This window comes from Poecilia reticulata, chromosome 5, assembly GCF_904066995.2.
Source record: "Poecilia reticulata chromosome 5, P_reticulata-male-v2, whole genome shotgun sequence".
Classification (NCBI taxonomy): Eukaryota; Metazoa; Chordata; class Actinopteri; order Cyprinodontiformes; family Poeciliidae; genus Poecilia; species Poecilia reticulata.
Window position 1 is genome coordinate 17,236,090 of NC_088834.1, and position 288,358 is coordinate 17,524,447.

A 288,358-nucleotide genomic window follows, 5' to 3' on the forward strand; every position below is an offset into this window, starting at 1 on the left:
GAGGTATTCAGTCCAAGACAAAGAGAATCCTGATCAACATGAGTAATTACAGAAATATGTGTTCTACCTTTCTTGACATGCTAGTTTGTTTTTTTTTTTTAAGTATTGCAGCTACTAAGCTGACATAAACTGAGTAGTAAAAACAAACAATTCTCATTTTATTATTAAATATGTTATTTTTGGTGTTTGGCTGGAAAGTACTCCAGCCAGAGCACAGGTATCCAGCTCCAGTCTTGGAGGTCCACTGCCCTGCAACTTTTAGATGTGCCTCTGCTGCAGCACACCTGAATACAATAATTAGCAAAGTTCTGGAGAACATACCTACACAAGGAAGATTTAATTAAGCCATTTCATTCCTGTGGCACATCTAAAAACTGCAGTACAGCGACCCTTGGGGAATGGAGTTTGACACCACTGATCTAGATTAATGTTTTTGAACTGCTGGCGGAAGCCGGAGTACCCATAACCACACATACAAAGTCCATGCAGAAAGACTCCAACCTTTAAATGCCTCAGAAAGACCCTCAAAAAACCCAGAATATTCATACATTAAGACCAAATTCACTGTAATAAATGAAAAGAAAATCTGGTACCTTGAATGAAGGCTTGACTGAAACAGTCACCAGCAGATGTCAGCATACTGTCAGCTATGTTCTCACGCTAAAGTCATGCATTTGCATTTCTCAGACATTTTTCTCCAGTAAATCTGGTCTTTTTTCACATGCATATAGATTGAGTAAACAGTGTCGTCAGTGGGTTATGCAGCATGCACTTCTGTCACATGGGAGCCTGTGAGTAAAAGAAAGCCTTTATCTTTTTGCAAAATAATTGATGGCTAATTAAATTAATAAGTAATACCAACAGGCCTACTGAAATAATACAGTAGCAGTGAAACTTAAGATAGTTGTACATTTGCAGGCATTTCACTTTCAGATGTTTGTGAGTTTCTGTTTTGTTTCAGGCTGTAAATCAATCTTTATCTGACACAAACATCATAAAAATCATCCAGCAGTGTAATTATTGCCATAACACCTCTGGAGGCGAACAAGCTAAAAACAGTGCTGTAAGTCTATAAACAAATAACCATGATGTCTCAAATATTGGCATATTTTTTGCTACACAGCCAGATATTTGATCCGATAAGTTCAAATTCAAACTTTTTCTTATACTACCTGCAGAAATGTAAGAGTAAACAGGGCAAGGTGCCTCGTTTAATAAACGAGCTTTCAGATTTTGTAGCAGTGAATCATGTTTATGATTGCAAGGTGTTTCTCTATTTTACATATTAGTATTTTCATTATATGCTCAGTGCTGTACTTTACAGTAACAGATGTTTGTTTTTTATAAAGATTTTATGTGATAGACCAACACAGAGTAGCACATATTTGTGTGGGTGAAAACTAAAGCTGCATATCAACCCACAGCACAGCGAAACATGGTAGTGGGGCTATCATGCTGTGGTAACTCTTTTGTTCAACAGGGACAGGAACAACTTGCTATATTAGATGGGAAGAGAGCCGGAACTAAATCCAGAATAATCATTGGAGAAAACATGAAACTGGTGTTGAGTTTCACCTTCCAACAGAGCAGTTATCCTACATGTACAATGCAATGGTTTAAACCAGTGGTCCCCAAACTTTTTCCTGTGAGGGCCACATAACTTTTCCCTTCTCTGGTGGGGGCCGGAGTCAGTTTGTAACAGAATAAGTCTGACGTTTGCAAAAATGTAAAAAAAAATAAATTGTTTTCCAGAAAACACAATCAAACAACCCTCTCTGGGTTATCCACAGAAAAAATCCAGAAAGGATTATAGTTCGTATTTTCCGAACTATGAGCTGCACCGGCCTATAAACCACAATCCCAAAGTTTTTTGTTTTTTTTTTTTTTAACTAGTAAACATAAACATATAAGCCACAGATATCTCTGCCGCTCCAGGTTTTCCACAACGATGCAGCAGCAGCAGAGGGGGGCGGACACACAAAATCTGAGTCATAACAGGTCAATTGAATATCACATTTATTAGGTTGAAAAAAGAAAAAGTTGCCAAGTTTAGATTTAACTGAACTGATTACGGTAGTTTCCCTACGGTAACTGTAACAGTAAAAGTGCTGATCCTTCTGTCTGCTACTAGCATGTGCTAAATGAAAATGGGTGTCTTCTTCTTCTTCTTCTTCTTCTTCTTCTTCTTTAGATTTCAACAGCAGCTTGCATCCATTATTGTTGCACTACTGCCATCTACTGGATTCTAATATATATACATACACCTCAAATTCTTATAATGATCCCAGTATTATTTAAAAAACCCGAAAAATCTTCTTTTTCCCCTCAATGCTATTTAACTGATCAACAACATTCTCAAATTTCAATTCCCTATTAAAACCTAATTCCGTTTTAATGGGCACTTTCTTCTTTTATTTCCAATTTTGATTTCCAATGATTCACTTCCTGCTAAAGAGTCCCCTGGTGGTTGAAGAAAAATCCACATATAAGCGGCTTATAGTCCGGAAAATACAGTATATGAAAAAAAATCTAAATGCTCTCTGGTATTGTTCAGGGGGCCGGACCAAATGTGGAGGCGGGCCTGATCCGGCCCACGGGCCGTAGATTGGGGACCACTGGTTTAAACCAAAGAATATTGATTGTCTTGTCAAAGCCCAGACCTAAACCCAATTGAGAATCTATGATAAGTCTTAACTGGGTTTCATTTGTGAAAACCATGAATCCGTTCCCCTTGAAATTATGAATTACTTTGTGTCGATCAATTATAACCCCTAATTATTAAACTTTTTAAAGAATCTGTGCCAAAAAAAAATTATTCACTATTTAGAAATATACTTTGAGATTTACTTTACATGGCTTTCCTTCAGAAAATGCAGCATTTTGTTGTTGCTGTTGTTCAGTAAGAAGAGTGCAACTTACTCTCAGACCATGTTAGACCAACAGGAAATGAATTAAATTTGAATATCTGTAATTTCTAAGATGGACCCTGAAGCAAAGCAATGCAACTAAAACCCACAGTGACAAACTACACTGACAGGCTCTTAATAAAAATAATCAACTTTAAGCCAAACACTTTGCAGACAACCATGACTGTTCAAAGAACCAAATTTATGTGAAGCAATAAATGACAAACTATTGAAAGACTGTAGCCAGACTTCATGTGCAGGATAGTAGCTGCACAACACAGTGACAGCAAATGCAGGGAAACAGCTCTGCACCACATTGACCCTTGGAATAAAATGTGCAAAAGCAACACACTGTAGATGAACCGCCACACAATCCTCTGTGCAATAAATTAGTTTTTATGGTTTCATTTCTATTTTTATCCTGCGTCTCATCATCATGGAATGCAAAAATATTTTATTTCCTTATTTCATTTTTACACTACTGCCTGTCGCAGGTTTTAATCAAATCCTGCTGGATCTTTGTATTAATCTTGTATACTATGAGCTTGTTGATCTTACTGATTTGGGGAGGGTGTGAGCAGCAGGTACACGAGGGTGATCGACAGTGCTTAGATCCTCCTGGCTCTGACTGGTTGGTTGGCTCTGACAGCAGCATATTATCCTTATCGACCGGCTTATGACAGCCGGTCGATAAGGAGAAAGAAGAGGAACTCCATTTTTATCCCAGGTTATCTGTCCCATATTTTTCTGTCACAACGTAGTGATAATTTTTAACAAATATGTAAAAAAAAACAAACAGATTTTTTATCAAAGTTATACTGCAGCTTTAAATATTGTTGACATCGTGATACTCATATTCAGATTTGGTCGGGTGTAACTGCAGAAACAGACGGCTGAAAATCAGAAGTTGCCGTTTCATTACAACACTCCCATATTTAAATAAAAATATCATGAAATGTTTATCGACTTTGTCAAACTGCTTTAAAAGACTATGGGAAAATAATATTTAAAAAAAATTACAAAAAACAAATCAAGAGGTAAAAGTCTAGTAGAGGAATCAGTACAAACTGTGTCTTCTGCCCCGGCGCACTAACAATTCCTGCAGAGCATTACTTGCATTTTATTCCAAACAGCAAATGATTCCCACGAAACATTGAGAAACTGGATGGACCAGTGGGGTTTGTCTGCGGGACAGATATGTTCAGGTGCGACGGAGAAACTTGAAAGACAAACAGTGACTGTACAGATCAAAGAGGACTCAATGGATACTTGAACAAACCTTGTTGTTGTGTCATACAAAGCCTGGCATATGAGGACTTCACCACTCGTCCAGTTCTTAGAGTGAATATGCTCGAAAGCTGTTTACTTTATTATGTAATAAAATCACCAAACAGAATGAAAAATTATATGGATATCCAGTCCTTGTAAATACTGCACAAGTCACTGTTGTTTTCAGTTATGTTTAGGTGGAAAGTGGTACAGTCAAACTGTCCTTTGAATCATTGTTCAGTTTTAAGTAATTTTTTATTATTGCTTTTGGTAGTTTCAAGTTGTATCAGTGACCATTGTTTTTTTGTTTTTGAGGTGCCAACTATTTTGTCCATATGTCAACAAAACTATGAACATTTAAAAGCAAACCAGCAGAAATGGAGAAGAGCAGAAAATTGATTGGATCGTGCTTGAAAATAATTGTTTTTGCTTCCTCAACTGTAACTCCTCGCCAGCACACTCAGATGTTTGGGAACAGTACAGTTATATCTTTCCAAACATTTTAAAGCAACTTGTGTTTTAAACCATAACCGCTTAGAAACAATGGGATATGAATGCTGTTTTGGGGGGACTTCCTGGTTTCTAGCGGCTTTCTGAAATCGGCTCTGGGATCCCTCATGGCTCTCTATTGGGCCAGTTCTATCTTTGCTTTGCATAATCTTTACATATTATATGTTCTTATCTGATTAGTGGTATTTTTATTGTGTTGGAACCAATGCTGTCCACTCGTGCTGAAAAGGCAATCATTTCAATTTTTGTTGTTTATTCACATCTGCTACTTTTTTGTACGTCAAAATATTCCAATATTTCTTCCATCATTTTCCTTTTGTTTTGAATTGCCAAGGCACTTTGAATTTCTGTGTTGCTGAAAATGTGCTATACAAATACAAATGTGCTATATAAATATATAAATAAAATGACCTGACCTTACCTTCTGTTTTGAATATATTTAGTTGCAGGTAATGGCAACAGCAAAGACAAAAAAAAAACACATTAATTTTTGTCACAAATTAAAAATGTTGCAAAAGAAAAACAAAGAAATTGAAAAGTAAACATTGTGTGTGTGTGATGTGTGGGTGACTTATATTCTGGACAGGGTTCTGCCAACACAGAGACGCCCACTCATGCTTCCCTGAGATGAACTTTGATCAGGTTTTGGTGGCATTGTGTTGTGCGGTATGGGCGTGCTGCTCTTCAGCAGGGAGCTATAATACTGGAATAAAACCCGTTAGAGAGCGTAACAGTCTTCACTGTTGTGATACTCAACTTCAAACATGACTGTGACCCCAAGCACACAGCCAGAGCCATAACAGGAGGGCTTGGAGAAAATGTGTAAATGGCCCAGTCAAAGTTCAGAAGTAAATCTAATTGAGAACCTGTGGCAATGCTTAACAATGTAAGCTAACAGGCCCTGTCTTCCCAGTCTGACAGAGTTTGTGCAAATTTTTGCAAATATGTTCTATCAGATGCGAGAGATTGGTAGAATCCAGACGCCACGCTTTTCAGATTCCTACTCACAACAAGCCAGGTGTTGTGGCTCCCCATGCAGCACTAATTTGTCTATGATATGAAATCTAAATAAAACGCAACGCAGGGCACAATAAGTAGGGCAGAAATGATAAACATCGCACCCATCAGTGAACCTGAGTTATAAAGTTCAGTTGTTTACTTGAGTGGAGTTAACTTTACGACACGAATGACAGTATTACTTTACACTCAAGATAAGAGTGAACGTTGCAGATCATTTCCTTCTATCTTGTTGATAAGCAAAAACAAGTTCATATTTTAAGTTTTTATTTCAAGTCGGATGGTGTGGCGTTTCCGCGGACATACCTATAGGAGGTTAATTAAATCCATATTTCTCCTCCTGTCTGGTTCTGCCAGGCTCTGCTTTGAACTCAATATTTTTCACTGACTCACTTCGCTGCAATCAAAAGCTGCGCAGCGCAACGGAGAGCGGCTTTAAAGCGGGCCATTCATTCCGCAGGTGAGGTTTGTGCTGGAATGCGGCTGAAAAAGGAGAGCCGGGGCCTCACCTGTCGCTGCCTGGAAGGCTACAGAAACAGGGAGGCGCTCCGGAAAAGGGACAGGAGGCGGAGTTTGCTCCATTTTATCTGAGTGTCCTGAAAAGTTTGCTAGAAACAGGCATACCTGAGGCAGAGTCTTTCCTGCTGCACCTGCTCACAGCTTTGACTTTGCTTTTGCTCGGATTTACGTCAACATGACCAAGTGATCCCACCAGAGGGTTGATTTTAAAAAAACAAAACAACAACACCGTTCTTTCTGCCTGCGCATTAAGTCAGTCGACGTCAACAATGAAGAAGGGGCTGCATTTTTTGGGTCGGAAGAACCAATCTCTTTATGACACCAACATAAAAATTCCGGACAGGGGTGAGTAAAAAAAGGAAACGAGTTTACTCTCATGATCCACTTAACTGAAGGTTGAAGCGACCCTTGGACTTGATGTTGACATGGAGCAGTTTCTGTTCACTAAAGTCACATTTTATAGCAGCTTATAAAAAGTCTTGAAGGACAGCTGTCACTATTTTGGGTACAAATACTTTATCAGTAATGTTAAAGTTAAATTCATAAAATCAGGCTGAATTTGCTTTTCAGCTTCAAACCTGACCTCAGTTGTTTATCAGAATTCAATAATTCAAGATTATGGACCTCATGGCTCAAATTACTTTTATTTTTTAAACAATAAAAAAATATATATATATATATATATATATGTTTCACTCTTTGAAATAAAAGTGAAAGAAGTACTGAATTTCTTAAGTTTGTTACTTTAAATATCACTTTGTCGGTGAACATAACTAACTATGTCATAATTACAAGAACACACACCACAGATGAGTGTGTGTGTGTGTGGGGGGGGGGGGGGGGTGCGTGTGTGTGTGTGCACGTTGGGGTGGGTGTGTGTGTGTGTTGAACCCTATAAAGCCAAAAGTATCATTTGTGATTCATGCATTTACCTCTATCTTTAAGTAATTTCTAAAGAAACAAACATATGTTTATATATGTTGATGTATATGTTTCATATTGGTTAATTCATGTAAAATAAATTAATGGAGGAATTTCTAAAATAGTAATAAAGATATAGTAATGAATATTTTAAAACATGTCTTTTTTGCTAATTAACTTGACCACCTCAACTAACATTAAAACTGCATTTCAGAAAATGTTGCATACGCTTTTTGATAAAAACATGTTTCTAGTTTCCCTAACAAATACAGTTGCTTCAAGTGAATGTGTTGTTAAATGTGTTTTGCACATTCATTTATTAAACAAAATGCAAGTTCCATGGAAGAAATAGCTAATCTATCTACTATCATACAGAAATTTGTAGACCTCTATCAAAATTGTTAATCTTCTAAAAAATAAATTAAAAAATAAAGCTGTTTCAATTAAACATGTTGCTAAATATGGAAAAGCCAGAGGAAAATGCGTAACAGTTTTAAAAATGGTGAAATTTATTGAGAAAACCAGGTGACGTTTTAAAAAAATGATAAAAATACTTTGTATGACTTCTAATCAGAAGCTCAATATCCCCCAAATCCCCACTGACTGGACATACAATTAAATATCTGAAATCTCGACTGGGACATTGTTTTTCCAGATTATCTCAGTTCCCGACACCCTGGGAAACTAGCCATAATCACTTACACAAAAAAGCGCTAATGCTTCTTGTACTGGGTTGTAGTTTTGACATATTCTTTTAAAAGTTTCCATGGATGAAATCTGTGGACGAAATACGGAGTTTTATCTGGAATAATAAACATAAAAACAAATTAGTCAATCTTAAATAGGAAGTAGTAAAATATTTCAGTGGATTTCCATCTCCAGTTTTCCTTCTAACATTTGTTGACACTTAATTGGATCCATAAATGCCGCTACCTTGTAAAATGTGTCCTTCGTTTCTGACTGCAGCCACCTCTTCCTTTGCACTGAGGAGCTAAAACTGAACATTTTCATGCTAAACATACCTGTGCTTGATGTAACCTAAGGGCTTACTTGTGAATCCAATAGCTTTTCTTTATTGTGTGCATTACTTAAGTGCAAACTTCCAAAATCTTAGGTTAGAATTACAGGGAAGGTTTTCGTCTTAAATCTCTTGGATTAAAGTATCATCGGTGGAGGAGTGGTAGCTCAACACAATAGATGTTTCTTGACTCTTACTTCATGCCTTCTGGAGGCCTGGAGTGGTTATGATTTAACTTCTTCAACCAAGAAGTTTTATCAGAAACTTTGCTTGCCCTTCAAACTCACTTTGAAGTTTAATAAAATCCAACTTTTTTAGCCAACAGACACGTACTGCCCTGTAATACAGCATAAGCCTGCATAAGGGTCAGGAGCTAATCTAGCTTTCAGACATTACTGCTAAAATAAAAAATTTAAACATTAATTTTACTTAAACAATCAAAACGTAGGTCTTAAGGCAAGTTTAGGACCTACAACTTAAACTTGTCCTCAATAACTTTCAACCCACTTAAAAACTGGTTAAGCCACATTTGACCTTGTGGACATCAGTTCTGCTAAGGATATGCTGAAACAGATGTTTAAAACCTTTGCATGAAACAAGGAAGATTTTAATTTGAATCACTAACATCGCTAACTTGGACTTGAGAACGATCGACAATGAAATGAACAGTTTCTAAGACAGACAACTAAGTACGTGCTCACAGTTTCCTGCCAGCTGAAATCCAAGCTGGTGCTAATAAAATGTTGTTGGATCAAGTGTAAGTCTCTCAATTCAGCCTCTGAGAACAGGAAATGCAGCATGAATTGCTATGCAAAAGGTGCAACACGAGCAGGAGAGCATTTGTCTATTTAAATCAGGACGGGGCACAATAGGGAAACTAATCATTTGGTTAGACTGGTTTAACACCGCAGTGTTTTCATTCCACAGCTGTCCTCACATTCTTCTCTGACTTTATCATATTCTTTGGTCTTAAACGGAAGAAAAATCATCAGCATGTTGTGCTTATTGTGTCCCAGAGCAAAGAGGAAAATGTGAGAAGAGACGTGGTTCCTCTCTGTGCTTGTAACGTCTTTAGTTGGTCGTTGTTTGCTGAAAGTGTTCCAGCACAAAGAGCCGAAAGGCCGTACAGGCTAAATGCCTTTCAGTGACAAGGATCTGTCGTCGGTCGCTTATTGGACAAACAATGTGACAAGGAAATGTTTCAGCAGTTTTGTCTGCAGCATACTCACTGTTTACATTTTATATTCTTGACGAATGCTCTGTGTGAGAACCAACACACCTGAAGACATTTTCTTGTTTTTTTCCTGGTTTTACGTTTCGCCGCTGCCGTCGCTCAAACCCTAGCCCGGGTGCTGCAGTGTTTGCTGTGCAAACACTGGTGAGGTAACACCACTTAAGCAAAACAACTTAGTGATGCAAATCAGCTTCTTTGACATCAGTTTTCCTCACGTCTGACCACAAGCTGTGTCCCTTTCCATACGTTGTTGCTGAACTTTCACTTAGCCATAGCGGCAACATGTAATTCAAAGCAACAATCGGAGCTTTTCCTGTGTGTCGCTTATTATGTTGTCAAAGTCAAACGATACCTCAGATAGTCGAGTTGACTAATAGCCACTTATGGGTCACTTTGGTGCACGTTGTTTCTCTTCACCGTCACATGTGTGGTTCTTCTGCTACTCCCTCTTTTTCTTCTTTATGAGCATATTATTTAGATTGAAGGTTTGAGCGTTAGCAAATGTCATATGAACATTTCTCTGGATAGTTCCTAAAGTATAGCAATCTAACGTCCCCAAAAATCTGTGTATGTCTCATCAGACAGTGTTCAGCTGGTGCTGGAGGAGACAGAGTCTGCAATCTGCGAATCTGGGACTGCCAACGTGAGGGCCAGACCCACCGTCAAGCATCATACTGTGAGTATTTAGGAAAGCTTAATTTCTTTGCATTAATGCTCTGTTCCTGAATCTAAAAAAGCCCCAAACATCTGGTTAGTATTTAGTTACATTTAGCTGGCCTTTGGAAGCTTTATTGCAAGATTGACAACAGTGGATATGAATAATTTTGGCAGATTTGGCAAGTTTTTAAAGATTTCTCTCATGATCCCATCAGTTTGTACAGTGATGATCTTTAGTGGAGCTGCAGACTGTCCTCCTTGTTGATACTGCAAGTAGATCACTCCTTATCTTATTATGGACGACATTATTCAGAATTGGTATTGAAATACATTGCAGGTGGATGTTAAAGCTGCAATATTAAAGATACCAGTGGCATATTTTTATTTCACAAACTTACACCGACAATAAAAACAGCTTGTTGCAAACTTTTAGATTCCACAAAATTTTTGAAATTACACGAAGGGGAAACCCCCCACCCCAAAAAAACATGCTTATCTGTTTTGAGTAGATTTGAATTGATTGCATCCCAAGAGACTTAAGAGTTGATCGGATTGAATGACATTAGGAAGTAAAATGTTAGTTTTGAGAGATATTGACAGTTTCTCTGTCGTTGGATTTGATTTGCAAAGATTTCAACAGTAAATGTTCGAGTCTGACCCGAATAATCCTCAAGTCACGACGGATGACGAAGAAAGCGTCGAAGCTGAAGCAAACAGGAACTGAAGCATCCATCCATCCATCCATCCATCCATCCATCCATCCATCCATCCATCCATCCATCCATCCATCCATCCATCCATCCATCCATCCATCCATCCATCCATCCATCCATCCATCCATCCATCCATCCATCCATCCATCCATCCATCCATCCATTTTCTTACACCCTTGTCCCTCAGTGGGGTCGGGAGGGTTGCTGGTGCCCATCTCCAGCTGGCGTACCGGGCGAGAGGCGGGGTTCACCCTGGACAGGTCGCCAGTCTGTCGCAGGGAACTGAAGCAGACAAATTTAATTACATTTCTGTTTGCATGGTTCCATTTGGTTTAGTGTGCGCAGATGTCATGTCGCAAGATGAGTAAATGTTTTTCTGATTCTGCTCACATTTCAATATTTGTGTGGTTTGCAAGATGTGGCACTGCTTCAACTTAGCAAACTTAGCAACTTCTGTCTGTTTGTTTGACTGACAGGCTATTAGTGAGTCTATACATATATTCATAGACATTGATTGGTTATTTTATGCCTTGTGTGATGTCACCAGAGACGGGGGTATGTGGATGCTTGTCTTATCAAGGGAAGAGTTGCTCTCCATTAAATAATGACTACAGCAAAATAAACACAAAAACTGACTGTGACATTTTGTTCTGTTAATAACAAAGTATATATTTGGCTGGTAGCTTTAATTATGATTTGGAATAAAATTAATATTTAATAATTGAGTTAAACAAAAAGGTAGATGAAATTTATTCAATTTGCCTTATATTCCGTTACATCGATATCAAGTTACTAATTGGTTGTCAGATTGTACTTTAAAACACTGAGTACTTAATAACATTGTGCAATGAAAAAAAAATGCTAAAAAGTTGTCTTGACGTGGCAACAATATAAAGTAACTACAGGATCTCTAAGGGTTTTTTTTGTTTATTGTTATTGTTTAGCCATCCCATCATGTTGTAGCGCAGGTCCGGTCCACCATGCACAAGACCGCATATTTTTAGCGATCTTAGAGACGTTAATCTCAATTTACGTGTACATTAGCGGCGCATACGACTGACAGGCCTCCTATTATCTCGTCATGGAGCAAATGAAGAACTCGTCTGCGCTCGGTTCACACACCTCGCCCTTTTGTTTGGGAGTGTTTCTCAGGCATGTGAACGCGGCACGCCCTGCGGCGCAGGGGCAGGTCAGCTCTGAGCGCTGCGACAGCTGAAAGTGACTCATAGAGCACCGAGCGAGGAGACTAAATCAAACTGGATCGGACACACCCGCCGGTGACCAGGCTCGCTTTATGCTCCGTAAAGATCGCCTGTGTGAGAGGGATTATTAGCAAAGGGAGAGTAATGCAGGGTGTGATATTAGGAAGATGTAAAACGTCTCTGACAGCATTGATAGACGGATTAATTTTCACATGCAGGGGACCAGACGGCTTATGCACCAGTGAGCTGGTGCATAAAAACTGTATAAAATTGTCAACTTTTGCATTTTTTTATGTTTTACAATAGAAAAGCAGCAAATATTCCCACTAAAGCATAATTTAAAAAAGTTTATTAATAATGTTATTTATTAAATGTATTTAAAAAATACAGAACAAAAAAAAATTCAATTTCAAAGCGCTTACTCTACAGAATATGACACGTTTGTGCTCTTTCACTTTTCAAGATGAGTGAAACAAGCTGATATTAATCTGTTGCTTAATCTTTCTGCTCAGATTTCTAACAGACATGCTGCTTATAGCTTTTCAGTTGTAAATGTAAAACACTGCTACCTTAGTGAAAGTAGCTCAATAATTTAGCGTTTTTAATGGATAAAAATGACAGACTGCTTTTCAAAAAGAAAGCATGTAAATCAAAATCTAATGAGTAAGACAATTAAATGACACTGATCGTCAAAAACTAAGACAGTAATTCATAATAGGACTTTAAATAAAATGTATCTGAATAAAAATGTCTAGTTACTTTTTAAATGTTTTGAAAGTCTCAAGGTAAAGTAAATTCAAAGGAAAGCTCATTCCACAGCTGAGCTGCAATCGCCTGAAAGAAACGATCTCATTGAGTGCTGCTGCCGCTTCTGGGAACTAGGAGAAGATTTCTTTACTTGAGGACCAGAGAGCTCAAGTTGGAGTATTTAACTTTAATGATTGTGTAATATACTGTAAAGACCAGCGTCACTCACACATTACTGACATTGCTGTCATAGGCCTATTTCTGACAGAAAATGAGGTGGGTGTCTCTCATAAAACAATAACGCCATCTAAAAGGTGTTTCAATTTTGAAAGATACGGCATTTCTTTAATTTTTATTCACACTTCATTTAAAATATAGCATGTAAAAAAATGTTCACCCCTCTCAGTAATCAGGGAAAGCATATATTTTTGCATTCTAGCAATCAAATCCATCTTGTTTTTGCTGACCAGATTTTTGCATGTTTGCTCTTGTATTTTAATATTTTATCCTTCCGCTCCAAATGTTTGAGGTTGCAAGTTCTCCTTTCCATCACTTTCAGCTTTAACTCTCAAATTCAAACTGGGACTCTTTTTAAGCCAATCCAAAGCCTGCAGTTTGAGGAAACATGTTGCGCAAATGACTAAAAAAATACTTTGAACCTAAATCTGCCAGGTTTGGAAATAATTTTAGGTTTTACCCTAAGAAGGAGATGGACCATGAAAACTCCCTGAAAGGGCTTTAAAATATATTCTAAAATAAGTGGTCAGTCTATTCAAACACGTTCAGACTAATTATGTCGTCTACTTGAGGTTTTGAGTTAATGAAAGAGATTCCAGAGTCTTTTTGTCGACACATGATGTGAAACATGCATTACAGTGATCAAGAAGAAAGAAAATTTAAGTTTGAATAATGACCTCAATTCCTGATACGACATCAACCTTCTGGGTTGCATCATTTATTTATTTTTTTTAAATGAAAGGACATGTTCCAACCAGACTTCTTGAGTGAAACAGAGAGAAAAAAGTGTGTTCGCCCTCTTTCAGCCTGCTGAACAGCAGTCCACAGCAATAGGCGGGGCCCGGGGCAATCAGCATGTTACTCGTTTCACATCGATCACTCCTGCACTTTCTCTGGCATTTAATGACATGTTGATTATTATAGGTAGATTGTTGTTTTCCAATACTATTTGGAAAGCTGAATTTAGTGGCAGGACTTTTAGGACGGACACTTAAGTGCTCATGTTTTTGCAATTGAAAAAATGTCCAAAGCTCTAAATGTGTCATTCTTGTTTTTTAGGGAATTCTTGTCATTCTTGTTTGTTGTCATATTTCAATCATCTGACAATGAGGCCGCAACATATGGGAGATTATTGTCAATGCAACTACCCATTTCTGTATTTGAGCAGTTGAACAGTGCAACAAAAAACAAAAAAAATGTTTGCAGTTTTGAAACTTTGGCATTTTAAGACCTTGGTATGATAACCAACCCAAACCTATTCACATATAACCCATACAAGCAAAACTTCATATAACATGCTTTTGCAACAAGAGACGATTTTCCAATCTGCAAGGAGATGACTTTCACCAAAAGACTCGGTAAAAAAAACAAAAAAACATTCCAAGTGATGCTGGAGTGATTTGCAGCTTTAGATCTTGAGGTGAGGATCTCTATTGTGTCAACACAGTCTGTGTTTGTTTTTGTTGTTTTTGGTTCCGTGACGCCCCTCTCTGTGTCAATTTTTTCACCTAACTCATAGAAACAGACACAAACAAACACACACGTATCTGTGAGTTTCCTAACTCAAGGCATTCTTTGACAACAGGCAGTGTTATGAATTATAGGTGGATCCTCTGATTCAGCCAAAGTTCCTCATAAGCAAAGAATGTGAAACTATGGCGTTCCACCTATGATTACATTATGACGATCCTGAAAGACAAGGCCATGCATTTTTGTTCTAGGGAGTGCAGTATTCCACGCATAAAACGCAAAACAGACATTTGTTGGATGCCATGCAATGTGTGAAAGCTCATAAAGAAATCACGTGGTTGACAATTTTATGGTGTTTATGCCAATAATGCAATGTTGCAACACTCAGGTCACGTAATAGTTAAAAACTGGTTTGTTCACCTTCAACAATGAAGACTTGCCAACAAAACAAGTAAAGAAAAATTTGCCTGCAGCACAGAATGTACGGTTTCTACACTTATGACTTCAGTTCTTGTGCTGTGTCTGCTTCTTAAGACAGGAAATTCAATAATTTTATGATTTGATTTTCTTTTTTGCAGTTCTCATTTGAAACCTTCCAAGGACTTGCTGTCCCAACTCCGAAAGTCCCTGAACTTCCCCCTGCCAATGGCCCAATAGTCAATGGGACAGGTGAGCATCTAAATAATACCTTCTACAGTACAGACCAAAAGTTTGGACACACCTTTTCATTCAAAGAGTTTTCTTCATTTTCATGACTATGAAAATTGTAGATTCACACCGAAGGCATCAATACTATGAAAAAACATGTGGAATTATATACTTAACAAAAATGTGTGAAACAACTGAAAATACGCCTTGTATTGTAGATTCTTCAAAGTAGCCACCTTTTGCTTTGATTACTGCTTCGCACACTCTTGGCATTCTCTTGAGGAGCTTCAAGAGGTCGTCACCTGAAATGGTCTTCCAACAGTCTTGAAGAAGTTCCCAGAGATGCTTTGCACTTGTTGGCCCTTTTGCCTTCACTCTGCGGTCCAGCTCACCCCAAACCATCTCAATTGGGTTCAGGTCCAGTGACTGTGGAGGCCAGGTCATCTGGCGCAGCACCCCATCGCTCTCCTTCTTGGTCAAATAGCCCTTACACAGCCTGGAGGTGTGTTTGGGGTCATTGTCTTGTTGAAAAATAAATGATGGTCCAACTAAACGCAATCCGGATGGAATAGCATGCCGCTGCAAGATGCTGTGGTAGCCATGCTGATTCAGTATGCCTTCAATTTTGAATAAATCCCCAACAGTGTCACCAGCAAAGCACCCCCACACCATCACACCTCCTCCTCCATGCTTCACGGTGGGAACCAGGCATGTAGAGACCATCCGTTCACCTTTTCTGCTTCGCACAAAGACAAGGTGGTTGGAACCAAAAATCACAAATTTGAACTCATCAGACCAAAGCACAGATTTCCACTGGTCTAATGTCCATTTCTTGTGTTCTTTAGCCCAAACAAGTCTCTTCTGCTTGTTGCCTATCCTTAGCAGTGGTTTCCTAACTGCTATTCTACCATGAAGGCCTGATTCACACAGTCTCTTCTTAACAGTTGTTGCAGAGATGCGTCTGCTGCTACAACTCTGTGTGGCATTGACCTGGTCTCTAATCTGAGCTGCTGTTAACCTGCGATTTCTGAGGCTGGTGACTCGGATGAACTTATCCTCCTCAGCAGAGGTGACTCTTGGTCTTCCTTTCCTGGGGCGGTCCTCGTGTGAGCCAGTTTCCTTGTAGCGCTTGATGGTTTTTGCGACTGCACTTGGGGACACTTTCAAAGTTTTCCCAATTATTCGGACTGACTGACGTCCATTTCTTAATGTAATGATGGCCACTCGTTTTTCTTTACTTAGCTGCTTTTGTCTTGCCATAATACAAATTCTAACACTCTATTCAGTAGGACTATCAGCTGTGTGTCCACCTGACTTCTGCACAACACAACTGATGGTCCCAACCCCATTTATAAGGCAAGAAAGCCCACTTATTAACCTGACAGGGCACACCTGTGAATTGAAAACCATTTCAGGTGACTACCTCTTGAAACTCATCAAGAGAATGCAGAGTGTGCAAAGCAGTAATCACAGCAAAAGGTTGCTACTTTGAAGAAACTAGAATATAAGGCACATTTTCAGTTGTTTTACACTTTTTTGTTTAGTACATATTTCCACATGTGTTAATTCATAGTTTTGAATTAACTATGAATTAACTGTCAATCTACAATGTCAATAGTCATGAAAATAAAGGAAACTTGTTGAATGAGTAGGGGTGTCCAAACTTTTGGTCTGTACTGTACGTACTTAATGTTTAAACTACCAAAGTAAATAGTGGCCTTTTTTAGTCATTGTTATACCAGGTGAATTTGTGGCCCCTCTAGACTCAGGTGACGGATCACAGGGATAAGAATAAAGGAAACATCCATGTCATGTAAATGTTTGTCCAGGCTGTTGCTCCATACCTCTCCTGAAAAAGTCCAAATGGCCATAAAAGACGGAGAGCAAATTTACACAAAGGGAGTGTTTTTCTACCTTTTAGATTACTTTCCGGTTTAGAGATGTTAAATAAAATTTACATTTGCAGAATGCCAATGTAAAATGTGTCTCAGCTTTTCTTATTTTTGCAGATATCCCATTTTTTTCTTTTACAAAGTTGTGCAAAACCACAAATATAAATAGTCCATTATTTTAAGTTGGTCTATTGATAGACCAACATAAAGTAATTAATAAACAAATAAATATCTGTCTCCAGCTCTCATTATTTCATAGAGACATTTTTTAGTTATTTATTTTTTTGCAATTGCACCTTCAGGTCTTTTAAGGTACGTCTGCCGGCCTTTCAGATCTACAGACTAAAATCATTGCGAATTCTTTTGAAAAATAGTCTTACACATGAACATGCCTAGTTCTAAACTGTTTATTATAGTTCTGGCTGAATATTTGGGGTCATTATACTGCTGGATAGCCAACATTCACTGTAGTTTCAACTGTGCTTTTACAAAGTTTTCTTCCAGGATTGCCTTGTATTTAGCTCTATGTGTTTTCCATCCCAGGAAGAGCACTAATCAGATGGCTTATGCCTTGGCAGGTTTGAAATTGTACTATTAAGTTCCCATTTTTAGTGGATTGACTGAACAGTGCTTTGGGATATTGTTTAATACGTAGCCTCTTTTTAAGTTTCATCTTCAAGGTGCTGATTGTTTGTTCATGTTTGTTAGCAAGCCTCTGAGACCTTCATAGAACAGCTATAATTATACCGAGATTAAATTAGACTATTTGTTGATTGAGATGATTTCTGAGTCATTGTTATAACTGGTTGAAGGCAACTGGTTTAATAGTATTTTACTTATGGGAATCAGTTAAGAATGCTAAATATAGATAAAAGTATATGTAAACCCATATTCTCATCAACAGACCTGTATCCGTCCCACAGGGCTCACAGTCCCAGTTCTCTTCATGGTGTAACAACTTACTAGGAATGTTGGCCTAATATGTAGCATTCTCCATGGCCTCGTTCCTCCCTCTCTGTTGGACTTAGTTCATTTCAATGCAGCTGTGAACTCAATTAGACAATTAGACGTGGAGCAGATAGAGGAGACTGTATTTAGTCAGTTTTTCCATGTTTTGAGGCTTCACATAAGTAAAAATTTACACCACCATCTTTACCTACATACCTTCAAACACAATGGAAAGAAATTGCTTTGAGAATCAAAGCCTGCTAAATATTCTTCTTCCAGAGTTAATCGCGCTGTGTTCTTTGCTCTTCTTATCTCTTGACTTTTACAGGTGCTGGAGATCATTCATCCAATGGATCTGTTGTATCCGTGCCAGGCCACATGGAAGAGAAGATCTTTGTTCCTCCTCCTCCTCCATCAGCAGCCCCTCCACCCCCTCCTGTTGATTTCATCCCTCCTCCACCAGACTTCATGGGTGACCTAAACAGCTTAGATCCTGTGGCCCTCCAGCCTCCATCCATGCCTGCTCCAAAACCACCGTCTATGGTGGAGGAGGATTTGTCCCTTTTGAAACCACCACCAATGGCGCCTCCAAAACCTCCGAATACCTGTTCTACTGGATCTGGGTCAGCAGAACCTGTCTCTGTTCCACCGCCAACCCAAGTGCCAGAACGTCCAAAATTTGCCCCTCCGCAACCACCTGCTGAAAAGCACCAGAAGAGTCATAAGGTCCCACCTCCAAAACCTATCAGATCGTCTTCGGTGTCCATTGTTGAGCCCCCAGCACAGCCTCCCCAAGTGCCCACCTCCACATTGTCCACCTTCAATCCCCAGAACAAAGCAAAGGTTCATGATCCTCCAAAGCACACAGTGCTTTGGAACGCGTCAGCTAACCCTGCTCCTGCTGAGATGAAGGTGGATGGAAAAGCCCCTCAAACTGCTCAGCTACCTAAACCAGAGCCCAAACCTGCACAACAACCCAAGGGGGCTTTAGAAATTAAACAACCTGAATTACCTAAAGTTCCCGAAGAACCTAAAACAGAGGCAAAGACAGAGATTAAAATAAAGTCTCCAACGGAGGCTAAAGCAGACATTGTTCCAGCTAAGGCAGAGATAACCAAATCCCTCCAGCCTCCACCTCTGCATAGTACGACTAATGTCCAGATCAATTCAGAGTCCAAGAGCACACTGGAAGTATCTCCAGGTCAAAGCCGCAGTTTCAGCCCTCTATTGGATCGCAAACTGGACAGCCTGAAGGCTAACGAACCCAAACACTCTTCAACCTCGCCGTTCGCTCTCCTGAAGGCAGCTAAGGAAAGAGAGAAAAATAAAAACACTCAATCTTTGTCCCGCGAAAGCAGCACCAGGAGAAATGAACCAACAAGTCCTAATTCCGTCACTGTCATACCAAGATCAACGTCTTCAGTTCTACCAAGTCAAAATAAACTACAGGAGAGTGCAACTCATAGGCCTGCAGAAACTAAAACAACAATTCAGGCTATAGAAACACCCATGGGTTCGACTGCACTGGCCAAAGATCAGAAACTATCAACTGATCCAGTTTTGAGTAAGTACACAGCACTTTCATCTCCAGCTGTAAGCAACCTGAGTGAGCAGAAGCAAAGAGCAGAAGAAAAGCAATTAAAATCTCATGATGTGCAGAATAATACTCCTAAACAGGATATGAATTTGCCATTGCTGCCCCCACCCCCAGAGTTTGGTGACTTTGGTCAAATACTAGAGCAACCCCCCTCCATTCGTCTGCTCGATCCCCCCACACAAAAAGCACCAACACCACCTAAAGCTTCAGCTCAAGTGACAGCTCAGACCCCTGCTAAAGCTCCTGCCCCAACTCAAACCCTAGCTCAGACCCCAGCTAAAGCTCCTGCCCCAACTCAAACCCCAGCTCAGACCCCAGCTAAAGTTCCTGCCCCAACTCAAACCCCAGCTCAGACCCCAGCTAAAGTTCCTGCCCCAACTCAAACCCCAGCTCAGACCCTGGCTAAAGCTCCCGCCCCAACTCAAGCTCCTGCTCCAACACCAGCTAAAGCCCCAGCCAAAACTCAAGCTACAGCTCCTTCACCGCCAAAGCTTCCACCTTCTGACATACAAGTCAAACCAAAGCCACTAGTCCAGACTAAATCCAATCCACCCTCTACTCAAGTACCACCCAATATTTCACAAAACCAGGCCACCCTCCTTAGTATTTTACAGAAGAAGATGTTGGTAATGGACCAAAAAATGGCCCCTGTTAATGACTCGGAGCACAATTCTGATGACTGGAGTACTGGCTTTTCTGATGAAGACAACAAGGTACCAGCAGTGCCACAATCCAAACAGGGGACCAAAAACCCACCTGCCCCCGCCAATAAGACAGCATCTTTGGACATGAAAGAGTTGGAGACCAAAATTATGAACAAATACCAGAGTACACAAGTGAAGAGTCCCACCAAGTGAGTACATCAGGGCTACCTAGAGGGAGATAATATCTTTGTGAGCAACTCCAGCCTTTAATCACTGCAATCACTCATCATGGTTTCTTCTCCACAGAAATGGGATGCGTTCAAGACAAAAGTATGGGATGACTTTCACCATCAGGCCTGGAACTAAACAGCCCATAACTCTTGCAAGTAAAGAGGATTAATAAAGGTCTTTGAATGTAGAACAAACCTGCTGCATGTAAAATAGCACATGTCAAGGCCCTAACATGGATATTTTGTGAGATTTCTTCCTGTGTCTGCAACACCTGATACTGCACAAACTGAGTTTTGGTGAAAATAAAAAAAAAGTAAAAACTGACACCAAAGTCCCCTTTGAACATGCCCACCCTGACTTTTTGTGTCAGAAATTTCACCAACAATTGAGCAGTTTTTCTGGGTTTTTGTACATCTGTTTTCATTAAACATGAAATATTGCTGGAAGAAGTTACAATTACCCTAGTACTGCTTCAGCCATGCTCAGGATTTTCTTTTCCATTTTAATGTTGTCCATCACCACCTATGGGTGCAGCATAGGTATTACACCTCTTTTGATTGGATTGAGGCGTCGGTTCAGATTTTTTTTTTTTAGAAACAGATAAAGAAAATCTTAGTTTAAAAAATATTCAGTGTCGTGTATCTAGGGCCTAAATAATATGTCATTTTACTTTAGCAGTAATTTGTGCAATTTTTCAGTTAGCTATGAAGTTACAAGTGCTTTCTTTATTAATTAGCAAATTTATGCTGTCAAGTGTCAAGATGATTGTTCCATTTTTAAAATGCAACGTGTTTTCTAAAAGTCTCACAGTAATAGGTATATTTTAAATGTAATGTGTTTTTGTGTGTTTAATCCTATCTATGTTTTATTTAGAGATGCACAAATCAATCCGCCAATTTTCCTTGATTGGCTCTGATTGCTAATAAAAAAACATTTTCCTGTCCCTCTCAACTTAAAAGACCGAAAAGATCTGGCTTTGACGCACTGTTCAAACTTAATACAGATCAGGTAAAGTTTGAGAAAATATGACATGGTGCATAAACGGGCATAATATTGTAAATTTGGGTGACAATATTGGAAGATCAAAGAACCTGCAGTATGTTCTTTTATCTTTTATGTTATGATAAATCAGTCCAATTAAGACCCGACAAGTCAAAAAATTGGCATCTGGCAGGAGAAGCCGTGAACTGTGCATCTTTTTTCATGAAAATTTATATGGGTTAATTTATGTAAATTATATGGATGATAAAAAATTGTTCTCTCAAATATTGGATGTAAAATATGTTGTATAAAATAAGTGTATAAGCTGGAATTACACACACTGTCACCATTCTGTCCATCCTCTGTTACATGTACATAAGTCCACCAGAACAAAGCAGACTGTCAATTTAGGTAACCAGTTGCATGTAGTTTTTATATTTATTGATTTTAGAAATATTGTGCTCACTATAGTGATATGATTAATTATTGATATGGTTACATTTACACTACTACCACTGTACATAGTAAGTTTAAAGTAGATGTTTTTGTGTAAATTATAAACATTTATGAACATTTCTTTGTTTTTATTGTTTTTGTTCTCTTTGGAAATATTTAACAATATAATCTATTGAATTGATACCTATTCCGGTAAATATTTTTCAATGTATTTATATATCAATTCATTTAGGATAAACAGCTCCTAATAGGTCTTTCGTTGCTTTAACTACAGATACAAACCTGAAAAGTTGTTATAAGCAAAGAGAAGATCAAAACTAAGATGTTTTACCAGCTGTCAATAATGTAAAAAAAAAAACAAGCTGTCGTCATTGCATTATAATAACGCAATGACTATCATGCAAGGAAACGCTAGGACCTTCTTCCTGGCTTTGATTAATTATTTCTGACAGAGATTAAGTTCTGCAGAGGGCTGCAGGATAACAGAGGAAGCAGGGAGCTCAGGTTTTTCACATATTATCTGTCTTATAGATAATATGTCACAACATAGTGAAAGTTTTAAGAAATATGTAAAAAAAAAAAAAAACATTTTATAAAAGTTACATACCTTCCGTTTGAACATTTCAACAAATAACAAGAAATTGTCATAACAGCTTTAGCTTTCCTTTAATGTAAAAGTCTATGGTGCAAATATGGAGATGCTACACAACATGAACCAGTACGACCAGACAGAGAAGAAGAGCCTTACACAAAATAATGTGCACATGTCTGTGAGTTGGACGTTTTAATTCACTTCTCCTAAATGAGATGTTATATTCAACCATCAATGAGTGTCTGGCTCCAGACCTCAGAATCTGGTGTCCTGCCAGGATGTCGAAGCTATAAAGAAGCCTGTAGATGAGCCGTCTTTTGACTCGGTTGTGTTGAACCAAGGAAATAAAAACACGCAGGACACCAGCCCCCAAGGACTGACGTTGGACACCACTGATCTGGACACACTGTGATATCCCACATGTGACCATATATGTGTCTAAGATGACGACTCGGTATTTGGAGTGACGGTGTGGTGAAGCACGAGGTGATCCCAGCCTACAGTCGTGAGCCTGTTGGAATCACCATGAAGCCAACACACACCTTTAGCAAAGTCCTGGTGTTGCCGATCTCTGAATCTGTAGGGAAAAAACACAGTTTGTTTATTGTCTGGTGCAAAACACAAGAGTTACTAAGTGAACTGAAAAGACTCACATTTCTTGCAGATCAGAGTTCATAACAGCAAGGGAGCAGTCGTCACTAACAGAGGCTAGCAAAGGGACACTAAGGTGGATAAAAAAATAAATAAATAAACTGTTGATTTATAAGGAGAAGAGGGGAAAGGAAACAGCAAAAAGTACATTTTGGTACATTAAATCTTTACCTATTTGTGGAGAAGGCCAGACTGTTCACTCTGCGGCTGTGTATTTTTTTCACCCGTGCCGGTTCTGATCCCAGGAAATCTTTGACAGTCACATTGCCCAGCTCATCGCCTGAAAGAAAACGAGAGTGATAATGTGAAGAAGCAAGAAAAAGAAACAGGGAGGGAAGGAGAATTGATCTTCTGTCAGTCATCAATCTGCTGATGGACCTTACCAAAAGCAATAGTGCTTCTCTGGTGGGGGTGCCAAACAGCAGTAGTGGGAGAGCAACTGGGAAACTCGACATCTGCAACAAACAACAGAAGTACAGAGCATCACCTTTCACTGCAAAGCCGAGGTGTCAGGAAGGTATTCCAATTTAAGACAACATCCTGCAATACTCTGCTTACCTATTCTTGAGGCTGGTTTATCTGGCTTCCTCCTGTCCCACATCAACACACGGCCATCCTGAGAAACGAGAAACGACACTGAAAACTCCTCAACTTGAAGGGTTTAATTTTACAGTCGTTCATGTCGAATAAGTAAAACTGCTGGTACTAATTAAAATAATTTGTTCCATCTAATTTTCCCCATATTTCTTCTGCATTTGAGCAGCATCTTCTTTATCTAAGGAAACACCCTAGTAAACAGATTTTGAACGAAGAACTAACTTTTGATGAAAACCAAATTTTGTCAAACATAAAAGCTTGTTTAACTTAACCGTTAAGTTCTACTCCCGACTAAACTGGAATTGGCTTATTTAACACTGATCTGATCCAGGAATGGCAAGTCAGATATTAAGATTTTTTTATTTATTTATTTTTAAATGAATCAATATTTGGCCAGTAAACCAACAACTAACAGCATGTATGTCGATGCAGTTCAAACTAGAACAATCTATTAACCTTCAGGACATTTTTTTTTTCCTCCTTTGTGTGTCAGAATCTGTAGGTTGGCTTAAATAACTATGATTTCTCCTCGACACATTACTATAAATGAAACCACGACATTGAAAGGAATCCTACTTGGCCACAGGAGACGAAGAGAGACTCATCTGTAGGACTGCAGGCAACACAATTAACAGGCTGCGTGTGAACTGCAAGCAGAAAAACAAAGAAGGTCTAGACATTTGTTGTATTCAAACTACATTCTAGATTAATTCACTTTTAAACAGTTGATGAAATTTACTACAACCGTGTCAACTTGTGGTCTGAATAAAAAACAATTTGATTTCAACTTGGCATTGAGGTTTTTTGTTTTTGATTAAGTGGATTTTTAGATGTCCTCTTACCATTGTAGGTGGTGACGACTGTTTCCTGACTGAGGTCCCACACTTTAATTCTGTTTAAAAGATACAGGAATAAAATGGATGAATAGAAAACACAACAAAGAGGAAAGGAAAAAAAGTTAAGTTGATAAAAAGGCAAAATTAAAGTTTTGTTTTCTGATAATCATTCTTTTTTTTTTTTTAAAGTCAGTCAAATTTTAAATTAAAAAAATAATTTGTTGGAAAAGTAGTTCATGACTAAAGTGGAGCCAAAATGATAACTTGTTTATCAATTTAAAAAAAATTTATCTCAGAAGTGCAGGTTGCTTCTCCCTCTTATCTCACACCACTAAATAAAATCAAGTACAACAAAATTCCCCTTTAAAGTCAACTAATTTATTAATAATGTGCAATTTAATCTCAAGTCTAAATTCAGCTATGATTTTCATATCATAGGATATGAAAATGGAAGTTCAGAAACACTCATCAAATATGACTGAGGTATTTTGGAAATATGAACAGGCAAAAATACCATTTCTCTAGACATACAAAACCAGTTGAGACACACCCCAAAACCTTCCAGCTGTCATGGCAGGCAATAGTGGGTCTACAATGTATTGATGAAGCTGAATACCAACAAGTCAAACATCAAATATTTGATTTGTAATTGATACAAAAAAAACAAAACATCTAGATATTACTTGTACTTCAAAATTCTGCTGCACTTGGTATCGGTCTATCACATAAAACCTGTTCAAGTTTGTGTTTTTAACATGACAAAATGTTAGAAAGCTCATAAACATCTTTATATATTTATCTACGACACATGCTTCCCTGTAAACGCGTCGCTCTATGCACCAGCCGGTGTCAAACTCCAGTCCTGAAGGGCCGCTGTCCTGCAGTTTTTAGATGTGCCACAGGTACAAAACACCTGAATCAAATGGCTTAATTACCTCCTCAGTTCTCCAGAGCCTTGCTAATGACTTAATTATTCTATTCAGGTGTGGTGCAGCAGAGGCACTTCTAAAAGTTGCAGGACACCGGCCCTCGAGGACTGGAGTTTGACACCCCTGCACTAGCGGAACAAGTCAGCATCGGGCCGTGGGGCGGGGCCAATGACCAGGGCCCTCACGTGTATCGCCTGCGCTGCTGGAAGCTGTTGAAGGGGGGGAGGGGGTGCGGTGCGGTTTGGGCCTCGTGTCTCGTTGGATTTTTACCCAGGAAGCACATTGGCTAAACCGTGAGTCAAACAGCCACTGGGACTGACTACTATATATTCCTTTGAGGGACAATAACTTTAACATTACATACACCTTTCTGAACAGGCGAGGGCGCACTTTCTCCGTTTATAATTAGACATTAAAGCAACTTGAAACCATTCCTCCCTCCCTGGCACCTCCAGACCCGTCCGGGCCGGGGGCAGCCGCCCCCCGTAGGCCCCCCCATAGCTCCGCACCTGGCTCTATGTGTGAACTACTCTCTAACCTGCAGTCCATGCTGCCAGTGACAGCACTGCTCTCTCCTGTGATGGGGCTCACAGTGGTGACAATGTGGTCATGCTCATATTTGGTGAAGCGATTCATCAACAGGCGCTCATCCTCTGCCAGTTCCCAGAGCTCCAGGGCACCTGCATAGAACAAATAACCCCCCCCAAAAAAACAAGTTTCATCCCAGTTTGAAGTCACCGTGGTTCAGCCAGGTTCTGTGAAGTTGGGCCTTACCCGAATCTGAGGCTACAGCCACTCCCTTTTCAGCCACCCACTGGACATCTGTGACCCCAGCCTCAGTCTGCACACCAGCTTTGCAAAACCCTTCGCTGGGGGCTTGCTCCGGTTCGCTGTAGATCCAAACGGATCCTTGCCAGTTTCTGCCAGAGAGGCTGGAGGCTCCCAGAAGCAGCGTGCCGTCTGTAGAGAAAAGCAAGCAACAAATATATTCAAAAAGGTCTTTCCGTTCCACATTATGTGAGCACAGATGTTCTTGAAAACTGTCGGCACATTGTAGTTGATCATAATTTATCATATGGATGTAGCAAAACTGCCGAACTGTAAACATGACGACCCAGCAAAACCACGTGTTATTCCTCCAGTGATCCCGGCTAGCTGCTCCTTACCTGCTCGGTACTGAGCCGCGCACAGGTGCTTCTCCATACAGGCAGGGGCGTTAGGAGGTATCTTCCACGGGTTTTCCTTAATCATGTTGGTGTCCACTGTACTTTTCATCCAAACTGCAGTGCTGGAGTCTTCACTCTCTACAACTGAGATGCTTTTACTTCTAAGCAGCTTCTGCAGCAGCTAGCTAGCGCCGATATAAAGACACCGCTCCTTTTGTCTCTGGTCTGCTTAAGGCGCCTATATAAATCAGTTTGTTCTAAAACGATAATAATGGCCCCGTTTTATAAAATATGGAGCTTAAAATTATCGTTTTCAAAATGAATGAAAAACTGGACAAACATAAAAGCAGCGGACACAAACTTCCTGCTTCCTCTACGTTTCTTCTTGTTAGATTCTTGGAACTATTTACGAGGTACTGCCATCTTCTGGTCGAATAAAATAAAATAAAATGTATGCATTTGGGAACTACTCTTAATTTAAATTGATCATTTAAAATAAAGCAAAGCAGAATAAAGTAAAAATCAAGAGAGGAGATGAATCATTTCTGTATTTCTGGAAATCCACTCTTGATTTTATGCACCCAATTAAGATTTTATGCACCCAATTAAGTTTCATACATTTCAGATTTATGAAACTTGACTTTTTTTCACTCAAAAACTTTGATTGCCTTAGATTCTAATGCCCAAAAGTAAAGACATGAAGCAAAAGCTTTTCAATAAAACTTTAGAAACTTTTTTCTGACAGTAATAATCATCACGTTTGTACGTGACATTTTTTAACCTTCAAGGAATATTGCCTTAGGATACACTTGCATTTTTTACATTTTAAAGATCAACTTTCAAAGGACAAACCTAAAACTATTTCTTACCCAAAAACAATATCTGCAAAGTTATTGAAAAAGACAAATTTTGGGTTTTTTGAGTCCTGGTTCTATGACATATTTTCATTTTGCGAGACTTCAAAATAACATAAAAATATTTTTGCATAACAAAAAAACCTCTCTGTGCATTCCTCACTGCTAAAAGAATGTATGTAAACACCCTAACTCACAGATGGTAATATGATACAATTTAAAAGCTTTGTATTTTTCTGTGGTTCATACATGATTTAATAGGAATAATAAATAAATGCTGTTTAATTCATATTGATGATCCTGAAGCAATTAAAACAAAAAAAAATTGAATATTTAATGCTTAGATCATGTACTTGCAGAACTTTAATATAGTGAAGGATGAGGTTTTTATGCTAGTCATGGTAACAGTCAGAAAGAGGATAAACACTTTAAGAAACTATTATCAAAACAATAAAGGAACTGATAAATACAACTAAGGTGTGCTTTGACACACCAGCTATCATGTATAATTAATTATTCAAAAGTGAGACAAGGAAAATGCAATTATAAATTCTTACTAGAAATTATCTTATCACAATCAAGCACATGCTCATCTAACAAAATAATATTTATGAGATACATTTTACTCCTCTCCGTCTTATCCATACTCCAGTCTTTTAAACACTCCACTCCACTGCACTTGAGAATATGATACAGGTTTAACCCTTGTTGCCCATCAATCAGTGTTCAAGTACTGCTGAGACAAATAGCCCAAAAGGAAGGATGGAGGTGTTGGAGTTTCTAAACAGGAAGCAATATTAGACGACTAACAGACAGGAGAAGAATTTTTTAATAAGACAACTTTGATGCACCCCACAAATAGAAGATGGAAAAGAAGACAGTTCTTTTCTTTACAAGAAGTCACTCAGCTTTTGCTGCAAGTTATTAATGAGACAAACAACAAAGGCGTAGATAGATACAATCTATGTAAACCGAATAGATTTTAATGGCGAGGTTAACCTGATCGAAAAACTTGAACTAACCGGAAGTCAGTTGAATATAGTTACCAGTAACGTGACAACTTATTTAATTTTTTTTTTATTTCCAACTTACCACAGATATGTTTTGTAATATATATGTAATTAAATCGTGTAGGACCTTTAGACGTTTTTCAAGTGTAAGACGATAAATATTAGGATAAACCCTCTTAATGTATTTGAATCGTTTTATTTTGAAAGCAAGTCAACGGAAGCGAGAATAGAATAGCCGTTAGCTTCACAGGTCTCACTGCCTGTCTAAAATCGATAGGTGATTGGCTTTCGAGCAGCTTAGGATTCTGTGGGTCTTGTTACCGTCCCCACCGAAGGTAAGGACGCAGGCGTGTCAGGGGGTTAGGCGAAATGATTTTCCGCTATGTGTCGTCGATACCATCTAATGGCAGCTCTTTTTTTTTTAACTATTTAAAACGTTGCTCGTTCCAGCTGCAGCCTTTGTCTAAAGTGTTTGATATTTCAGGCCAGCCGTTGATTGTAGCTAACGTTAGCTGTCTGGAGGTCTGTACCTGTCCACGCTGAGTGACACTTGGCGGACAGCTGCTCCTACTGCTGCTGCTCAGTGGGTTAGCTGTCTGCTGATGTGGGCACTCTGGACCACAGCCAGCTGCTACGTGACATTATAGGATGGAGGGGGGGCTGTTACCTGGAGACAGACCTCTGACATCACTGCTATAGTCGGTCATTTAAGGTGAATTTAAACTGAATTTTAAATGGTGATAATCTCACTTTTCTTTTGAAATTAAGGACAGAAGAGCTCATTAAAAATGACAGTAATTTGTCTAATTGACATCGTATAACGTATTTAAACAATCGTATACATTTCAAGCCTTTATGGGGTAATGGTAGTTTTACTAGATATAAATATGCTTTATGGCCCTGTGCATGTAATGTTAATAGGCTGCTTGCAGATGCAGACAAAAGTGTCAGCGACCCTGTGAAAGATGTGAGGGGACAAAAAATAGCACAGCAGCATGATCTGACAGACAATTTTTGAAAAAGCCAAACTTTTTGAATATGGTACATTTATTGGTAAAAAGTGTTTTTGACAAAATTCCTATTGGCACAATTGTTGGTACCCCTTAGTCTTCACTTGCCCTCACCAGTATATAAGCACAGTGTACACATAAAAAAAAAAAATTAAGAGAACTGTGGAAAAAGCTCAATATTTTTTTGTCGTCCTTTTCAGATAGAGAAGTTTATATCTAATGTAGATTTATTAAAATAGAGTGATATATTTCATGCCTTTATTTCTTGTAATTTTGATGATTATGACTTACAGGTAATGAAAACCCAAAATTCAGTGTATCATAAAATGAGAATATTATGGGAAAAAAAGCTACGTTTGCTCAGCAAGAAGGTCTTGGGTTTGAATCCCAGTCCAGGGTCTTTCTGCATGGAGTTTGCATGTTTTCCCTGTGTATATGTGGGTTTTCTTCAGGTATTCTGGCTTCTTCCCACAGTACAAACACATGACTGTTCATTGGTCTCTCTAAATTATCTTTAGGTGTGAGTGTGTATGTGCTTGCTTGTTTGTCCCATCTCTCTCCGTGTTGCCCTGTGATGGATTGCTGACTTGTGCACCCCAACTTTCTCCCGAGAGAATGAACGAATGGATGGATGAAAAAGTTAAATATTGGACATATAGTGTCATATTCTAATTGGCTAATTAACTCAAAACTCCAGCAAAGGTTTCCTGATCATTGACAGATGTCCAGAAGACATCTTCCTCAAGGAGGATGAGTCATAGAGAAGGTTGCTAAAGAAGCTGGTTGTTCACATAGTGTTATATCCAAGTATATTCACAGAAAGTTTAGTGGAAAGCAATAGTGTGATAGTAAAAAATGTGTAACAAGCCTTGAGAAGATTGTCAAGCAAAAGCCATACTTTACTTTAATTTGAAATCAAGATCCCATTGTCTGGAATAAAGGTGGAGAGGTATGAAATCCTCATTGGTTGAAGGTCAGTCATGATTTGAGATGCAGTGTCATCTGCTGGTGTTAGTCCACTGTGTTTGCTGAAGTCCACAGTCGATGCAGCCATCGAAGAGAAAATGTCAGAGCACTTCATGCGTCCTACTGAGAAGCTAAATGAAGATGTTGATTTTATTTTCAAGAAGCACTAGGCAACGGTCTGCACTGACGAAGGAACTAAAACTAAGCTGATGCTATGACCATGATGTTCCTGCGTTTGATAGGGCAGGAAACCGGCCAATCAAAACCCAACAGAGAATCCATGGAGTAGTATTGTCAAGAAGAAGATGAGAGACAGCAAAACAAGCGATGCAGATGACCATCAAAGCAACATGGATTTCTATTTCACCTCAGCAGAATCGCAGACTGATCACATAACATGCTGCATTGGATGCGATCTGTGCACTCAAATATTGACTGCATAGAAATGCACATACTTTTCAGAAGGTTGACATTTCTGTTGAAAATATCTCTCTCGTTTTACTGATCTTCTGTAGCATTCTAATTTTCAGAGATTGAATTTTGGGTTCCCATTGTCAGTAAGCCATAATCATCAAATTACAAGAAATAGTCTTTTTCACTTTGTATTTAATGAATCAATAAAACAAAAGTTTAGCTTTAAAAAAAAAAAAGAATATCAAATATTTTACCTTTTCACAATATTCAAACTTACTGAGTTGGTTTGAATATTGTCAATCTTTTCTTAAGTTTTGAACTAGAACAGCATAATATATTGAATTGCAATCCTCATCGCAGTTTCCGAGTGTGTGCTGATTTTAGTCAGATATTGCATTTCAAATGCCCATAATAAGTTTGACTGATGGTGCAGACTTTCAAAGCCTTTGATGTCCACAACTGATATTTTAATGGCCAAAATACTAATTTACTAAATAACCATTGTGTTCTCCACTTGATTCTTGTGATAAAAACATTGGACGGGCTCGCTCCTTTTCTTTTTAACTTCAGTGTTGTGTCCAAAATCATCAACTTTTGGAAGTAGTTTTGATTTGGGCTAATTTGTATCAATGAAATTTATTCTTATGATTGTTTGTAATTTGATCTCAGGTTTTAAGGTTTTGAGATCTGCAGAAAACGGTTACTGTCAACTCTGAATTTCTCATTCTTGTACAGAGCTGAGTTATGGTTATCGTTGCTTTTTATTGTCACTGCAATATTTTTTTTCAACTTCCACACACTTCCCATATAATGAAACCAGATGTTGAGTTTTATTTTATTTTTTTTGCTTGATGTTGGGGAACATGTACAAATGAATGTGGGAGCTCTTTTGCATGTATGCATCATCTTTCCTCTGGCTGTGCTTGTCAGCTTGCATCCATTGCATTTTCATAAAAAATGGTTTGAAGTTTCATTTCTAATAAAACATTTTCTACCACCAAAAGATCTTCTGCTTTCCTTTTTTAAGGGTCATTGTTACTATTTGTTGCAGGTAACCCTGTTGCTTTCCAGCATATTCATTTTGAAAATATTCATCTCTTCAATCATTGCATTTGAGAAAAAAACAGTCTGTTAGGTAAGGGAATACATTTTCTGATTAATATGAAAAGGGTAACAAAGACTTTCCTGTGATTTTCTTTTTTTTTAAGGAGGCTTAATGATTATTTCTCCCATTTTTTTTCTTGCAGTCTTTCAAATTTTTTCTTTGTATGTTTGAGACTGGCAGTTTGCAACACAGTTCCTTAAGATCCTATTTAAATTGGTTCTTTGTTCAACAGTTTCCATAGTTAGAAAGGACATTAAACCTTTATTACACATAGGACTGAAAATGAGTGGAAAAAGAAACCAAAGTAAAAAAGAAAACTTTGAAAGGCCTTCAAACAAACCCCAAAATGGTGTTTGAAACTTAATGAAATCACTATTGGCTTCTTGAAAGTGCATTTTAAAGAACATTTCTGTCTTTTATTCTGTGATTCTAAAGGAGACCCCAGTGAATGAAAAAGTGGTGTAAAAAGTATCTACCCTCTTATAGATTTTTTTTCTGTTTATGCCTTTCTATCAAACCAAAATGTTTGAGATTTCCAAATAAACTTAAAGGTCAGACAAAGGTCAAATGAGTAAACCCAAAATACCATATATTGTTCTAACAGTGGATTAAGAAAAAAGCCACTTGACCCCATGTGACAAAGTAATTGTCCTTTAAGCCTAAACACTTTATCAATAGTTTCATTTCAGAGAGGATTTTGTGCCTGTTTGTTACTTGACTGACCCTTGTGTTCTCAGGGGTTCGTCATGGCCTTGAAAAGGAGACGGGCGACGTCCCCTTCTAGCAGTGTGAGTGGAGGAGATTTTGACGATAGCCAGACTTCGTTAGTGTCTTCAATTGGGAGAAAGAGGAGAAGGACCTCAAACATTCCGACTGTGGATCCTGTAATTTTACACATTTCAGTCGCTGTTTTTCTTTGAACTTTGAAAATTGTTGTACAACACAGATTTAAGGAAGGGGGGTTATAATGGTGAAGGGTGCTGATAATTTTCAGTGTTTTAAATGTTGCCTTTCCAGATTGCTGTGTGCCATGAGCTGTACAACACAATCAGAGATTACAAGGACGACCACGGCCGGATGCTGTGTGAGTTGTTCATCAGAGCACCCAAACGAAGGTGAGGACGAAGTTACCTATTAAAACTTTTACAGTGTAGTGTAGGTAAGAACACTGGATAGAGCAAATGTCACCTTTTTGACTCAGGAATCAGCCAGACTATTACCATGTGGTGTCTCAGCCCATTGACATGATGAAGATCCAGCAGAAATTAAAGATGGAGGAGTATGACGATGTCGATCAGCTAACCAGTGACTTCCAGCTTCTGTTCAACAATGCAAAGACTTATTATAAGGTGTGAACTCCCATAAAGCTACTATTACTAATAGTGGGCAGAGCTGAAAAACTAAATTCTCTTTTAATGAAAACAGTCGGACAGTCCTGAGTACAGAGCAGCCTGCAAGCTGTGGGACCTCTACCTCCGGACGAAGAATGAGTTTATTCAAAGGGGGGAATATGAAGATGACGATGACGATGGATACAATGCACAAGAAAACCCCGGAGGTTCCACTGAAGATGAGGTGACACTTACAGATCTGATTATTACCATGTATTTTTTTAAACAGGTGTATGTGCAACTCACTAATTATCAAGATGGTTCTATGAGTGAGAAAAAAAACACGAGTGCCTTTTAGGTAAGTCATACCACAGGAGGCAGAAAGCAGCCTGGGAGTGAGACTCAAATACTTTCGCTTCGTTGGTCAGAAAGCAAGTCTTCATATCACGCAGTACTCCAATAAAAAAAACCCCATTAAAGCTTGTGTTTTTTTAACCTGACAAAATATGGAAATGTCAAAGTGGTAGTAATATTTTGTCATCTACAGTATATGCTTCCAAACTGTATTTGGTTTTTTAATTTCTGGGCTTAATTGTCGTAATCAGAGTGCGTCAGCTTGTTTGAAAGAAGTTCTGGAGCAGCTCCTCGATGCTGTTGTGTCCTACACTGAGCCAAGTGGTCGCCTGGTCAGCGAGCTCTTCCAGAAGCTTCCGTCCAAAATGGTATAAGAAAAAAACAAACGTTTTTGATGGGAAGAAGGCATTAACATGTCTAAATCTAGTTTGATTTGCTGTTCTCTCTTTTTTATTTAGCAATATCCAGATTACTATGCTGTAATTAAAGAACCAATAGATCTGAAACTCATTGCTCAGAAAATCCAGGTACACTTATAGAGATCTAATAATTTCAGTGTTATGTGTTTATCTGATGTCTTACTTTATTTATCAACTAACAACAACAAAATCCTATCTAATATTTATCTTAGCTGGGCAATTATCGATGTGTCAGCGCCATGGCTAAAGATGTAGACCTGCTGGTGAAGAACGCCAAAACCTACAACGAGCCCGGTTCGCAGGTTTTCAAGGTAAGTCTTTAACCTGTAGCTTGAACGTAGCATGTTGCTGCTGGCATTTGACATAACCAGCTGTAATCTGCTATTGGGATGCAGGACGCTAACACTATTAAAAAGGTTTTTGCACAAAAGAAGTCCGAGATGGAACATGGAGAGCCAATCAAGTCCAGTATTCGCATCAGGTAGTAAAGTATCAACTCTTGAAATCACATTGGTGTTAACTTCTTAATTGAGTTCATTGGCTTATTATTTATTATTTTTTCTTTGATAGAAATAAAAGGTCCGTCCAGGGAGACCGGCTCTCAGCTATCACTATGGCTCTTCAGTATGAAAGTGATGAGGAGGGTATACTTTCTGGTATCTATTTATCTGATCAGATCGACGTGATGCTACTACACACTGATGTTCAGTATTAAGCAGCGTGATAATCATTGTAATTGACATATATTTTGTTGTCTTCCTACATCTTATCAGGGACTGTCCACTATGATGAGGGTGAATCCGAAGCAGAGAGTATGACATCGAACATTGACATGAGCAACCCCATCTTCCAGCTTTACGAAGCTGTTCGGGGAGCCAGGAACAGTCAGGGCCAGCTGATCTCTGAGCCCTTCCTGCAGCTGCCCTCTAGGAAAGACTACCCCGATTATTACCAGCAGATCAGTCAGCCGGTCTGCCTGCATCAGATCAAGTATGACAAAACTGATACCGATCTGTTTTCATGTCTGCGTGTCTGTGCACGCATGTCACGTAAATGGGCCTGGAAAAGTCTTCAATTTGACCTCCGTATTTCCCGGATCTGAATGAGTGTAGAGAAAGAAAATAAGACTGTAGAAAAATATTTATATACCTAGACGTTACCCTTCCCAATGTTTTGTAGTTTGTGCAACAAATATTTTGTCTTCTATGTTTCTTTGTCATCTACTGTATTTCTTTGCCCCATATGTCGGTGCCCATATTTCTTTTGCAGGAGCAAGATGAAGAACAATGAATATGAGAGTGTTGAGCATATTGACTCTGATCTGACGCTGATGTTTGAGAATGCCAAACGCTACAACGTTCCCCACTCCTCCATCTACAAACGTGCGCTCAAGCTTCAGCACATCCAGCAGGTCAGCTCAGCTTTTGTGGCTCATGGTTTTCATTCAGATGTGCTGGCTCAGCAGGAACATTGTCTCAGATGCTTTAGAATGATCTGCATTTTCAGATGTATTAGCTATGTTTTGCTTCAAAGATGTATTGTTTCAAATGAATTCAAACAGTACAGCATTAATGTCCCTTGAACTGGTCCAGGGTTTCCTTAGAAAACGTGCTGAGGCCGGTGGTAGGAACACTATGACAGTCGTTCAGCGACCTTTTGCAATGTGTCTCGTCAAAAAAGTTGATTAGAAACATTATTGTTTTCCTTCCGCTTCACAAATACGTTGTCTGTCTTATCAAACCCCAATAAATGGCAATGAAATTTGAGGTTGTAATATGAGAAAATGTGAAAAGGTTCAAAGAGCATAAATGTTTTTTTTTTTTACAAGTCAGTGTATCTCAATATGTTTCCTCACTAGATGAAGAGAAAGGAGCTTTTGCAGAGAACCGATGATGACGGCGACAGCATGCTCTCCTCGGCCACATCCGACACCAGCAGCACGAAAAGAAAAAGGTACACTTTGACTCTAAAACATTCAACCCTGCACCTATTTTTGTGGAACTGACCTTCGTTCCTCACTGTTACCTTTTTTGGTTTGCAGCCACAAGAAAAACACAAAGAAAAATCGAATGAAAGCCCTCCTAGCCTCTGTTACTGAAGCCAGAGAGGCCGGGACCAGCCGGAGACTCTGTGACCTCTTCATGGTGAAGCCATCTAAGAAGGACTACCCTGATTACTACAAAGTTATCCTGGAACCAATGGACCTCAGGACCATCGACTACAACATCCGCTCAGACAAGTACATGACTGAGGATGCAATGGTGGAGGATATGAAGCTGATGTTCCGCAATGCCAGGCATTACAATGAAGAAGGCTCCCAGGTAACATTTAGCTTGTATCTGACTTCCATTGTTTCTCTTTCAGTAGTTCTAGTTGGTTCTTATTTTTAAAAATGCCAAAAACACTAAGAGCACATTTGTTTTCCTGTTCTCATCAGCATAATTTAAAAAATACCACTAAAGTGCAATCCACACCACAGACTCCCTTCTCTGTTTGTGTAGGTCTACAATGATGCAGACATTCTTGAGAAGATCATGGAAGACAGACGCAGAGATCTTGGGCCAGCAACAGATGACGATGATATTATGTCTCCAAAGTTAAAAATAAGTATGTCTTTCAGTCTTTTTGGTATGAAGTAATCCATTGATTTTACATTTGAATAAATATTCACACCCATCTGCTTTTTTATTTTTTTTTATTCCAGGAAAGAATAGCCTCTCTCTGAAAAAGTCCAAGTACCTGACACCCTTGCAGCAGAAACTGAATGAGCTTTACGAAGCTGTAAAGAACTACACGGATAAGCGAGGCCGTCGCCTCAGCACGATCTTCCTGCGGCTTCCATCTCGTGCCGAGCTGCCCGATTACTACATCGCCATCAAGAAGCCTGTAGACATGGAGAAGATCAAGAGCCACATGCTGGCTAACAAGTACCAGGACGTGGACGCGCTGGTCGAAGACCTGGTGCTCATGTTCAACAATGCGTGCACCTACAACGAGCCCGAATCTCTGATTTACCGGGACGCTCTGCTGCTGCACAAGGTGCTGTTGGAGACGAGGCGGGAACTGGAAGGAGGAGAGGACAATCACGTTCCCGACGTGCCCCGCCTCATCCAGGAACTCATCCGGAGTCTCTTTGTTTCTGTGCTCGGTCATCAAGACGACGAAGGGCGTTGCTACAGCGATTCTCTCGCAGAGATTCCTGCTGCAGATCCCACCAACCCAGAGAAGCCGGCGCTCAATTTCGATATTGTCAGGAAAAATGTGGAGAGGGGCCGGTACAAGAGGCTGGATGTGTTTCAGGACCACATGTTTGAAGTTCTGGAAAAGGCCAGACGATTAAATAGGTCAGGTATTGTTGCAAGTGCACTATTTTGTGTTTTAAAGGAAAACCCAAAGCTAGTTTTATACCGTGCATTCGTTACAGGACTGACTCGGAGATCTTTGAGGATGCAGTGGAGCTGCAGCAGTTTTTCATTCGCATCAGAGATGAGCTGTGCAAAAACGGAGAGATCCTGATGTCCCCCGCCCTCAGCTACACTTCGAAGCACTTGCACAGCGATGTGGAAAAAGAAAAGAAGGAAAAGCTTCCCAAAGAGATTGAGGAGGACAAAATTAAGAGAGAAGAGGAGAAAAGGGGTATGCGCTGAAACATCATCCGGTTCTTCAGTATCACTATGAAAACTTTCAGGACGTTTTGCTGTTTTAATTAAAACTTTTTCTTTTTTTTTTCTTCGCAGAGGCAGAGAAGAGAGAGGGCACTGTTGGAGGCTCGTGGCAGGTTCAGCGTACGTACAGTCAGGACTGCAGCTTCAAGGACAGCATGTACCACGTGGGAGACTATGTTTATGTGGAGCCTGCAGAGCCTAACCTCCAGCCACATATCATTTACATTGAACGCCTTTGGGAAGATGATACAGGCAAGTCTCATCATATTATAAAACATAAAAGCAAATCTTAATGTCATCATTTTTTCCCCCCTTTTCCTCTTTTGTTTTCACTGTATTGTGAAAGGTATTGGCAATACGGTGTAAAGTATTATTTTAAATCGCAATTATTATTGCAATATCAACCTGTGCAAAATCACAGTTACAAAAGACTGCCTGAATGAAATACTTGACATAGTGTAAAATTCATGCATTGATTCAAACTCTGCTTGTTCTTAGGATTCCAGCTTGTTAAATTTGAAAAAAATGTTCTCACTACTTAGTATTTGTCTCTCAATCTTTAGGGATTCGTGAAAAAAAAGTGAAAGCAAATGTAAGCAAGAAAAAATTGATAAGCATGTCACATGTTTTGGGGAATTTTCCAAATTTCCCAAAAATACACTTCTGAATTTCAAAAATTCCTATAAACACATTTCTGAACTCTGTGGAAAGCCTTCCCAGAAGAGATGAAGCTGTATTGGCTGTGAAGTGTGGGAAAGCTCAAAATTAAAATCTGTAATTTTGAGTGGAGTTTCTTTATCTTAATATATTTGTCATTATATAGTTTCATGCACCTTAAATCCATCCTTGTTTTAACATGTTTAAAGCTGATCTATGCCTCTCTCTCCAACCTCCGAAACACACAGGGGAGAAGTGGCTGTACGGCTGCTGGTTCTACAGGCCAAACGAAACATTTCATCTAGCAACAAGAAAATTCTTGGAGAAAGAAGTCTTCAAGAGCGATTATTACAACAAAGCTCCTATCAGCAAAATTCTGGGGAAGTGTGTGGTCATGTTTGTGAAGGTATACGTTTGCTGTGTCAATCTGCATTTAATTAATGTTGAGAATTTCTTTTGTCTTTTTGAGTTTTCACTGAACATGCTTGTGATTAAAGGAGTACTTCAAGCTTTCCCCAGAAGGATTCAGGCAGGACGATGTCTACGTCTGCGAGTCTCGCTACTCGGCCAAGTCGAAGTCCTTTAAGAAGATCAAGATGTGGGCCATGCCCCTCAGCTCGGTTCGATTTGTTCCCAGAGATGTCCCCCTGCCAGTGGTGCGAGTTGCTTCTATGTTTGTCACCAAGCAAGATGACAAGCCACCAGAGGTTGTAGAAGAAAGCAAAACGACTGATGGTATTATAGACAAAGTAAGTAGCGGCTTTGTAGTTCAGGTGAAAACGATCAGTTTATTTTTATTTTTTTACATCAGGACCATTTAATGTTCACAGGAGAGGGAGGATGTTCCACTGGATGTGACCAACGGAGAACCAGGCTGTCAGTACTACGAGCAACTCTGTTACAACAACCTGTGGCTGAAAGTGGGAGACTGCGTGTACATTGCTTCTCATGGGCTGGTGCGCCACCGAGTGGGCAGGTAGAGTAAAATAATTAAAAAATAAGGATGACGTTTCTCTGCCGGCAAAGCCAGAGTATGCTTTATAGTTAAAAAGGTTCAGTTGTCACTAATTGCTGAGAAACACAGTGCCGCAAAAAAGGTTTTTCAGCACTGTGTGTTAAAGGCAGACAATCTTAGCAAATAGAAAATGCTGTTTTCATATATGTATAAAGAATAAAAGCTACCAAAAACAACCTGTCCCTTTGTGAAAATCTACTCTGTCTCCTTGGCATCAGAAATTGACAGCAATTAACCTGATTATTGCCCATACTTGTAGAATCAAAAAAATCCTTTAAAACGAAGCCATCTGACAGAAAGGTCTCTGAAGGTTTCTTTTTCTTATTTCCAGAATTGAGAAAATGTGGATGCGAGATGAAGCAGGCTACTTCTTTGGCCCCATCTTTATCCATCCTGAAGAGACGGAGCACGAACCGACTAAGATGTTCTACAAGAAGGAAATGTTCTTAAGCAACTTGGAGGAGGCTTGTCCCATGACCTGCATCATAGGTACCCTTTTAATGTGCAAGGAATTCAAATCAACATGTAATGCCCTACAGCCAATGAAGCAAAGATGATCAGAGCCGTTAAATAACTTTTGATTGCACAGGAAAGTGCGTTGTGGCATCATTCAAAGAATACTTGTCCTGTCGGCCCACTGAAGTGCCTGAAGAAAACGTTCTTCTCTGTGAGAGTCGCTACATCGAGAGTGAAAAGCAAATGAAGAAGTTCAAGGGACTTAAGCGTTTTTCCCTCTCTGGGAAGGTGGTAGAAGATGAAATCTACTATTTCAGGTAAAGAGCTGCTATTAAATATTTAAATTGATGTTTCAGGCAGAAAGAAGTGACAAGATGTTTACTTAATGACAAGTAAGTGTGAAACTCCTGTCCAGAACCGTTAGGTCCAGCTTTACAGCCAAGGTGGCACCAATTTTTCTATACATATTTGGTGTTATTTGTCTTTATTCTTTTTTTATTAAGACAAAACTTGCAGATGTGTACTCTAATTTAAAAAAATTATAAGATTGAAAAAAGAAAAGTGAGTTATGAAAGGTGTGTCAGAGTGATGAAGTGAGTTTTGTTCGTTTTCCGTTGTCAGGAAGCTGATAGTTCCCCAGAAAGAACCATCTCCTCTGCTGGACAGGAAAATTGAGGAACTTGAAGCTAAGTTTGCTGATATGACTGATGAAGAGCTGGAAGATCTTGGGGATGATGATGGGGAGCTGGGGGATCATTCCCTTCCTCAGATGCAATCCTCCATGAACAGTGACATGGACATGATGTCATACACCCCTCCACAGGTCAGGGAGACTGTATTTGATTGAATAGTGGTGGATTGCTTGTCTTTCAAAACCTGCACATTGTTAGATCTTGTATTTGCATGTCTGGTTACAGTCGACTCCTAAATCCATGAAGGGGCTTGCAAAGAAAGAAGCTTCGAAGCGGAAAATCAACATGAGTGGCTACATCCTGTTCAGTAGCGAGATGCGAGCGGTCATCAAAGCTCAGCACCCGGACTTCTCCTTTGGGGATTTGAGCCGTCTTGTTGGCACAGAGTGGAGGAACCTGGACAGCTCCAGGAAAGCAGAATATGAAGGTAAGAAATTATTATTGTCCAAAATTATTCATTTTGGACATTTTGCAGATGCATTCATGGGCGTTAAACTTTTTCACATTTTGTCATATCAGTACTGAAAACTTCAGTGTATTCCTGTGAGTACTTTTGCATTGACTTTGAACTTTTAACCTCTTTGTTCTGCAGAGCGAGCAGCTAAAGTGGCCGAACAACAGGAGCGCGAGAGGGGCCATCATCAGACGTCCCCAAGAGCAGGTACCCCAGTAGGGGCCCTGATGGGGGTAGTGCCTGCCCCAACCCCCATGGGGATACTAAATCCCAGCATGACGCCTGTGTCAGGTAACCCCTCATGGATGCAGATGGATGCCCACTGTCCCCTAAAAGACGGGAATGAGAAGCTAAACTGCTAACGTCTCCTGCTTGTTTGTGTCTTTACCACCTCTTGTCAGTGTGTTGTGGTTTAATTTTACATTGGCTCCAGCGTTATACCACTTCATTACATGCAAGTGGTAACATACATAATATTAATTATGTTTCAACCTGGCTTCATTGTAATGCATGTGCTTCACATAGTTTTCCTTTTCTGTTTGCATTTTGTTGTCATTACAGCTTGATCACCAAGTTGACAGCTTATCAGCTTGTTAATGCATGCTTGGTAGTGAGTGCATGTTTGACTGATGCATGTTGTTGTCTTGTTGTTGACACTGTCCCCTCCTGAGAAGGTGTGATGGGTGTATATAGGACAGCTAAGATGGACCAATTTGAAGGCATGGTTAGTTTGGCTGGTATACCGCCACATCACATGGGGATGCCTGTCTTTCCCCAACGTCTCCTGCCCGTTATGCCTGGGTTCCGTGGAATGCCGTCCTTCGGTAAGAGTGCCGTCATAGCCACCCCTCCATTTGCCACGCAGTTGCTTCCTGTCTACCAATCTGACTCGCTGGAGGGGCTACCTGTGTCACTAGGCTGAGATTCCCTCTTTGATGACTTGTCGGTCTCATTTTGAGGTTGGGTCATTATTCAGCATTTATTTATTTATTTATTTATTTATTTATTTATTTATTTATTTATTTATTTATTTTAGGTAAAAACAAATCAGTTTTAGCTGGACAACCAAAATGTGCACCTGCCAAAGATCACTTCTTATGAGGTCAGGTTTATTTGTGTAGCACACTTCTGCAACAAGACGTTGTATAATTATAATTTCTGTGTTTTAAGTCAAATCAAAACAATCGTAGTTCATTTATAATGTGTTCTGAATTGGTATTGGAAGTAATAGGCGTCCTCCGATGTGAGATGATGCTTATGGTGTTGAATATCCTCACAGGTGTTAACGGCCTGGGAATTGGATCAGCAGCAGGAAACATGCATGGATCGCAGGTAATCGTTTTGGGTCTGTCATAGCGATTGAAAAAAACAATATTTTTAAAGCCTGTTGATCTGGTGTACATCTGCTTTTAGAAGGTGGCAGTAAGAGTATTGTACATTTTATATTATACGGTTTACCAAGCTACTCTCATGTTTATACTTGTAAGTTGTTTCTATCATGTATTTTTTGATACGGGCTGCACGACGTCAGGAAAACATGTAGTTTCGAACCTGTGAATATTGTGGCTGAATACTGCGATGACTGTATCACTTAAAATGAACAAACATTGTTTTGACTCATTTCTTCCTGTTTCTTCATTGCAAATTCCCCACTATATTCTGTGAACTTTAGCATCTTAGCCACTAAAATGTAAATCTGAGGTAGTTACACAGTTACAGACCATCCAACTGGCCACATATAGTATAGGCATGCGCAATGTGACTTGAAATATCCAACTAAATATTGCATCCAAGCAGTTCTTTACAAGAGTAATACTGCAAACCTAGAAGATTGTGAATCAGTATGTTGTGCTGCTTTAATTTCCAGATTTTTATTCATAAGAAAATATTGAAAACCAAGTATTCCTTTGCTTCCACTTTATAATTATGTGTTTTTCTGTCTCATAAAAACCCAGTAAAATGCATTGAGGTTTGTGGTTGTGATGTAACAAAACGTATTATTCATATTCAAGGAATACGAGTGTTTTTGGAAGGCACAGTGCGTATAACAGTGCGTATCCTTCATTTGTTTGCATTAGGTGGGTTTGGGCTCTGGACAGCAGGCTCCGCCTCCATACCCGGGACAAAGCCATCTGGGCCAACCAGCTCTCCACCAGCCCTCCACTCCAGTGTTTGTGTCTCCCCCTGCCAAATCTCAGCGGCTGCTGCACTCAGAGGCCTACCTCAAATACATCGAGGGTCTCAATGCAGAATCTTCCACTGTCAGCAAATGGGACCACGCTCTCACAGGTACTTTTTAAAAGATGTTGATGGTCGATGTTTAAAAATACCTTTAGTAGTGAAGGCGAAAGCCATCATGTGATCCCTTCCTGTACACACTGCACACATAAAAATTCAGATTTTGAATGTTTGACCTCTAATTGGATTCATATTTATTTTTCATATTTTGTGATGGGTCGGTAAAGTAATTTCTGTATTCCTCTTCCATGCTTTTCCTGTTTTCAGTAAAAAAACAAGACGTGCGCCTGACAAAAGAGCAAGAAAGCAGACTACCGTCCCACTGGTTGAAGAGCAAAGGGGCCCACAAGACCATGGCAGATGCACTTTGGCGGCTTCGTGACCTGATGATGCGCGACACCCTTAACATCCGTCAGATGCACAACCAGTAGCATGTGGATGTTGTGAGCCTCTGTTCCTAAAACTGTGTAACAGAAGGAGGTTTAAGCTCACTAAAACTCTTTGTTATAAAAAAGTAATGTTTGTGTTCATAACATATGCCTTCTGTGTTGAAGCTGCTTTGTTGTTTTTCATTTTGTATTTCATTTCATTCAAAGTATATCATGAATACTGTTCATCTGTGATGAAGGTTATCATGCCATAATTTCACAATAAAATTGTGAGGAGTTCAGACTGGATTTTAATTTACAACACTAGTAAATTAAATAATACAAGTATTATTATTTTTGCTGCAGCTTAATATAATTATCAGTATTGATGTCTGTGACCAAGTCAGCTTTATTTTCTATCTCTTTTACATGAATGATTTTCTTTTTTATGTGGATATTTTGTGTATTATGGTAGTTTCAGACTGTAAAGGTCAAAATACTTTTACTGGGCTTACTGCGTCACAATTTAGGTGAGATTAGACACTTTTAAATCATCAAATTAATAAGCAGAACTCGGTACTATAAGCAAAGGAGAGGAAAGTGCTGTCCAAGGCCTGTACATTTCATTGAAGGTTTACAAACGCTGCCATGTTGTGGACTGAGGTAAACCACTAAATACAAAATCTTCATTCTAATTTAACCTTGCAAGAAGCAGCACTATGCAAATACAAAATACATTATGCTTTCTAAACTAATTTTGTATTCTTTAAATGCTTTAAATAATGTGATTCAGGCTTACTATATTCTGTGCAATCCTGATTTAAACTTTCACATTTTGTGAAATGAAATTAATTAAATGTACTCGCATACAATGTTTTAGTGTAACTAACCAACATTATTTGAATGCATATTTATAACTAAGCTATGCTGAATTTGTAGCGCTGGGAACATTAAGGGAAGAGCCGTTTAGGAGTTTAAAGAGCCGGATCTTTTTGATGATTCGAGCCAAATGACTCGGCTCACAGAAAAGAGTCAAAATTTCCATTACTCTTGACTTCACGTTTGCGCTTGCGCGTCAGTGGCCGCGCAGTTACGTTTGAAAGCTGCGAACACGTCTAGACGGTCTGTGGTGGCTTTAGGTTCCATCCTTGCTTGGTAAAGTTCTGTAACGGTAAGATATTCCGGTATTTCACCAGCCCCAAAATATGTTAGGGTAAGGTTTCGGTGATTCGTCCTGGTCTTCCGAAGATGGCTGAGAAGTTAATATTTACTGATGGAATTGGCTAACTTTATGGTTAGCAGCCTTTAGCACGCTACAGCTAACATTAGCTGGGTGACTGGCAGCTGTGGGAGAGTCTGGTCACTGAAGTTTGGATTTCCACACCGGTTTACATGATAACGTGTGTTATTATATGCTTGCACTACGACCTTTAAAAGGTACACCATTAAGACACAATTGAATATTGCATTCGACCCTGTATTTGCGACACCCAGAAGGCCATGTGCTTATATTCAAACTCAGAACATTTAGCAGGTTAGCTAATATTTTAACACTGTATGAGCGGAACAGAAATCTTGTCAGATTGTCAGCTGTGGAAATAAGACATAAAGGTCCCGCAATGTAAGACGAGAATAACATCAGTAAGCAGCTGAACTCATTTTAAACAGGGAACTGTATGTTTCAACTTTACACGTCGGTGCACATATCAGATTTGACACTGCAGGAGTTTTGTAAAAATAAACATTTCCAACTTCCCTCTCTTCCGCCGAAAAAGTAATGAATGAATATGGAATTCCAGAGCATTTTATCTGTTCTGTTCAATATTGACAGATGGATGAAGCAAACACTGCTCGCTTCATTTTGCACTATTTTAGTATTTGCATACTTTAAACATTTGCACACTGTTTTAGGTCCTGTGCACCCAGACGTCACACAATGCATATTTGTTCTGTCCATTCTACATGTTACCGAAATTAAAATACCGTCTATATAACAATTAATGTTGCAATTAACCGAATTCCTATTAAAATGACACATAAAAAGAAAAACATCTTCCTTACCAACATGACAAAATATGATTTGAACTACCCAAGTGTATCTTGAAGCATTTAATAATCAATGTGAGCCTTTATTTAAAAATTACATTAAAAGATATTTTAAGACTGGGTCCTCTGCTTATTTCCAGTAAATCTTTGTTTTTTTTTGTTTTTTGCTTGGTGTGTTTTCACACTACTACATTGGCAGTTGGTAAATATGCAGTTATATAGACTTGTCCTGTTTGTAATACTCTATCAACTAAGTGTTTACAGTGTTTCGCCTTAATAAAAAAAAAAATGTACAGGAGAAATATTCAAGAAATGAGAAGCTTGTCTCCCATGTAAAAAAAACAGATTAAATTCACAATTCTCTGAATGAGCAAACAGGCTGAAAACTTGAGATTTACATTCTACCATTTTCAAGTTATCTTGCATAAAAAAATAGTACAATAGTGAAAGCTGACATCAAATGACCTTTCATCTACAGGCTGCATTGTAATGACAGTATTAGACTAATAAAGTGCATGTTTTTAGTATTTAAAATGTAGTGTGTTTTAGTTAGTATACGGTCTATCTTTATGTAATTCAAGTCTTTTTTGCCTGTAGCTGTAAGCATGGAGCTGAATGATGCTAACCTGCAAACCCTGACAGAGTTTTTGAGGAAAACGTTGGACCCAGATCCAACAGTCAGGCGTCCAGGTAGGTCTTCTTTCACTGACCTTTGCCTTTGGTATTATAAAGTGATGTTGGGGGCACTGCGGATACTCTTGTGAAGTATTTACTTGATGTATTTTTATTTATTTTTTGTATGAGCCACAATAGAAATTGACGCAAGCACTTTGTCATACGACCTGACTTTTTTTTGCTTTTGTTTGTTCGTCTTCTCAGCTGAAAAGTTTCTCGAGTCGGTGGAAGGAAACCAGAACTACCCCTTGTTACTTCTCACTTTGCTGGAGAAATCTCAAGAAAACGTGATCCGTGTCTGTGCTGCTGTTACCTTCAAGAACTACATAAAAAGAAACTGGAGAATTGTGAGTCAGCTCAGCTGCTTGAGCAATAAAACAGCCTGTTTGTTGTTTCGTAACAGAACTTTCTAATGCCATAACAGGGTTCTAGAGCGCCAATGTCTCTGGTGTGACAGAAACAATCTGAGGTCCCATTGGTGTCAGCGGTCAGAGTAAAAATAGAAGTCTCTGTGACGTGGAAAATATCCATTTGAGTGGCGGGCAGCAGCATATTTTTATTAGTTGTATATCGCCTGTGCAATAAAATTACAGAAAAGTTCAGTTTGTTGCCTGTATAATTATTTTTTCACCACACGGTTTTATAGAATTTTTGAGCAATCTCAAAAATGTACATACTATCTTTTACCTATATAGTTCAATACCTATTAAAACATGTAGTCCACAACATGTCTTTGCAGTTATTGGTGAATAAAATAATTCAATTTGTTTCTCCAAGGTTGAAGACGAACCAAACAAAATCTCAGACGCCGACCGGACAGCGATCAAAGCGAACATTGTAAATCTGATGCTGAGCAGCCCAGAACAGATCCAGAAACAGGTACAATGATCACCTGTTGCCTTAACTTGACAATCTAATCTAATCTAATCCGAACCTCTGCAGTGATTTGTGTTACCGTTGTTTTTGTGCTTGATGTACCGGTGCAGCTGAGTGACGCCATCAGCATCATAGGAAGAGAAGACTTTCCTCAGAAATGGCCGGACCTTCTGACAGAGATGGTGACCCGCTTCAGAAGCGGAGACTTCCACATCATCAACGGCGTTCTCCGTACCGCACATTCCCTCTTCAAGCGGTAGACCCTTCACTTCCTAAATATCAAGTTTCAAGTGGAGACAGTTTCTGCTTGGAAAAGTAAAAAGAAACTGTTTTTGCTGTCAAGGTACCGCCACGAGTTTAAGTCCAACGAGCTTTGGACCGAGATTAAACTCGTACTGGACACGTTTGCCCTTCCTCTGACGGAGCTCTTCAAGGTTTGCAACCTCACTGCTTTTCTGATTCAACAGTCTTACAAACAGGCTGAATCTGTTTCCCAAAGTTAAAATGAAATACTTTGCAGTCAGGAGTCCACAACCACGTCTGTTTGATTGTTCCAGGCCACCATTGAGTTGTGTCAAACTCACGCCAACGATGTCAACGCCCTGAAGGTCCTCTTCTCATCCCTAACTCTCATTTCAAAGCTTTTCTACAGTCTTAACTTCCAGGTGAGTTTTTTTTTGACTTGTTTAATAACTTTAGTGTTTTTCTAGAGTTATTTGTCTCTTAAACACAGAAAATGGCATTTCTGCCTTTAAAATTTCATATTTTAAACATAAAAATAATTTCTTGTTCTTAAATAAAAATCTAGTGCCTCAACAGTCTTATTTTTTGCATTTTGCTATGTTCCAATCACACATTTCAATGCAGTCTTATTGGGATTCTATGATGGACAAACAAAGTAGGAAGTAGGAGAACAAGAAATTGTAGTAAATATTTCATAGAACCAGTTTCAGCTGTCTGAAAAATTTCTCCCTTCTTTGCAAAAAAAATCTAAATCTGTCACTGGAGAGAGGACATCTGACTTTCTGCAATTTTCTAGTCTTGCCATTAATTGAATTTAGATTCTGGGCCATTCTAAGACATTAATACACTTTCATTTAAGCAAATCTATTGTGTGTTGAGTCGTCACTCTGTCTCATCTCTTATGACTGAATAGAAATGCCAAAAGTTTTGGATTAATAAATAAATACACTGTGTATCACTTTACTTCACGCTTACAATTTTGCACTACTTTGTGTCCATAATTTAAAATCCCAGTAAGGAACAAAAGCATTACCTGTTGCATGACAAAATGTGAGAAAATTTGAAATGGTGTGTATGTTTTTCCACGGTACTGTAGTTTATTTCTATGCTTTCTTTAATTGTAAGTAATGTGAAAATTACACAGGTCCTCTGCATGGCATTAATGTCCTCCATGTTATTCTAACAGGACCTTCCAGAGTTCTTTGAGGACAACATGGAAACCTGGATGACCAATTTCCACGGCCTTCTGACTCTGGACAATAAGCTTTTACAAACAGATGTGTGTTGTCCTCTCTTTTATACGGCCGTAAACTTACGTTTTTAAAAAGCTCTGTTTTGGGTTAAACCTTCATATATTTATTTCATTTGCCTCCCAACACTTAGGATGAGGAGGAGGCCGGTCTCCTGGAGCTGCTGAAGTCTCAGATCTGCGACAACGCGGCTCTTTACGCTCAAAAGTACGACGAGGAATTTCAGCCGTACCTGCCACGCTTTGTTACTGCTATCTGGAACCTTCTGGTCTCCACTGGCCAGGAAGTCAAATATGACCTGGTGAGGCTGCTGGGCTGTCTATTACACTACCTGTAAATGCATATGTACATTTTTCATTCTCTGTTCGTGCGCAATAATACATGCAATTTCCTTGCAGCTTGTTAGCAATGCTATTCAGTTTTTAGCGTCCGTGTGTGAAAGGCCACATTACAAGCATCTATTTGAGGACCAGAATACGCTCACCAGCATTTGTGAGAAGGTCATTGTGCCCAACATGGAGTTCAGAAGTAGGTGCTCAGATGACATCTGCTGCCTTGGATTCTGACCTGGGTCTGTGCTGATGTGGTGCTGACCAGACTGTCATCTCCTGTCTGTCTTCAGGTGCAGATGAGGAGGCTTTTGAAGATAACTCAGAGGAATACATTCGGAGAGATCTAGAAGGATCTGGTAAAGATTAGCATGGTTTAAATCACATTTTTAAAATGAATTTTCTTAATGGAAATATAAACATACCAAACACTCTCACTCTGAGATTCTCTTCATTAAAGTCTTGTCTTTGTGTGACTGAAGGTGAGCAGCAGACCCTCGCCTTTTTTTTTTTTCCAGATTTTTCTGCAGAACTTGCCTCCAAATTATGTTTTTTTCTGAAAATTTGTCTATTGGTTGCTGTTTTTTTTTTTTTTTTTTTTTTTCTTGTTCGTAGAGTTGTCTGTTGTAGAGACAACAGAAAATACAAATATCTATTGGGTGATGTTTGCAAAGCAGCCAATCCAGGAGCAACATTCATTTACCTTGGCACTGATTGGTTGCACCCCAAGAGCAGAGATAAGGAAGATTGCGCATAATATCTTCCCTAGTAGTCTTAGTAGATATATTGTGCATATTAATGTGTATTAACGTATATTTGGTGTATATATACGTATATACGCAGTTACAAGCATTTTGTCTTATACAGGGGTCTGAAGTATTTCTGAACTTCAGCTATTCATGGGGAATTGTGGTCCCTCACCCCTGTGAATGTATCTGTACTGTTTGAGGCCAGCATGTGCTATCTTTACTAAACGTTGCTAAAACAGTTTGTTTTTATACTTTGATTTCTTTACGGAAATCTGCATTGTCACTTTTTTTTTCTCTCTCTCTCCTCAGACATCGACACCCGTCGCAGGGCTGCATGCGACTTGGTGAGGGGTCTCTGTAAGTTCTTCGAGGGGCCGGTCACGGCCATCTTCTCTGGCTATGTGAACTCGATGCTGTCAGAATATGCCAAGAACCCCGGACAGAACTGGAAACACAAAGACGCAGCCATCTACCTGGTCACATCGCTGGCCTCCAAAGCCCAGACACAGAAGGTGGGTTCACGTCTAAAACCTGAAATGTGTTGGGGAACCCTTTATAGGTGTAAAGGGTGAATCATATTTTTATTTATTTGATTGATTCTTTGTTTTTTACCAGCATGGTATAACACAAGCCAACGAACTGGTGAATCTGACTGAATTCTTTGTGAACCATATTCTCCCAGATTTAAAATCATCCAATGGTAAGACTTTTCTTGGTTTGTATGCAGTTAATACTAATAATCTATTTCCTACGTATAGATGTGAAGTTGTAATGGACAGCCTAAAGTCCTTCAGGGAAATACTTGTTGGGGGGGAAAAAAGCACGTAAATTCAGAAGTATAAGAGAAGCTAATCCAGCAGGTCTCTAGGAGCTTGTAAACGACAGAGTCTACAAAGTGTAACGTAGCATTACTGTAAAGTCAATCTGTTGCACTGCTTTGTTCTCATCTAAAAACTTTCCACAAGAAAGCTTGACTGCATGTGTCCAAAGTTGCAGCATAGTGGCACTCTAGTAACGGAGACTCTTTTCTCACAAGTATTTTTCCACCATTGAGCTGAATGATGCGAACATGCCATCCTTAACTCGGACGACTTTGTAGTTCCTCTGAAGTTTCATGGCTGCAGAAACCATTATTGACATAATCGAGTCTGAAAACATAAAACGGAGCTGTTTGATAAAACTGTTTAATGCTTATAATCTCATTGTAGTTAACGAGTTTCCAGTGCTGAAAGCAGACGCGATCAAGTATGTTATGATTTTCAGAAGTAAGGTATGAAACCAGTTTTTGTTTTTTTGTTTTCCTTCTGAACTTTAATGTTTTAAATTAAGAGTTAATTTCTCACCAACGGCTCGTCTTGTTTTTCTCTCTTCAGCTTCCTAAGGAGCAGTTGCTGCAGGCAGTTCCTCTCCTCATAACGCATCTGCAGGCGGAGAGCACAGTCGAACACACTTACGCTGCTCACGCTTTGGAGAGGCTGTTCACAATGAGAGGCCCCAACAACGCAACACTGTGAGTGTCAGTCGAGGTTTAAAAGTTGTTTGTGTTTGTCTGGATTTAATCAGGCATTAGATGAAGATAGTTTTCCTGCACAATTCGTCTACATATCCCAAAACTAATAAATTCTGCTGCCTGGCTTCATTGTGTCGTTTCCTGAAGCAGCTCTACTGACAGATTTCTCAGTATTTATTCATGATCATCTGTTTTCAGCATCACTTCAGCAGAGATGGCGCCTTTTACTGAACTGCTGCTCACCAACCTGTTCAAAGCACTCTCTCTTCCAGGTTCTGCAGAAAATGAGTACATCATGAAAGGTAATATTTGTTTTTATTTACCAATGTTTTAAGTTAAAAGTTAGTCACAAATTGACATTTTTCCCTTTTACCTCCAAAGCCATCATGCGCAGCTTCTCCCTGCTGCAGGAGGCCATCGTTCCTTACATTCCCACTCTGATTGGCCAGCTCACTCACAAGTTGCTCTTAGTCAGCAAGGTAACTGTTGAATTGATCTAGAATAGTCATAGTTCTCTTGGGAGGTATATTCATTCACATAGATGTTTTACTTTCTCCCAGAATCCCAGCAAGCCTCACTTTAACCACTACCTGTTTGAGTCTCTGTGCCTGTCTGTGCGGATCACCTGCAAGGCCAACCCGACCACCGTCAGCAGCTTCGAGGAAGCACTCTTCCCCGTCTTCACAGAAATCCTTCAGAACGACGTCCAAGGTACATTTTGGGTTCGGCTTCTGGGGGAAATAAAAAAAAAACCTCTTGATGTGTTCATAAGAAACGAGTCGACAGACTGTGCTCTGTTTTGTTTTGCAGAGTTTCTTCCGTATGTGTTCCAGGTGATGTCTCTCCTCCTGGAGATCCACTCCAACTCTATTCCTGCTTCCTACATGGCTCTGTTCCCCCACCTGCTGCAGCCCGTCCTGTGGGAACGCACAGGGAACATCCCTCCTCTTGTGCGTCTGCTGCAAGCTTTTCTTGAGAAGGGAGGAGCCTCTATTGCTGCTTCTGCTGCTGATAAAATTGTAAGTCAATCAAATGTTTTTTGTGATGTAATGAATACAGAAGCTTCCAGTTGCTCTTGCCTTCATGCTTGACTATAACAAAAGTGATAGATGCTGCTGTTATAATGTTTTATTTTTTAAAACGTGCATTATATTTATTTCCCTTTCTCCATGTGTAAATGCATTTATTCTCCCGTTTCGTTCCCTCCCAGCCCGGCTTGCTTGGAGTTTTCCAGAAGCTCATAGCTTCCAAAGCCAACGACCATCAAGGCTTTTACCTTCTCAACAGCATCATAGAGAACATGCCCCCGTGAGTTCTTCGTAGTTCCTTTAGCAGCTTTTGATCTATAAAATATTGCCAAATGAATATCTTTACTAAACTAAATGTTCTTTTTTGTGTTGCTTCACCAGCGAGTCGATTACTCAGTACAGGAAACAGATCTTCATTTTGCTCTTCCAGCGACTCCAGAGCTCTAAAACTACAAAGTTTATCAAAAGTTAGTACAATCTTTTTATTAATAGTTTTTTTTAGCACTCTTTTAACTATTTTTTTTAATTATTATTTGCAATATAATAAGCATTTAAAAATTGTAATTTTTTTTCAACTTGGCCAGGATTTGCTTTAAATGATTATATTTTAAGATCGTCCTTATTGTGCAGAGTGCAGTTGGGGATATTTGTTGTTAATCTAAGCCTCTGTCTTCAAAATAATAGATGTGATTTGCAGGAGCAGCAGAGATTCATCACACACTGTCATTAAAGAGCTTTATTCTATTATCATGCAAAATGAAAAGCAACGAAAAACGATTTCCATAGGTCTTGGCAGTTTTATAAAGAGTGGAGCTACTTTATTCTCTTATTTGTTTTACTTTTTTTTTGTTGTAGTTTTATGAGGTGAAGCGTTTTGGGATTAAATAGTACATTTTGTTTTACCAAACCAAAACACAAAATGTTACGTACTTTATCCTAATGGTCCACTGAAGAAATGGGGGATGCTCATGACAACAACTGGTGTAAAAGACAACTAAACTACAGTATATGCATATGTCTGAAAACCTGCATTTAACATTTATATCACACTTGTATAAGTGTACAGTAAGTGGATGAAGGTAAGTATTTTAGATGTAGTTCATTTTTGCCAATCAAACATTGAGAGCGTCATGTTTTTCTTTTTTCTGTGTCAAAGGTTTCTTAGTGTTCATCAACTTATATTGTGTCAAATACGGAGCGATTGCACTTCAGGAGATTTTTGACAGCATCCAGCCAAAGTATGTACTCATCTTTTTGTTTGCATTTCTAAGAGTTTGTCACTTTACAGCTGAACCAATATTTGATTACCCTCATACAATACACTAAAAACCTTTTTGTGTCAGTATTAATTGGATAACTTTCACTTCATCTTGATTATGTCACAGTAATGTCTGCCGTCTATGAATCTCTTTTACTGTAGAAGTAAATGTTATGTTTTTTTTTGGTCTACATGTCTCTGTTTTTGTGTTAAACTCTTTAACCTGTTTGAATTGCAGGATGTTTGGGATGGTGTTGGAGAAAATCATTATCCCAGAGGTTCAGAAAGTGTCTGGAACTGTTGAGAAGAAGATCTGCGCCGTCGGCATCACAAAGATCCTTACAGAGTGTCCGGCCATGATGGACACAGAGTACACCAAGCTCTGGTAAGAACCAAAGAACCGCTGACGGGCTCAGCCTGTCCATAATGAACAGCAGACATGGTCACAGTTATAATTCACAACTTGTAATGAATGTCCTGGTTCTGCATTAAAGGCAGATTCCAAGAAAAATAGCTCATTTGACTGTCAAAAAGATGAATTTGTAGTTGAAGTTGATTCTCTCCTCAGGACCCCGCTGCTCCAGGCTCTGATTGGTCTGTTTGAGTTGCCAGAAGATGACAGCATCCCTGACGACGAGCATTTCATAGACATAGAAGACACACCCGGCTACCAGACGGCCTTCTCGCAGCTGGCCTTTGCTGGGAGGAAGGAACACGACCCGATCGGAGACGCAGTCGGAAACCCCAAAATCCTGCTGGCCCAGTCGCTCCACAAGCTTTCTACTGCCTGTCCTGGAAGGGTAAGTTCAGATCCATCCAAAGTTTCCCCATGAAAAACATATAGAGACTCTGGAATGAGAAAGTAGCAAAAAGCTAATGTATTCCAGAATTCTTCCAGAATGAAAATTTAGCAAATGCCGCCCCCTTGTGCTCGTTTCTTCCATAGGTTCCCTCGATGCTGAACACTAGTCTGAACGCGGAGGCCCTGAAGTTCCTGCAGGGATATTTGCAGGGAGCTTCGGTGCAGCTGGTTTGAAACAGAGGACATGGGGACGTCTCGGTCGGAGGCCATCGTTCACTGCAGCCACAGTGGCTCCAGAGTAACATGACTGATCAACTTCAGCTGAATAAATGACTCCATAGCTGTGTGATGGTTTAACAGGAGGAAAGAGAACCTGCATTTCACCTCAATAAAGGTTGTCTTCTGATAAAACGATTTAAGTGTTTTTAAAGATGACCAAATGCTGGCAAAGCAAAACTTATTCTCCCTTGGTCATTCAAAAGAATTGATTGGTAGAGATGCAGAACTGGAGGGACGTCTTTTCCAGTTTGGTTTGTTTCAATTAGTTTTGGTCCTGTGTCAGTGGCTCGAGCGTCAACTCTCATTTCTGTTGCAAGTTTCCCTCAAATTTGTCGTATTGTCCTTTTCTGCACTGTGAATAAAGACTTCTATACATCCGTCACTGGCATGTTACTTTAAAATTTGTAAAACTCTGCATTGGCTGTTTAGATGAACTTAAAATGCTCCAATTGCAGGGTGATGAATAAAATGACTGCAAGTGCGCTTCACATTCCCCAATTTTGTTTGAGCATCTCAATTTCAGAAAAAATCTGTTGCATCATTGAGTTCAGGAGCTTCTAATTTGTAATCGTTTTTGCCACTAAGCCAGATGACATATTTAACTTGCCACAATCTAGTGAATAAAGTGGTTAGTAAAAAAAAAAAAAGTATTTCCACTGCTTTTTGGAGAACTGTAGCAAAATAAGTGTCACAATTTGGACTGTTCTGATTTTGATAGAGCCAAAACAATTCATGTGTTTCAGCAAGAAGGATTTGCAAATAGGTGAATAACTGGCACCTGAAAATATTTTAAAAAGTGGGATCATAAGTTACTACATTAAAAGTAGACTTTATTTTGAAACTTTACACATCTTTTCTTAGGTACACTCCATTATGAAATACAAACAAGCCTTTGGCATCTGCATCAATACATTGAAAAAACACTAGAAGACACTATTGTTGGACTCAGGAAGCCTGGCTCTCTCCGCATGAGGTCTTCGTCTCGGCGTTCTTGATGAAGGGCAGCATGCACTTATCACCTCCCAAGAAGCGATACACCACAACGTTGGCGTCCCAAGGCAACAATCTGCAAAGTAGAAAACTTAAATCAGCATCCAACCCAAACAGTCGTGCCTGCTGATGAAGGCTCATACTCACGCTCTTGCGATGAAGGGGATGTAGATAATGCGAGGAATGCAGATCATTTCCTGATCGCCCAGGATGGCCTTCATGGATCGCTGGACCGTGTAGAGAGGCTGAAGTGGGGGAATCAGTTTCCGAATCTCTTTCCTGGGAAAAGCGTATGAATTAAAAAGGTACATTTGTCCACTGCAATCTGTCAGATGCATTGAAGCTTCTCACCTGATCTCACAGCCTGAAAACATCCCCGTGTCAACGATGTAGGGGCACACCAACGTGGTTTTGATGCCGTCGTTGTTCTCCACTCGCAGCTCGTGTGCCAGGGACTCGTGGAAGCCAACAGCACCGAACTTACTGGCACAGTAATCCTGCAAGAGACAGTGAAATCACTCAGGTCCATGATGTCATTTACCAGTAAGGCTTCATTTTTTTTTTTTTTTGACATCGAATCATGCAGCACACCTCCACACATGCTGTGGTGAACAGTCCAAGAGCACTAGCAATAGTGACAATATGGCCGTGGTTTCTGACTTTCATCTGAGGCAGGAAGGCTTTTGTCGTCTGGTGAAGAAGATGCAACAAAAGGTTAACATTAGAGTACAGAGAATATAAAACCTATTGAACCATTTAAAAATCAACCAATTTCATTCTAAAGCTTTTGGGGATTTAAAGAACCTCAAACACTAAAGTGTCTAAATGTTACACAGTGTTGCCAAGGTCGAATGGACTTTGAAGCAAATCCCTGTAAAAATGCTTCAGATCAAGGCATACCCAACATTTCTACATGTGGAGAAATGTCTACAAAGTATGACATTTACACAATGATTAAGAACCTAGTGACATGACAGACATGCTTTAAAGCAGTCTATCGAGGGCTGATGTCCAAAACTAACTCTTAGCCTGGTTTGTCCATTCCCTGGAGGAGGATGCGTTTTATACAGGTCTTCTATCCACTTTTGTCGTGCATCAGTAACTAACAGAGCATAGAGGGTCAGCATGTTGCAGTTCCTTTCACTGGAAGGAAGTCAAACACCATTTACTCCCTCTGCACAAAACTTTACGTTTTGCAAAGTGCAGGTACTGTTCTCTAGACAGACTTCATTCTCAACACTACATGACTCGTTTCGCTCTTGAGTTCAGCGCCAGATTGTTTTACGCCAATGCATTCGATCTTGCGAAGCCAATCAGCTCGTGATGTTAAATTATAACAATGAGACGGAAGCTTAAGGAAAAGCAGAATCGCATGTTTAAGGCGCTTTTCTTTCCCTTATAGGATGACCAAGTCATCTCCTTAACCATGTGCTCTTTATGACGAGTCAGAACTTAAAAACTGGACTTTCTTTTACGACCAGGACATGCTGTGCGATCCCCCGCGGTACAGGCTGATCCGATCCCTTTCACGCTCCGCTGCACAAACGCCTAACCCCAGCCTCCGGGTCAGCGAGCGTCTGTTACATAATCCACATCAGGCCGCGTTTGCTCTGAATGAAGTTTCGCGGAGTTGCGCGGGTGTTTGCGTAAAAGACGCAAGACGGCTTACCCAAAACAGCGCGTGGCAGTTCACCAGCAGTGTCCTCTCCAGAAGCTCGTCCGGACACTCCAGCAGCCTCCGTCCGGCCACCACCCCGGCGTTGTTGACCAGGATGGAGACATCCCCGACCTCCGCTCTCACCCTCTCCGCAGCGTCATAGACGCTCTGGCGCTTGGACAGGTCCACCGTGTAGGCGCGCACTTCCACGCCCTGCTTCCGAGCCAGTTGCGCGGTCCGCTCGTTGGCAACCGTGTCGCAGTCCCACAGGACTAGGCGCGCCCCCTCTTTGGCAAACTCCAGGGCGAAGAGGCGACCCAGAACCCCCCCGGCTCCCGTGATCAGACACAGCTCTCCGTCGACGGACTTCGGCCTGGGATGGAAGAAGACGCGCACCACGGCGCGCAGGATGAAGTAGGCGACATCGATGAGCATCAGCAGCAGTTCCACGACGAGGAGCATGATGCTGCAGTTCAGTCGGCTCCCACAGCAGGAGTTAATAACCCCGGGGGGGAAAAAAAGCCGAAATGGGGTTTAGCAGGTTTTCTGCGTGACGTGGGTTAGGATGGCCACTTTATATAACGTGGGCGCGCAGGATTAGGAGTGACTGATGATGGGCTTTTAGTCTGACGGCCTGACTGTGAGCACATTCATAACTCCACCATGAGCTGCGAGACTGAAACAGATTAAGAAGGTCAATCAAAGCAAACATCTAGAAAAATACTTCAAAGGTCAAATAACTCAGTTCAGTTAAAACAAAAACACTCGTCATTCTGTTCAAGAAATGGATGAAAATAACCACGTACAATTTTATTGAATCCCATAATAAATTTTACCATCTTGCAAAAGTGTCCATACTCCTTGAACTTTTTTCAAGTTACAGTTTGAAACGTCTTTGCATTTTATTGCGATTTCAGCATGAAAGAGCAACACAAAGTGGCAGAAATGTAAAGGACCATGAGCTTTTAAGATATTCTTAATGAAGAAAAACTTAAAAACTATGGCTCATGCATGGGTTCTTTAGTTCAACCCTTTTCAGTCATTACTGCATGCGTTGGCCTCGGTAAAATCAGTCCTCACACTCGCCTCATTAGTTTTGCTATGCAGTTAGACACGTATTCAAGGGATGAAATGCATTCATTTCTCCTTAAATCTAACAAAGATATGATGAAGCACACATTTTTCAAATATATTCAATTAATGGTTCTCTCTTTTTTGAGTTACCTGGTTTGGGGAGTTGGCTGCCTCCTGTCTGGATTAAAGGTGTGGCCGAGGCCAGAAGGCTTTCAAAGCCCAGGACCAACCATGTGTGTGTCAGAAAGGGGGTGTTTTAGGTTTAATTAGAATATTTGCTCCTTTGTTAGCATTGATGTTTACTTTTGTTTCCCCAAGGCACACGGCCCTGCATGTTTTAGGTATTCCCTTCCTTCAGCCCAGCTGATTTCAATGGATGACTGATTAACAGGCGCTTGTTGAACTGCAATCAGCTGAATCAGGCACGTTAAAGCAGGGAAACCTCTAAAACATGTAGGACTGTGTGCCTTGAGGACCAGGGTTGGGAAACACTGATATAAGTTACCCTTCTGTTGTTGTGCCGGGTTAGTTTTGGGAGATGAGGTGTGAATACTTTGTTTGCTCAATTAGTAGAGTCATTACTTTTTGAGAACAGCTGTGCTTAGTTGACATTTTTAATTTTCCCATTTACTGTATTTTGAACTTTGAAGACATGTTTTCCTGTGTCCTCTGTGCCTCACAAGCTTTTCTCAGGAATGTTCCAGCTCTCCACATCTTGCTAATATAGTCAAAGTCCAGTCAGACTGGAGGGAATGTGTGCATAATCTTCAAATGTCACAGATTCTCGGTTGAATTGATGTCTGGACTTTGACTGGACCATTCAAATACATGAATGTGTTTTGGTTTAAGCCACTTTTGGTATTGTACTGTTGGGAGGTCAGCATCCAGATTCTCATATTGCTCCCCTGTGTTTAGCTCCATACACCTTCCCATCAGCTCTGTCTGATTTTCTGTCCCCATTGAAAAAAAGCATTTTCGCTGCAAGATCTTCCTAATGTCTTACATTGTTCAGATAAAATACCAATAAGAACCATTAATGTTTAATTTATAGCTTTCACAGAGTTGCAGGTTATGTGTCAGTGATACGCGACCTTCAGACATTCAATTTATCCGGATCTGAAAGTTATTCCTGATCTCCGATGTCGATTATCCCACTCTGAGCAAAATATTAAATGTCTAAGCTGCTCAGCATCTGAGCACAAATCAGTCTTAGCATTTTTTTAAAGCACATTTTTATCACTCCTTCACTTCTGTAGACTTGCATCTAACACTTCATCACATTGTTGTTTTTTCTTTTTTACATTGTCCTTATATTTTTGCACAACATTTTCACTGTTACTCGTCGATATATTGTTTGCTTCTCATTAGAAAAAGTCAAATGTCTTATCTTTAATTGACTAAAAACACAGCAAAGCTGCATACAAAGATGAATAATTGTTTGGCACTATAAAGAAATAGTAGTTTACCCTCAGCAATTTCAGAGACTTTATTAATAATATCTAAAGGGAAATATTTTTTGTAATTTTATCACAAAACGGATAATTGATGCATTTCACACAATTTTTCAGCTCCATAAATTGATTAAGCAGTCGATTTAGCTCTTTATGGAAAATCCCTCTGGAGCAGGCTGTGATTTGTGAACCTGTATGTCATTCACACATTTTTAAAATGACTTAACTTTAAAAAAACTACTGACATGGATGTTCAAGACTTACAGATTAAGAAAAAAATCCCACTATAATGCATACATCTATGACTTAATCAAATTTAATGTAACATAAACACAGTTAATCATGTTCTCACATTTTAATGAATTACTTTCATACTACATATTTAAAAATACATTTAATAAGTTATTAACACATTTAAATATCCATCCATCCATCCATTTTCTGTACACCCTTGTCCCTTAGTGGGGTCGGGAGACATTTAAGTATGTAATGTTTATTTTTAAGGCAACCTATGACTACAGTTATTAGGTAAAATCAATGATGCAGACATATATATACTTTGAACATATGATAAATGTACATTTTAATTACTTATTTCCACATTCAATGTACACACTCTGCTTAATATGTATTTTTTACTTTCGTATTGCGTTGATATTTTTCAACTGTCAGATCAATATAGAATATTTTTCACAGCCGAGCTTTTTGTGAAATTACGTGCCACTTGTGTGGCACTCCTTACCGCATTGAGTGGCAAATTTTATAAATACTTAAAATCAACCACCAGAGGTCGCTGTTGGCTAAGATTCCCATGAACTCTGATCTGTTTGGCCCGCAGCAGCTGGCGCTCTGCGTGTCATCATTAGACGTGAGACATTTCTGTGGAAACAACGAGACTCCACGGCTAGTTTATCGCCTTTTATTAAGCATCAGTCGGTAAAAGAAGAAATAGGCTTGAAAATCGTTTTCCTACAGCTTTTCTGATGATATTTACATGTTCTTTGTGTCATATAGCGCTACATGTGTTGAGGAAAACAGGGAAAGCAAAAAAAAACAAAAAACAAACATATTCTTCTACACACTCAACAAGTACAAAGTCTGAAACTTTTACAAAACATTTTTTCTCAACCACATCATGAGGGCAGCACACAGAGAGCCACGCACCTTCAAGAAGACTGATTGTTTCCCTGAAGGAGCGGGATGATTCAAGAATAATTTGTCTGTTTTTGAATGTGACAACCTGGTTCTTCGAAGTCTTTTGTGTGTGTGTGTGTGTGTGTGTGTGTGTGTGTGTGTGTGCGTGTGTGTGTGTGTGTGTGTTGTTAGACAGTAGTTGAAACCAAAATGTGTTTTATATCAATATTTCAATTAATACAAGACAACAGAGGACTTCCTTCAGACAATTCAACAAAGTGCAGTTCAGAAAATACAAAAAGCTATGAGGAAAATATTTACCATTCATTCAACACAGAAAGGAGCCGCATCTGCTAAATTTACTATGGCTTATTTTGCAAGAGATTCGGTGACAATTAGAGGCTCGTTTTCATTTACTGCATGTCTGACTGTGATGAATGCTAATGAACCCTGATCCTTCAGCGTGTTGCACACCCTCCCCGTTTTCTATCTGCTCCTCTCTTCTGTCTCCAACACCTCTCTTGTAGAGAAGGTCATACAACCATTTGTCAGTTTGACATTTTTATTCCATTACCATGCATCGCTAAAGGCTGGACTGACAAAAAAAAAAAAAAAAAAAGCCCACACACCAGTGACTCCGCAGTTCCCAGTAAGCTCCACTGTTTTTTTTTTCTCCATCCTTTTCTGGAGTATTTTGTTACAAAATGTGTTCTTCTGAAATGCATGACAACGCTGCTGTAACCAAGCCCTTCCTGTAGGACCAAACTCTGTGCGTAGCCAGGGGGATATTTATAGAATTAGAGATGCGAACTCATCCTCAAAAGGATGCTGCAGTCTGTCTTTGCGCCGTCATGAGGGGAAAACAAAACAAAACAGAACTAGGACTCGCACACACAGATCCATGAGAGCCTTGCTCGTGTCCTGGCTCTGACGGAGCTCAGTTTTTTTGTTTTTTAGATTGCATCGTTGTTAAGCACGAGCAGAGCTCGGTTAGTGCACCTTCCTTGGCGATTTTAAAGAAGTCACAACTCTTAAAACTTTTACACAATTTATCACATTACAGCCACAAACCTAAATGTATTCCACACAAAATGGTGCATACTTGTGAAGTGGAGGGAAAATGACATATGGATTTAAAAAATAAATGCTTTAGATGCTTTTAGAAGAACCTGATGACACTGGATGAAGAACATCTGTGAAGATCAGTTTTCAGATTCTCATTTCAATTCGACAGAAGTGGGCTGTTCTAACACATGAATAAACAATCATACTTTATCTCTGGCTGGAAGTTTTCGTGCTAGAAGGTGAACATCCACCTCATTGTCAAATCTTTTGCTCCCTTCAACAGGTTTTTTCTGTCGATGTGATGTGCAACTTTAGTCCTCTGGAACAAATACTGCTCTGTTTGATTTTTGGATTATTAGAACAACTTCTTCCAGATGTTTGCTGTGGCCTCAGCATGGGTCACATTTTAAATGGAAGTTCTTACGGTTTTATTCCAGCAAGACTTTGATCCGAGTTCCCATGGTCCGCTTGGCTGCTTGTCTCTTTGTGTAATTCTGTCAGTTCAGATGGAAGGACATATCTCCATACATCTGGATTGAACAGAGGTCTGTGTGATGTTCAAAGCTCAGGATATGACTTTACTTTAACCTAACCATGGTTTAAACTATTTCACCATCAATTTTGGTTTGGTCATCATTATGCTGTTTGTTCACATTTCTTTTTTCTTCAACAAACCTCTGAGGCCTTCACATAATATATGCAGTTTATACCAGGTTTACATTACACACAGGTGGACTTAGTTTACTGATTAGGTGAATTTGTAGGTTATTTGTTGCATTGTATTTTATTTAGGGAGTAACGATGAAAGCTAAACACAGACGAAAGCTTTAAAAATGCACACCTTGCTGTCCACTTCACACTTATGCACTGTAAGATTCACATAGAATCCCAGTGAAATACATTGTTTGTGTTTGTCATGAGACAAAAGGTGAAAAGTTGAAGCTATGGTGAGTCTTTTTCAAAGCAGAAGTTACCCATGACTTTGGGAAGCAGAGCGCTCCAGCCGTCATTCAGGACATCAGTTTAAATCAAGCTGATAACTCTGAAGCTCTGTCCGTCTGTCGCACACTCCTTGTTCCCGCTCTGTTCACATTTCACACTCACTCCCTCCCTTCAGGAACAAGGTGGCTGAAGTCTTCATCAACATCCCTGAAGCAGCGGGTCACACCCAGGTCCGTGTGGCCACGCTCCATCTGCTCTTTTGTGATTTGCGGAGACGGGTGCATGTTTCCGCGAAAGCATCCGAGTGACCTAAAGCGACGATGTGAACAGTCTGACTGAAAGACCCACAATCCAGTTTTCTGCTTCTTCCCCTGAACTGAAAACACAACTGAGATGAATAAAGGAACTGATTAAGATAAAGTCCGTAACCGTCCTCTAGTAAATTAGGCTACATTGTGTGCATCAAATGTGAGCCATCCAGTCATCTCAGCCCCTCACCATGGAAACCGTTCAGTCTGCCGAGAGTGAGTCTGCACCTGCTCGTGTTTCTGGACTTTTTCCATCCAAATGTTTGGTGCATGAGAAAGAGAGACATTAAGAGTTTAAAAAAAGAAACAAACATAAAAGCTCCACAGGATGAGTACTCTGTCCTTTTTGTGGTTATTTGCTCGTTATTCAGACTCCATTAGGGCAGATTCAGGATGCAGGGTGTTATTAAAAGCAAAGGCACAGAAATATCTAACTCATACCACAGTGCCAGACAGAGTTGTTGGGACTCCTGGTGAAGATGTGAAAAAAAGCCTGAGAATAAATTCATATTTTATCCCTGCAGCAAAATCTCACACTGACAATTTTGGAAGAATTGAACCGTGGCTGGTTGTACAGGTCATAAAGCAGAATTTGATTTGGCGGCGGTCCTCTTCGTGTTAAGAACATTACCGCCGCTGCCAGCATTGCAATGAAAGTGTGGAAAAATCTGGGAGAGGAGGTCAAGTTTCATTTGCTGAACTTTAAAGCAACATGACTAATTGGTTGTTATTTGCAGAGACATATTTATGAAGAAACTAAGCTCAAACACAAGGAAAAGAACTAACCTCTTGTATCAGATCATAATTAGATATAGTTTTTCTTTGGTGAAAATGTAAAAGTATTCTCATCCTTAACAAGTGTAAGAATTTTAGATCAGTGTTAAAGTTAGAGCATTTACGGGAGCCGTCCCCCACATGGCCTCGGCGGCAGGTTCACTTCCTCTTTTCTGCAGCTGCCGTTGTCCTGCACACATGAAAACCTTTCATCACTGCAAAAACTGAATCTGAATCACTTCAGATGTGCTGTTTTCAGTGGTTCTGTCTCACCAGGGAGATTTTCTCTGCCAGAAAAACTGAAAATAAGTTGCAACTGGCTCTTTCAGTGTGATAGTGAGTCAAAACATGTGATTAGATTAACACAAAATTGTTAAACAAATAGAAAAAAAGCATTCCAGACAGCATAAGAGAGGCTAGAGGACTTGGATGGATGTTTAAAAAAAACGCAGCAAATTCTCCCAAATTTTAAAATATTACAGAAGTAGAAAAAGTGAAAAAGAGGGCTTTACAGTAGGTGATGTTATTCTGTACTGAATAAATGCCCACAAATTAAAGTTGTTTTTATTAGCACGATAATATGCTACTGTAATAGTAACTGAACGTTAGCAGCTTTTACACATCTTTACCAGGTTTTCCAGTGAACACAGCTGGCACTTGTATCTCTAATGAAAACATTAAATAGGTCCACTATAATGTATGTTTCCTGCAAAAAGTTGCTTTGATTCATGCTTGCAAGACATATATCATAAGGTTTATATGTTTTAAATGAAGTTAGTGTGAGAGCACCAGGTTTGGTGTCGTCAGGTGCATTAAGAAAAGAGCAAAATGCAGAACTTTTGGTGTCTAAGTGCAGGCAATACAGACCATTTTAACTTGTGAAAGCGATTAACCTGCCAAGAAACATAAAATGAAACTTATTTTTCAAAGCTGTTTTGTTAGAACCTCAGAATATCCTCCTCCTGCTTATATGTTTGCTGCGCATGAGCAAATACGGCTCCCTGAAATGACTCTGATTACGTGTTTTTTTTTTTTTTTTTTTAAAGGAATGCTCCAACATTTTGAGATAAAACATCAGGATGCACAACCGCCTGTATATGTCATCAGAAAGAACAATTCTTTGGTTCTTTACATTGCACAAAAAGACTGTAACAAGCGTGTACTGAGAGACGGTAGCAAATATAAATCTATCTGCTGCAGAATGTAGTCTAACAGAAGCAACTCCTTCGACGAAATACAGCACGTACGGTGCTTTCAGATGCATAACTATGAGGTTGCCACAACATGTCAGTTGTTTTAGAAAATATCTTAAAAATATAAATTACTTTTTAAAATTTTGTACAGGTGATGCGTGATGTCGTTGTAGAGTCTGGCTTTGCACGGACACATGTACAATATTTACACTCATACAAAACAGATTTTTTTTTTCTCTGCTGTCTCCTGTCGCTTAATGCAAAGTTCGCCTCATCCGCTGCAACTGCTCGAAGCTTAAATAATAATAATAAAAAAAAGACTTTGATGGACAAATGTAACCCAATCTTGAGGACACACTCAGACATTTAGAATAAAGGTTATAATCAGTGGCGGTTCCTGGGGAGCTGCTCCTTCTGTCGCCCTGCTGACAGCCAATCACACTCCCATTCCTCTGAGTGGAAGAAATGCATCAGGTCACCAAGGTCATCATGTAGTAAAAAAAAAACAAAAAAAAAAACAGACCATCTGGAATCAATTTAACATGAACTACTACATTTTATGCTTATTTTAGCTTAATGTGATCCTAATTCTAAAAAAGCATTAAAAGTATCTCATGTTTTGTTTTGTTTTTTGTTACAAAAACAAAATAGTAGCTATAAGTGCATCATAAATCTTAAATTATATGTGTAGACATTTGTTGAGTGAAGAATAATCCACATAAGGGTAAATATTCTAATAATTTACACTGGAGATGGTGTAAGGCGGTCCAGAATTTTGAGCTAAGAGTCAGACACCAACTTTAGCATCACGATGACGTACAACAATATTTTATTACAATGCCTGCACTCTGCGCACCGCAGGGAGCCACCGGTTCCCAAATGAGTTTTCACCACGGACAAATAACTTTTCAGCTTTTGCTCCTCCATGGCGCCCCCTGGTGATGCATCATTCTGGGTAGAAAGCCATATTTCCCATATCCAAAACCGCCACTGATCATAACGAGAAAAATAAGAGTGCAACATTTCCAAAACAATATTTTCTCTCTCGCCACCAAATGAATGACGAGGATGGATGTGACCTCACAGTTTAATCTGTGCAGTAAAAATGCCAACCCAGGAGAGACACTGAGCTGTTTGAAAGAAACAGACCGAAACACTTCACTCTGCTGAAGATTTGACGTAAGATGAAAGACGACTATTGCTACATAATAAATATAAGTGAAAGGTAGTTATTGCACACACGCACGCACACGCACGCGCACACAATCACACTCACACAGAGATACTTATGTGCTATCTTTCAGCCTGTCTCAGGCTTTCCTCCTCAACATCAAAACGTAAAACACAGGACAACATGAACTAAGGCCAGTTTTAAAGGACGTTGTAGGAAGAAAGAACATGTTCTCCACCCTCCGCCTTTGAAACATACAATGTATATAAATATACAGTGTAGGGAGAGAAGATGTATGTCTTCCTTTCGTACTGCAGTTGAGGATTTTAAAATATCTCCTCTTATTGTGCCTTGTTTTGATGCCCTTTATGTTTCACTATGATTTGACAGCTTTGGCTGCAGTGGCTTTAACATTTTATCCAGGGCTCTCAGAAAACAGATTATAAAAATTATGGACTAGACTCCTGCAGCTAGTCTAATGATGGCATTATAATCTGGGCTTGTATAAATAGCAAAAAAAAAACCCTCCTTTTCTTCCACTCTGAGGGCGTGTTTGATTGTTTTCATCAGGAACATTTTAGAGAAGACAACAACACTATTTCCAGTGATCCACAGGTGTTGTAATTTTGTAGGAAAAGCCTTTTTTTCTTTCAGTTTTCCTGCAAATTGTCCCCAGACAAGTCTCTGAGCTTTTCGTTTGCAATCCCTTATATCTTCCTCTTCTTTGTATTCTCTGTGCAAGCCGTTCCTTTTAATCGACTCTAAGAGTTATACTGACGCTTCTCCCTCTGAAGCGGCCGCAGCTCTGGTGAAATGTGGTTTTCCTGTCCTTCCAGCGGCAGGGTACTGTTCCCCAGCTTCTTGGCAAGGCCCTCCATGTGGTTGGGACCCTGTTGAAAGCCAGAGAGCTGAGAAAACCTGGGGCTGGCTCTCTCCAAAAGCCTTTGGGTCACGTTGGCCACCGAGCTTTCGTGCAGGTGCTCCTCCTCGTCCGTGTCGGCGTCGATGAACTTGCTGACAGACGAGTCGTGGAATGTGAAGATGCTCGGCCGTAAGTTCTCAGGGCTCTTGCTGGGCGTCCTGCTGCTGGCAGTGGTGTAGACAGATGTCTCTGGGCTTTGGATCGATGAGCTGTCAGAGAGACCTCCTTTCCCTGAGTCCTCCCCGCCTCTGACTCTAACTTTAAGTGAACGCCCCTTCATTGGGTAGTTTAGTGACGGAGCTCTTGGGTTGTCGTTGTTGAGCTTGGTGCTTTTGTCTGACTTGGGGCTGGTGGCGCCATGCGATCCCTCATGCTCATTCTCCAGGGTGGGCTCCAGGCTGGGGTTGGTGCTGACCCTTCCAGGCATGTTGCTCCCAGAGCTGTGTGAAAATCTGGAGCTCTCAGGAAAGTCAGGTCCGCAGCTGATGAAGCTGTCGATGCTGGAGATGCTCTTCATGTCTGTCACTCCCTCCACTGTGCCAGTCACGGCCTCGGGGAGGATGCTTCCCATCTCAAATTCAGCTTTCTGCCTGGCTGACTTCGAATGTGACGCTTTTTCCTTGCTGTTGACGTTTGGTTGTGACTGTGCTTTTGTCATGTTGTTATATATTTCCTCAAGTTTCTGTGCGCTGAGATGCTGAGGACTGCTGGCTGGTTTTGCCTTTTCTTGGAAGCTGGACTCAGCAGTCTTACTGGGACTACTGGGGTTCAGCGGTGACTTGATCCTGGGTGTTCCTCTGTGTGGTGACACATGATTGTCATGGAGCTTCTCCTTCCTCTCATCAGTTTTTTCCACCATGACATCCATGAGTTCCACGCTACGGCCAAAGGCATCCTTAATGTTCATTGAGACAATGCTACCATTTCTCCTCGCTCTCTCCAGAGCCTCTCTCCTTTTGATGGCTTTCTCCTGCCTCTTCTGTTCTTTGTAAAACTCAGAGAAGTTATTTACAATAATAGGAATGGGTAAGGCTATCACCAAGACCCCTGCAATGCAGCACAAACCTCCGACTATTTTTCCCAGCAGGGTTTTTGGGTAAATGTCCCCATAACCTACTGTGGTCATAGTAATGGTAGCCCACCAGAAGGAGGCAGGGATGCTTTTAAACTTGGTGTCCTCTTCATCCTTCTCAGCAAAGAACACCAGACTTGAGAAGATCATGATGCCCATGGCAAGAAAGAGGATAAGCAGGCCCAGCTCATTGTAGCTCCTCCTGAGAGTGAAGCCCAAAGACTGAAGACCTGTGGAGTGACGGGCCAGCTTCAGGATTCGCAAGATCCGCATGATCCGGAATATCTGAACCACACGGCGAACGTTCTGAAACTGCAGCACGCTCTTGTTGGACTCTGTGAGGAAGATGGTGACGTAGTAGGGCAGGATGGCCAGCAGGTCGATGATGTTGAGGGGACCTTTGAAGAACTTCCATTTGTTTGGAGAGGAGAGGAAGCGGAGCAGGTACTCCATGGTGAACCAGGCAATACAAACAGCTTCCACATGAGCCAGCTGCGGGTTGTCCGTGGGCTGGCCAAACTCGTCGGTGTCCTGCAGCTCTGGGAGGGTGTTCAGAGACAAGGCAATGGTGGACAGCACAATGAAGAGGATGGAGATGATAGCAAGGATCTGAAAAAAAACCAGGAGAAATTAATTAGAGAGTTCTGAAAACAGATGACAAGTTTTTCAAGAGATATTTTACACTTGTCTTGCTTGGATTCCATTGAACTTCAAATGTAAGTAGAAGAAGGAAGGAAATAGTTAACAGTGCCAAGGAATACAGGTTGTACAACTATTTAGGGAGAATCATTAGTCTGGTGGTGCGTCATGGTTTGTTGTATTGGTGTCTCAGATTGGAGCTGGGAATGAAAAATACTTACATTTTGAGTATTTTTGTAGCACTATTTTTAACAAATGAAAATAATATCAATGCAATAAAATCCAAAAGGGACACATTATAGATATTTCACATGCACTTCATGTACAAACATTTTGAAGAGGAATGACTTTTTTTGCAGCTTTTCTCTTATTTACACAGACTAAAAAATATACATGCAGACTTGAATATATGTATAGACATCCCACTGATATTTAGTAAATATGCTTCAGCTTTTATAGCCATCAATTTTAGTCATAATTTTGGCTGGATATTTGATCACTTCTCTTGCAGAGTTGGTATTAACTACCGTATTTTTCGGACTATAAGCAGCTACTTATCCCCCACACTTTGAACCACCAGGGGGCGCTTTAGCAGGAAGCGAATCATTGGAAGTCAAAATTGGAAATCAATAAAGAAAGTGCTAATTTTCCTTTAGAACAAGCACATGCTAGCAGCAGGCATGGCGGAGAAATTTCTTCAAACTCAAATGATGCAGGTTTTAAGTTGAAGGTTATGATCTGGCAGTACAGGAGGGAAATAGAGCCGCTGTACGTAAACTCGGCGTGAACGAAACCACGGTTTGGCTTTGGAGACGGAGGGCTGCGTCCTTAATATATCCAGCAGATTTATTAGGACGCAGCTTTCTGCAGCCCTCTGCTGGGTCCTTATGGAAAACCGAGAGCGATGGAGATACCAGCGGCTTATAGCCCGGTGCGGCTTATTTATGTACATTTCCAGTGTTTTTTAAAATATGTATAGCTGCGACTTAATAGTATGGTGCGCTCCGGAAAATACGGTAACATAAACTGGTTGGCATCCAAGCGCTGGTCCAGCTTGTGAGCATAGTATACAAATTTTCAGGAAGGCTGGTCATGCCAAAAGCTTAATGTTGACCTGCTTGATTCATCCCAGAACCAGCTCTGGTGTGTATTTTGGATCATTGTCTGGTCTTGATCAGCCCAGAAACAATAGTGGAGAAATCCTCAAGTGTCCTCAAGTGTCACTTTACACACAGAAGCCAGATTTATATCACAATGGACCGAGAAATTTAGAGTTGTGTATGTGGAGATGGAGACACAAACTGACTTATTTTCACAATTACAATCGATATATTTAAAGGGATTAAAGTGAAACTTTGAAACCTAAGAACACTGCACCGAGTCTTTCACACAAACTGTGAAAGATCCTTTTAAATCTTCCTGAGCTTCCCCTCAAATCAACCTCCAGATGGCGGAAATCAGGACAAATAACCAGGAAAAACATTCATATCTTGAGGCTACCAGCCTGATCAAGTGAAGAAGCAAACTAAAAGGAAATAAGACTTCAAGAAGGCACTGGATATTGGATATAAAATGAGTTTTTGTTCTGTGGCTCATTCTTCATTTGTTATTTTTGGAGCCACATTTATTTTTTTCAGGTCTGTAGATCAATACTGCGTATTCAATGTCTGAAATACAAATCAGACTGAATCATTAACTGTCTTATTTAGCATCTTTGCAGTTTTTTTAGATTTGGCACACAAGGCAGCGGCTAAATACGACAAATGAAAACTAAAATTAGCTCTGCCCCTGAACTACATGCTGAAAGTCATATACTGTACCTCCACAAAGTCATGTATATGGTGCTTCTTCAGGGTCACAGGAAGGTTACTCCCCTGAGAAACTCTGCTTCAAAGTGAAAAAGTGGTCCAGCTCCTTCTGCTGGAATATCCCTACCAGAGATGTGGTTTTATCGTTATACTGACCCATTTAACTTTCTGACCTTCCCATCAGCATTTCAAAGGAATCACGGTCAGAGCTATTATGAGTTCGTGGTCAGGTCTTTTATTTTCGCTCTGTAATAATGTGAGAAAGTTTCTGACAGAAAAGTTTTCCACTTTGTTTTTTCACTTTTAACGTCTATCCCCGAGGCCTGGAAGTTACAAAAATCCACAGAAAGCTGTACGAAGCCAGAGAGTCCGGCTGAGACTCTGACGAGGTACCCTGGACATTTCAGTGACCTGCTAATGATCTAATCTGCTGAGTACAACCGGGTCTGGCCGCAGTGCCGGGGATTAGCACGGCTGCACATAGTTGTGGCTGTACGGCTGTGCCACACCTATTATTTCTGTCCCACGATCGGTGGGAAATCCAGCACAAGGTCACTATGGAGGCTGTGTCCCAGGCGACTGGTGTGAGTAGGATTATTATCTGGTACCGGTCAGCCTTCGTAAGCTTTAATTAATGCTGACAGGTGACTGCTTGAACACCAACCTTGGCCTTTGAAGAGATCGAGGGGGACTAAGTGCAAAGAAACATTGCAATGGAGAGGATGGAAGAGGAAAGAGAGAATAGTTCACAAATTAAGAGATGCAAAAAGACTGAACTCTATCAAAACCAACAAAACACTTTCTGAATTGCTCTAGAAACACAAATCTGTTTGCAGTGAAGGATAAGGCGTAGTTTTGGTGCTTTTTATAAATTCAAGATCTATTAGTTGGTTAAAACAAAAGGTCTGGAGAGGCAGGATAACAGATTATGTTCACCAGTTGAAAGGAAACAAGCCCCGGTTCTGAACTGCACTGTCCAGTGGAAAATACACTGATCAGATGAAGGCTTATCTCTGTTCAGGCTGCAGTGCAGTTAATGAATCATGCTGAATGCAACAGACAGCGCTGAAACCAAACTGCAAAGGCAATACACACAGGATGATTACCTTCTCCTGGTCACTTTTTCCACCTCTATCACAGCAGTGAGATAACCGAGGTCAGCCAAGGCCGGATATTAAAGAGAAGCGATCTGACTAAAGATGAACACTCAGGCAGAAAAGGGAAATTTAACAGAGACAGACAGTTCAGTGACGTGTCTGGGAGAGAAACAGCCTAATCTGGGCTTTTTAGCAAAGATATTTGAACATTTTCAGATGCCAGTCGGATGTTCAATGACTGCTGTTTTGTTTTTTCTGTCTCAGGTGATAGATCTGCAAAGTCTTGGAGGTGTTGTGGATTTTGTTTTCTAACTCAATGTCAAATGTATTCTTACTTGTTCAAATGTGTGATATTACTATTAATATTTAGATAAATACCCCTCAGCAAGTTGTAGAAAACCTATACTGATGAAGGCTTATCTCTGTTCAGGCTGATATTACTATTAATATTTAGATAAATACCCCTCAGCAAGTTGTAGAAAACCTATACTGATTGTTTGGGCACTCTTCTTATTAGAAGTTTTACAGCTAACTTAGATCAGGAATCTTTATAATCCAAAGAGCCACTTTTACAAACTTTTCCTAAACGTCACTCTAAGAAAAGTGACGTTTTAAAAGAACCATCACTTTATTTATTTGATATTAGTTAAAGAAAATAAACAAATTCGCATACATTTTCTGCTATTTGATGTTGACATTTGTGGAAAATATGTAAAAAAAAAAAATGAAAATAAATAAATAAATAAAAACACACAGTTGAAAACCCAATGACCAGAAAAGTTTTGTTGTGGAAATTCGATGCAAAAACCGGAAAATCTGCTAAAATCTGCATTTGTTTTTATGCCAAAGTTATAAAGTCACTGAGGAAGGTGCAGAGAACTTCAAACACATTCAATTTAAACAGGTGGTTTTAATATTCTTTGGATTCTGAAGTTGTATTTTTTATAAATAGCAGTCAATTAAATGCAGGAGTTATTTTGACATTAGTGCATGTGATGAGTATGTGTAAACATCTCATCAGCACCTTAACAATGCAACAAAGGATGCAATAAATCATCAATAAATCATGTCATTCTGGCCATCAGGGACCCTCCCAAGAGAGCTGGACTTGACACACGGAATATTTAGATGTCAAAACATCACATATATATTTGTAAGACATTCATTGAGAAGGACAAAATATTCTGTTTTGAACCAAAGGAGGATTTAAGCGATTTAAGTGCTCTGGTTGTGTTCACACAGAGTAAAACCTGGATTTAATGTTGTCTTCTGGCAAAATTTAATGTTGGCAAACTATTCATGTTCTTGTGTCAGTATTGGAGTTTATGCAGACAAACAAATCTCACTTAATGTTAATAAGTGACTGTTTATGAGCACAAACTATTAAATTTGATCCTTCTTTTCTGAATCTATTGGTTTTTTACTGAAGGGCTGCACAGCAGACAAGATTTGTTGCATCTATTTCTTCATTTGTTGCTCGTTATGTAATCAAGTGACTCATGTGAGTGGCAAGTAAAACCCATTCCAATTGGCTTACTTGCAAACAATAAAAATAGGATTGCTAAACACCCAACAGAACATTATTAGTGGTGGCTGATGGGCTTAACTTAAAGTTATTATTATCAAATTCTGCTTTGGCCCCTGTTCAATTTGTGAGGACGAATCACAGGAAGTCTCTGTTTAAGGCAGGCAAAGTTAAAAACTAAGGCTCTGTGTTGTTTATAGTTTGTGTTTCCTCATCAGCTCTTCATGGCGAGCTCAGTCAACCCACCCATTTGCAAAAACTAGAGATACTTCCTCTGCACGGTCCTGAAACACACTTCATCTCCACCTAACACAAACACCCATGCATAACACACTTACATATGCACTCCCACCTCAGTAATTAGCTCCAGGCATCTCTTCCATACAAGCCCAGGGAGGAAGGAGACTGAATATTTAATATCATGCTGAAGAGCGAACTATCCCAGTGTTTGGAGGTGGGGGGCATTAGTGGATCTTCACTGAGCCATTAGAGATTGCAGAGTCAGAGCTGTAGCCTAGTTTCCACAGTTTTCCCTACACATGGTTACCTCAGCTGTCTGATCAAAGTAGAGATGAACAGGGAGGTTTCCCTTGACACAATCACTGTCCATTCAAAATGAGGAGACGAGCTCTGCTCCATTTCCAGAGCTTCCGGAAACACGTCATGATTTTTACGGCGGTTTTTCCAAAATGGTCATTTAATCCTATTCTGCAAAATCTGGTTTACATAATTCTGTGAACAGACATTTCTTTTTGTTTTGTTTTTTTTAGTCAAATTTAAAAATTTGGAGTCATCAAAAAAGTATTTATATCACACAAAGATAACCCGAGAAAAGAGTTATCTGAATAAAGTCTTGCTCTTGTCCTCATGCGACATTAGATGCATATCTGGTCCAACACATCTGAATCCAACGGTTGAATTAGCTTCCCGACATATAATCAAGTTCTGCAGAATCCCGATAATGACCCAATGCTTTGACTTTGGTGTTGGAAAAAAAGTTGCAACATGCCAACTTTCGAGGACTGAAGTTTGACCATTTATGTCCAACTCTTCTTCTATTAATTTGCCTAATAATTACCTTCTGTCACCTGCTAAACTTAAACTAGCATTTTTTTATTTTATTTAGAATACGCTTTACTTTAGTTGTAAATAAACTCAGCTGCTCAATGTGACAAAGAAGCAAAAACAGGAGAAATCTATAATGGGTGAAATGCTTTTTTTTTTTTTACAGTGCTGGACTTGAGAAAATTGAGAGCAACCAGGACAAAGATTCAAATAAAAATCATACAGGTGTGACAAAACAAGACACGACCAGATCGTCCTGTACCAGACTTATGGGTTTTCCCTCGTGTCACGCTGCGTGAAGCGCTGATTCACCTTTGTCTCATATCATCCTAACTGGATTTGCTTTTTCTCACCACATGAGCTGAATAAATAAAGGGATTGTCACTCAGTGACTCACTCATTTCATGTTTTTGTCGACAAGCTGAGTCCAAGATGGGCATCTCTAATCCTCTCACAATACTGCTCCTGTGACTTGACGGTATATTCCCTGAGCCTGTGCACTGAAAGCCGCCTATTTTCCTACGGAGCGGTCTCTCTGCAGGATACTGGGTCATTTGTTTTGGTTTTCCATTAGATGCCTCAGCGGAAAAGACAGATGAAATTACACAGGCGGTAAACAAAGGGGAGAATCCTCTTCTCACCAAGGAAGACAGGCGAGGCCTGCTGCAGCTGCAAACACATCCTCCCAGGGTTACAGTCACCTTCTCGGAAACTTCCACCTGAGGACTGCGCTGCAGCTGCCCCCCACATTTAAGCCACTTAATTTATCGCTCTTCCCTTTTTTTTTTATAAAAATTTCACCTGCACTGTGTCTAAATAAGCTGCTTTCATCTTGTTTGTAAAAACTGACGCAGTCGAGCTGAGGAAATACGCATCCTTTAAATTTTGGATCACAAACGGATTACAAAGAAACATCTAATTGTTGTTTATTAAATCTGTTTCAGCTGTATGTTTATCGCTTCGGTGTGGAGCGAGTAGCTTGCAGAGTAAATAACTTTTCATTTAGTGCAGCTAAAGTGGCTCAAAGAGCAACGGAGAAGTAATCAGGCCGGAGCGATTAGTCCAACACCTGCTGATAGTACGTTTCTGGTTTTGGTATTTTTATGAAATCTAACGAGTGGAAGAAGAAGGTGGAGAACTGCAGCACATGTTACGTGACAAGGTCTCTCATTATTTCCCCACATGAAAATAAAATTTGATTTGAAAAACGTATTGTCGGATTTGCTGGAGTTATAAGGTACTTCAGAATAAGCTTTGATCTGACCAGCAACAGCATTAACATCCTGCTTCCTTCGAAACGCAGATGATGATCTATGAACACACTCACTGGCCATTTCATTAGGTACACCACGCAAGAACTGGGTCACAGGCACAGATTCACCAACATGTCAAAAACATTTATCAGAGATTTTGTCTCATGCCGACCTGATAGCGTAATGCAGTTGTTGGAGAATTTTGAGATGTGCATCCGAGATGGAAACCTGTTCCGGCACATGCCAGAGAAGCTTTACTGAATTGAGAGGTGGTGACTCTGTGGAGGCCATTGGAGATCAACGAACTCGCTGCAATGTTCAGGAGGAGGTTTGGTTCGAGATGAATGGCGCTTTGTGACGTGGTGCTTTATCCTGTTTGACGTTGCCAACAATTTGGTCTTAAAGAGATGAACAGTAACAGTAACTGGGTGAGATGTGATGTTTAAACAATGGTCAATTGTTCCTCATTCATTACACCACCACCGGTCTGAAACCTTAATAAAAGGCAGGTTATTCATGCTTTTGGTGCTGTTTGTGCAAAAGTATGACAATGCCTTTGGAAAATTCGGTGGACCATGCAATGCCTTTTTTTCAATCTGTTGTTGCCCAATTTTGTTGTGTTTCTCTGTGTTGAGAGTTTAAAGATGATATCCTCCATAATCCTGCAGGCGGCTTCTTTACTCCAAAAAAAGCCCAGTCGTATGTAGTGAAAAACTTCAACTAATGAATTTTTAATGTGGTTGAAAAACTATCAGCAGTTTCTAATTACAGTCTAAATGTTCTCATGTGTTCCTGAAGCAGAAAAAAAAAAAAAAAAAAACTGGTTCAAAGCAATTTCGACTTTGCTCCAAAGAGCCACACAGATGTTTTGTTCCCCTCATTTGCCAAATTTCACCTTGCCCGACAGTTTTCTCTCTCCCACCTCAAATCGGGTGCAGAAGCCTTTGCCTCTCCACTTCTGTCGAGTGAGGAGAAGTCGGGGAGATGGATTGCCAAGCTTGAGGCGACTCACAGGATGTGTCCTTTAAAAAGTGTGAAGGTGGTGCTAAAACGATGAGCAACAAAGGCACAGAGCATGAAATGCTTTGCATACATTGGTGGTTTCCAGTGTTCTTTATTAAGCTGTGAATGCAACATGCGGAGGTAAAATTAGCTTTACTTGAAATGATGAACATCATGTATTCATGTCTGTAAAAAAAATTAATAAATAAAATAAATTATATATATACGTATATATATATATTTTTTTTTTCTTTTTTCTGAATAAATATAATCTAACAATGGTTTCTGAAATTCCCAAAAGTCTGTATGTGCAAAGTCTGAGGTCTTTAAAAGTCAGTGCTCTTAAGGGGACTGAAACATTTTTTTCCCAGTACGGTGACAGGATGAGAAAAGGAGTAAAGGTGACATTGTGAAAAATGAGGACATGGGAGAGAAATAAATTGAGTGTGTTTCTTGTGGACGCCTAATAGCAACCAGAACCTAACAGCCTAACAGCCCTGGTCCCCTGTTAGGATCAGAACCCTCCATAAAGCTCGTACCGTCCCCCACAGGCCGTTTGTCTTAGAAACACTCAGTATTGTGTATCAAAGGTTTGCATATAATTGGGAGGTGTGTATTTTGATAGTAATGAGTCCCTTTTGAGACGTGCTGTATGAAAATACATGTAAATTACATGTATTTAAGACACCGAACTCTCTCTAAAAACAGTAAAACGTTATCTCAATTTCTGTTTCTATCTGCAGGTGATTTACTGAGAATGATTAAAAGCATTAAAAAGCCTTAATTATTTGCCAAAGAGCTGATTTGTTCTGAGAAATTCTGCAAATCAATTTCTAGGTAGTTTCTCATACACGTAACTATAACAACATAATTTACATCACCTTTTGGCAATTTGAAATCAGCAATAAATGTGAGACAATCTTGACTTGAGAATATTTGCAGTTTTGTTTCTGGCAGGAAAGAGTCACCTTTGTATGTAATCACAAGAAAGTATCATTTGAGGTGAAGTGGGCCAAACCCTTGGTGAACCATGTGCTGTCTGTACACTGCTGAGACCTAAAGACACCCAGGTCATATAAACAGCTGAGTAAAGCTGGGGTAAACCTCAGTGTGTGTGTGCGTGCGTGTGCGTGTGTGTGTGCGTGTGTGCGTGTAGGTGTGTGTGCGTGTGTGTGTGTGTGTGTGTGTGTGTGCGTGTGTGTGTGTGTGTGTGTGTGCAGCCTTCCTTCTAGTCTGGAGAAGCAGAAAAACACAACCTGCATTCCTGAGCTCCACTAATGGAATAAGTGCAGCCTCCTATGAGACCTCTCCTACTTATAGGAGGTGTACAGTATTTTTAAAAGTTTGAAGAGCAGTGATGGATCACTACATACATGACACACTTTTACTAAAATTACACTTATTGGGATCTTTGTCCTCAATACGTTTATTCTTATTTGCTGATTTCTATACCATGACAAAATATCTGTATTCATTTCTTCCTTCAGCATCAGAGCAACGTTACTTTTGTAGTGATTTTGACTTTTTCTGTTTGTCTGAGGCTTAACGTTAATTGTGAACGTTACAGCATCTGCAAATGTGTAGAAAAGTAATGCAAACCACATTTGCAAGTGTTAAGACATGTGGTTTTAGACTACAACATCGGTGTTTGAACATATTTATAATGAATAGGCTAAAACGGTACGTGGCACGATGACAAATTTTAGCACAGAAAATGATAATTTATAAAATATGGTGCCTCTTATGACTCACATCTTGCTTCATAATAAGCAAAGTTCAGTCATAGGTTCATATGGGGGAAACAGCTAACTCCTGCTGCAGACCAATATCCTTATACCTTTTCTTGTTGCAGAGTAATGTTTTTTTCCATGTCCCTTTATTAATTTTCTACCTATCTTAATGATGTGCGAAGCTCCATCATGCGGCTGCATCCAGACCGAAAGCCTGAAATGACAAAACTGCATACGGCGGTGTCAGCTGACACATAATTAGCATTCAACAATGTTCCTGTCTGTGGTGGTGTAGCAGCCCAGCGAGGTCAGCGTTTACTACAAAGAGCAGATGTCGCCGGTTTCCTGTGACACGATTGGGTGTCAGCATTGAGCGGAGAGAGTTACCACGGCAGCTTACAGTGAAACAGGAGGCGCCCGTTCAAATCCTCAGCTCCACTGAGTAAATTAAAGAAAGATAAGCTCAGGACTCAGGTGTAATTAAATTAAGAAGTACTGTAAGTTAGATAAGGAGTATTGCAGTTACTTTATCTAAAGCTGACTTTAAATTAAACATAAAGCTATAAATTTACTCCATATAAAATCACCTGTAGTTTGTATTATTTGAAAGTAAATCCTGAAGAGACTTCAGTGAATGCTTAATAAGTATTTCTTCAAACCTGTTTTGTCTGGCAAAGGTAATAAACAAAAAATAGTTTAAACAATTTCTTTCTATTTTTTCAGACAGAAACATGAGACTTTCTTCCGTTTTAAACCTTATTGCTGCGACGTATCACAGTACAAATAAAGTTTAAAAAAGCAAAATATGACACACTTTTGCTGTGTTTTTTTACATTGCCTGTATACGTAAATATATGTAACATTTAAAGTCTAGGGTCATACAGGCCGTGCTATTGGAGCCATTTTAAGCATTTGGGAAGCTGGAGTGATTACATTTTCAACAGTGCAGACTGAGTGTCTGCATAGCATAGAATGAGATTAAATAATGTTATAATTTATACATGCAAAAAGTCCAAATATATGCTCAGTGTTTGTGGCATCTCTAAATTACAGTACTCATTCTGACATTTTTTGTCATGTCCAAAAAATTAGTGGCAGTCATTGTTAGGTAAAAACCAGCCCCTTGTTCTACGCTTTGCTTCGTACAGAAGGTCTGGGCCCTCGGTTATTGAGAAACGATTGCTTCCAGGAGGCGTGGACTCTGTTAAGTTTTAAATTTTACCCAATCGATAATGTTTTGCTGTGACATACGTAATGCGTCAGTTAAAAACTATAAAGGTTAGCAAAAATTGCCTGCGCTGTAAACTACCATCCTCCAGACATACAGAGCCGAATAAAGCCGCTATTAATGTTAATTTAGTCCATGTTGGATGTTAATTCAAACTGTCATAGATCACAGCTCCTCCTTCTGTTTTCTAATTGGCTGGATTGAAATTCAACCAGAGAAATCCAGCTCAATGGAAGGAATCCTAGACGCACCACTAAAGGAAGATGAGAATCAGTGGAACTGTGTAGGAAGGCAATGGCCTGGTTAGGTTAGTTGGAAATCAAATTATGTTAATACTGGATACAAACAGCATATATTCGCATTCAACATCACTGAAACACACGCCAGATATGCAATAGTGTAAAGGTGGAATAATAAAATATGACAGATTGTGTCTTTAATATTAGCAGAATATGCTTGACTTGATTACCTGTAATTTAAGAAATGAGGCCTGAGTCTTTGATTAATGTTGCCACGTTAAATGATGCCTTTTGCTTCCACGTCTTTTTCCATGCAGTCTCACTGGTCTCACCTTTCTGTATGTACCCGCAAAAGTACTCATGCATCAATTCTAAAATTATCTTAACTGGTCCCATTGTGAAAGGCCTTCCTTTCAGTGTAGTCATGACAACAAATTCACCAGGCAGCAATTATAGAAAGGGCTGCGCCACTGGATGCCTGTCAGAAACTATTTCCTTCTGTACCATTTCCTTTTTTTTCCTTTCGACTGTTACCTTACATCCATCCGTCTCAGAGCATGAGTCCACCGTGGTTCCGATTCTACGAGGTATTTCTGTGTAAGTAATAGGTGATGATCAAAACGGCTAGCCGGAAAGCCAGATGGCACATGTGCTGTGCTGTATTTCCAAACTGTCAGTTCCATGATAAAAAAATCTGTGATGAGGAAACAGATTTACACAATCTGAAAATAAAATGTGATGAGCTTCGGATTAGAAGTAACTGCCATCCGTCCGACACGCCAGTAAATGTCGCAAAATGATGGACTTGCATCGCAGGTTCATTGCAGTTTTAAAATGAAGGGATCTTTAGCATAACTGGTATGCAACGTATAAAAATCCCAATGCAATTAGAACCATCTATATTTCATTCTCTGTATATGAAACACCTGGTGTTTTTCTTGAATGATTCAGTAGGAGTGGGTGGGCAAGGAGACAGGAAAAGCTCCTGCCCGGCCACCGAAAGCCGAGTTGGACGCGCTCACACACGTCCGCTCATACAGAATGTCTCCAGCAGCAAAAGAGTTGAAAATTCCTCTCAGTGTTTCCCAGACTCAAATCTTTTCCGTCCAGCTGCTTTGCGCTCTGCAGGCCGCCCTGCTCTACGACACCCACTCACCCCGAGCGGTAAAATAAGGTGAGAAATACATAATGCAGAAAGAAGGCCGAGGAAAGGAGATGTTTGAAGTGCAGAGTATGGTGTGTATAATGTATTCATCCGTGATGTACGGGTACCAAGAAGCCCAAAGGCAACAGGCAGAAAAGAAACTTTAGGAGTGACCTATTTTTCTTAAACACCTCACTGAAATGTTAAGAAAGAAAGAAAGAAAGAAAGAAAGAAAGAAAGAAAGAAAGAAAGAAAGAAAGAAGGAGAGAAAGAAAAAATGTGACATTTACAATGGGAGCAGTTAAGGGGGATGTAACCTTTAAAATGAACATTCATTCAGAGCTTAAATGTCCACAAAACCAAAATAAAACTCTCGTTAGAAGTGAGTCCATTGATGCAGAAAGGAGAGCACATGATACTTACATGCACTCAGCTGTGATTTGCATTCTGTGCATGCACTTACAGTGGAATATGAGAGCTGAGAAAAGAATGCAAAGAGATCGTGAAGCACAATCGGCAAAGAGGGCAAACAACAGCAGCATGTGCAGCAAACTGGACTCTGACCTTAAAAATTAAAATATCTACCAAAGCAAACTGTGTATATAATGGGACCACGGTCATCTCCGCTCTCTTAATCCTCCTTGTATTCGTTCGCTGAGTTACATGTAAACACAGACGCACCACGACAGAAAGCAGCAGTGATTACACAAATCTCCTGATGGGAAAACTGCCGCATCCTCAACATACTGACAGTTTCCATGGTTACGTGAGGCTTTTTCCATATTTGCATAACAGAGGCATTCACAAAAAAAAAACAACAATAAACACAAGACACGAGAAAATACGTGCCAGGAGACACATGTTCATCCACTGGGGAATATCTACAAATCTCCATCAGTGCTCCTCAGCGACTGTTAGATGAGCAGCAACAAAGCAGAGAGTTTGGGTAACTTCAAGAAGCCGGCTCTTATGATTTATGGAAGAAATCTGTGTAAGCAGCATTAGTCAGCTGTGATTTTGACAGGCTGCTTGCTGAGACATCTCTGAACACCACATCCAGTCCCACCTACATCCCACAGATTTGATTACAGAGAAACACCGACTTATCAGTGTCCAATGCAGGAAGTAAGAGTCCACAATTTCTACATAAGACGTTGCTGAAATAGACGATTTATTTAGTCAGAAAAAATGGTTAACCGTGTCATTTTGCAGGTAAAATGTTTGACTTTGTAGCATGACTTCTGATTTAGAACATGAGATGTGGTTACATTTGAAATTTCTTTTGCGCTTTGTTTTACTTAGTAATTATTCAGTAAAAAAAACCCCCAATGCAGCCTCAATGCGTCCTCTATGCTAATCCCTAATTTTAAAGTTTCTCTACTCTACAAAAAAAATTTAAGGATTCAAATAGCAGAAAGGTGATTTATTTTGCCCAGCTTACTTAGCTGTTCTATGTCACCGTATATTGGTACTTATTCGGTAGGTATTTTGATTAAATATGGACAAAACTAGTGATGCAAAGTTCTAATCTGGATGTTTATTTTAACCACAACAACATTTTTTTATGGAAATTATAGGCAGATTGTAAAAAAATCGCTTTCAAAGATTGAATGTTGACACACCTTTGACTTAACCAGAAAAATGGATACTGTAAATTATTTACTGGGTCGAGCATCGTTTATGGTGTCGTTTTTAATTTTCACTTTCTACTACTGTACTGCATTAATACTCCATATTTGAATGCCTCCAACAATTACAAAAAATATACCTTTGCTTCCAGTATAATTTAAAGAAATCACACAAAACCCAAAGTTCTTGATGTGTATCATAATCCCTTCACACAAAACTTTCCTCCTTGTAAATACAATCCAAAACCATTTCTGTGCAGGTGATTCTGAGCATCTCAGTGATTTAGAGGCTTTATATGTTATTTATATGGTAACATTTGAGGAAAGAAAATGGAGAACAGACATTATTTCCAGCGGACACAAACAAATGGTTAAAGTTTATTTAAGCTAGATGCAAGCTTCAATTACAGCAGGGCTTCACTGTTATTGCATAACTGACAAAGGACAAGAATCATTTATCACTGAAAAAATAACACAAAACACCCCAAATAAATAAAAAAAATCCTTCTGGAACTCAAGTTTTCACAAAGTATTTTGCTCTTAACAAATAAATAAGATGTGTGCGCGTTCATTAAAGCACAGACAACTTATTATGCTTTTGATTATGATCATAATCTGTATGTTAGAATAAATCACAGAACATAAAGCAATAATCGTTTTGTTTGTGACTGTTAGTGAAGAAACGTCGGCTCGCTGCTTTCACTCAGAGCTGTCTTTGGTAGCACTAACATTACAATGAGAAACACTCGCGCTGGCTCCAGACCAACGCTGATTTCCATTCTGCTGCCGTCCTCGTCCAGCTATCCCAGCTGCGTAGAGTGTAAATGACAGAGGAAATGATTTTCAATAGGAACAAAACCCTTAATAATAGAAGGATGTGTCTATGAGAGTTGCGGCGTCGGGGACGTTAAAGCCGGGATGTTCGTCAGTAAGAGAAACCGCGGCCTGTAGGATAAGAGTAGCTATGACAGATAAGGTCAAAATAAATAAAAAAAACATAATATCTTCTCATAAATACAAGTGTTGACTTTAGTTTCCCAGACAAAAGCCTGAAGCGTAGAGCAACACGCACCGACTAAAAGCCTAAACAGATGTCAGACTGGTGGATGACGCTCCACACGCTGCCTATATCCATCCAGCCTGCTGTAAACTGGCCGACAGTCAAGCATGCTGGCTCAGCCAATCACTGCCATACATGGACACGCCGACCCTGCATTACAACACGTGGAGAAAGGCTACTTCTGCCTTTCCTGACCCTTGCTGTGGTCAAGCCTGTGCTTCTGAGGAGGAAGTAATGGCCATTGCCACCTATTTAAACTGATTCTCATTAATCCCATCATTTATCGCCTTAATTTTCCTGCCTTAGTGACCGATGTGCCTCTGATCAAGCCTCACTGCAGACAGAGTAAGCAGCACTTTATTGCTTGTCCAGCTACAGTGCTTCACTTTATGAAAGAAATCAATCAGGGAGCAGTTTTAATTTGCAGCTGTTATCCTTCCCACTACTAATCTGCTTTTTCTCCTGCTGCTGCAGCTGGTGCCTACAAGCTACTGTAATGTACCAAAGGAAAGCCGCAGGGTGTGAGCCCATTCTTCCTTCTGCTTTAAACGTCTGAATGAAGCCGCGTAGCCACTGCAGTTGTGGTACCCTTTGTAACAACGGTGGTGTGAAAGAGTAAGAAGGGCTTATCTCTGAAAGACTGATTTGTTGCTAAAAACAGCAAAAAAAAATATTTGTAATAGAATTGTGTCAGTATAAATGGTGCCATCCAACATGTGGTAGTAAACATGTAGGACAACTACACAGGATTAAAATCCCGACCTTTATGTCTGCCCACTTACATAAACACAAGCAAAAGCTGGCAAAGCAGAAGAAAAATGCATAATTTCTAAAACTAAAGTAAGTAAATTAATACTGCCATAAAGCTTTCTGAAAATGTTCTTTGATGACTTTCAATAGATGGAAAAATATTCAGGACTTGTGCTTAGCAAAATTTTTATACATAGAATTTTGCTAAACGGTGCTTCAGCAAAATGTGAGCTTTGGGGGATTTAAAGGGTTTAATTATTCATGAAAGCCTTTTGTCAAAATGAATCTTTTAGTTCAATTTCAAATTACAAATAAAAACAATTTACGAATTCCTTTAGAATTTTTTTTGTGTTGGATAACATTTTGAGAGTCATAATTATGATTTTTCTAGAAGCTAACAAACTGATAGTTTTATAATTAGCTGACAGCTATTTGTGTTTTACAGCTTGTAGCCATTTGGCACATTTTATTTTGTCATATCTGTTCCCAGACCTCAGCTGCTAAATGTTTTAACTCGGGCATTTTAAAATCAAATCATCCACTTTATCTTTCAAACTTTTAAAAAGTCCTCCATGTCCATTTTATCATTTTAAATATGATCATTAATATCCATAAATCACACTCTTCTTTGTGACAAATTGCATTTGGATGGGTCTGCTGCTTCCTTTTGTACCACAGTAGGATTTCCAAATATCTCCTCCATCACTTTTAGGTATTACACATAGAAAGTAAAATATCCCACTGAGATTAGAAAGCAAATCCTCACAGATTTGGCAGCAGAGTGGTTGGCATTATTCAATGAAGCAGGGTTGCCATGGGAAAACGCTGGGGATTTCTGACTAATACTTATTTTAAACTAGGGAGAAGCTTGATTAACAGTCTCTAATAAGCAGTCCTCTTTTTTTTTATCAAAGAAGTGCTTGGTTTAAAACCCACAGAACTGACCTCATGAGGAACAGTGTTGCATAACGCCATTGTAAAAAAAAAAAAAAAAGATTTAGATGTGCTGTTTTCATCACCTCCTTGGTTTATAGAAAAACAAAACAGAATGGCATCTGTTCTGGCCTGACTTATAACACAAAGTAGCTTATTGTTTTATTGGCAGCGCACAAAAGGCATCCATGTAACAAACCAGATCATCTTTATTTCCATATCCAGTGTGCAATGTGCTGAGCAAAACGAGCATTTAAAAATAGAGTGGATGGGGATGAGCTGACACATGTTCTAATGGTCTCAGCAAAACAAAATAATTCAGGGCAATCAGAACCTCCCAGAACTCTTGACACTGATTAACCCTCAGTCCACACTTTGAATAACCTCAAAGTCTTTCTGCCCAGCTGCTGCGCTCACCTGGTTCTCAGGCTCTGTCCACATTCACTTTGAATATCAATGCATGGCTTTAAGCACACAAACTCCAGTTTGCAATGGTTCTGCAACGTTCGCTACAAAGTTTTCCCAGAACAGCAGCAGTGTCATTTTAAAGGCTATACAGAGTGTGAGCCTCCACTTAAATCTCAGAGTTAATTGTGGGTCTTTCATTATATTGAAACAGAATTAATTGCTGTTACGAAGTGCCTGTTTCGGTGTTAACTCACAGGGGAGCAATTGTCAGCCATGAAACCTCAGGCAAGTTTTAAACATTCCTGGCTGCAGTAAAGACTAGCTGTGGATGACTGGGACTAAAAACAATGTGGCTCAATCAAAGTGTTGGAAACAGTTAATTCTGAATAAATTAACGTCTGGCGTCTTGGAGCGCCAGCCTATTTGTTACTTACAATGTCTTGGGTCATTATGATTGCACATTAGCATGTAAAATGCCTTGTAAAAGTATTCACACCCATTGAACTAATTTATGTTACAAGAACAAACTTTGACGTATTTAATCGGGATTTTATGTGACATAGCAGAGCCGCTGAGCCGAACTGCTGCACAGCTCCCGGTTATGAAGCATCAAGCAGACTTTAATTCTCTGCTGTTTATTATTATTGTGCTAATAATAAAAAGGGCAAAAAGGAAATAAAATGCCTGCCACAGACTGGCGACCTGTCCAGGTCGCCAGTCTGCCCGGAACGTTAGCTGGAGATGGGCACCAGCAACCCTCCCGACCCCACCGAGGGACAAGGGTGTAAAGAAAATGGATGGAAATAAAATGCCAAAATACCCAAATTTGAAGCATCACCTGACAGAATAAAGCTTGAATCCCAAAAAAATACAAATAAAAACAGAGGAATTTTATACATTGTTGAGAGTTTGTTTATATCCACAGATATCTCATTTATGACCAGTCCAGTGAATAAATTTAGTTTTCAAGTTTTTTCCTTAGTTGCTCTGTTGGATTCAGGTCTGGGCTTTGACTGGGCCGTTCTAATGCGTCTATCGATTCTGTTGTTGCTCTATCAATGTAATGTTTACGGTGAACAGGACTTTGTTTAGTTTGCTTCCCCCACTTCCCAATCACCTCTGACAGTTTCCCTGTCCTTGTTAAGGAAGAGCATTCCCACAGCACTGGACTGCCACCACCATGTTTTAACTTAGGGAAAATGTGTTGAGAACAATGTGAAGAGAGTTCAATCTCACTGTTTCTGATGTTTTCTAATATAAATCTGAGGCCTTCACTGAACAGCTCTATTTAAAACACTGACATAAATGTACACACTGGTAGAGTAATTAATTGAGGCAATGCATTTCACCAGAATATCAAAATACGGGTGGCAAACAAATGTATGCAACATTTTAAAGATTTTTATTTGTAAAATATAGAATATGAAAAAGGAAAAAGTCTAACTTTCTTCCACCTTTCAATTATACTTTGTGTTAGTCAGTGTGATAGCATGTGGAGCAGGTCAAGAACTATGGATATTATTGCAGCATTGATCATTTCCGCAGGTGAACACATCACAATATTCAGGATCTAAGACCGTGAACACGAGAAAACCCAATTCTGCAATCAACCTTCTTGCTGTGAAGCAATTATAACTAATTAACCATAAGTGTTTTGTAGGTGGACTTTTGTACATTAACCAATTAACCAATATTGTATTGCCAGGTTAATATATTTTTATGATCCTATGCCAGTTTCAGCGTAATGGGATAATAAGACTTCCCAATCACTTTCAGTCTGAGCCACTGAAACACCAACTGTCTGCACCAGTTGGTGTTTCAGTAATAAAACAACAATGGAGTTGTTTTATTAACAACTCGAGCCATTCATGCATTAAATTTAATTCACAGACATCAGTTCACAGAGCACTAGCTGCTACCACTGAACGTCTTACTCGTTGTGACTTTGAATCAAAAGAAACAGCAAGATGAGTTTTTTTTTTTTTTGCTATTTGCATTTTCAGTTTCAATAAAAAAAAGAGTCAAATCACAGAATTTTCTTAACACTCTCTTCATAAAATAAATAACATTTTAAAAACGAGCCCTTTGTAAAGCTGTTTTTTTTGACAAAACGTTTGACGAATGTTAAACTTCAGTCAAGTGCGAAAAGGGATGAAAGTTTTAGAGAAAATGGCAAACAAAAATTAAAATTAACTATATTTGTTTAGAACAGAAATAGCAGGCATGCTCTCAATCTTTGCTCTTTTTTGGTGTGTTTTATTGCCATTAGTGGTAATATTGCACTATCGATATTGCATCTGTTCATTAAAAAGATATTGCATAGTGGGGGTCTTATCAGCCCACTTCAGACCGATGTGCAGCCCGAATGTCTCTTTGACCCACATTTCACAGCACATCGAGGAAAGGTGGCGTCCCTCTGACTAGTGTCTGGTAGACCCACGAAAGAGCAAGAAAAATTAGAGCAGCAGGCAAACTCATAGTCTGGCAGCAGGCTGAATAAAACACAGACTCCTGGCACTTGATATTACTGAGATAGTGGCTGAAACCTACTGTTACTCTTGCACCTATTCTCAGGTTCATTGGTTCCTTGTTTCAATTACATTTGGAGGATTTAAATTCAGGTGGCTGAAGGGATCTCTAGTGGATGCTTTCCATGTGACACGCCTGCATGTCACTCGTCATTGAGCTGAAGAGGCACAAGGACTCTTTGGAGCTTCAGGAAAAGAAGCAAAAGACTTTTTTATTTTTGCTCTCATGTCACATTGATAAACAGTCATGTTGCACCGAGGTTCCTCTGAGAGTCATACTGCTCGGCTTTAATGCTACTTTTGAAATGTAATTACAGCAAATGAACACTTTTTTATTCAGTCATCAAAGTATGAAATAATTATGTGAATTGTACATATTTTAAATGCACTTTTTCTCTCTCATCACTGCTGTGTGACAGACGGTGTCGCTGCCGCTGTTGCTGCAGCACATGTCTTCCTGTTTGCCTCCCTGAATGACAGCTAAACCTTAAGAGCTGCAGGACAAAATACGCACTTGAATGGCAGCAAACACACTTCCAGACAAGCAACTTTATCTTTCTGTTGCGTTTTAAATAGAACAAAAAAAAAAAAAAAAAAAAAACTTATGCTGACCCAGAAAAACATTTCTTTCTCACCTATCATGTGTTTTGCTAACACTTAACCTTGCTGAAGCCTAAATTTAACATTAACCTAGTAGAATTTTTTTTTTAATGGTTTTTTTTCTTGCTATCTTATTTAATTCTTACCTTACAGATCAGTGGGTGCCTCCGTAGGTTCATAGCATCGTCTCAATTCCAGCTTTTTAGTACTGCAGTGAGATTTTATTTTTGTTTAAAAAATGCCTCAAGGCAAAAGATGCTTAAGAGCCACCAACATGCAGATGAAACTAAACTAACATACTGATTACAGAAGCCACAATGCCACAAATAATCACCTGTATATTTAAAGAGACAGAGTATCAATGGCCTAGACATCACTGGAATAAAACTAAGATAATACACTTTCTCATTTTCTTGTGAAAACTCAAGTGTCTACCATCAATATTACTTTCATATCGAGCACCAATGGAGTTTGAACACCCAACCACAAAATATACTCAAACCAAAATCAACCTGGACTCTTTATGAATTGTTTATACCTGCTTGGCTGTTGCTCTTTGAAAATAAAATATAAGCTCACCCCACTGATTCATGTCTCTCATCCTCAGAAAATCTCCAACCCTGACCCAAATTTTGGGGAACGATAGAAAACAAAATAAACCCGGAGTGAGTGAGGAATTTAAGGACGGCATGCATTCTCTTTATCTGTTAACTGTTAAAACAATTTTTTTGTGTGTTGAAAAATTCAAACTAATAATAAAAAAATCCCAAGACATTTCTTGTGTCTTTCTCTGGTTGCATTCAGCGAACAGGTGCAGTGTGTTTCTAACTGAGCATCCGTCTCCATTGTGGCGAACAGAGTGCCACTTTCCGTCCTCTACACACCCCGTGCTATCACACCAATCATTTGAGTGGCAGTCTATCTAACACTGGATCCGTCTTTCTCTTTCGCCCTCTCCCACTCCATCTATGTCTCCCCCTCCGCCTGACAGAGAACCTCGACTGCACCTTCTACTGATTTAGAAACAAAACACACGCACGAACCCGACAGTCTGCTAATAAGAAATTAGATGAATGCCTTACAGGTTGATATAGTCCACTGAAAAGGTTCCAATCTGTCACAAGCAATCACCCGAATGACAACATCTGTGTGTCTATTTAAGCATTTATCTGTGTGTGTGTGTGTGTGTGGAAAGATGACATACTGGAAAAAGAAAGAGATAGACAAGACGAGCAGATTAGGTGCACGCGTGTGCATGTGTGTGTGTGCACATTTATCACAGCGTATTTATTTATGGAAGTCACTTGGGAGTGGAGCGCCATTACTGTGCAAAGGAAGGGAATACGCTGGGGTTGTGCTGGATGTCACACTGAGGTGGTTACATCACTCCATGCATGCTGTACCTCATTAGCTTGAGCAACACCCTGGATAATATCAACAGCTGCTTCTCCTCTGCATTGTCCGTCTAAATGTCAGTATGCAAATAGCAGGCCTTCTCTGCTGAAACAGCCCTGCCACTGATTTCTGTGCAAACGTCCACAGCTTCTCCTGTTCCTCACACAAAGACAGTCCGTGTCTATCGACCGGCCGAGTTTAAATGAAGTATTCTTTTCCCAAACAAACTGGAGGCGGTGGGAGGATGCATCGATCCAGGGATCGAATTGACCTCCTCCTGACTGTTTTCGTCTTTTTCTTCATGCTGCAGCTGCTACTTTGAAGTCCACCCAGGTAAGCAGTGAGGTGAGTAAATCGGCTAAAGCGACACTGAAGTCATCATTAGAGGTGGGACCGCTGGGAGAACCACTCACCTCGCTCCCACTCCATTCGACCAGACTAAAGAGCCGAATTATCCCCACAACTCTCACAGACTCAGACTTTGCTTTACAATCACTGACAACACACTGTGCGGTGTGACGAGCTCACACACTAGAGAGGATCTAAAATGCATGATCGTTCATTTCAGACTGATCACTCAGACGGTTCTGAAGTTTTTGAGGCTGATGCATTAGCGGATCCTCAGAGAATGAGTTGGAAAATGAATGTTTGCGCTTCGTTCTCCTTCTGTTTGCTGGAGACAAGAATCTACTGAGTGACTCTGCAAAGCAATTAGTGTGATAGCACAATGAAAATGAAGCTCTGTTTACTGTGCTTTTTGCGCCTTAGTGTGTCACAGGCACCTGTCTAAAATGACGTAAGGTGATAAGATCTACACCGGCTCTGTAACCCAACACTTTCCTTAATTTTGCCTGTTGAGCAAGGCAGAGGTGACGACCTGCACAGAGAAACCAAGAGGTCTGCTTTTGCTAATTGAACCTTTTGTTTCGATCTGTAAGGTGTTGGGTTCTGTACGAAGTTACAAGTAACTACTGTTCAACAAATAACCACATTTTAATTCAAAGAAATGTGCTGCTGTTTTGATCTCTGTAAACAGTTCTTGTAAATAAAAATAATAATAATTAAAGAGCTCACTGCACTGAACCACATTGAAAACCTCCTGGTTTTTCCACCAAATCTGAACTCTCCCTGAGTTAAAACATTAGTGTTGTTGTTTCTAAATGAATACAAACTTGTTTTCTTTGCATTATTTGAGGTCAGAAAGCTCTGCATCTTTTTACTATTTTGACCATTTCCCATTTTCCGCAAATAAATATTAAATATTTGCTTGGAATTTCAGAGACATGTCAGTAATTCATAGAATAAAATAACAATGTTGATTTTACTATAAAAAGTAAAATCAGAGAAACTCATCATTTTGAGTGGTCTCTTAATTTTTTTCCAGAGCTGGTTATCCACTGTCAAACTTCGCATTTAGTCATGTTTTTATTTATTTTTTGTGTGATTTCTTGCATCTAATATCTCCTTTGTTTCCCCTATAGAAATTCAAGTTCAACCGTTTCCTGAATGAAGATGGATCAGTAAAATGGTGAGTAAAATTACACAACAGCTGTTTGGACGGTCAGTACGGTCTCGTTATTTTCAAAAAAGCTCTAAACTCAGACGTAATTTTGACTAAATCACAAAATCCGGTTCACCAGATAAGGTGAGCAGGACAGCAGAGAGTGCTTGAAAGCAAAGGGTTAAATGTAAGTGGTGTGCCTCACTGCACAAATATTCATAAGAGTCTGACATGAGCACGTTAGACGTCGTTCTTTTTAACAAGGCACATCCTGTAATGAGCGAAGTGCATGGTGATAAGCTAATGGAGAGGGAAGAAACTCATTTGAATGTGCTTGCTGAACCTCATCTTCGTCTGGATATCATATGACCTGCCCTTTCTTCCATACGATGAGGCGTGGAGGCAGCCATTTCTGCTCTCTGCTCATTAGCGAACCATTACAGTAGCATGGCAATTGCTGTGTTTTTCTGTTTATTCTCAATTCTCCCCCGTGAGCAAACTGTGGACGGGTGCTGGAAAGCAGCTTTCTGTTTAGAGATTGGAAGAAAATTTAAACTCAACCACCTCCAGACACAATTTCCCTCTCAACCACGTCAAATAAAAAAGAGGATCGCATGCATGAGAAGCGATGACTCGAGAGGAGACGGAAGGATAATGTTAAGGAAAATCAGTGAAGCGGAACAAAGAGTCACGGCTCTGAACTTCCTCAGTTGTATTATCATCACATCACTTTTTTTCCTGCAGTGACACAGAATAAAAAAGGCTGATTCTTCAGGAATGACTAAATGAACAAAGTATTCTAACTTATCTGTAGCTTATCTGCTGCAGGTTTGATGGTCAGTAATGATCTTACATCCATCCGTCGTCTCTACCTGCTTATCCTCCTGGATGCACGGCGAGAAAATGAGAAAAGCCCAAGGTGGGATTCAAACCCAACACCTTCTTGCTATCAACTGCACCACCATGCAGCTCTCCTACACCGAATAAAAATCTAGTCAGAATAAACTTTTTCATATATTTTACTGCTGCAAATATATGAGCACCTTTCACCTGTACAGAAATCCTTGAATTTTAGTAGATTTTTCTTATTTGATTCTTGGAAACTCAAACTATCAGGTTCAACTAGAAAGCAATGTGACATTGAGAGGAAAAGGTAAAGCTTACTAAGCATAAAAAAAAATTAAAATCCAACAAGCTATTGAAAAAATAAAGTGCCATTTCAAAGTAATTAAACTTTAGACCTAAATATCTGAGCTTTCTTGTGCATGGTGTCATTGTGTTGTGTTTTTTTTTTTTCTTCCATGAGAGCGTTTGCTTAGGTTTGCAGGAGGTAACTTTTTCCTCCATTCTGGTGCTGCCAGGGCTTGACAAGGAGAGTACAGCCCTGGCAGCACTTGTGTCATGTAGACACGACTGTGAGGGCTTGGAGATGGACTGCATCCAGCAAGTATCCTCCCTGTCAACAACGTTCCAATCCATTATTCAGCCATGCAGCTGGGAGCCGACCTTTTCAATCACCGCCTGCTTGGTGAGCGGCGAAAAGCGTCGCACTCTGAAAAGAGGCTCAAGAGGAAGCGCGCTGCGGTTTTTTTGGTTTCTGATGTCGACCTCTCGGGAAGTTCTGTGTTCCTCTGGTGATGACCACGAAGCCCCGAGCCGCTCTGCGTCTTCTTGAGTGGATGTTCTTTCGCTGACAAGCCCGTCTCAATAATGAATGAAGCAATGCAGCAAAGTAGTTGTGTCTCTGTCCTCTTACTATTGACCTCTCACCTTCTTAATGTCAGTGTCAGGTGGCAGCGCTGCATTCCTCACTGCGTCGGTGAGCGACGGAGAGGGACAGATAAGAAACGTTGCTGAAAAGCGAGGCATGGATTTTATAGATCTGTCAAAAAGGAGACACTGTGTGGTGGGGATGTGCACTCAGCGCGTCGCCTCAGCTGGCTTGTGTGATAAGCTAATGTAGCGTGCTAGATCACCTCTCTCTGTGGAAACTGGCAGCGAAAAGTCTCAGAAGGCATCAGTCACCTACTTCTTTTTTTTTTTTTTTTCCAAGAAACTATATGAGCCAATCTGGAACAGACAGAGACATCCTGGCTTTATAACTCTGTTATAAACTACTCTTATTTCAAACTGTAAGCAGGTGAGCGTACCAGGAAAGTAAAACAAAAATAATCTTGCAAGACTTTGTTGTATTTTTCTGTACTTTATGTAAAGTATTCTGTGATTTGACCAAACAGTATGACGTTCATCTAGAACTTCCCATTTGCGGTTCACTGCTTGCACTTTCCTTCTCCCTCTTGCAGTCCAAACTCATAAAGCACATGTTTGATTAGTTAGTGTAAAATGTGCGTAGGTGTTAATTTGAGTCTGTGTCTGTGACTAAAATTAATTCAAAGTTCAGCCCGCCTTATATTAAATATGAGCTGATAAATCTCATCACGTCTCTCTGTAGGATAAAGCAACGGATTATAATTATTATTGCTTTCAGCCTCGTAGCCGATGTTGCACCAGTTACAGCATTAAGTCTAAATCTCTTTATGATTACAAGATTCACTGTTTGCACAGCATAAGCTGAAATCTAGAGAGTGAAATGTAAAGACGGCGTGGCATGGAGGCCCATTTCGCTGTTCAAAATGGGAAAGACAGGAGAATTTGCCTTTCAGGGAACACAGATGTTCGTTGATCATCATGAATGAGGAAGTGGCTGCAAGGAGAGTTGACCATGTGTGGAGTCAGTGTGGAGTTGTTAGCAAAAAGTTAAACAAGTGGAGTTGTTGCAAGAAAAGGCTGGACAAAAAGTTTAAACTTAGCAAAGATTTAAGGCTCGTCAACGTCCATCTGATTCCATTTACATGTCAAATGATGGCTGAGTCGTGACGGTAGAGAAGAAACATTTATTATTTATGAAATATCTGGAGATAAACAACTTAAGCTTTACCTGGAAGAGTGTGATGTGGTCAGGTAAGTTTTAGAGCAACAAACGCTTCAGGTGGGACTAATTCGAAACAAAGGATGAATGTGTGAAAACACCTCATGCCTGGTAATAAAGTATGGTTGAGGACCTATGATGCTGAGGGTTTCTGACTCATCCAAATTTATTGAAAGTGACAAAAGTCATTTTAAATAAAAATCCGGTTTCCTCTACCTCCAAACCAAACGTTGTGTTGTCGTCGGGTCTTTCAGAAGGTTGATGATCTAAAACACTGAATGAATCAATTCAACATTTTTGCCAAACCTAAAATTATCTTTCTTTCACAGCCGTCCCTGTCCCTAGAGCCAAATCCTACAGAAAACATGCTTAATAAATTGAAGGGAAGCAAACAAAGAAGAAAGAGGTCAAAGGTCACCCCTCTCTATGCTCCAATCTTTTACAGAAGAAAACGAACCAACACTGACAGGGTTTTCAATAAACCTACGATTTTGCTACAAAAAGTATTTCCAATTTACCGTTCTCACCCCCTGACACAACGACATGTTCGACATAAACGGTTACTGTAAAAGGATTTGGAGCCAAGTTGTTAAACGTTTAAAGTTTTGAGAGAAAAAAGACGTGCTTTTTCACTCACGCTCAACAAACAGCAGCTTTCTGCTCGTCTGATGAACACACATTTTATTCACTCTCTCCTTTCTAAAGTCTCTTCAGAGAAACATTTATCTTTTCAGCTACTTAAGGCCCTGCCATGTTCAATGATTTCTGTTTTTAGCACAAAGCTTGTATTATGCTCCGGAGTTGTTAGGCCTAAGAGACGAGGATGTTGCTGCTGTCGCCGGTGCTGATGTGATCGAGTGAAGGCGGCAAATCACTTATACACTTTTGAATTCATATAGTTGGATGGTCCAATAATTTAGGATACTAAAAAAATAATAATTAGTGTAAACTAAGTATGAAAGTGATGAAAGAGAGCGTGCAAAATCTTATTGTATTCAGAGCAGCTGCAGTTCTGCCGTGTCCAATATTAGATCTCCAGATAAAGCAACCTTTGCTTTCATGCAGTGCTCTACATGTTCATGTATTTGAAACATATTTCTTTGCCCTTGATGTCGTTTTCATTGTTTAGTATGGGCATCAGTCTGATGTGAGCTATGAATATATGAGCCAAACCCAGTGCCACATGCAGGTAAATGAAATAACGTACAGCCAGGCTGGGCGTTGGGTCGTTTGTGCAGAGGTGCAATCATTCAAACATGAAACAGGCCTACAGATTGAACACAGATGCTTCGAGGCAAATTGTCCACATTGGTAACGCAACACTTCCATCAACAAAGAAAGTGATTTATACGCCACAGGAGTAGGAAGCTGTGCTCCACTTACTGACCATCATGACATCTATTCTCAACTTAGTCTGACGTTTCCTGAACGAGTTTCAGCTAAAATGCAGCTTTTAGCAGCTGCAGCCGAAAAGTCTTCGCATTGCTTCATCTTTTCACGGTTTTTAAAGAGCCTAAACACAGTTAAATTATTGACGTCAAAGCATATGCATCTGTTAGCCCCGATGTAAATGTAATTGAGAATCTGAGGCGAAATTTGAAAGTTGATCTCTGCAAGTGCTCTCCAATCAGTCTACACTGTGGCGTCGAAACAACGCGACATAATGTGGGGAGAGTCCTAAAAGTATACATACTTTTGCCAGACACTTAAAGACCTCGAGGTTCTCGGAAAGCTATGCAGACGCTCAACGCAAACAATTTAATCTTCATCTCCGCTGCTCACAGATGGACAGGTCTTCTCCTCAGATTAGCTGCCACTCGGCTCTGATGGGATGCTGCTTCTGTGCTTTGGTTTCCGAAAGCTGATCGAAGCGCCGTGTTAAATCAATAATGCTAATTCCACCCCACGTTTAGAAAGCTTCATTAGAAATGTGTAATGGCTGCAGTTTCATATTAGAGAGCTGAGAAAGCTGGGAAACACAAACTTGCTAGGAACTCATCCGAGCCTTAAGATGTCATCAAGATTAATAAAGCTGATTTATTCAACATGTATTTAGACTTTCCACAATAATTCCTGTGCATGTGAATTCTGGGAAGAGGCGACCCAGCAGAAGAAATGTGAACCATGCGGAGATGATGATGAGGAAAAACAACGATAGAGACTCCTTAATCTCTCTGTCAATGAGCCCGGCTCTCCTTGTGACTCGACGCTGGCCCACATGGCGATATATGGCTCTGTAATCAGTCTGGCAGCTGGGAAACTGCGTGCCCTAAATTTATGGCTATTCAAAGCTTACCTAAGCGCGGCGAAGGAGATGCCCGTTACCCGGCAACAAATCGCGAAAACAACGTAATACGCCCTCTGTAATTCCGAGCATGATTGTTAGAGCGAACAGAGGGAGCGAGAGGAAGGTGAAGAGAAACGGAAGAAATGATGAGCTCTGGCACTCGGAGTGACCAGCTACTGTTTCACCTCTGAACTCTCCCGCCTTTTAAGTCACTCACTAACACAACTGACTGCACAGCTTCAGAAAGTCCCTCCAGAAAGCCTGATAACTCTGCATTCGATGTGTCCCCAAACAGATTTTCTTAATTTCCGCTATAGCGAGTCGTTCATCAGGGCAGAGAGCTCGAACGCTAAAGACTCAAGAGAAATCACTGGACTGTTGCATCCCAACGCCGCTCTGAGCCACAGCCTGGGCGCCCACAGTCATCCCGGACTCCACAAACAACAAGGCAAAGTGCTTACAGTGAAGTCAATCGGAAATATTTGATGTGTGGTAAGAAGTGCAGCTAAGTGCCCTCTGGTCATGGCTGCCTGTGTCTCACTGGGACGAGGAGTTTCTGTGCAATTAGCTCACACAGCCTCGGCCAGAGCAGCGGAGTTTGTACATGCCAGCAGAGCTGCTCTGTTCACTAACAGCAGGGCTTAAAGCCAAATTCATGACTAATATTCAATGTAGGCTGGTATTGCAAGCATTTAGGTGGACTTTACATTACATGAAAGACACAATAAAGAGTGTTTTTAACCCTTTCATGTATGAATTATGATCCTTTGTGTCAGAATTTCTTTCCGTTTTTTATTTGATTTTCTTAAGGCATAAAAAAAGGTATAAGGCAGGATTTTATTTATTTATTTTTTTTGTAGGTGATCAATTGTAATTTTCTCCAACTACAAAGTTGTTATTTGAAAAATACATCAGTAGTATTGTTCTTTAGGAGTTATCTGATGTCACAATATTTTTTTTCACCTGCCAAGAGTCGTCTACAGTAGAAGGAGGAACCTGGTTGGTTGGTCGGCGTGCTTTTTTGTCTGTCGGCCATATTGGATTGAGCAAACATGACTTCTTGCATTTGCAGCTGATGGCCAGCAGTTGATAGTGTACTTTATGATGCATTAGTGTCCACTTCAGTGGTCTGTGTGCATTTATAACAGAAAAATTCACAAGAAGTACAATAAAATGGCTTTTAGATAGCTGTCCACTGTAGTGACCACTATGCATGAAAGGGTTAAAACAATCTAGCACGAATGAGATGAAATGTCTTACTTTTTCCAGAGTAAAATTTTTTGGTCATGTTTTAGCTCGTTTTAAAGTTTTTTGAGTTTAAATTTGGAGTCGGGCAGAAAGCCACCACTGAAGAAAACTCTGGGTTTTTTTACGATTTGTTTCATTAAAAATCTCACACCAGTTAGTGCTGCTGACTCATGCATAAAAAAAGTGAAAGCATAAAAATACTCAGGTTTTGCTCGTTAGCACTTTATCTGTTTTGATGAGCAGGCTGGCTGTAATTTCTCCTCTTGTAGAACTAAGTTGGTGTTACTCTCCCAGACTTTACTCTTCATCGCTCCTTTGCTGTGGAAGACGGAGCCTCCGCCTTGGACTGCAGCCTAAGAGCCTCACAAGGAAATCAGGGTTTGTAGATGTTTCATTTACGCTCCTTTCCTTTAGGTTGGAGTCGAGCGTTATTGTGACACAATCAAAAATTTAGCGCCACTGAAATATAAATGAGACGCAATCTGTGTTTGGGAAGAAACAATTTCAAGGAGACAATTTTTCAACAAAGTGTGACGAGCAAACTCTGTCTTAATGTGACATTTTTCACTGTCTCACACTAAAGAATAAAATATTGGAGGAAAAAAACAGCAGGCTTCTTTTTTTGAAGCTTGTAAAAAATGATTAAAGTTTATAAAACTGGTTTAAAATCCTAGATTCACAGGTTCTGTGATGAATGAATGAACTAAAAAAGCATTTTGGATCATCAGGTGAAGACACCATCTTTCATGCTCTAAACTGCTGAAAACTTTTTTTTTTTTTTTACATTGACCAAAGAATACAATCAATCCAAAACCTTTACTCTTCGTTTGTTTTTATACACTTCAGGCCATTCTTGATTCCCATCACTATATAACTCCATCATGTTATCAAAGGGGAAATCAAATCTGCAGAAAAACATCATGGAATATTTCCAGCATAGTTCAAGTGTGTAAAATAATTATACCTAATGGCAGAGAGCAGAAATGAGCCGATGGTAAAATGCAGACTAATGAATGTGGTAAACCAACAGGCACTTAATCAGGCTGCAATTTAGCTTACAGAAGAGAATAAATTCTTCCAAAAATTCAGCATAAATGCAAAATGAAGCGGAAGTTTCGTCATAATTGCACTGTTTTTATTTTTAGAGCTGATATTCCCTCTTAAACTCATCAATTCAGCTCAATAGATTGGATTGTTGTTTTCACAATTGCTAGTCTGATCCATAAGGAGGACAATGTTGCAGATCGTGTTGCCGTGCTGGCAATTCCAGATATAAATACTTGTAGAAATGCATTGTAAGCATAACTTAGAAATGCTTATAATGCATTTAGCAAGCTATCCATCCAGTGTATTGTTCAACGTTTGACCCTTTTGAGTGAATATATTATAGTTTTTATAAAATTGTAGTATTAACTCAACATTTAGATCGGTATAAATAAAACAATTAAATCTATTCAAAATAGAAAAGAACAAATGTTTCTACTGCTTCTAAAAGAATAAAACATGTTAAAGAACAATGAAGGAGATGTGTGCTACATTTAGTAGCACTTAGCAACATGTACATATATTTGTTGTTGCTATGCATAAGAATAACCAGTTGATTTTAGCTGGTTAATTAATCACGCTATCTGTTCAGGTATCTTGCAGCTGAAACAACGTAAGAGTGACGATGCCCCTTTAGCTTCCACACCATGATTATCAATGTTTTTCCACAACCAGAAATGTTCCCAAACAGCCAAATGTATTTTTCCTGTAACCAGGGAAACAAGGACAGGGGCCTTCCTTCAGCCACTGGCTCAGGAGTGCACAGCAACAGGTTGGGGAGGGGGACCACTGTGCTTCATAAATCTCCATTCAGCTGGAGAAACCTCAGGGCACATTTCCTGGCATCTCAACGAATGAGATCGAATCCTGTTTTAGACGTTCGTGTTGCTCGTTATGAGAATTTATCCAAGTTAGTGAAAGTGATAACTTACCATAAAAGCAGAGAAATGATCTGGACCCCGTTTATTACGGCGTTATCCATGCGGACACGGTCATAGTGGGCTGTTTGAGTTTCTGCCTGCTTGTTAAGCTAACGTTCCTGCTCCTCTGCTGCCAAAGATCAGGCCCTGCAGTGTTTACTAAAATGCTGCATGACTTCAAGCAACGTGGCCGAATGTTGAAGGAAAAAATGATTGGCAGTCTCTGCAACACAAGGTCAGAGATGGATCAGAGTCTTTAAATAGACGAGTAACATTAATTATGTAGCTACTCCTGTTCAAAGAGGTGTTTGAAACTTTGTCGAGTAACGATTTGACCATCACAGCTCAAAATACGCGTCTTGCCTTTTCCACACAGGAGGTCTTTTTAATGCGTCTCTCAGACTGACCCCGTCTCCCAGGGGGGTCTATGCAGAGAAAATCTAAAAATGAATGAAATCTGGACAGAATATATCCAGATATACTTTAACGATGCAGATTTTTCCTTTAACGATCCCCAAACAAACCTGCGCTGCCTTCGCAGAGCAGCTGGGATTAAATTACACACCGCTGATTTCTCAATGCGGCCTGTTTGACTCCTTAATTCAGGCGTCATTAATCCCCAAACAAATGTGCTGCTAATGAACAGGTAGCGATCCACGCGCAGGGAACAACGACCAGGTTGAATCTTTAACCGCTTTCTTCATTTAGACGTGTTGTTAACATGGCAGCCCTCATTGATCCGGCAACGTGACGTTCTTTTCTTCCTGGACTGTGAGTTATGAGCCTCTTAATGAGTCGGATGATTGAATACTGAGCTGGAAATGAGACAGAGGTGGCAAATGAAGCCAAGAGGGCTGAGTGTGAGGAAAAGGGAGTGGGTGGGTGGGTGTGATGCGAAGGGCTAAAAATACATATTTTGCACAGGAAGGTTCTCTAACAGCAAGTGACAAGACTCCTTCCTGTTCTGTTTGCTGTGGCCCGGAAAACAAATATTCATTAATTATCTCCTGTTATCTACACGCCAGCAGCAGCAGCGGAGTGGTTATTGTGCGACTGAAACCAATAAAGGGAAACAAAGACGGGTGTCATGTTTTTCAAATAACAAAAACCCACCAAGAACAAAACAAAAAAAAAATCATTAGTGCTCCAGGAAGACATCAAGACGGAGCAGCTCTTTGAAGATCGCATACAGTTAATTTTATGTCATCGATTAAGAGAGAAACAAATGAACCTCTGGAGTGCTGCTGTTCGATACCAGCCGGTGAGTAGACTATGTATGCCTTTTAATTTACAGACGGCTTTAATATTCATTCCGTTTCTTGTCCCTAAATTACGTCTACTGATAGGAAAAGATTTAAAGCAGCAGCTTAGTTCAAAGAGAAGCCCAGAAGAGAGGCCTGGGTGTTAAAGATCTCTGCTGTTTTGTCATCTAAATTTAAAAACATTCAGTCAAGACCTAAAAATGGTAAAAAAAAAAGTTTTACCAACACAAGAAAGAGCAAAATTGTGTATCTGGAAAAAGAAGTGACATTGTTTTCATTTTTTTTTTTTTTGACAAATAAAATCCTTGGAAATGTGGGGTACATTTGTAGTCACCCCCTCTACTCTGACACCCATAAATAAAAACCCGGAGGAGGAGTTTAGAACTGATAACATAGATAGATCCACAGATGGATTTAACTGGGACGTTCTAACACAAGAACGTGATCTAAGGCATCCCACTGGTGCAACTGACTCTTTACTTTACTCCCATGTCTGTCTGCAGAAACAAAACTTTAGACTGGAAAAAAAATAAAAAATTCTATAAAGAAAAAGTTTTGTCCCTTCAGCTGTCATTGCATTGAACAAACGTCTGTGAAGATCAACTCCTCTGTGTTTCTCATGCTGTGATCAAGGAGACGTATAAGAGGAGGAAAGAAAAGAGAGGGAAGGCTGTATTTCTATCTATCTATCTATCTATCTATCTATCTATCTATCTATCTATCTATCTATCTATCTATCTATCTATCTATCTATCTATCTATCTATCTATCTATCTATCTATCTATCTATCTATCTATCTATCTATCTATCTATCTATCTATCTATCTATCTATCTATCTATCTATCTATCTATCTGATCACCTTCTTCTACATGTTTGGAAATGACTTTTTGTCTTTCAGTCTTCTGTATTGGTAAGATCTGTAGAGCGACTAATAGTTGTCCTGTTGATAGTTTCCTCCAAATCTGAGCTTTACATCCCTGCAGCTCCTCAAACGTCACCACAATCTGACGTGGTGCCAAACTTTATGTTTCCAAATGATGGACTGGAAATTGGAGGGTGAGTTGTCCAAAACTTGGAATATTGTGCTTTAAACTCATAGACAACTTGATTCACTCGTGCTATTTATCAAAACAGCTGCTTTTACACTGATGGATTCTGGAGGTATGTTAGTTGCACTTTATTTTATTTAGTAGAGTCAGAGTAAGAGGGGTTGGAGTTGACTGAATTACAAAACTGCACCTCATTTCCCCTTCATTTTATGAGTCTGTCGCTTGTGTTGCTCATCCAAAAAAAAAAAAAAAAAAAAATCAACGTAGAAATTAAGAGGTGTTGAATACTTTGGCACAGCAACGAAAGCCTGCACACTAGAAGTGAGTTTACCTTAGCAGCAAACGATGAGCTGGGCTTCTCCAACAGGTCCCAGAGCTTCTTCCTCTTCTCGGAGCAGCATGTGGTGGTGAACTCCTCTCCCTCCCGCTCCCTCATGTTCTCGGCCTCCCTCTTCAGCTCCTCGTTCATCTGCTCCTTCTTCTGGTGATACCGGGCCTGGCAGCAGGACTCCAGGTAGATCTCGTCGATCCCCCAGAAGTCCAGCTCCTGGCTGAAGGAGAGGGCGCACATCTCCTCCATCATGTGCAGCTTCCCGGTGCGGTAGAAGTTCAGGATGGAGGTGAAGGCGCCAGGGTGCCGGTCGAAAAAATACTCGTTGTTGTCCAGGCTGTAGTCGTCACATATCTCCATGATGGACTCGTGCGTGTTGCAGTCCCGCAGCTTGCCAAGCCGTGTGCGGGGCAGCCGATCCAGGGTCCTCCAGAGGACTTCGTGGAGAAGCCCCCCGACGTTGAGCCTCACCCGGCGGGAGTGTGTCTTGGTCCGGATGATGTCTATGGTGTCCGGAGGCAGCGTGGTGGTCAACCGGGAGCCGGTTTTGATCATCTTCGCTCAGCTCAGTTGGACACTTGGAAGACGCAGTCCGGAAGATTAAGAAGACATGATCCTGGAGATGACCGCATCAGGACCCCGCTTCGTTTCTTGTGCTTAACAAAAAACAAACACACACACAAAAAAAAAAAAAACAAGAGGAAGAAATGTAAAATTTTTCAGCGCCTGCTGAGCGGACACCGCCGGTGTCCTACAGCAGCAATGTCAGGTGGTTTATCCACTCATCAGAGAACCAAATAGATATTTTAATCAGCTTTAAGAGGCACAGCCGATTTTCTTGCTGACACGGGAGGTGGACAGCCGGGCCAATGATAAACTGGACTCAGAGTGGGATCGCTGTCCATTGCTGAACACCCCCCCCCCCAGTCTGCCACCCCCGCCGGTTGGGTGCTGCTGTCCGAGGTGCTGAAAGGTGTCAGTCCGGGTGGAAAAGCGTCCGGTTCCGCTCTAAGCTCGTCATATCATGAAGCTGTTATGTGAATGCAGAGCTGAGCTGTTCTCGTATTAAGCCGAGCTAACACTGACACCGATTATCAACTTTGATTAAGAGCCCATAACACGCCGGGTTATCCCCCTAAGTAGCCCCAGATGGACCTTGGGTAGATATCACACTTTTTTTTTCCACCACGCTTATCCAAGCGTACTTTGCTCCTTGAAAACATTGCGAGGGGAACAATAAACTTTTATGAGCGCGATAAGAACAATAAATAAATAAATAAATAAATAAAAATCAGCTCCAACGCCCCTATCTTAAACAAAGTAAATAACGAAATATCTGAAAACGCAGTCAACAAATAAGCATCATACTTACGCGTCTTCTTTATGCGACGATTCACCTCATGAAGCGAAATCAGCATCGTTTCGTCTGTAAGTGCGCTACAACTTGTTAAGCCTGCCACACTCTCCGTCGCTCTGCCTGGAGCCGAGAGATGCATCCTCAGCCGCGCTCAGACACGATGGAAAACATAATGCCAATACAAATAATAACAATAAAAAAATAAATAAAATAAAATAAATAAAAAAAATCAGCGCCGAAAAGTCCTGTCTGCCTCTCGCAGCACTTCTGGAGCTAATCAACAAGTAGACTGCGGAGTGGAAGCTGGGGATCCTGTCTGAATCTCGCCTCTGAACAGTTTCCTGGCAGCGTTGAGTGGCTGTGACTGTGGACGGGATGCTGCTGGGGCTGATTTCACTCAGGCTCCTCCAGCGGCGCAGCCAGCGTGAAGTTAACCCTCACAGCGCCGCAGCGTCGCGACTGATTGCGCTTTGTTACTTCGCTACTGGACATAATTGGAGTGGATTTTGGTTTTTGCCATCGCGTTCTGCTTCCAAGGAGTTTAGAAGGGACGACTTACGTAAGGAAAGTGGGATAAAAAAAAAAAAATATATATATATATATATATATATATATATACTGCTCAAAAAAATAAAGGGAACACTTAAGTGTTTAAGTGTTCCCTTTATGTTTTTTGAGCAGTATATATATCCTACTCACTGAACCTACTTGTATTTGATCGAGGTCGTTTGAAACACAGAAAAGTAGTGCATAATTGTGATGTGCAATAAAATTGATAGGTTGTTGGATTAACGTCCATTGCAGCCAACAGCCTTTAAAGTCACATTGTTGGGAAATATGTCCTACCAAAACTTGGCTAATATATAACTAATATATAACTAAACAAATATGTAAGGAGAGCATTCATCAGTAAACAATCATTAGGCCTTTAAGACTCTAATGCAGCTGCAGAACTGAACAGTTCAGTCAGGAGAATCTGTTTTTCCACAATCGTAACACAAGACCTATAAGTAAAGTGCGTCTCTGACAGTTTCACATTAAACTTAGACAGTTTTTTGAGGTAGATTTGTGGTTTGGTTTTGAATGTGTTATGATCTTGTTTATTTTCTATTGCATTTTTTTTGTAAGTTAGCACGACAACCACTAATACCTTACAAAATAGGACAACAACTAGTCACAAATCGTATCTTTTTGAACAACTAACATGTAAAAAGTCACTGTTGAAAGGAAGCAGTTACCAGTTTGCCATCATAACCCATATCAAAAATGTATCCTGCATGGGTTATGAAGGCCCAAAATGAATCTTTTGGTTCTTTGTGCAAAATGCCATGTGTGTCAGAAAACAAGACTGCACATCTTCACAGTGAAACATGATGGCAGCTTCATGTTGTGAGGTTGATTTTATTACCAAGGGCAGAAAAGCTGGTCAGAGTTCATGAGTAAATGGACAGAAGTAAATACTGGATAAAAAAAAAAATACATAAATTGGTTAGAAGTTGAAAAAAAATTAGATTAGAGATGGAAGTTGCACTTTCAGAAGACCAACAACCCGAAACATTCATTCATAGCTACAATAGAACAGTTTATACTGATGAATGGCCCAGTCAAAGTCCAGACCCAAATCCCATTAGGAATCCGTGGCACTATACTGTTCAGAGACACTCTCTGTCCAGTCTGATGTAGCTTAAGTTATTTTTATAAGGCAAACATTCTGTCTCTACATGTGTAAAGTTGATAGAAGCATGAAAGACTTGTGGTTCTACAACAGAGACGTCCAAAGTCACTTCTCAAGACATTGGTGTCCTGCATGCTCTAGATAGATGTATTTCTGATCCAACAAAAATGAGTAAAATTCATAATTTGTTGTAAATATCTAATCTACAAAAGAACGACAGAGAGAGAGGGGGCTGCACACATACTCAAAGCCACACTTTTCAGATTTTAATGGAAAAATATTTGGCCAACCTCACACCCTTTAAGATCTGTGATATAAAATCTCAAGCGTTCAACAGGTGAGCGTACGTCTGCAAGGCGCTGCGTGTGTTCTTCGTCAATGCTTCTGCTGCGAGTTGTGCTCCGTGATAGATGCTCTCCTGTGAGCAAGAGGGATGAGTCGGAGCATAAACCGAAACGTTCCACTCAGATTCACTCTGCAAACAGCAGGCCTGTTTCTGCCTATCCAGACCAGCTCTGTTTACTGGACAAGCGCCGCCCTCATTACTCTCACTCTGTAGCCAACATGAAGAACTCCCCAGCTTCCTGAAAAAAAAAAAAAAAGCGAGCAGCAAATAACTGCAATTTCATTTTGTTGCCATTTTTATTGTTTTGTTTGCTTACAAAGGCAGACTAAAGTATCTGAAGCACCAACAAAAGAAGAATTCACAAAGTTCAGGAAACACATTACTCATGTTTTTATTGATAGAAAAAATAATGTTCTTGTACAGCAATAAATACAAACGTACAAAAAAAAATATTGACAATATTAACAATGATTTCGTGACGAAATGGATAAAATTTAACGCGATTCTCTTGGTTTATATCTGACAAGCAGGTCTCCCTGAGGCTGCAGCATCCCAAACCCGTAACGGCTGGCATCTTTCTCTGGAAGCTGAGCGCTGGAGTCGCAGAGCTCCAGGTCGTAGCTGGTCAGCAACATGTAAACAAATCTGAATCGTAAACACAGACGAGAAACGTAGTTAGGACTTTCGAGTTCGGAGCTGCGATAATTCTGATGAAATATGTGCAGGGCGCTCACTTTCTGATGGTATTGATGGCAAACTGCTTCCCCACGCAGCCATTGGTCCCTGCACCCCAGGGCATGGTGTAATATTTCAGCTTCTTTCCTCCTTTGTTAAAATCCTTCTTCACTGATCCATCTTCATTCAGGAAACGGTTGAACTTGAATTTCTAGATGGGGAACAAAGCAGATATTAGATGCAAGAAATCACAAAAAATAAAATAAAATAAAAACATGACTAAATGTGATGATTGACAGTGGATATACAGCTCTGGAAAAAATTAAGAGGCCACTCAAAATGATCAGTTTTTCTGGTTTTACTTTTTATAGGTATATATTTGAGTAAAATCAACATCGTTCTTTTATTCTGTGAACTACTGACAATATGTCCCCGAAATTCCAACCAAAAATTGGAAATGGGAAGATGAGAAATGGTCAAAATAATTAAAAAGATCCAGTGCTTTCAGACCTCAAATAATGCAAAAAAACAAGTTTATGTTCATTTACTATTGTTTTAACTCAGGAAGAGTTCAGAAATCAATATTTGGAAGAATAACTGTGAGGTTTTCAATGGGGTTCAGTGCAGTGGGTTCTTACATATTTTCCGTACATATTTTCAAAGCGGACTTGCAGTGTCCTTCCCACGCCTATTAGCTCTGTTTCTGTTCTCATGCTCTGATAATCCCTGAGTAGCCCAGAGCTCTGGTTCTGACCTCTCACTGGGCCGTTCAGGGTCAGCTTTGTGCGCACCTTACATAAACCACTCTTGATATCAGTTGCCGTAAAACTTGCCTCCAACTAGTGGAGAAGGAAGAAAGAAGCTGGAAACACACCTGAGGCTCGGGGTGGACCTCTGGGTCCATCTGAGGGCTGACAAAGGGAAACAAACACAGCCTGTCTCCTTTTCTCAGCAGGTAATCCCGACCATCAGCCATGTGGAGGGTCTTGTCCCGTACTACCTCTCTTGTTATGAAGGGGGCAGCAGTGAGTCGAAGAGTCTCTTCCAAGACACTGTCTGAAAAAACAAACAAAAAAAATCAAAATGACTACGCAAACGAACAGATGTATTTATTTATTTTTAGTCTTTTACAATGAATATTTGCAACTAAACCAATGGATTTCACTATTTTTCACCGGCAACACACAGTTAGCATGTTATATTTATTTATATGTAGATGCTGTAACAGGAATTAACAAAAGTATTGATAACCTTTTCACATTTTTAATGCTTTAACCACTAACATTTTCAAAGAAGGTACATGCATCCTGTCTGTATCAGTTTTTAAACATTTAGAGACTGAAGGTCCATTTTTCTTTAACAAACTCAGTCAGACTGGTTGGAGAGCATCTGTGAAGATCAGTTTCCAGCTCTTACATGAACACGTGCTTTGATCTCATTTTTACACCCGGCTGTACGTTCATGATATCTGTGCTGGTAGAAGGTAAACCTCCAATCCTCTTCAGCCTCTAGCACGTTTTCTTCCAGACCTGCCCTGTTCTTTAGCTCCATCTATTGTCTCATGAACTCTGATCAGCTTCCCATCTATGCTAAAGAAAAGCATCATGCTGACACCGCCATTTTGACTCACAGTGGGGCTGGTGCGTTTTTATGTAGGTCTGAAAGTTTCATTTTAGTCTCATTTCCCCAAATTACTTTCTTCTACGTTTGCTGGGTCTCCTTCACTGCTTGTGACAAACTGTGACGGGGATTTCATTATTTTTTTTTTTTTACAATCATGCCATTTTTCCATAAAGGCCAGATTTGTGGAGTGCATGAATAATAGATGTCCTATAAACAGATTCTCCCAACCTGAGCTGTTGATTTTTGCAGGTCAGCAGGAATCTATTGTGGGGTAAAAAGGACTGAATATGAATGAATAGCACATGTTTGGCATCCTGCATAATTTTGCTTCCACCTCACAAATATGCACTACTCTTGGTTAGTCTGTCAAATAACGTGCCAATAAAACATATTCACGTTTTGTTGCTGTAAATGAAAAGTTTCTAGAGGTGTTAATACAAAGTATTTTGGACAAAAACAACAATAAAGCCCTCACCAAACACTGGGGTCTTGGTGGATTTGTCCATGAGAGGAGTCCCTGAACTCGCCATCTGTGAAATCTGGCCAAACTCTCTCTTCACTGCCGCCAGGGCTTCAGGGTTTGTCAACAAGTAGCCCAAAAGCCAAAATGCAGCAGGACCGACATTTCCCTGGAAACACACAGACAAAAAAAACAAAAAAACCTCACATGAGCTTGGTGTGATAAGATCCCCCACTCTGGTGTTGCATAGTGACGGCGCAGGTGGCTGTTTGGTAACGGCAAATAAAAACATCACGTGACATCCACAGATCTAAAAATCTACCTTCTGGTTGGAGTCGTGACAGAACACAGCCTTTATTTAAATTTAGGTTTTTTTTAATTACATGAAAAGCTTAATGATTTTTTTTTTTAGTGCTGGAAGACAGATAAGAACGGTTTCCTCTCATGTGTCTGGGAAGAGGAGAGCCATGCTCTGGTTTGTCTCACTTCTGGCAAAGCCCAGTGCAGTAATGGTTTACTTAAAAAGGAAAGCCAGTGGAAACCTGAGGTCCCCTGCCATCTGCCTGCATTCAAGGGCAGGACGTTCAGCGCCACGGCAAAGCTTGTGACTAAAATACACACGCTAGAAAACAGAATTGCAGCAGTAAATCTAATCACTTTTTCATTTATCAGTATTTCTCGTAGTAGAAATTTCACATGGACGTACAAAAAGAAAGGTTAAAGTAGGAAACATCTCTCTCTGCCGTGATTTAGAGTATTTTAATTATTATTATTTTTCATCTAAAAGGCTAATTTATATGTATTTATGTTCTGGAAGCAAGTAGAGCTGCACCAATAAGGTTTCTCTTGACTAAAAACTGATTTCTGGTAGTTTTTGAGATCTGAGCTGCAAATTCTGTTGTTTTTTTAACGACCACCATAAAAAGAGGAAAAGGCTCTTCAGGAGAGTTGCATCAGAGAAAAACAGACTTTCTATTTTGTAATCATGATAAAAAAAACTAAAAAAAAACCAACAGGAACATCTTTAATGTTACAAATCACAGCGTGAACCATTTGTGTTCTTCTAAATTCTTCTTAGGCACATTAAACACATCTGTATTCATTCTCATGTCAAAATGTTTAAGTAAAGATGCACAAGGGATCAGAATCAATCTGGCTGATACGTTTATAGATGAGAGAAAGTGGGAGTTCTTCATTCTCATACATGCTTTGAAAAGGAAATTTTAATTTGTCTGTATTTGAACAATCAGGGTGATTAAGAGAAAATGGATTGATTCTGCTCCAGAAGCTGATTTTCCTCAACACTGGCATCAAGTGCCAACAGTTTTGTCCTGTATCAAATGACAACAGCACCACCATGTGACTAAAAGGGAAACTGCATCTCGTTTTTTTTTTTTTTTTTTTTTTTTTTTTGAGAATCACTTTCTTTGGAAGCAACAAACAGAATGCATAAGAAAACTCTTATAAAGACATTGTTATGTCATGATAATGTGACAGAGCAGCAGGTTTTTCTAACCTACAGACATAATCACAGTCAGAAATCCAGGCTTTGTTTTCACTGAATGCCAATCCCACGCCGGCTGACTCACCTGTGTGGCCCAGAGTTGCATCAGGACGGCCCTGCTCTGCATCTCCTCGTCCACGCCGTCCTCCTTCAGGAGCCGCCTGTAGGCGTGGAGCCAAGAGCTTGACCCAGACTCTTCTGTGAGGCCTGCTGGAGCCAGCAGCTCCCAGAGCTTTCTCTGAATGCTCTGTGCAGTCTTCTTCTCCTCTGTCACGCACAGATAAACAGAGCAAAAGTGAGCACGCGAGTAAGTCAGAAAAAAAGATAAACATAAGCAGTACGATTCAGCGACATTGTGATGTTTTACTGCAGTGAGGGTGGGTGGATGATGGAAATCTCCAAAATAAAAGAGGGGATGAGAAGAAACAACAGCAGAGGGATTTCAGTGTTTTTTTGACAGCTAGAAGTTACATCACTGTTAGTGGAGAAAAATTAGTCACACGGGACTCAGACACTATGTAAGCAGCTGAGTAAGAGCAGCTCACCATAACTACCTCCAAACAAATCTAAGAGTGTATTTTGATGATGTCAAACTGCATTAACTGGTGACAGACATAAACACCAAAACACCACATTTACTCATTACTGCCAAAACTCCTCCTTTATTGACTTAGCTTCACCAAACTTAGTCTCTCTTGCCCTTTTTCCACATTCTCTCACCTTGCAACCACAAATTCCCAGTTACTTCATTGAGATTATGTTTGTTAAAGAACTGTAGTGATCTAAGTGCATTATGACAAACAGGGAACACAGCAGGCTATGGATACACTTATGAAGAAGTGTAAACAAAAGCTAGGCCATAAGACAACATCGCAATTTCAGGGGTCACTGTTTTATAATCTAAATCTAAAAATGGAAAGAGTACGGCACAAATGCACTCCTATAAAGACTTGGCGCTACCTCCTGAGCAGAAAGCCCAACAAAGACAGCATTAATCAGAGAGGCAGCTAATAGAGAAACGGTTACATTGGAGGAGCTGCAGAAATGCTCGGCTTAGGTGAGAAAATTTGCTGACAGGACAACTAGGAGTAACAAATCTCAGCTTTATTGAAGAAAGGCAGGAAAAGCTGTTAAACATGTCTAATGTTTTTGCCATGCATTCAAACATGTGCAAAACTGGTACGCACTAAAAATATATCGAAATCAATAATAATCATTTTCCCTCTTCTTCATAATGATGGCTCAACTCTTGGCTTACCACAAAAAAAAAAACAACAAAAAAACATCCCAATTAAATTTACATCAAAAGTTTGAGGTTCTAATGTGGCAACATTTGAAACAATTCAAAGCTTAGGAATACTTTTTGTGAAGCACCTCATTTCCTTGAGTTAAACGTTTCAGGAGCTTTCCAAAGCGATCCAGTCTGTATCTTTACCTTTCCTCAGAGTCCCTCTCGCCAGACTGCATAAGACGCCTTCGAGCTTCTTGTATTCCTCGTAAACTCTTGAGGGATCTGTGCTGTTGTTGTTTTGTTCTCCTCCAAACAGCGTCAGGTACCCCGCTCTGCGGAGAGAGAGAGAAAAAAAGATAAAGAATGATTAAATCAATGAATGCTACACCTCTTTCTGTTGATGAACAGATAAAAAGCCCAGACAGTTTTTTTTTTTTTTTCATTTTAAAAGCCCACAACGCATCTCATTTGAATCTTTCCACTCGCACGCCTCGTCGATGTGCGGGATCTCCGAATTGCAGGCACAAATGTACGAAAGGAAACAATCGCGCACTGTTTCATGTGACCTTCTCCCTCTTTTGCTCACTTAGCAGTCGTAGTAAAATTACAGTTTGAAACATGTCGTCCATCTGCCAAGATTGTTGAGCCGGAGAGGTGACCTCAATGCGTTTCTCCAGCAATGCTTACAAACAAAAAAAACCTCCGAATGAAGTGGTGTGTAAACTGTTTAACTAAAAGGGTCTTTAGTCACAATTCCGGTTACAACAGCCAAGAGTATTTGAGTGTGGGAAGATGTTTTTTTTTTTCATACTTAAAGAGTAAGCTGTAGGAGAGGTGGAACAAGCCCTCCTCCTTCCAGTTCCTCTGGTTGAGCGGCATTTCGGTTTTCAACAAGGTCTCCAGGTTTCGACTCATAGTGCTGTTGAGCGTTGATAAACTCCCTCCCATAAAGTGCCTGCAGACACAAAATGTTTAAGCGGAGAGCAGAAAAGGTTAATTGCAGGGAATCTTGTAAAAATGCCTTACAGACTGATAGTAAAGTTAAAAAGCATAATTATGGAGTTGGTGACAAGAAGGCTGACATTAGGCAAGAGGAAAGTGCAACAAGCCAAAAGCTCTTCCGCAAAAAATACTTTCTTTATGTCTAATTCCCTTCAGAAAGAGACTTAAAAGCCACAAGAAAATATTTCTGCTTTTCAAAAAAAAAAAAAAAAAAGAACTTGGTAATGACAAAAGAAGAAGAAAAACAAAAACAGGAAGCAGATGAAGGGGAATAACCGCAGTGATGAAAAGATGAAAATGAAATTCAAGTTGTGTTTCGGGTTTAAGCCGTTAAACAATTACCTTTTCATCATCGCCTTGGCTTTCTCTGGCTGGTGAAGAGGGAGCCGCAGGTTAAAAATGCGATCCATGAGCACCTGAGCGTAGCGCCCAAAGTCCAGCGAATCTGGGTCATTGATGACCTCATCGTAAGAGTGTGGATCCAGCAGCAAGGTCACATAGCGGCCTGCAGCACGCACCTACGCATCCAGAGGACGGATGAGAAGATTTGAAAATTCCCATTAAACACGTTTTGTGACACTTGGTTTTTTTATGGTTACTTTAGGGAATAAGAAAAAAAGGTACATTTTTGTTAATTTTTGGTTAATTACATTTTATTGCAAAAATATAAAATGTGTTCAATAATAATCCGGAGTAAAGTCCTTGGTAAAATTAGTCTCTCCCAGGGTAGATTTGAAATGACAGAAACAGAAAGCAAAAACATTCAGATAAAACATGACCAGCGTTCACTTCTCTTTATAAAACCTCTAAACTCGCCCAAAGCTGCAGGTTTTTCAGGAGTTACAGGAATGAACCTCATCTGCAAAATGATCTACAGTGAGTGAGTAACAACAAAAAACAAAACCTACCACAAAGAACTCCTGGTGAGTATTTCAATACTTCCTCGGTTAGTTTTTATGCAGCTGAACTTAGATTTATCTCCAGATGAAGAACATTGAACAGGTTTCAATTGTTGCAGACTTTCACATCCAGCTGTTACCTTACAGTAGACGGCATTTGAGGAGTTTAAAACTCTTTACTTACGGTGAATATGTTGCCATGTTTCAGCTTCATTCGGGTTATGAACTTGGATGCATCTTTCCCAAACTCCAGTGCGTGACCCAACCATGGGATGAGTCCTCTGTCCAGAGGCGGCTCAGCCTTGTATCTAAAGGAAAGGAAATGGAGAACAACAGACTCATCATACACTTGAGTTTGGGATCAATATAAAATAGCATTTTGTCATGTTGTGTCTTTCGTTATAATAGATGTGATACAACCGCATTCTTTTGTATTAGTAGATAATAATTAGGCCTGATTGCGACATCAAAACACAAATAAAAGCTTGAGGCAAAAGGCGTTTTGAATCATATTTGTAGCCTGTCTGTATTTCTTAAATTTGAACTTCATAGTTTAATTTATATGACACAGATCCTCCATTTTATAGCTCGTCACAATTAACCTTTCACGTGTAACACCGATATTTCTGTGACAGCCTATGTCTTATGCACGTCGTTGCAATAAAGTCTTCTTTTGTAGTTGTTAATTGTTAAGAGCTCAGACTGACTTACCTCCAGCGGTGTGTGAGCAGAAAACACAGCAGGACCAGCACAGGAACGATCCAGATCATCTTGATGGATGGAGCTCAACTTTCTTCTCTCAATGCTCCCACCAGCGACTTGCTGCCTTTTATACTCTCGCGCAGCCGCAGTTGCTCAACCCGAGCTCGAGCCGCTGAACACGTTTTTTTTCTCTCTAGTTTTACTTCCAAGTGAAAAAAGTACAGATTCCCGAAATGAATTTGTTAACGTCTTGTCATTAAAAGAGGAAAAATAATAAAAAAGATAATTTAAAATGAATTTATCTACCACGGAGTGTTTTCTTTAAAGACTCGTTTTCAGTATAAATTGCATTTGTGATTAGGGTTTGTGTTCCTGCTGACCTGTTTCTGCATAGGAAATGCTTTGGACGAGAACTGGAAAAATTATATATATATATATTTTTTTTTTTTCTGCCGGGAATATCCCTTTGAAAAACAATTCCTGTTACTGTTCACATATTCCATTGTTTGATATCTGAATTAAAACACTTGTGCTTAGTTTTTATTAGATCAGCGCCTATAATAATGAAGGAATATACGGGCAAAAAAAAAAAAAAAAAAAAAAGGACAACTGCGTTTCCTCGTGTAGTAGCGCTGTAAAATATCACTCAGGGCAAATAATGAATGAATGGAGGCGGCTGGATGGGCGGGTAGACAGATAGTGAAACAAATGTGTTCAAGTGTTGTTTTCTTTGATGAACTTCCAGAAAAGTTACAATCACTCAGCCTCTTTATGTAGATCCCATGATTACGTTTTAGGTTTTTATAAGGCTTCACTTAGCATTTTGATGCCTATAATGTGAACTCTCACTGTTGCAGTTAGATGAACACAAAGCTAATGAGGTTTGTCACATATTTTACTAGAAGGTTTGTATGAATGCCTGACAGTCTGAAGGGCAAAGACTAAGCCAAAGAGCTGCAGCTTAGATCAGACAGCTTATTAGTTTATGTTTTCTGGGAGTTTTACATGATTTACAGAATATTGTTGAGGTTCTTATGACGTTACACTTGTGTTGGATCTTGAAATAAAAGTTACTGGGAAAAACTTTGCCTAAATGTGGTGACACTCTGACTAAATATCTAAATCAGATTTACGCAAAATTGCCCTTTTTATAGATTCCCTGATTGGAGACCAAATGTTTCTGTCTCAAAGGTTTTCAGCTGTACTAATCTGATGTTCTTCATTGTGTTTCAATCGTGCGGTGTCTCATCAGTGTGTCTACATTCACCTCCTTCAATATTGCTGATGTAACAAGGTGTTGGCCAGTTATAAAACAATGACAAGTTTTTTCGCCCCTAAAAATTGTAGTCAGTAGACTAGAACTTAATCTTGAGAAATAATATCTGCATTTCATTTTTATTTTATCAAAAAAACAAAAAACTTTATACATGCCATTTCCTATTTTAGATGAGTAAGGGTTACCATTTTTTCTGTTTATTATGTAACATTAAGAAAAAAAAAATGAATTCATAAGTTTATATACATTTCCTGAAGTTTTTGTCGTCTTTAAACTGTGTGACTTTCCAAAACATTTAAAGATTTTTTCCACACATTTCTCACAGTAGCTTGCTGCTATTCAGACCCATTCCTCCGGACAGAACCGGTGCAAACAAGTTGGGTTTGATGGCTGCTTTGCTTGCGCACAACTTTTCATCTCTGCCCAAATTTTTATTTGTTTTTTTCCTGACCAAGAACAAGGCTCTGTTGGCTTTAGGCTACCTGGTAATTAATTTTATGTAGCGGATATTATGATTGTCTACTTGACTCACTGATGCACAAGCTTTAAGCTTGAAATGTTGCTTCAATGTTTCCAATATTTCCACATAAATTGATTTCCTCACAATAATGTGCATCAGTCCCGCCGGCAGGGAAACATTCACACAGCATGATGCTGCCATGCGCGTACTTTGCAGCTGAGATGACAGTTTTCCTCTCCCCCCTTCCCCCCCCAAATATAACAAACCTTACCGTTTCTGTTTCATCAGACCTAAGGGGAAGTTTTCCAAAAAAAAAAGAAAGGATTGTTGTCCCAAAGTGAATTTGTCAACTGTAATCCAGTTTTGGGGGTATTGGATTCATCCTCACAGTATTGCTTTTCCACCCATGTCACAACAGGTTTTGTTTCAGAGTAAGACAACGACTCTTTCTTTCCAGCCTCAGTAAACATCTTCACAATGTGTTTTGTGTTTGTTTTAGATTTGATGCAATGCTGTTGGACTGAAACAATTCTTCCTATTGGGTATGACGGCTTTGCATTCACAGGCTACTTATATTTGAACATAACTGTTTATTTATTGATTTCTCCATGATGTCACACAAGGAGTCGACGTGTTTGAGGTGTTGGCTTGCAACACATTTACGGGTGTGTCAGCTTTTACCTGAAACAAGGTGAATGAACCAATCAGAAGGTTACAAACTTAAGGCACATACTACTTCTTTTGAAGTACTCCAAAAGAAGTAGTATGTGTCGACTGAAGCATGAAGGATTACCTTGTTCTGAATGATTGAGAATCTACACCGGCATATTCTGGCAAATAAAATCATTTTAGTAATCCTAATTTCCCAAATGAGAAGAAGTTTAGTTGGATTTAATGTCAAGAGTGAGGGAAAAAAAACTGTTGTGTCCTTTTATTCTGTGTGTGCAAATATCTGGTTTCAGAAATATTTGAATGAATGAATTGAATGAATAAAAATGTTTTACAACTCAACTTGTTATTCAAAGTAACCTAAGAACAATTTCTACTTTTCAGCGTGTTTTTAAACTTACACTTCTCCAACCTCAGTTGGCCAAAATCTGATTGTATTTATGTAAAAAAAATTCTGTCACTTCAGCTGTTTGATGAGCTGTTCTGTCGTGATGAAACACTAACCTACTTAAAAACATCCGTTGAAAACCTACTGATGAAAAAGATTGACAACTTCCTGTACATGAACCTCAACGGATCTTTATTAATGAAATGGAAAACTTCAGATCCTGTAAAACTGGAACATCAGATCTGACGGGTCTGATGAAGACGACTCCTCTTACCTGAACACAACAAATTAAATCGCCGCCAATCAAACCGTTTCAGTGCCGCTGAACATAAAAACTTCCTTCCCAAAGTAAAACATAAAATAAAAATCTGTTTGGCATGCTTGAGAACAATTTGAGGTCATGTAAGCAGATTATCTCAACATCTCCTCATATTACGCCACTGAAAGACTGGATTAAAGTTAACAGAGTTCTTTGTCATCTCTCTCATCCTTCTGTGCGTCACCCCTCCCTCTTGATTCATGGACGTCCTCAGGAGTTTGGCCAAACACGGATCCGGTTCGCTTGAGGAGGTAAACCCCGGCATGTAAACCCCCAACATTCACCCAAACAGTGTGCAGCTTCCTCCACAGACCTCCCATTCTTGAAATAGCCTGGAAGGAAAAAATAAATCTCGTCAGGGCACTCAAACACACGAAACGTTTGCTTTATGTGAAAGAGGAGCTCTGCGTAGACGGATGTCAGAGGGGGAGGACAGGTCTTTCCATGAGGCTGACTTTAACCTGAAGCACTTTGACTGCTGGGTGGTTATTTGTAGAGCATTTCACAACGAGCTGATTCATGTTTGGCTGTTTAGAGATGTGGAATAGCTACACAGACATAAAGGCTGTTGCCAAAAAAAACAAACAAAAAAACATCAGCATTTTCTCTGATAAGTGTATAAAATCAATTTGTGATTTAAAGTTTCTATCTGAAAAATAATATAATGCAACTCGTAACCTCAACACTATTTTGACGTAAGATTACTGCTGGTTACCTTTTGTAAACATATTACTTTTTCCTACTCAGTATCAAAAGTAATATTGAGCTGAAATACTTTAGTGTAAAATCTGGGATTTATATAAATATTATTTAGCATTACATCCTTTTGCTTCTTTAAATTCTTCATTTTCCAATCATGTGTTAAAGTGGATGTCTGTGTTAAGGTTTGAAAAGCAGTGTTTGTGGACACCCTCCACCCAATCCGACAAAAGCTGAAACTACAAAGATTTCAATCTCTAGATGTGCAAAACTGATAAAGACATGGCCCGAAACACTTGAAGCTGAAAGTGCAGCGACTCAGCAGATGAGAATGCAAATACTCACTAAGCTTTAGAAATTTGCATCTTAAAAAAGGCACAAATGTCCTTTTATCTCACTGTCAAATACTTTGTTTTGGTCTGTCACATTTGGTCTTTTTGTTTTCGCATCCACCTGAATAATGTATAGTTGCGCCACTGCTCCAAAGGAAAATTTCCCCTATGGGCTGATTTCTCATTTTTCAGGTGAAACCTTACTGGAAAACACTCGAGAAGCATCATCAAGGCTTCGTCACCTGGCAGGTGATGACAGAGGTCATCACCAGGTATTTCTTAAATTTGTTCAGGTTGAAACACATAGTAGGCTCTGACCTGGTAAGACTTACTTGAACTGTCCCTCCCAGATTTATGAGCCCAAATGTATGGAAGCAGTTCAGGTTAAAATGCCCTAAGACCTACTTTGTGTCGGTAAAAGGTGGAGCGTAACCTGTCAACAGTTCCTTAAGAATAAGATTGATCATGTTGGATGTGTTAAGACAACAATGAGGGCTCTCTTATTGTCTTTAAAACCGTCTTAAATCCTCGTGACTTTTGTTAAACAAGGCGTCTGCAACAATCTACAGAGATTTAGTTTCATGATCCAAATCTCCTGATCATCTCAAATCTGCTTTATTAGTTGAGATCTGATAACAGATCTCAACTGTTATTTTCATCATATTTACATAATGAAAATACGTAGTAGGTGATATGTTATCACCTACAGAAGAGAACATGGTGAGCAAAAATATTCAGATAAGATGTGGTGATTGGAGGCATAACAATGTATATTATGATAAACACATGATCAGTATCATTAAATAATACGTCAGAATATTCAATAATTTCACTGAACTGCGATCTAAAATCAAACTGCATGCTGGGGGATGTAGCCAGAGGAAAGGCTTTAGTCACTCAACTTCTCACAGACAGCTACAGTTTAAACCAGAGGTTTACATAAACTTTATAAAATAAAATAAAAAAAGACAAATATGCACTTTTTTAATCTTAGGGCAATTAGGATTACCAAATGTATTCCTATTTGCTAAATCCCAGAATAATGAGAGAGAAAATCTTTTAAGGCAATTTCAATTACTTTCAAGGTCTTCAAATGTAAGGAAGATGGGTGCAAGGTCAACTCACTCACTTTTTGGTTGCCTAGCAACAACCTGAGTAACTTGCACAGCAACAGTTACTTCATAACTACTTAAATATACAAATAATGGGGTGGAGTGAAAAGAAAACATGAGTACAACAGTCTCAGAGGAAACTGGACAAAGCAGGAAAAGGTCACATCACCAGTGTAGCAGTATTTCAGAATTATTTCAAACAAAAAACTTATCAAGAGTTCTTCAGCCATATTGTCCAGCTCTAGACTGAACTGACTAACCAAAGCAGGGTGGATCCCTGGTTTCATATCATTTACACCAATTTCTGGTCCCAACATGCGAAAGTTGCAGATGAAGTTGAGATTCATCAGCTACGTTTTTTTACCTAATCTGTTATTGTCTAATTCTGGTGAGTCTGGGTTGATAATAAACACAGTTTTCTGTTCTTAGTGACATCCGGAGTAGTCTTTTGCTGCGAGGTTCAACAGGTTGTGCATTCACAACCTGTTGGTTTTGGTTAAGTTTTGCATAACTTGACAAGACTTGATCACTGTGCTCTGACATCAACAAGACTCTTCCTTCCACACAATTTCTGCTCATCGGAGATTTTCTCGTTTTTAAAATCCTTTTCTACAAACACGCTTGTGGAAAATCCTAATAGATTAGCAGCTTCTGAAATACTCAGATTAGACCATCTGGCGCCAACAATCAAGCTACATTTACTCCCTTTGCTTCCTCGTTCTGAGTTTGATCTTCAGAAAGTCGTCTTCATCGCAACTACGTCTCTAAATGTCTGTAGTTGCTGACATATGATCGGTAAATGTGTTAATAAGTAACTGGTGTATAAAGTGGGCAGACGGTATTATAATTGTTACAAGTTATCATTGTTGCGCTCTCCTTCACTGCTGAGGTCAGTAGAGATCTAAATGATTTAATCCCTCTCATAATTAATCTGAAGTAGCCATTAACTCTTAATTTTCCAGACCCTGAAAGGGCTTGTAAGGTTTTTCCTCTCAAGCTTTGTGTCCTCTGTTCAGAATGTGTCCATTACTGACCTCAAGCAGAACGTCTCTTTAATGCGGAAAGACTTGTAAGATAAAATTCTTTTGCTGAATTTGCACAAACAAATTAGTGAATCAACACATCAACGTTATTTGCCGTAAGGTTGCTCTTGGGTTATGTGAATTCCGAATAACTTTGAATGTTATGATAAGAAGATAAGCATGCTGCAAAGCCAAACTGAAACCTCTGTGGTCTGAACTTGACCACTAAAAACCCAGCAACAAATTCCCTTTATTATTTTGCTGTCTGTTTTATCTGCAGGTGTTCTGCATGATTCAGTGAGTTAAGTTTCTTTTAAAGTCGATCTAATATGCAAAATTCCCATTTTGCATGTCTTTGTGCTTCTATTTGGGTGTCAACTGTTTTTAAAAACAACTGAAGTGCAACAAAAATCAAACACCCAGCTGTTTTTTGGCAATAAATTAATGATTTTTGGTGTCTGGAAAATGTATCGTTTTGAAAACCTCCCAAATGATAAGTCACAATCGACAGGTTCCCTGACAACCACAGCCCAGCCTGGCACCTAGCAACCCAAATAGAGATCCAACACGTTTCGTCAGCTGATTTTACTACTGTCCAATGGCTGCTGGAAAAGACAAGTGTTTTGTTATTGACTTGCCATCCAGAAACTACTTGCTGCATTCTTGTTGGATGTGCAGGAGGCTCTTCAGCAGGAGGCGTGGCCAGCAGCAGTTTATTTGGATTTAAAGTGACAAGAGACCCTAAAACGGATCAATCTGAAAACAGCTCAAAATAGGCAGAACTGACTGGACTGAAATCTCATTAATTATCTGCTAAAAATGTAAAAACATGTTTTGTATAGCTCATAGAGCTATTCTAATCTGTTCAAAGAAGCATAATAGATCACCTTTAAGACTGGGATGATTTAAATTTAACACATACATGAAAAATAACCTAAGATATATTGATAGCAAAAGTGAATTCAGTAATTTTGCCAACTTAAGTGGCCGTTAATTTGGATCTGGCATATAATTCTGACTTCACACGTATAAATTATATCTTATGAGTTATAAATCTTATTATATTTCAGTGAAATATATTGAAGCGTATTGTGTCAAATTGAAAAATGTATAAAAGTTCAAACAAACTTATCTTATCAAGTGATAATAATAATCTAGTTTTTACCATTTATCCAGGAACATAAGAACAACTTCACTTTTGGATACATTTGCTTTAAAAATGACTTCATAGAAAGAGGATTTATCTCCACTCACTTTTTTAATAGTATTCAGTGAAGCAGAATAATTAACACTAAAACCAGAATAATTCATGTTTCACCATTTAAGATCATCTGAAGACGGATCTGTGCAGTCAAAACTATCTGAGCTTAAGTCCAAATGTGGGGATCTGAATTTCAGGTTGATTTTTTTTAAGCAAGCTCAACAGTGACTGTATTTTCTGTGGGTTTGTTTGATGCAAACACAATTTGCAAACGGTTGTCACTGTCCTAGTATATTCAAGCTTATCTGTGTGCGTATATCAGGTTTAGCATTTGCATAAAACTAACACAACCTAGTACTAGGGAGATTTGGCAGGACAGGACTTGCATTTATTTGGAACTTCCTGGAAAAATATCATTGCGTTATCTGGAAAAATATCTCACATACACATTATAAAAGGCATGGTTACCTTTGCAAAACACTTCTTGTCCTGGGTCAGGAGCACGGCCTTCCCCGAGCCTGGTCTGCAAACACGAGCCATTTCTCTGAGACAAGAAGGGTACAAGTCCCAGTTCTTTTTCCTGGACCCCATCCTTCAATCAGACACAAGAAAACAGTCACATGATCATCTGCCTACACTATATGCATCAAAGCTGATTCTAGCTAACTTCACAGAGATGCAACAGAAATAATGCTGGCAGCCATGTTGAAACCCAAGTTCATATTTACACCAGTTAGCATTTAGTGTAAAACCATTAAGGATCTTCTCTTCTGTGCCACATCTGTTCCAGTTCATAAAACTATTAAAAGGTCACAATTGCAATGCTAAATGGTTTCTTTTGTATAGTAACGTTAAATGCCACAGTACCTCTTGCCAAAAGGCATGTCAGTGATGATGATGTCCACAGAACTGGTCCTTATGGGTAAATTGCTTAGGTCCCACTGCACTGTGTCAATAGGTAATCCACATGGGCTGTGTGCAATAAAATATGAAAAAATACATAAAAACATTAATTGTTATTAATTAATAGGGCTGCATGTATCTCGAAAAAAGAGTAGATTATATTAAACATAAACAGTGAGCTATATTTTCCTGACACTTTATTTACTGTTGGACACGTTTCCTCCACTTTTTATGAGTCTTAGCATCTCAGTTATGTTCAAACTGGTAATTAGGGGTAGTTTGACCCATATCCAACTGGCCAAATGTATCATTGATACCCAGTTTGACTTGTACCTGAGTCCAACATCTGAGGTATAATACTCTAATAAATATGCCATCCAAGCAGTTACTTGCAGCAGTCAAAATACAATAAGGATTCAATTTACAATGGAGTTCCAACAGCAATAGAGTCCATTAATGACCAGTCATTAAAAAAAATACAAACTCAAAATATTATTACTGCCTTCATTTGCATTTGATTGATAAAATATCAAACAAAACACATTGAGCTTTTAATGTGAAAAACTAAAACGCTTCTAGGGATATTAATATATTTGCAAACAACTGAATGTTCATAGTTCTGCTTTATAATACAAAAAAAATGCAAAATGTTTGGTGAAGCACAGCTGCAGCAAATCGGTTAGAACTTGAGCTAGGCTTACAAAACCCTTTACTGGGACAGATTAACATCACACTGCCTGATTTAAAAACTAAGAGAGAACTAGAGCACAACAGTGCAGATCAGATGTTTCTTAAAAGGAACCCTGATGAATACTTTTCTCAAGTGAAATGTCATATGAAGGTGAACACTTGATGAGAAATTACATTTCCAAATAAAGCCAAGATTTTACTATTTCAAAATACTGTCTGACAGGGATTTTCAAAGGGTTACCAGGACATTTCTATTGTTTTTTTGGTGTAATACAAACATTACTCAAGATTTTCTAAAAGGTGAAAACAAAATCCGGACCTGATGACAAAAAAAAAAAATGCTACTTGGCCTAAAGTCAATATTTCCATGGAAGAGCTATTGATAAAAATGAAAGTCTCATGTGAACCACAAGTCAGCCTTTCAAAAATGAGAGCTTCTGTTGCAATATGTTCTCTGTGTGTGTTGGTCTCACCCACCTGCCTTTGTCCGCCCTCCTTTTCTGGATGTGACAAATGTTGTTGACTGTGCGATTCACTGCCATGTCATTGTTATCGCCCGCAATGTAGAAAGACTCATTGAATTCAATAGCGCCCTATGGCGGGAAGAACATAATGCCATCATCAGTAACATGAGGTGCAACATGATAGTGATGTTCCAGATGCATCGAGAACTCCAGAATAACAAAGTTAAAAATCATTGATCTTTTGTTGATGCCCTAAACGATTAAAGCTATTAGTGGTAAGATGTATATCTTCTAACTATTTATTGGGTAGTTAAGGGTTTTGGTCAAATCCTGCTGGGGAATGATTCTGTGTTGATATTTTTTTTCCACGCTTCATGTAGACTCTTGGACATTTACTACCCCCCCCCCAAAAAAAAATAAAAAAAATAAATATATATATAGAGAATTTTTTTTCCCCCTTTGGCTGGATCCCCAAGAGCAGAGATAAAGAAAAGTGCAGATATATTTGCTTCTACTGTACTGCTAAGATAGTGTTTAAACTATTAAAATAGGAAGTTACAAGTGTTCTTAGAGGAGTTCTCGAGTAAAACCATTGAATACTGACAGACCGACACAAATATAAAAAAAACAAAAACCTTTTTTGACCTTCAGTAGCAACTCTACAGAGTTAAACTACTAGAATAAATGAACTTAACATGTTTCAATATTATAATTTGTTGGTATGTTCCATACAAACCCAGAAACTGATTGTAAAACATAAGAGACATGTTTTATCTAACCACATTAATGCACCATTGACAAAATCCTGTGCTGTTTAAGAGTTTTTAATTAAATTTTATAAATTCAGTGTTTGACCGAAACAAAAATGGTAAATAATCCGAGCAGAAAGAAGTTAGTGGTTAAAATCTAGATAATTTAGACAGATAAACTCTGACGTTTTCCTTCACTCCTCATCTCTCATGTTTACAACTGCCTCCTCCATAACAACTGTCAGAAACTCAGAAAAATGACATCATGCATGCAGAGACGTTTGGTGTTGCGTTTCCACAGCTCTAAGCAGTGTTGCAGCAATAAGCAGTAAATCACACCCATCCTGAATGAGCGCAGAGTTGAATTTGGTGGAGTTAGATGACGTAATGCAGGGCCGCATGAGTTGTTCCTCACCTCCAGTGGTATGGCTCCGGTCCCGCACATAGGATCAAGGATTATATCAGACTCCTGAGGTTTACACAGCCTGCCAACACACATCAGAGGACAATACAACACAATTATGATTTACTTTCTCTGGTTTATTATGTAACTAGCAACATATGGAATTATCCAACTCTCCTATATCGCCAAGTCTTTAAATTTCACATTGTGTGGACTGTTTTAGTCTGCAATGAGACATACATCAGTCCAGGACGCCATAAACAAAACAAATAGAGTTAACATCAGACATACAAACGAACGGATCAAAGCGCACAGACTCTTTAAATTTCCAAGGAAACAACCATGATAAAAACTGTTCATACTCGTATTGCTTGCGAAAGAATAAAAACAAAGTTGGTCAAAAGTTGATCTTCTCCAACTTTCGACACAAAGTTGGAGAAGATCAAGTTTCACTGATGTGCTGAATTGTAACAAGGGAGCTGGGTCTGGATTTTCACATCCTTCAACAGGTTTGTCACCAACTTTGAGGCGTTAGGCCATTATTCTGAAGCAGCAGCAGCAGCATAAGCAGCAGATTTATTTAAATCATTCTTCAAATTACCAACGTGCCGCTCATTTTTTGGTGATCCAATGAACACAAACACGGTTTCTAGCGCCTGAAGCAGGAAAAGACACCACAGTCTGAGTTTGTAGGGTTGAAGGCCTCTTCCTTCCTACTCCAAACAAAAACAACATGCTTGTGCCCAAAGAACTCAGCTTAGTCTCATCAGACCAAAGAACAGACTTCCAAATGAGTCACCAATTTCCAAATGTTCACAGGAATTTATGTACCGTCGTTTGAGCAGTGGAGTTTTGGCCTTGAAGTCTGCCGTGGTGGAGAGCTTTCACAACTGTCTTCCTCGACACGTCAAGTCCAGACAAGGTGAGCTCATTAACAATCAGCTTGGCAGAGACCCAGGGATCCTTGATGACATCTCTGGTTATTTTTCTCTCCAAAGTTTTTAAAAATATTGCGCTTACAGCCACACCCAGGTTTGTTAGCAACATAATTTGTCTCCTGATGCTTTGCAATGATTCATCATTCAGCTTTTCTAGACATCATACAACATTTGGGAATGACCTCATCCTCATGACAGACATCTATCATCCTCTTTCTGAGGTCCAGACTAATTTAATTGTGTTTGGTATGATGAATTGGCTTCTTACCAAAAGTGTCAGAATAGGCGTTCACGTGTCACTGGCCCTGCTAGCTGGAGTTCCTTATGTTAGATTCAATGCTGACTGGTTACTCAAGAGTGGTGTGAAAGTTAATTGGACGTTCAGATTTGTCTTGGCAGTAAAGAAAACACAGGACAGAAAGAATAAATCCTTGTTAGGATCCTTGTTAGGATTCAGCATATAAATGAAATATTAGTGGTGCACTGATTGCAGTTTGTCTGACTGTCAATTACCGATCTCTAAAATTGGTAATTGGCAGTCCGATCGGATTATATGTGGCTAAAGTCGCTGAGTTGTCAACAGCAGGGTGACTGCTGCAAACTGCAAACATGCAGACGTGACCTGGTGAGCTGGTCTGTCAGTCAAACCTGCCTCAGAAGAGGACAGTGGTTGATTTTTAGACCTTTGCTGAGATTGATAAAATTAGCAGATAAGATCGGCTTCACATGTAACTATCAGCTGATCGCTGAGCTCCCAAAATTAAGGAAATTGGCGCCGATAAATCGGTCCACCCCTGTAAAATGTACTGATCAAACTTTGTGGAGATTTTGTCTTTGTTCTTTTGGGATCAATACACGTATGAACAGTTGTTATTCTGGAGTTTTCATAAAAACATTAAGAGTTTTAAGGGACGGCATCCTAATTAACTGTTTTTAATTGAGCCATACCTTCATGTTAGTATTTAAATCCTCATATAACTTGTTTTAAAGAAAATATGCTGTTTTCTCACTGCAGAAAATTTTTGCCTGTGAACCTGCTGGGAAGTTGAAGCTATTCTTTTTTTGTTGTTGTTTCAGTTGCCTTACAGCTAAAAGTCTTTTGTTTGTTTTTAATTAATGGTGGTTCTCTGTCAGCTGTAGGTGGGGAAGTGCTTACAGGTCTCTGCGATAGCGGTGTGGAAGGGTGTACCCCACCAACCTGTTGGAAACTTTTTATTCCAACTCTGCCAACAGAAACTCGTCTGTCTTCCAAGAAGACAGAAGGTGATAAACAGAAAGCGGTTCTGGTATTAAAGACTCTCGCCCCACAACAGTTTGTCCTCTGTGATTTTCCGACAATTGTCGAGTCTAAAACTGCTGCCAGCTAAAACATTTTTGCTTGCCAGTTTCTTGAAGGCAATTAAAACTGCAAGCCTGAAAAACGTGTATCCCATTCATAGCATCGCCGTGCGCTGTCCCTCTTTGTTATCTGCTCATCACGTTGTTTACACTCTGCTAGAGGACATCATGCACTTTGATGACACGTGTCACTGCTAAATTTACCAGACGAATCTGAAAAGGGTCTTTTGAATCACAGACTCACTGAACCGGTAAATTGCTTTTAATTATTATAATTTTTTTTTTTTAAAGCAGCTCAAATGACGCAATAAATGTCAGGCATAAAGGCTTGTGACAATCATGTGTTCAGAGCTTTCAAATATATTTTTAGCCACTCTTCAAAATGGGAAAGACAACCTGACAGCGTTCAGAAAGCAGCCCTACTTACTTACTTAGCTCATTATTAGAGAACTGCATCAATGGGAGATATCTATGAGTCACCAAGTCTCCATGGCAACCATCATATGCCATCTACAAGCCAGTCGTTCATTTGAGAGGCATCCCTCATGTTGAAATCAGAAACATGTAGAGTTTGCTAAACTCACTGGAAATGTGTTCAAATGAGACTTTTCAGAAACAGACAATCCAGATGGGAACGCCGTGAAACAAAGGATGAATACGTGGAAAAGCTCCTTATTCCACTTTTAAGTGCGGCACTGTAGAGAAGCCGTGAAGCTGCAGGCCTGTTTCTCTTTCTGTACATCTTATTTAAGCCTCACAGACTCTTCTACGATTAAACTCCTGTAATAAAATTCACAAAATGTGCAAAGAAAAAAAACTCCTTGCTACCTATTGTTGCTCCAGTTAGCAATTATTGTTGCTAACTGGAGCAACAATAATTGCACACATGGATTTAAGTTCAGTTTTTCACTGCCTGCAAGATTATTTAAGCATAATGTTGACTCTAAATATAGAAATGCAAGTTTTACAATCCTCAGCTGTGAGAAGAATGCTTTATCCAAACATAGGGCATGTAATAACAGACTGACTATACCCAAATAAAACAATTGTAATTTTGTGGTGCAAAAACACATCAAAATACCTAAACCTTAACTGTTTCCTACAGAACATAAGATGTTGCTTAACTAGCAGATTTAAGCAACATTTAACTATTTTGAAAACAGCACATTGTTCCCATAATAGATACCTTCATCTTGATACTGATCTTCATGGAAATTGTAAGTCAATCTAGCAGTCACCTGACTATTTTGTTACACTAGCTAAAAAAAAACAATAAGCGTTGACGCACAAAAAGACGTTTCTTTTGTTCTACAAAAACACACACTGGTTCTACCTGTATTAATTCAGAGCAGAAATAAGAAGTCAACCTACACAGCTACTCTTTCTCACAACGTGCCTGACTGTACGAAGACAGAAAACATAAAACGTTATGAGGGCCTTCAGATACTGAAACAACAAGAGTCACCTGAGCATGCCGTAGCACAAGGTGGAGCGCAGAGTGGTGGGTCCAAAGTGACTGATGTTCCTCCTGTGAAGACTCTCCTCCGTGAGGGCAATCCCGATCACTACCTCGTCATTATGGATGTTGAGTAGAACCTGCAACAGAAGATTATGTTATTTTATGTAGAACTAACTGGAGAACATTAAATATTATACTAGTGAGAAAATGTTACGGAAAGGTTTTTCGAAAAAGATTATTTAAGCCATGACATTTTTATGGCATAACTGAGTAAAAAGAGATGGGAATTTTGATATGGTTCACCGCACAGGGCAGCATTTAATTAAGGGGCATCACGAGCAGCGACAAAGAAAGATTATTCATCAGTTGCACCCTGTCCCTGTTTTTTATTCCTTATTTCTTAGTTTATTCCAGCGCTATGCACTGTAAGAATTGTATCTGTGCACTCCAGCTGGCTAATGACACTGGCAACTTCACTATAATCAAAATAGTTTGATTCCTGTTCACCTACAGCTACAATCAAAACACACTTAAACTGTCTAAATCTGAATTAGATTATTCAAAATAAAAAAATCTTTAGTATTAACCTTTAATTTAATAAAATCAAAGATTTTCTGAGTACAAATCTCCCCTCATCTAGTTTTCTTCTTGAGAACCTAGTTTTGCGTCTATATTCAGTAAAGACCATCTAATACATAATACAGGTCCTGTCCATACTGACACAAGGTTAAATGTATCCACAAGGAATTTTTGTCGATTTTATAGTTTGGAAGAGCAATAATAATTATTTTTTAACAAAATATGTTCTATAATTTTGCTAAATTAGATTTTTATACGCAACTCCAATATTAAATTTAAAGTAGCTGCACAGAGTTGGGAGATTCTACAAAGTAGGAAAAATATAATTTTGTAAAAATAATAAAAGTCTGAATAACTGCACAGGCCTGGGTTAACTCATCAGAAACAAATCACAGTTCTGCCATTACTTTTGTTACCGTAGTTACATGATGGTCCCCAACAAAGAGGTTTTAAATCCAGACACAGGGTGTTGGTTTATTAAGTCTCAGACAATATTTACTTTACTTTTACCATTACTGCTTTACTTTTTATCAATACACTAATGATGTTTGAGCTCCAGATGTAAAGTTAGCACTCTTCATAACATTTGGCTGTCTTCTCAATTGCCTTTTTTCCTTCATAATTTTTTCCCCCCCACATTTCTCAATTTTGGCCAAGGAAATGAGTGGAAATATTGTGAGCAACAAGTCAGAACACAATTGAAAAGAGAAATGCTGTAATGACACATGATCCGTAAGCAGGGGAATTGTCTTCATTCAACATGTTACCCAGCAACATAAGGTTTAGGGACAGCGGTGGGAATTTAGAATAATAGGAACAACAAAAATTTAAATCGATTTTATAACTTTGAATCTAAAGGACAACCAGACAAATCTTCAGCAACTTTGTACATCACAAACGTCACTGCAGAGAGATATTTATAAGTTTTTCCCCAGGAAAGAAAACAAAAAGCTAATCTGAAAGGAAAATGTCACCTAATATTATTATGATAAGATCTTTTGAAACTCCCTAAAGTAAATGCGTGCTAATCCCTTGAGCATTTACCTCAGCGAGCCAAGCTTTTTTTGGCTTGGGTGCCAAAAAAAGCACCCAAGCCAAAGCTCCCGGTTCAGTCTGAACAAGCGTGCCTACCTCTATGTCAAACTTTGTCATGTCTGCTTTCCACTGGAAGAATTCCTGCACAGCCCCGCCAAAGTCTCTGGCTGCCTCGTTAGAAGAAAAGCTGTGTTTGTCGCCGGCCCTGTTGCACGTCACACGAAACTTGATGAGTTTGACCTCTGGGGCAGTGTCCTCCAAGTCCTGCTGGCGCGTTTCCGAGTCAGGCGTGACCTCTGCCTTTGCGTCATCGTCGTCTGGAGACGTCACCTGGGGTAACTCGTGCTGCTCGGTCTCAGCAGCAGCAGCAGCAGGTACTTCGCTGGGCTCAGCATTAGATTTTGCTCTTGTAGCGTTTCCGGCTTTGCGGTGGCCCTTCTTCTTTTTAAGAGTTCTGTTGAGTCTCCAAACCTCGAGAGCGCTAGTCCAGGGAAGTTTGGAGGCAAGCTCCTGCAACTCATTCAGCGTCTCCTCCTGTACAAACCAACAATCTTGGTTAATGAGATAATAATTGATATGCACCTTAAACAGGGAGAGCAGAGTTGAGACAGGCTCACCTTAGATTCTTTGAACTGGTAATGGTCATATTCTGCAACCACAACAAACAGGTTGTCAACGGAGCGCAAAAGATGAACCTGTAGCAAAGAAAAAAGTCATTTAGACACTGTACAGTAATGGCTTGCTTTGATCTTCAAAACAACGTCAATGGATTCTTTAAGAAGTCAAAAGTAAATGCAGGAATGCAAGAGGTTGAAACCACTAAATTATTAAAAACTGCCTCTAAGGAAGCAAACTTTTTTATAATCTCTTAATGAGTTTTGGGTCAATAATTCTCCGGGGCTTTTAAGGATTTTTTTTCAATGGGGATGGCAATCTGCCATACCAAAGTTAAGACAGTAGTGACACTTCTGGCCCATAGGCCCCTTCAGGTGACCCCATAGATTTGCTGGTTGACGTAATGCTAAACTCTGGCTAGCTCATTCCAACATTTTATTGAGTTCGCCTCACTGTGATGATGGAAAAATCTAATTCCTCTTCATCTGGAGAAATCTGAATGATTGTGGTCAACCCTGTTTGGTATTTGGAACCGTTTTTAATTTCATTCACCTAAACAAAAATAATATTTGAAGAAAACTGGCACCATGCTGTGGACACCGTGTTCGGATTTCAGTGTCGTCTTAGCGCCAAACATTGAAATTGTTTTCCTAAACATCAAGTCCGAATGTTTTCTTTGGGAGAAAAGGTTTTGTTTCTGCAGCCTACTCATTAGAAAAAGAGGTGGTGAAAGGAAGAGATTGTTCTTGTGTGTTGATTCTTCTGGGAAATACCTGCCCTTCCTTCCGTCTAGGCAAATGTTTGCAAGAAATTACAAGATGCTTCAGGGAAATATCATTTTAAGGTTGGCCACACTAGTGCAGCAAGGTTACTTCAGCGTTTTTTTTTTTTTTTTAATTTTACATCCCTTAACACATTTATTTAGATACATGATACATGAACTTAAGAAAATGTTACTTGACAATAATTTCTTGAAACCAGCACATGCTAAAGTAAACACTTGACAGTTTAAAAATGTTCACATATTGGACTGGGGGAAAAAAAAAAACACTTTAAAATATTATTAGGAAGTATTTTAGGTTTTATTGCACATATTCGCACGCTAGAAATTGAAATGTATATTGAATGAGCAAGGCGAGGAAAAACCTTTACCTGGAAGAGTTTGTCGGTAGTGATGGGAAAATATATGCGGCCCCGATCTTTGCTAACTCGAGCATCGACTCCAATCTTCTCCTTGACCTCCTCTGCAGCAGTGTGCTCGAACCCAGTGGGCACGGTTGCTCCGACGGTGACGGTAATGATGGTTCCGTTGGTGGGGTCAGTCTCAGTGGATGATGAAGAGGTGGGTGCTTCCACTGTGTTAGAGGTCTGCTCTGCAGCCTCTTCTGCCTGAGAGGACATCCTGAGTAGGGTCTGTGGTCTGCTTCTGTCCAGGCAAGGTGTCAATGCGATGAAAGTGACAGGTGGGGACAAGCTAAGCACAAACACAATAAATAATCAGTTACTGCTGCTTATTTTAAGGATGGGAAAGATGAAGCAGCCATAGCAACTCCGCAGGTCTATAAATCTGTCATTAACTTAGCTGGCTAACGTTAGCTTCAATGAATAATGAGTTATTTAATAAAGGTGAAAAGACACACGTTAACAGTAGGTATTTCATGTTAAAGCTTTGTCACACATTTATGTTTTTACAATGAGTCCACGGACTGAACTATTAAGCCGATATGTTTAAAAGCTCTGCAGCTCTGGAGTAAAACCAACCTGCAACACACGCGGCAACAGCGAGCTGCTTCCGTTTAGCAACAAGTAGCTCCACTTTCGGTTGAATATTTTCAAAATAAAAGAACCGCACCCAACACTAAATCACTTTGCTTTGACAGTCAGGAGAGTTGTTGATGTTGCTGAGGTGTTGTTAATGTCAGATTAATTATCTGGCGTTGTTAGTCCCGACCTGTGTCCAATAAACAGGACAAAAACATTTTTGTGTACTTTTCATTTTGAGACCCATAAATTACAAAATGAGATGTTTGGTTTCTTATTTATTTTGCAGTTATTTACAGTTATGTCATCATAGTGACGACTTGCACTAAGGGTTTTGTACTAAATGAAACAGAAATTATCTTTTCTATCTTGATTTTTTGTGATTTTTAGGCATGATTTTTATTCCACAAGATGAATGAACTTAGATTCCAGCTTCAGCGCTTTATTTCTTTAAATAAAGGAGTGATTATCCCAATTTAATGACAGAATAGCTAGTTTTAAAACTGAAAAAAGGCACTTTTTAACTATTGTTCAACTTATCGTTCGTATGAAAGTAATTTGTAGTCCCAAGTTTAGTGATCAACATTTATACACATATAGTTTCTTACACTAAACATCACTCCAAAATCAAACAAATTAAATCAAATTGAACTAATTTATAATAATAATAATAATAATAATAATAATAATAATAATAATAATAATAATAATAATAATAATAATAATAATAATAATAATAATATATAAGGCAGAAAATGTTAAAGGTCTAACGTAAAGACGTTAGACCTTCAACATTACGTGAAGTTAAAGAACTTCACGTAATGTGAAGTTCTTTAACTTCACATTACGTGAAGTTAAACTTTAAACTTTTACGTGAAGTTAAACTTTAAACTTTAACTTCACTTTTTACGTGAAGTTAAAGAACTTCACGTAAAAAGTCGCTATTTTAATGAATAGCGTTTTGTTTTGAAGCCTAACTGTATGACTACTAGTAAATCTATGCATCTTTACTATAAAATGACAAAGATCGCTGTGATTGGATGCAGTGGGTCACTGAAGGTTCGAGATTGGTTGTCAATATTTAAGTGGGTGGGACTAGTCGCTCCATCTTTTGAAATCGACGGTCACCGGCGCGACTCACCTAAATGACCAGCAGATGGCGACATGGAATAATACTCTGAGCAGAGAACAAGATCAGCGAAACCAAAACAAACCATTTAATTTGATCAAGCAGAAAATGTATTTATTTATTAATAACATATATATTAAAATAATTAGCAAATTTTATGTAAATTATTAGTCTCTAAATTATTAATAAAAATCTAGACGATGTCAAAAATATATCAAAGTAATTACTCATGATGATAATGCACAGTGACATTTTGCCTCTAAACATGCTTTACATCCATACCATATCATCACTACTGATTGAATATTTTTTCTTAATTAGCATTGCCAAACTTCCTGACCAGTACAGGCATCTCAGTGTAGCTCCTCATAATCTCCTATTTTCATTTATCATTCATGATTAATAAAGTTTATGCTCAAGGTGACAGTAAGCATAACAGTCTTCTCCTGTGTGTCAGATTTTCTGTGTGTGATTAATGGCTTCTCTAGGTAGGGACAAGTAAAGAGCTATTCTGACCATTAAAGTAATATCTATGTATCTTCAGCAAAAACTAAGATACGCTCTACTTTTGAAAGACTTTTTTTGTTGTTGTTTTCTAACTTTCTAACTTTCTGTTATAGGTCAACTGATTAGTAAGCGTGAAGTCTGAGAGACAAGTGGGTGTTTGCTCATGGTGAGGAGCGAGCGGTGCTGCAGAGCAGATGGCCAGTGTTGCACAGAGTGCATCTACATCCTGCAGAAAACTTTTGACCGCTTAATGATGCTATTAGGTATGCAATGACGAGATCAAATTCATAAATAATGCATGTATTTGTTCTAGAAGAGGATGAGTTGCAACCAATGCTAATTTGTTCGTTTCTGCGTGTTAATTTGTGCTACTTGGAGAAAATAAAAAATAAAAATTAGTATTTTCAATGTTAACTGTGAGAAATTAAAGCATTGTGAAACGCAAGCAGGATTGCAGGATGCTCCTGTTATCACCTGCTGAAAAATGCACCTTGCTGCCTGTGGAGTGGCATATGCAAAACTAGAGTAAAGCTGTTTTTAAAGTAAATATTCTTCACTGCAGCAAATTATAGGAAAAAAAAATACTTGATCAAATGACAGTCATCAGAGCCTCTGCTGCCCTTCACTGTTGACAAAGAAGATAAAGCACTGAGTCATATCATCGTATTAAGCTAAAAGGAAAAAAAGCCTATATTTGCTCAGAGACGTGTGGGAGATGTGAGAAGCAGGTTGGGAGGAGACTATCCTTTGACGCTGACAACATGTAGATGAGCTCAGATGACAGATGATTATAGTCTTATAGCAATGACTTTAAAAAGATCAGAACAAAAAGTTACATATTTCTGTAAAAAATTGCTTGTAAATATTTACAACCAGAGACTTTCTCTGCTGATGTAAAGTCAGCTTTGCCCTCACAAAGAGTTTTGCGTGTAGGTCTCCTTTCCCAGCCTGTCACGTTTTCTGTGAGACGTTGAAAGGGTGGGATTTTGTTTCGTAACCTAACCCTGCTGCAGCATTCTCTACCCAATGTAGCAATCTGTTAGGTGTGTTGCTTGGAGTTCCTGATGCCGTTTGTTCACAAACAAACTTCTGAGGCCTTCACTAAAAAAAGCTGTATTCAGAATGAGATTAAATTGTACAAGACTCTATTTACTTATTATACGGCTCCTGAGAGCAGTTTGTGCCACTGTCACACTATAGGGGCCTTAATGACATTTGATGGCACACTTTTCAGATTTTATTTGTAAAGCTTTTTAAAAAATAATGATGTCACAATCAAAGTTTGGATGCACAAACTGTGAAAACGAAGTAGATGCACAGATAAAAAAATAAATAATTGAAGGAAGAAATCCAAGTAATTCAATAAATCATTATGAATAAAAACATTTAAGAGAGCTCTAATAAATAAGTACACTGATTAAGTTAAATTATGAGACTTAAATCAAATTGCTGACATCATCCCTATCATATGTAGATTTTGTTTGTTTTTTACTAAATTTTAAATTTGTTTTTTGAGAAAGTTATGAATTAATTCCTAATTCTTCCGGTCTCATTCCTCAATAAAATCCTCCAGTAATAGACGGAAAATACAACTGATATCAGCAACGCACCGAACTGAGCTTGCGTCAGCATCTTGTCTTCTGTCCTGTAGTAGGCTACTGATTATTAAGAAACTGTAATAAAGTTCACAACAGTGATACAGCAGCACATACCCGTACTGTGTTTGCCACTGAATTCCTATGACCACAGCCCAGCTACACGTCCAATAGGTGCTTGGAAATCTCTCCTCCTTTCTTCACACGGAGTCATCTGATCGTGACATGCTGGCTGTGTCAGGATCCCCACTGGTAGATGTTTCAAATGAAAGCAAGTGGAATTACAGCATCGGCAACTAATAATAGTTGCATCAACACCTTTGGAGGAGCCCCTTCGCTCAAAGTCTCAGTCATGCAGTCCGTGTAAATCACTGTTGCAATCCAGCAGGATGTGATGTACAATATCTGTAGCCATGGCAACAGCAACTGAATTTTTTTTTTCTTTTTTCTTTTTCCAAAACTCAGTGATAATGAAAATTTCAGCTACTATCTCAGGACAAAGTCAAACACAGAAACTGTGATTTGAAGCTTGCCCGTTTCATCTGTTGTGCAAGGTTATTTTCAGCTACTCAGAAGATCTAAGCCACGAGGACGTCAGAGTGGTAAACACGAAAAAAACCAGTATGCAGTCACACCGGCCTCTGTCACAAGTGACATGTCCTCTCTGCCCCTCTTGGCAGGCCAGACGTGTTTCCGATACACAAAGTCTGACAAACAACTTACGGCTCACCGCTGGAACCACAGAGATACACTGAAAGACTGCGCAGGCCGCTGTGTGATTCATGCAGACAAACACAAGACGAGACTTTTGTCTCTAATCTTCTGTCGCGGACAGAGCAGACAATTCACGATACCAGAGACCATTCAAAATTCATCGGTTTTTACTCCAGAGAAGAGATTCATTCAAACGTTAATAGCCAGAAAATATCCTGTGAGGTGAGAAGCCTAGAAATAACACCACAGTTCTTTTTTTCTTTCAATTATGCTGGTGACCTGAATGTGGGAATAAACTGTATAACTAAATGAAAATATGGCAGGAGCTCCGTCGTTCTCAGTTGTTTAATGAACTGCACTTATGTAAAAGTGTAATGTACAACCTCCATGTTTTGAGCTCTTTTTCATAATTGTTGGCTGCTGTATTAATTATAGATTACCAAAAATGCCTGTTGCGCAATTATTTTTGATTTAATGATAATTAAACATTTTAATTTGTATTAATGAGCATAGTAGTTTGAACTTACAGTGGCATAATGTACTGAACATGTGGGTATATGTACATACATTTACATTCTCCCCAAGTGTATTTTTCTTGTACTTTCCCTCTTGAGCTGCAGATATAAGTGATACACAAACATCTCGGTGTGTGTCAGTATGCCATTTTCCACCGACACAGGATGTGAGTTAACAGCCTGCTCCTTTTTGAGCTGAGAATAGCTAAGGTGACAGATAACAAACACAGTATCACCTCCTCCTCCTCCCCTCACCTACTCCTCTGCCCTCAACCCCCCCAAAACGGCGAAGCATCATCCAGATGACACTATCTGCCAGTGGGGGTAGAGGGAGACCTGTCCCTGTCACCATGTTGCTTTGCAAAGACCTTCTTCTTTTCATGACATGCATTCAGATCTTCTCTGTTAACTTTGTGCTGAATGCAAAATTAATTTTTCATCCTGAAAACTTGTAAATAGGTGCCATTTCTGCTATGCCTCTTTTTGTAAAGCTAAAAATGCTAGTAAGAAATGTATTTTGCATATACTTGATTTAACTGATTGATATGCAAATTACTCCCAATTCGTGTTTAAAACTGTGAAAATCTTGTTTGTTTTTTTTTTAATCCCTTCTTCAAATACTCAAACCACAATAAGAGGACAGCACTGTAAATGTGGAGGTCCAGACACACCGCATTCAATTACAAAATAAATCATTGAATAATTATTAGTTACATTTGTAATTATTCACATAGTTCAAAAAAGCAGAGGGACCCTCTGGAGGAACAACAGAGATTCACAACTCAGTGGTGAAACTCTGTGTTGGAAGGCTAGTAAAGTAAAATTTGACCTTTACAAAGAGTGGAAAGATGCAAGTTGTTAAAAAAAAGCCTTAAGATGTGATTCAGGGAATATAGAAGACATGTTGTCAGCCTAATAGCATAACTGCCTAAGTCCCATTTTGAAAAATAGGACATAGGCAGTTATGCTAATGGAAGAATGTGTCAAACTTCTTGCTCCACAAGTGTGGTTGAAAACTAACCTCACATTACCAACACCCAGATGAAACCTGGAGGTGGCAGCATTATGCAGTGGGGATCGTTTTCTTCAGTAGGGAAAAGTTTAAGGATGGATGGGTGAAGCTGAACACAGGGGAGGACTGAGGCGGAGGTTCACTGCACCCAGAGCTATAATAATGATTTACTTTGAACAATATCCATGTTTTAGAATGGTCCAGTCAAAGTCCAGAACTATCTCAACAGAGAATATGCAGCACAACTTGAACACTGATGAACGTAGAGCATCTGTGAAAAGTATTCAACCCCTTGGATGCTTTACTTTACCCTTTTATTACATTTAATGTACCAGCTTTCAAAGCTTTAATGTGAAAGCTGCTGTTGAAGAAAACTCATGTCAAAGTTCGACTGGAGTTTGCCAAAATGTAAGTCAGTCAGAGACTAAATGGTCAAATGGAAGAAAGATGATTGGAGCTTTTTGACCATCAAGTAGGTGTCATGTTTGGCGGACATCAAACACTGCACATCACCATAAACACATCATGTCTACTGTAAAGCATGGTGGTAGCAGCCTCATGCTGTGGGATTGCTTCTCAGCACCATATCTTGGAGGGCATGTAAGGGTAGAAAGAAATGCAAAGAAAATGAAATGAATGCAAGAGGACTACGGCTTCAGAGAACATTTATTTTCCAGCTAAAGCTACACAGAAATAGCTTAGGCAACAAGGTGGTTGTTCTGGAGTGGCCCAGTCAAAGTCCAGACCTCAATCTGTTTTGCAGCTGGCCTCGTTGTTCGGAGCCAATCTCCCCGTAACCTGACAAAGCTTGAACAGCAAGGAGTAAAATCGCACCGTTAATGAGCCTCGATTTGAGGCACATCAGAGCGTGCTTCAACGTGCCTCAGCTAAATACCGACTTAAAGGGATGAATATGCTCATGCAATCCCTTATTATGTGTCACATATTTTTCATTTAATTATTATTTTGTAGAAACCAGTCTGCACTTTGATATTAAAGTTGTTTGTTGTTGTTAAAGAAGGCCAGTTTTGTTTATCTCGATTGCTTTGTAAAAGCAATGAAAAAGTAAAACATCCCGGGGCAAATACTTTTTCAGTGACTGTCCTCGCTCCTCCATCTAAGGTGAATAAGGTTGAGCTACTTTGGAAAAAAATCCTCAAACTATTGTGGTGGAAATGCACACCACTCAGGTTTTTATTTGCATTTTTTAAGATGACAGTTTTAGTCTAATTTGTGTTGCTTCATCATGTGAATCCCTCCCCTCAAAATACCCTTTAAATCTGTAGTTTGTAATGCTTGGGACAATAAATGCAAGGTTTCCATGGCAGTGAAGAGCACAGAGAAAGCTTTTACTCAACCATCTATGATAATTAACGTTATTGTTACATTTAATTACACTAATTGCCCAATGTGTGGGGGGTAGGGGGCTCGCAGTTAGTCAAAGGGTGACGAATGCATGTGAAAGTGGTGCATATGACCAGGGGAGGCTTCAGGAAATCGGTGGCAAGTCCTCTGAAGTGATGCAAATGCGTGCGTGCGTGGGTGGAGGAGGGGAGGGGGCGTGGGGAGAAGAGGGGAAAGAAAGCTGGTTGGCAATGCGAGGAGGCTCACGTGATGATCTTTTAAAATTCCTGTTTCCCTGCAGCGCAGTTTGTCAGCCTCATCTATGTGTGTGTGTGCGTGTGTGTGTGCGTGTGTGTGTGTGTGTTGTCTCGCTGCTCGTACGCATGTCTGATGATTCGTGCCACAGAAGGACCTGCCTGACTGCCTGAGACCTTCTCGCTCCGCTCATCCTCCTCATCATGTTCTTGTTGTAGTCCGAAGCTCTTTTTTTGTTTTTCCCGCTGAAAGCCTTTAAGTGGACCCGAAGCAGGAGGAGAAAGCAGGAAAAAAAAAACCCCAAAAAAACATGCAGTATTGACTGGACCGATGATCAAATGCTGTGTGTACACTGATTGCAGGACTACAATAGAGAAAAGCCCTCCTTTGCCTTTTTAGAGGCCACAAGAAGGGGGGTTAAAAAAAAAAAAGGAAAAGAGAAAAACGGAGGAAACGCGCCGCAGTCCTGCAAGTCGGAGGGGGAGATCGACACCGAAGAGAGTCCTCGATCATCGGGGGTCTCACCCTGAAGCCTGAGGAGCCATGTCATCCACGAAAAGCAAGAAGGATAAGGAGATCATAGCGGAGTACGAGACCCAAGTGAAAGGTGCGTGAGGAATCCGGTGTTATTGAGTCCTCGCTCGGTGCTTTCTAATGACGGGCTGAAGTGGCACCACCTTTGTACTGGAAAGCGCTGACAGACCGCTCCAGTCAGGTGACAGGTAATCCGCGACAGCCACTGAATGCGCTGACATGCCTTAAGAGTCCAAACCTCCTCCCTCCCCAGCCGTAGCTATATTTCCGTGTCTCCTTCTCCTTTCACTAATTCCCCAGCAGCCGGTGGGGTGGACGTGTGCATGTGGGTTGAAGGTTGGCTTTGCACGCTTTGTTGCTGGGTGAAACGATCCCTGTGTGGAAATGACTGCAGGATGGTGGTCTGCTTTGCGATCTTTTCTTCTGTCAGTCTGGATTTGGCTTGCTGTTCTGGTTGCATATGCTTGATGGAAAAATTGGGGGAAACAAATTAAATGCACACAGTGACGTAAAATGCTAATTATTGCAATCATAATGGGTGGCTGGTTCCTCCCCACGAATCCCATTTGCTAGGGTTACCTCGACCCTCAGCCTTTGACACGTTTGTGCTCCCACAATAAGCTGATGCATCATCAGTTCTCCATGGGTATCAAACCATACCAAGGTTTAGCACAGTAACTGTTTGAAAATCGCCAACATTTTCCACCATCCCTGGAGCGACTGATGTTTCCTTTGGCTGTATGGGTCATTGCCCAACACTGTTTGTTGCTGCACATTGCCAGCCAGCTGGCACGTTATCTTCAGTTGCAAGAAGACATTATATTCACTGTTTGGAAATATCGTGTGTTAAAAAACATCAATAGTTATAGGGTCAAGAATAAAGGAATGCCGCCTTACACCCTGTTTATATGTATTCAGAAATGCTCCATAAAGTTAGTGTAAGTCTTAAAAAGTTATGGATTAAACATTTCTGCTGGTCACATGGCTGAAAGCAAAGCGACTACACAATGTTATTTCATTTAGGGTTCAGTAAGCTGTAAGGCTCCTTAATATCAGTATTACTCTATCACATAATGCAACTTTGATAAACACATTTTACTACCTGGTTCATGTCATATGATGGAACAATTTGACTTTCCTGCTCGGTTTTTACTTGTTGAACTCGGTTATAATATCACTTCATTGCTCCGTGTGGGATTTCTGCCACTGAAAAGCATTGGGAAACATTATAATACTATTTGTACTTAGCACTTGAAAACTATTACTTGGTGTAAATGTATTGTTTTTTTCTTAATTCTTTGTATAAATGTTTTCTACATTATAGTAGCTCCATCATATCTTATATTTTTAAGGTTTTGCTGCTTTTTGAATCCTGCGTAAATAACAGGATCAAGTCATCCATCCATTTTCTAACACCTTTGTCCCTTAGTGGGGTCAGGAGGTGCTGGTGCCCATCTCCAGCTAACGTTCCGGGCGAGAGGCGGGGTCACCCTGGACAGGTCACCAGTCTGTCGCAGGGCAACACAGAGACAGACAAACAACCATGCTGGCTGTCACCTAGGGAGAATTTGGAGATGCCAATTAACCTGACAGTCATGTTTTTGGACTGTGGGAGGAAACCAGAGTACCCGGAGAAAACCCACGCATGCACAGGGAGAACATGCAAACTCCATGCAGAAAGACCGGGGCCGGGAATCGAACCCAGAACCTTCTTGCTGCAGCTCTACTAACTGCGCCACTGTGCAGCCCAAGTCAAGTCAATTTATGTTTATTTGTAAAGCACATTTCAGGAACAGGGAAGTTCAAGGTGCTTTGGGAGTTTTATTTTATTTTTTTACTCATGTTTAGTAAGAATCTCAACCAGCCCATGTCTGCACTGGAACACCAAACTGGACGTAACTGTGGTTATTGTGGCATTAAACTTATGCTAACTGAGAAAACATTTCCATTTTTGAGTGGATTTTCAAGAACAACTTCGATCACCTCACTTGCAAGTGTTCCTCTTAAAAAAAATTCTAAAAATTTTTAAGGGTTGAGAGCTCTGCCCATTCACTCTCCACTGAAGCTCTAACTGAGCCGCCTTTCTATGTGTTAAAAAAATAAAAGATCTGTGTAAACGTGTCACTGCTCATCTATCCCGTCTTGCTTGCTGCCCTTCTGCAGGCCGTTTCTGGTGACTCAGGCGTCATTTATTCAGCTCAGATCCAGCGGTATTTGTGGCTGAACTGCTCCCGTGTCACGTATCCGGGCCCGGCTTGCAGCCTCCTTTTTCGTTAGGCAGCTCCCCTTCAAACCGCGGACGTTAATTCACGCAGACTGCTGCTTGTTTCTCATTCACAGCTGGTGTGTTGTATACGGCCCCCGGGCACACAGAGCGCCCTTGCTCTCCACTGCCGCCACCTCACAAACACAAAGGCGACGTTACGAGCCGGAGCAGGCAGTGAGTGAGCCATAATGATATTCAGATTGGAAATTGCACCTGTCTCATTGTGAGTTATTACTTTATGGTTAATGTGCAGTCGACATGGCAGATGGGGCCATATCATCCGAGTGTCACTGATTAGGTCATAACAAGGCGGTGGGGGTGCTTTATTATGTATGCGCCTTAATAGACAAGTGACAGAAAAATGGCTGGTTTCAGCGATACAACAAAGGATAAAAAACCGTTGGTGCGTTTGTCAGGGGTGAATAATAGACTTGTTCGAGTCCGCAAGCTTGCAGATGACATGAAATATAACCCTCTCCCCATATAGAGCTGCAAACCGCTGTGCTAAAATTTTTAACCCCCTGCCACCGATGAATTCCTGACGACCCCCAAGACCGGCTGCGTAAGCAGAGACTCTTAAGGAGCCTGGGTGAGGGTGTTCACTTTGTTCAAGCTGTTCAGCTGGCTGATCTTTCATTTGCATGTCAATAGAGGAGGGCTCCAGGCCTGAACGGGGAGGGAGAGACAGAGTGGCTGAGGAGCTTGGACTCTGTTTTGTAGCTCACCACCATGTGGTTGCTGGACTGCGGCGCTGCCTCCTCCTTTTTGCCAAGTTTTACAGGAAGCTTGTGAAGTGGGCTAAACTAACAGCAGCTGCTTGACATTTACGATACAATCTGTGTCCGTAAAGCTATGCTCCCTCATTATTATATACACATATGTGCTTTAAATGTTTAAAAAAAAAAAAAAACTGGATAAGAAGTGGAGCTCGGTGATTTATCACTACGCTTTAAGCCTGAATAGTCAAACACCTGAACGTTTGTTTCAGCAGGACTCGTTTTTATTTAACTGGTACGGTGTTTAGTTTTTTTTTTTCTTTTTCCTTTTGCTGCACTTTAAATTGACTTAATTAACTGCAGGATCTGTTGGCTGCGTTTCCTGAATCCCACACAGCAATTAATCACTGATTCTGTCCACTGGATGCAGTTCAGTAAAACTTCACCCCTCCTGTTTTCATCTGCTGTTTTCACAGAATAGTGTTTTTCTTATGGTGTTTTACATTCAAATGATGGACTGATCTGTTTTTTTTTTTCGTTTCAGATTATTGCATTTAAAATTGCACAGTAATGATCACGTTTGCGTTCAATTAAATCATTTACACTGACTTGCAAAAGTATCTATATCTGCGTTTTAATATTTTGCCAATTTACAGACATACAGTGTACATTCAATGTATTTTTTCAAAATTTATTTTGAATTACATCAACAACAAACAGAACCTAGTATTAAAAGAGAAGGAAAACGTGTTTAAAATCATGCTTAAATAAAACTGTAAGGTCATTAACAGTTTTATATTGATGCCTTTTCTTATTCGCCAAATAACTCCAGCTCAGTCATATTTAATTCAGTGTTTTTGATTTGATTTAGATCCAAACATGTGAATGGGCTTTGATGTAAAACATTCCTTGAAGTCGGGTTGTATGTTTGGACTTATTATCCTGCTGGAAGGTGAACCTCGGTTCTCGGTTTTTCAACCAGGACTGCGCTGTACTTACCTCTGTCCATCTTCCCTTTAGCTCTGAGCAGCTTCCCTGTCACCACAGCTTGAAGCTGCTGCCATCATTTTTTATGAAGACGATGCGAAGACGATGGTGTGATCAGGGTGATATCCTGTGTCAGTTCTGCACCACACTTAGAATAGCATAAGCTGACGTCTGAAGGTATTTGGCTGCATGGTATTCTGTTTAGTAATATAAAAGTAAAGGGGGTATACCATACTTTTTAAAAACCAAATATCGCTTTCCTGCAATTATTTGCTATTTCCTGTTCATCCTTGACATAAAATCCCAATTAAATACGTTGTTTGTGCTTGTAATTTGAGAAAATGTGAGCTTACAGTTGTAAAATGACCTTATCTCGGCTACTTGTTCTTCCAAAGAACTGCCTTGAGTTGGTAAATTAAGACATGAAACAACTCATGAAAAATTATCAGTGTCCTCCAGCTGTACAAAGTTATGAGACCTTAAGTCAAAAATGCACACTTCAAATGAACAGGAGGTAAAATTTTAATACCTCTGTGTTAAGGCCTCCGTTTGAACTTTTACTGCTTAAATTTACAAAGAGAAGTAAAAAAAAAAACACCCCACAGAAAAGCAGTGTTTTTACACTCATAATGTTGCCATCATCATGTTTCACTGTGATAGTGTTTTCAGGGGATGAGCATTATTCGCCTCTGCCACAGAAAGAGCATGTCATGTATGTATCATGTAGCACTTCAGACTAATCTGACCTTCTTCCGCATTATGGGTTGAATATTGCTGTGTGATAAGCTTGAGATGCCACGTTTTAAACTTCATCCCTGACCTGGTGGATTCTGCTAACCAATAGGCAACATCAGAAGACATTTGGTTGCACAGGATTTTATTTATTAGTGTTGAAGTAAAGGGTCCCTTAAAAAAAAACAAACAAAAAAAAACAGCTTGTTTAATCTCCAAATTGGCAGAAAAGTTGAAAAATCAAGTTTTTCTTTCTACTTCAGCATTGTACGCTACATTGTGTTGTTCTGTCATACAAAGTGCATTAATTTGAAAATATTCCAGGGATGCTAATGCTTTTGGTAGTAACTTTGGTCCAGCGTTAGCTGAGCTCTGGGTTTTTGGTTAGTTGGTCGTTGAGGTCGTGCCAGACAGCAGGAAGCTGCTATGGTACACTGAACAGACAGAGAGCAGAGGAGTTGATCACGCTGAGTCATTTAATGTGGATCCTCCAGCTTCCTGCTTGTTGGGCAAACCTGCTGCAGACTAAGTGAACATTGGCAAAGGAAATTTAATTAATTTGCTGTTAGGGCATTAATCTTGAGTGGGACAGCTTGTTTATTGTACGGCTCAATAAATTCACCTCCTCTCTGGGCCGCTTTGGTTTGTGTGAAACTGCAGTGAGTTATTAAAACATGACAAAGCTGGAGATTGTTGCTTCTCTTGGATTCCGTATTGTTAATCACTAAGAAACATTTATTCAATGCACTTACTTACTCTGTTGTTGAAAATAAAATAAAAAGATCGATTATCTTGATTCGTTCTTTTTGGGCTTTATTACGAGCATAACTGGGGCATTGGGAAATCTGCTTGCTAATATTTCCATCTAAGTTATATATTTATCTTCTTTTGCTTCTCTAAGCTTAATGTTTTTTTAATCTAAAAGTGTCTAATCAAGTGATAGTTGAGTGGATGATGGGTAAGTCAATTTTCAACATGCAAATAGGAACATGTTGTAAATGCAATGATTGGTCTGGGGTGGATTTCACCTCTCATTGCAGAGACAGAAGGCTGCAGCAGGCAAAACATAAACTTTAACGAGTTGCACTAAAACAGACTGGGGTCTAACCAATCTGTTAGACCATCAACAACTTCCCTCTTGCAGTTTATTTCACGAATTCCCCAAGTTATTAAATAAAAAATAACATGGTGCTTGAACTTTTAAAATAAGCGTTTTTAAAAGCGGTCTCAAATATTCACAGATCTTTGGCTATTAGCAATCATTCATGACGGTTAAGGCCTTTGAATAACAAGCTCCACTGTGTTAGTAATTGTTTACCAGGATGTGCCAGAAATGTATTAAATGCCCTAATAAATGTGCATCATACTTAAATCATCCATCATGATTTTAAGTAAAAAAAATATTTATAATTATTTAGATAATTATTTAATTAATTCATAGTCCAGTGCTATGAATTAATTATGATATATTTATTTTATCTGGAAGCCTTAATCATGATAATGAGTGGACGGTGGTACAATGGCTCCAAGTTGGAGTTTTTTAAATTGGTTTAGAGAAGACTGCAGCACCTAAAACATTAAATAATAAATGGGATTCTAATGTTTCAGTCATTAGAATCTGACTGATTCTAGTGAATCAGTCAGATCCAGTTACAGTTATATATATAACTGGTAACATATATGACGTTACCAGTTATATATGAACTGGTTACGTTCATATATAAGCCGCTGATATCTCCGCCGCTTTCGTCCTTAATAAATCGTTAGGTTACTTTCCTAATGTCAGAGCAAGGAGGGTGACAAATTAATATATTTGTAAAGCAAATATATTAATAATTAACAAATTATTTATTACCTAAAAACTATCTAAGTTTTCAGCAGCACAGAAATCGGTATCGGTCATTGAAATACTATCATTTATTTGTATTTTTTGGACTTTTAAAATAGGATTATATCAAGATGTCTTCACTCACAACTGGAGCCTTGATAACCTTTAAACATTTTCCAGAGGAGATAAATGTGTGAATTCAAATGTCGGCTTGCATAAATGTATTAATAACAACCAATAAATATGCACAGAAATCAACCAACCGTACACGCCGCTAATGCATTCCGCTTTTTTCTTTCATCTTGTCATTTTTATGTAGTTTATTTTTTTAAACTTTAAACAGTGCAGACATAAAATCAAACAACATTACAATACAAAGGGAGACCTAAATGTTTTCTTAGATGCATATAAAACAGTGTATCATGTCTCATCACTAGCGAGCTGTTCATAATATCCTTTTATTTCGCGGCGTATGTCATCCTGTTGCTAATATAAATAATAATGACCATTTACAGCAGGAAGGCTTCAAAAATGTGTTTAATGTTGTTCAGTTTCCCTCCCGCACAGTGCAAAACTATGACTCTTAAGTTAATTAGTGTCTCTAAATTGGTCTCCGTGTAGGTGTGTGTGTGTGTGTGCGTGTGTGTGTGTGTGTGTGTGTGTGTGTGTGTGTGTGTGTGTGTGTGTGTGTGTGTGCAGTGGCGCAAAAAGTGGGTATGCAGCGTTTGCAACGCATAGGGGCGCAGCACCAGAGGGGGCGCCAAAAGCTCCGTCTGGAGGGGGCGACGCGCCGATGTTTTCCCAAACACTTCAGAGCGACTCACGCTCCTTCACCTCGCGCACATAACGAGGTAAATATAGCGAGTTTTACCCTTCACGTATCGTCGTCGGGGGGTGGGGGTCGGGTGCCGATTTATGTTTTCGCATCCACCTGAATAATGTGTAGTTGCGCCACTGGTGGGGCGCTATACCCCCCCACCGCCAGGCAGCACCGTGCTACAGATCCGTGCTACAGGCTACGGCTCGGAGCCGGGCTGCTGAAGTAGAGCCGGTGGTGGAAAAGGGACATTAAATTTTATTCACAAACAATTCTATGTTGTTAGTTGGGAGCATACACACGAATAAAACGTAAATACGTCTGTAGTTGAAGGGCCCATTTCCGCCTCCTTCTCTGCAGTCCGCTCCAACTCACGTGACATGACGTTCGAGCTTCAGTCTGTCATGTCACCTTGCTGACGTCAGCTGCCTTGGGCCTATGCAACACACCAGTGACGTGGCTAGATAAGTAAACTGTCATGTGACGTCACAGAGGGGTTGTATATATATCTATATATATATATACATAAGATCTGTTATTTGTATTCATTCTTCATTCGCATAGTATCATTATTGGACGTTCGAGAAATTTTACAATGAGTTACTTTGTGAGATTTTCTAATTGGATTGGAGCTGGACTGGGGATCAACAATCTAGGACCAAGAAAACAAGCCCAGAACTACAACATAGAGGCATTTACATATAACACAACCCTCAAAAAAGCGGGAATAATTCCAAATTACAACCTGGTTGAAAAAACAAGAAGATTTTGTACAGGAGTGCCATTGTCTGGCGTTGAACTTTTAAAAGCTTTGCATTTACCAACTGAAATGAAATCCTGTTCAACTCAAACGCCCCGCAATGTTTTTAGATATGGTAATATGCCTCTCTTCTGACTTCCAGATTTTGATGAAGTGAGGAGGCCTAGAAGCTGTTGAGGCTTCTAGGCCTCAACATGTAAGGTAAGGTAAAGTAAGTAAGGTCAGATAATTTTATTTATATAGCATATTTTCTGCAACAAGGCAATTCAAAGTGGTTTACATGAGTTAAAATGAAATACAAACAAAACTAGAAAAATAGCTGTTCCTAGCGAAACAACCGTGAGAATGCATATTTGCAGAATGATTGCTGCAGAAATGCCAGAAAAAGTGGAGTAAAGCTTAAGAAGTAGAAGAAAGCAGAAGAAATAGAAATAGTTGAAACAGTTGAACAGTGAGACAAATAAAAAAAAAGCATACATTTAGTAGAAGGAGAAATTAGTACACAACCAGAAATATTTGAAGAAGTGAAACATAGCAAAACAAAGCAAAAAGGAGCAAAAGAAGCATATTTGCAGAATGATTGATGGAGAAATACAAGAAACATGAAAACAAAGATTAAGATGTAGAAAAATCAGAACGCTACAGTCATACATTGTAGAAAAAGTTTACGTACTGAAATTTAGAAGAATTCAGCAGAAGAAGCAGGAGTTTGTGTGCAACCTGAATTATTTGAAAAAGTCAAAAAATGAAACAGAGGTTAAGAAAATGCATAATTATCACAGGAAGTGGAAATTAGTACAAAACCAGAAATCATTGAAACAGTTGAACAGTGAAACAGCAAAATACATAAACTAGCAGAAGCAGAAATTAGTTCAACGCCAGAAATGGTCGAAACAATTAAACAGTGTAACAGCAAAAAGCATAAACTAGCAGAAGGAGAAATTAGTACAAAACCAGAAATAATTGAAGTGAAATATAGCAAACCTAAAAGCATAAAGGAGCAGAAGAAGCTGAACATTTTGATATATGAATTGCTAAAATTTATTAAAGATTGCAGAAGACCTTAGCAGAGAGTAAGATCAGTAGAAATAGAAGGGATACAGAAAAGTAGACAAGCAGAATAAATAGAGAAATACATTGAAGGAATTGGAGAAGGTGTGGAAAGGATCAATAAGCAGAAGCAGAAATTAGTACAATGCCAGAAATGGTTGAAACAATTAAACAGTGAAACAGTAAAAACAAAAACTAGCAGGCGCAGAAATTAGTACAACGCCAGAAATAGTTGAAACAATTAAACAGGGAAATAATAAAAAGCATAAATTAGCAGAAGCAGAAATTAGTACAAAGCCAGAAATAGTTGAAGAAGTGAAACATAGCAAAACCAAAAGCATAAAGGATCAAAGGAAGTAGAAGATTTTGATATATGAATTGCTAAAATTGGTTAGATTGCGGGGCTGCACAGTGGCGCAGTTGGTAGAGCTGTTGCCTTGCAGCAAGAAGGTTCTGGGTCAATTCCCAGCCCCGGTCTTTCTGCATGGAGTTTGCATGTTCTCCCTGTGCATGCGTGGGTTTTCTCCGGGTACTCCAGTTTCCCCCCACAGTCCAAAAACATGACTGTCAGGTTAATTGGTCTGTATAAATTGTCCCTAGGTGTGACTGTGTGTGTGCATGCATGGTTGTGTGTCTCTGCGACAGACTGGCGATCTGTCCAGGGTGACCCCACCTCTTGCCCGGAACCAATGAACATTTAACAATAAATTTAGATAATAATTATAGATTAATTATCTAAATAATTAATCATTACAGTATACACATAAAACATACATATTTAAACAAGTGCTTGTTTTAACAGTGTTGCTGTGAAATGTTCAGTGCTACAGCAGCAAAAATCAAAAATATTGAAATTTGATACCTGGAACAACAGTATAACATAAACTGATATAAACACATGGCCATGAGCCAAAAGTGTATCTACCCCTCATTAAAACATAACACCTAAAAGATTTTCCACAGGGCCTAAAGTAGTACGTGTATATATATATATATATATACACGTACTATATATATATACACGTACTATATATATATATATATATATATATATATATATATATATATATATATATATATATATCCTGCAGCTTCCACTTCTCTTCCTAACAAGACGTCTCCTCACCCTGACTCTCATACTGACAGGAGGAACCACAGAGCTCTGTTAGGTTAAAGCTCATCTTCTGAAGTTGGGATATTTTTCCTCCAACAGGTTCCAGAGGAATCACCTCAAACCAGATGTTGGACTGGATTTTATTTCACTGTCATTTGTGAATGTTAGCTTCTCATTTTCAACAGTGGAGCTATAAAGGTTGAAAAAGGTTATTATTTTGGAGAAAGTATCATCAGCATCAATATTTCCACGAAATAAGAGGCAAAAAAATTGTTTGATAAAGGAAAAGTCTCTCAGACTCTCAGCCCGACCGCACCAAACTATTTTTTTATATTAGACAATTTAATTTCACATAATTATCGCGGAAGAAGCCATTTGTTTGTTAAATACTTAATGAAACATATTTACCGTGTTTGATATTTCTTATAAATGACGTATACCCACAAAGAACGATTAGTCCAAGTTTGTTGTTTATTGAACGTTCAGAAAATACAGCGGCTGTGATGAGCCACAGCAAAGATAAACAACCTGAACAGATGATCAACTCTAAACCACTCGCACATTTTTACTCTCCGTCTCTTTCTGTAATTTAAGCATACCCGTTGTTATGGCAACCTCCTGCCATAACAACGGCAGAACAACTCCAGAGATTACGTTAAACAATATAACATTCAGTCTGTTACTATATCAAGCTTGCAGGCTTGATATTTATTTTGCGATCAACACAGCGGAGGTCGATTAGTTCATTTTAAACTCCTGCTCTGCTCGTTATTTTGGTAATGGAACCGAAACGCACAGAATTGCGCAACACCTTGTAGAAACAATAATCACTGAGATTATTATTGTTGTTGGGTCATTAATTTGAACACGTTTTGTTGATTTTTCTGTTGTTCTTTAATAGAGTTACGAACGTTTTAACGTTTTAAGTCAGAGGATGTGCTGGTCTCAGCGTCCTGGCGGCGTTCAGTTTGTCACCTAATGCCGAGATCGACTCAAAACCTTCCGCGATCCACGTATTGCACCGCTGCTCTAGCAAAGCACGAACAGTTCAGAAACAATATAAAATGAGAAAAAAGTTATTTATTAACAGATGAAGTCGTGTTTCAGATTGTTCTTGAAAAACTAATCAGTCACGGCTGATTAGTGGGTGAACTCACGGCAGTACCCTGCTGTACCCCCTTACTTTCACCCCTGGTTAGTCTATCAGGTTCAAAAACCTTCAGAATATAACATCACAAATCAGCAGGAACTGGCTTACCTAGCAACCCCAGTGAAGTCCGGCCGTTACCTAGCAACAGACCTGGCTTCAAACAAAGCTAAACCATGAAAACGCCTTCATTGTCTTTCATGGATGGTCGACATTCCTCACAGAACAAAATTCACATTTTGCAGGTTTTCTAAAAGGCTAAAAACAATTACTTTAAAAGTTAGAAGTATTTTAAAGTTGATGCGATATGTGATTGGAAGACAATGGAGCTGTTGTAAAATAGGTGTGATGTGATGAATTAAAGGGGTTTGTGTAATGATACAAGCAGCTGAATTTTGAACCAATTGTAATTTATGCAGAGTTTTCTGTTGCAGACCAAAAAGTAGAGAATTACAATAGTCTAAACGAGATGAGACCAAACTGTGGACCAGAACAGCAGTGGAGTGCGGAGTGAGAGAAGGATGGAGACAGCGAATATTTCGGAGATGAAAATAAGCTGACCGAGTGATATTATTGACATGGGAGGCAAAAGAGAGGGTGCTATCGAGGATGACACACAGACTCCTAACCTGAGGGGAGGGAAAAATGGAGGAGTTATCAACTGAAATGGAGAAATTATCAAGTTTACTTAGTATTGAATTAGTACCAATTAAGTGAAGTTCAGTTTTACTGGAATTTAATTTGAGGAAGTTAAGAGTAAACCATTGTTTTATTTCAAGAAGACAGTCAGTGAGGGAGGAAAATGGAAGCATAAAAGTTCATAAAAGAAAGTAGCCGTCCAAGAATGACTCAAGAGTAAAAAAGTATTTGGTGAAAAGTCTACTCAAGTACTGAGTAACTGATCAAATTATTAATTAATATTTAACAATTAAATAATCAGACAGAACAAAACAAAGTTAAGTTTAGCATATTTTGGTATTTTGAGGTAAAAAATGACAATTCATTTAAGGAAAAAAAAAAATCAGACAAAAGAAAAAAAAATCCAAATCAGCTTCTTTCAATAATAAACTTATTAAACTTTAATAAAAACTGCAGGTGTGTGTCTGTGTCTAGTGAGTTTTAGGTTAAAATGAGTTTGTTTTTCATTCAGTGGGTAGAAAATCCAGAAAATTTACTCAAGTAAGAGTAAAAATACTTAATAAAAAATAGTTACTAGCCAACTCTGGCTGTTGCTTAAGGGTTATCAGCAGGGGTGAAAGTAGTTTTAAATTCTTGGGGGTACTATGACAAAAAAAAAAAAAAAAAAATAAAAAAATAAAATATATATATATATATATATATATATATATATATATATATATATATATATATATATATATATATATATATATATATATATATATTTAGCATGTATATATATGCATGCTAAATGCATATATATACTAATGCATTTAGCATGCATTAGTATATATATATATATATATATATATATATATATGGACTCAGGATGTCCAGAGTCCAAATGTCTCTGGACATCCTGAAGGTAAACACCGACTGACAAGAAGACGGACACACCTGAAAACACATTGAATTATATTATAAATGAATTCTGACACTTTTAAGTTATTTGCAACACCCTGACTAACATTAGTGGATGTATATGCGGCACTATTACAAGTTTTATAGTAGTTTAATACAAAAATCCTCTTTGGCCGTCTGAGCCACCTGCTTTCGTCCCGCTGCAAGGCGGAGATCAGCTTCTCCTCCACACAATCGCAGCTTTCCTCCCACCGCGCATTTTCTTGAAGTCTCAGAAAAATTACAATCAGGCTATAAAAATTAGCTCAAAAGAAGCTTCTTCTTCTTTTGTATCAGAAAAACAACTCGAGTTAGGTCGCATAGTAAGAAGCGCGGCAAATGGCGCCTAAAGGTGGGGCGTTTACGGCTGTGTTGTGTGTCGCTCTGTTTCCCCGCAAAGAGCGTACCCCACCTCTTAACCAATTAAAGCTGGAGATAGCACCAGGCCCCCCACAATCCTGCAAGAAAAGCGGGTACAGACAATCAGTCAGCTGGTTGAAGCTTTGAAAAACCTAAAAATTGGCCTAGAAAATTCTGAGTGGAGCATCTTTAAAATACACAACTTTATTTTACCTTTTACAAAACATGTTTGACTGCGACAGACTGGTGACCTGTCCAGGGTGAACCCCGCCTCCCACCCGGAACGTTAGCTGGAGATGGGCACCAGCAACCCTCCTGACTCCACTAAGGGACAAGGGTGTAAAGAAAATGGATGGATGGATGGAAAACATGTTTGAGTTGTCATGCTTGTGTACTGTATCATCCAACTCTGTCTGTTTTGCTTCAGAGTTCAGAATCAGCTTTCATTTGGTGTCTTAAAGCTCAGTGTGATGAATGCAGCTGCGACTTGACTAACAGAGACGTTGTTCTCTGTTTCTCTAGATATAATTAGCCTTTCAAGAAAATGCAGCTCTGTCAAGCGTTATTTATCATTTAACAGTGTTTGAATAGTTCATGTATTGGCATTAATGAAGCTAACAAAGACCCTTTGAAAGCAGACAAACAGCTTCATTTTCATGGCTACTCAGTGCCAGTCAGTCCAAGTGTTCGCTTCTCATTTGAGTCATTCAATTTGTTTAAAAAAAAAAAAAAAAAAAAATCTATCTATCTATCTATCTATCTATCTATCTGTCTGTCTGTCTGTCTGTCTGTCTGTCTGTCTGTCTGTCTGTCTGTCTGTCTGTCTGTCTGTCTGTCTGTCTGTCTGTCTGTCTGTCTGTCTGTCTGTCTGTCTGTCTGTCTGTCTGTCTGTCTGTCTGTCTGTCTATCTATCTATCTATCTATCTATCTATCTATCTATCTATCTATCTATCTATCTATCTATCTATCTATCTATCTATCTATCTATCTATCTATCTATCTATCTATCTATCTATCTATCTATCTATCTATCTATCTATCTATCTATCTATCTATCTATCTATCTATCTATCTATCTATCTATCTATCTATCTATCTATCTATCTATATATGTTAGTACAGTGTGTGCGCGAGAAAGATAGCTTTTGTGTGTGTGTGCGACATGTTAGTAGTGTGTATGTGAGCGAGAAAGATAGCATTTGTGTGCGTGTGCGAGTTGTTAGTACAGTGTATGTGTGCGAGAAAGATAAAATGTGTGTGCGTGAGACATTTTAGTAGTATGTATACGCAATTTGAGTATTTTTTGAGTGTGCGTGATGTTTTTTTGGAGTGTGCGTGATGTTTTTTTGAGTGTGCGTGATGTTTTTTTGAGTGTGCGTGATGTTTTTTTGAGTGTGCGTGATGTTTTTTTGGAGTGTGCGTGATGTTTTTTTGGAGTGTGCGTGATGTTTTTTTGAGTGTGCGTGAGTTTCTTGTAGTGTGTGAGAGACAAAACATAGATTTTGTCCTAAACGGCCCCTCATAATTTCCTGTTAACACATTCTATATTTTAATCTTTGTGTCATACCTTAAAGGACAGCAGCAGCTCCTTTACACCAACATCAACCAAATGCAAAAACTTTTTTTTTGTAAGCAATGGTGTTAACAAAAATTTCCAGTTTCAAATGAATCAACACTTGTTCCCATTTATGTGCACAAGGTAATGTTTGCACAGGTGTTTGTTGCAGGAAATAAGCAAACGCAATAGTTTAAGTTTTGATTAGCCATCGCTTCTGAAGCCACTTGGTGATTAATAATCATCATAATGGAAGTCGCACTTTGACGTTGTAAAAAGCTAAATCAACATATCTGTGTGTGAGACATCTGCAGTCAAAATAAGATACAACTGAATATTAACTTTTTTGACTTAACGTGATTTTTTTTATTAAGAGATAAACAGTTAAGTTCAGATGAAACCATATTTACCCCCCCCCACTGTGGCCTTTTACATGAAAACTGACTTCAGCACAGCAGCAGCACAGCTAGCCGCTACACAAAGGTAGAAAAGTCGTTAAAAATTGACGGCCAATCAGGCAGATGTTTTTTGTACTCACCGTTTTCGGTGTTTTGTAACAGAGATGTTGCTGAGTATGGCTCACATTCGTGCCGCCAGCATTCCAAGGTCAAGGAGAAGAGAAAGTAACAGACATTGCATAAGAAATGTATAAAACAGTGTTTCCAAATGTGTCCATATATGGACTATAGGGGAATTATCGCTCCCCCCTGCAAAGCGTGGCACGCCTGCTTTGAGACTAAAGGAGATTTTATTTCTCTCTCTCTGTTTTCAGAAAATAAAACTGCCTGTGACAACACTACTGAGTCTGTTCAAATTCAAGTCTGTTCAATGTTCAGATCTACTGATCTGCTCAAATTCAAGTCTTCCGAGAGAACATACAGGCACCGTAACCATAGCAACAGATACAACAAGAATGCTCAGCGAAAAAAGAAAATGCAGAAAGCCTCTCCAAGCTCACTACCTGATGAAGCAATTAGTTAAGTGGCAATATTTTAAGATCCAGAACTGCTGGATTAACTTTATATTCGCATGTCCCACAGAAGACTTTAGATAATTAAACAGTCCACCTATTTGCAGCTCACAAATCCCTCTTGTACACTACAGAGTATAGAAATAGGATCCAAAGTGGCACAGTCTAAGAAGCTCAAAACTGTGACATTTCACTGCGTAGTTTTTAAGAGGTTAACTCATATTTTATTTTAACTTTGACGGCGATTGCATTTGATTGGCGAATGCATTTTAAATATGCGGCAACAGCGTCAATGTACAGCTTTGCCAACAGAGGTACAGAATTAGAAAGATACTCAGATAATGTTTCGTTTTCTGAAGTCAGAATATGATTCCTTGACTAAATTGAAACCAGAAAATAAGTGGCTTGACAAATGGCAGTGGCAGTTCTATCATCTTGGTCTTTTCCTTGTTTCAATCTTTTCTACTTTTAGAACTTGTGCAAGTTGTTTCAAAGGCTCACACAAATAAAATATTTATTCAAACCCCTAAAACATTAGTTGTCTCTGTTCCACTGCATGCAAATTGGTATTGTATTCTTATTTAGCTCAGTCAATGCTGTTCAGGGGAGAAGACTGTTTTACTGCTGTAATCAGATGCTGCTGCATTCTGAGAAACTTAAATCGCGTCCAGCTCACCCCACCTCACTCAGCGTGCCACTTCTCCACGTCCATCAGATTTAACCCTTTCCTCCGATAGGCTTCTCCCCTGAGACTGGTTTACGCCCATGTTGCCATGGAGACACTTTGCAGCCTGGTCCTGCGTAGCCGGATGCTGGATACGGCAAATGATTGAAAGCTGGGTAGGATTCTTCAGCTTATGTCTGGATTTAACCATAGATGGTGATGAAATGGCCCTCTTCAATACGGCTTAACAGAGACAGACAAGCTTCCTGCCTTTTTATTACCATTGCAGTCGATGCTATTTGTCTTGGTAGTATTCAATTTCAATACAAAGAGGATCTTGGAGGAGAGGCGAGCTTGGGGCAAGTCAAAATGATGCACAAGTCAATCTGATCTGTTGGGTTTTTTCTTTCAGTCTGGATTGATTTTTAGTTTAGTGGACAGAACATCCAGTAGAAAATCCAATAAACCAGCTGATAATTAGGAGGACCAACACAGAAACTGACAGCTGACATCTTGCTCTAAGATGCTCGACCGGTTCATCTCTACCCAGCTATTGATTGGGCTCATCTAAAGTTCTCTTATCTTTGAGCACACGTGCCGCAGCAGCCTGGGCTAAAGAGAGAGACCCAGTTTGATGGAGACAGGCGAAGAACTCACAGCGACATCAGCTGCACGGCCCCATGAATCCAAAATTGTGCTAATCATTAGAGGATTAAAGCTGAACAGAGAAGCGGGGGGATTTGTTCAGCACTGGGACTTGTATTCTGAGACTAAGTATAAGGGGCAGACAGAGTGAACTGAGGTCTGGATAAGGGCTGCTTTCTTCTGTGCGTCTTCTTTTCACACAAATTTGGCTCTGGAGTGTAGAACCAAAACGCTGCAGAGCCGGAGTCGGGGATTAGGTTGGAGAAATTTGGCTTGTAGCTGCTTTTGTCTATTTTTGTGTGCTCCTCTTGCTGCACGGCGACATTGTGACACTTTAAATGCTGCTCCCATCCTGCACTTACCTCCAAGGAGAAGATACTCTGAAGATCAGGGTCACCCATTTTCAAAAATAATTGCGGACTTCTTTTTCAGCAATAATAAAAAGTCGACCATGTATTATGCAAACATAATGCATGGTCGACTTAAAAGGCTAAGCAAAAATGAAATGGCTAAACAGAAGATTTGAGACATGAACAGATGCTGACAAAAAGCATAAATGGATTTTAACATGGTAAATATTAGGCTTCCATTTAAACCTTTGAGTCTGAATGTTTTAATAAAAAGCAGCAGGTCATAGTGAAGTGGAAAAAAATGATTACTAATGTCTTTTATGAAAAAAAAAGTATTGCGACATGGATTAGTATTCATTCCCTGTTAATTAACTTTCATTTAGATTAACTGCATTGAACCGGTTGCTGTCTGGTTTATCACAGCTCGTTAGGAAGTCGAGGTCGGTCAGAATGCCGGTCCCCTCCAGGGTCAGTGACCAACAATCACAGCTGAAAGGTGCTGGGCATTGAACCTCTGACCTTCACTAAGTCAGAGCGTCAACTGCCCTGCCGACACCGCTCTCGAGGCAACTCCAGTAAAAACTTGAAAAGCACCGGAGCTCTGCATCTGGTAATAATTTTGGTGCCATTCTCTTGCTGGGGAGCCAACAGGAAGTCAGGCGGAGCAGCTAGAGGAAGTCTCGAATGCAGATGCTCTCAACCAGATGACTGTGCTACACAAAGACTGCAAAAGCAAAAAAAAAAAAAAAGAGCTCATTGCACATTTGAAAGGCTAACTAAGAATCACGTAAAAATGTGTCAGGCATCAGTTGCAGTCAATCTCACTTAGATCTTGATACTTCAAACATTTAACAAAGGAGCTTTATTACATCTGAATCTTGTTTTATGAAATTTATTATAAATTCCCCCAGAATGTGGTTCAGCTCTGTTGCCCCTGCAGGATTTTGCCTGGAAGGGTCAAAGTTCATGCATGTCTGACATCCTGCTATTGTTTTTAGAGGTTTTCCTGTTACTGTCCTATGAGGATCCACATGCTGATCAATGTACATAAAAAATCTCTTTATGGAGCAGGTGTAGATGATGATGATGATGATGATGATGATGATGATGATGATGATGATGATGATTGTGATACTGTCACATATCAGTGACACGGATGTTTTAAAGACCTAGATCTCATAATTTAGTCACTGTAAAACTATAATTTACGCCTTCCCATGTGACACTTATTTAATTTCTGTGCAGAAAAGTTTTGCTTTACCATGAAATTATCTTTTGATTCCAGGTTTTAGTGAAAGTGTTACATTTGGTCATCCTGTTTAATCGTCCAGTTGACCCTGCATGCCCTCTTCTGCCACAGTTTATGAAGAAGTTTGGATCTCAGGGGTTTGACCACGGGATTATTGATTTTAAATCCACCGTCTCGTCTCAGATTCCCAGTCGCTAATCAACGAATGCAGCCTGCCACCACGCTGCCAATGAAATCGCTCGTAACACCTGAGGTGGTTCTGAAAAACCAGGGAGGAACTACACAGGATCTTTAAGTGGAGCTGAATCTGTTCGGGGTGGACTGTGAAAGAACCGGTTAAAGCCATACCTGCGTAGAAGAAGCTTTTGCTTCCTGGGTCAGTCATCACGGAGCAGGGTGGAGTACAGCTGCTGCTTCCACATCCATAACTTGCTGGAGAGATTTCAGATCCGTTCTTGCCTGGGAATGCCTGGTGATTCTCTAGACTGAGCTGGAGAGGAATGTCTGGGGTTTCACCTCGGTTCTGTTACTTTCACAAACTGATCTCGGATAAGAAGAAAACAACACATATTAGTGTTCAACAAAATGATTTTGCCTCATCGCACTGTCTCCTGTCACGAATGCAAAGTAGCATTGCAAATAATTTAGGAGTGTAAATTTAAAAAAAAAAGAAAAAGATGTAGCAAGACTTTTATAAAAGTAACACTTATAACAGAGTAAATAAACTGAGTAGTATTAAGTGTTGCTGGTGTGGGCAAAGCAGTGTTCATGCATTTTACACACAAAGACAAAAAAAAACAAAAAACATTGCCGGGTTTCATAAATGCTCAATATAACACATTTATAGTATGGATTGTGTTAAACATTAACAACATTTTAATTGCTGTTTCTTTTAAACCAATAGACTGCAGTTTATTTTAGATATCATGTTTGTGCTTGTGTGGATCAAACTGTTCATAAGTGCTATTTTGGAGCAAGGAACCGGATAACCAAATAAAATAGTTCTTTCATAATACACAAAGATGCTTTTCTCTCAGAAAAGATGCAATTTATGCTCAGCTGCACCAACAAAAATGAGTCATCATCGTCTGTGTGGTGGCCTCGTTCTAATTAGGCTGTTACAAAGGCTGTGAAAGGAGAATTTATAAAAGCAGAAGTGCGTCCCTCATTTGTGTGATCCCACTAGACTGCTAATCATATTTCAGATGCCCTTGCCCCCCACCACCCCTGGTCGGCCTCTTGTCACATCCGTCCCTGTTTCTATTAAAGAAAAAAAAAAAACACAGCAGATGGCTGCATTGCTGCTTGGAGATGACAAGACCCAACAAAGCAGAAACATTAAAGGCGTAACTTAACTCACGTTGAGTTTGACGAGTCATGTTTTTGGTTGATTGCCCAGATAAACCCTTTCCAAACTGGAGGTGTGAGGATTTTCCTGTCACTTATTTAATAGAATAATCAGAAGCACCGCTTGAAATGCTAATCATACACGAGCTGCTCCAAATGACCAAGTTATTTTAAGAAGAAATGCATGAATTAGATTTGTGGTGAATTTCCAATGGACCTGCTGATGTGAGATTAAGACTTTTTCAATTTACTAATTAAAATTAAAATTTAAGAATATTTTATTTATCAAAAAAAAAGACAAATAATGTGTTGGTGGACCTCTCATTGGCTTAAGTTTCCAGTTACTAGGAACTATGAATAGCAAACTAGTTTTTGTAAATTATTTTAAAACTAAAAATAGATTTATATTAATTATAAAAAACAAACAGTTCTTTAAAAAAACACATATGTCTCTCTGAAAAACTGAAAATGCACAAAATAGTTAAATCTTCAGGTATTTACACAGATTAAAAATAAAACCATGTCAAAACAAATAAAATTTCTAGTCCAGACAATTTTGATTTAAAAGAAATAACTATGATGCCACACTTCTTTATTAATTTGTTTTAACTACACAGGAAAAATTAACAATTTCTCTCATTTGGGATTGTTAACAGTTTATCTTTATTAGCATGAATAACTTTCCCTGTGTGTATTCGCCATAGAGCAAGTGTAACATTTCAAAACGACGACCAACTCGTTCTAATCCAACACTAACTAACTACAGGAGATCAACCCGACAGCCAATACGAGAAGTTTCTAATACCTGCTGACGTCTTAAAGGCTCTCATGGTTGAACTGAAGTCTAACAATCAATCGTTGGTCACGTGGCTGCAGGACGTTCGTTTCTGCAGGACGTTCGTTTCAAGCTCCATGCTGAGCCACTGGACGCCACTGGACGCCACTGCTTCCTCTGGCTTCATGGTGCAGGCCTCACCACTGCTGAAGGCAGCGGCGTGTTTAGTCCAACAACAACTTGATGTCAACCAGCTACGTTTTGGTATGATGAGGTCACTGATCTGCAGAAATGGTGCGATTTTTAGATTTCGATTAGTTGACTTCTGTGAATACTTACATCTGCCTTGATCTATAATTGACTTTGATTTGGATCAGCTGTATTGAATCCACATGATTTATCTGTCCTTTAATTCTTTTATTTATTTATTTTTTTTATAGAAGTCCAATCTAATTTTACACTTCATTAAGATAATTCTTGTTGAAAATTGAAGAAGGCAGCCTAAGGCAGATTTACAAAATATCTTGTAGACGCAATAATGCAACACGTCACTTGCACTGAATCTAAATTATTCTGACAGCTGCGTTTACATTAGCCTGGTTGAATCTCCCGCTACTCGTTCGTTTTCTTTGCAGAGACCATTAAGCGAAGCAGTAAATCTTCCTCCCCTGAATGGACAAAAGAACGACAGAACCTGCTTTGATGGTGTTCAACAAGACAAACATGCATAATCAATTTAACCACTGACATACTTCCACAACATTTCTTCTCTTCAAAGACCGAACAGAAGCACAGAGGGGTCGCTCTCTTTGAATAAGCCGCAGCGAATGAGGCTTTTCGAAGGGCTGGGGAATAATTCTCCAATTGCTCATGGTCTCTGAGAGCAACGGGCACACTTCTGGTGTGTGCGTGCGTGTGTGTGCATGACCTATTTCTTTCTTCAATTGTGTCGTTTAAAAGTGAGGATGCAGCTTGTGGTTCAGAGTTGCCTTTTTAAAAAGAGCGTTTTCAGAGCTAAATCCTGTCACTCATGCATATCGGTGTCACGTTTTCCTCAGGCGGTCCTCTTTTGCTCGCTCGCTTTGCCTTTTCTCCTGGAAGAAAGAACACAAAACGGGGGGAACACAACGGCACCACGAGTCCTGAGAGTACCGGTGTAGTAAAGTGGTGTCTGGTTCCAAGCTTCCACTTTAAACCCAGCTTTCAGCTCTTTGAGACGGTGGGAGAAAAGGAGGCCCCTGGATAAAGAGGAGGGCAGGAACAATGGTTAACCGCAGAGTGGAGTTCGGCGTTTAGGGCTGAAGCCAGAGGCGGCACGACATCACAGAGGCTGCCGCTGCACAACGGCACTGTTTCCTCATCACATATCTATGATGAGGGCTTGGCTCTGACCAAATTGCACACTCAACAGCACAAAAACACAGTCTGTGTGGTTTTATCGTTCGGCTAGCGGCTCCTCTGCCTGCCAAAAATCACCCTGTTCTTGTTTTTTTTTTTCTTTTTTTGAGGCTATTACTTGCAGTGACTCATTCTGCAACAGAAGGGTGTCGCAACATGATGTGACTCTCATTACGAAGTTCAAGTTGCTTTTGGTGTTGTCGCACAATTTAAGGCAGACTTGTTAAAGACAAACATAGCACATGAAGGTGGAGTTTACGGCACAAAGAATATTTTCAAACAAATAACCATTAAACTGTTTTTCTTTTTTCTGTGTAAATCCGCTGCCTCACGTGAACTGAGCTATAAAAGGGACATTTGAAAGAGGAAAAACAGTTAGTGCGTGTATATTTCATTTTCATACAGTTCTACTTGTACGTTTAATTTAGAAACCCAGATCAGATTGGGAAACATTTCTCTTATCAGACCTGGAGGCTTCCTTCCTTCTGTGAAGTAACACCGTTCTGTTTCTGGTAGATCTGCCTTATCGTTCTCTTTTCTCTGTCTGTCTCTCCCTCTCTTTCTCTCTCTCTCCTTCTCCCTCTCTCTCTCTGTGGGATAGGTCTGTCTCTGTTCATGAGTTGAGGCATCGTTGCTGCTGATGACAGCACTATAAAGCGGAATCTGGTTCTGCTCGTGGCTCCCACAGGCACGAAGGATCCTCGCTCTGCCTCATAGTGTCAGGTTCCTCTTGAAGAGAAATGTGACTCGTCTCCCCTTCCGAGTGTGGGAGTGCATTATCTTCTCATTAGATCAGTCTGATAAATCCACAGGGACAATTATGAGAAGTCACTGATGCAGGTCATCCTAGTTGCTTTTGCATGGAGCAGACTCTTTATAACTTGCATGTCTTTGCAGATCAAAGTGAACTTTCGAGATTCAGAAAGGTCATTTTTTGATAGTGTTAGAGCCTTGCGCTGTTTGCAGTTTTATTTATCATACATATTTCTTGTCCAAGACCTTTACAAATGACTCCCACTTGAATATCTCTTGTACTGCAGAGATATGTAGCACTTTTCTGTTTTAGCAGGCGTGTCCCCCAGCTTTTTAAAACATCCTGGAAACGTGAAAAACAAAGTCCAGTTCTGATTTTCCATATTCATAACCAACGTCTCCCTTTTTTGGATTAATTGTGAGATACAACAGATTTCAGTCTAGTCTCCATAAACACCACTGACTAGAAAACAGTGGCATGTTGATGAACCTTGAATGGGTTTTGAATTCAAGTATAACTTGATCTGACAGCTTTATTTGAATCTAGTGGTCATGATATTTTTCATTGGCAGTCTGTGGTTTACTGTAGGAGAATAGCAAAGTTTTCCCCACCTTATTGTCAGAAAATGCATTTTTCTTTTGCAAACCAGTTAATCTCTTAATGTAGAAGTGGAGTACCACAGGGTTCATACATATTCTTCCCCCTGATGTTTCTTGTGACCTTTATTCAGATGATATTCAGATTTATTGCTAATTTAAGTCCACTGCGTGCCTGAAACGGTCTCTGATCAGCAACAAACGATGGTTACGTAACACCGATCTGCAGTTTAATGCAGAAAAGACTGAACTCCTTACTGACTCTGCCGATCTGATTGTGCATACTTTAGCTATTAAGACCTGGATTATTGCAGCAGCATTTTTTTATGTTTAAATAAGAAGAGGCTGTGCAGTCAGCCTGGAATGCTGCAGAAACAGGAAACAGAAAACATGTTTCACCCCCCATCTGTACTTGCTTGTTGATTTTAATGACGTCATTCGACAAAATGTACCGTTTATAGCTTCTTTCATAATTGATGAATGAGGTTTTTTTTAATGATCTAAACTTTGAACTGCCTTGTTGCTGAAATTTGCTATTCAAATAAATTTGACTTGACTTAATGTGTTAGTCATATTTTGTTTAGTCCTCTCTTTTAAAGCCCTGTGTTGGTCTGCTCCTGTTTACATCTCTGACTTCTTGGAGAGTCGTGTCAAATCTGACAAAAAGAGTCAAATTGTTTGAAATGTGTTGCTAATCCTTTTATTCAATTTATTCAGTTTAATCTTTTACAAGGCCACATTTTAATTAGTTAAGGGGTTGATTTATATGTTTTCACTGCATTTGCTTTGGAACACATTTTACTTTATTCATATGTTTAATTGCATTACTGTATTCAGTGTTACTTCTTCATATCATCTAAATGTGCTCTGGAAACAAATCCTCTTCAACACAGTCTTCAAGTATGGCTTTAGTTCTCAGTGCCGTCGTTTTTGTTTAATTTGTCTAATAATGTCATATCTGTGTTGTTTTGTGACGAACAGAGATCCGTAACCAGCTGGTGGAGCAGTTTAAATGCTTGGAGCAGCAGTCGGAGTCTCGTATCCAGCTGCTGCAGGACCTGCAGGAGTTCTTCCGACGCAAAGCTGAGATCGAACTGGAATACTCTCGCAGCCTGGAGAAACTGGCTGAGAGATTCTCCTCAAAGATCCGCAGCTCCAGGGAGCATCAGCAGTTTAAGTGAGTTTTCCCCTCAGCAGGACAAAATGCATTACATCTGCCGTTGCAACAGCAAGAATTTTTTTTGTTCGTTTAATGGGAAATTAAAGATTTGTCACAATTTTTTAACACTATTTTTGAAACAGTACTTTGTTTGAATAAAGTACTGTGCATTTTAAGCACAGTACTTTACCACTGTGCACTTTAAGCCTGTTTCGAGAATCTATTGCTTCCTGTCCATTCAGTTTAAAGCTTCGTGTGTTTTATTCTCTGTTTGGAAAAAAAAGAAAAATAAACAGGGTATTTGCAGCATGAGGCTGTCTAAATATGCTAAATATTAAGTGAGAAAACAATGAACATTCATAAGAAATTGTATTCAAAGAATATTTGTAATACATTCTGGACTTTTTAAAAAGTTAAGGATCGAGGGTAAATTATACACATAGACCGATGACAATTTTGTGCAAATTTCTGATTCCCAGAATGTTAAAATCTTTGATGTGCTGATTTTACCTTTTTCTGACTTATTTGTAGTTATTTATTTATTTTTTCTGATTATTTTTAAGAGTCATAATAAAAATATTTTCTCAAACTTTTCCACAATAATAATCACAGGAGCAGAGGCAACACCCTGTATGGGAGTTGTTGTGCTCAGTATATTACTATAATTTCAAAACAATTGCATGTTATTATATAAATTTTTCTATACATTATTTCCCTGTTTTTCATGCCTCAAACAAATAACTCACTGAATAGAAACTTAAATGGGCTAAAATGGCTTCTGAATGTCACGTGATTTAAATCTGATTTTCTAAGACGTCACCAATTTTTATTCCTCCGCTCGAAAATTACAAAAACATGTGCAAGTGTAGAAATCTGGCATCATTTGCCAAAGAATTTCCCACCAACTCTCGGCGACATGGCTTATGCAGGGCATGAAATTAAGCTCCCTGCTCTCCAAATCAAATACCTACGGCAAGCAGAAGAGCTTAGCCCAGTCTGCTAATGGGAGCGCAGGGCAGCTGTGTACTGGCAGCAGTTCTCAGGTCTGAATCTGTGCCGGTGTTACATCGCCGTAATGTCTGCTTGGAGTTTTTATTTTTTTTAAATGAATGGTGTTCATCTTTTTTTTAATTTTTTTTATCCTCTTTTAAAGTTGATAATGTGAAGAGGCGTTGCAGTTTTGACCTTCTGGAGTGAAGTTAATAGAGTTACAGAATAACACAAGCAATTGTGAAACGGGATGTTTAAAACAACTAACAGATTAATTGGAAAAATTATGACATCTAAATATCCCCTGACAGAAACAAACAAGCACACATAAATACACCTTTTCAGAAATAATTAACTAAGCCTGGGCAATTTAAGTTAATATCAGTTGGATGCATAATTTCTAAAATGATGCATTCAGAAAGTTAAAAATATTTCTGAAATGTAACAACATACAAGCATGCATTTTGTAATTACTTCTGCAGCTTACATTTTAAAAACAGACAAAAGATCAAAAATAGAGACTCTTCTCTTTCTCCAACTGACTTAATTTTATAAAAAATATTTGAACTTATCTTAACTTTGATGTTAGAAACTCAGAAAAACTTTCAGATCAAACGTTTTTCACTGCTGTGTTACATCAGACTTCCTTTGAATCACATATTTATGTCATTTAGGAACTGAGAATACCAACTGCTGCAGTTTTGAAAGGAGATCCTGTGTCCATTTTCTTGAAGCAAGCTTTCAGCTACTCAGCATTGTGTGGTTGTGGTGTCTGATTGTGTTCCTCAGGATGCAGCGCACATTTCTATGAGGAGACAGATCTGGACTGGTTAATGCACACTATAATTCTGTAAGTTAGGCAGGATTTGTTCTGCTAAGAATAGCCATCGTAGAAGTCTGTGTGCTCTCAAAGAATCCAACGTAACCCTTTGCATCAATTATGCTTTGCACAAACGCGTCACGCAGCCTATGCATTCATTGATGGTGTTTTAATGAGCTTGTGTTGGTCTTTTCTATTTGGCACCCGGAGTCCTGACATGTGTGCTTGCCAAAAGCTTGCTGATGCAGATGTAAACTCATCTGACCACAGAACATCTGTCCGCTGACTTTCGGTTCATCCTTTATGAGCTCATGTGTAGAGAAATTACAAGCAGACTGCTGCTGTTTGTGTGAAATTCACAGTGATGTACTGGGATAATTGATCCCAGACGGTTTTAAGGAATAAAGCCTTGACTTATAGTAGATATAAACGTCCTGCAGTTGATGCGTCGCTGTAGTGACCCCCTGGAGTCTGCAGATTATCTTCTTCAATCGGCAAGGGATTTGTCAGAAAAGCAAACCTAAATAATAAAAATAAAACTTTCCAAATCCAAGATCATAGTTTTCATGAGCGTCAGACACATCCACATTTTCGAACATACAGATTACCATTTGGCAGCTCTGGAAACAATCAGTCTCACTGCTGACTTTTTTAAATTATTTATCTTCACAAAAAAAAAAAAAAAAAAAAACGTAGAAAATGCAGCTACACTTTAGCTCTGGAGAAGGTGCAAATATCTGCAGGTTGGGTGCAAAAACGTATCCTGCAAACATGTGGAAGAAAGCGCTGTGGTCACACGAGATCAAAATTAAACTTTATGTGGTGGAAGACTAAATATACAGATCCCCCTAAATACATGATGCTCACTGAGAAACGTGATGCTGGCAGCATCATGCCTTGTGAATGCTTGTTTTCAGCAGAGACAAGGCAGCTGCTCAGAGTTAATGGTGAAGTAGATGGAGCTCAATACCAGGAAACGATGGAAGAAAAAACATGTTAGAGATTGTAAAATACTTAACACTACAGCAGAGGTTCATCTCCAAGTTAGACAATAAAGGCAAACATGGCACCAGTGCTGCAATAGAATGGTTTAGATCAAAACATGTTGGCATAAACCAATCAAACTCCAGGCCTGCATCTAGTAGACTTTTTAAAAATAAAATTAGTAAAAAAGATGAATGGATTTTAGCTTTCAATGAATTCACTAATTCCACTAAGAATATGTGGCGAGACTTGAAAAATGCTGACTGAGCTTGAGCAAATTTGTAAAAGAAAAAAACCAAAAAAAAAACATGGAAAAATGTTTTTCACTAAATGACCAAATATATCCTGAAATACTTGTGGTGGAGATTGTTGAGAATGGTTTATAAAGAATTGACTTAGGTCACACTTTTAAGATTTTTATTAAATGATAAAAATAAAAACCCTAAATCCCTTTACTTAACGTCATCATTCTGCACTGTGTTGTGTTGATCTATCACAAAACAATTAATTACTTATTGGTTTATGGTTGTAATGCCACGAAAGATAAAGATGTTCTATGATTATTTTTGTGTGGCTCTGTAAACATAATTCCTCTTAGCAACTCATCAAAATAGGAAAGACAAGCGAACCATGGAGTTAAGTAGATGTATTTCCGTCTTTACACTGAATGACTTCAAGACAAAATTTGACTTAACTTGCCCACACCGAGCAGGACGGTGGGATGAGGCAAAAAGGAGGTAGTAATATCTCAAGATCAATTTCACAGAGCAGCAGTAGATTCTTCAGTTTTATGTCAGAGCAATAAAAAATGTATTTATTTTAAAGCTTTTGAGAGTAAATCTGATGTTCAGATTTAATCTGGAGTTATATTTCATTCGTAACCCGTGCATATTGAACTGGATCAAATTGCCAAGACCGTAAAATTAAGTCTGAAAAGGATTATTACCTCCCATTTTTGCCACGTTTGCATTTATTACAGGCACACGTCCTTATTTTCTACATGGTTATGACCTCTGTTTCAATAACTGATTCCTTTCTGCTCAGTGTGTGTGAACTATTCACACTGCGACAACAAAAAAAAAACATGCAAAGCAACGCTTCACCTTGTGTGGACTCTCGATGCTTGTAATCAGCTGTGACACACCCTTTGCTGTGGTTTTCTTTCTACTTAGGAGTAGTTAGGATAATCACAAGCCGCCAAAAACACCAAATGAGCCCAGACTTGAAAACCACTTGTGTTTGTCCAATCAGAACAGTTAGCTGGCAGAAAACCCAAAACAAGCTGTATGTATCATCGGAAAGAAATGCAAAGCCTTAAATTCTGACATTTTAATTTTCAGAGTTTTGTTTTGAATTTACTGCTTTTTAATAAAGCTTTATCTCCGTCTCCTTGTACATTAACGGGAACATCGTTTTGGCCATAGCCTCCCTCATACAGTAGCTGTCATTACATCCTATTTTATGCATGTAGCTGTGTTTTTATGCTCAGTAATTAAATGTTTTTAAGGGGACAAAACAATAAAACAGCATAGCGGAGTCATCCCAACCAGGATGGACTTGCGCATGTCCTGGATCCAGGCCTACAGCGTGTTGGCTGAACCCTTTTCCCTGCTGATTCATTAGCAAGCTGTAGCTTCTTGTGATTTACAGCTACTGCAGCCATAGCCACACCGCAGCAAAACCAGCCAGGAATCATTTTGCTCTATCCCACTTAACCTCACTTGCAACAATGAAACCTAATACTTCAGGAGAACGTGCGGCCCTGTGCAACGCTTTTTGTTTTCTGTAGCTGAATCCACAGTTTTCAGTGCGAAAACGAGGCAGAATTGTGAAAATGCAGCACGTGACATACCTTCAAAAATAAAAAACTCGGTGCACAAGTCTGATTATGTTGTGGGTTTTCCTTAATTTGCAAAGAGTCATAAATATACCTTTAAGGTTCATATACATACATACAGTTAGTCCTGCAAGGATTTTGCCCACTCTTTTGGTAGAACCAGTAGAATTCATTTAAACTGGTGGCTCCAAAGTAAACCCAAATATGTCAAAGATGTTTTGTTTAGCTGTTGATCTGAGGTGAAGTTGAAGAACTTGGAAGCAGTGACATCTTTCTTCATTATTTCACCCACTGGTAGATGGAAAGACTAAGCATAATCCTACCAACACCATGTTTAACACTTTGCACAATGTTCTTGTGTCTTAGTCTCTTCTTGGACTTTTTTGAACGCACTTCTTGTGGTCAAGTAGCTCAATGCTTGTCTCATGTAACCCTAAACTTTTCTGCAGATGTCTTTTAGTTTTCCTATGTAGTTCCTATGTACACAGTTCAATCAAGCATGAAGAGGAAGTTTTAGGAGAAGGGCCTGGGCGAACCACCTTTCTAACGCCCTCCCTCCCCGGAAAGGGAAATTTGGGCACAATTAGGTTTTCTAATTGACAATGATCCTAAACATTTACACATTTTGGAGCAGAAAAAGCAGGAAACAATTAAGCTAACCTTGTTGAAACTTTGCAAACTATGATTGAAAGCTTTGTCCTAACTCTGCCTGTTCTTCTGATGATAGTGTGCATCGATCCACCTATTCCAGAAGGTTGCTAATGGCTACAAATGCATTTGCTAAGGGACATTCAGTTGAATAGCTTTAGGGGTGAAGCTATATATTTTAGCATATATGCATGCATGTGACAGCGAGACTGCTCAATAAATACAAATTGTTCACCCAGTGCTTGTTTTATAAAAATATTAAACATCCAAATTATTACCCAGAAAATTAAGTCTTCAGTAGCATAATTAAAAGCACCAGTTTAATGTGGCTTTTATGTCCATAATGATAAGTGGATAGAAACTTATATTGAATTTTTGGCTTTTTGGTTGTTTCTTTTCTGGTATGTGGTCCTTTTCCCACTGAATTGATGTTTCTCTGTACGTCATATTTATCAGGAAATGGTTTGAAGAGGTTCTTGGAGCTGTTATCCCCTTTAGTTACGATGTAACATTGTAGAATGACGTTTGCTGCTGTTGGGTGGTGCTTCAAACACCGACACTGAGCGGCTTGTACAGCTTTATACCCACTGAGTGCAACTATGTTCTTGAAGTACGTCTCCTTTCTGGTGGCCTGCAGGGCAGAGGGTAAGAGGTTGAGCTATATCTCACCAGGCTTTGTTTGTTTGAACAGAGGAGCAGGTGCTCGATCGGCTCCCGTCAAGTTGACGAGCCCAGCTGGCAGATGTCAGCTCACAGACGATGAATGGATCAGCTGGTTTGCAGAGCTTGTTTTATGTTTTTTCGTATCTTTTCAAATCCCCATCTCGTCTTCACCGATGGTGCCCTGCTTTGGCCTGCGCCTCTGTACAGCTGTGCGATGTCAAATCATGGAACTCTTAATAGAAAAGACTGAAATGGTGACTGGTGTGTCAATGTAGAATAACAAAGAACGCGTAAAATGGAGCCAAAGTGAACTTTATTCCCAAAGCTCGAACATGTGCCTCCTCCTTGTCTTTTGAAGCTATTTGTCTCTTTTTTTCCCTTTTTCTTTGACTGTTTTATGGAGAAGTGGAAGCGAGGCAGTGTGGAAGAGATTAAAGGCTGCACAGAACGGAGTCCTGAGTTGATAAATACAGACTTCCTTCTGGAAATCCTGGCTCAGACGCATCACAGGCTCTGAGGGACTGGATGGTGGAATTCAGTACAGTTATAAGTAAAGCAATGACCCTGTTTTATGACTCTCACTGATGTTGGTTGCGTGCAGTACGAGGGAAACTTCAGTTTTGTTTATCATTGTGTGAAGGGATTATTGGAACGTGTTTCAACTTTAGAGTTTAATGCTCATCGAGAACATTTAAGCATTTATGAATTGTTCTATGTTGATCAAAGTATTATTGCTTTGTCACATAGAGTTTAGTGGCTTGGCGATTTGTGCCGTTTTAAAACTGAACAGTTTTGTGCCAGATGTTTAAAGCTTGGCATATTATTTTAAAAACGTAACTCAGCTTTATACTTATACACTTGTTTTCCCCTGGACTGAGGAACACAGCAAACATTTCTAATATTCTCTGCTAAATCTGTGAACCCTTCACAGCTCAGCTGTATCAGATAAAACCCCAGCCCTGTTCAGTCCGTTTAGTCGATCTCTAGTTTGTTTGCCTAGAAAGCCTGTTTGTTTGGGGAGGTGTGAGCACCAAAACAGTGAACTTTGGTCCGCCTAAAAACCTAGGTCTCTGTTGGGTTGAAGTGAACTCTGGCGCAGTTCGAATGCTCGTGTGAATGCCAGCTGGACCGGAGAGCGCTCCAAAAGCAGGAAATGACTACAGTGCAGGGATTCTGGACAAATACAACCAAAACACGTGTCTAGCACCAAGAGAAGAAATAGATTGTGGTCTTTTACCAAAGACAGTAGAGAAATCCTACAACCACTAAAATCTGATGCCACTTCATTTTGATTTAGATTTGGAGAAGAAGGAAGTTGCGTTCCTTGTGTTTTTTGTTTTTTTTTGTGGTTTTCATGTTTTCTCCAGTGGGTCTTCGTGCAGCGCCTTCACAGACGAGGAGGTAAACAGGTTTTTCAAAGGCTTTGGCTCGTTTGACACGGTGCAGTGGGAAAGTGAACAGCAGCATCTGAAAATGTAACAGATGTTGTAATTTTGATCCCCAATTGAACTGAGTTTCCCAGACTATGAGGTGTGAAAACTCCCCAAGTTACTAGTTACAGGACGAAATGGGAAAAAGTTCAAGGGATATAAATAGTTTTGCAAGACACTGTGGTCAATTACCATTGGGTGAGAACAATGCAGTGGAAGCAAAACGACTGTGTGTAACTTCCTTTTTCACCCCAAACTTTAATGGAAACCTTTCAGCTTAGCGTTTGGCCTTTTCTACTTGTTAGTGATATATCTTGGTTATCAGAGGGCATCAGGCAATCAGCAGGTCCTTTGTAGGAAGATGGAGGGAAGTATAAAGAAAAGAATTTGTGGTGCAGGTTGTCTTTTGTGATTGACCGTCCCCTGAAGACATAGGAACTGGTCTGTGTCAGTGCCATAAAACAAGCCAAAGAGCTACAATTAGTACAGTGTTAACAGACTCGGCTCCCAGAGACGCTGCTGGTGAAGCACTCCGGCCTAATTAACGGCCCTCTGCTCCTCATTTCTGTGAAATGAGGGCAGCAGGGAGGGAACAACAGATTTTGTGTCCTCTGTTTCTTTCAAGTCTTCACAGCTTTTGTCCTCCATATGTAGCATTTGCACTCTTCACATTTCAGGCTTTCTCATTCCTCAACTTTATTCTCATTCAGCCACCACGTTGAATATGTTTCTGTTTTTATACTCACTTGTCTTTTTCTTTGTTTGTTTGTTTTTACTAAGTATTAATTGCACATCACTAAAGACACACATAGTGTCTTTGAAATATTGGATAATTGGTTTATAAATGCTAGATAAATACCGTTATTTATTATTTACATAACTTTACTGTAGATATTTGATAAAAGAGCAGTATCCTAAAGGCTGAATCAATGCATGTCTTTTAGAGACAACCTGCACTAAGTGTAATGGAAAACTTGTATTGAACAGCTAATTAGCTCATGATGGTACTTTAATTGATACACACATCTTCTTCTGTTTTTAAGAGATTGAAGCAGGAGGAGCAACAACAAACTAGAAAATTTCTGAAGAAGTTTAAATGGGGCCTGCCAAAGTGTGCCCGTCAGTCGGAACCCAGCTTTCTGATGCTAAAAATTAGCATCAATGCTAAAGTAAGCTACAGTGTACTCAATAGCATGAGGAGCGTCTCAAGCATGTTGAGTAACATGGATTTACTTCATTCAGTATGTTAAAATTAGCACATTAGATAAAATTTGCCAAAATGCTAATGGTAGCCTAAATATCGCTAGCATGTTGTCTTACATTGACTTCCTCCATTCAGTGTGCTTTTCATGGGTAATGAATAAAAAAATAGCTACAAAGCTTATTTTATGGAAAAGGCTGCTGTTAGTGGGGAGAAGTTCACTGCCGTTTGTGTTAATATTAAAGCATTGCCTTCTGATTTTTACTTTAAAAAAGTAAACGTCAGATGTTTACTGATTTTTTCTGATTTTTTCTGGTTCAGCATCTCTTAGCAACATATTGACAACAAATATTGTTATTGTTCAAAAAACACAAGATTTCTTCTGGTCTTTTGAAATACCAGCTGTCTTCTACTACTTAACAAGAACTGTGCAGTTGGTGAATTTTGCAGAAAAGTGGTTTATTTATTTTTTTGTCATTGGTTGTAAATTTATTATAAAACAGATATTCAACACAAAAGTAAAAATCTGATTTATACTTCGTGGCAGTTCATTACTAGAAAAAAACGCTAATCTCTTAATACTAAATTAGTAAGGATTATTATTGTTTATAAAACATAAGCTCTTTTCAAATGCTGCTTACCTGCTGAGACACGAGCAATTTACAGCTGGTAAGTTTTGCAACTAAAAATCAGATATTTACTTCGTGGCACTTCGTTACCAGAAAACACGCTCGTCTCTTAGCAACAGATTAACAACAAATATTATTTTTCAAAAAACATAACATTTCTTCTGATCTTCCACTAATTTTGCAGAAAAGTTAAAAGTTTTTTTTTTTTTTTTCGTCATTGTTGGTAATTATAAAACAGATATTCAACACAAAAGTAAAAATCTGATTTATACTTCGTGGCAGTTCATTACCAGACAAAAATACTCATCTCTTAACACCAAATTAAAACAGGCAATATTTTTGTTTATAAAACATAAGCTCTTTTGAAATAATGCTTACCTGCTTATACACAAGAAATTTACAGCTGGTAAATTTTGCAAAAGTTAAAATCAGATGTTTACTTCCTGGTACTTAGTTACCAGAAAATGCGCTCGTCTCTTAGCAACAGATTAACAATAAATATTGTTATTGTTCAAAAAACACAAGATTTCTTCTGGTCTTTTGAAATACCAGCTGTCTTCTACTACTTAACAAGAACTGTGCAGTTGGTGAATTTTGCAGAAAAGTGAAAATGAGTTGTTTTTTTTCTTTTTGGTCATTGATTGTAAATATATTATAAAACAGACATTCAAAACAATTGTAGGTTCAATTAATTGTGAAAATTAAGTATAAATACATGCATGTGGCTTTCAACGATATGGCAAAAATAGACCTAGGATTCTACCCATCATGCATTGCTATTATCCATATGTGTGGTATCACATGAGGGCACAACAGCAGCATCTGTTTTTAAACGATTCGGCTGTCTAAGAGTTCAAAACCACTTAATGAAAATGTAAAATCGCTGAAAAAAACCCCCTGATCTGTGTTTCCTTAGGATGATATGGTTTTTGTATATTTGTTCACTTAGGTATGAAAATGCACCCACAATATTTGCCACTTATCAGCTTCATTCAATGTGATCAGCATCATGAAAGCTCTCTGCAGAGGATGCCTTTGATGTTGGTGGTGCTTATCCGTTTCTCTTCACAGAGAAACCCAATTCCCCACCCTGTCCTGGTTCTCTTCCTCCTTCACTCTCATTTCCCCCCCTGCTCTGTTTTGTCTATGCCCCTCCCCCAGGGTTGTTTGATTGATTAAGACCCTGATGTGGATGAGACAGGTCAGAATTGGTCACGTGTTTGCGTCTGTGTGGATAGATATAAATGCACCTTGCTCCCTCTACTTGAAACCACCCAAGGCAAAGTATAAACTGATTATGCAGCAATAACGCTCTTGACTCTCTGGATTATTACGGTCACCAGCATTAAAAAATGTATCCTTTACTAACTATGATGCAGTTTGGTGAAAAGGGAAAACATTCTCATTCGGGGAGAAGCAAAGAAAGCCTCCTTAAAGTTGAGGTTATTTATCTTGATGTAACAATCCCCACTAAGGAACACTTAGTCGCTCCGGGTTTCATTCATATGGATACGTTGACACCCGTGTATTGTTGTTGTTATCGTTCTAGGAAAGACCAACACTTGCTGTCCTCCGTAAACTGCTGGTATCTGTTGCTGAACCAGACGAGGCGCGAGAGCCGAGACCATGCCACCCTGAGCGACATCTACACCAACAACGTCATCGTGCGCTTGGCTCAGATCAGCGAGGATGTCATCCGCCTGTTCAAGAAGGTCAGTGAAACCGTCACCCCATTGATCTTAGTGTGCTGCAAGCGCACAAAGCATGTTTGACTACAAAAGAAGACATAAACCACAGCTTTGAGCATTTGTTTTTATAAACTGTTGTCCTCAATGTCATGCTGTTCATGTGCGTATTATTTTAATATTCTACACACACAGATGCTGGTTCATGTGTAGTTGAGTGAGTTTTTTGACTCTTAAACCCATTTGCCGACATTTAAATTGTTTACTCTAAAACCTATAGAGGTGTTTTTGTCTGGTTTTGTTGATGTATGTTTGGTTTTGGGGGCTGACAGTGAATATGTCCAGTGTTTGTAACCTACCAGATGTTTTCATGGTCTATATAGAGCCTTAAAAGCCGTTTAGGGATAAAAAAAAGTGTTCTTCCTTATCATCCTAAACTCTACATCCCCTATGAGTGTGAGCAACATCTGGCTGACCGTCAGCACATAGCAGGAATAACTTGGGTCTTATCCAAACACCAGAACTGTGTTTTCACCTTGCGGGTTTTCCTGTAGGTTAAAACTCAGTTATGTGTGTCGACACCTTTCCAGACCTGAAAAGGAAGAAAAACCAAACCAGGTTTAGACATCTGTTTCCACATGTGAGAGGATGAATGGGTGGCTCGGCTGCAGCTATAGCTGGCAGATATATTACACAAAAATAAATAACTTTAAACAAACATTTAGTTTTCATTGCCATTAACCATTTTGGTCCCAAACTACAGTGTGGGTACTAAAGTTAATGACCCTGGGAACTGTTCACACAGCAGTCCTTTGTCTTTCTTTTTTCTTTCTTTTTTTGTTTAACTACAGGCTTATTGTGAAATAGACTTGGGATTTTCTTTTTAAAAATCTACTTATAATATTCTGGAAATATCCAGCAAAACAGCTCTTTAGAGAAATGTGCAATAATTTTTATTTTTATTTATTTTTTTATGGAGACTAGTCATGACGTTCCTGATGCAGAAAATCAACCCCACAGTATGAAGCTGCCACCCCTACGCTTCACTGTAGGGACGGTGTTAGCCAGGTGATTAGCAGTGCCTGTCAGTTTAGCTTTGAGTTTAGGCCAAAGAATTATATTCTGGTTTTATTCAAACTAAAAGAATAGTTTTTTTGGTTATGAAAAACATTTTTGTGATGTGTTTAAGGTGAACAGTAGTTTTTGCCAAGTAAACAAAATCTGCATTTTTAAATCAGCAATATCTCACAGCTTTACTGTACAAAAATCACAGAGAAAAACTATTTTTTTCTCTGTGAAAAAAAACAGTTTTTTTCACAATGTATAATTAAACAATAAAAGATTGTTTAAATATTTTTTTAAACAATTAAAATAAATGTTTAAAAAAACAAATAATTGACTATATTTGGTTTAGGAAATGTTTTTTTCTTATATCTGAAAGTTTTTGATTTTACTGTTTTTCTGCTTGTCATTTTCTGATTCTGTCCATGAAGATAAACCACTCTGAAAACATTTTGTTGTACATAAACATTAATAATTGCCGCTTTGAAACACAATCATAAACTAGCTTGTAGTCATTAAAAAGAAAGAAAGAAAGGAAAAACGATTTTCAGACCTTTTGTAGATGATTGCATCCAGTTGGTTAATGAATTGTTGTAACCATGTATCAAATTTTTAATCAGTTGTCTTGTTTCACTGTCACTAGTTCAGTTTGTAATTCTCCAAATCCCCAGTTTGAATGAGATTAAATCTTACAGGGAATTCACAGAGGTGTTTTTAATTTTCTAATTTTATTGGCTAACTGTACCTTTGATCACAGTTGTGAAGGCTTTATGTCCCACCTGTTTGCTTCTTTTGTCTCACTTACAAAAATATAAAAGAGAATATAATGTGAAGCTTCTGTGCAGCTACACACGTCAGATTACGCCTCTAAAAAAAAAAAGCATTTGCAGGCAATTACATCCCACCTGTCACGGCTCTAAGTGTGTGTTGCATCATGGTTGTTGGCTTGCTGCGTGAACCCTCCCTGCTCATAAACCTCTGCAGTGCATGCTGCAGTCTGTCTCTGCTCAGAGCCATTGATGCATACAGATGCTGCTCACCAGCTGCCAGTGCCCTCAGAGGATGTATCATGTTTATCGAGTTCAGAAAAGCTTACTTGAACACAGCTTAATGCTTGTACTCCAGATACATTGCTCAGTTCTGCAAGTAATAATTTTTTTGATACAAATTTCATGTGCACTTTAAAATTAGGATCTGCTCATTTCAGACCTAGCAGCTTTAGTTGTTTCCAAGCCAGGTGTGAACAACTTTCACCTTCTTTTGAATTTCTCTCTCTGGTTGTGGTTTGTGCAGGTATTACTCATCTGTCTTTACAACAGATTCCTGTTTCCCTTGTGTAAAAAATAAAAGGCATTGCTCAAAGCATTGCTCATTTAGTCATGGTTTTGACTGTTGAAAACGGTTTTGCGGTTGTGCTTTAAAATTTCTAATGGAATTTGAAAGATTTCTTAACATAACATAAGAAAGTAATTTTGTATTTTATTGCTCAGTATAAATTTTGTTTGCAGAGGTGGAAATGAGTCATATAATACAATTAAAATTCATCTAAAGAAAGATTTAGTGTGCAAACAATGGAGGTTTGATGGTGAGAAGAGGTTGGGGGAAAAAGTGGGCAGCAATTTGTAATTTGTATACAAATGCCTTCTGATTATTTATAAATTAATGCTTATAAATAAGGTACATGGACAAGTATGATTCATGTTCTTTCCCTTGGTTGTTTTTATCTGTAGTCTCCTCTGTATATGTTTTAAAATATACTTAATGTAAAAAAAAAAAAAGTTGGCTATTAACCATTGCCAAATAAGAGAGCTAATTTACATCACATCAGAACAAGCTGATTTTCTTGACATGTTTGCAGAGGTGATACTTCCGTCAGGTCTGACAGTCACACTGATGTGTCCTGCTGTTCGTGCATTTTCACACGTCAAATAAAGGCTTTCTGTTGCTCCTGCACAAACCATTACTATTTTCAATGTAACAGGTAAATCTCCCACTAAGCAAGCTAGCGGGAGAGCGCTAAACTTGCTGTGTGGTTTGATTGTGTCAACATGGATGTGTGTCAAAAGTTATGACGATTGTTATTTTTAAGGGTTTGTGTTTGGGTGTTTTTAAAGGGGATTTAGACGTTTGGCTGGTTAGTAAAGCTCTCCTCCTCCTCCTCCTCCTCCTCCTCCTCCTCCTCCTCCTCCTCCTCCTCCTCCTCCTCCTCCTCCTCCTCCTCCTCCTCCTCCTCCTCCTCCTCCTCCTCCTCCTCCTCCTCCTCCTCCTCCTCCTCCTCCTCCTCCTCCTCCTCCTCCACCTCTTCTTCTTCTTCTTCCTCTTCTTCCTTCTTGCATTGAGTTCAGTGTCGGGTCTGCAGTCAGACCGCCCTGCAAACTGACTGCAGACTATTCCAGCCTCGTCTGCAATAGTCTCTGATCTTGCTTTCATCTTATCCCATTTCTGTTTTCCTCTAAGAAACAGAGGAAAACAAACTTTGATGGGATCTTAGCAACACAATGTGAGCTCCATGATGAGGATGTTTTTCTCAGTTCAGTCCCATGTTATATGTTAGCACAAACGTTGGATTTTGAGACATGCTGTGCATATTTGAGCTGCCACATAAGCTGCTATTATCAGTTCTGCACTTGATTCTTCGGTTTTCAACATGGGTTAAGAGAGTCAAGCTTTTAAATTGCAGTACGAACAATCACACTAATAGTGCCTATGATCACATGACCCAACACTGTGTCCCCTTTAGGCCACTAAAGTGTTTCCTAACATGTTTCCTAACATGTCTAGTGTCAGGATGATACTTGTTCTGGTCACGTTTCAAGATGTGAATGGTTGTCGACTTGCCTGGGGAGACGGATCAAGGCCACGTTTTTTTAAGGAGAATCTGAGCTGAGTCATTGCTCAGGTGAATTATTGTTGACTTCTCTGAACTAGCTACGGACATTAAACCTGCTGTAGTGAATGCCGTTTGCCTCACCAAAGTCATACCTTTGAGACAGTCGACTGTGCTTGTTCCATCAGGCTACAACTGACAAACCTTTTTCCTGTCTTGTTGTTTTCCAGAGCAAAGAAATTGGGATCCAGATGCACGAGGAGCTGGTGAAGGTGACAAATGAACTTTACACTGTGAGTAATAGACTGCATCTCCCGCAGATTGATCTCTCACACCTCATCTCATCGCCGTACCAGGACAAAGTTTTTCGTCCTCTCTTGATCTTTCTGACGTCTTGTCCTATTTGCCATTTGATTTTTTTCCTTTTTACTTCTTTACTTTATATTTCTGTGCCTTATTGAGGGCTCTGCCTATCATGCGATTGTTCTTGTTGCCTTTTAGAAAATCCTTTAGCTGAAAAGCAAACACATGCTTTGCTGTAAGAATGCTAACTTTGTTGAAAACCTTCTTCCATTCTGATTCTTTTGTCTTGATTATAGTTGCAGAAGTTGTTGTAGGTCATTAATTTTTAAACAAATTGATTATTAAACTTTGATATAGCGAGGAAGTTTTTCCTTCCATTTTGTTTCACTAAAATCTCTTCAATATTGGATTTGTACAACTGAGTTGATGAGAAGAAGTCCGGTTGCGTGCTGCCACACCATTTGCTGTCTTGTCGTCTATCTAAAGCCCATTTATGTGGGTCTAAATGTGAAGAAAGTTGATGCATTTTGTGAAATACTATCTCCTGTTATTGACATCATATGTGTTGCTTATATCATTGCAATACCAATAACAAGGAGCTGCTTGGATGCAATGTTATGTAGTCTGTAATATTTCACAATAAAACTCCAGTCGTCTATAAATGTTTGGCCTGTTGGATGGTCTCACTGTCCATACAAATCTTGGTAATCACAATGAGCTGAGAGGACATTTTAGAAAATGAACATGGTAGTAAAGCAATATTTGCAATGCCTTGTTTTCCTAAAATCACCTAACTGCAGTACCAGATGTGTTGAAAGGCAATAGTGAAGCAGCGCATCGAAAGGCAGATATGCAGAAGCGTGACAGGGGAATTAGGAAAACCCTTCCAGCTAATAGTATTTACTAAGGCTTTTCTAGTTCATGCAACATGTTGACTAAAGATGCAATATTGCGTGTTGGGAGTTTGTAAAGTTTGGGAAATCTCATCATTTTTCTGTTTTACTGTTGGACCAGTAACAGCTTCTCTAAGACCACTGTCTTTTTTTTTTATGCCTGATCTTATGAAGATTAGCCAGAAACTTGCTGCAATTGAAAGAAGTGACCACTAACTCCCTTGTTCATAGAAACAGAAACTGCTTCTAAATTTTAGTATTTTCTGCATTTTTGTGTTCTTAAACAGTGTAATAAGCCATCTCTTGTTTCTCAAAGACACAATTGTCATATTTTAAAAAAACCCTCAGATTTCATTTAAATATACCATACCATACCAACTTTATTTATAAAGCACTTTAAAACAACCATAGCTGATACAAAGTGCTGTTCATTAAAACACAACATAACAATAAAAAAATAAAAATACAAACTCTTACAGTTTAAAAACAAACAAACACAATTTAAAACTAGATCCCGCTGGAGTTGAAAGCCAAATAAAATAGATGGGTTTTAAGACGAACTTTAAAAGTGGACAGTGAAGGGGCCTCTCTGACCTGCAAAGGCAAGTCGTTCCATAACTTTGGGCCCATGACAGAGAAAGCCCTGTCCCCTCTGAGCTTCCTTATGGTTCTTGGTACCTCCAAGAGCAGCTGATCTGCTGACCTGAGAGACCGATAGGGTACGTAGGGGTGAAGAAGCTGAGAGAGGTAAGCTGGGGGAAGATTATGCAGTGATTTAAAAACAAACATAATAATTTTAAAATGAATCCTAAAATATACAGGCAGCCAGTGAAGTGAGGCCAGGACAGGGGTCACATGCTCCCTCTTTCAAGTTCCTGTTAAAAGTCGTGCAGCAGCATTCTGAACCAGCTGCAGACGTGAGAGCAGCGACTGACTGACTCCCAGATAAAGTGCATTACAGTAATCCAGTCGAGTTGAAATAAAAGCGTGGATCACCGTTTCAAAATGCTGCCTGGAAAGAAAAGATTTCACTGACGCCAATTGCCTTAAATGATAAAAGCTGGACTTAACCACGGCTCTGATTTGGCTGTCCAATTTAAAATCACTGTCCACCTTAAAACCAAGATCTGTAATAACAGGTTTAAAATATACCTCCAAAGATCCCAGGTCAACAGAGGAGGACTCACAGGAGCCACTGGGTCCAAACACCATCACCTCTGTTTTCTTTTCATTAAAATTTATAAAGTTCAAGGCCAACCAAGCTTTAATATCACCTAGACATGCCAGGAGATGTTTGATAGAATAAACATCCTTCTGCTTCAGGGGCAAATACATTTGACAGTCGTCAGCATAACAATGAAATGAAATCCCATGTTTCCTGAGGATAGAACCCAGAGGCAGTAAGTAAAGAGAGAAAAGCAGAGGGCCCAGAATTGAGCCCTGCGGGACACCATAAGACATTGAAGCAGCAGATGATTCAGAGTCACTAATATTCACTGAAAATGTTCTGTCCTCCAGGTAAGACCGGAACCATTTAAGAACTTTGCCACCAATACCTACAACGTGGTGTAATCGCAATATTAAAATGTTGTGGTCTTGATACACAAAGGCAGCAGATAGGTCAAGTAAAATCAGAACAACATGGTTACCAGAATCACATGCAAGAAGGATGTCATTAAAAACTCTTATTAAAGCAGATTCTGTACTATGAAGAGTTTTAAAACCTGACTGAAAAACCTCCAGAATGCCATTGTCATCTAAAAACTGTCAGCTGGCAGTCACAATTTTTTCTAAAACCTTAGAAAGAAAAGGCAGCTTCGAAATAGACCGATATTTAGCCAGAACAGTAGGATTAAGGCCAGGTTTTTTAAGCAGTGGCTGCACTACTGCATGTTTAAAACTAGCAGGGACCACACCTGAGGACAGACTGCTATTTATAATTGCAAGAACAGGTTGCCCTATGCTAGATAAAATATCTTTAAAAAATTGTGGAGGGACAGGATCACGGGGGGAACCTGAATCACGTCCTCTGAAAGTGAGACAGTCACTTGTTCAAACTGAGTGAAAGCAGCAGAGCAAGGGAGTAGTACCAACCTTTATATATACAGTATATACAGTATTTCTACCATTACAACTATGATAAAGACTGTAGGTTTGTCAAACTGGTTTTGTTTGAAGTTAATCAGTAGAAACTGTTACAGGAAAGTAGAGGGATGTGTCATCTGAGTCTCATTTAAACCCACTGAAGTTGGTTTTCATTTAACTCTGTACTTTCTGGTTTTTGAACTTTGCTCTTTTAGATGCTGTCACTTTGTTGCATGGTTCATATTCAGACTACTATATTGACTGGTTTTATCCCCTGGTATAAATTAGTTAGGCTGTCTCTGTTACACCCTTTCTTGCTTATTTCCTTGCCTACTTTCACACATACCAAAATAGAGTTTAATATATCAGCCCACCATTTGAAGCTATAGCAGCTTGAACTCTGTGTGTTTATGGAATTTTTTACCCTTCTCCCAGAAGTGTTTTTGTGAGGTCAGACGCTGATGTTGGACAAGAAGGCCTAGTTTGTGGTCTCCCCTCTAACTCGTCCCAAAAAGGGACGATGTCAGGACAAAAATAAGTCCCTAAAGGCTTATTTATGGACCACAACGTGGTGCCCTAGTGTCCTGCCATGTTCAAACAGGAAAGGACCCTCTCCACACTGTTCCACAAAGAGCTAGGGAGCCTAAAATTGTCCTAAATGTCTTGCTATGCTGACGTGTTGCGAGTTCCTCTCACTGGATCTAAGGGGATGAATCCACACCACAATCCACTCTGCACCAAACTTGCTACGAGACTTGCTGCAATGCAGTCAGACAAGTTTCCCTTCTCCTGGCAACTGCACATTTCAGTCTCATCTTGGATTGCCAGATGGAAAGACATGATTCAACACTGCAGAGAACTTGTCTCCTCTGCTATGGAGTTCAACTGTGACCTGCTTTTACACCACTGCATTCAATGCTTTGCGTTGCACTTGATGTTGTAAGTTTGGATTCAGCTGTGTGGCCATAGAAACCCACACCTTGAATCTCTTTGTACACAAAGATTCAAGCTCATACAAAGGATTAGAGGTTTGTGTCTTTTGACTTTCATAAATTTCTCAATCTCTTCACATTGATACCTCAGCATCTGCCTACCCTGCTCTGTGGTTTTCCATGACCTTTCACTTTGAGTGTGATATGCGGTCGGAAATTTAATTGCACTGGTGGCATCCTCGCATGGTATCACACTTGAATTTACTCGATTCACTGAGTTCACAAGTAATTTACCTGGAATTTTCCAAATATATGTTTACAAATCCAGCATGTTCCATGTCAGACAAAATGCACAAAAGAAGAAAATTGCTGCAATAAATTCAGCTTTCTGTTATCTTGTGACTTCTGTCAGCTATAAAAGCCTAGATGAACAGTCAATATGATCATGCAGATAATAGTTTCAGAAACCTCTAGCGCCTTTTGTGCTTCTTCTAGTTCAGTGGTTCCCAATCACAGAGCCATCTTTTGATTCAGCTGTTTTCAGGGAGAGAAGAAAAACATGCAGGTTCTTGAGGTCTGACTCTGGACACCCTATGTTATAATTGTCTCCTTGCTGTGGTGATTAGCAGCTTTCAGCAGCACTGGTGGCATGGAGAGAAGGTCATGCAGTCATTTCTATCAGGTGTGCTGGAACAGAGACACATCTAACACATACAGGACAGGGCTGGGAATCACTGTAGTGTTGTTAGAATGACCTGTGAGAGCTTTTGCATGGTTTACCAGTCAATTTAAAGATGCATCTTTGTATTTTGCCCTTCTTCCTTGTAACATGTTTAACTTCTATCAGCTGCAAGCTGCTCCTTTATATCCTGTAAATACTGTGTTACATCACAGGGCCTGTGAAATAACTTTACGGATAGATGTGTATTTACTTGACAGATTTAACTTCTGGATCTTTCATACAATAGGTAATTTATTGTCTTAATACCGTAGAAAAATAGTCTCATATCAGATCTCCACAGTTTATGAACAACATTAACAGGAGTGATCAGATATATATATATTTATATATTTTTTTCTCTATTTATTCTAGTGCCTAACATGCTGTGGTATTGTATCATCATTTTACAACACACAAACAAAATCACATTGTTTTGTTAGATCATGTGAAGTGCTTTACATATCTAGCGTTGTTGAACATTAGCATGTAAACAGTGGAGTTTTCTGCAGGGGAATCCACACCAAGTTAACTGTAGCACAAGGATAAGAGCACAGGGCACTTTTTCTGCTCTGATGGGTTTTTACTGAGAGAGGCTTAGTGCCTAAAACTGGACGAGCTCCAAGCAAATTCAGCAATCTTCTGCCCCCTGAGGTGAAACAGAAGACGGGGCAGAGCTGACTTATGTGACTTATTCATCTTAGCAGTGTGATAAGAGTCGAAAATATCAAAGGGTAGCATTGGCAACTTTCCCCGATCGAGTCATTTGTGGGTCTGAATATCAGATGCGTGTGCTCCCAACAAGCTTATTTTAATCGCTTTAATTGTACGAGGCTGCTCTGCTCGCTATACGTTGGCCGCTCAGACAAGTTGTAGAGAACTTGTAAAAAAACTACTCATTCAGTATATATATATATATATATATATATATATATATATATATATATATATTTTTTTTTTAATTACAAATTTACTTTCTCCATTTTCCTCCTTCAGAAAGTGTAATAAAACTCAGATGGCCCCTCTTATGATGATCTACTTGGCCTCTGCTAAGATCTGGCAGATAATTAAGCATCCTAATGGAGCCTCATTGACACACACTTTGTGGGAGTTACGTAAAACTTTGCAGCTCAGATGGAGAAAGAAACTCTACATCAACAAACTGTCTGTCGTTGAAATGAATCGTTTCTGTGCAGAAGCCAGTACATTTGGCACAAAATACTTTTTAAAACTGTTTTTTTTTTTTTTTTCATTTGATACACTTGGTGCAAAGAGATTGTGCTTATGGTCTTCTGTCTTTTCATTTTTGTCAAACTCTCAGTCAGAGTTGTTAAGTATTTCCAAGTTTTGGGTAATTTTCTTCATTTTGTCTGCACACTTTACTTCTCTGAAGTCCAATTAGCTGAACAAATTACATTCCAAAGAACTTCTTAGTCAGTTATTATATTTTATAATATTCGTGTATCCATGTATCTCTTGATGCTTTGCATCATGAAACTGGAAAAAAAACCTGGAGAATTGTGTTTCTGTAATGTACGTGTCGACCCCAGTGGCTGTTTACTTTTCTCTAAAGTAAAAGAAACATTTAACTTGATATTAGCACTGGCTCAGAGTTGAGAAAATGAAGGAAAGTCATGAGTCGGCACTTCCTATTGCTGGTGTCATCAGCAGAGATCAGAGAAATATTGCTTTCCTGGTTTCTACCTGAATTAATATCCTGCCGTGCCGACAACATTTCCTCCTGGGATCAATAAAGACGCAGCTCCTCTTATCTCTCGGATCCGCCACCTTGTGTCTCATATCTGCACGTCTGTCTCACATACAGGTCTTCTTTTGTCAACAGCAGCAGCGTCTGGTTTTGATGTAGCTTTACTCTTTTGGTTTGTGATGTTCCTCATTCATTGTTTCTGTTTAAGTCCAGTAAAGCTACACTGAACTTCATTTATTTTCTGTGAATTTGGTGAAACTCGTAGGCCTGTTAGGCAGATTGTTTTATACGGTCTGCTTCCATGAACTGGTCCAACTTTTGTAGAGATTTTTTACCATTATTGAACAGACACATCGTTTATAATGATTACACTGAAGACAATTTTAAGAAGTGTTAAAGCTGCCAAGGTTTCCTCTAGATAAGCCTGGTGGTTTGGGCTGAGCAATGACATCCAGCGGCGCGCTGCGTTTTCCAGTTAAAAAATGTTTAAAATTGACAGGAAATTTGAAAATATCACTTGATAATTATGTGTTACAGGGAGTTTGGAAAATTAATATCTGAACACCAACTATAGAGTCTCAAAAAATGCAAAATTTTTTAAAAACTTAAATAAACATCGCTTAGCCGGGTGGCCCGCCAGGCTTATAATACACTGAGGGAAACCCTGAGCTGCTGTACATACAGACATCCATACCAACCCTAACCATTAATAAATAAAACTTTCGTTTCAAAATTGTTTAACTCTGGTTATCTGATACTAAAATTAGTTTGACAATCTCAAACTTCTGAGATTGTCAAGAGGCAAAAACAGGCAGCAACAAATGAGCTGTGTAGGGAGGCAGGCATATTTTTACTGCAGTGCATTAATTAACAGTATGTCATTTATTTCCAAGTTATGAACATTAGGTCTCCATGAGGTGAGCGGCTGCATATTCCCAGGATAGGTCATCATTCTACCGCAGCTTTTTACACCTCATTGTGCAGGGATAGTGATGTAATTGCAGCAGATGACTTGAAGATAAGATGTTGTAGTAAAGCATATTTTTAACCAGGCTGTGAATTTCTATAGTGTATGTATCGAAGTGGTTCTGAATTAAGTATTTTGTCCTCTTTTGTATTGCCCTTTACATCTATAGAGAGAGTTTTAATAGTTTTTGTTGTTGTTGTTGTTGTTGTTGTTATTATTATTATATCCTTACCTTTAGTGACTTTAACCAATCTGGTCGATGCATATTTTGGAAGATCTGCTTTGGTTTTTGCTTTAGTTTAAGAAAAAAACTTTGCACATTAAGAAAATCTCCAGCCTTTTATTTCACCATCTTTTATTTTAAATCACAGCTTAGAAACTAGGTAGCCCTTGGCTGTTGTCACAGGACTCAAGCACACACACACTTTTTGTAGAGACAGCTAAAGCAAAAGCATTTCTGCAAATTACTCAGTCTTACTCGCTGCAGGTGTTGTAGATAAGAGAGTCAGAGACAACTGGAGGTTTAACAAATTTTCGAAAAAGTTAATCAAAATCACAACAGCAATGTATATTGCTCAAAATGTTGTGTAAAGTGTTAGAAAAATATGTGGCTGCTCTGATAAACCTGTATGTAATATTCACCATTTTCTCTGAAAGATAATATGAGGGTGTCCTAATTTATTCTTCACCAAGGAAAATGCTCTTAATAAATTGTATTCTGCAAAAAATTGTTTTACATAATTTCTTCAGTTTCAATTGTTTGGTTATTACACCTGAATCATTATGACTTAGCATAGCATTGGCTTAAGTAACATAACTTTTGGGTCATTGTTGCACAACTACATAAAGTCCTTTAGCAGTGCATATGTTTGCCAAAGCCTAACTGGAAAACCTTTTGGACTTACCAAAAAATTTGTGGCAGTCTGGCTTTTACTGAGATCACATCATGTATCCTGACTGATCAGATGTGTAAAAACTTCTGTGCTGACGTGTCATCAACCGTAAGCTGCATTTTTATACACAACTGACATGAAAGAGGAAGTAGTGGTAGATTACAGTTGTGTAACCCAACAAAAAAAAACGTATCTGCAGCTTCCAGATGAAAGGCATCCAGCTGTTAGATGATTGTTTATATTGACTGTCAAACATCTTGAGGTGTTCATAGTAAATTATGTCCACTTGAGCCATTTGAAGATGCCTCTCTCACATCTGGACTTTCCTTTATGAGGCTTAAAGATTGAAGAGGAGAGTCTCTCCAGAAGCATCTGGGACAGGTTAAGACATATTAAGGCCACTTCTGTCTAGTCTAATGATGATTTATTTTTTTAGTCTTGAGGAAGAGGTATATTTTGTGTTAGAAGAGATCAAAGTAACAAAATAATTGTAGAAAACATGTGAAACAACATCAGGACTTACAAAATGTGAGAAAAGAGCCGGGGGTGAGATGGTAAATTGGAGATTTGACAAGTGGGACAAAACTGTAAACAACCCTGCATCCAATTAAATAATCCTCCGGTTGAGTCATCTGTGTTTTCTGGGATATTGACGTCTCAAACGGATCCACCAGGCATCAACGAAAAGGCAAAAATCAAAGTAGACTCTCACACCAATGAACTCTGGAATAGACATGATATTTCCTTTACAGATTCATTTTTTTTCTTATTCATGCTGCAGGCTGAGATAAGGAGGCTTCAAACCAACAATAACACTGTTGCAATTCATTGCACAAGTGTGGCTGATGTGTAAATGAGGGCAGGCACGTATTGGTGTGTTGGGAATTTCAGTTTTAATGCTCGAGTGGCATGTATTAATCCACGTCAGCTTGTGTTAGTTTGAGTGCAATGGTCCCAACATATTCCACCCGCGGGGGAAAAATACAAGACGACCCTTCGTCTCTGGCTGCTAACAAATATTTCTGAGAAACTTTTCAATTCTACATTTCTTGATTCATCTAAAAAACATAACTTTGTAAGAGAAGCATTTTATTTATCATTCTCTGTGTTGTTTTTCTTTGCCGAAGATCTCAGTTTTTTGCGAGTTTTAACTCAATTTGGACGACAAAACAAAACAAAACTGAAAAGGTGATTAGTTGTCATTAAAATACTTAGATTAGTGCAAGCTGAATTCAAGATACTTAGTGGTGCACAACCACTAAGTATTTACATACATTTTTAAAATTTATTTTATTTTATTTTTTGTAAAATGGTGAATTGTGGAGTCATTTTCAACAGTCAGTCTCTTACTTGAAAGAGGTCGATCATCTGGACTGACTGTTAACAACTACTAGCAACCCCACTTTAGAAAAAAAAATGCACTCTACTTGTATAACTGGAACAATGTATTTTTTGTCTCCCTCCAGGTGATGAAGACGTACCACATGTACCACACTGAGAGCATCAGCGCTGAGAGCAAGCTGAAAGATGCAGAAAAGCAGGAGGAAAAGCAGTTCAGCAAGTCCGGAGATCTGAACGTCAACCTGCTGCGCCACGAAGACCGCCAGCCGCGGCGCAGCTCCGCCAGGAAGATTGAGAAGATGAAAGAAAAGGTAAGCGTGTGTAAGAAGAGGAGAGTGTTGTGTAATTATCTCTTGCACTGGATTTATGCGTGCTATATACATTTTTAAACTCTCCACTCAAGACTTGGGCTTGAGAAACCCTTGAGGAAAGTCTCATCAATTTTAAATGTTTACAGTTTGAGCTGGAAAATTTGGAGAGAAAAAGTCTTGCAGCGAGAGGAAGCAGTTTAACATCGGACAGTCGTAGGAGCAGTCTGAGGTCTTCAGCCAGATCCGAACCCAGCAATAACCCAACTCCCTCTCCAGCTTATGCAGATTTCCGCTTTCTCTGCCAGACTTGCCGGGCTCTTGTTCTCTTGAGCCTTCTGTCCTTCAGACGCGACCAGGCGTTTTATATTCTGAGCTAACTCCTGAATTTCTTTATGCAAATAGAGAAACTCCTATTATCTCTGAGGAGCAGGGAATCAAAACTTCTCCTTAGCCTGCGAACTTCAGTGGCTCCACCTGCTCTGGAAGCTCCAGACTATTTATAACACAGAGTCGCAATGAGGATTCATCTCTTTTTTTTTTTTTTTTGTCTCTCGACTGCAAGCCCATCTCTTATTACTCTGCATGGAAGTGGGTTGAATGCAAAGGAAGGAAGAGAGTTACTCATTTTTCCTTCCTTCTGTGCGCACAATAGCTTTTTGAAATTGGAAATAGAAAACTCGAGTGAGTCGGGAAATGTACAAAACCAATAAAGAAGACAAGGCTTTTTTGTTTTTCTGATTTGCCTGAGAAGTGCATAGCTTTAATCTGCCAAACAATTAAAGCACTGAAAATCCAATCTGTTGGTAAACAAATATACTTGATAAATATTCAGCTAGAGTGCCATGAAAAAAAACACCCCACTTTTAGCCACATTACATCTTCAAATATCAAGGTGTTTTATTAAGATTGTAGGTGATGGAGCAGCACAAAGTAGAACAGAGTTAAGTAAAAGGAAAGTGATGCATTGTTTGTTGTTGTGAGATAAAGTTTCCCGTTGCTATCTCAGGTTAGCATTCAGTGAAATTCTAGAAAGCAAATCTCAAAATCTCAACATACTTCTGTCATGCAGGGATTTATAAAGCTGTTCAGTAATATTTAAAATTGACAACTGTGTTGAGTTGCTAAGCATAAATAGGATGTAAATCTGGTTCCTTTACCTGTTCGGTGCAACCACAGGAATCCCTTCAGTGGGAAACCTGTAGAGAGGAATAACATTAACAAAATGCAAATCCAGCTCAGTTTTCCAAACATAATACTGTCTTGGTGTACAGGAAGACTTCTCCATTGCTCAATTTAGCTGCACTTTCCCTTCACCTGCCCCTCTTGTTTCTCTTCTCTCCTCCTCAGAGGCAAGCCAAGTACTCAGAGAATAAGCTGAAATGCACAAAAGCCAGGAATGACTATTTGTTGAACCTGGCAGCAACCAATGCGGTGGTTGCAAAATATTACATCCACGACGTCTCCGACATGATTGATGTAAGTATGCGCTCGGAGCATGTGTTTGTCTCTCTCAGCCGGGACCTCTGGTGTTGATTTTTCTCTGCAGCACTGTCACTTTTCTCGCCATCTGCTCTCATGTCTCATTCCCTCTCAGCCTGTTTGCTGTTTGTTTTTTTTCCAAGCTGCTCTGCTGGCCTCGGTAAACGAAGATGCTGCCATTTCTTCATTATTAATTGCTGCGTAACAATCCTTGACACTAACTTTCGGTGACTGTTGACAGTCTGACGCAATGCATTTGTTCTACTTCGACAGTGGTGTGTAAGCGTGTTTCTCGCTGATAGATTAATGAGGCTTCGTCTGTGCTGACAAAATGTTATTTGTTCTGTCTGTCTCTGTCATGTTGTTGCTTATTAGTTGCTTCTAGGAGTTCGGCAGAGTAAAATTCAGTGAAATACAAATGATTCAGAGGCAGATTTGATGCAGTCTTGTCTTAACTGAAAGGTAACAGCGCTGTTATAAACTCTTCACCAGTGTTTAAAACGGTCGCTCAGCTTCTAATGTATGCTTGAAACTGTTCGTCTGATTGGCTCCGGTTGCTCGACGCAGAGGGACCAGAGGAACATTAATGGGAATTGAAAAAGAGAAACATTCCTTTTTAATGAACACATTCTTACTTTGTCTTTGCACACAGTGCACCTTTTTTGCAGTGAGGTGCAAAATTGATTCATTAATTACATTACTTATCAAAGTTTCCCCTTCAATTACAGAGTTTGTGGCCTTTTGCCACAGTCTTAATTTGTTTCACCACAGTCATAAGGAAGTGAGTGAAAATGTTTTCTGCCACTTTTTTCTGTTAAGCTATACTTTTTACAATGGATAATTTGTTTAAACTAATTTTGTTGTGTTTCAACGCGATTATGTTTTGGAGATCTGACTGGAAAAGAAAATGGAAGATGAAAACTGAAAAAGGTTCTTGGAAAACTCTTTCCTTGAGTAAAAGAAAATATTGGTTTCACAGAAATGAAAAAACAAGCAGACATAGAGCTGAAAGAATCTGGGATAACGACTGATAAGGAAAATTTAAAACTATGATATAGGGGCTTTGATTTGATGTAATGTGACAGTTTAGCAGTAAATTCATGGTAGAAATGCTGGAGTTTTTTTCCCACACATAATTTTTGCATACAGTTCTGAGAAAGTTTCAGTTTTTACTTTTTTTGTCACACTAAACTATTTCACATTGTCAAACAATGTCTTTTTAATCAGACAAAGACAACCAGAACAAAAAAAATAATAAATTATTAGTCTTCAAAGTAAGAAATCTATCTAAAACAATGTTGAGCTCCTCATATTTCAAGTCAGCTTACAGTCCAATCAGTTTAGGAGCATTGTCACGTTTCAGCGAACACATCTTATTAAAAAAAACTTGCAGGAAGCTATTTGCAGTCACTTAATAATCTAAAGATGATAGATGAACATTTTGAGAGCGTTTGCCCTTTTGCCTCATTGTGTGGTTGCTGCTGTGGATCTGGTTCCTGGACACTAAATGGTCCATGACATTGCAAATCCTGGTGAAGTGCATCTATTTAAACTAATCCTCACTTATCTTTCCACCACAGTAAGTGAGAAAAAAATGCATTGTTTGTCATATCTCAGTCACAGCGAGACATTGTTCTCTTGGAGGTGGTTATTTACCTCATGGAGGCAAAATGTGTTACAGGAAATAGGTTGTTCAAAGTCAGCTGATGAGTTGCGATCGCTTTGCAGGTGTTTACTTAGTAGTGTCAAGGCATGGAGTAGCAAATGTGGGTATCAGAATATCTTGAAAACTAACATGTTGTAAATCAAACAAGCTTAAATTGCTTTGCATGTAAAACAGTGATGAGAACGAGAGACATCAGCAGGGCTTGGATTCACTGTAAGACATTTGAAGGTGGTTTAGCTTGAAAATGAAAGTCGACCTGCTGCACTGAAAATGCAATTTCACTCAACAAGAAATTTGATTTTGCTTTAACTCGGAAATTAAAGTTCATGAAGTTGATTTAACAACAAGAAACAAGTTTGTAGTTGTGATAGCTCATTAATCTTGAATTGTGAGTTTTCATTTAGTGTTGCAATTTAAACCAAATAATCATTTCACAATATGAAAGGAAAAAAAACGCCCTCCCCCTAGTTAAAGATGACACATTTCTGTGTTATTTTTTTACTCACATTATCAAGTTAAAATAACTACTTATTTTACTTAATTTAAATTCTTGTTTAAAAATTATTGTTTCAAAATACACAAACAACATTTCTGATCTGATAATGAATTTTATTTAAATAAATTTGGCCCCTTCAGTGTGAACAGGACATTGTCCTCAACCTTTTCCAAACTGAAAATTGGATTAAAATAAACATTTGCCTTAATAAAAGACAAGAGTCACATCAATGTAATGCACTCCAATCTCAGGATACAAAAATAGCTTTTTTTATTTGCTAACCTAGAAACGCTAGTTTATTCAACTCTTGGAGGTTAACACAACTTACTGCCATAAATGTATCCTTCGCAAACTCATACATTTTAGGTTCAAAATATAAAACTCGCTAAATTCATTTGACTTCAAGAGTAGAAGACAGTAGACACAACTAAATACGGCTCAAATGTTTCACGGTGTTTAAGCTTCCTCGGTCGTCTTCTGGCTCCCAGCTGCTTCTGGATTTGTATGCATACATTCTCAGTGTGTTTGCTTGTTTATAAAAAGGGGCCAATTTACTCCCCTTAGATTTGGGTCTACTGAGTCGACTTGACAGAGAGTCGAAATGATGCTTGTGCAGAAGGGGGCGAGACAACTTCCTCAGCGCTAAAGAGTTTTAAAGAGTGTTTACTTGGTGATTTACAGTGCTGTCAGCTGCCCCTAGCTCCCTTTAAACGTCGTCAGTAGCATCCTCTGCCTAATTAGGTTACTTCATACAGCTCTGTGTGATAAGACTCTGTAATTATCCCTCGTGTAGCGCAGTGCCAGCTCCTGTAATTCTTCTATTTTTAAGCATTACCATGTAGCAGGGCATGATTAGGCATTTAGTCAATTAAAGGGGCTCAAACATACACTCTGAGGTGCTCTGAGTAAGGTACAGCACTGCACAAGGGCTTTCTATGCTATCATAGTGAGGAAGCCTTTAATGTATTTTTGCATTATGAGATTATCATTGTGTGATTAAAATATTGCAGTTTTAGAAAAAAGTACATGGTTCTAATTCATTTTTGTCTAAACAGAATAGAAATGTTTAAGTATCTGCTATACACAACTTTATCACTTCGTTTTATTCTGTTCATAATGGAATAACACAGTTCATTACAATAAACCTTAGGAATCCTTATAACAGAAAATCTTACTGCTTTTGAGAATGTAACTCTTCATATATCATTATAGGGACCAATTTGTTCTTGCCTAAACACCTAAACAAGCTGAAGACTAGAGGTGTGCCGATCGATCGGCCACTGATCATAATCGGCCGATTTCCGTGAAAAAGTGTATGATCGGTGATCGCCAATCACGGTCTCTTGTTGCCGATCACACAGTTTGCCTGTTGCGGCGGAAAATTGAAGCACGTCAAAATGCATCAACACAACGAAGCTAATACGACATAAAAACAATGCTATACTTGACGGAGTTTGGCTACATCGAGGCTCACTGCAGTAAAAAAGACATATGGAGGATCAGATAGCAGGTAAAGCAGCGCACAGCTACAAACACTCAGCATGACGGTCAGAAAGCTAAACAAATAACCCGCAAAACTATTTATGTCTTCGAGTTGCGATGTAAGACGCTGGTTCTGCACTCGCTGTAGCTCTGTCTATTTCACAGACGGAGCGCCGCTTCTGCTCCACCTGGTAGTGACTCTCACACCGAATCTCTGTTTAAAGCTGCAGCATCTAACCTAAAAAAATACATTTTACATACGTATTAAAACTTTCGCTGTCCTAACATGAGACAGATAATCTCTAAAAAAATAATCGATGTTCTGCATAATTACTCCGCTCAGTCAGAAACAGCCAATTAGAACTAGCAATAATCAGCTAGCCGCCATGCTATCAGGAGAGTTTCATTCAGTAACTCAGGATTGTTTATTGTAATGGAACCTGTATTTGCCTTTGAATGTTAAGTTTTATACTTGAATTTCTTTGGCAATGTTGAGAGGTTTTATTTTGACTTTTTGTATTATTTAGCCTCTTCAGAACCTTCATATGTTATCAGTCTGTTAAAGATAGTATTACTGATAGCAGTACAATTTGCACAATACCTGTTTTGTTTTTTTCTTGGAAAAAGTTATTAAAAACAAGTTTTTGTCTAAATTAAGGTGAATTCATGGTTTCTTTTTCCATATAATGTAACCGGTAGTGCTTATGATTAAAAAAATTAAAATTATGTGATCAGTATCGGTGATCGGCATCGGTGATCGGCCCTCATGGGTGATCGGAATCGGAATCGGCAGGACAAAACCTGATCGGCACATCTCTACTGAAGACACATAATTTTAACTTCTCACGTTGTTGAAACTCTGCTAAGAAGCTATTTCTTTGCAGTCCCTCTTGAAGATGCCTAATTATAATTTTTATTGCCATTTGTCCTTTATATTTTTTCTTTCAAAGTGCTGTGATCTTGGCTACCATGCCAGCTTGGCGCGCACCTTCAGGACGTACTTGTCTGCAGAGTACAACCTGGAGACGTCGCGCCACGAGGGACTGGATATCATTGAGAATGCGGTGGACAACCTGGACTCTCGCAGCGATAAGCACAAGATCATGGATATGCATAACCAGGTGTTCTGTCCCCCGATGCGCTTTGAATACCTGCCGCACATGGGGGATGAGGTGAGAGGATGTAAATGCTTTCATTCCCTGGATCTGGCTTTTTATAAGGTAGTTCTGAACACCTCAGGTTGTTCTGCGGAACCCAACCCGCTTGTTCTCCTCAGGTGTGCCAGGTCAGCGCCCAGCAGCCGGTGCAAACTGAGCTCCTGATGCGCTACCACCAGCTGCAGTCTCGGTTAGCAACACTAAAGATCGAGAACGAAGAAGTAAGGATTTATGAGATTTGTCTGAATGCTTCTCATTTCCCCTAGACTGTCACGCCGCTGAAGGGTAAAACACCAAGCAGAATATCTACATCGCCATCTGTTCTCTTTGCAATTACTCCCCAATTCCCTCAACTCTGCAGGAGTCGAACCCTATGTGTCCCTGAGACTGGCTGTTTTGTCAAGAAGCCAAGGTTTTCCTTTATAAAGAGCAGACAGATGTAAACAGAGGTGCTAATGACTCTGGAGCCTCATCTTCTCGTGTTGTATTAACAGAGAAAATTGAACAGCCGCGCCATTAATGGGACCGACATTTATTAATCAAAAAGCCTCTTCGTCATGTCAAAAGCAATGTGGTTCATCATAGTCTAATATGGGCCTGCAGGATGCTCTCAATTTATGCCTTGATTATGTTCTAATCTACCTAATTCAGGTCACTCTAGGCTGATTTGTTATTATCATCAAGCCAGAATTCAAAACAGTTACTTGAACCGTTGATCAAAAAAAACAAAAACATTTTGTTATCTTCACTCCTTCCCACACATCCAGGTGAGGAAGACCTTGGATGCAACCATGCAAACGCTCCAGGACATGCTGACAGTGGAGGACTTTGACGTGTCAGATGCCTTTCAGCACAGCCGCTCCACTGAGTCCATCAAGTCTGTGGCCTCTGAGTCATACATGAGCAAGCTCAACGTAGCCAAGAGGAGGTCAAACCAGCAAGAGACCGAAACCTTCTACTTTTCGGTGAGTCTGTGTCGACCCGTCTGCTTCCTAATGAGCGTCGGCCCTCTGTGAGCGTCACTCTGCTCTTCCACATGCTCTGAAAATAGACTTGGAGCTACAATAAATTTCATTTCTGCCATTTCTTTGATCCTGAACTGTTTAACTTTTATGATAGATTAACTCCGTTTGACTCCTTTAACTCATTTCACTTCCGTCTCCCCCCTCCTAGAAATTTAAGGAGTACCTGAATGGCAGTAACCTCATCATCAAACTGCAGGCGAAGCATGACTTACTGAAGCAGACGCTGGGAGAAGGTAAATAGACTTTTTATTTATCACACTTGTTTGTTTGTTTGTTTGTTTGTTTGTTTTTTAAAGATCAAAAACATTTTGGTTACGTTTATTTAGGGGTACAGATAATTATACCCACAGTAATTTTAAAAACAAGGGTCTTTCTCCACTGCATAAATATTTTCAGATTAAGCGATTTTTGCTGTGAGATTATGCTGATTTATCTTCTTTAATACAGAGGCCAATCAATTTGTTTGTTTGCATTTCCACAAAAGACATTCTTTGAAAGGCAGCAGGGAACAGAAAAGAGAAGTGAGTTTCAAAAGGACTTATGTCACACAGGAAACAGACCACACTTACTTTGAGGTGCTCATTCCTCATTGTGCTATCTCTGCTGGTTAGAGTGTTATCCGTTTAGTGAATATACTCGCTAGTCACTGCAAGGGTTTCCATTTCCAGGCTGTAAGGGAAAGGGATTACCTTGGCTCCACCTATTTCCCCCGGGGCCTCTTTGTCACCTCAGTCGTGATGAACAGCTTTACACCCAATCAATCAGCTGGATCAAAACGGGGCCCGTTTCTGCAGCTGCTCCTCCATCAGGGTTGCGCCTAATATGAAAATGACCAGCTTAGATCTCGAATTGCTCACACGAACTCACACATATTTTTTATGGGTTTCACACTCAGGACCTATTCATTTATGACCTCAAATTGCCAGTTGGTTGGTTCCATGCTGGCAAAATATCATAGTCTCTTTTACACTCATAAACACTTTATTCTGTGGTCAAGTGTCCACAGTGGAGCAGCTGAGAGAGCGCAGGAGCAGACCATATGGTGCCCAAAAAGGTACCACCCATGTTTAATTATTTAGTCGATAAATCACGGTCGAGTCGTGCTCATTAGCTGGCCGCCTCGCGCTCAGAACAGGGTGTTTGTGATTGTGCGTGGGTGGCGTCAGGATGACAGAGGGAACGGGATGAAACTGGTTAGCGCCACATGGCGTTTACATCTTGCTGTGCGTGTTAATAAAAACATAATATCAAGGTCTGGCACCGAGTGGCTCTGTGCTAAATATATATGCATGTATTTATCTCAACCTAAGTTTCGCAAGTGGTCATTCAGCGTCTGTCTTGTCAAAAGTTGATTACTATTTCTAACACTTGAAAAGGTCTTTAATTTTGAGGTGAGCTGTTTAAAAGTAGAGACGGCTTTCTCTTCGTGGATTTTTTTGTGTGTGGAAATTTAAAGTTTTGAAGGCCACCGACTCTTCCAAACATTTCAGACAAGTTCATGTTGAAAGCAGACCTTACGGTGTCTCTAAAAACACTAAAATGTCAGCAGGCTCTTGCTACTCTTGATTAGAAAAGCATCAGGTTTAAGTTTAATGTGAGTTAAATGAGAGGGAAACCTTTGCTCTCTAAGAAAAAAAACAAGTGCCACTTGGAACACAGGCAAAGACCAGGACTTCTGAATTAACGTTATTTGGAGAAAGGAGTCTAAAGTTGAATCATCAAGACACCATGATAGATAACAGCAAACATGTTCGGCTTAGACCAACTGCAGAAATCCAGGAGAAGAACCTCACACCAACAGAGAAGCATGGAGGTGGAGATACTCAAACAACATTTGAGTCTCTCCAAACAACATGGAAATCTACCGCGTATCAGAGGGAGCTGGAATAAAATATAAAACGGCCTGTAAAACAGTTGAAGCTGAAACGTAGTTTAATTCTCTGCTACTCTTTGACAGATTTAATGCTGTTTTATGTCATCGTCATGTTGAAAGGTTCAGTTTTGCTTCATTTTGATCTGAAATGAAAAGTCCTGGGGCAAGTCCAGACCTTTATCCTTTTAAAAAGTCGGTCGACTTGAAAGTAAGGAACCACTGAAACGTCTGATGGCTGAAATGAGGATCAAACTTTTCTTAGACTGATGTCATATACTGGTGTAACGCAACAAGAACCATCTGACAGAAGTTATTTTGCCTAAAGGGAGTCCCCAGCTATTACGAGTGGGGTGTCATAATGTTTTCCTCACTTCTAAACCACATTTCTGTTCAAATCTTCTGTTAAATGAATGAAACGAGGTTATTTGTGGGGAATCAATCTGTGCCTGTGCTGCTGGAAAGCCACAACAAAAGGCTCGGTGAACCAGTACAGACATCATTCAATGTCACCGCAGATGGATCCCTCCCTCCACAGCCTGCACACACTGCAGCCACCCCTGTTTCGTCAGAGACCGCCTGAGTTTTAGGGGGGCCTCTTGTGTCCCCTGGGGCCCGACGACTGTTTACAGGCTTTGTCCCTTGAATGGTGTTAGCGCAGCTCTATCTATCTTGTCTTCAGCAGTGATTCTGTCTGTTTTGAAATCCTTTAGTGGGACAGAACACTGATTGGACTCCGCATAATGTGTAACATAAAGACACAAGAATATGACAAGTTCCTCCTTTGTTTCTTCCTCAGGGGAAAGAGCCGAGTGTGGAACGACGAGGTAAGATGTTGGTCTCAGTCTCAGCTTTACTGCTATGAACAAGGGTTAGATTATGGATATCCTGTGCAAAAACAAGTGGTTTTAACCTTTTTTTATTATTTTTTTTATTTTTAATTTGCTGTCTTTTTTTTCTGGATTTGACTCAATTAATAATAATAATAATAAAAGGTTCCAACTCATTCAAGACTATTTTTCACATCTTTGGGTCCCTACAAAGATGTGATTATTTAATTACTTTAAAAACAGTTTTGTTTTTAGGCATTTTACCTTGTATCCCTTCCCTAAAAGATTTTCCTTTTTAAACAAAATTGAAATACCATCTATGAAACCATTTGTGTGTCTCCATCCATCCATCCATCCATCCATCCATCCATCCATCCATCCATCCATCCATCCATCCATCCATCCATCCATCCATCCATCCATCCATCCATCCATCCATCCATCCATCCATCCATCCATCCATCCATCCATCCATCCATCCATCCATCCCAATCCAATCCAATCCAATCCAATCCAATCCAATCCAATCCAATCCAATCCAATCCAATCCAAACCAATCCAAACCAAACCAAACCAAACCAAAGGAGATTTTTGGGAAATTTGTCTCTAGAAATTTGATAAGGAAATGTGTATGAACCCTGTAATTCTAACAGAGCGATATGAAAACCTTATTTATTATTCATCTTCCTAATTTGAAGTTTTAATTTTTAATTAAAATGTAAAGAATCAACTGTAAAATATCCAAAATGTTATATAATTGTAATGTAATTGTTTTAAGGTATTTTTTTAAACCAAATTCTTGTTTTTTGTTTGTTTGTTTTGTTTTTGTTTTTTTCAGTTTAAAGGTCAAATTTAAGTGAAAGTTTTATATATCTATAGCTTTTGATGAGCAACTATGTATGTTTTTTATTTTGCTTTCTTCCTTTTCACATTGTGGTATTTTTGTCCCCCTTGTCAATTATTCCTAGGCCGCCCACCCTCCCCCCTAAACCACAGAAAATGCGGAAACCTAGGCCACGCTCCATGTTTAACCATAAACTGTTTAACGGCAATATGGAGACCTTCATCAAGGTACCCCTGGTGGTGGTGTTGTATGACTGAGCAACCCTACAGGATCTGAGGGAACGCAGCCAGAACCTTCACTGTTATTCTCTCACAAAATTTAGCTTTCCGCTCCTCCCTTTTCCAGCTGCCTTTTGGTCATAACACCCTGGTTTAACCTCTAATGCTCCTTCCTTCCATAGTCCTGCTGGTATATATGGAGACACTGGCTATCAATCGTCCCTTTATTTCCCTGAAGAACAATTTAGAGTCTTCAGCTTCCTGTCTAAACCCAGTCAGCCAGTGATGACTGAGATACAGGAGAAAACAGCATCTTTGCTCTGTCCCCTTTCTGCACCCAGTCCTGACTGCACTCTGTAGCATCCCATTGTGAATCCCTGTGTTTAACCGCCCTTAACCCGCAGCAGGGTCAATAACAATCTGAGCTTTTCTTCTAACCCTGTGGTTTCTCTGTCTCTTCTTCCTCTGCTTTGCTGCTTTCTTTCCCAGAGGAAGAAGGAATGCCCGAACTCGTATTCAGGTATCACTGCTATTAGAGAATGTAGTTCTGGCTGCCAGCAACACCAGACTAACGCTGTACTTATAGTACTTACTCACATTCCTCTGCTGTGCTGCACTTGAAAAATATTCAGTACAACTTCAGTTTTTTGGGTATTTTTTGTCACTTTCCTTCTGTTATCTAATAAAACATGTTCTACTTGTTGTGATTTACATATTGCACAGTTAGAGATTGATATGATTGCCAGATGGCTCTGGTACAGTGCTTGCCAAAGTTTTCATATCCCTCTCATGCCCTTTGAACTCACTTAAATTTTTATGCCACAACCAAAAACTTGAATGCATTTTATACGGATTTTATGTGATTGAACAAATAGAGATGTGAGAAAAACCATAAGAGGTTTACTAATTTCTTTTCAAATAAACATCCAGTCTGTCATACATTTGAACTGAGCCCCTTTGCTCTGGTGCTCCTAAATGCAGTCCTGGCAACCAGTTACACTCAGAAATCACCTAATTATTAAAGAACTCTGTGATTTATTCAAGAACATTTGGGGAACAAACCACATCTTGAAGGAACACAGGGAGAAAGTCGGGTTAGGTTATAAAACAATAACTTAGGTTTTAATATCTTACAAAGCACCATGCATTCTATTGTTTGAAAGACAAAAGAGGATACCAGCAAACCTACCAACACATCAACATCAAGTCAAGTAAGCAGAGCATTAACCAGAAAAGAAAAAGAATAACTTTTAGCTTAGCTCTCCACACATTTGGCCTTTTAGAAATGGAGGCAAGAAGAAAGTCCTTGAGAGAAACATGCAAGAAGTTCTGTTTGCAGTTTGCCAACATGTGTAAAAAGCTCTCTGGGTCAAACAAGATGCAAGTAATGGCTCAGGGTGCTGAATGCTTATGCGTGCCACACTTTTAAAATTTTTTATTTGTAAAAACAAATTAAAACCACATATCCTCTTCCTTCTGCTTCCCAATTGAGGACTACTTTGCGATTTCCAAGGGGAATGAAAGCTTTTGCACGTCACTGCACATGCAACAAGAATCATTATTTACAATGTTCATAAGATTGAACGTGTCTTTTATATGCATATATTTATCTTTTGTCTCACAACGTTTCAGGACTCGGGCCAACCGATTCCGCTTGTTGTTGAAAGCTGCGTCAGATACATCAACCTGTACGGTAAGTTTCGCTTTGTGCTTTTATCGCCGTTTCCTCAGAGCAAAAAGGCAGTAAAACGAAACAATAAAATAAGTTCGTTGTGCTCCTGTTTAACCTTTACAACGGACAAGCACTGACTGGCACACTCTTTGAAGCTCTCAGCTGGCTGACTGCAACTTGACAACAGATCACACACAGAGTTTTGAGTCTCCAACTGGTCTTTGTTTCGTCGGGTTCGGTCCGCCCCCCCTAACCTCTTTAGACTTCCTCCCTGTCTACCTTCACATCTGTCTTCAGCTCGTTGCTGTGGCCTGCAGGCCTCTGCTCTGGATCTGGACCTAATGAAACTACAGAAAACTGATTAGGAGCCTCTAACTAAAACCACATGCTGCCGGCTCACTGAGGGGGCCCTTGCCTGGAAAAAATACGTATCTCTCTCTTTACGACTAGATTACATTTCCTGCCCCGTGTTATACGTTTCCAAAGCTCTGTCATGAAGCTGGCGATGTGGTTTCAAGATAGTGACAGCCGGCCTAGTTCTAAATCAGTAAAATCTGGTTTGGATTTCTCCCAGGGTTGCAGCAGCAGGGGATATTTCGCGTGCCAGGATCACAGGTGGAAGTCAACGACATCAAAAACTCATTTGAAAGAGGTGAGTCCATCTTCTGCGTTCCCAGTTTTTATGTCCAGAGCACTTAAATGGAACAAATGAGTTCAGCCCGAAGTTTTTTCTCATCAGATTTTGTTCTCTTTTAGGTGAGGACCCACTGATTGACGACCAGAATGACCACGATATTAACTCAGTGGCAGGAGTGCTGAAGCTGTATTTCAGAGGGCTGGAGAACCCACTCTTCCCGAAGGAGCGTTTCCTGGATTTCATCTCCACCATCAGTGAGTCAGCAGAAAAGACTTAAACAAGATGGGATTTTCACAAAATGAAGAAAAGGAAAATTGACACCTTACGTTTTCTTAGAAATAAGACTGTGCCGTACCCGACATGGACCTAATCATACCACTGTGTGCCTGTGATGTGCCTCAGAGAACCAGGCTGATAAAAATAGCTTGATACACATTTACCAGAAGTATTTTCCAGGTCTGGGTAAACATGAAAAAAGAAATGAAAAAATATGTGGGAAATATTCACATTTCTACACTATTTCCAATCGCATCATTCACTTCTGATCTTAGATTATTTCCAGACTGCACTGTCAGGCCTGATCATTAAAAAAAAAAAAAAAAAACCTAAAAAAGAACTGGGAAAAAAAAAAAAAAAAACAACAAACAAAAAAAAACCTCTGCAGTTTTAACACAAACATTTGTAGTAATTACATGTTTGTGTTAAAAAATCATTCAATGTGCTTTTTCTCGGCAAGCGACCATGTCAAAGTGAAATTATTTCTCATTGATGTTTGCCATCTTTTTTTACTTTCTGCTGTTTCAGAGCTGGAGTCAGAAGCGGAGAGAGCCCATCACATCCAGCAGATAGTCGTCACTCTTCCTCGCACCGTCATAATCGTCATGAGATACCTTTTTGCATTTCTCAATCAGTGAGTTTTAGTCCTTAAATCTCAACTCACACCTCCACCTCTGTAACAAACAGCGTGCAAAGATGAGTCTGTGCTTCGCATAACCCCTACAGAGGAGACAACACTGAATCTTGTACCTTATTTTGCATGCAAATGTAATTCTCCTCTGTGTTGAGCAAACACCAAATAGATTGCAAGTAAAGGAAGGAGACTCGATATGCTCGATATGCAATCTTACATGTGTTTGAGAAGTTATGTACAGATCTGAAAACTCATATCCGTCTGCAGTGGCGTAATATTCTTCTAATAACGGATGTTATTAATGCTACCTTTACTTGCTGCCTGCAGATCAAAGACACTGACTTTATATCATGCTCTGTTGGAGCGATTCCAGCTGCACTGTTTCTGCCCACACTTAGTCTGCTAATAATGTGCAAAGACTGATTATGGTTTCCTGTTGCTCCACTGAAAGATTTGGTTAAACAGGGTTGCTCTGCAGTGGAGGATATATATGTGGATTTCAATATGTTGGGTGATTGCAAACGCTTTTAAAGCAAATGTCACAGCTGTGAAATGAAGCATGTGAAACTGTGTTCCTTTGAAACAAAGTCCCGTTGCAAGATTTATCTTTTATCACTGTCCCTTTCATAGAAAAGCTCTGATCTTTCCCAACAACTCCAAATAAAACATAATCCTCAATTCACAGACATTTCTTTCTTCTTTCAGCAGATTTTTTTCAACTGCTTTTTAGTCTCTCCAATCTCTCTTGCTATATGTTTAAAAAATAAAGTGCTGCTGTCTTCAACAATATCACAAATCAGCCACATGCAGGCGGGATTAACAACCTCTGCTTTCTTGCCCCTCAGTCTTTCCCAGTACAGCGATGAAAACATGATGGATCCCTACAATTTAGCCATCTGCTTCGGCCCCACTCTGATGCCCATCCCGGACGGCCAGGACCCCGTGGCGTGTCAGGCACATGTCAACGAAGTCATCAAGACCATCATCATCAACCATGAAGTCATCTTCCCAAATCAGCGTGAGCTGGACGGGCCGGTCTACGAGAAGTGCATGACGGGCGGGGAAGAGTATTGGTGAGTGGCGCCGTTATCCGGGGATAAACTCATTGAAAATTAGAGTCATTTTCCTATTCTCCTATTTGTCAGCAAGATTTATTATTTCAGTTTGTGCATGGAAATAGCTTTTGCTGTGTAAGTTACTAGTGATGAAATGTCACTTCACATTTCTTTGTGTAGTGACAGTCCCCACAGTGAACCAGGAACCATCGATGAAGCTGACAATGGGACTGAGCCACACACTAGTGATGAAGGTAAATACACTGCTGAGGTGTTAAATAGCAAAGCATTAGCATTATTGTATGTGAATGCTTTCAGCTTTAATGGCATTTGAAACAAAAGCCTCTACAATGCAATGAGCCGATCTCAGTCCTTGGACCTAAATCCAGTAGAAAACGTGGAGTGAAGAAACATTGAGCCCCAGGGGAAAATGGTCACGGTTTCCTCTCACTGTCTGTTCCAAACCTGTGAAAGGCTGTAGAATCCTGAGTGCTGTATTTTTATTTCTTTTTGGCTAATAAGGGTTATACAAATGACTAACCCTAGTAAATTTGCAAAAAGAAAAAAAAAAGTAAAATAAAAAATTTAACTACAAAAAAAACAGATTCTTTCCATGTGACTCTCTGCTACTGCAATAAAAGATGAGTTTGTTATAATGCGTTTTACACATATTTACCAGTGGGACCAATAAATGCGGGAGGCACTGTACACACATTTATTTTAGATGAGAGAACACCCTTACAGACTTTTGGGCTCAAAAATACCTCAAAGTGCAGACAGGCTGGTTGCATCGACTATATTTCCACTCTTGAGTATGTTCAGTCTGAGCTGCAGCAGCTTCTGAAGGCAAAAAGGCTTAGGTGATGTTTGAAGCTAAAGGCAACTTGAGTAAACAGTGCTGGCATGCAGTGTAGTCTTTTTGATCTGTGCTGCTGTGTGTATGTGAGCGCGTGCCTCCCCCCTCTCTGCGCCGAGTCTTTGTTCGGTGTTACTCAGCGATTCTCTCGGGACATTCTCCTTTGTATAGTGTTTCCTCGCTCGTCCTCTGAGCTTTGAATACATAACCGGGCTAGGCACAGGAGCCAAAGTGCTGCTTATACACTGAGGGATCTCTCCAGTGCTGTCTCTTAAAATTTCAGCTTTGTAGATGCCGGGCTTTTTTTTTTTGAGGGTGTTAGAAAGTGCTGACCCTATGTAGTTTTTTTTTCTTGTTCTCACTTGAAAAAAAAAAAAATAAGCAAAGCCTTTCTGGTTGCCCTTCATACATAACAGTTTTTAGTGTCCTCTGGCAGTAGCTCGTTTTTCATGAAAGCAAAACAGGCTCATGCTAATTGGGAGTGAATCCCCTGCAGTGACGAGGGTAGGCTCTGTCTTTTAATTTAGGTTGCATTTGAACTATAGCTCTGTTCCATTTTGCCTTAAATGGCAGCTCAAACATCCATCTCTGGTGGGTTAAGAACATCAAACTTTCTGGGCGTTTTCCTCTTAAATTGTGTTTTTCCTGCTCACATAGGACCGCTGTTGAACAGTTACCCTTGACTGACCCCTGCTGGCTTGTTTAAGACACTGCAGGGCACTTTTCTTAGATTATTATTCTCTCTGTGGGTAAATTAACAGTGTTATATAATATTAAAAATAACATCAAAATAGATGCATATTTTCTGCAATTTGAAGTAAATTGTGCAATTTTATCAGACTTTATTGTATTTGTAAAACAATATAGACAGATATGTTAGATTAAAGGTACCTAAAAGTGAAAAAAAAATGCAAATTGCCTTGTTCAATAATTGTGGTCTGATAACTAAATTGCACACAAAACTTGGATATTGCTCACCAATGTCAGTGCTTTTACAAATGTGTAACTATTTCAGTAGAGTCAAGGCACCTCACTCCACCATGGATTCCTCCTTTTTGGGATAATAATAATCCAGATTCTCAGCATAAAGCCTAGAGCATGCATGCCCCATGAAAGGAGACAGGAGTGCACACTAGAAAAATAGAACTGTTGTGTTTTTGTCTGTGTTTGCCTGGAAGACTTTGAAGAATAGATGTCCTGAACATGCCATGATTTTCATTTTGAAATTATAAATTGCTCATTGAGCAGTAAGAAGACTCCTGGCTGTGATAACAGAGTATGATTGGTTTGAAAACAGAGAAAAGAACCAAAATGGGGCAGAACTATGAATGGTACACATAGGCCAATTTTTGCCTGTTGGCTTAAAAAAAACAACAAAAAAAACAAAGCCAGTATGTCTTTAATTGTGTTGCTTCATTTTCTGAAATATATCATACTTCAGATGATATACACAAGTAATTTTGCTCATGTGTGTGTTTTCAGAGGTCGAACAAATTGAAGCCATTGCCAAGTTCGACTACACAGGGCGCAGTCCCCGGGAGCTGTCCTTCAAGAAGGGAGCGTCTCTGCTTCTGTATCACAGGGCCTCTGAGGACTGGTGGGAGGGTCGTCACAACGGCGTGGACGGACTCATCCCCCATCAGTATATTGTTGTGCAAGACTTGTACGTAACAATGTCATCGGTTTTAGTCGTGGCTATGTTTGAAAAGGGATTTTGCAGAGCGTTGACGAAGGTCCGCTCAATAGATCTGACTCTGCTGTTTCAGGGACGATGCCTTCTCCGATAATCTCAGCCAGAAAGCAGACAGTGAAGCCAGCAGTGGACCGTTACTGGAGGGTTCCTCCAAAAATGACATCCCATCGCCGTGTGAGCAGCCGGCAGATTACAACTTCGGAGGAGTCATGGGGAGGTGACAAAAATATAAAAGCCACTTTTTAAGTTCTAATGGTCTGAAATATGCTGCAGTGTTTCTAATTGATTTGTCTGACTTCTCCTCTCCAGGGTCAGGCTACGGTCAGACGGCGCTGCGGTCCCGCGCCGTCGGAGCGGCGGAGCGGAGACCCACAGCCCGACCAGAGTCCCCGACACTCCGCCGCGTGCTGCCGCCTGTCCCAGCAGTCCTCATAAAATATCCATTAGCAAGGCTCGCATGGAAAGTCCAGAAAAACGGCGACTTGGCACTTTTGGTAGTGCAGGCAGTATTAACTATCCAGATAGGAAGGCATATCCAGAGGGCCACCCACTGAGACCAGTGCCAGGGGCCACCCGCCACAGCAGCCTGGGGGACCACAAAACACTGGAGACCGAGGCTCTGGCTGAGGTAAGACTTTGTCAGTAACATATTTTTTACCTTATAGCAACAAACTTTCATCTTCAGTAGCTTATTAGTGTTTGTACATGACTCTCTTAAAAACAGAGAAATCAAGGACACTGTAGTAAACCTTTGTTGTTTTAATGTAAGTAGTGTATTTTGTGAACATGACCTGCAGTACATAAAGTAAACTTAACAGAGTCCTTCTGTTTTTAAGGGGCTTTAAAACCGTCTTGAGTATCAAATTTTCTCTCTGTCTCTTTTTCAGGACATCGAGAAGACCATGAGCACTGCACTCCACGAGCTGCGGGAGCTGGAGCGCCAGAACACCGTGAAGCAGGCCCCCGATGTGGTCCTGGACACCCTGGAGCCAATGAAGAACCCTGCGAGCTCAGAGCCCGGCAGTCCGCTTCACACCATCATGATCCGTGACCCGGACGCAGCCATGCGGCGCAGCAGCAGCTCCACCTCTGAGATGATGACCACCTTCAAGCCCGCCCTGTCCGCCCGGCTGGCCGGGGCTCAGCTGCGCCCGCCGGCCATGAGACCGGCACGCTCCGCTCCGACGCAGCACCGCTCGAGCAGCTCCAGCTCTTCGGGGGTTGGCAGTCCCGCCGTGACGCCCACTGAAAAACTGTTTCCCAGTAACAGCTCAGCTTCAGGGTCCAATGTGAATGTTTCAGGTGACGCCGGGGACAAGACTGGCAGCATGTAGCAGAGGAAGAATCTGTTCTAAAAGGGAGAAAAAGATGATGATCAAAACAAGAAAATGTTCCTTAAAGTAGAGAAAAGTATTGTCCTCACTGTACAGGAGTCTCCGGGTTACCATGGTGACAAAGCAGCAGACGATGCTGCAGGGGTTTAATGTCGTACAGCTCTTTGAAACTTGACCGACTGTGTAAAAGACTATGTAAACTTCAGTTATACCTCAGCTTCAACAGAAATCTATGGCCATGCTCTCGTTTCAGAGATTTGTTGAAGGCCATTGAAGCAATACTTGAGTGAAAAAAAATAAATAAATAAAATAAAATAATATATATATATATATATATATATATATATATATATGATTCCCACTTGTGACATCCAGTCCAGCTGATGTTTTCCATCTCTCCTGTATGAAAATACGTCACGTGGACGAGTGTCAAACCACTAAAACACATCCTTTGTTTACCGTCCAGGGCTCAGACCTTATGTCTCTGCTTACAGGTGCATCTTGATAAATCAGAGTATCTTTAAAAAAAGCAATTTATCTTAATAATCGTTTCAAAAACTGAATTGTATTTATTCATTACACACAGAGGGATGAATTCATCACATACAGTTGTTTGTTTCTGTTCATTTCTTAGCCTGGTTGTGACATACAGCTCATAAAAACCCCACTGTTTCAGTTTCTCACAAATTACAACATCACCTTTGGAAAACGATATATATTTTAATCCAGGAATATTATCCTGCTATAAAGTTAGTGAATATCCATTTTGGATCCCTCATTCTTCTTTTTGACTGTGAACTTGATATTTATTGTAGCATTTGGGCCTGAAGAATTAGTTGGCTAATCAAGCAAGTGGTGCCATGACTATCAAAGCAGGTAATCTTACTTTCGGCAGGTGTCCAGTCCTGCTTGAAATTTAAATAATGAAATCTATAAAGTTTCTCAGCAGAGGGAAACGTGATGTGCTCCAAAACTTCCTGGGAAATGACTGTGCTGACTTTGACTCAGTTAAACAGAGGGGACCAACATTAGCATTAGCGTCATCCACTTATCACCACTGACTGACAAAACCTCACACTTGGCCTCAAATAACTTAGTATGTTTCCTTCCATTACATTTTCCTTCCACTTAACTTTCTAATAATATGCTTGGATACCTCTATCTCCTGTATTAATTAAATTGTATTGCATACCCTCCTTCTGAAGGCTGTCTGGACTGTCTGTTGCCAAACTGTCCAAGTTATTAATCTGAAGCTTGATTTTAAAGGATTGAACATACTGTTAAAAATATTTTATGCGTCACATGTAATATAAAATTTTTTGAGAAACTAAAGTTCAGGTTTTTACTAGCTGTAAACCATCATTTTCAAAATGATCAAAAATTAACATTTCAAATGTATAACTTTGTGCGTAATGAACGTCTGTTGTACTTTCAATTCTCAAATTAAATTAAACTAAAATATTTACTTTTCAATGATGTTCTTAGTTATTGAGATGCACTTGTACAAACCTACCTAGCATCGTTATGTTTTCTGGTAATAGTACAAGAACAATGTGACACCAGGGTGACATTTATTTCTGCATGCGTGGAGAACAAAGGAGAACAAAGGGGAAACTTTGGATGGCGCTTGTTAACCATTGTAGAAACTTCTATATACTAATCACTATGATGGAAAAAAATGCAACAAGCTTAAAGTATCCAACATTTCTAGGGGAAAAAAATGCCTTGTTATCTTTATGTGTTGGATTTAAAAATTGGCATGAGTGTGGTAACACTGCAGCAGATGAAGCATCTTGGCATGAAGAAACTTGACAAATCAGTGTCATGGTTCTAGAGCAAAGTATTTTCCCCCCCATAATGCATGGTTGGACAGAGCAGACTGAACACGGCCCTGTCCACGGATTGTTCTCATGTGCTGTATATGAAATCCAGAAAATGAACAAACCACCTAATGAAGGAATCCTCTAGGGAACTTGTACAGAATATAGAGCTAGTAATTTGTAAGTGTTTTATCGTGTACAGGTTAAAACAAAACAAAGATGGGGTGACCTGCGCTTAGATCTTAAGAAAACATTTGTATTATTTTCAGTAAATCACAAGCAAATTATTTGATAGTAAAAGACAGTTTAGATCTTCTACGATGTACTCTGTAATTAGAGTGTGTTTGGAAATAGCATTAAAGAGCAAAGGCTGAATAAAGGATTTTGTTTTTGTTTATGTTGCTTAAAATATTTTCTATCTTGACACCATTTTCATCTAGATTGTTTCATATTAAAGGCTTATTTTATTTTATTTTATTTTATTTTGTTACCACAGCTTCTTTTAAGGTTCTTTTTCAAATTTAAATTTCTACACTAAAATCTAGTATGGAGGTCAGAATTCGCCAAAATTGGTTAAATAAATAAAACATTAAATTGTTTCAAAATTGTATCAATAATAAATTAAAAATGGAAAGAGCTACATTGATCATTTTAAACATGTGTAATTAAGAGTGTCCTAAATATATGTATTTTATAAAATAAAATAATAACTATCTGACTATTTATTGTTTTTTTTCATGGCTATTTGCTGTAGTGGTCAGAGCTGCTATTGGTCCTATTAAACTAATTAAAAAGGACTTACTCTGCAGGCTCACCAATCAAATGTGGAGTTTGTTTGATGTGTGTGTGTGTGTGTGATTTTCTTTAAAATGGTATTTCATTTGGTATTAGTTACTGCCTTTTAAATATTTCTAGACACATTCATTCATGTATTACATGTATTCATTTCCAATGTTATATTTTCAGGTATAACCTATATATTACAAAAACATCTAATGATTTATTTATTTACTACTTTATGGCATTTTGGACCTCCATAATTCTGATAAATGTGAGAAGTTTCTATTTTTTTATAGATAGAATAGTCTGGTGTTAGCAGACTATGCTATTTACTTATGTTATTATTTACTTGTGTTTATTATTCCTGTCTGACACAGTAATACTCAGAGTTAACACCACTCCAATTTTTCTATTGCTGCATTTGATCCACATCACAATATTTCAGTGTTTATATCTGCTGTATCTTCTGTCTTTTGACTCATGTAGTCCAGAGACCTTGTAACCTGCAACCCAAAGAGCCTGCTCAGTTCTGCATGTTTTGCGCAGTAATGTAGGGCTCATGATATCAGACTCAGTGACTGTGTTGTGGTGCCTTTTCATGGTGAAATGCACAGATTGAGTCCATCTGGACTAAAACGTTCCTCTTCTTTTTTGCAGGGTTGAAAATATTCAGTTAAATAAAATGTTGCTGCAGTTGCTTTAGTGAATGGGAAACAGTCCTAAAAGTGCCACAATTCAAAAAGTAAGTCCTAAAATAGATATATATCATTGTAATCATTTAGATTTAATTATACATAGTAGATGACTAAATGTTCATTAATTTTTATGAAATAATGATGTAGTTGTGCTAATCATTAAGTAAGATATTTAAAGCTTATGTAATTATTTCAGTGTTATGGACAAGGTGATTGACCTGCAATGAAATTGGTGTGTAGGTTAATCAATTACATGTTATTGTCTATTTGCAGAGCCCAGATAATGATTTTAATTATTTCATTAGAAACTGTATCACAGGAAATATGGATTATGAGTTCAGATGCACAGTTTACTTATTTCATAAATTCATTAATTAAATGGGTTTTTAATGCTTTTTACACATTCATATGTATATACATGTTTGATTCACAAATGATTTACCTTATTGGATTTTGGCACTTTTAGCTTTCCATAGTTTTGGGTGACGATTACACCTAACTCAGATCCTGAACTGGGTAGTTATTTCACAGTTCCACCACAGATACACCATGCAGACTGAGAATATTTGCTGGATGTAAATTTCACTTTTCAACTCTCAACAGGATGTATTGGTGTTTCTGTGGCGTTGTTGTCAAGAAGAGTGATCTTCTAAAGCTAAAATCAATGGTGTTTCAAAGACATAAAGCGCCCTCTTCTGGTTCTTACTGGTATCACTCTGTGTAGTAAACCGGCTATCAAGTCATCAAGGGCATGGTGGGAATTATCTGAATCTAATATGACGCTTAAACTGATCCAATATATTTTTATTGTCTTCATTTAATATTGTATTTCAGATCTTTTTAAATCCATGAGAAGGATAAGTTCCATAAAGTATATGATTACATGAATGAAGCATATTTAACACTTTGTCTTTATTTATGTGTAAGTAGAACACAACATTTGAGTGCCTTTTGAGCACAATATACATTTTTTTATTAGAATTCAGCTTTTTGTTCCTTTTTTTACTTTTATACTGTAATACTTTGCCTATTGGTTGCCATGTTATTTCAAAGTGATGTTTTCTTTTTGTCCTACTTCCTATTGCTACTCAGCTATCAAGTGACAATGAATCATGGAGGATTCATAAAATTTAAAAAAAAAAGCTCATCTAGACTTGTGTGAATCCAGGGTAAGCTGAAAAAAATTACTGCTGTAAACATGAACTACCAGTAAAATTTAAAAGATTCTTCTTGAATGTTTCATTTTTTTTTCTACTATTATTTTCTCTGTGATTTGGCTGTGCTGAAGTTGAGCCATTAGCTCCTGTCCTTTTAAAGATAAGTTGTTGTGGTGTTGTTGGCAACGGCTGAAACGATTCAGACTTCTGTTGTGCGTTCGCTACAAGGCTCTCATTTTCCCTATACATGTGATGTGATGTACCTGTGGTTAAAAAAGATGGCATCAGAGTCAAAGAGCAGAGCGAGGCCCCGTCTGGGACTGGTGTGTGAATTACTGTCACACTGTTTTACCTTCTCCTTTACCTGTTTGTCTGGTGATGCTGTTTGTTGATGAGTGTCTGGTTGGTTGAAACCTGTAACGTAGTGTACTTGATCCCACTGACCGGATGTTGAAAACTCCTGTGTCAAAATAAAACCATAAACCTCTGTGATCTGCTTTATGACTGAGGGTTTTTTCTTTTTTTGTGGATCTAGAAAATTAATTGTGTGCCAAAAGTCCTAGTGCTTAAAATTTATGTTCAGTTGTCAAACAAAAAAACAGCAAAAAAAAAACATTTGACATGTACATAATATAGTTTCACCCTTTGAATTGCATTATTAAAACAAATTACTATATTTTATGGTGCTTCTAAGTTTAGATTTGATCACTTTTGCCATTAACATTTAGATTATTTCAAAGGTAAAGTGAATTATTTATTAATGCTACATTTAATGGAAGTTAGATATAAATGTCTTTGAACCCTGGTGCATCTCATTAGTTATCTCTCCTAAATTAAGAATAGCCATTTACTCTTTTAGCAATTTTGTGGCCATTTTAAATTCCTCTTTTTCAACAGTGGTCATGAAAGACTTCAGCCTTCAAGTTTCCAATCAGATCCATAAAATGTGGCTTCCCTCATTGTTCTTTACACTAGATCTTCACATTGATAGAGGGGACAATATCCTTTAAAAGCAAAGTTTTAAAAAGAGCAAAGTTGTGCCAGGTCTTTGGTAAAGTATCCAGGCAGTCTTTTACATTTTTTTTCAAGACTCATATGTCTTTCATCTAATTCTGTTTTGGATTCACGAGGAATGCTTTTAGTCATTTTTTCCATCTATTATTGTCTTTCTTAAAGCCTCTTCAGGACAACATTTTTTAGTATTGGTCTAATATCTGCAGGATCCCCCAGCTAACTCTACTGACATAACTGTGTTTCCTTTTTTTTTTCTTTTTTTTCTGATATTAAACTTTAATAAACTCTCATTAGAAATGCTTTTTGTTCTCCCTTTCCAAGCTTTGGGCTTCTGTGTAATGCTTTTCCTAAGTGAATACACATTACAGCTGAAGATGGCACACAACCTGAATCCTTTATATAACTTCAGCAGAGAGGTGTCTCCACATTTCCAAACTCATCTCGTTCACTGAACGTGTGATTACAAGTAGCTTATTAAAAGTTCTTAAGTAAAGATCACATTTTTTTGTTCAATGTTGCCTCTGCAGAGTTTTGTGGCTTTGGTAAATTCAGACAAGCCAAACTTTTTAGTTTTTTTTTTTTTTTTCATTCTCCTCTGATGTATTTTTAAAATCACCCTAAACAGAGATGAAACCACATTGCAAGTAATATTTTTGTTTTTTGGTTTATTCTGAAACTGTGATCATTCTCGTCTAAAATTCTCATTTTATTTATGTTCAAAACTATGTTTTGTAGTTCATCCTTTGGCCACATGATGGAGAAACTGCAACAGAGAAATGGTTCGTGACTATCAGCATTAAACTGCTCGTCATTTTACTCTTTTAAAGGTTCGCTAAAAGCGAGGTGGATATGGCTATACCTTCAGTTTTGCGACAGCATTTGCATAAATTAACTGATTACATCTCTGTGTGGAATTGGCTTTCTAATCTATTGGAAAAGAGCCTCACACCAGCAGAGCAGGGCATAAACAAAATTCAATTTGTTCCACTTGAGAAACAGCTGCTCAACAGGAACATGTAAAACAAGCAGCTGGGTTCACATTTTTCATCAGCCTGGAAGGTATTTCACTGACAGGCATGAAGGGTCTTACGCAATCATACTCTCAAAAGTCCTGTGTTGATGGGCATTAAATACAAGTGAAGTTGTAGAGTCAGACTCTAATATTATATCAGCGTGTTAAAGAGGTTGCACTCACACACACACAGATTCGCAGTTAAAATGTTTTTTTTTTTTTGTCAGGAAAACAATCCAATCTATGTTTTGTGTTTTTTTTGTCAGATATTTCTAGACAGTGTTGTTACAGGTGTTCATCAACAAATTGTTGTGCTTTCCTATTGGAGTGGAACTGACTCATTTTTATAACAGAAACATATTGGCTTAGATAAACACTAGAAGAACTTATTGTGATGCAATTACTTTCACAAAAGTTTTTTTGTCTGGTCATCCAGAAAAAGTGAGAAATAAGAAAAATAAGTTACAAAAGTTCTCTCTGGTGGCTTAATTGAGGATATATTTCATTGTAATTGATGCACAAATGAAGGTCAGGACATCAATAACACGTTAACGCTTTCCAAGAGTCAAAGAACCAGCAAAATTATTACAGCTTCTTGTTTGAGCCTTCAGCGGCTCTTTGTTCCTCTCCGGTTTAAATATCCTGAGGACTAATGTCAAACCTTGGAAGATTTAGTAGAAATCTTTTATTATTCAGAGTTACAATAATGCAATTAGTTCTCTCTTAATTTAGAAACGGGTACTTTTTAGAAAACTATAGTTATTTTCAGAGTGTGGACTGATATTACTTGTTTTCATTGGATACTTGACATGCTGGGATCAAAGCAGAGACTCTCCAGACGATAGTCTAGACCAGATCAAAATACATTTTGAAATACATTTTGAAATACATTTTGATGTGGTGATGAAAAAGTCAAAATTAGATTTTTCTCTCATACTTAGAAGTCTCGGGGTATCAAACAAAGATCTGAGTGGAATCCAGTCCAGCAGACGCTGCACTGAGAACAGTGGACATATCTTTGATGTGTTCCGATGTTAAGCTTCTGTTTGTGCGCATATTTGAATCAAATTGCTCCGTGGCAATGCATTTAGCCGAACTCCATCAAAAGGTTTTCAAGGTCACAGAAGAACGGCAAAAGCTCGAAATTCTGTGACATTTCCAGTCATGCCTGCATCTTTGAAGTGCAGTAGTGCAGCAGGTCCTGTTCATACTGCATGAATAATAAACTAAGCTTGAGGACAGTAAGTCACAGACAAGTTGGCATGTGTCGTCACTGTTGTGCAAACTTTCAGCCAGAGAAGGAAACATACAATATGCTGCGTACGCCACAAGATGAGTTCAGATATTTATAGGGATTAAACTGCATGGAAGACATCCATAGCCAGCACAGGATACATAAACACTGTGTGACATCATGACACAGTTGGACTGAGGCGCAGATTTTTGGCCATGATGATAAAATTATACATTTTATTCTGTTTCGTAGCCGTTTTCCTCTAGGGCTTATTTCAACTCCTGCCTTATTCTTGTAATGTTCAAACTTTCCTAACCTTCAAGCTGTGGGCAGAACTTTTGCATAAAGAAGAAAAAAACTCAAGCAGCATAATAATTTTCTCAGAATTCACTGATGTGCCAGCTGACAAGTTTCTTTTGGTTCAGCAAGGCTAAATCTTCATGGCCAATTGGGATATAAGATCAGGATCTTGCAAATGTAGTCAAGCTCTTTTATACCTAATATAATATATATGTATTATCCAACTTTGATACTTCAGTTGTAGTCATAAATTAATTCCAGAGTTCATGTATTTCAGTAACTTATTTTACAAAGTGAAACAAATCAGATTAATTACACAGACTCATTTCAAGCCTTTATTTCAGCTAATCTGTCTAATTTTCCCCTTACAGCTAATGAAAATGCTACATTTAAGATTAAAATATAACATCAGACCAATAAAAGCCATAACACTCATCATAAAGATAGGTGAGCTTAATGAAAAGTATGTTTACTACCTATACGAATAAAAAGTCGTATAACGTGACAAACTAAGGAATAGGAACGTGTATAGTTCTCATTCCACAGCATCTTTAAATACAAGGCTATAATGCTGGTATTTCTTACCTCTGACTTCATCTGTTTTCTCTAATTCTCCATGGTGGCCACCATTGTTAAGATGCCAAGCAGGTTTGGCCTTGTGCACTGGGCAACACAGGATTAGATGACTCAGTGCTAAGGGTCTCATTAGATACAGACACACCAGTCGGGAAGAAACAATAGCAAACCGCTGATAAGGCCAAGCACGGTACAGCACTGTGACACCTTGTCAAGCAAACTCGACTATTAAATCATGGACTGAATTTGAAGCATGGCAATACCACATTTCAGCTTTTTAGCATCCATGTTTGCAGTTCTGATAAATTCTTAATGCTTTGCTGCTTGTGTTGTGATTCAATAGAGTTACTTTCCCATATCTAAAAATCAGCACAAATGCTGTTGCACAGCAACTACATGGTCAGATAAGAAAAAAACCCCCAATGCTGTGCATAAAACATTCCATGTTATATTCTTATGGACGGTTGGCTCCACATCAAGATAATACACGTGGGTGAAGAAAACGTTAACAAGGTTTCTTATTAATATCTCAGTCATGCCTTGTTCGTAGATAGAATAAAAAAAATGTCTGGCAACAAGCGTAACAGAGATTGCTCAATTGGTCAATAAAACTTCCAGAATAAATAGAAGAAAAAAAAAACATATGCACTTATAGAAAGAGTAATCAATTTGCTGCTGAGGGATGTAATGGAATGAATGATTTTTTTTTGTGTATATCACTTTTCTTGCCAGTGGGACTTTGTATCTCCTGTCTGATGGGAGGAGACTGATTGAGTGATGGAGGGGATAAGAGGGCTCCTCTGTGATCCACACAGCACTCACACTGATTGGACAGATTGTGATGAATCAATTATTTTACTAGCTTGATTTGTTATGCATGAGAGATTTGTTTTCTGTGTGCTAATGATAGAGTTGTACAAAGATGTGATCTGCGAACATATATCACATCAGACAAAAAGAAAAAAGTAAGGACATAGTACATAGACTTAAAAATGTTGTGAATCAGGTACAAAACTACTGAACGCACACACACACCGTGCTTTTGGAATTAAAGGCGGTCTTTATTTTTATCCATCATCTATTCTTTATAAGTACAAACTTTTAAAAATCCACTGGATAATTTTTTTTTTAGACTTTGTCTAAGTTTGCATGAATGCCACGATTGAAAGAAAATGCTTCAAGGAGTCACATATTTAATGAATTAAAATAAAAAGTAAGCATATCCCGATCAGATTAAGCACTCCGCCAGTTTCCCTTTTTAAGGATTGACCTCCACATAGACCAAAAGGATTCCACTCTACAGTTTCTTTTTTTTTTTTTGGAAAGTGCATTATCCAACCACACAGTCACTGATCTGGATCATTATAATCTTATTTTCCAATTGAAGAAACAGAGACTTGAAAACAAACAAAAAAAATTGTAATCCTAAAATCATCAAAATACCAAAAGACATTAAATGAGGCATTTTGAACTGGTAAACACACAGGGTCAACGCTACAAATACTGTTTGGAAACTCTGGACTGGCCAAATTTATCAAAGAATACTTGGAAATGGGTTTAATCTGAAACACAATACCAGTAAATCTGAAACCTGGAGTCTAATCACACAGGAATTCAACGCATTATGTCATCTAGCTAATATAAGTCTGCTTGGCTGAGTAACCAATGAATAAACACTCCTATTGTCCAAACCCATCAGTGAATCTACAGGCTGATGAAAATAGACAGAGGCTGGTCAGACTCCAGCTCAAACGCTGAATCTAAGCAGCTTTTTGCTGAGTTTATGTGATGTGACTGAATACGGCGTTTTTAAAGCTTTAATTTGACTTCCGCAAGCCTTTTGTCTCATCACAAAAGCTTGGAAGAGACTTGGATGGATACATTTAAAATTGAATTATGGTTATAGTTAGAAAAGTCTTTGTCTCCTCCATTAAGTGCTTTTCCAGAATACAAGCGACATTTCCATGGTCATAGCTGTACATTTCAGTTTTACTTGAAAGTCACGGAAGGGAAGGCAAGTTCGGCTGGATTCACATACAGGGTAACTGAAAGCTTTTTAATGGAAAAAAACACAATGGACAGACAAAACAACCCCCCCCCCAGCTCTCCCCACACACACATACAAACACACACACCAAATAGATGTAAAACATGTTTTCCGCATTAAAAACAAAGCATCTTATAAAAGAAAATGGAAGTTAGACATAATCACATAAAGGAAAGAAAAATCTAAATGACAAAATTTCCATCCAGTCTAAGGTAATTTGAAATGATGAAGCTGCCCAGAAAGTAGACTAATGCTGGACAAATTTCGGTTATCTTACATTGCTGTCATACTGTAATTTTACATAAAGAAAAATAATGTATAGTATTAAATATAATAATAATAATAATGATGTGTACTTAGTAAAAGACAGCACGCTATTGTATCCATTCACCACTTTCAGTCCCATTTCCTCTGATAAATGCCGAACAACTGTACCAACAGTCAGTGAGTGATGCAGTGCTTCTCCCTGAAGGCTAAATAATTGGTTCAGCGTCGCTGCAGGCGTATTCCTCAGTGCTGACAGCGTGGCAAAGATCTTGTAGGTCTGACTATGAAGGGGTTGTGCAGGAGTGAGAGTGCTTTCCTTCATGAAAAGTGACTGACATACAAAGAGGTTTACATCCTAATGCTTAATGGTGTTTTTGTGTGTTTAGTTTCTAATTTGAACTATTTAGTTTAACATGATGCCTAAAATTCTCAAGTATTTTTACAGGAAGTTAGGAGTTTTCTAAGTATTTTGATAACTGTTTTATATATTTAATGTTTTTACAGATAACTGTTACTGCAAAACCAAATGCTAATTCTCACTCAAAACAATACTTTTGGTCTATTCTAATGTTTTATAAATGTACCTTCTGGATAAATGTCTTCACCACACAAAAATGTGCTCACCTCACAAGCAGAAGCACGGAAACATTGAACTACAAATAATGGTGGCAAGATTTTACAGGTGATTCATAGTTCTTCACAGTCATTCTCATGAAGGACGCTGAGAATTCAAAAGCCACTTTAAATCCAACTCAAGCATTGAAAACAACTGACTCCATAAATCAAACAGAGAAAGTCTAAGTGCCTTGTTAAGGATGCATGATCAATGAAAGTGGAGTCAGTAAGGCCAACACAAGCTAAAAAGTGTCAGTAAGCTGTTGAACCACATCGGCTCTTTTTTCCCCTCACAGCTAATTGGTGAAATCAAGGAACCAATGCAGGGATTTCACACTCAAGGTCAGCATTTTATCTGATGGCTCAGTACTTACAAAGCAATAAACGTAATTTGGCCGTTCTGCAAAGTCCACTTAAGCTTATCTTAAAAGTCTCATTATTTTTATAGAAATGATTTAATGTCTTTCAGAGCTGTACGTGACTGAAGAAATAAAAAAAAAAAGATATTTTAGACTGAAACATCAGGTCAGGAGCTAATGAGTTGTAAGCGGGGCTCAACCCTGATGTCGTGATGCTGAAAGTTTTGACCCACATGGAGAACACTCAGGACCCAGAATAAAGAAGCTGGGGAGCTTATTTAGAGATTGGTAGATATTAAGAGAGAAACTGATTTAATGACTTTTCCAGATCAAGAACGGGGAACTTGAGACAACTCCTAAAGTCATACAAGTGTAGAATATGTTTTTGATGGTCAGCTTGGAACTTGTTTCATCACATGCTTTATACTTCTATTTCATTTTAATGTCATCCAGGTTCAACTGTCTCTTTAACAAATCAAATGAGAGTATGAATGCTGTCACAACATGGCCAGCAATCAAAGTCAGTGGCTCTGGAATACAAAATTTCCATCCTCAGATATTCAGATTCTGCTCGGAAATGACATCCTTTCTGTTTTCTAACCCAACAGAACCAATAAGGTTTTGCTGTTAGAGCATTATGATGAATGGCTCATATAACAATCCCTCATAAAAAAAGAAAAAGGATATTATCAAGCTAAAATGGGTAAAAAGAAAACTCATAATGGTTCTCCATTATGACTAGTGAAACTGAGCAAAAAAAAAAAAAAAATCACTAATGATAGCAGATTCTTAAATAACAATCAAACAACCACAAACCTCAAACTCCCTCGCAGGGAAAATTTCACATTTCTAATCATCCAAAACTCATGTTATGCTATGTTGATGCATAACATTCTATGGCACTGGCATAGGCAGGTGAGTTAGTTGTTAAAGCAAGTGATACCAACATATTTTACAATTTATACTGTAGGCAACGTGAATTGCACTTTCACAGTCCAATAACCGAACTGCTGATCTCATGTTAAAATTTTGCATTTGACAATAAAGAAAGCTGTTCTCCAAATACTTTACGTAGGTGCTGCATTTGGGTGCTTTACACATTGCAGGTTTTACAAAATATGTACATTGTTCAACATGTTTATCAAAAATTCCGTTCTCCTCAGTGGAGTAACTGAAAAGTAAACAAAAGGGCAAGTCATATCCGATACGTTATAAAAAACGAAACAAGAAAAACAATAACAGTTAGGTATTACAGGAACAAATGGTCAGGTAACACGCATCAGCGTGTAAGCAGAATAATATAAGATATTGAATAATATGTTAACCCACGGAGCCCGTTGCGAACTACAAAAATGTGTAAAATATAAAACTGAGTTTGATGAATCTTAACTGGGTGTGTGGCATTTTTCTGTGAATATGAGATGCCCCACTGGCCGTGAATGTAGCACCAGTGGCGGAAGTTGTTTATTGAAGTCAGTTTGCGTCTCTCAGGGCGGGAGCTTGTCGAACGAGAACAGTAGAAGAGCTAACTTTCTTAAATCTTTCCCGAGAACTATACAATTTCTCCCAGAGAGATGGCCCAGCACATTGAAGAGGATTTACCGCTCAGTCTTGCGTGTTTAAAAGTAAGTCATGGCGTTGTCTGTGCTGAAATATTCGTGTTTTGATTTCAAAACTAGCCATATTAGCTGTGCATCCTCTCAGAACGTTAGGTTTATTAAGCAATTCGACAAAGAAAAAACCCCCAAAACAAACAAACAAAAAATAACATTAAAAATCTCCAAAATATTTCCGCTCAGATGTTTGGTTCTGTGAGTAACCAATCAGTAATAATTGATATTTTGACAGCACGTTAATGTTGACATAATTCACAGTTCATGTATTCACTTTAAATCTAACGGCTATTAACGTTCATTTTTCAAACAGCATAAAACCCAACGCTGAAGTGACTGAACAGTTATCAGGAGAATGCTAACGATCGATGTTTTTCAATTTGGGTTATTTCACAACAAACGCCGATGAAACAAACAAAACCTATAATCTAATTGAATTCAGATCCACCCGATTCATTCCATTACAGCCTTATAATAAGATTCAGCACCATTTCCATATAGTTCAATTCTACCCAAGTTTGTACATAATACAGTCAAATTATGATTTAAAAAAGTGATTTTTATGGCAATTTATCCCACCCATTAAAAACACTGGAATTACAGAAAAAACACAAAAGAGCACGTGAGCCCAGTAACATTTTTGAAGAGGTTTGTGAAACTAATGTCAAGTACTGCTGATATTTTAATGTCAAATTTTACTATTTTAAATATTGTTATATGAGCCAAAACGTGGCTTGCTGATTGTCAGTCTAAGGACAAAAATACTTTATTCAGTTGTGGAACTGTAAATAAATTGCTATTTGACAGAAATTAGATGTTTCAATTTGGTGCACTTGATGGGCTGTCTTAAGGATTTCATCCACTTTGCAATGTGTAACTCTAAAATGCGTATTGTTTTTGCAAGTATGCTTTGAAAAGGACAAATAATTTCATAACATTTTCAGAGGTTTTAGTGTAAAAAAAAGTTTGGGATGGCCATTGAACCTATGAATAAATAGGGTTTGGGGCTTTAATTTATGACTGTTTTCCATCAGCCACATTTATCAAAACCTTTTTTTGTTCGCACTCTGAATCTTAACGTATAAGAAGTGGAGGTTTTCCTACGATGAGTTATGCATCTAGAGCTCCACCAGCTTTTGATAAACGAGGCGCAGTGAGCTTGGTCTTGTTGGAGATTTCTTCCAGTTGATAGGCAGTGCCTCCTCCCCACTGCCTGTCTCATGCATTGTACCTGATGCTGAATTGCTGCACAGTCAGTGACTTAATGCAATCAACTTGACCCTCTTCCAGATCACATTTCATCGATTTGCACTGTGTGATAAAGCAATCTGATTTTACTGGACAATAATTAGGATTTTGTTGGACAGCATTTGGTTGGATCTGAATGCAGTTACGTGAATGGATTTAATAAAATCAGTCGGATTGATTTTGGACCAGTGTTCATGTTGAATAACTGGACGTGAATTGGATGTTGTTTGACAGGTGAAGTGGTTTGAGTTGAGATGACATCTCTTGTAATTGTACACTATATAAATAAAGCTAAGTTATGATTTTTAATCTGTTAATTATTTGAATGAATTCTCTTAATCCATCACTAACTTTAAGTTACGCCAGAGGAGGATGTTTTGATTTCATACAGCTATTTTTGTGTGAACTGAAACAGTTTTGATTTTTAAGCAAATATTAGTGATTTATTATACATTAAATTAGCCATCAAGTAAAATAATTCCTTTTCGACATTTACATGAAAATGTATCAATCCATCTGGCAGTGACGGAAAGGGTCCCCACACAGTCCCAATATTTTTCTCTGCTCATTAAGTTTATTGAAACTAAAATCTTCCACCTTTTTCAGTCGTTAAACACATCAGCAAATCAATGTTGGCCTGACAGAGCTTGAAAGCAGGTTCGTCTTTTCAAGGGTGTTTATTGTAGGCATGATCGTTTATATGCAGCAGCAGCAATTGGCAAACACCTGGTGGAACTGCACGTCTGCTTATGTTAAAAAACCAAGTAGTTCTGAGTCCAGCCCTCTTAAGAACAGTTATACACAGCATAATGGTTGTTGTGATGACATGTCAGAAAGAGTCGGAACTTCTTAAGCAAACTGAGGCCAATTTTAAAACATCAAATTGTGAAATCTAATGTCTTCCAAGTTATATGTTTGATGTACGTAGGATATAACAACTGAAGGTAAAGTAGTTACTTGACTGTGTTATGCAATGACTCTATGTGCCTGGAAAATCCATGACCTTATTAACCCCATTAATCTTTTGTATTGCACAATGTTTCAGTAATTAATTCACGACTTTGATGTTTTTGTCCACAGACGGTTGATACCCTGCTACGTTGTCCAATTTGCTTTGATTTCCTCAACATTACAATGATGACTAAGTGCTCGCACAATTGTAAGTCTTACGCCGAACCTGAAAAATGTGGATATTAGTGCAACTTGAAACATTCTTAACGGGAGTAGACTTACTTTGTTTATTTAATTTCACTTTACGACAGTAAGTCAAATCAGTCACTTCTGGGTTATCTTTGTTGTTAGAGTTGCCCACAAAAAACTGGCATTCATAGTAAAAATTTTTATAAAGCCCTAATATAAACAATCTTTAAGTTCACTATCATAATTTTGAACATAAAGCAACCTTTTATTTGACTGTATTTGCACAGTGGGGAAAAAGTGACATAAAACATCACCGGTGATACACTTGTCGGCAGTCCTGCTGTGCAGCTCGCCTTTTGCAGATACGGCTGCATTCAGTCTTCTGCTGTAACTTTGGAGCAAACAAAGATGGGGCTCATTGACCATTCCTCTATGCTCCATCTCCCAGCAGCTCCGGCTCATGCTGTTACTCGAATGCTTGTGGGGATGTTTGTGACAGTTCTCACAAATATGTGTAAAGCCGGCTGTCTCTGTTGGGTGTGAACAAAAAAGGTCTGTGAGTCCTCAAGTTGTCTATGGGAAAATTTGGGGGCACACAGGCTTTTTTTTCAATGGGGGAAACTTGAGGGCACAGATTACTTATAATCTGTCATAGAGACAGTTTGTCACTAATTTGGTTGTTTGCTCATAGTCGGTGTTCAGTCAGAACACCGTCGGAACACCGACTATGCTCAAGCTTTAACTTCCTGCCTGATGAAGTGGAACTTTGATAGAATATTTACTCATTACTGTCTTTTTCAAGGATGCCATCTATTTTGTGAAGTGCGCTAGTTCCTCTTGCCACAAAATACAGTGATGACATGATGCCGTGGAGCACTTGCATTTTATTGTTTATATCCAGACATTTTGCACATGCGCACAACGCATTTATTTTTAGACTATTTACACATTTGTTTGTACCTGATACAAATGTGTAATTAAGTGTTTTGGGTACTGCACAAGTTGTATTAAAAAAAACAACAACACTTTTTCAAGTGCTTAATGAATAGCTTTACATTGAATAAGAAGTAATTTAACAGTCATTGAATCATCTCATTGAGTAAATTGAGCTTAATTTGCTGTTTTTGTTTCAAAAGTCAAATATTCTTTTCTGAAAATACAGGCTTGTTTTTTGTTTGTCATTGTTAAGCTTGGTGTGTCTTGAGAAATGTTTTAGCTTCACGTCAAATTTAACAAGTGCACAAACCTCCACAGAGGCTTGTGCACACTTTTTATCTGAATGACTCACTGCACTATAATTAGGCTTGAAGCACCAAACGCTGAAGGGGGAGACACGTCACTGTCTCTCATAGAGATGCTCCCATTTTCTAGCATCTTGTCTGACAAAGGAGAGACAAAACCAGAGTTGGAAAAGCCCAACAGGACAGGAGGGTTGCTGTCTGGGAAAAACAGACAGGTGACCAGATCTTTATTGTCCAAATCAGAAAGTCCTTTTCAGCAACAAATTCACCTTAACTTTCCTCAGCTACTATGCTGAAATGTTTGAGTTTCTGTGTTGCTGTGTTACAGAAAAGAAGAAAAACGAACAAAAAAGGCAAGAAATGGGGGGGAGGGGGGTGTATGTGTTCAAATCAAAATACCTTGAATCTCAATAAATTATTTAACTTATTGATGGAAAGTCCAAAAAAGTAAAAAGTTAGAATTTTCCTTTGGTGTACAAGTTAGTTTAGAATAAGAATGCATCTAATACACCAGTCCATTGCAGAGTAATAATGTTACAGCAGTATGATCTGCATCCATACAGTCTGGATAAGTATCGGAGCTAAAAAAAAAAAATATATATATATATATATATATATATATATATATACCTAGATTAATTGAAACAAAAGTGGATCTATTTGCTTTTATAATAAGTACAAGTCTGTTTGTTTTTCATTTTCCAGTTTGCTCTTTGTGCATCAGAAAGTTTTTGTCCTACAAGCTGCTCTGTCCAGTTTGCAACTCGGTAAGTATCGACATGAATTAGACATTTTGTCAGTTACGTGCATCACAATAAATGTAAATATATTTGAATACTTCATTTAATTCATTAATTTGATTCAGGAAGTGAAACTCAATAATAACACAGATTTATTCGACAGTCACGCAATTCAACCATTTCTTTCTCTTAATCTTGTCGTTACGGGTGATTTCTGGTTTGTTCAATCAACAGTCTTTGAGACCCGTTGAATGAAGGGTAAGCCACAAAACGCGAATGCTAATGAAGTGCACTGTTCAGAGTGCTGCATGCAGATATATTAATGGAAAGTTGAACTGAGGGGAAAAAGTGGTAGGAAAAAAATGAACAAGCACGAGGAATAACTACAGCCTTGAGAAGATTGTGATGCAAAGCTTGTTCAAAAAAAAAAAAAAGTGAGGAAGATTCACAACGTGGAGACAGCGCTTCAAGAGCCACTAGATGAAAGTAAATTTGCATTTCATTTGGTATCAAGGTCTCAGAGGTGGAAGGTAGAATGGAGAGACCCTGAATCCTCGTTCTTTGAGGTTCAGCTTCCACAGTGATCATAATGAGCATCAAAATGATGGAAAAGAATAAAAAAGGACTTGACATATCACTGTGTGTAATGAATCCATATGAGGAGTTTTACTTTTTTGATTTAAATTAAAGAAATAAATGCAACTTTTAAGTTGTTCTAATTTTCTATGAGTGAAATGTCAAAATTGCAACTCCAATAATGACCTGTTTTTAATGCTGTATTTTTCATCTCTCTTTTAGCAAATGACAGAACAGGACTTACGAAACAACCGCCTGCTGGATGACTTGGTCGTTAACTTTCAAGCTGCAAGGTGAGAAACTGTCACGTCTAGAGAAAAATGAAGCTTTCTTTGCAACAAAAACTGCAGGGTTGCACACAGCATCGTCCGAGTAAATTGTTCTTTCCTGTTTTTTAGTGCTTTTTCTCTGACAGAGCCTGCACAGTTAGGGAGCAAGGATCAAAACAATGCATATTGTTTCAGCCACACATGGCTTAGTTTTTTATTTCTGGAGAGATTTATTTTACTTCCTCCTTCGGAGAGGTGGGTAACCGGTGGGCTAGCTCAGCTTAGGGGACACTCACCCACTGCATGGGAGGAGAAAACAATGGAGCAAAGCTAAGCTTATTCAACTAGATCTACTGTGAGAACATAGGCAGGAGTTTGCAAATATTTTGTGTATATATATATATATATATATATATATATATATATTTATTTTTCTGCTTTAAAATTCCCCTCTCATTACTTCCCGTCATTCAAAATGTTTGTGGAGTCGGTGTGTGTCAAGAGTCACTACTTTAGAGGCAAACTAGCAGAAATACCAGCAACAGAGCAGGAAATCAGGCTGACTTTACTGCGAACATGAATGCATAGCCTCAATATGTCTTCTATTTGTTTTTAATGCTTCTAATACCTGGGAGGAAAAATGACTGCCATGGTGATTTCATGGAATTACACAGTTATTGTTGGGATGTCTCGGTGTATCCCCAAAGTACCAGCACTTTAGGAAATAAAAGCTGTTATTGGTTTCGTGTAATATTTCTAATTTGTTTGTAAATCCATTGGGAATTTATTCCCCTCAGCTTGAGGTCATGTTGTCATATGTTCTGTGTCATATACTTTTACACACACTTGAGAGTTTTGTAGATTATTTGTTTTTATTTTTTATTACATCAGGGTACAAATAGTGGTAGCAGTGTCCGAGCTGGGTTACAGGAAGCTTTGCAGTTCTTTTTAAGTAGAGTTTTTCCCAAGTGACGTGCAGACAGTGTAGGGAGAAAGAAAAAAATAGCCTGAGACCAGATCGTCTTGTTATAGTTGACACCTGCCTCATGGGTGCAGCTTTCCACCTGCTTTCATTCACTGCCTGTCATGGACAAACTGATAAATGCTGGCCTGCTGACATTCAGTGTGACATTCTGAGCAGAAAAGTAAAGTTGTTTCCAGGAACATACGGCCTGATGTTATTCTTTAGGTTTAAGATCACACATTATTTTTTTACTAGAAATAAAACAAATTACTCGTCTCATTTCGACTGAATGAGCTCACAAATGAGCTCTTCTCTCTTGGGGGGGAAGGGGGAATTCTCATACTAATCTTTGAAACCGTGTCTTTAATATTGTCTACATTGTTTTGGCTGAAAGGCTGACCGAACGCTTGAGTGCTATTATCTGTCAATAAGCTGCAATATTCGTCTCCTCCATCAATCCTGTCACACCATCGACGCGATGAAGGGTTTCACCGGCAACAGCAGAACCTCTGATCGTCATCGCTGTTATGAATAAGTGGGTTACGCTGCCGTTCTGTGCTCCAGAGTTTAATTTCCTGTTGTCCGGCTCTGGGCATCTGCGAGGGGAAATTTCTTGTAAGTGGCCCAGTCGTAATAAAGTGCTGTTTTTATGTAGACGTAGTTCTAGATCCGTATTATAATATGATGTGGCTTTCACGCCCTGTAACCGAGAGCGCTTTTATTTATTTCGTTCTCCTAATTTTTATGTTTGAGGAAAAGAGACGAAAGACAAAACTGAAAATAATGTAACGGCACCAAAATATTCAAAACTAAAAAAAAGGAAAAAATGTTCATCCATCCATCCTTTTTTTCCTTCCTGGATTTTGGTGGGGTTTGTGGATACCCCCTGTGGTCATCGTGCAAGAGACTGGCTACACCCTGGACTTCATAAAAACAATAAATAAATTAAAAAGAAAACTAATCTCTCCACTGATACAGCATGACTGATTAAAACAGTTATTATGTGTATTATTTTAGTCAAAAGTTTAAATTTTAAAAAATGTACAGAAATATCCTGAAAAGTAATAACTCCAAGTGCTAAAGTTGTCGAGTTTCTCAGCTATTCAGAGCGTCTGATCTCAATCTAACCTCACAAGCTAAGCAGAGTCTTGACTTTTTTTTTTTAAAGCTTGAACATTAGACCATGTGGGAACACCAGGTGCTGAAAGCGTGCACGGTTTGGGGCCACACTGCCCTTTCTATGGGTTCTAGTTTTTGCCTGCAGTAGAAATGCATCGGTGTAGAACATGTTTTAGGACAATTATTTCAAACACCTGTTTAGTGGAGTTGTATATGTTCAGGGATCGGCCTCTCAGTGTGAAAATACTGCATTAGGTGGTTTTTGGATGATAACCATAATTTACTGCCATTAAAGCAGAAGCCGAACAGTCAGCGGTTACCACAGTGGTTCATTAATACATAGCTATAGCTACCACTCATCATACAGTCTCTCCTTGCATTAGTTTACTTGTAAACTGGTTTTGAACTTTGCTGATAAATGCGTTTAATTTCCACCAAACATATTTTTACTAATTGAGGCACTTTTAAGATGTATTTAAGCCTACTGTCTACACACTTACCAACGTGTGGAGACAGTTTAAATTGAGTTTAAGAATTATTGATTTTTTACATCTATTTTTGCATCCGTATAGAGATTCCTAATAGAAATAAAAGGACTAGAGCTGACAGTCGACCAAATTGCTCTGAAGTTGCCTTTTTTTATCAGAATTGTGCAAGTTTCTGTTCACTAAGAGATTAAGTTTTCTCAAATGCACTTCATAAAATATACTTTTTTGAAATGTTCATGATGCACTTGTAATTCACGGCAGTTATTCTGCACTGCACACTCACAAGAATCAGTTTGGTTGTGAGTAGGGCTGTTGTAAACGATTATTTTAATAATCGAGTAATCTATAGATTTTTCTTAAGATTAATCGAGTAATCGGATAAAAACAATTATGAAATAAAATATTGGTAAATCTTCCATAACATCAGTGTTACTATCGGATATCAACATCAGTCTATTTTTTCCACATTTGAGCTTCCCTACCAGTTAATTTTTTGTAGACCGGGGGAGCAATACGGGATATTTACGGCTCCTCCGTTCAGAAGCTCATCTACCAGCCATGTTCCGCCTCCCGTTTGTTCAGACCAGGATGATATAAGTTTATTGTGCGGTTCGGTCCGTAAAGCTGCTCTTACCCTGTAAGCATCAACCCTCAGCCGCCCGCCGTGTTCAGTCTCTCCGCTCACCTGTATAAATCCTTCTCAGCTTCTTCCCGCCGTTCAACCAGCAGGTCCGGAACAGAAAGGCTGCCGAACTCCCGGTATCGCGCCGGTCATTTAAAGGATGTTTATTGGTCCCACAAAAACGATGAAAACCCGGAATTATCACCAATCAGTAAAATCCCCGCGGGCCGAACTTGAAGATTGGACGTTATGCCGCTAACACGTAGCTTCCGTCAACAACTCAGAGGCGGAAGTCAGAGCTCCGCTCAACGCAAATAATGTTCCGGCTGAAACACGGTGCGCTAAATGATAAAACATAAATTAACGAAGCTTCGAGGCAGGCCAATTTTCCTCGAGGAATTTTAATAATCGAGGTACTCGAATCACTCGAGGAATCGTTTCAGCCCTAGTTGTGAGTGAAAAACTTAAATGTTCAGTCGTTGCTGTCGAGGGAAAACTTGGTTCACGTCTGACAATTTCACTTTTGTTCTTTCTTTTTTTAACTTTTGATTTCTGCCCATATTAGGGCAGTTGTATAATTTAACAGCAGGTTACAGACACTGCAGATACTTCTCGGTTTCATATCAGAAACGATGAGTGCTCTCCTTTCTGCTGCTCACTAATGAATTATGGATGTGGTCATATTTTATCAGGAAAGAAATGAGTCGAGGCTGATCTAAACATAGATTACATTTTTAATAAGTTCACATCATATTTAAGATAATTTTTTTCAACAAACATGGATTACCTGGCCTCTACCACAGTCATATTAATAAATGAAAAAAAAGCAACAAAAAACATACTACCCTGTTAAAAATTCCAAAAAGTTGTAAAATGTATTAATTTGTCTTCACAGTAGCAAAACAATGTAATTCAAATTGTGTTTATTAAAAAAATAATAAAAGTTTAGCAAATAAAGCGAAAATGTGATACCTCTGTTAGATTTTGAATTAAAATGATTTTTATTCAATAGGAATTGTTACTGATGAGACACCTATCTCTGAAAATATAAAGCTAAAAGCGGTATCAAGTTTGAAGACAGTAAATTGTTTGTTTTTAGTTTTACATTTTTTAAAATGGACTGTAGTTGTTTGTGCCCTTCCTCTATAATAACGACACACCAGCAGTGACGTTGTTATTGGCCTTTAAGTGTCATTGAGACGGTAGTTTAACAAACCGATGTTTTCTGACACTACGAAGGAACAGCCTTTGGTGTTTGAGCGCTAAACTGAGTAAATACAATGCTGTATTACTTTTAAGTGATTTATATTTTCTATGGTTAAAAACACAACTGATAACAGTGAATTCATCATTAGATGTACTGCAGGGAGGTATGAAAGGAATTTATAAGATTAACAACTAATCACTCATTTTGATTTTGGTTTCTGTTGTGACTGTGTTGTAGACTCTACCTGTCTGAGTGTATGAAGTGTTAAGGATGAATGCTACCAGGAAAAGTGTCATGGGAGGAGCCTGTTCCCCCCATCACACTGGTCGTGTGTGTGTGTGTGTGTGTGTGTGTGTGTATCTATCTTTGGTAACACACATGCGTGAGCATGAACCTGCTCTAATGGAAACAGTAAGCACCAAGGAGTTTTAGATATGGAAAGCAGAACATCACACACCTCATTGAGTTGGTTTTATTGCCAAGCGATGGCCCTGCTGCAGTTTGTTTGCTTTCCACTTTTCCAAGACGGTGGCCAAAGTGTCTCCTTTTTTAGCTCTGCAGACGAGCCACAGAATAACTGAGCTCCGGCAGGTTTCCTTAAAGTGCTTTCTCAAATGTCACACAAGCAGGTACTGGTGGATATAGATTATTTTAGATGTGCTCGATATGCTTAATGGGGATTCTCAGTTTGTTTCCCTTCATGAACTATACATATGTATATATATTTTTTGTTTAATATTAAATTTTTTATTTGCTTTGCTTTTGTTATTCCCCCCCCCCCAGGGAGCAACTGTTAAAAGCTAACTTTGATTCTCCTCCAATATCGCCAACGACCCCAGCTTCCGCTACCAAATGCAAAACTCCCAGGGAGAACAGCCAGAGGTCCGGCAGTTCAATTTTAAGTCACTTTTTCCAAAGGAAGGCCAGAACACCTCCCGGTAAAGAAACTCATCAGGATGTTCATCCGGGAGAAGTGCAGAGAACACCGAGCTGTAGAGCAAAGGGCTCTGACCTACATTCTGGAAAAGCTCAAATGTCAGCGGTTGTGAAGGAGGAACCGGTGGAAGTGGAGGAACAGTCCATCAAGGTCCTGATGTCCCTGAAACAGCAGGTCACACCTTGTCAGACTCCTGGGTTGGAGATGGCACATTCCTCATCGCCATCAAAAGATGGAAAGCCCGTAATCAAAGGTGCAGCCATTTTAACTTTGTGCTACTAGGAGCATGTTGCCCTTTTTACCTGCTTTTTTTTTTTTTTGCTCCTTTTTATAACATTTTCTGCCTCTCTTGTCACTGAATGAAATCAGGAAAAAACGAGGAATGGAAAGGCACATTTAGAGCTGCAATACAGCAGCAAATAATGATCCCCTGCGTAGCCATGAGGAGGAGAGAGGGGCTACAGGTCTTTAAACTTCCAGGAAAAAAGATTATTACTCTTTATTCATATATATATTTTTTAAAGATGTACTGATCAGGCTTTTTCTGGTCATTACCAGTTTCCTGCAGAATGTATTTTCTCTTTTGTTCCTAAACATAAGGCATCCAAGAGAAAATGTGCACCAGTCTTTTCAATATAGAACATGGTTTTAAATATAATAGAACATTTGAGTTTTAAGGTTATTAAAACTCAATTATGCATCAAAGCACAATTAAAAACAGTGCGTCAAGGTATACTGTGTTGGTAGATTTTTTTTTTTTTGTTTGTTTTTTTTTTTACTAAAAATGCAGCAAGCTCTCAGTCTTATTTTGTTTGATGCAGAGGGGCAGATATGACCCGGTTTGACCCGTCCATCACTAATCATTCAATCAGATTCCCCAATCCTGATCTTTGACTGACTTGATGATGATTTCTTTAAAACAATCTTTCAGGTTCGAACAGTTTTACTTCAGACGATTTCATCAACACGTCTAAACTGGTTTTCTTGCCACGTTGATCTGATGTCAGCTTTGCTGTTTAAGCTTTGCAGTGATGAATCAAATTTCACATGATCATGAATATTCCTGCACAGTTTTAGAAAAGCAGGCATGACATGAAAAGATGGTGACCATTCAAAAGGTACCAATATAATATTGGTAAATAAATAGTTTGAATTCACGGCCCAAGACACAGAAACCTACCAAATATTGCATTCATTTCATCTGCATGAGTGCAATTCAGTGTGTGTTGTGCAGCTCTAAATGTGAATTCTTATTTCTGCTATATTTCAGAAATTTCAGTCAAGCTAATTGTAGTTTTATTCTTTTGACTTTAGATGTGCGATGCATGAATTTTCATGAGTTGTGAATTTTTAAGGGGTTATATGCTTTTGCCAAGTGATAAATACAACGTCTTGCAATTAAGGAGACATCTTATTATTTACTGTTCCTCTGTAAGTATTGCTGTTTTTCTGACTTGTAGTTGATGATTAGAATCATTAATCACAGTTCTCTGGTGGTTATGATAAGTAATTTCACGTATTAACCCTTTTGAATGAGTATGGTCAGCAATGCAGTTTGCTGTGACAACATAATAGGCTGGCACCGAGTTAAGATTCATTATGTATGCTCTGCAGTCAAATTAAGCTTGGCAGTAAAGAATCTAAAATGATTAATTAGTGTTGAGTGTCGATTAAGATGCTAACAAAGCCTTCATCCTAACCTTTCTTTTTTTGTTTTTTTTTGGTTTTCCAGTTGAGTGTCCTGTGTGCTCTGTTAGTGTGGCACAGCACTTTATCAACAAACACCTGGACACGTGTCTTTCCAGCGGGGAAAAGAAGGAAAGCCTAAGGAGGTAAAGGAGTCAAGTTATTATACTTTAATAATGTTATAAACTTACTGGAAGCAAAACGGATGACGACTCCTTTTTGACTGGCGATGTCCTCTACCATTCTCACCACACTCTGTTGTGCTTTCCGGCTCCGACTGGTGCTGTTCCAGTAGCCCACTGTGATGCAGCCTGTCATTAGAAGTTTGTCAATTCCTCATGTTGCTAAAATAATTATTGATAATTTTAAAAAAAGTTACCTTAAACATTTATTTACCTTTTATTTTGAATTTGATGCAAATTCCTAAGCAAAAAAAATTTTTTTCTACAAATTCTGTAGAAAAAATAAACTTTTTAATAAGAATAAGTCTAAGATTAATTGATTTTAGGACCCATTAGTGAACAACACTGCTTTATTTCTGTATTTACTTGAACTTGATATAAGTTGGATAACAAAACGACATTTAAAGCTAAGGTTACCTGATAAAAACCTGCTGTGTGCTTTAATGTGCTGAATCATGTTGTGTTTCCTGCCTTATTAGTGACATTAAAGGTTGAAATTATGATCAATATGGAATAAAATAGCATTTTTGTCCCAGCTGCATTGGCCTCAATTGTATTGCTCTCATTGATTTTTGAACCAGTTGTTACTAATGTCACCTGTCTGACTTTGGCAACAAATGAGTCAAAACTTCTGGGCTCTCATTTTCATTCTTGCTGGAGTTCTGCTTTAAATCTCTTCTGTCCCTTTAGTGTCTGTCTTTGTTCTGGGTGATGTTAGGGTAAATGATTATCTTATATTTGCAAACCGTCTCTGCCTGTAAAAAGCATTTAATGTCACAGACCTCATCTTGGCTGCAGGCTGCATCAATATGCAGTGTGTGACTTTATTAAAGTGATTGATCTTTTTTAAAGCTGCCCTTGAAACCATTTTGATTTGTAAGTTGATTTGTAAGGCATCTATGTGCTTCGGTTAGTGCAGCAGTGTAGCCACTGCTTTATCATAATTAACGGCAGGTGTCTTAATTATCTATAATCATTCGACAATATAATTTTAATATATGTGGTGTATTTGATTAACCTTGCATTTTCATTGTTGTTCTAATATCAGTAATTAACTTGTCCATCCTAGGAAGAACTGCATAATAACTTTTTATTCCTGTGCATAAACTGTTCATTTGTCTCCTGTAGCTCTCAAGGCACGACCGTGCGCCCGATGGCAAAGCTGGTGTACAATCTCCTTTCAGTGCAGGATCTGAAGAGGAGGTTGAAGGACTGCCATCTGTCAATGCAGGGTTCTCGGGACCAGCTGATCAAAAGACACAAAGAGTTTGTCCACTTGTACAACTCGCAGTGCGACTCCCTGAAGCCTAAATCAGGTGAGACAGCCTTGTCTTTGGAAATACATCTGAAACCAGATGATTACAAGTACTGTATGCATGAAAAGACATGTTGACATTTCTTTTTTTTATCCTTTGACATCAAATAATAAAATTTTTCACATTTTAGGTCAGTTAGGATTACAAAAATTATTTCTATTTGGAAAATGGCAGAATGATGAGCAAGATCTTTTTTTTTTAATGAAACATAATAGAAATATCCCATAATATTGTCCCTCAGTGGGGAAATGCAGCAAAGTGACAGATAAGTGGAAGCCTGCAGATTCACAAAATCTAAAATGGCAAAAATGAGAACTAAATTCGCTTGTACTGCATTTACACTTTGTTGAGTCAGGTCGATAGGCAGCTGCCACCCCTGTGCTTCTCAACTGAGAAGGTGTGCTCATGCTGGCAACTTTTCCCCCTTTGTTTTCCAAATATTCATTATGGCCAAACACTGCAGTACACTACAGGAAATGTCTCCAAATAATAAGATCTTTGTCCTTAAATACAAACTGTAAATTGGCCTTTATTTTTGGAGTAATAACTTCTTCCTCACTGAGTTCCCTTCCAGCCCCCGTCAGTACAGGCCTTATTTCACTGTGGATAATTAAACTCCAGGCTCAGCCTGCATCGTCATGGGGTCTTTTGCTTTTACCTCTCTATCCCCTAATGAACAGTTTGATGACTCCACTTTCATATTTTGTCTATATTTGTATCTAATTGTTTGAACAGATCAACCAGGAATTTCTGGAATACTTGTTTAAAGGGCGCTACTTCCAAGGACATGGGAATGCACTTGAAGAATATTGTTTAAAAACGATGAGAACATTTTCTCCATGGAGTCATTAATTGTTGAAGTGATTGTTTTACTTTTGTGTAGGTCTTATGTTTCAGTCATGAGCACCATTTTCGTTTTTGTTTCTCTCCAATAAGTACTGAAAAAAAAAAGAACTAAAACACACAAGTTTGACGTTTCAAGCATTTCCTTGAGAGCTGTGGCTTTACTGGCTGTGATGTGGAGGAAGAAGCTTCATTCTGTGAAGGTGGTCAACCTGAAGTCACTTTGTATATGTGCAAAAAAGGTACAAATAGAATCAGAGGACTAACCACAGTAAGGCAGGAAGAAAGGATGGCTGTAATTAAAAAAAAGAAACCGTGATTGAATATATTAATATGGTTATGAATATCAATTAAATTATTAGACCATGAAAGCACCTACCATTTGCAAGAATTCCAGCTGTTATGAATTTTTTTTTTTGTTGCATTAATTAACTTACAAAGATAAAAAGGATTCCCTTCAGTAGGTTGATATTGTAAATGTCATTTTCTGCTGTCCAGACTCGGTGTGTAGCAGTTTGAGGGTACTATGGTATGCATTGTGATCAGACATTCTTCTTAGAGGATGAGATCATTTCAGAGGTAGTAAGTTTTAATTCAGAGACACAGTTGACATTAATTTATAGCCTTCTTCTAACAGGAGCATCCTAGAGTAATTTGTCTCTATTTAAGCTCAGTATCAATTCTCCTGCGATTCTCGAAAACGTTTTCTGCTTACGGTTGGACATAAGGATGTTGCCTGTTGAGGAGGAGAAAAAGATGAGATGCTGGTCTTGGCCCCACCTTCTTGTTTGCATTTTTATTTTCTCAGAGCATTGATTGGTTGAGAGACGGTGCATTCTTGGTTTTGAACTCTAATCTAGAAACTCAACCTTCTCCAGTGGTTAGGTTTAAAGGTGGCATGCATGCCACACCTTTCAGATAACAGAAAAACCTTCTCTTGCGACTTGAAATTTTTTTTTTATCTCTTTGAGTCTGTTTAATAAAATCCCTTTAAAATAGTGTGACGTTTGTTGTAACAAAATGGAATACGAATTATTTTGCAAGGCACTGCTCCCACTGGTTGTTTCTTTCGTTTGCACTGTAACATCATTGATCATCCTTGCATGTTATAATACTGGTGATTCAAAGATTTCTTTCTGTGCTGTCAACAGCTGAAGAGATTGCTAGAGAGGTGGAGGCCAATGAGAAGATGAGAAGTCAGATGCAGGAGAAGTCTAAACCTGTAAGTATTTATTGACCAAAGAGAGCTAAAGATCTATTATTCATTTTGTGGGTTTTCATACTTTTTTCATAAGAGTTGGCAATCCTAGCTGTAAAGGCAATTGAGTATTTTTATGACTGAAGAAAAACATGGCATTTTAGTTGCAAATTCAGAATTTGTGAAACATTTATTTGTTCCAATTTCAGAAAAAAACAACCTTTTTATACCTTAAAAGTTATAATTAAAAGTTTACCGTTACTGACAGTTTGACATTTTACAAAGACTTTGCCTGCCACTTCGTTTTCATAAACGTTCCTGTCACCTTATTGATTCGCAGGTCATGGTTTTCACAAAGAATCAGTCTGAGGAAGAGATTGAGGAGATGCATTCAAATTATAGTAAGTGCTGTTATTTTTTTCTCTCTGTTGTGACGCCTTTGGCTAGTTTTACACCCAAGTAGTTTCTTTTAAACTGAAGATTTTAAATACTGCTGCACCTACTTATACAAGCCTTTTGCATCCTTTCCTTTGACTAGCTGTGGAGTTTACCCTCCACTTCTATCTCACAGGAGGCTGTGAGATATGGATGTGGATGGTATAATAGTAACCTGCTGGCTGCCGCGTGCCACAGTTCCTGATAAGCATGTCTTTTTGAGATATTTAGTGTTTATTAATTTTGGTTCCCTAAAGCCCTTCTGTGAGAGCGAGCTGCCAGCAGCGACGTAAATCAACCAGTTTCGTCTTTTTGCTTTCAATTTGTTGTCTTCAAACACCATGAGAAACGCTGCAGCCTTCGGGTGATTCTACAAAGACAAAGTGACTCAAGAAATGGTGGAAAATACACAGGTGGCTGCGGGAACGTCTTGAGGGATGAGGAGCTGCTGTCTTCTTTGTTAAAATGTCAGTGCAGGTTTTACATTCTCAGTCAGTCTCATTCAAAAAGTATGGAGACTCTGTGAACCAGACTTTCATCAATCAATGGTTTTGAGGCAAATTTTCAGTCTTCAAATTTAATGAAAGATTTGACCTGTCAGTATAGATTTAAGTGGATTCTGGTTTTCTTTTAACAAAGTTTGTAATCAGTAACATTAAGAAAAGTACAGGGAAACATGTACTTGTGTTTTTCTTAATTTATGCCCTACTTTTATTATATTTATGCAGTGATGCTTACCGACATCAACTTTCTGTCTGCAAGGCACGACAAGTAGCGTTACCAACTCATTTGACTTGGGTTGGAAAACCCTATTACACATTGGCATATATGAGACTCTTGACTTATCTCGAGACCTGGATTAAACCTCAGCCAGCAACAGGCAGTACAGATATTCTGTGAATCAAATTGGATAAGCAGGTAAAGCTAGTAAATACACTTTCATTAGAAATACAGATAAATAATTCCATATATTTCCCCAACTGTCCTTATGATGAATATTCTACTTGCACCCAGTCTTAAACATTAGTTCTCAAACTTTATTGGTTGGGCCACAGGACAGTTTTTTTTTTCCAGGCCCTCCAACAAACAAAAACAGAAATCAGTCCTGAGCAGTGCGGTATTCATTTGAAGTACCTCTATTTCAGTATAAAATGAGTCCATCTGAAAAATTTGTGAGATTAACTAAGAACTTAACTAAATTAGCATAGGTTTGAAACACCATCAGTGATCTTGGAAAATATAAGTTTTATTTCAGAAAATAAGAAGTGGCGTTTTAAAATTCTTCTCTTTGAAATGATGAAGCCTCTATGTATTAAAAACTAGAGGTTAAAAATATGTTGTAATTTAAAAACATTACAATTAATGTGATTTATTTGTGCAAAGAAACGAATGAAACCCACGGTTTCACTACAGTGACGCAAATGTGCATGTATGTGTTAAAAGAAAAACTGTCTCCACATTTGTGAAGAAGTTTGATTCTTTTGACAGATTTATCTGATCTTTGCTTATTTTTTTATGACTACCTTTAACAGCAGGTTTTTGTCCTTGTAGCTCTTTCGTTTTCTTTCTATCCTCTCTCTGCGTATTCATGACACTTATACTGCGTCACACAGCAATACACTGTGATCATTACACAAAAGATCAGGTACCTGAGCCCTTTCATGAGAGCTAGCAATGTTTGCTCCAAAACTGTCAAGAAAATAAACTCCTCCTGCGCTGTGGCTGGACAAAGGCTCTGCTAGGTACTTGAGCTTTTCCAGGTTGTGCCTGTCACCGTGGAAACACTAATTTGGTGAATGTATATTTCTAAAACAAATCCGGGTTGACACATTTGAAGAAAAAAAATCAGAGGGAAAAAAAAACAATAAATATCCAGAAGGCTTGTTTACTCCTCTTGTTATGACACATTACTCTTTGAGAACCACAGGACTAAACAGACTTTTTAAAACCTGGTTATTTACCGTCTAATGCAGTGTTTCTCAACCTTTTTTGGGCCAGCACCCCCCCAGCCTTTATCCAGGTCCCTCACCGCCCCCCACCAAAGAATTTGCAGGCTACTTTACACTGACCATTATTTTATTATTAATATTACTATCACTATTGTAGATGTTTAGATTTTTATTCTTGTTTCTGTATTTATCATCAGAAATAATTTCCCAGAGAACAAAAAAGCCATGGGAATAGTCCATTGCAAGTGTCATGGAGTCATCAGGCTCATGACATTAACACTGACATGAAAAATAATATTGAAGAAATAAATATATAAAATCTAATTAAAAACCTAAATAAGTGATAAGTTATTTACTGTTATGGCCTGTAAGATATATTTATTCTCAGTATTAGATGTGGTCTCAACAAACCCATGGCACTTCAACAATATTATTTTACCTTTTATCTGGAAATAGTGTCTGTTTATTCTTGCCATACAGTCCTCTGTATTAAGTTTTGATCGAAAGGTTTTGCCATACCAGTTTATTCCTCTGTATTTACTTTAGTTTCTTAGTTTATTCTTGCATTTTGTTCTTCATTCATTTCCATTAGGTTCCTTTGATTAGTATTATCCTCTCTTGGTTTATTGCTATGTCCACTTTAGTTTCTTTCCTGTTACTAGATTTATTTTATCGTTTATTCACCAACAGTAATCTTTACTCATCACTTGCTGCGCCGCCTAATCGTCATGTGTTTCACTTCATGTGTTGATTTTTCACTGTTTTGCGTCGGATTCTCTATTTTTATGCCATAATTCACATCTAGTTCGTCGCTCCTGTTTATGTTCCACTTCTCCTGTTTCAGAGTTTTGCGTAATGTGCGCGTTTTTTTTTTTAACCCCCTAAAGTGCAGAGCGTATCGATGGGGAAAAGGCAGACTGACAGAAACCTTTTAAAACAACAGAAACAATTTCTTTATTCTGATTATTGAAATTTAAAAGTGCTGTGGTACCGTTGTTCTATCACACCCGTTTCATGCCGGACCACTTACAGCGCCGGTGTTAACGCTATAAAATGAACGCTCTGTACCGTGGTATCCCCTGTGGATGGATTCCTTATTTAAGTGGGTTCATTTTTTCAGAGGGATACAAAGTCAGAATATCATGATTTTAGTAATTACATGTTTAGAAGAGCGATTTTCTGTTGTCCTTCCATGTAAGCGGGCAGCTTTCAAACGGAAATAAAACACTTTTTAATATAAGTTGCTGCTTAACATGATCACAGAACTGCCAAAACATATGTAGCCTACATAAATACCAGACAAAGTGAATCACAGCAACGTCATCAGCCGGTGTAAAGCTGAACTGATGCGGTGAAGCTACGAGTAGCAGGAGCTGAGCTGCGCCAAAAGCTAACAGACACTGAGGAGAAGGAGAAGATCTGCCATTGATACAGTTGCAGCCAAGCATGATTTAATGTTACACAATACAGTTTTACCAAGTTGCTCAAAGTCTAAACTGGTATTGTTGTGCACTTAAGGTGTAAAGTTTACCTTCGACCAAATGCCCCCCAAAGGCATCCCAGAGCCCCCTTTTGTAAAAATTTCGGCCAGCGCCCCCTGCCGTCCTCTGAACGCCCCTGGGGGGCGGTACCGCCCACGTTGAGAACCGCTAGTCTAATGGCTCAAGAGTCGAAATGAACTGGGATTCCATTTTGGTCACTTCAATTACGCTCTCCTTTTTGTGTTTTTTTTATTTTTATTGTTATGGGTCTGATATTAAAACTTCTGAAAAATGTCATTAGGTGATATTACTTTGGTTGCAAGCTGTTAGTTTGTTAGCAGGGCACCGGACTGGGCCAAAGTGATAGAAGAGATCTGCTGTATTTCAGCATCGAATCGTTCTTTGACAGTTTCCTGAAGGTCTAAGCTTTTATAAGTGTCTGTGCTTGTCCAGTCGGCTTGTTCATCTGGAAAACAAACCCCTGCCTCATCCATTGTAGCACAAAAGATTCTCATAATCAGCAGGGTGCTGTTTTATGTGGAATAAAGTGCAGCATATTAATACAGCAGAGATGTATGCTGTTCCTTTGAATACGTGCTTGTTCCTGATATAAAATCATTTCACGTCTGAGACAGGAACCATTGTAACACAACCGTATCCAAACTTTTAATTAGTGTAGAAAGCCTCTGTCTGGAGCGATACCCTTTATCAGTGCAGTACCAAACTTGGTACTGCCGATGGATAGGTATTATTTGACATCTAGAGGTGATGAAATAGAAAGTGTTTCCTACGTTTTTGTGACCATGCATGTCTAGATAACTGGCTTAACCCACATGTAATGACAGATTTTATTTTATTTTTTTTTCATATCAGAGGACATAATCCTAATCACAATTCAAGTCATGTTGACATAGTTGGATAAAAAGCTTGTTGAAAATAACTTTATAGAGCTAACTTTAAAAGTGTTTGAGAAATGGATGTGACTCACAGGAGGTGGGTTCTATTTATAGCTGCTCTGGTGTGATAACCTCTTGATTTATCAGAGGAGGATGTGGATGAGTCACTCTCCTGGCGTGGGGAATGGTGAGTGAGCAAATAAGAATGTGAAAGCAGCATATACTCATGCAAACACAAAACCCATCAGGACGTTGTAGACTTTTTTTAGTCTGACCTGCTTATTTTTGGAGAAAATTATCTTACAGCGAAAACCAAATACAAAACCTGGGCATTATTGCCCAAAAATCACATTTATAAAATTTCAAATACCTCTTAGCTATATCACAGATGATTTATTTATTTATTTTTTTATGTTTAATTGGATTTGGCCAAACAAATATTTAACTTCAAAAAGTTTATTTTCCTTTATAAACATTGGTTTATGAACCACAATAAATAAATAAATATATATATAAATATGTTCAAAATCACACAATACATTTAATGTGTGAAATAAATTAGGGCTGTTGTAAACGATTATTTTAGTAATCGAGTAATCTATAGATTTTTCTTACGATTAATCGAGTAATCGGATAAAAACAATTATGAAATAAAATATTGGTAAATCTTCCATAACACCAGTGTTACTATCGGATATCAACATCAGTCTATTTTTTCCACATTTGAGCTTCCCTACCAGTTACTTTTTTGTAGACGGGGGGGGGGGGGCAATACAGCTCCTCCGTTCAGAAGCTCATCTACCAGCCATGTTCCGCCTCCCGTTTGTTCAGACCGGGATGATATAAGTTTATTGTGCGGTTCGTCCGTAAAGCTGCACTTACCCTGTAAGCATCAACCCTCAGCCGCCCGCCGTGTTCAGTCTCTCCGCTCACCTGTATAAATCCTCCTCAGCTTCTTCCCGCCGTTCAACCAGCAGCTCCGGAGCAGAAAGGCTGCCGAACTCCCGGTATCGCGCCGGTCATTTTAAGGATGTTTATTGGTCCCACAAAAAACGATGAAAACCCGGAATTATCACCAATCAGTAAAATCCCCGCGGGCCGAACTTGAAGATTGGACGTTATGCCGCTAACACGTAGCTTCCGTCAACAACTCAGAGGCGGAAGTCAGAGCTCCGCGCAGCGCAAATAATGTTCCGGCTGAAACACGGTGCGCTAAATGATAAAACATAAATTAACGAAGCTTCGAGGCAGGTCAATTTTCCTCGAGGAATTTTAATAATCGAGGTACTCGAATCACTCAAATCGTTTCAGCCCTAAAATAAATAAATAAAAATATAAATGTAAGCAAATTTTGGCCAATGAATACAAAAAAAAATATTCTGCTACCAAGTGTAACTAAAAATACTGAAATGCACAAATGAAACAAACTGCTGCTTTTCAGAAGAACATTAGTTTTACAAGATATTAAAAAACGTTTTGTGCAAAACTGAGAATCTTGTTTTGGAAAAAAAGGTAACCTTCCTTTTTAAAATGCTCAACACCAAGATATGTTGCATAAAAAAAACTGAAAGAAGTATAAACCTAAGCATTGTAGCAGACCAAGTAGATTGTTTTATGGAAACGGTGAAACATTTCATCATGGCTGTGAGTTGTTTTAACTGGATAATGCTTCCTAGTAATACAGGATTGATTTGAGGCTGGCAAATTCTCCAAATTCCAATCTGGCATGTGCTGGGTAAACAGAACTAATCAATGGATTTGTGCGTATTAACATACAGGACTTGAACTGATCAGCTGTTAACATCTTGGTGTTGGATGCCATAGCACACCTTCGTGGGTCCATTTCTTTGACTGATCATGGTTGTTTTGGCAGCAGTGGGGCACAGAGACACCATTCCCCCACTAAATGATTTCATCCAGTAACCGTTCTGTAAGGATGATGTGTTGCTAATTGGCATGCGTCCCTGCATATCACAGCCAGCAGTCGTCATTTGATCAACTTTCCACGACTAATTCTAGCTAGAAAAGCGACCAACAGCTGCTGTTTCTAGACTTTCCTGTCACATCAGATGTCAGTGTTGATGAGTTTCCAAAGCCCTGCACTGGAAGGTCAGAAAGTACACGTAAAAAAAAATAGAAGAATGTGACTTATAAATGCTTAAGTAGTTTAGACAGCTGTAGTATTTCCCTTTTACCCATGCTGCCACGTAGTCTACTGTGACAGGCCAGAGAGATTTACTCAGTTCATAGAAATGCTGCTGTATCTCGACACTTTATAACTTCTAAAAAATACAAGTCTGTTTATTTTAATTTATTTAAACATTAGTTTACCAACAGTGTATAAAAATATGTTTAATTAAAAGGAAAAGGTTTTATTCCAGTGGTCAAATCTGATGTAATTTAACTTGAATGAGCATAGTATGGATCCTGGTTTGGCTCCTGCAGACGGACTCAGGCTTCTCCAGCAGAGGAAATCATGACACTCCCCAGCCGGTGAGACCTAATCTCATAGTGTGTCGCTGTTTTGCCCCAGGGTCTTTTCCTGGTGAAACATGACCGGAATAACTTATTTGGAAAGCATCACAGAGGCATCTTTGACAGATGCCTGTATAGCATCAATTGCCTTCATTCTCCATTTGGAGAAGTCGTTTTCTCTACACCATGAAAAAGAAAGTATTCTGACACTGTATACAGCACTTTGAAAAAGTATTTTCCATATTACATATTTATTCTGTTTTTTGTCACACTTAAATGTTTGAAATCATAAAACAATTTTTATATTCGACAATCAGGGAAAAACAGAAAGTGGCTTTTAAATGAGGATTTAATTTATTAGGACAAAAGGGATTGAACCACCCTGGCTTCCAGTGAAAAAGTAATAATTTTGGTCTTAAATCACAATTTTTTAAAAACTCATTATTTATCTATTTTTTAAAAACTGAGATGGATTTCACAAGCCAGGCCCACACCTGATCACTGCCAGACCAGTAAAGTGATATCACTTGAAGAGAACCTATAAAATAGGTTAAAAGATCACAAAAATCCACACATCATGCCAAGAAATAAAATTTAAAAACTCATTTGTATCAGTTTGTCTGGAAAGGGTAATTGACCCACTACTGAAGCTTTTGAACCTGAATGAAACGCCTTGAGAGCCTTTGTACACAAAACATAAAACAGTGGTAAACCTTCTCAGGAGTAGCTGACCTATCAAACTTACTCCAAGAGAGGCTTAATGACCCATCCAAGAGATTACAAAGTAAACCAGACAATCGTCTAAGCACTGTAGGCCTCATTTGTCTAAGGTCAGTGATTTAAAACTATGGAGGGGATGGCAAGATGGCATTCAAGGGAGAGAGCCTTTTGAAAATATTGAGACAACATTGGAACTTTCTGAAATGTGTGTGCACCATTGCATCTGGCATGAAGCTCACACATTATTTCAGTGAAGTAAAATAAGGTTTAACAGGTAGTTACTGTTTCACACAGATATAGGCTGCTTTGGACAGCTTTTTCCTTTAATACTTGAAATCATCTTAATAACTTTTGTTTGAATAATCCTTTAAACTTTTGTATTTTCTCAGGTTACGTTTGTCTTATGTTAAAATTAGTCTAATCTGAAACATTTAAGTTGGACAAAAATGCAAAAGTGGAAGAAATCTTCCGCAATGCTCTATTGTGATTTGCATCGGTATTTTCTGTCTGAAATTGAAATCAATCTTTCTACCTTTCCAAAAAAAAGAGAAAATCAATATTAATCCAACTGAACTGATGTTTTGCAGATAGTCGTCTCGCATTGAAATACAAGTCCACATATATATTACTCTGTATTAGTTTAAGTTTTACAGTTGTCTGCTACAACATATTATTTTCTTTAATGCATCTTGGTGTGCGGCTTTAGTCCGCTCTTTACCAGGCAGTGCAACTCAGCCACATGGCTCCCACTTCAATTATTGAAATCCATTAAGTTTATAGGTCTCAAAGACGAGACATGTTACTGTAGCATAATGCACACAGGTATTTATATGGCTCTTTAATATATCCTTTGTCCACAGGGAAGCAGCATAGTGGTGACTTCTTCCGGCTAATTGCACAGGTCCGAGGCCGACTGCAGACCGCCAAACAAGCCCATGTGAAGCAGGAAGTGAAGGTGGAGAAAGAAGAGACCCAAGCTTCACATTCTTCTGGTGATAATCATTGATCCTATCAACCATCAGCTAACAGTTGGCTTATTCCAGTTGAAACTTACTATTTACAAAATATAATTTTTCGCTTTGAGACAAGCAATGGAAAACACAAGTGCACTCTCTTAAATAACAAAGCACTGTTCACAACACAACATTCACAGGATTTTTACTGTGTCTTAAAAGGCCCTAAAGCTCCAGATTGTTGTTGCTGTTATAATTCATGTTCTGGAAATGTGCTGGCAGCAGAAATTTGGTACATGTGTTCAGATTTGTTCATACCAGTTCAGAACAGCACAAAAACAGTAGACTCACATACCAGATCAGAAATCACCGCAGGTTCTGTGAACAACTTCACTTAGTGAAACCCTGGATAAATAAGTCAACATTAAAACTGACCTTTTTGTTGCCAAAAAAAAAAAACATTCTAGATTATGAGTTACATACCTGAAAAAATGTAATGAAAATGTATGTTTTGTATTTTGTGCAGTTCATGTTGGAGACACAAACAATTCTGTAGTGATAAAGGTTGAAGATGAAGAAAATGATGAGGATTCGTTTGCAAGGGGAATGGAGTTGCCATCCAGCCCCAGCTTTAGCGACGTGTCCATCAGCAGGTGAGAAATCACTTAATTATTATACATTTTGATAATCTAACTTGACTTAACCGTTTCCATTGTTTATTTATGATCCTCATGGCTTGATGAGTCTAAACAAAATTAGGATTGTTTCAGGGTATTTTGTTATGAAAACAGACACATTTTATGATCTATTCCGTAATCAGATTACTTTTATTTCAAAACAGAAATACTACAAATTATAGAAATCAAATTAATTATTGTTATTACTCTTATAGGAACTTTGGTGTTTAATTAGAATTATTCATGCATACACCGTAGTACTCTAAAGACTCATTATTAAAAGAAAAATAAATCATGCCTACTCTGTGTGCAAATGTTTTCACTTAAAGCGTTGAACAGTAAGGTTATGGTTTTGAAAAACGGCAAACCTTGTGTGTTTATGTTTATCAGCCACTTTACAGTGAATTTAAGGCAAAGGCGAGATGTACAGACAAGTTCTAGACGTCTGAACCAATTAGCTCCATCATTTGTTCTCTAATCAGCAAAGCAAAGTGCTACAGTGAAGCAATGAAATTATTTCATCTTAGCTCAGAAGGTGATCACAATAATCAAAGATGATTAAAGCCCCAATTTACAGACCAGCTCAGCGTGTACCAAACTATTCAACTAATAGTTATTGCCTCTTGTTTCAACTAAGTGCTGCAGCAATTAAACAAATCTGCTATTTAAAGTTTACATTAAATGTCCTTAAAGTCCATTGGGCTTTATTTATAAAACACTTTCTACTACATAAGGAGGAGAAATGTTCTGTACAAAATACTTAACAGAAATGAGATGCCATTATAAAGACACAGAAGCAGAATACTAAAATAGAAAAAGAAAGAAAGAAAAAAAAAGAATATTGCAAGATATGCAATACATATTGTAATAAAGTAAGAGTAAACTAAAATCAAGAGCACATTGGTTGTCAAAAGCCAAGGCAAAGCAATGAGTTTTAAGAAGTGATTTAATAACAGTGATTTATCCTTTCAGATCTGCAGCAGTAAGTCATTCCTCATTTTAGGACCGGTCACTGCAGAAGCACACTCCTCACCCCCAAGACTAAGTTTTGTTTTAGATGCTGTCAGGAGCAGCTGGTCAGCTGACCTGAGTGAGCAAGTTGTGGCCCCAGGATGTATAATCAGCGTGTGAATGGGTGAATCACTGAATGGAGCGTGAAGTTCTTTGTGGTCCTCTGGACTTGATTAAGCATCATACAAGTCCAGGCCATTTGCCATTAATATAATGGTGCGGCAGCACCTTGAACAGGGAGGAAGGAGCGAGGCCATGTAAAGCTATAAAAACAAATAAATAAACTGCAGCAGTTAAATCTAAAAGGACATGTTACGTTAGAATTAAAATTCCCTAAGGATTTAAACCAATTATGATGAAAAAAGGATTAATGTACCGTATTTTCCGCACTATAAGGTGCACATAAAAACCTTCAATTTCCTCAAAAGCCGACAGTGCACCTTATAATCCGGTGCGCCTTATATATGGACCAATATTGAGCCACAACAGGTCTAGCAACTATGGTAAGCAGCCGCCGGCTTCATTTTCCCCTGTAGAAGAAGAAGTGCGCGGTGCATGCTGGGATAGTTGACAGAACGCTGGTTTGTTAATAAAGTTTGATAATACATTTAAAGCCAGGGGGGGCGGAAGGGCGGGGGAAGAGAGACAGAGACTGCGGCGGCAGCTTGTCTGTTGGTCTGTTACCCAGAAAGCAGTTGGGTACAATATCGCAACACCAACACCGTGAGTGAAACAATGACTGGGGCAGCCTACTATATAAAGTACTCGGGGACCACTTCTTTACAAATGTGGATGTGTAATAATAGAGTACGGAACAAATAGGCAACCCAAACTGAAGCGTCTATTCTATGCGCCTTATTGTATGAAAAAAGTTTTGAAATAGGCCATTCATTGAAGGTGCTCCTTATAATCCGGGGCGCCTTATAGTGCGGAAAATACGGTATGTTTAAAAAACAGAGTTGGAAAATACTCTTCAAAATAATAGTCTGTCTTATGATTGTTTGAGCCAGACATTTTAGGTGGTGTATTGACCCCAGACCAACAAAAGATTTATTTGGGCTTTCAAAAAAAGTTCTTGCTACTTTTCAAAAAAAAAAAAAGTCCGTCTTTTATAGGTAAGATAATAATAGATTAATAGTAGGTTCCCTATTACCAAAGGAAATAAACCAGTCATGAATAAGGGATTATGTTGGCCTTTCAGATAAATCTTTTAAATATTCTTAAATATTCTCTCATTGACCAGATGAGACTTCAAAATTAAAGTCTTAATCCATAATGGGTTAAAGTATTAATGAATTATGTTCAAAATATAATAATCAACTAGAAATGTTCTGTCATTATTAAAAATAATATTGTTAGTTAAATGACCAACACACTTTTTCTGCTTAAAACTAGACGACACTAGAGCTGATTGATAATGGGGAAAATATGCAAAAATATGTAACAATAACTATATGATTTGAGATAAATAAGTATCCATAAGGGGTTAATGCTATCTGCTTTCAGTTCATAGCAAACTTAAGTGATGATTAATTTGTCCAGCTATTGGAAGCAGACAAAAAATATATATTTTCATCTCAAAAAGATCTCATTGAAAAAGTTGCTTCTTCCTGACATCTGCTGTTGTGGTGTTGAAACTACTCTGTTGTAGTTTCTTTATGACTTGACCACTTTCACATCTGTTTGTCCTGTAAAACATTTCATTCAACATTAAGCAGTAAGTGCCACTAACTATATTAAAAGTGAAGTATAGAGAGCCTAAGTGAAGCTAAGCTACACTTAATACAGTCATGGAAGTTCTTTGAGATGAATATGTTGTAGAGTGTTATAGTAATAATAATACATTTGTGACATATGGTTCCACCTCTAATTAAGACGGTCTAGTCCACAGGCCCATCTCCTGTACTTGATCTGTGCTGTCAACAGTTGTGAAAAGAGGCATTAACGCGACACTTGGCTGACTTTGGAGACGTGTGTGTGATGGAACAAAGTCACCCTAAAGAGTAGATTAGCACAAGGGTATGACAAGGTTTTCCTTTTCATATCACTTCAAGTTCTTTCTGACGTTTTGCACAGACTGTGGGTAGTATGGCGTTGCCTGTGATGAATAGGTCAGTTGGACGTGTCAGACCCTCAGTGGGGGGGCAAAAACCCACCTGGGTGTAAAAGATTTGCTATGATTCATAGATTAGAGCGATTTAGGTGGAAGTCGGATCATTATTTTTTTCTGTTCCAAGGCAGCAAATTAAAGCTGGTAAATTAAATCATATTGTTCTCTGTCTCTCTTTCCTCTTTCTCCCTTCTCAGTTCTATTTCAGATATTTTCGGTCCAGAATCTTCCATAAACATTGAGTAAGTGGCTCCTTTAATTATTCATCTTTCTTTAATAAATGTAGACACATTTCAGCAGGATAGTTGCTGAGAAACGCTTGCTGCTGCCTGTGACCTTGCTGTTCAGTCTAGCATTTGGAAAGCATAAATTTTGGAACGGAATTTCACCTAAAACAAGCTCATCCGCTTCACAGAAAGCAAAAGCAATGCCTCAACATTGGTTGCTGCAACTTTTGGATGTTTTGAAATCTTTCTACTCATAGAAACAATTGATGGGTTAAATAGGCATTTTCAGTTGAAATTAATATGCAAATAATATTATTTTAACAAAAACAAGAAAAGTTTCACTTTGACCAAATCCATGTCAACCTTGTTGTAATAATACATTAAAGTCTGATGTACTTTTCCTTCTCAAGAAAAAAAAAAAAAAAACTTTCTACATTTAAATAATGCTATTTTAGAAAATTTTCACATTTAAATTTTCTTGAAATTTTGCCTTCTTTGCAGTGTTCTTGTTTCTTGCTTGTTGGCATTTATTGAATTAAAAACAAAGCCTATATGTTTTTACTGTGTGCATGCAAAACAGGATAAATGTCTGTCTTGTTTGCTCCTCAGCATGGAGATTGTGAAGTGAATCCTCTCTGGGTATGCAGCACACCTCCAGACCGTGCTCCACACTAAATCGAATCTCTGTGCTTTTAATTTAAATTGGCATGCATTTCTGTGTTCTGCAGTTGCAGAAAATGGTTTAAAATATCTTAAGCATATATCAAATTCAGATTTTTGACTCGGAGAATTAGAAAAATGCCTTTCCAACAACAATAGGGGAGTACAATATCGCAGACCTTGAAAATAAAGCTTTTCTGTAACTTTTGCTGATCTCCACTCAGTGTCTTTAAAATGTAGACTTTACTTTTCATATTGGTACCTTGACGCCTCCTTGGTGTCCTGGGCACGTCCTATGATTTTGGACCCCAGTTTGATCAGAATGGGATCTTGAACTCTCTGAAGTACTGAAAAGCAACTGTTTTGTCTTCTGCCTGAAAACTGAAAATTTCTTTTTGGTGTGTCTTCAAACAGGGTAATAATGCAAAATGTGTACAAGAGCAGCACAGCATTGTTTCACCATACACAAAAATCCACCTTTTTCCAATTTTCAGTGTGTGATCGAGTTTGTGCAATAAATAAAATGATAATTTTAAAGGATACAAGTTTATTAGCAATAAATTCTAGTATAATTTGTGGAGCTAAATCACCGAGTTCAACAGTAGGAAATTAATGCTGTTTATCTTTGAAACAGTTTTTTTATTTTTTATTAAGTGAAACTCAATATCAGCTGTTGGCATGATGGAAGCCAAAACTCTGAAGAGAATAATGAATATGGTGACATGATGGAGCACACATCAATGTTGGCACCTCTGCATTTTACTGATCAATGATAACATCCACATAAGTGTGGATTTTAAACCAACACACTTGATTTAATGCCACTTAAGTGAATAGGGAAATGTATATGACATCTATCATTTCTGTTGGTGTTTTTTCTACAGAAAAATCTTGTTAGACTAGAGGCATGTGTGAAACACACCCTGATGCCATCAGTAATCTTTCTGGGACATGTTTTTTTTTTGGCTTTTTCGTATCAGGCTGTTCTGTCCAAGGTGACCTGACAAAGGGAGATTGAAAACCCTGTCCAGAAGCCACAAGTCAAGTTTGCTCTCATTATCTAAAGCTACCTTGTGGCTTTTTCAGTAGCTTCAGTCATTGAATGCATGTTGCCCCTTTGCAGCCCAACTGATTTGCGACCCACTCGGAGCCTGGCAGACTGAAAGCTTTGTAGATCCCCAGCTTCCCATACAGAGTCCTCGGACTTCACTGTAACCTGACAAGTCACGCCTGTCAACAGGTTGTTGCAAAATAGTGGACAGGTTTTCGGTCTTCATATTCATCTTCTTGCGACAGCCATTTTTTAAAAAACATTATTTTATTCACTTATCTACTTTAAATAATCAGTTATGTTGATGTAAAAAATCATGCGTCTTCATGGTCAAATAATCACCGAGCTTTCTTCTGACTGACAGCTCTGTTTATTCCTCTCAATACATTGATATGTATTTTTTTTATCATTTATATTCCTGCTAGACTGCTGTCATTTCAATCAAACAATTTTGACAGTGCAATAAGACCGTCACACATCTGCTCACCCCCAAAGGACACAAATAAATAACTGCACCGACCTGGAGCTCATTCACTTGCGAACCACGATCAAGGACACTGAATCATATCCTCGTATTAGCGGGGCGGTGTTGTTTTCAGCGCACACACACTGTTCCGTCACGTCTTCCTCGGGGGTTGGCCGTGCTGCTGTTTGATGTTGAGATAGCAAAGCTGTTTTGTGGATTTTAGGTTTGTTTCAACGAGTTCCATTATACATATGACCAGTATGCACTCATAATTGACCAGTACTGTGGATCTTGGAATGCTTCATCGGTTTTATAGACTCATGATTTAAAGAGTGCTTTTGAAACCATCCGGAAAAGGAATTTTCTTTTTATGAAATACAGCTTTAGCTCCGTCCTATGCCTTTGACCCACCGGTAACGCTCTCCACTTGGATGCTTTTACCGCTAACACCTGGTGTTCTGACGAAAATTCCTTCGCCGGAATTGTTTTTCTCTTGTTTTTCTCATCCAGAGAACTGAAAGAAAAGGGTTTAAATACATTACATAAGGCTGGGGGGGTTCTGTATACATCTATAATAGAATCAGCTACACAGAGCACCCCTCATGTGCAGCTGAAAGGGACTCAATAAGTGAAACACTGCTTTTATGGGTCCCTTGTGGTTTTCTATGCGATTTTATCTGAAGATTTCTTTTAGGAAAAGATTGGTGAAAGTCAAGGTTGAGCTAGTAATAGATCTGTAACTTGACGCAGCCACTGGGCTTCGGAGCCCCCCGGGGACCCTCATTGCATGGACCTGGTAAGGAAAATCAGAAAAACTCTTATTTAAAGGCAATGGATGCCAGGTCCACATGTGTCTCCTGACAATAGAATTTGATTGAGCAGGTAAAAGTGCATAAAAGCAAGTTAAGCAAATAACTCTTAAGATTTCCTCACAGTGTATATGTTATGCCGCTGGAAAATAGTTTTATTCTTATAAAATTCCTAATTTCTTTTATTTTAGCAAAGAAATATGAAGGTTAGTCGTTTTAAGATTCCCAGTGTTGTGAACTTCACTTCTCTATGTAATCAGAAGCAGTTTTACTTGTTGTTTTTTGTCTTGATTAGTTAGACTTTGCAAAAATCTTACATTCACCCGCAAAATTACTATTCAGATATGGAAATTTTATTTTATCATTTCTAAAATGTGTTGAATGTTGCGTTTTGGGCCAGGGAAGTCAAAGAGTCCAGTTTGAGTGAAACCAGATGTGATGCTCTTTGCATTCTGACACCTTTATATGAAAATCAACTTTAACTTCATGATGTTAGGTCACTTTGAACTGCGTTGTTGCAGAAATGTGCTATACAATAAGCTTTGATTGATTGATTCAGCAGTTTGAGCAATAGCAGCTCATCTGGTGAATTGGAGTAGATCATTCTTCACTACTTTGTGTATTGATCAGCCTGTCACTAGTTTACCACAAGCCTTTTCTTGCACTACTGTTGAAAAATTTTGCCCTCTACTGACCTTGAACACCCCACTAGAGCTGTCACTTTGGAGACGTTCTGACTATTCAGTAACCGATCACAAATAGCCCCTTGTTAGATTCACTCATACCCTTACGTTTTCTCATTTTCACTTCTTACAGATAAACATTAGGGACATAATGTTCACTTGCTACTTAATATCTGAAACTCATTAAGATGTGTTATCATGTTATGCCTGATAACATGATAAAATTAGCTAAGGTCTACTATAATATCGCTGCAGAGTTTATTATAACATTTCTTCATCACTTACCATGCAGACACTCCTTCTACAGGGATGAAGGTTCACTCACTATTGTATGAGGAATGCTTGAAATGGGTCCAATGGAAGGATAGTCGGATCACTATATGATTAATTTGGCTAATTATTTCATCACTCAGGTGTGCTGCCTAGAGCAGTGGTTTTGATCTCAGGAGCCGCCATCATGTCTTGCTGAAGAGTATTGTTTTTTTACTTCAGTCACCTGAACTGAGACTGGTTTATCTCTATGAATTTCAACACACACTCACATGATTCCCCCCAGCTGACTCTGTTGTTGCTTGGCGAATTGCCAGTTTTCGTATTGTTTTGAAAGCGGGCTCCCATCCAGTCGTTATCCCTTTGCTTCTTGGGTGCGAGAATGTTGAACCTCAGCCCTAAACGATTGGGCAATCATTACCTGTTGATTAAAATAAATGAAACTGTGGCTCATGCCAAGAATGTACTTGCTCCACCTAAATGAAGTAACGTGGTAACGCTTAAACTTTCTGCCAAAAATAAATGCACTACAAGCAACAGTGGTGCATCAAAAGCCAAAGACAATTACCACATACGTTACATGACATCATAATCCACAAAACATGCTAAATACGTTCAGGGTTTGGCCCATGCCAAGCATGTGAAGCAGTTCAAAAAAGGTGAGGAAACATAGCGGAGAATTGTCAGTTGCTGAAGAAAACTTAGTGTTTATGTCTTTTGCGGCCGAGTGATTTGTCGAACAGGTTTTCCATATTCCTTTGTTTCTCCTGTAGTCAAACAGTCTGCAGAATCTGTACTATATTTAATCAAAGTAAATGAGCTTTTAGCGTTAATTAACTAAATGAACATGGGGAGACTGAAGGCAGAACCTTTATTTGTCTTACACTTGTCCATCCGCTTTGCATCCTAATTACGTTGATACGCTTGTTAAACCTAAACTATTGAAAAGGCAATGGTCTGCAGAGAAAAACTGATTCTCTGAAGTGATTAAAACGCAAGAAAAGCAAGTGACAGATTTAGAAAGTCTCTTACTGCATTTTTTATTGAGCTAACTTAAATCACAACCATTAAGGCTGTAGGACACTTCTGAACCCTGACAACTGATAAGAAGGGCTACCAGGAAATCTATTGCCTTGATCTTTTGTGGTACTGATTGTGTTCAAAGGCTAAGAGGCAAGTGTTCATTGAGGTGCACAGTTAGTGAACAGGAAACGTGCCACACTATAAAGATAGAAAAAATGTTTCTTGTTTAGGCTGTCTAATATTCTACAATTTATTTTAAAATGTCAAAAGTCACATCAAAAATGTACTTTTCTGTACATTTATTTGGTCTGCATCAATGAAATGTTGGTGCTAAAGCTGCAAAACATAGTTCATTTTGAAGAATTATTTTAATCAAGCTAAGGTCGGGTTGGGAATTGTGAAACTAATGTGGCTTTTATGCAGTGGTTCAAAGATCTAGATGCAGATGCATTGAAAATGTTGTCCACAATGGTGACAAAACCGCTTGATAATCTGTGGCTTGAGAACTGATTTTTCAAAACTGATTCTTTCTCCAATCTGAATGAGCTTGAGCTATTTTACAAAGAAAAATGGGGAGAAATTTAATTGTCTTGAAAACAAAGATGCCCAAAAAAACTCGCAGCTGTAATAGCAGCCAAAAGGGTTCCTCCAAAATATTTACTCAAAGACAAAGTACAAATAGCAATACTTTAAGGTTTTCTTTCTTTCATTAAACATTTTGAAAACTATCATTTTTATAATTTTTATTTTCTTCACATTTCTAAACTACTTTGCGTTGGTTATTTACCCTGAACCCCAAATGAAACACATTAAAGTTTGTGCTGCTCTATATCATTTCACTTATGTCTTTTTTCTAAATAAAACAACCTGTCCCTCTTGGATTGTGTTCTTTCACAGAGACATGGTGACGTCTTCAGCAAAGAAGCGACCGTCCAGCAACACAGAAATGTCACCCGACACGGGAAAACGGCAGCGTAAAACATGAAGGGTCGGGCCAAGACGCAGTGTTAGTGAAGTTCTCATTCATTTGAAAGTATTAGCACTTTTCAAAGATTTCCTTCCTGTTCATATGTTATGGTTTACTTTGTAATTACTTTGAAATAAATTCTATCGCATTTTATCATATTTTGTTGTCATGTGTTCAGTATTGAGGTAATATTTGTATTTCACTGTTTATTCAAAACGGGAGCTGTGGAAACACACTTGAAGTGGAAATACTTTTTAAGTGCTGCAGGTTTAGTTTGTTGCTTCAAATCGACGCAACGCTGGTTAAAGATTAGACTCATGCAAATTTAAGACGTCTCTGGTCCCAGCTGTTTTTTCCTCTGGAAATAAAAGATTTCTGGTGAAGTTTTATTCCACTGAAGTAGTTTTTTTCTTCCCCCATTTAATCCATAGTTTATACCACTGTAAATTGCAGCCTAAACCCAAATAAAACTGAAGGAACACTAAGTATTTTTCCAAAAGGCACATTTCCATTTTTTTTTTCTTTCTTGCATTGAATTGCTGAATGTCAGTCTGTTTGCTAATCTTTGACCTCCATCTTCTAGGTCTCCCACATGTTTTTAAAACTCCACAGAGGAGCTGCGCCGAACGCAGTTTCAGTGCCATCTGCAATTTGAAAGTTTACAGCAAATCTGCACCTTTTGAAATTGATTGTTTTTATTGAACGGGAAGAAACTAGGGTTGGTTTAATTCAATAAACGCCACGCTTGTGGAAACCCCAAGTTAGGACAAGGCAGAGTGTAAACACTTAAGAAGCGGAGGGAGTGTTTATGAGTGCGTGCACTGGAGATTTGGCAGGGAATCCTCTGGGAGCCGACCCTGATTGAAAACAGAGCTAGCCTGCAGTCAGGCATATGGCCGATCAGACTGCTGTGATTCTCCTCAGATAAAGCAGACACGAAAATATCTGTGGGCTCTTAATATGAACAAGGAACAAACCCCACAGTCCTCATTCCTATTGCTAGTGAGTCGTTTCTTCCTGCACTGTTGTACATTTTGTCTTTGCTGTTTTAAGACGCACTAACTCTTCAGTGAAATCCACAAGTCGAGACTAAATTGCTTTTGATAAAGGTTCGATTTGACCAGCTGTGAAGCAGGAGGAGATCTCATCAATCCAACATGGCTCACTGCTTGGGAGAGATCCATAGAGTGCATCTGTGTCAAAGTCACCTTATCTGTCTGCGTCTGGGTGGTATTGGTGAAGAGGACATCTTATCACTCGTCCAACATAAGTCTCATAAATCTCTGGTCTACAGTGTCTAAACACGCATTATATACACTCAAACTTCAGCTTTTCGTGAGAACCTTGACCCCCCCTTCGTTGCTTTCAAAGAAAGGGTGACCAATCTTTGTCTTGGTGAGGATTCAGTATGAGTCGGGAGATCAATAATCCTCAGAGCAGAGTGTTCTTTCACTCATCTGCAAGATCTTTCTTTAAGCTCAGACTGTAAACAGGGCTGAGAATAAGAGTATGCCACATTTGTGATTTCTTTTTTTTATTTGTTTGCCACACCTAAGGGTATAAGATCCTCAAGCAAGTGTAAACGCCAGACAAAGATGATGTAAGTTCATACAAAATCCATTGTTTAAATTAAGGTGTTTATTATGGAGGAGGTAAAATCCAAATCTATATGGAACTGACTGGAAAAAGCAATTGCCCGTAACCTGGGAACTGGTTTAGCCACACCTTAAAGTAACAACCGCAGTCAAGTCTTTGAGATAATCAGTCAGTCAAGTTAATTTTTATTGCACGTTTCAGCAAAAAGGAAGTTAAAAGTGTTTTACATCATGAAAACATAAAAACAAAAGCGCATCATACCTTCAACAGTGAAAACCAGTAACAGACATTTTGTCAAGTGCCATTGCTAAAATAGTCGATACACATCAAATATGTTGGTCAATGTTCCATTTATTATGGTCCAAAAGTAACTAAACAGATGGGTTTTTAATCTTGATTTAAAGGAACTCGGTGATAACTGATCAATGAATCTTTTTCAGCATTTTTAACCCACCCATCTTCATAGAAAACAGCTGCTTTCTGCACACAGTAAACCTGGTTTACGGGTTTATAATTTCCTCGAGCTAAGAAAAAAGGAAAGACACTGTTGCTTTTTTTTCCTTGAGTTGGACATGAATATGTTTTCCCTCTGGAATTAGGAATGAGGTAGATGTTTTCTTTGTTGTGCTGACTATTCTCTTTTGCACTGTTTACTTTGGCTTGAAATTTGAAATTAAACCTCCAAGATATCATTTTATGTCATAGTTGGAAACAACAAATTGCACACTGTTCAAATCTGTATATACATACGTTTTGACAGCTTGAAGCAAAACAGGAATTTCTGCTTTCACCCTCTAGCAAAAATGTTTGGAAAAGAAAAATATTTCTTATGATGACCCTGATGAACCCCTCTGTGTGAATTCTTACTGCAGAAAAGTTTCAATCCATTCATTAAGGGTATAAATGTTATCATTTAAGGATTTTTTAATTATTTAATTTAACTTTTTTTTCCAATTTGGAACAATTACACAACTTTTATTTTTAAAAAGCTAAAAACAAGAATTCAAAAAGCAAGTGTCTGGCAAAATCTTGGCTGCCTTTTTTTAATCACAATAATTGGCAGAATTTGTGAAACTGGTTGGTTTCCAGGCCTGAGCCAGAGTTTAAAGCAAAGTCCATAAATCTTCGGTATGGTTCATTATGCTTTAGCTGTTCTAAAGCATAATGTTTACCTGCTTTATCCAGTCCAAAACCATTGGATTTGTGTTTTTGATAACTGTCCTGTTATAACAGCCTGAAACTGTTGACTTTAACATTAAATACACCTTTCTCAACAGGTGAGGGCGCACTCTTTCCGTCTATAATCAGTCATTTAAGCGACTTGAAACCATTCCTCCCTCCCTGGCACCTCCAGACCCAGGCCCCCATCCGGCACGGTTCGGGGGGCAACCCGGGGGATGTTTTGTTTAACGTGTTAGTTTTATCCTTCAAGCTAAACTGAAATTTATAGTTGCAAACCAAATCGCAGGAAGTGACAAAACCTAAAAACAATGTTCCACTTGTTCAGTACAGTAGTGAAGCGATGTGGCACTGTTTCACTGCCGTTGCCACTGGTATTAACCCGTGAATAGAATAATTAGTGGTACCTCAGAAATATTTAACTACACCTCAAATCACCAGTGAAAGTATTGGCACAACTGGTTATTCCAGCTGCACAGTGATGCAAAACGCACATCACAGTTGATTTGTTGGACAGCTTTGCTTGACCACAACTTTTGTTGAAAATTTCTGGCCCATGATTTTTATTTTATTTTTCATTTACTGTTACCTGTCAGCAATTTGAATTATTTGTATGGGTCTGGCTGTGTACGTATTACGAGCGGGAGCCACGTTAAGATGTTCACGTTTCACCTTAGTGAAAGTCCCTTTTTAAAGATGTTCATGATAAAATGAGCCTTGTTTTTAAAATAGTCCACACGGTTTAAATTAATATTTAAAGATGGCAAAAAGCTAACACTCCAAACTCCAAAATATGACATTAAGTAATTCATTTATAAATATAAACATACAGATTTAAACAGCGTAACTGTATGAGCGTAACTTGCCCTGGGTCAAGATTTTAAAGGTCATAAAAACCACAATAAATGCGAAATTAGGACTTTTCATTTTCTTTTCTCAAAAGTAAAATTATTTCCAAGCTTTTAATATAGCATGGAATAAATGTTCAGTCAGATTATTTATAGTAATAGAAATAAAATCCCAAATGTCCACAGGGCTGCCTGGTAAATGAGAGAAAAAAAAAAACTTTATTGGTAATGGGACAATATTAATTTTTAACGGTAAATAATTTTACTTTTGGGGAAATCTCAGGAGTGCAAAGAGCTAAGTTCGCATAAAAATAAAAGCATATGCAAATGCAAATAAAAAAATTACATTTCTTAAAATAGTGTAAAAATAAAAAGCTAACCTTAAATTTGTCTTAGTATTTTATGTGTTGTACACTGAACTTCTAAGCATAGTTAAGACCCAAAGTCCAACCTGAAGAGAGATATTTTCTGTCTGGGAAAGAAAAACTGTAGGACTTGTTCATTGTGCAGGCTTGGTCTCTAATTTATCTACATCACCATCAACACATTTGCATCATGTTTGCCTTGTAGCATATTTGGCTTATCTCAAAACAAGACTGAGCATCTGTCTCAAATTCCATTTCAAACCAATCAGCTGAATAATCAGCGCAGACTTGTAATCTATGAAGTGCAGTTTGGGCCTTTTTTGCAGACCACGACGAAAACTCTGTAAACACAAGCAAAACACTTTGTATCTATAATGTTTGATTATGACAATCTGCTATTTGGTGTTTTTTCTTGCTGCCTATAATTTCTTGAAGTATTTTCATTTTTAACAAAGCATTTCAATTTTCTTGTTTTCTGATCATTCTAATGTTTTTGGTTTTATTTGTTATTCCTTTTACTTTTTTCCACAAGAGTACAAGTGCTGCACTGATTGGTCAGTGGACCACTTCCTACTTCCTATATGTTTGTTGTCTGGTAGACATGGATGGTACCAGCAGTCGTACCGCACGATGCAGATCCCATTTACTTACAATAATGCTGCAGCATCCTTTGAACTTCACTCACAATGCAATCAAAGGCCATCATTTGATGGCTGTATCTTGGTCACAAAGGCATCCCATAATTACATGCTGTTTGTCCATCCATTAAGAGACACAAGCTGAAGCAGAACCTTTCAATAAAGATGGAATAGAAAGGGGCTTTATTGTCCCACAGAGGGAAAATTCAGGTGCAACAGCAGCACCAGATATATTTAAGTACACACTAAGGTTCCAAAATGTAAAAAAACTAAATATAAAAAGCAAGATTAACTATATTAACAATGCTACATACTATGATTTTAATAGAAAAATTAATGTGCAGTTATTAGGTTTGAAATATTGTGTTCATGATCCGAGGGATGTGCAGCTGAGCACAAATGAACACATGAAAAGAGCTGCAGCATGGTGGTTAATCTGTCAGTCTGGCAACATCACTTACAACCCATGAGCTTAGCACTTAGCAATAACCTTAGATCTGTTTTATTCTGATAGACCAACACAAACACTGCATATTGCTGAAGTTGAAAGAAAACATTTTAACAAAAGTTTTTAACAAACAAAAATCTAAAATTTTGATGAAAAAAATCAAAATCAGCCTCCTGATTTGTTTGTGAAAAGGCTTTTCACAGCAATTACAGCTGCCACTCTTTTGGAATATAAATTCTTTAGTGTATTATTTAACATGTTAGTTTTTTGCCTTTTTTTTTTTTTTTTTTACAAAAGTTAAAAAGACCAAAACATTTTCCTTTGTATTTTCTGTGGCCGCTACACAGCCCAACATTGGCTCAAGAAAATTGTATACCTGTAAACCACATGCTCTATTATTAGTATCTGTTTGAGAAGAAAAATTAATTGATAGTGTACTGTTCATTATGCAGTATGTAGAGATTTTGTCTATGGGAAAGCACACTAAATAAAAAAAAATCCAAAAATGAACTGAATTTGAGAGATTATCTGTGATATCTAATTAGACTTTTCTGCTGTGTCTTCATGATGCTGTTTGTTCTCTAATGTTCTCCAACAAACCTCTGAGGTCTTCATAGCACATTTGGATATTGGGATCAAATTACACGCACAGGGAATTAGGTGACTTTTTTGCACTGGGTTTTATTTAAGAATAAACAACTGAAAGAGGATGATTACAAATTAATTTTCTTATCAGATTTTTATTTGTAAAAAAGTTGAAGAACCAAGTTTTGTACATAGCAATTCACAGTTGAGCAGTACTTTGCGTCGATCTGTCACAAAAACTGAAGCTTCTGTAGGTTAATTTATCATGTGCAAATGAAACTGCAATCAGACATTGTAGGTTGATTGCAAGTTTGATTGAAAGTTGTAATCACAACTCCCTCCATCATCTGTATTCACTTCAGGGTAGCGGCGAGGTTGCCTGTCTCCATGGACAAGAGCAAGACACCAGTCCATCATAGGACAATACAGACAGAACAAATAATTATGTACACACTCATACCCAAGAACAATTTAGAGAGACCTGTTAATAGTCATGTTTTTGGACTATGGGAGGAAGCCATTTACCAGCTCCAATCCTTGAGAGAGCATGAGACGCCATGCACAAAGACCCCAAACTAGGATTCAAACCGAGGACCTTCTTGATATCAGCCAGCAGTGCAACTAGCTGCCAGTGCAGCCCAGCAATAAAATCAAAATCGACCATCATGTACAGCTAAACTTGTGAGCGACAAGCTTGTTTTCAAATGATGATTTCATTTTTATTTTGCTCAGTATATTGCTGCAATGTGCACATTTTGCATACAGTGGTTAATTTAGTGAATACTGTTGATAGAATATGCATAAACACAAATGCCGAACCATCATATCTATACGCTGAGCCGTGAATGCAAATGAGACTTTTTGAAACTACTCTGATCTGATGTCAACGTGAAAACAGTTCTCAAGCATCCACATCTGAAATCCACAGAAATGATGCAATATTTATTTTCCGTTTCCCTCCAGTTTATTGGTTACGTCAGCTGTTCAGGCCTTTTAGACGGACCAAATCGGATCAACATGAAAAGCGACATTTTTCTTTGGATCCGTTTTTTTTTTTTTTTCTGAACTTCACTGAACTTTGGTTATATAATCAGCCTCCTTTTCAGTATGAATAACAGTTTAATTTGCTCTGCTCAGATGAAGCAGAAGATTTCAGCAACTGAGCTGCATTAATTTTCATCCTTACAGTAAAAAAAGGAAAAAAAAAGGAAACCATTAAGATCTCTTTCAAATCAAGGCAGTCAAATGTTCTGGTGAAATCCCAGCAGCCAAGACAAAGACATGAAGCAGACAGAAAATAAACGTTTCACTCAAATGAGTCACAATCACTAAATAGGTAAATAATATATTCTTACCTGGAGCACTAATATTAATGTTTCTCATAACTTAATTTTAATTCTCATAATTTTGCCTGCCTTCCACATCATAAAATAGTTACTGGTCATATTGAATTTAAATATTTAGTTAAACTGAAATTGGATTATGCTAAAAGGAAATAAAACAAATGAAGGAACCTTCTTCTAAGGAGTTTGTCTAATGTTTTAGAAAGATTTATCAGTCTGTTCACACATTTATCTTCTAAATTGGTCAACTTTTGCAGGTAAAAAGAAAAGGGTGAAATAGCACAGATTGAATTGCAGCCATTTAAAGGATTAGATTGCTATTTTCATTTTCTCAAAAATCAGGGACATGTAACTCAACATAAAAAACCCCCGCATAGATAAACCACAAAAGATTTTTCAAGTGCTATTGTTATTTTCTACAAAAGCCACAAAGTATGAGCAATAACCAAGCTTTGGTTCTCTGGGTTCAACTGGCAGGATGATTTATTGGATGCAATAATACAGAATGAATCAGGACTTCCAGTAAGTTGGCAAGCACAGTGAAAACCCACCCTCTGTGGTTTTCCAGTGATTCCCTGACGCTCAGTAGATTGCGTGAAACAAATGATGAATTAGATGCAAAAGGTTCAGATCAGGTGAATGTCTTTGTTGGTATTCCTTAGGAATTGATGTAGTGCTGTGAGAAAGCATTTGCTCCCTTAAAGGTTTTTTTATTTATTTGTCACACTTAAATGTTTCAGATCAACCCCTTGTTAGTAGCAGGCAAAGATAAACTGAGTACATAAAAATAGCTGTAAAATGGGGAAAAGGATCCTTAATGTTTTTGTAAGGTGCTGTTTTCAATAACATTTTCCTGTAGTAAATCAACTGTTGGATCATCAGGAGTATTTGGAAAATATCCCATTTTCCAAATATATGACTTGTACAGATATTATTGGTTTATGCTTTTTTAAATTATTTGACAAGAGAAATTCGACTTTTGCCAAAAAAAGTTTTATGGATTCTGAAGGTAACACTGAGTAATAATTTCTGTCTTAAAGTTTTCCAACTCTGAGTTTAGAAACACCTTGTCACCTAATGACATGATAGGTGACAAGGTACCATACCATAACTCTGTACCTAATTTACATTCACACCGCTGCAAGAGCTGTTATGCTCAAAAGATAAAACTTTTGATCCCTTTAAAAAAAATGCAATGATATAATTCTTTTCAACTTTGTATAAAAGTCTGTACAAGTTACAATCCCGCATGGGAAAAAAATAAAAAGCTTGTATAATTTCATCTTAGGTAAGAGAAGAAGGACATCCGTTTGTTTACGTGGATCCGGTGCCAACCGACAGATGCTGGATTCAAATATGCAGTTTGCTCATCAGACTGTTAGTCTGCTGCTGCAGGTTTGAGAGGCGACAGATTTCTTCTTTTGTTAAATATTCCCCATTAACCCAACAACCCAAAGTAATTAAAACCTGCTATTTAGGTGACACAAAACCAAGTGGAGACACTTTACCAGCATGGAGACGTTTAATATGCCAGCTTGTGTGTGCAGGTTTGAACAGATGAACTCATTACCTTTCTGCATTTACAGCCAAGTTAATGCTCAGAATCCATCCTGCTGAAATAATTAGGAACTTTTAGGTTTTGATGTGCATTTGTTGATCAATCAATCAATCAAATGTTATTTGTATAGCACATTTCAGCAGCAAGGCATTTCAAGGTGCTTTACATGATGCACAACAAGAAATAAGCAAAGGTTGTGCTTTGTCGCTTTGAATGAAATTGTTAGACAGCTGTGTTGACTCGAGGAGTGACGCACATTTGTTTAACATGGTGCGTGATTATATTTTAAATGATTGTCTTCTTGCTGAAAGCGCAGCAGTTGGAGCAGAACTATACTGTATGCCAAATTCAAACTCCTAAATGCTATTTCACAAACTATTGTTGTTTTTTGTGAACACTGACATCACAGAATTGCATTTCCCAGGCAAGTAAAACATCTGTTCTTTTTTTTTCTGGGCGACGGCGTCGCACCTCCATTGATTGATTGTAGGATATTCGAGTCTTCTCACGAAGTGCCCTGCATCTAATTCAGATTTTAAAACTGAATTACTAAGCCAAATTCTTTTTAATAGCCTCTTTAGCTTGAAGAATTGAGAATAGGTCCTTGAAGAGCTCGCTGTAATGACTCGAGAGACCTTTTGTCTGGAAAATTAAAAACAAATGTCTTTCAGCCCACGTTGCACAGATAAGTTAAATGCCTCTGCATCGCTCCTTCTGTCCTTCAAGACTACAGCCTCAGAGCAAAAACTAGAGTAAACTAAAAGAGATATTCTAGAAATGCAGCTTCCTTATTAGAATATGAATTTATGCTGAGCAATAATCTTAAAAGAAAATGAGAGATAATATATGTTGTGTTGTGAATTTGCTTTTATGGAACCAGTAGAAGACTTGTAGAAGTCACCTGATAATCCACATGTATATACAATTTTATCTGAATATAAATGCAACTTTTCAGTGAAGATTTCAACAGCACATCAGACAGACTATAAACCGAGCAAACAAGACAGACATTTGTCCAGATATTTAGTCAATCTTACAAAGATTGGTCTGTTTTGTATAGCAAAAGGGAAGGATGTATAGCATGTCTAAAGACCTGCAGCTGCTAGATAAAAGATAAAAGATATTTCAACCATAAACCATTTTCATTCCACCACAAGTCCTCTCCATATAAGACAGAGTAAGTTTGTGACTGAAACAAAAAAACCCCTAAAAAACCTAAACATCGATACATTTGGATGGGATATTTGTAACAGTGTTGGTTTAGTTGACATTAAACTTTATAGAATATATTAAAGGACACTTTGCCTTGGCTGTGAGCGAGTGGGAAATAAGATAATAGTGAGACTTGCACAACACAAATTTGAATTGGCATTGAAAATGAAATAAACAAAATATACTCTTTCCGTCTCCAACGCCTGCGGGGGAACATGACAAATTTGCAATTTGTACCACAGCTGGTGATCTCCAGCAGCCTCATAATTTCATTCTCTGTTGATTAGTACACCGTTTTCCCTGGTTCCTCTTTTATTTTAATTCCAGCTATTATGCCAAGGTAAACTAATTTCAGCATTATGACAGTGCACAAACTCTGACAATAAAAATTTGTTTCTTTGTGCACTACACCTACCTACACACGCACTATATATATATATTCATTTTTTTTCCTACAGTACTTCGTAAGTGATTTAAAATCTGCAGTTTTCGATATGATGCTTATTTTACCTATAGTCAGAGGTGTTTCTTAGCAACACCGTGATGTCACGAGGAACGGATGCTGGAGTCCTCCATCTCATTCATCAGCTGTGAAAAAGGGATTTCATGATTCATTCAGTTGTCATGTGTGGTGGGAAAATGAACTGGTAGTATTTCATTTGCCTGAGGCCAAAGCTCTTGTAGGCCAGTTGAGCCTGATGTTGGCGTTGGTGTGAAGGTAACCATAGAAGGCAGCGGATCAGCCGCGCGCTGCGTCTGCTGTGCTAAATTCCTGTGGTCTTATCTCACAGAGCAGGAGATAAGAGCCCTTAAAGAAGGTTAACTGGAGGAAGAGCTGGGCCTCCAGTTCACAGCAGCCTGCTGATTTTATTATTTGTGAGATGTGGATTTATCAGCTAAGAAAATCTTTAGTCTTTTTGTGCTTGAACCATTATTTGTTTTCTGTTTCTGTAAAGTTTGCATGGCTAGTCGGTGGTGATATCTTGTTGATATAGAAGCTTGTATATGTATTATTAGCTCCCAATTACTTTGTTTAAATATAGATTTTTGACCTCAACATTGCTTAATTAGAATTACTTTGTTTTTCTACTGTCAGTGTAATCCAGTGAATTATTCTGTTTTAAGGTTATTTTTGATTTAAATAGAATTTCTATACGTTTTAAGACGAATTTATAATTACCTACTTTGGAATTTGACTTCGACTTATTTATCAATTTAGTCAGAGCTGACGCAGTTACAGAAAGTAAAAGCAGGAGATTTTATTTTGACACAATCCTTTGATGCAACATTTTAGATACAAAAGTTTCAGTTTTGATCTGTTGAAGAAATCGAACATTTCTGATTGAGTGAGATGGGATGAGTGGAGCTCCTCCTGTATCCTCAGTTCTGGGGTCAATAGTTGTAAAACAAACCATACCTATATGACAGATTTCATGAAACTGCATAAACTGAAAGATAATGACATAATGAAACCTAAATTTCTGGACAAGTTGCTCTTTGAGCTGCAGAAATAAACGTAGCTGCCTTGAAGTGCTTTGGGATTGTCAAACAAGGGCGGTACTTGAGAAGAAAAGTTCTTCAAAATCACAGAAAAAAAATATCAGATACCCTGTTAAAACCCAGTGTTACATGAACAGATGATCAATAATATCTGAGATAACTTTGGTGACATTGTAATGATTTTACACGTAAAGTTGCTTGTTATTTTACAGCTGGTGCTGTTTCACCTTCTGTTTCCCTGGCCAGATCTGCCACGTCAGCAAAAAAAATGAATAAATTGATTTTCAAACACAATCAAAATAAAACCTCTTGGAACTCATCAATTAAGTGATTTCTAAATTTCAGAAAGTAACTTATTTTAATCATTAGTAAATGTCTCCTTGTCTTCTTTTCTGACTGACAGTAATTATGTTTCTTTCCAGAAAGAAAGAATCTGCTCCGCTCATTGGTCTCTAATAAAATAAAGTCTGTTTACAAACCTGCGCACACAGTTTACCAAATTACAAGCAGTTCTCACAAATCCATTTGGACAGTTTTGTGAAAACCAAGCCCAGAAAACAAAATGATTGCTTGTGTTCTCTACACTAGCTTCATCTGCCATCTGTTCTGTTCTTCTGGGTTTCTGAATATTGTAATCTGCTTGAATGCAACTTAAAACATCTTGCCTGGACTGCAATTTAAATTCAAAAGACTGACAAGTGGTTAAAAAGAAATGGCTATTGCAGCCTATATTTTAGTCTGAGTGTTTTTCTGAGAATCAAGGTTTAATGTTCCCTTTGCTCACTGTAGACAGTATCCCATTATTACAAATCACATCGGATGCACTTCTCGGTGAAAGTGCTTCCTGACCACTCACCTTCAGCTCACTGCATGCAAAACAGAAATGAATTTATATGACCCTGGAAATGTGGGCTTTCTCTTTCTTTCTGTTCCTGATTTCAAAGACATTTCCTGAGATATTTGTAGCCGTTTTTTTCGGAGCGTAACGGATCGTTTTTCACTTGTGTCATTCTTTCTGTCGCCCTCATGTCATTCATCCTAAATGTTTTGCTTCTTTTATTACGGTTAGAACATCTTCTTAGTGTTTTGTCTGGCGTTATGCAAAGGTTATGTTGAAATAGAGGTTAGATGAAAGTAAATATTGAGGAGCTCAGCAGGAAATTGAAAATCACAGGAGACTGGCCCTGTATGCTCTCAGAGCCCCCATTGCCGGCGGTAATGGGATTAGCTTCCAACGTCACAGTGACATCTTCAGATGTACGAGAAGAGAAGCCACAGGAAACGAAGCGAAGACTACAAAAAATTAGGTTTGTAGAATATTAATGCTGAAAGCTTAACAAATTACTCATTCATTGATATAACAACGCCTGATAATGTTGTAGATTACCTATTTTAACTAAGTCGCATTTATTTGCAACTGTTTTAGCCAGTTTTCAGCTTTTTTACCGCTAAGAATTGTAATGAAGCCGCTTTTTGAGATGTGCAATCATGTTTTTTATTTTTTTTAAAGGGAATTTGATATACTAAAAACTGTCGACAAAACTGTTTTCTGTTGAAATTTGACTTTCCTATATGTATTTTGTATTCACAAAACCTGATAACAAATGATAAATTAGCATAAATGTAGCTCAACGGTTAATTTAAATTGCTTGGTGTCTGGGTACAGACCTGTCTTTAAAGCACAGCATTTGTTTTTTTCATCGGGAGGAGGTCACAACCCTTCAAGAAGCTTAATGTTATTCTACGTTATCCATGCTTGAAACCAGATTTTATTTGTGTTTGGGATTGTTGTGATGTTGGAACTCCTTAGTATGCCCAAGTTTTTACCATGTGGCTTTCCTCAGAAGTAACTTATTGGCAAAAGTTACCTTGAATTGCAATTTAAAGTAAAATAAATGTACTTTACAGTAGTAACACATTTACACACATTTAGTTATAAAACAAAAACAGTTAAACTGTTTTATCGGCTCCCTCAGACTCGCGGCAGGAGAAAGTAGACAAACAGCGGTTATCTTATTAAAACAAACAAAAACTACAAAAATGAAGGGACAAGTTATTTCAGAGAATTAACTCAGTGTTAAAGCAACTTTTAAATGTAAAAAATGGTTTTGCTCATGGCTGCACAGTGGCGCAGTTGGCAGAGCTGTTGCCTTGCAGCAAGAAGGTTCTGGGTTCGATTCCCGGTCTTTCTGCATGGAGTTTGCATGTTCTCCCTGTGCATGCGTGGGTTTTCTCCGGGTACTCCGGTTTCCTCCCACAGTCCAAAAACATGACTGTCAGGTTAATTGGCCTCTCCAAATTGTCCTAGGTGTGAGTGTGTGTGTGCATGGTTGTTTGTCCTCTGTGTCTCTGTGTTGCCCTGCGACAGACTGGCGACCTGTCCAGGGTGACCCTGCCTCTCGCCCGAAACGTTAGCTGGAGATGGGCACCAGCAACCCTCCCGACCCCACTGAGGGACAAGGGTGCTCAGAATGCAAGGTTGATCAGAAGCGTCTCTGGACATTTTTATGCTAAACCCCACTACCCACACTCATGCCTCGTCATGTTTCAGTTTTGATGTGCTGAAATCTTGATAGTTTTTGATCATCCTAACCAATTTCCTTTATTCTGAGGATGATCTTTTTTTTTTAGGTCAGATGATTGAAACCTTAGCTAGTGCTAAGTGTTCCTGCGAGACAGTGATCCCAGACACGCTTCCAAATGTGTATTAAAATGGATAGAGCAGGCGGACATTAAGTGTCTAGATTGGCCCTCAACCCTACTGAAAAATTATGGACTGTGCTTAAAAGGCAGGTCTGTGCCAGAGAACCAGTGGACTTACATGAGCTCTTCGAACTCGGCCAGGAAGAGCGGTCGGATATCAAGCCAGAAATGGTCGGAGCTTATTGACGGCTACAAAAAAGCCCCATGCTTTCTCTGCTACTTAATAACACACATTTACTCAGAACTTAGTGTGAGTATATGCATACATTTGAACCTGTAGGTTAAACTTTGATCCTGGGTGAATTAGGAACATCCACAAATAATTAACCCTAAAAAATGAATGAAATGATTTTATAGCAATGCTATATGTTCATGACTTTCCATGTTAGTGTAGTTCATTTAAAACTAAGTTCAAGTGTGCAGTCAGTCAAAGCATAGGAAGTGTTATAACAGGGACTTAAGCAACACCTGAGGAGAAAATGTTAGCCAGCCACAGCAAAAAGCCTAGAATCGCCTTTTCAAAGATCACTTCACAGAGGCTCAGTGTGGAGTCTTTGTTATTTGATGGCTTTCTCCAACCACCAGGCTCCACACTGTCCAACACTGCAGGTGCTGCAGCTCAGGTAATTTGCAGGCTTTTTTTTTTTTTTTTCCCCTCATCTCTGAAATCGATTTGAAACACAACAATGGGCTTTCACATTGATTTCCAATTGAGATACATATATCAAAGCCATCAGTTGCTAATCTCCAAAAAAAAATTATTTTTTTAACGATGTTGTGAAGGATTCGGGGTTGTTTAATTTGCAGAGGATTTGTTCAGAAGATGTGTCTAAGCCACAGTTTGAAACTCCTTGCAGCACCACGAGTGTCTCGTCTGTATTGTTTACTTGTCAAAAAAAATAAAATAAAAAAATCTTTAAAAATATTCACATTTTAAAACTGTCTTGTTTCATAGCCTGTCTTGTTAAATACCTGGAAACCATTGCTTTTAGAGGTTCTTATATTCCGTCAGTCCCTCTAATTGTTTTTCCCTAAGCCTGCAGTGTAATCCTGGTCTCTGGAATTACTATGGGGATAAACCTGAGGAGAGGCATGCAGCGCCTTGTGATGTGCCCCTTTACTTCCAACACAGAAGCAACTTTACTGTAGAAAGACATGCAGCTGTCCTTCCAGAGGGCTGAATTTTATCCGCTATCCTCAGCTGACACAATGCCTCATGCAAAAGTGTGTTTTGTTTTTTTTCTGCCATTTTTTTGCTTTTTATTTAATGCTCAGCAGGGAGCAAAATAGATCTGTCCTTGAGAGGCCATGCAGGACGCTGACAGATTTATCTTGCAATAAAACTTCAGGGAGCATTAACTTGACTCCAGGTGGATTTTGACAAACAAAATAAAGGAAGGCTTGTCAGGCATTTTGCAACAGGTGGCGAACGAAAGCTCTGAAAGGTTATGAGTTTCATGGAGAGCGGCGTCGCAACTGAATTCTTGTGTTTTTCAGCTTTTTGACATTTTGACTAGTTTGATTTGATTAACTCGTGCGCCGCCATTTCCATAAATCCTCGGCCGTCTCTCCCTGTGATGTGTCCCTGAGTGATCTGTTGCAGGGCCTGAAATGGATGGAGTGTGAAATGTTTTTAATGGAACCAAGATCACAACACTTCCAGTTGTCAAGGGGACGATAAAAGGGATAATATAATTGGTGCAACAAAACCCAAAACAAAACATGGACTCTGTGTTCATATGTTCAGAACAGTGCATCTAATTATTCCAATCGTTTGTAAATTAAATGCTTCCTTGGAGACAGCACACAGTGTTCATGTTGTCCATCTATTACCTGCGGCAGGTTGGTCACATGGGAGCCACCCCATAATGTCTACAGCTGTCCTTAGTTACCTGCCTCAGCTTCAAATTTTCTGAATGTGACACTTTTTAATATTTTCTCTTTCTCGTTTACACTTTGTTATACAACTCCTTGCAAAAGCCTTCATATTATTTTATCTTTTCACGTTGTTTTTTACGTAGTTGCATCATACAAGTATTTATTTGTGAAGTGGAAGGAAATGACACATTTTCAACTTTTTTCATATAGTATCAGCAATCAGATTTTCTTCCAGGGCTGATCTGTATGTAACTCAGTTAATCTTCCCAATAACTCTGACTTGCTTTCCTGTTACTCCTGATGAAAAACATTCACACCGTGATGCTGCCTTCACCCACTTTATACGTTTGGTTTATCTGCAGGTTTCATGGTGGGTTTTTCACGATGTTCTCAGTTTTTCCTGTCAAATCCTCACTGAAAAGCTGAATTGAGATTAAATTACAGATATTTTGATTCTTGTGTACCATGTACCATCTCATGTACCATCTGAAGGAATTTAATTGCACTGAATATTGTTTAGGTTTATCATAGTAAGCAGATAGAAATGTACGCCACACTTTTTCGATTTTGACTGGAAATTTGGAAATCTGTAAATATAAACTATATACGAATTTCATGTTATTCTATCATTTAAAAGCCAGACAAGATAGATTTTAGATGTAACATGACAAAATATTAAAGCAGTTTGCAAGCAGTGCACAACTCCCCTCATTAATATAGAACCAAATTAGAGCAGCATATATAATGTACGCCAGTGGGAAGCAGAAACCACTGCTGTATCGCCTTCTGCTGCTCATCATTTAGTCTTTTTGAACGTAATGATAAATCTTAAGCCAAAAAACAAGTCTGCGTCCAAGAATCTATTCTCATTCCTCTTTTTTTTCTGCTTGCTTTCACAGCAGGAATAAACTGATCTTCAAAAAGAAAGTTCTTACTTGTTTTGCTTTCACTGGCACAGCTGTGGGTCACACATTGTGGTGCTGTGGCCATTGCTGTTCCATTGAGCTTTTATTTGTGAAACCTCCACGCTCCCTGCATGCGTCAGCTTGTGATGGACTGGAAATAAATGTAAGCAGGGGTTGGCTGTGGGCCCCTCGTAAGCCTCTGCTGGATGAAGAGGATATAATTAACTGATGTAATGATGGAAGTGGCTGCCAGACTGCAACTCTGCTACTAAATCAGCTGTGGGGAAAGTAATTTAAAAATATGACCACAGTTGATTTTGTTTTTAAAGGCATTTTTGTTTTTGCAATGTGCTGTTTTTAAGTGGAAAGTGTATTTACAAGAGGTTTCACTTTTTCTTATTTCAGTCCACTGAAGTTTATTGTACAACAAACAGGACCAACGCAAACCAGCTGCCGACCACCTGCGGGATTCTCAAACAGCTAACAGCTAAAACTGCAAAATTTCATTTTCAGTGCTGATTAGACAACCCGATTTTGATCGTTTGAGTTGTTCCTGATGTGCCCAATTTGATTGGCTTGTACAATAATTTTAGTTGAACTGGACTAAATCAAAAATAAAAAAAAATGGTTTTAATGTATCACAATGAACTGATAAGAACGACTTAATTACTAACAGATGTAAAGATGGCATTTGCTGAAAATTGGCACAAAAAAAGTAGTTTAATCATCTGAATTAAACAGAATTGAACCGAAGATGGGCTGGATATGTTGCAGTTCTTATCACTGCTGCTCCACAGCAAGGTGCTGGTTTCAAATCTTGCCTTGGCCCTTGGGTATTTCAGTATGGAGCTCGCATGGTCTTCCCATGCATTTGTAGATTCTCTCCAGTCTCGGGCTTCCTCTCACAATGCAACGATGTGCATTTGGATAATTGACCTGTTTAAATTCCCCACAGGTGTGTATTTTTATGCATAGTCAGTTGTCCTGTGTCTCTGTGTTGACCTGTGATGGACTAAGAATAAACCTTTCCTCTCACCCAGTGACTGCTGGGGATCAGCCCCAGGCCCCTGCCATCCTGCAAAGATAATTGGGTGTAAATAAGTCTCCCTAAGTCTGTTTAATACATCAAATGACCTACCACAGGAGGGTTTCATATTGACTTTAAGGCAACATTAGTTTTAGTTTTTTTTCTAGTATTACTCAAAGAAAGCACGTAAAACCAGAACAGAGGTGAACCTTGACCCGAAACCTAAATGAATTATTCTAAGGACAGAATCTTTTCAGTGCCAGAGGTGAAATCAAAATAATGCTAAAATAAGAAAGAACAGATTCTAAAGCTATTGAGCACCTGGTTGAAATCTTTGCATAGCCTAATAAAGACACGATCACTAACCCTGTAATCAATAGAAGATGGACTTTATTTTTGCCATTGCTGTAGATCACAAAAGCAGATCCTTGTCTATTCAATGTTAGAGTGAAGCTTCTTTGTGTATTTTCTTCAGTGAGCTGCATTGGTGGGAAACAAGATTATTATTAAACCTATGAACATGATCGTATTTTCCCAACAAAGAGTAGTCCACTGTATTTCCTGAGAGGAGATAACAGAAACTCCCCAAGGACATTTCGGCCATTGCAGCCGTCGCTTGGATACTTCTGGGTCACTTCATTAAAAAAAAAAAAAAGAAAAAAAAAAAAAGAGGAACAGAGTTTAGTCAGACCCATTTCAACGTACATCAGATTGACTGTAACATTTCAATTATGTTGCAAGGCTGTGGGATTTCTGGATCAACATCATGGGCAATTTACTGTCTGACTTCTGCTCTGCAGTTTTTCCCAGCTCAGGGGAGCCTCTGAACCAAGACGCTCATTGAAAATAAAAATGAGGTTGCAGGTATAGCTGGTTGCCATTCCATTCAGGAAACATTTACCATCTTAAAACTTGATGCTTGTCAGGCTGAATTTGAGACAATGAATGCTAATGAGATTAAAGATTTGAGTAGCTTTATTCTGAAGTAAACACTTGAAAGTAAAACGTTCCCCAAACCTATTCGGGGAGGTTTGCAGTTGTGTTTGAAAGCTTCACTTACAAAGATACGCATCAGTCTCCCACTCCTTCATTTCCTTGTTTAGAAAGCCACATTGTATTCTGAGCAGCTGGTTCAGTGTAGCCATTCATGTCAATGCATTTGTCAAAAACTTTTGAATTTTAAGGAGTTGTTCAGCAAATGTTCAGTTGAGAGATACAGTAAACTGGATAAAACCTGATTTTTTTTTTACATCCATTTTCTCTACCTCCTTTGTTCTTAGGAGAGCTGAAGAGGATGTTGAAGTGTATCTCAGCAGTGAAAACATTAGAGGAACAGAAAACACCATAGAAAGGTTTTAAAATGTAGAAGTGGGGGGAAAAATGGACAGGAAATGAACAGGCACCTCACGCAAACGATCCCAACAAAGGAACTTAACTGTGGATGTTTTTCAAGCGGTGAAAAACTTTAAAATGTAGCAACCATTAAAACAAAGATCAATACAACACCAAGTGGTCCAGCAGCAAGCATTTTTCTAAATATTTATTAAGACTGAATAGACTTCTATGAATCTTGCACACTGCTATTGGTCGTAGCAAGCAATAAAAAGTTTCCGATATTCAAATATTGCAATTAATACAAAAACAGGCCAGTGGTTGATACAGGAGTAGGCTATCCTTTAAATTAAAATATCTACTGTCAATTCAGACTTATGCTTTCATATAAAATCCACCATCAACTCTCCACAGTGCACAGCTTTCCCTCCGTGGAGCTAATTAGGACTCAGCATAACACTTCCTGCAAATTATTTCCCCTCCCAGGTGTGAACTATTCCAAATAAAGTCCGCGAGACAAATATGCTTAGAGTAATGGCAGTCAGAAAATTTCCAACCAGCCACTATGCTTCATGCACATTTATTATCGAGATTATACATAAAGACAGGCTGCGGTTTGAAAGCTTGATTGTTTTGTTTTTTTTGTTTTGATTGTTTTTGTCTCGGAGATGTTTATCTTCATGTCACCCTGTTAATAAGCTGACAAGGTGTAATGTTTCAGATTAGGTTCAGGTCTGTGTGCAGAGCTGCTCCTGCTGCTTAGCGCTTTGAGTATGGATGGCAACAACTCCGCTGTCACATAGCTTGACGCTGCAAGCAGCACTGAGACACAATGATTGCTTAGAAATGACCTTTCCTTCTCCATCTTTGCGAGCTCAAGTGGAATGTCTTGACCTTACTGCCCTCCAGTGAATGAACAACCTGTTGTAGCTTAGAGGTCTGTGTCACACATGAGAGAAAGATCAGCAAACTGCTGAAAGCCCCTTCTTATAGCTGCACTTTTGATAAAAAATTAATTTCTAATACATATTCACAACACATTTAGAGTTTTTTTCTTAAATAATTTTGTGAATGAATCTTAGTGTTTTCAATTGTTCAGTACAGACAGAGGTTGGCAAATTTGTACTTTTTTTGTGAAATTGAAAATACAGTATATTTATGCTGATTGATTGTTTTTATTTATTTCATTTATTTATTTAAAATAAGTTCTGTGTTTTCTAATAGGATGTTCAGCTATATGTTAATCTGTAAAAAGCTGCACTGAAATGCCGTTAGGTGATTGTGACCAACATGACACGGCATTGCACTAAAGTTTCCCTGTATTATACAAGTTATGATACAAATTAGTAATGCCATAACACATTTTGATGTCTATAACATTAACTATAACATTAAGCCTCAAAAATAAATGATTACGTCCCCCCTTACTTAACAAATGTAATCTTTCAGAACCTTTAAAAGGTGTCCCCGTCCTGGGGAATCTTTGGGCCTGAATGCATCACAGAGGAAGAGACAGAGGAAGCATCTGCACGACGCACTTTGAAACACCAATCTTTTATAAACCGTTGCAAAGAATATTAGTTCAAGCATTACTTTCTGTTATCTATCTAATTGTTGATAGGACAGGGCTTCATCAGCGCCAGCTGTTAAAGTCCAACCACAAACGGCAACAATAGAATATCAACCTGTTTCCCATTGTGCAAATATTTCACTTCATCAAATACTCAAAGCAAATTAATATATTCAACGTTTCAAATCTATTAAAGATTTTCATTACATCCGCTTATAATCCTGATTGTGTTCAGGTCTACGCAGCTGTCACTGACGCTGAGTTGAGCGATGTGAAAGGCTGCGTCGCTGGCACAGTGGCGCTAACGGGTGGGGTTGGGCTCATCATAAGGGAATCATTCTTGGTGGTAGGTAGGTGATGTAGCAGCGCTGCAGGTTCTGCAGGGCATATGAAGTTGAGATCCAACAGTCATTTCCAGTTTCTTAAACCGCCGACCAGACCGTATTAGATTTAAAACAAAATATGACAAAATGTGGCCATTCCAGCGTAGAAAAACCTACTAGCGTAGTTTTGATTAGCAGATTAAACAGGTTTTGTATTGGGTGACTGTGGATAAGAAGTAGAGTAAATGTCTTTCAAATGGAAGGTCGTGGGTTTGATCCCAGCCTCCTAATGTCAAATGGTGATGTGCCACTGGGCAAGGCATCTACTGACGGTAGGAGGATGATGTTTTCCTCAACTTCCTTAGAGAGTTGGAAATTAAAAGTACTTTGTTGTGCTTGTTGCACTTGTATTGAACGTGGCTGGAGATGAAATCGGCCTGTAATTTAACAACTGGTAGCAAAAGAATAGCGTAAGAGGAGGTGTATTCCCAATACACCTATAACAACAAAGATTAGCCTCATAAGAGTAGCATTTTAGCTGTTTTATAAGTCTATCAGATATTCAAATATTTAATAATAACAATTCCCTTAGGATTTTTATTCATCCATGAATATACTGGTACAAATAAGCGTGCTTTCTGACTCTCTCTTGCTGCTCTTCCTGTTTGCAGAAAGCTTGCAGACTACGAAAACAGACCGCGCTGGTGCACATTTTATTATTACTCATCGACTTGAACATGAACAAACACACCGAACGTAAATCATCCGTCTTCAGTTCTTTGTTTTTTCCAGCTTTTGTGGCCTTTATTTGACAGTAGTCGGTTTACCCCTGCACCATCACCGTGCCCTCTGCCTTCAATATCTAATCTAATCTATTATCTTTCAAAGGTGGGCATGGTGACAGAGAGGGACAGAGGTGTCTGATCGAGCTCCAGACGTGCCCAACTTTGTCCTGGCCACCGGCGTTCCTGTTATTCTTATAGAGAAGGGAAGGATTTTTATATTTTTCTCTTTATCTGATCAATGAAGGACATAAAAACAACTAATAAAACACCAACTAATAAAAATGTTTTTTGTGTTGAGGCCCGACATTTCTCACTATCTAATGTGTTTGAAGTTTGAAAGAAAAACATTGAGGAATTCCAGGAGGACCGACTTGTTTTTGGAGCCAACCTGAGGGGACGATTCAAGAAAAAGCTTTTTTGGCACTTCCAAATTGCCTTTGTTTTTCAGCAAGGGACAGTTAGTACAACACATTATATATGATTGTTCTCTTTTGAAAAGTACATAAACAACAAAGAAATGGACGATACATGCATGTGAATGCACTGACTGACTGAGAATTTCCTGATGTCTGAAACTAGGATGTTAAGTCCTGTGGGTAATCTTAGCTGCTTCGACTCATTTGGGTGGTCCCACAAGCAACAGGAGTTACATTACTATAAGTCCTGACAACTTTACAGCCACATAAATGTCTTGGACTGTAGGTTTTTATTTTACTTATAAATAAATGCTTAGGGCAAGATACAGTGTTCAGATTCCGGGGTTCCTGTAGTAATGAACTCACTGCTGACCGACATATTCTGGTAGCAAGATGTAAATGTTTGAATAGCATCTGCACCAAACAGGACCTTTAGCAGAAAAATATTGTATAGAGATGTTCAGTAGAGCTGATGTACTGCAGAAACAAACTGTGTTGCCCGACTTATTAATATGTAGTAATTTTACAAAACCCCTAATTTATTCTCCATTAATTTTTGTGATTATATTTCATTATTTAATGTAGTTACTTGTTTTGCTTTCTTTCACATGGTCTTGACTTGATTAGTTCAAAGTCTTATTAATTTAGACACTTTAGCAAGAAGCCATTATCAAGAGAAGATAAGCTTAAGATGGGACGACACAGTTCAAGTGAAATGTTACCAAGTAGCTATTAAATTGTAGAGAGAGCAAAGAGGCTTTAGTCATATAAATGAAGGGGATTAAATTCTTTGTCATGGCCTTTACATTCATTGCCACCTGTGATGTCCTTGCAGCTTCATCTTCCTTTCAGCGTGTGTTGCTTGGAAATTACTTGATTGTAAATTACTGGCAACAGTTTCAATTGGCTCAGTGATTCGTGTTCAGTGCAGCCGAGGAAGACGCTGCGCATCATTTGTAATCACACTTAGCGTGGATCAGACAGGAAATTATGCAAAATATAGAATTAAATCCAGCTGCTGCTCCATGTCCCACTGGGGAGCGGAGGAACCAGAGGACATCCGTCCGTCAGCATAAAACAACCAGAGCACAGTCTACAACCAAGGGAAGAAATCAAACTCTGAGGGAAAATATAGCAATTTTGAAGTGAAAACTGTTTGTATTGTACCTATTTTGTGATTTGCCAAAAAGATTTAAAGTTAAAGACGAGACGACAAAAGAACAAAGCAAACATGGATGAATATTTCCTCAGAGGTGTCCAACCCTCTCCTCTTATTAGAAGTTGGCTCCACATGTTTGCATTAATATTCGGCGTATTAAATAAAAACACATTTGAATGGACTGAGGTCCGGCGTACATTGAAACACTATTGTGCCAACTGGTGAATTGAAGGTAAAAACTGGAAAAATGATCTTGAAGGATGTTCTCACCTTGACATTCGGCTACTTTGCAAAGAATAATAAATAAATTATTTCTCCATTTGTAGAGCTGGTACCACAGAAGAGTTGTAGATGGAGTTGTGGACAGATAGCTTTAACAATCTAAAGGACTGAATATTAACACACGTCACATTTCACTTGATCCGTTGTGATAAAGTGACATTTTTAAAACGACATTTTTAAAACGACATTTTTAAAACGACATTTTTTTTTCTTTTACTTCATAGTGATCCACTACTTTTATTTAAATCACATAAAAATCCTAATAAACCACATTGATGCTTGTGGTTGTAGTGCGTCACACTGCGGAAATATTTAAGAATATGAATAATTGTGCAATAAACTGTACATTTAAAGTGATATTCTATGTTGCTGGCATATTCCAGACTAAAGACACTTTAATTTTAATTTCATGTTTCATGTTTTTGATATGTGAAATATAAATAAATTACTTGTAACTGGTTTTCCTGAGCAGATGATGATTGTAACATGAACTCCAAAAGGTACGTAAGATTATGGCCAAAATCATGAATGACGTCATACTGAGTAATACTTTTGCTTACAGTGTTTAATTGCTGAACATTTATCTATCTTATTCTCTGCTGTGTTTTAAGGGAATTTACAACTATGTGGCATGAAATTATGACATCCATACGTCTTACACTTTTCTTAAAACCCTGGGTGCAATTTATGGTTTTATTGTTTATTATTCAGTTCTTTTTGCATGCGGTGGCACAGAGATACTCAGTTTCATTTTCTTGTACTTGGCATTTGTCTTTATTTGAAAAAAAGTCCTGTAAATATAACGGTTTTCAAAAACAGACTCTTTTTTTTGTTTGTTTGTTTGTTTTCAAGATGAAAATATGCTTTGGAACGACAGCGGAGGTCTTACGGCACATCTGTGAACACTACACGACGTTCATGCCCTGAGTGCAGAAGGAAAGCTTCTGGTTCCCTTCCAGGTGAAGGGAATGTTTCCATTATTAGGAAATTGTGGAAAATGCTTAAGTGCTGCCTGTAATTCGAGTCTCCAGTGTGCTTAGCGTTTGCGTTCAGACTTAACAGCAAATGAGTGCAACCATGCTCGTTTTGTCTGGAGTAGAAACAAAAGTCCCAACCATTTGAAGCAGTCTCTGCTAACAGTTTTTCTTCCTTTCAGTTTCAAATGTCTTAAATTTTAAAGTTTTTTTTGTTTTGTTTTAATTATTTAACTGTGGCACTTGTCCCCCTTTCACTTCCCTTTGACGCTGCCAGCTTTTATGAACCGAATGTAAATTTGTTTTACAGTCATGCTCTGTAGTGAATGTTTGCATGAAGGTGGGTGAATGATATTGAGCAATCAAGGCTGCACTTTGGAAACCGTGGGAACGTGAGGGTACACACATGTTGCTCTGGTTCTAGTCACCGCAAACAAACCCCGACACAGATTTGCTGTTTTGTGCTCCGGGTACGGCGCAGCTGGTATGGCAGACTCACACTCAGCTCATATGCCAAATATCTCATTCATCTATTCCACCACCATCTCTTCCTACTACATTGGAGTGAACTACAACAGACAATAACTCACTTCAGAAACTTTAAACTAACCCTTAACCAGAGGTGATGATTTGCTTTCTTCTAGTTGGCTAACAGCCAAACTTCTCTGTTTGTAAGCAAGTTGAAGAGCAGCGTCAGTCAACTACTCAATATTCTGCAACATGTGAGGGAGGGAAAGTGTTTTATTCTGCTTCTTGGAGCCGGAGAAAACTCTGGTCGATCTCGACACTTTTTCTCGCGTCTCGTAAAGTATGATGGGAAGTTTGCTGGGTTTTAAAATCATCATTTTAAAAAACCTTGTTATACCTTAACCAGCCCGTGCCTCGCTCCCGGCACCATCTTAAAACAGGTATTTGGGTTTTTACAACACCATGCGCAATCACTGTGCTAACACCGTCTCCCCACTTCATTTCATGCCCTCTGGTGCCTATTCGGAGCGAGGCAGCTCCTTGCAAATCGAACCATTTACACACTCCTCACTGCTCTGCATGTGTGCCAAATTACTTCCAAATCGAAATACTGTTTGCGTGTACCTAACTTTTATCAGCGAATGCGTGTTAATTTTAATATAATTGAACCATTTCTGAAAATGACATTCTTTTCAGGAGCAAAACAATATTGCAAAAATAAATAAATTGTAGGTGTTGCTGAATTCTACAGAAAAGCTGTAAAATAGATAAAATGTCATTATTTTAAAAAAAGTGAGCCACTGATTTATGCTTTTGAAACAAGAATAATTAAATTAGCAGGTATGGTAATGAAAAGAAATCAGTAATAACAAAAATTCCCAACAAGTCGACAGGACTCGAACTGACACAGCTCATCATCTCCCGTCTCCAAATTGTTTGTCTGTTGTTTTGGATTTTGACTTAACATCAATTGGACACACAGTCCCGGAGAAACAGTCGGTAAGGGGCCAAAGCAGCCAGCAAGGGACCCACTGACCTGTGTTAGCAGAGTTAGACATGTGTCAGTCAATAAATTGATTCTTCTTCCTGTGCTTGTACTCTTGAACGTGACAAGGACAGCAGTCCACTGAAGTCCAGCCTAACATAACCGTTAATGTAAATGCACCAAACATGTGCATCTTGAGTTAAAGTGATGCATTATTTTCATCCATCTGTCTTTTTACTGCATTAAAAAAATCATGTTGCTGCCTCTTGGTCAGGTGTCCCTTGAAAAAGAGGTTTTTAATCTCAATAGGACTTACTGATGAAATAAGTCAGATGTTCTTGAATTTTGTGTTTCTTTTTAATTGCTTATTTTATTACTACATTTATAATTCCATAATGACTTAGTCTTGGATGTTTAATTTATATGTTTAATTTAAATAATCCTGCAACAGACTGGCGACCTGTCCGGGGTCTCGCCTTTTAAGCCAACCAATAAAAAGAGTGGGCTGAAGCCAAAGTTTATCAGTGCCTATAAATGCTTCGCTCGGATAATTTTCTTTCATCCTGTGGCTGCGTACACACACAACAAGCACGAACTCTGCTCTGACAGTTCTTGCCTGCGGTTAAAGGAGCCGTGCTCCGGCTGCTTTTGGCTGTAACCTGAATGTACCCTTGGCTGAATGAGCCAGGCAAACCGATAGTCACTTGATGGCTTTTCTGTCATGACATATTTCCAAATCTGCTACTGATTCACACTGACTGTTTCAGGTCATTGTCTCAATGTGTGTTGTAGTGTTATTGTCTCACCACAGGCAGCGTTTACATTGTGTTGTTTCAGGAACCCCTGAGCATTCATAGCTTCTTTTGAAAAGCAGAGTATTGGGGCATTGGGGACGTCTGTGCTTGCTGTTGTTTTTTGTTGCTGATGTTTTGCGTTGAGATGGTACTTTAGATCTGAATAACTTCGGTAACAGGATAACTCCTTTTCCCACAACGGTAATCTTTCCAACCATCCCATCAGATCTTTTTTTTTATGCAAATATTAATTTGTGGGGTGTTGCTGTTTGCAGATGCCAGCTGCGTGTCCAATTAAAAGCTTGTACACATGTCATCAGATTGAAACATGATGAAAATTATTTTGTTGGCAGAGAGAAATCTGCCTTACTGTCTTGGTACCTCTGTGCTCTGTCTAAAAAGCTCTGACCAATGGTAAGAAATTTGTTGCCCTGTTTTATCCAGAAATACGCTTGGACAGCAATGTTGATATTTTTCTTTAATTCACCCACTTTCTGTTTTTGTACGGTTGAGGAACATTTATCAGACATGAAGAGAAAATATCTACATTTGTGCGATTCTTCCCTAATGACTATAAAGACTAATAAATGGCTAGGCACTCCTGAATGGAAACTGCAGAGTTGTTGTCCAAGGAGACTCTCCTTGAGCGTTTTGTAAAAGCAAAACAAGAGGATGCTAGAACTAGAGGCGTGACACGTATTGATGCGGGAGGAGCGTCTCCCAGGTGGTTTGCGCTGTGTGTGAAAGGTGTGTGTGAATACCATCCATCCATCCATCCATTTTCTTCCGCTTATCCGGGGTCGGGTCGCGGGGGCAGCAGCTTCAGAAGAGAGGCCCAGACTTCCCTCTCCCCAGCCACTTCTTCCAGCTCCTCCGGGGGAATCCCAAGGCGTTCCCAGGCCAGCCGAGAGACATAATCCCTCCAGCGTGTCCTGGGTCTTCCCCGAGGCCTCCTCCCGGTGGGACGTGCCCGGAACACCTCACCAGGGAGGCGTCCAGGAGGCATCCTTACCAGATGCCCGAGCCACCTCAACTGGCTCCTCTCGACGTGGAGGAGCAGCGGCTCTACTCTGAGTCCCTCCCGGATGACCGAGCTTCTCACCCTATCTCTAAGGGAGAGCCCAGCCACCCTGCGGAGGAAGCCCATTTCGGCCGCTTGTACCCGTGATCTCGTTCTTTCGGTCATAACCCAAAGCTCATGACCATAGATGAGGGTGGGAACGTAAATCGACCGGTAAATCGAGAGCTTCGCTTTTTGGCTCAGCTCTCTCTTCACCACGACGGACCGGTACAGCGCCCGCTTCACAGTAGACGCTGCCCCAATCCGCCTGTCGATCTCCCGCTCCCTTCTTCCCTCATTCGTGAACAAGATCCCCAGATACTTAAACTCCTCCACTTGAGGCAGGACGACCCCCCTGACCCGGAGAAGGCACTCTACCCTTTTCCGGCTGTGTGAATACCAACATCCTGAATTCACGTGATTGCACTTCAACTGTTTGGGAGCTTTTACCTGAACACGTGAGTCCGCTCTGAACTTCTGTACATAAAAGAAAAAAGTGATTAATTGCAGTAAAATTTTTAACTCATTAAAATCTGTTAAATTATTTACTCCAAAATGAGGCATTAAAGCCCTGATCCTACTTTTTGATTGGTGATTTGCTTCTACAACCTGTCTCTTTAGGCTGATGTTCACGTCTTTGTAGGTTTTCTGTTGACCTGTACTCTTCCAACCTTCAGATGATAGATTACATGAACAAAGCTTATATTGTTTTAAAACATTTTCTTTCCCTTCTCTATAACTTTCCCCTTGCTGAGCTCTTTGGTCTTCATGTCGGTTCTTCTCTAATGTGCAAATCTGCGATGGCTTCACAGAACTGATTTATGCTGATATTAGATTACAGACAGGTGGACTCCGTTTACTAATTAGTTGACTGCTGAAAACAGTTGGTTGCAAAGGATATTACTGAGGGGTAATAAAGCAAACGAGGATAAATTAGATGTGTTTTTTTTCTTGTAAAAAGTTTTTGAGGTATTAGATGCACATAATTATACAGTTGTTCACTGCTTCATGTGGGACTGTCTCGTTAAAACCACATCAAACTGTTAAAGTTTGTGGTTTCAAAATGAAAAAAAAAACAAAAAAACATGAACAACTTACAAGAACTGAGATACTTTGTATAAAAATGCTTACTAACTTTCTTTTAAGGACCAGAGTTTTCTAATATCTGTGCAAAGTAACAAGCAATGTAAAAAAAAAAAATAATAAATCACATTTTTTTTTGTTCTTTGCTGCAAACTTTAAACGTATCCTGTCTAAAACTGGAGTATTGACAAACTTGAGTGATGCACCGTGGGTGGTTTTTAGAAAAAGGTCGCTTGCTGTGGAACACAGGCTGGGAACAAATATAACTGAGATTTCGAAGAATGTCCACTTGAAAGTATAAGGACAAAGGAAGCAGAGAGGCGGATGTAATACGGGGAAAGCAGAGTCAGGTAATTCTGTCTCAAGTATAGACATCTTTTACAGTTATGCCCACGTATTATAAATCAGGTAGGCTTACCTTAGGCTTTTACCATTTACTCTGCATTTCATCAGCATCTGCAGAGAATTACATCTTCCTCTGTAAGCAGAAAACCTTGCCAAGACTGACTTGTACCAAAAACTGAAACATTTGGGGGGTACGGGGGGATTAATGGTTTTTGTATCCTGCAGATAAATATCTATTCCTGGGCATTTACATGCAGCTATGACTTTTGTAAAACTTTGAAAAATAACTTTTTCAAGCCTCGTCAATTCGCTCTGGCTGCACAGATGATATTTTTAAACGATGTGATGTGAAATTGTCGTGCACAATGGGCCTCCGGCTATTCAGGCGTGAAAGAAATTTATCTGCTAATGCAGAAAGAACATAATCCTCAGATTTTCTCTTAATGGGGTGCTTGAAGACTGACTAATAGGGTAATAAGTGCCGTTTAAGAGGATTATGCTTTGTTTCAACTAAATTGGATTACTAACCCCTGATTTTGCAGCCTTTGGTGTTGAGCAGGACCATGAGCAGAAGTTCATTTTAGTGATTGTCACTAAAGTCACTTATCACTAATCACACATGCGATCATAAGAGCATAGAGCTAAAGATCTCAGATATATCAAGAGTAAAGGAGACAGAGATAAATATTTGTAAGAACTTAGAAAAAAACAAAACAAGAAAATGCTATTTTTTCATGCTAAACCTCAGACCCCCATGGGAGTTTATAAGGTGAAAGGGAAGTCCTAGTTTTTGGAGAGTTTTCTGGCTGCTACATGCCAACAAACTGTGAAAAAGTTCACTGTTTTCTCAAGGGATTGTAAATGTAAACTGAATTAAGGGCATTAAGAAGATGCAGTGAAGATACAGCAATCTCTATCTGTCTCAATATATTCCATCATGTTTTTCAGCTTTTAAAGGTTTTCTACAATATCTTTGCTCTTAAGGAAACTTTAATTCAAACAGCAGTCTAAGTATTAAAATGACAAAATGGGAAACTTGCATTTCACATTTTGTACAGCACAGACTTTAAACAGAACAGTTCCCAGTTAATATTGTTTACACCGATCACAGTAATTAACTCAAATTGAACACCACCTATGAATGCACTTGTAAATAAAGTATATTTGTGCAGGATCTCACAAATGTGACATCAGTTTGTTCTGTGCTTACCTGACTACTCACCTGATGACAGCTGTGGTACTCAGGTTATCTCAGTCAGCATAATGTAAACATAAATACTGGATCTCAAAGCTTCTCTAAGCGCTTCTATCCAGTTGGGTGCAGACTTCAGCAAAGCAACATTATTTTATTTTTTTTAATTCAAGAACAGCATGGAGGGAGAAATAATTTGTGACGCACGTATCTGTGGC

At 38.8% G+C, this 288,358-nt stretch overlaps 10 protein-coding genes across 25 annotated transcripts; 5 read left to right on the plus strand and 5 right to left on the minus strand.

Annotated features, from left to right (window-relative positions):
* The first annotated feature begins 6,158 nt into the window (after positions 1 to 6,158).
* On the plus strand, positions 6,159 to 21,934 carry LOC103465204 (uncharacterized). The gene is made up of 5 exons (XM_017305051.2): positions 6,159 to 6,566; positions 9,976 to 10,070; positions 14,999 to 15,089; positions 18,237 to 20,358; positions 20,456 to 21,934. Exons 1-5 carry the CDS (start codon positions 6,491 to 6,493, stop codon positions 20,547 to 20,549), a joined length of 2,478 nt encoding a protein of 825 aa, XP_017160540.2. The 5' UTR covers positions 6,159 to 6,490; the 3' UTR covers positions 20,550 to 21,934.
* A 524-nt stretch (positions 21,935 to 22,458) lies between these two features.
* wdr77 (WD repeat domain 77) lies at positions 22,459 to 26,987 on the minus strand. Its single transcript, XM_008409830.3, has 10 exons — positions 26,589 to 26,987; positions 26,197 to 26,382; positions 25,961 to 26,102; positions 24,500 to 24,549; positions 24,234 to 24,304; positions 23,619 to 23,676; positions 23,444 to 23,515; positions 23,232 to 23,340; positions 23,063 to 23,131; positions 22,459 to 22,986 (listed from the first exon to the last, which is right to left on the minus strand). The coding sequence occupies exons 1-10, from the start codon at positions 26,695 to 26,697 to the stop codon at positions 22,848 to 22,850; spliced, it is 1,005 nt and encodes a 334-aa protein (XP_008408052.2). The 5' UTR covers positions 26,698 to 26,987; the 3' UTR covers positions 22,459 to 22,847.
* A 1,680-nt stretch (positions 26,988 to 28,667) lies between these two features.
* On the plus strand, positions 28,668 to 43,898 carry LOC103465207 (protein polybromo-1). Of its 10 annotated transcripts, none has more exons than XM_081607193.1 (31): positions 28,692 to 28,787; positions 31,894 to 31,977; positions 32,685 to 32,831; positions 32,965 to 33,062; positions 33,149 to 33,296; positions 33,373 to 33,522; positions 33,884 to 34,000; positions 34,091 to 34,159; positions 34,264 to 34,362; positions 34,447 to 34,532; positions 34,622 to 34,707; positions 34,825 to 35,041; positions 35,321 to 35,462; positions 35,910 to 36,004; positions 36,093 to 36,372; positions 36,553 to 36,658; positions 36,756 to 37,395; positions 37,476 to 37,687; positions 37,789 to 37,968; positions 38,622 to 38,779; positions 38,871 to 39,122; positions 39,204 to 39,349; positions 39,720 to 39,877; positions 39,978 to 40,161; positions 40,466 to 40,667; positions 40,762 to 40,963; positions 41,129 to 41,281; positions 41,665 to 41,814; positions 42,270 to 42,322; positions 43,069 to 43,279; positions 43,496 to 43,898. In XM_081607193.1, exons 3-31 carry the CDS (start codon positions 32,694 to 32,696, stop codon positions 43,657 to 43,659), a joined length of 4,896 nt encoding a protein of 1,631 aa, XP_081463319.1. In that variant the 5' UTR covers positions 28,692 to 28,787; positions 31,894 to 31,977; positions 32,685 to 32,693; the 3' UTR covers positions 43,660 to 43,898. The 10 variants fall into 10 exon arrangements, with proteins under 10 accessions (XP_081463324.1, XP_008408053.2, XP_081463321.1 ...); XM_081607196.1 differs by having other exon boundaries at positions 32,685 to 32,735; XM_008409831.3 differs by lacking the exon at positions 31,894 to 31,977 and having other exon boundaries at positions 28,669 to 28,787.
* A 714-nt stretch (positions 43,899 to 44,612) lies between these two features.
* Positions 44,613 to 55,023, plus strand: cse1l (CSE1 chromosome segregation 1-like (yeast)). 2 transcript variants are annotated; one of them, XM_008409840.3, is made up of 25 exons: positions 44,613 to 44,767; positions 46,240 to 46,332; positions 46,522 to 46,664; positions 47,095 to 47,196; positions 47,304 to 47,449; positions 47,537 to 47,627; positions 47,751 to 47,858; positions 48,623 to 48,715; positions 48,820 to 48,987; positions 49,085 to 49,214; positions 49,309 to 49,374; positions 50,074 to 50,276; positions 50,380 to 50,464; positions 50,973 to 51,034; positions 51,138 to 51,274; positions 51,473 to 51,576; positions 51,656 to 51,753; positions 51,835 to 51,985; positions 52,085 to 52,293; positions 52,485 to 52,582; positions 52,684 to 52,769; positions 53,459 to 53,540; positions 53,799 to 53,945; positions 54,129 to 54,360; positions 54,507 to 55,023. In XM_008409840.3, the coding sequence occupies exons 2-25, from the start codon at positions 46,248 to 46,250 to the stop codon at positions 54,594 to 54,596; spliced, it is 2,916 nt and encodes a 971-aa protein (XP_008408062.1). In that variant the 5' UTR covers positions 44,613 to 44,767; positions 46,240 to 46,247; the 3' UTR covers positions 54,597 to 55,023. The 2 variants fall into 2 exon arrangements, with proteins under 2 accessions (XP_008408062.1, XP_008408061.1); XM_008409839.3 differs by lacking the exon at positions 44,613 to 44,767 and adding an exon at positions 44,832 to 45,033.
* A 431-nt stretch (positions 55,024 to 55,454) lies between these two features.
* Positions 55,455 to 58,672, minus strand: rdh20 (retinol dehydrogenase 20). The gene is made up of 6 exons (XM_008409841.2): positions 58,513 to 58,672; positions 57,301 to 57,964; positions 56,223 to 56,321; positions 55,983 to 56,128; positions 55,779 to 55,910; positions 55,455 to 55,707 (listed from the first exon to the last, which is right to left on the minus strand). The coding sequence occupies exons 2-6, from the start codon at positions 57,748 to 57,750 to the stop codon at positions 55,587 to 55,589; spliced, it is 948 nt and encodes a 315-aa protein (XP_008408063.1). The 5' UTR covers positions 57,751 to 57,964; positions 58,513 to 58,672; the 3' UTR covers positions 55,455 to 55,586.
* Positions 58,673 to 60,716: 2,044 nt separating this feature from the next.
* On the minus strand, positions 60,717 to 104,939 carry LOC103465210 (potassium voltage-gated channel subfamily B member 1-like). The gene is made up of 3 exons (XM_008409842.3): positions 104,373 to 104,939; positions 103,001 to 103,656; positions 60,717 to 69,003 (listed from the first exon to the last, which is right to left on the minus strand). The coding sequence occupies exons 2-3, from the start codon at positions 103,553 to 103,555 to the stop codon at positions 67,162 to 67,164; spliced, it is 2,397 nt and encodes a 798-aa protein (XP_008408064.1). The 5' UTR covers positions 103,556 to 103,656; positions 104,373 to 104,939; the 3' UTR covers positions 60,717 to 67,161.
* Positions 104,940 to 106,744: 1,805 nt separating this feature from the next.
* On the minus strand, positions 106,745 to 114,612 carry LOC103465211 (prostacyclin synthase-like). The gene is made up of 10 exons (XM_008409843.3): positions 114,484 to 114,612; positions 113,957 to 114,080; positions 113,216 to 113,391; positions 112,683 to 112,826; positions 112,076 to 112,203; positions 110,726 to 110,907; positions 109,152 to 109,305; positions 107,928 to 108,109; positions 107,113 to 107,264; positions 106,745 to 107,023 (listed from the first exon to the last, which is right to left on the minus strand). Exons 1-10 carry the CDS (start codon positions 114,540 to 114,542, stop codon positions 106,873 to 106,875), a joined length of 1,452 nt encoding a protein of 483 aa, XP_008408065.2. The 5' UTR covers positions 114,543 to 114,612; the 3' UTR covers positions 106,745 to 106,872.
* Positions 114,613 to 117,438: 2,826 nt separating this feature from the next.
* thumpd3 (THUMP domain containing 3) lies at positions 117,439 to 140,106 on the minus strand. Of its 3 annotated transcripts, none has more exons than XM_017304821.2 (10): positions 140,084 to 140,106; positions 132,278 to 132,599; positions 131,128 to 131,205; positions 130,607 to 131,044; positions 128,903 to 129,033; positions 125,174 to 125,243; positions 124,023 to 124,138; positions 122,820 to 122,924; positions 122,421 to 122,544; positions 117,439 to 117,918 (listed from the first exon to the last, which is right to left on the minus strand). In XM_017304821.2, exons 2-10 carry the CDS (start codon positions 132,524 to 132,526, stop codon positions 117,727 to 117,729), a joined length of 1,503 nt encoding a protein of 500 aa, XP_017160310.2. In that variant the 5' UTR covers positions 132,527 to 132,599; positions 140,084 to 140,106; the 3' UTR covers positions 117,439 to 117,726. The 3 variants fall into 3 exon arrangements, with proteins under 3 accessions (XP_017160310.2, XP_008408067.2, XP_008408068.2); XM_008409845.3 differs by lacking the exon at positions 140,084 to 140,106 and adding an exon at positions 136,235 to 136,513; XM_008409846.3 differs by lacking the exon at positions 140,084 to 140,106 and adding an exon at positions 132,887 to 132,988.
* srgap3 (SLIT-ROBO Rho GTPase activating protein 3) lies at positions 139,917 to 214,403 on the plus strand. Of its 2 annotated transcripts, none has more exons than XM_008409847.3 (22): positions 139,917 to 140,564; positions 165,131 to 165,326; positions 176,060 to 176,222; positions 180,315 to 180,377; positions 190,050 to 190,235; positions 191,583 to 191,711; positions 196,309 to 196,530; positions 196,635 to 196,736; positions 197,283 to 197,480; positions 197,689 to 197,773; positions 200,210 to 200,237; positions 201,209 to 201,311; positions 202,935 to 202,995; positions 203,549 to 203,626; positions 203,731 to 203,865; positions 204,416 to 204,521; positions 205,367 to 205,594; positions 205,757 to 205,830; positions 207,915 to 208,095; positions 208,199 to 208,342; positions 208,435 to 208,753; positions 209,013 to 214,403. In XM_008409847.3, the coding sequence occupies exons 1-22, from the start codon at positions 140,501 to 140,503 to the stop codon at positions 209,457 to 209,459; spliced, it is 3,312 nt and encodes a 1,103-aa protein (XP_008408069.1). In that variant the 5' UTR covers positions 139,917 to 140,500; the 3' UTR covers positions 209,460 to 214,403. The 2 variants fall into 2 exon arrangements, with proteins under 2 accessions (XP_008408069.1, XP_017160309.1); XM_017304820.2 differs by lacking the exon at positions 201,209 to 201,311 and adding an exon at positions 201,792 to 201,822 and having other exon boundaries at positions 139,919 to 140,564.
* An 8,375-nt stretch (positions 214,404 to 222,778) lies between these two features.
* rad18 (RAD18 E3 ubiquitin protein ligase) lies at positions 222,779 to 257,745 on the plus strand. Of its 3 annotated transcripts, none has more exons than XM_081607200.1 (13): positions 222,779 to 222,960; positions 225,277 to 225,355; positions 227,283 to 227,344; positions 228,116 to 228,186; positions 233,346 to 233,752; positions 235,232 to 235,331; positions 236,496 to 236,683; positions 238,678 to 238,748; positions 239,065 to 239,125; positions 247,541 to 247,672; positions 248,160 to 248,286; positions 251,629 to 251,673; positions 252,268 to 252,526. In XM_081607200.1, the coding sequence occupies exons 1-13, from the start codon at positions 222,910 to 222,912 to the stop codon at positions 252,284 to 252,286; spliced, it is 1,413 nt and encodes a 470-aa protein (XP_081463326.1). In that variant the 5' UTR covers positions 222,779 to 222,909; the 3' UTR covers positions 252,287 to 252,526. The 3 variants fall into 3 exon arrangements, with proteins under 3 accessions (XP_081463326.1, XP_081463325.1, XP_008408070.1); XM_008409848.2 differs by lacking the exon at positions 252,268 to 252,526 and adding an exon at positions 257,518 to 257,745 and having other exon boundaries at positions 222,780 to 222,960; XM_081607199.1 differs by lacking the exons at positions 251,629 to 251,673; positions 252,268 to 252,526 and adding an exon at positions 257,518 to 257,745.
* Positions 257,746 to 288,358: the final 30,613 nt, after the last annotated feature.

Coding starts and splice junctions, on each gene's coding strand:
- LOC103465204 (XM_017305051.2), top strand. CDS start 6,491: ATGAAGAAGGGGCTGCATTTTTTGGGTCGGAAGAACCAATCTCTTTAT. Junction 6,567..9,975: donor CATAAAAATTCCGGACAGGG/GTGAGTAAAAAA, acceptor ATGTCTCATCAG/ACAGTGTTCAGCTGGTGCTG. Junction 10,071..14,998: donor CCACCGTCAAGCATCATACT/GTGAGTATTTAG, acceptor TCTTTTTTGCAG/TTCTCATTTGAAACCTTCCA.
- wdr77 (XM_008409830.3), bottom strand. CDS start 26,697: ATGAAAAGTACAGTGGACACCAACATGATTAAGGAAAACCCGTGGAAG. Junction 24,550..25,960: donor ACTGGCAGCATGGACTGCAG/GTTAGAGAGTAG, acceptor TCTTTTAAACAG/AATTAAAGTGTGGGACCTCA. Junction 23,132..23,231: donor CTGGCCTTCTCCACAAATAG/GTAAAGATTTAA, acceptor TATCCACCTTAG/TGTCCCTTTGCTAGCCTCTG.
- LOC103465207 (XM_008409831.3), top strand. CDS start 32,694: ATGGCCTTGAAAAGGAGACGGGCGACGTCCCCTTCTAGCAGTGTGAGT. Junction 40,162..40,465: donor GATGAAATCTACTATTTCAG/GTAAAGAGCTGC, acceptor TTCCGTTGTCAG/GAAGCTGATAGTTCCCCAGA. Junction 40,668..40,761: donor TGTCATACACCCCTCCACAG/GTCAGGGAGACT, acceptor GTCTGGTTACAG/TCGACTCCTAAATCCATGAA.
- cse1l (XM_008409839.3), top strand. CDS start 45,009: ATGCTTGCACTACGACCTTTAAAAG. Junction 45,034..46,239: donor TGCACTACGACCTTTAAAAG/GTACACCATTAA, acceptor TTTTGCCTGTAG/CTGTAAGCATGGAGCTGAAT. Junction 48,716..48,819: donor ATAAGCTTTTACAAACAGAT/GTGTGTTGTCCT, acceptor CCCAACACTTAG/GATGAGGAGGAGGCCGGTCT.
- rdh20 (XM_008409841.2), bottom strand. CDS start 57,750: ATGCTCCTCGTCGTGGAACTGCTGCTGATGCTCATCGATGTCGCCTAC. Junction 56,129..56,222: donor TCACCACAGCATGTGTGGAG/GTGTGCTGCATG, acceptor TGTCTCTTGCAG/GATTACTGTGCCAGTAAGTT. Junction 55,708..55,778: donor ATCCCCTTCATCGCAAGAGC/GTGAGTATGAGC, acceptor TCTACTTTGCAG/ATTGTTGCCTTGGGACGCCA.
- LOC103465210 (XM_008409842.3), bottom strand. CDS start 103,555: ATGATCAAAACCGGCTCCCGGTTGACCACCACGCTGCCTCCGGACACC. Junction 69,004..103,000: donor GCTCATCGTTTGCTGCTAAG/GTAAACTCACTT, acceptor GTTTTTTTTCAG/ATCCTTGCTATCATCTCCAT.
- LOC103465211 (XM_008409843.3), bottom strand. CDS start 114,542: ATGATCTGGATCGTTCCTGTGCTGGTCCTGCTGTGTTTTCTGCTCACA. Junction 112,827..113,215: donor GCCAAGGCGATGATGAAAAG/GTAATTGTTTAA, acceptor TTGTGTCTGCAG/GCACTTTATGGGAGGGAGTT. Junction 110,908..112,075: donor GAGAGGGACTCTGAGGAAAG/GTAAAGATACAG, acceptor TGTGCGTGACAG/AGGAGAAGAAGACTGCACAG.
- thumpd3 (XM_017304821.2), bottom strand. CDS start 132,526: ATGTCCTCTCAGGCAGAAGAGGCTGCAGAGCAGACCTCTAACACAGTG. Junction 129,034..130,606: donor TGACAAAGTTTGACATAGAG/GTAGGCACGCTT, acceptor CTTCTGTTGCAG/GTTCTACTCAACATCCATAA. Junction 122,925..124,022: donor AGGAGGGCGGACAAAGGCAG/GTGGGTGAGACC, acceptor TATTGCACACAG/CCCATGTGGATTACCTATTG.
- srgap3 (XM_008409847.3), top strand. CDS start 140,501: ATGTCATCCACGAAAAGCAAGAAGGATAAGGAGATCATAGCGGAGTAC. Junction 180,378..190,049: donor TGACAAATGAACTTTACACT/GTGAGTAATAGA, acceptor GTCTCCCTCCAG/GTGATGAAGACGTACCACAT. Junction 205,595..205,756: donor ACGGGCGGGGAAGAGTATTG/GTGAGTGGCGCC, acceptor TTCTTTGTGTAG/TGACAGTCCCCACAGTGAAC.
- rad18 (XM_008409848.2), top strand. CDS start 222,910: ATGGCCCAGCACATTGAAGAGGATTTACCGCTCAGTCTTGCGTGTTTA. Junction 238,749..239,064: donor TGCAGGAGAAGTCTAAACCT/GTAAGTATTTAT, acceptor ATTGATTCGCAG/GTCATGGTTTTCACAAAGAA. Junction 251,674..257,517: donor GAATCTTCCATAAACATTGA/GTAAGTGGCTCC, acceptor GTTCTTTCACAG/AGACATGGTGACGTCTTCAG.